The sequence below is a fragment of the Podarcis erhardii genome, assembly GCF_964252035.2.
Source record: "Podarcis erhardii genome assembly, chromosome: 13".
NCBI lineage: Eukaryota > Metazoa > Chordata > Lepidosauria > Squamata > Lacertidae > Podarcis > Podarcis erhardii.
Genome location: NC_138502.1, coordinates 26,478,753 through 26,766,524, shown reverse-complemented (window position 1 = coordinate 26,766,524; position 287,772 = coordinate 26,478,753). Strand labels below are relative to the sequence as shown.

The following is a 287,772-nucleotide window of genomic DNA, read 5'->3' as shown; positions in this document are numbered from 1 at the left end:
TTTCATATCAATGGACTGGGAAGCAAGAGCTTCCCTTTACTGAGGTAGGGGAGATAAACCTGCCCTGGTTTACCCCCTCCTTTTAAAATAAAAGGACAAAGATTTATTTCTTTATATTTTCTTGGCGTCCAAATAGCAACTCCCAGTGCAGTAAAGATTATAATTAGAAACCAGATTATGGACAACTCTCTGCCCTTTACTGCTACCCTCAAATTTGCCACCTGAGGTGGTTGGTCTCACTTTACCCAATGGCAAGATTGGCCCTGTGATCATCATATGTTACATCACAAAATTCTTGGGTGTGGCCTCTGAGTCACATGATTCAGCTACCTTGCTGAAGTTAAGCAGAAGGACTCAGTCTGGACAGGGCTTGGCTAGGAGATCAAGTGAGTAATCTATATGTGCCACCTTGAAGGGTAGGAGTATTGAAGAAAGGCAGGAGTATTGAAGTATTTAATTAATTACAACTACAATATATAATAGCTGCCCATGACCCAGAACCACAATCCACATGACAATCACAACAGCAATAAATATTCTGTCTCTCAGGGTGGGTAAATAACCTCCCCGCCCCCCAGCCACAAATTACTTTGGTTTGTGCGAAATGTGCTATGTTTGCAACAGAAGCAGAGCATCGTCAGAAGGCCTGTAGAAATCCAATGCTTTGCACAGTAAATGGATTGTGGAGAAATGATCACTGGGTCTTCTCTCTCCCAAAGAAATCTGATCCTGGAATGGTTGCTCTGAAATCTCTTTGTAAAAGGTGAAGCAAAACAATTTTGCTATGCAAAAATATCCCCTCCTCTAAGGTTTTTGCATTTCCTTAATGAGCATTAGTGGCTGGTGGCTACTAGTTATTGCCCAGATCTCTCCAGGTGAGGTGGGCGCTAGAGGAGAAACAGCCTGGGCAGTTGGAATGCAGCCAGCAAAGAAGACGGAAGTCCTGTGTGTGTGTGTGTGTGTGTGTGTGCGCGCGCGCGCGCGCGCACTGCAGCTGGCTGGCTGGAAGGAGCCATTACTCTGAGGGCATGGTGTTTGCTTTTAGGGGGAAACGAATGGTACCTGAAGATTAGCCGTGTCTGCCTGCACGCTTCCCTGCTTCCTTATGTGCAGCCTGCATATTTGTAAATAAACAGATGGCATGGAAATGTCATTTAATCCCTGGTATTTTCTTCTCCCAAGGTAACTGACCATGTAAGAAAACACCTTTCCCCCTCAACCCCAAAACTTCCCATTGCTCGACAAAAGCAGGCCGTGCAAAACAAGATGAAAGCAGCAGCAGCAGCCAGTGGGTAGAGCAGGATAGTTTCTAAAAGGCACAGCTGCTCAGCATCCAAAGGGACCAGAGCTGCCATTACCACTGTGTGCAACCCATTCATCTGGCATCCACGCAAACCAGGTGAGAGAATCCTCTTCCGCAATCTGGAAGGGGTGCATTTTCAGCCCTCCGATCTAAACCCAGATTCAGCTGCTTCTGGACACCGTTTTCATGGTCACACCAAGGCTGCGATCCTACAAGTACATTGTACCTGCGAAGAAGTCTCATGGATCTCAGTGGGCCTTGCTTCTGAGTAGACACAGAACCACAGAATTGCAGAGTTGGAAGGTACCACGAGGGTCATCCCTGACATGCTTAGGATGAGCACCGCAAGTGTCTTACTCTCTTCTCCTCCATCCCCCTCCTCCTCCTCCTCCTTTTTTTTTTCCTTTGCAAGATGTCTCTTGCAGTGTGTGCATGTAGTGCAATGGGGGGGGGGCGGCGGTTTGAGGTGGCAAAATAAATAAATAAAGGGAGGCCTTATGGTGCCCGCCGATCTGAACTCCGAGGTGCCTAAAGGCAAATGTTAATGCAACAGCAACTCTGAGAAGAAGAAATCTAAATGAGTGAAGAGGGGCAGCTACAGCCATATGTCAGGAAGGCTCAGGATGCATTGGGGGGAGTGGGAGAGGGGGGTGGGGGGTGGGCTCTGACTTCCGCCAACCAAGCTGGGCTTCGTCGCCATGGCAGAGCACTACGGGAGCCAGCCTTTGACAGAAACAGATACACGTGGCTCAGCGACAGTGGTGGCTGGTTCGTTTGAGCAAGTGGGGCACACCGCCTCACCCAACTCAGTCGGCCCTCGGCCAGCCCCCTCACCTGCTCTTCCCTCTTCCCGACATCCAGTCCAGAGGATGACACACAGACTCTCCAGGTGTCCCTCTTCTCCAGGGACAGTCCCAGATTTAAAGAAGCTGTCCCCGTTTCTGATTCAATCCTGGAACGTGCCGCTATACCTTAAAGGTAAAGGTAAAGGGACCCCTGACCATTAGGTCCAGTCGTGGCCGACTCTGGGGTTGCGGCGCTCATCTCGCTTTATTGGCCAAGGGAGCTGCTGTTTGTCCGCAGACAGCTTCCGGGTCATATGGCCAGCATGACTAAGCTGCTTCTGGCGAACCAGAGCAGCGCACGGAAACGCCGTTTACCTTCCCGCCGGAGCGGTACCTATTTATCTACTTGCACTTTGTGCTTTCAAACTTAGGATGCCCCTATTTTAATCAGAGAAACATTGGAGGGTATGAAGGACCCCCAAGCCAAGGAGATAAGTAACTGTACAAAATTTAGAAGACACCTGAAGTCAGCCCTAGATAGAAAGGTTTTTTTTTTTTTTTTAAGAAGTTTAAAGTTTTGTTATGTTTTCATATATGCAGGAAGCCACCCCGAGTGGCTGGGGCAATCCAGTCAGGTGGGCGGGGTATAAATAAAATGATAACAACAACAACAAAAATATTCAACAGGTGCAACTTTGACTGCTAAGGTGGAGGGAAATGACACCTATTGAATTTCTTCTAAACACACAGCTGTCAAAGGCACAAGAGCCTCTAGGAGGGTTGTGGTTCCCTGGTCACAACTCATTTTCTGAATGATCTCAGAAACCATTCATTCATTTCTCAGGTGTGAGCTCCGAGGGCAGTTCACTGAATTCCGCCAGATATCTGCCGGGGGCTCACCCACGCAATCCTTCAGCACACCTGTTTGCTTTTGCAACGGGGATTTTAAAAATAACAGCTCCAGTCACAGACTCTCAACGGTTGACTTAGGAACACCTGCTTTTAAAAATAAATAAATAAACCAGTCAAAGCCATAGCAATTGAAACCAGTGGGCGCCGTGAGTATCTTTTTGGGTACTTACAATGAAAGTTCTGCCAGCTTGCCAATTCTATTGCACTGGAGGAGGAAGAGGACTGGCAATAGGAAATCACATTATAGCACTAGGTGAGCATCATTTGTGGAACTCAAAACCACAAGAAATAGCGATGAGGACCAGTGGTTTACACTCCTTTCACGGGGATTAGGCCAATTCATGCAGCGTAAGGCAATCGGCAGCTATTCACCATGCAGAACTTCCAGGTTTAGGTTAAGACAGTCTACTTTTGAATACCAGTCACTATGGCTCAGATAGTGTGTGGTCTTCATGCCCTGCCTATGAGCCTCACAGAAGCATCTGCTTGGGCACTGTGGAAAGCAGGATGCTGGGCGAGACGAACCTTTGGTCTGATCCAGCAGGCCTCTCGAGTTCTCCAGACCAGGAGAAGCAGAATGAATAATGCAAGGCAAAATGTGTGCTTGAGCTGCATAATTTATAACGGTGGCAGAATCCCACGTTTCTCGAAGCAGAGTTTGGGTTACCTCAATTCATGGTTCAGGTGGCTGACCCAGCTCACAACTGCTCTCAGGTCCTATCTGACCCCCATAGGGATGAGCGCTGGCCCACAGGTGGGCTTCGCGTAGCCAGGTGAAAAAGAGGGCAGGACTCCTGCACTTTGAGTGCTCATGCAGTAGAGGGCGCTTCAGCAAGAACCGCATGTCGCAGAAGACTTGCTGCAAATTCTCTCTTCTACACAAGTCTTAAAGGGGTCCTTGCTTGCTTCTGCATCTGAATGGCAACCAGTGATTTCACAGAACCGTAGAGCAATTAGCAATATTCACTGCATTGCCCCATCAACCTCAGTCTGCCTTCAGCCATCTTCCACCTGCCTCCCTTTCTACTCACAGCCAACCCCGAGGGCAGGGGTTTCCTCCTCCTCAGTCCCTGTGGAATTCAGCAGGGAGGAGGATAGAGATGGAACTCGAATGAGTTGGCCCCGCCTGTCATTGGCTCTGGCTCCCCCTACTGTTCGCCTCCCTGCCTTCTGCCCTACCAAATAAAGATATTGCCATCTTTTGCATAAGAAAATAGTAAGGTATTTTTAAATTTCAACACACACACACACTCAGAACTAGTTTTCATTAAAATCAGTCTGGGACAGGGTTGCCAGCTGACCGTAAAGAAATGCGCAGGCCTGCTTCTGTTCCTTTCAACAACAATTGGAGCGACAGTAACCAGCAGTTGTTATTTGTGATTTGGAGACAAAATATCCTCACCTGTGTTAATATTTGCAGGTCCAACTGCGTTTAAAGGCACCCTCCTCTTCCTCTTCATCCAATAATAAAACACCTAACATTTTAAAAAGTGCTGTACACATATTAAAATATCAGGCCGTCCCTGCCCACAGGCTTGCAATCTAATAGAAATTAGATGTGTTTAAAAGCAGGCAACTCTAGTCTGGAATAAGGGATTTTCTGGGCTGGCTATTGCATCTTTAATGGCAGTCTGATATGCACCAACACAACAAGCAGGTTTAGCTGCGTGTATAAGAAAAGGAAAAGTTTAATTTGCAAAATTGCTGCACCACATCAGGGTGCTGTTGAGAACTGCAGAGCAGGGCCTGCAAAAAAAGGATGGCGACTGTTGCCTGGGAAGAGAGGGCACCTGGAATCTCGCTTGAGGGCTCTGTGGGGCAAACACTTGCCTGCACTTGGGTCCATTGGCCACTAGGGGGATTCAAAGATGTTTTAAAAGGGACCCTAGGGATTTAGCATTCTTATGGAAAAAGGTAAGGGAGCTGCTAAGCCGGTCATTGCAAATATCATATGATCAGTGCTTTTTTTCTTTAAAAAAAATGTTTAGGGGTACTGTCATTTTCCTACTCATATTGAAATACTGCTCCTCAATGAGACCAAACTTAGATTCACGAAATGTTTAGGGGTATGCGTACCCCTGCGTCCCCCCAGAAAAAAGCACTGCATATGATTGTAAGGCATTCTTACTTTTAAAATGAAAACATCCTGTTAAAATACAGTGGTACCTCGGGTTAAGTACTTAATTCGTTCCGGAGGTCCGTACTTAACCTGAAACTGTTCTTAACCTGAAGCACCACTTTAGCTAATGGGGCCTCCTGCTACTGCTGTGCAGCCAGAGCACAATTTCTGTTCTCATCCTGAAGCAAAGTTCTTAACCTGAAGCACTATTTCTGGGTTAGCGGAGTCTGTAACCTGAAACGTATGTAACCTGAAGCGTATGTAACTCGAGGAACCACTGTACTGCTGCTTTCACAATGAAGCTCTTTCAAAAAAAGAAAAAACCCTTCCCCACAGCATGGCTGAAAAACGCCAGGATTTTATGTCATAGAGGGACGCTACAGAGAAAGAGAAAGAGAGATCTTGAGAGAGCAGCAGTTTCATTTCTAAATTCACTTAAGTCAGATCTACAGAGACATGGTATACCCACATTTCAAAATTAATTAAAAGTTACCGTGTTAAAAAGTCAGCTTCCATGTAACAAATGTCTCAAGCCCCAGAGAATTAATGCTTTGCAGATCACTCATTGTACTAAGACCCAGCGACTGCAGACTGCACACTGCACAGAGATGAGAAACCTTTTTGCCTGTATAGAACTCAGGACAAGCTGAAGAAGGGGAGAATCCTACGTCTGGAAGATTTCTCTCTGTGTGCATGCACACATAAATCCATATGCGTACAAAACGAAAACCAGAAGGGAAGGCTTTTCCCATGGGGTGGGGGGGGGGAGCTTTCAAACACACAACACCCACACCTGAAATGGTTTGGTCTGAAATCCTTTCCTATGTGATTCTCTTTCTCGGTTAAGTGCACTTCCCACCAAGTTTTCTTCTGGATATGCTCCCTACCACAGGATGTGCAGAAAACAGCAACAAAGGCCACACTCATACCATGAATTTAAAAGCCTACAGTGCCACTTTAAACAGTTGTGGCACCCCCCAAAGAATTCTGGGAGCTGTAGTTTGTTAAGGCTGTTGAGAGTTGTGAGGAGGCCCCTGCTCACCCCACACAGATACAATTTCCAGAGTTCCCTGTAAAGAGGGGTTGATTGTTCAACCACTTGGGGAATTGTACCTTGGTGAGGAAAATAGTGAGCTCCTAACAACTCTCAGTCAGCACTCTTAAGAAACTTGAAACCCTCTTACTATGTATAGACTGAGGTGGTATGGGGAGAAGAGACGATAGAAGAAGACTGGAAAAAATTTAAGATTTATTTGCAAAAATATTATAAATTGTATGAATGCTAAATAGGATGCTTGATTACAATTAACTTGGCACCACTTAAATAGATGAAGTGTTGTATGAAGATAAGTTAAATTTAAGAAAAAACAAACTTTTAGATAATGATTAGGCTAAAACTAAACCTTTAAGGATTGAAACAAATTGTTTCTAAAATTTGAGAGATAATAATGGAAAACTTGATAGAAAGAATGGAGACAAGGGGATAAATTGCTGGTTTAATGCTTATAACTTGGAACGCAGGAGCGGGAGATGCGGGGAAGTCTAAAGGAATTAAGAAAATATGTGATGACATGTAACACTTTTGTTTGTTCATTTATATTGTATTTGAAAAACCTTGAATAAATATTTAAAAAAAAAATAGACTGAGGTGGTGTGTAAGAGTATGCTCGTGAAATGCGTTGTTTTAATATTCAAAATGGAGGCTCAGGGCCGGCCCAAACATGAGGCAGGCTGAGGTAGCTGCTTCAGATGGTAGAAGCCCTGCTGCCACCATTGCCAGCAGAGAAGTGGCAGTGGCGGCTTCCGGCGAGATATCATGAGGTCTTGCACAAATCTCAAAAGATCTTGCTATCACTGCTTTGTGGGCCTCACTGTGCAACCCAGGTAAAGGAGGCTTCGATGAGGGTGGGACAGCGCCTTCACATTTTGCCTCAGGCGGTGAAACGGGATGCACCACCCCTGCCGAGTCTTTCCTGCCCCATCCTTGGTCCTCTAGCCCTAAACAAGAAGCCTGCAACTGCCTCCGACGTTGCCTCTCCCTTCTCCTTGTTGCTAGAAGAGCACATCTTTATAGACTGTGATAGAGGCTTTAATTACTTAGTTTGGCAGGGCGAGAAACCTTCGCGCTGGCGAGCTACGGCTCTCTGAGCTGAGCTGGGGACGCGAGACAGACAGCCTTGAGCCCCAGCTGCATGCCTCGTCATTGACGTAATGTTGAAGATTTTTCAAATGTGTGTCAGAAAAAGAAAATGGACCTGTGGTTTGGTGCACCTTTAAAAAAAAATGTCAAGAAGGGGAAAAAAGGAGGGAATCTGGCAGCTGCAGGTGTGCTTGTTCATTTGTTTAAAATATCAATGTTGTTGTTGCTATGCACACACATTATTATTATTATTATTATTAAAGAATGAAATTGGCAAAGCTACACTGTAGGCAGTAGTACCCAAAAACTGGACCTGGGATGGGAATTTCCCATCTTGTTCCCTAGTGAAACAATCTGGGAAGGTACAGCTATGTTGATCAGGCAATGACAGAAATATTCTAGTATATTACAGAAGTGGTTTAAGTGTTCGTATATGGCCCACCTGGTGAATCTAGAGGCATCGCACAGCCTGCCAATCATAGACACCTGGAATCCAACATCTTCAGCAGGTGTGTGTGGACCTCTCTGGTGTTGTCTGCAGGGTTTATTCTGCAGCATGCCATTAATGCAGTAGAATGCATTAGTGGTGGATTTATAAAGGCCCGTCAACCCCACATTACAGTGGTACCTTGGTTTAAGAACAGCTTAGTTTATGAACAACTGCAAACCCAGAAGTAGGTGTTTTGGTTTGTGAACTTTGCCTTGGAAGCAGAACATGTTCCGCTTCCTGTTGAGTGTGTTCCATTTGTAAATTGAGTCCCCCACTGCTAGGGAAAACATGCCTTGGTTTAAGAAGGCTTTGGTTTAAGAATGGACTTCCGGAATGGATTAAGTTCGTAAACCAAGGTACCACTGTATTTTGCTTTATCCTGCAATTATTGCTATCTGGAGGCTGTAGTGCAACACACTGCCTGGAACTTTTGTGGTATAAAAAGTTACAGGATTTCAGCAGGAAGTTAGGGGGCATTCATTTACTGTACTGCTTGCAAACTCTGTTCTGGAAGATGCTGGGAGGTTCTCTAAACACTTATCAAGATGTCCCTCAAGAAAAGTATCAATAATGATGGGAAAGCAACCAGTTTGGCTTCTCCACGGACAGCCTTCAGGGGAGTTTGGGGTATTTTGAGGTCACACACATGGTACACTGAAGGTAGGAGAATGGTGAGGCCTAACAGGCCACACAAAGTAGGACCTCCTAGGATCTCTCCAGTTCACAGGGATTTTGTGGCAGGTGGTCAGGTGTGCCTCAGTAGACATGGTGATGTGGAAAGTGTTCCCAGAAGGTGGAAAGACTGAGAAACATTGATGTGCTCTACCTATCTGCTGCCCCATTTGAGGAGTGGGGAATGTGTGGACCTCCTGATGCTGATGGTCTTCAGACTCAGCCGGCATGGCCAACAGTGAGGGATGATGGGAGTTGCAACCAGCAGCATCTGGAAGCTCACAGGCTCCCCATCCCTGCTCCATTCCATCCTTCCAAGAAGGGATGTCCCTCTTGGCCTTAGCTGACTTGTCCCAGACTCACCCTGAGACAAGAGAGAGGCCAAACCATGAGCACCAGCCCTTGACCATTCTCATGAGTCTTTAGCTTCCATGTTGGCCTCCTCTTTAGCCAAACCAAACCAAACCATACCATGTTCCTCTCTTGCGGGGGAGCCATATCAACAAAGAGGTGCCAAGGAAGATTTTGTGGAAGCTGCTGTTCCACGCTGCTGTTCCACGCTTTCCCTCCTACCCCCTACCCCCCCATTGGTAGCTGCTGAGGCCCCACTGTGTGTGAGCTACTGAAGGAATCAATCATCCTAATGAAACTGCGGCCTGCCATGCGTGCCGGCTCACCGTGGGAGCACCGAGGACTGGAACCTGTGCCAGCATTTCCAGACGGTTCAGAGATGCTGGGCCCAAAGCACGCCTGAGAAGGAGGCGGCTGATGGAATATGAATAACTTTATTTGTGCCATGGCAACTGTACCTTGGCGACACTGAAATTCAGCTGGCACGGTTGTACACGGGAGTCTTTAAAGATATTGATACACGGCTTTGGAAACCAGGAGCGGAATGGGCCAGTTAGGGCCACTCAGAGAGTGTTGCACTGATAAGGCTGTTATCAAGACTGACAGTCACAGTGGAGAGGAATGGCAGCAAAAGCTGGTCCATTGGGGCAAATGGGGCACCGACCTCAGCCAGCCACCACCTGCCTGCCTCCTGTCTTACAACCAATCAGGCGTGGCGCTGCCTTCCATTGCCTCCATCTCTACCTACTGCTGGTCTCCTCTCCTTCTACCCTACGAGATCCCATGGAGCAGCAACCACCATTGAGGAATGCTGCCCACCAAGAGGTAAACTAGCAGAGAGTCACTAGTTGCCCTGTGGTGCCCTGCCGGGTTCCAACTAGCCCTCCGTGTTATTTAATATCTATCTGAAGCCGCTGGCAGATTTCATCAAGAGACTGGGAGTTAAGTGTCGTCAATAGGCAGATGACACCCAGCTATCTCCTTCTCTCTGTTCGATCTGAATTAGTAGAAGCAGTTGCATGCCCTCTCTATCAGTATTGAACTTTATTTCGGCCGCAGACCAGCATAAGATAAAATATACGGTTAAACTGAACACATAAGACTTAAAACAGGTAAGGAATAAAAACTAGTAATTAAAAGTGATTATATCATACACACTTAAAAAGATAGAAACAAGGACAAACGGTTAAAAGCGACTATAACAGAGGGAGTGTGAAGGAGTGTTTTGGGCCTAAAATACACTTCAAGTGCCCCTATTTTCCAGGGACAGTCCCGGAATTACAGAAGCTGTCCCAGTTTCTGATTTGATCCCAGAATGTCCCGGTTTTCCCTTTTTCTTCCCCTCCATGTCTCAGAGAACAATTAAAAGTGGTGTCTGTGTGTAGATGCAAAAATGGGAGTCCTGTTTATCCTGAAAATAAAATACCCGCACCAAATGAAGAAAACGGTGCTGCTGGCATCTGAAGCCCTTCCTACAATTTTGAAAGAACACGTCACCAGTCCACTTTAAATTCTTTAACTGCAATGCAAAGAGGTGCTTAGAGGAGGTGATAGGCTGGATGTGGGCCAATGAACTGCAGCGGAACCCTGAGCAGACAAAAGTATTGTGTGTCCCAAGTCCTCAACTCTGGGAGGTGGGGAGACAGCATGTTTTGGGGGTTGCTCTTCTTCGGAAGGAGCAGGTCTGGAGATGCTCGTGGATTCAAGACTTTTCACTGGAGGCTCAGGTGGCCTAGACAGCTAGGAGTGCCTTTTCCCAGCCCCAGCTCATTCGCCAGCTACAACCCCTTTTGGACCGAGATGATTTGGCCACCGTACCTTATGCTCTAGTGGCTTCCAGACTGAATTATTGCAATGAGCTTTGAGTGGGGCTGGCCATGAAGACGACTCAGAAACTGCAATGGGTCTGAAAAGGAGTGGCCAGATTACTATTGGCCGGCGTTCTCTTTACTACTCACACAACCCGTCTTTTAAAACAGCTGCATCGGTTATCAGTTTGTTTCCAGCCCCGTTTCAAAGTACTCATGCTAGTGTTTGAAGCCTTCAATGACTTAGGCACCCCCAAGCCTGAAAGACCACCTGGATAGCTCAGTTGGTTAGAGCATAGTGCTGATAATGCCAAGGTTGCAGGTTCAAATCCCCATGAGAGACAACTGCATATTCCTGCATTGCAGGAGTTTGGACTAGATGGTTCTGTGGTTCCCTAAAAGACCGTCTTGGGTGCTAAGATAATTGGAGGGGGGCCTCTTGGTTGTTTCACCACCCTCCAAAGCTCAGAGGGGGTGGCAGCAGCCCAAGAAAAGGCAGCTTCACCATACAGCTCTGGGTGAATGTTGAATACACACCTCTTTGTTTGGGCCTTTAATACCAGACCCTTCAAGAGCCCCTATTTTCCAGGGATGTCCCTGATTTAGCGAAGCAGTCCCAGTTTCTGATTTGATCCAGGAATGTCCCGTTTTTCCTTAGGATGTCTCTTAATTTCATTGAAGAAATGTTGGAGGGTATGAAGTTATCCAACCCCCAAACCATATGAAGGCAATCCTGTATAGGGAAGTTTTTTTAATGTTTAATGTTTTATTATGGTTTTTTTATATGTTGCAAGCCGCCCAGAGTGGCTGGGGCAACTCAGTAAAATGTGTGGGGTATAAATAGTAAAATTATCATCATGGAAGGGGAAGTCCCTATTTTCATTGGAGAAATGTTGAAGGGTATGTTTTTAGTACCCACCTTATTTCTGTGGTTGTTAGTTGTTTTAAACTGTTTTAATTGCTTTCTCTCTTTTTTTAAGTGTTGTAACCTATCCCAGGAACTTATGGGGAAGAGTGAGAAATAAAATAAAATAAAATATTATGCACTACTGTTTTTAAACTTCTGATGGTCCTGGGATAGCTCAGTCGGTAGAGCAGGAGACTCTTAATCTCAGGGTTGTGGGTTTGAGCCCCATGTTGGGTAAAAGATTCCTGCATTGCAGGGGGTTGGACTAGATGACCCTTGGGTCCCTTCCAACGTCTATGATCTATTCTATGATTTTATTCATATTTATTTCCTTAGTCTCCTGCTGCTGCTACCATTGGCAGGGGGTTGCTTCCCTGCTCCTTCCCCTCCATGGCAGCAGCAGGAGGAGGAAAAGAATGCAAAGTTACACAAATGCCTGGAGTTTATGCAGGTTGCAGAATTCAGTGTTTCTGTTTGTGCTGTGGAATTTTGAAAGGAGAGGGGTTTGCAGGGCATGCATACAGTCCTGCGTGTGTGTGTATATATATATATATATATATATATATATATATATGTGCTGGAATTGGGCGTGCTCAGGCATCCCCCATCTCTCGGCTGCAAAGCAAGATGTGTAACCGTGTGTGCTGGTTGTGCAAATGGCCGTATGGGTGTGTGTGCGAGAAACAGCCCCCGCCAGCTCTCATTTCTGCCCTGCCGTCTGCCAGCCTCTTCCCACCCACCCGCCAGCACCGTCGTATTTTATGTGGCGCGACATCCTTCGGAGAACGCTCGCTCTCCGACCCCACCTGTTCCCGAGCTGCACGAAAGCCCATTAATGAAGTTGGGCTGGCCCAGGAAGGCAGCCAAATCCTCGTGTCCTCATCAAAAGAGACATCTGTCCTTATGAAGAAGTAAGAGATTCCCCCAAGGGGAAAGAGGAAAGGGAGGAAATGGGGGGGGGGGGACAGAGAGAGAGAGAGAGAGAGAGAGAGAGAGAGAGAGAGAGAGAGAGAAGGAGGAATTCTGCCTTTGATACCCTTGCAAAAAAATATATTTTATTTTTGTAAAAAAATCATGCATTCCATAGCAGCGCAAGAGACCCCCCTGTCCTTGCAAACGCAGACAATGGACAGAGTTCTAGGCCTTGATGCCCTTCAAACCTTGCGCCATCTTCCACACTGCATATTGGGAAGAAATTGTTGAAAAGAGCTCCCGACTTTCTTTTATTCATGTGTTGTTTTATTGCTGGCAAAAGCTGTCAGAGGGCGACTTCTGCCAAAAAGCATCCCCGAGCATCTTGGCCTAACATACAAACGGCATGCTAATGTGGAAATTTTTAAAGAGCCTCTTTTGGTTTTTAAATCGGAATTTTAAATGAACGGCAAGGCGCAGAAGGGACCCAGTCAAACGCTAACAATAATATCGCATCTTTCTCCCTGTTCTCTCTCTCTCCCCCCCCCCCAACCCCCGGCTCATCCGACAGCTCCTTTTTCCTCCAGCAGGCAAGGAACGTGGCAAGAATTTACCACACTTTGGCCTCCTTAGGGTGGCTGCTTCTCTGTTCTGTGAGAGGGGGGTGAAGACAGAGTTGGCATGTTTGGAGGAAATGATGGTTGAGGGGTGTGGGGGTGATTCTCCAGGGCTTGATCAAAACCAGCCTGCCTCCACAGCCAAATTTGTTTTCAGTGCCAAGCACCACATGCTCGACAGCTGCAGTGATCCAAAGAGAGAGCTTCTGAACATGGGCAGAGTGCCTCTCACGTATCCTTGAGCCACTGCAACCAACAGCACATAGTTTCAATTTCAAGTACCAGCTTACCTACCCCCCAAATGCCAGCTTTCAAAGAAAAGAGGGGCATGCAAAATATGTTGTTGCAATGCCACAGCTCCACTGAAGACAAAGATCCAAATGAAAGTTGCTATACACATTCAAAGTATCACTCTCGAGTCTGAGCATCACTTTCTGACCCCTGTATCTGTTTTACAGAACTGCGGAAGAGAACAGATGCAAAATATGTTGCAATGTGATATCTGAAGTCAGGGCTGGCCCTACCATTTGGCAGAAAAGAGGCAGTTGCCTCTGGCAGCAGAAACTGGTGGGCAGGAAGCAGTGGCCAAGTGTTGGAGGGCAGAACTGTGGCTGCACTGCTCCATAGCCTGTCCTGCACACACTCAGCTAATCTGCTGCCTTCAGATGCATTTAAGGATTTGGAAAATTCAGTTGCCCATCTAGAGAGCTCCTTTATTCATTGTGGGTGTGCATGTGCCATCTTGTCCTTCATCTCAGGCAACAAATTCTGTGAACCACCCTGAGACATTTGGTTATAGGGCAGTATATAAATTCAATAACAAACAAACAAACAAACAAACAACAACATGTCTTGGGCCTACCCAGTCTGAAGTGAGATTTCCTGACCTCCATGCTTTAGAAGTCCATTTTGTAACCTATTGATGAATGAAACGTTCTGCCTGGGATAAGGATAAAGCAGCTCTTTTCTAATATTTGTTCAGAATAAATAGGACCAAAAGCAATGAGGGAAGTCTTCTATCACATCAGTCCCATATCATCAGCGAAACCAGTGTTTCCCAAACTTGGGTCTCCAGCTGTTTTTGGACTACAATTCCCATCAGCCCTGACCACAGGTCTTGCTAGCTAGGGATGATGGGAGTTGTAGTCCAAAAACAGCTGGAGACCCAAGTTTGGGAAACACTGTCCTAAACCATGGTTTAGGCCAGCACTAGGAAACATCAAGTCTTCCAGATTTTTGGACTACAAATCCCATCTTCCCTGACCATTGGCCAAGCTGACTGGTGCTGATGGGAGTTGTAATCCAAAACATCTGGAGAGCACCATGTCGGCTACCCCTAAGGGTGGGAAACCTGTCGCCTTCCAAATGTTGTACGCCCATCAGCCCCAACCAACATGGCTGATGGTCAAAGGTGCAATACCTAGTGACCTCCACCCCTGGTTTAGGTGACTGGGAACAAACTTCATTGAGCCCTTGAGCTCCTGTGTGTTCAAGAGGAACAGAACGGAAGCATTCTGCTTTAGGGGAAAAACACCGTTCAGCAGTGTGTATGTGAACTCAAGGTACTTTTCACAAAAACTAAGAAACAAACCAGAGTTAGTTTTAAACAAACAGGACCCAAAGTTGGCCTGATAGTCTTGCTAGTTAACAAACCTTGGTGGAACCCCGTGGGCTAGTGGCAGAAAGAATAAGGCACCTGGACCCTGTTCTAACCTACTGGAGCCTGAGAGAAGCTTGCATTGCTGCCATGGTATCCCATTGCCTGCTGTTCGGTCTGGGTACACTGCTCAGGTACCCAGGTACCCAGCTCAACCAGGTGAAATTTACAAAAGCAACAAGAGGAAAGAAGTTGATCATAAGGTTGATGATAAGGTGTACTTTGACTCTCATTCATCAGGCTTAATGGTCATCATGGCGAAGGAACCCACAGCACTCCTTAAGTTGAGTTGTGATTCTCATCTTCCCTGACCATTGGCTGTGGTGAACTGGAATCCAACCGAAGGACCATCCAGTTCTCCATTGCTGACACAGGAGGTCTATCAGGGTCTCTGGATGGAACTTTTGCAGCTGTGGTAACTGCATTTGCCGATGAAAACCACTTCTGGGTGTGGCTGCCGTGTCCAGCGTTGGTTTCTGCACAAGTTGGCTTCATTGCGCGGCAAGCCGCACTTTTCTGACCCACCACCTGCCTGACCCACAGGGGAAGCAGGCTGCAGACCCTTACCTGTACAGCCAAGGCAGGTCTGGTGGCCCTTGGGACATTGTTGTTTAACTCCCAACCCCCACCAGCCCCAACCAGCATGACCAATGGTTGTGTGTGTGTGTGTGTGAGAGAGAGAGAGAGAGATAGGAGTTGTAGCCCAAGAATGCCAGGAGAGTTGCCAGTTGCCCACCCAATGCTGGAATAAACCCATCACACCTCGGTCCGTCTGTCCGTCTGTCTCTCTCTCTTTCACACACACATAAGACAAAACAAGCAGAGATTTGGAACGAGCCTGCACAAATCCTGTTCCCAGTTGCTCTCAAGTAGCTGATGGAAAGGTGATCTTGTCTAGTCTGTGGGCTGACTCAGCCTAGCCAGTCTGCGCCAACAGATTGCATTTTCCTTTCTTTTCTCCGCACCTCCCCCCCCCACCATTTTTTTTTTTTTGCAAACCACATGGTGTTCCGTTTTTTTTAAAAAAAATGGCACCCAAATCAAATCCTCCTCTCACCCCCTCCCTGCAGTCTTGGCCATTGCCGTGCCAGCAATTTATTAAGGACGAATGTACCAGTTGTTGCTAAGCAACAGGTCTCGGCACAGGACAATCAGCGGAGGCAGAGTGCTGGCGACCCCGGTGGGAAATGCGTTTGGAAAAGTTGCCCAGAACCGAGTTTCAGCCTCGAAGCTGGGCACGGAGGTCTTTCCGGGCCTTTCCACGTAATTATGTAAAGCGTGCCCCAAATTCGTTTTTTCCCTGTTGCCGGAGTGCAGCGGGCCCATAAGGCACATTTGGAAGATAGCAGCGGCATCACACCTGCATGTAATGAATCTGGGAGGAAACAGCCCTTCCTGCTCGGCTGTGCGCTAGGTGTGTTGGCCACGTGGCAGCTTGCCTGCCTAGCAAATGGGTTTGGGGCATTTGCGAACCACCCAGTGCTCGACACTGTTAGCGTGCGGGGTGGGTGGGGGCAATGGATGTGATAGGCCAGGGAATTGCCGACAGCAGGAGATGCTGCAGAGAGGTCCACCTCAGGTTTTTAGGCAGGAGATTATTAATTATTTCGTTTGCCAACTATATTTATCGAATGCCTTTCCTTTCAAAAATGAAACGAAACTGCCCAACACAATTTGCAAGGTTATACTGCATCGGTTTAAAGCCAAAGGCTGTGAACAAGCATTTAAAGAAATAACAGTAATAGGAACAACAACAACAATTCATATCCCTTTTCAGCTCATACAGTCAAAACATGTCCCTGCCATATTGATCTCTGCAGTTGTTGTTGTTGTTGTTGTTGTTGTTACTACAGTGGTACCTCAGGTTAAGTACTTAATTCGTTCCGGAGGTCCGTACTTAACCTGAAACTGTTCTTAACCTGAAGCACCACTTTAGCTAATGGGGCCTCCTGCTGCCGCCGCGCCGCCGGAGCACAATTTCTGTTCTCATCCTGAAGCAAAGTTCTTAACCTGAAGCACTATTTCTGGGTTAGCAGAGTATGTAACCTGAAACGTATGTAACCTGAAGCGTATGTAACCCGAGGTACCACTGTATTATCATTATTGGAAATGTCTGGGGAAAAGACATGTTTTGACCTCAACAGCCAAAAAGGGATAATAATAATAATAATAATAATAATAATAATAATAATAATAATGGGCTGATGAGGTCAAAACATGTCTCCCCGGTATCGGTCTTTGCAGCCACAGCAGGCACTGTAACTCTCCAACAGTTTGACTTCACTCCTCCATTGTCTCCCAAGACAGACAGGTGTCGGCATTTTATATCCCCACCTTTTTCCTAGACAGGAACTCAAGGTGGCTTATGGATAAAATAGCTAAGATAATTACTCCCCCTCAGAATTCTAACCTAAACAGGTGCTGGCAAATCTTGCCATGGCAGATTCTCTCACAGTGTAGCTTTTGCGTTGTGTTTTGGCACAGCGGATTTAAGCACCATGCAGCCTCAAAAAAAAGGCCACAGAAAACTGACCCATGGGCACACCCGCTCCTGAGCCACACCCGCTCCTCAATCCTTCTTCACACCCTCTTCAAGTGTTTTTCCCCTGGCTGGGATGTGTACTTGAAGCCCAATAAATGAATGGAGGAAATGAGAAAAGAATGAGGGGTGTGTGTGCATGCAAAAACCAGTTGGTTGTAATTATTATTACAGTATACCTGAAGGAGCGTCTCCACCCCCATCATTCAGCCCGGACACTGAGGTCCAGCTCCGAGGGTCTTCTGGTGGTTCCCTCACTGTGAGAAGTGAGGTTACAGGGAACCAGGAAAGGGCCTTCTGAGTAGTGGCGCCCACCCTGTGGAATGCCCTTCCATCAAATGTCAAGGAAATAAGTAACTACAGTGGTACCTCAGGTTACATACGCTTCAGGTTACATACGCTTCATGTTACAGACTGCGCTAACCCAGAAATAGTACCTCGGGTTAAGAATTTTGCTTCAGGATGAGAACAGAAATTGTGCTCTGGCGGCGCGGCAGCAGCAGGAGGCCCCATTAGCTAAAGTGGTGCTTCAGGTTAAGAACAGTTTCAGGTTAAGAACAGACCTCCGGAATGAATTAAGTACTTAACCCGAGGTACCACTGTATACAACCTTTAAAAGACATCTGAAGGCAGCCCTGTATAGTAAAGTTTTTAATGACTGGTGTTTTAATGTATTTTTAATCTTTTGTTGTAAACCGCCCAGAGTGGCTGGGGAAACCCAGCCAGATGGGCGGGTTATAATGTATTATTATTATTATTATTATTATTATTATTATTATTATTATGCCACCCTTTATCAAAAGATCCCAGGGCAGTGTACAACATTAAGAGCACAGTTTACGGAGCATCAATAATAAAAACATAATAAACATAATAAAAAGCATAACAAGCAGCATAATAATAAAATAAGACCCCCCCTTCCCAGCTTTAGCAGGTCCTAGATTATTTAAAGGCCAAAAGCCTGGGGTGGGGTAAAAAGAAATGCTTTTGCCTGGCACCTAAAGACGTGTGATGATGGCGCCATTTCACAAAGGTAAAATTCACACCTGCTGCCCTGCCCACTTTTGCCTCTGGCCCCACCCACCACTGGCAAGTGTCCCTTGGAAAGTTGCCCAGAAGGAAACAGGGCCCTGGGCTGAAAAAATGTTCTCCCGCACCTTTGCATTAGGTAGAATGAGGCAGCTCTCTGAGGCAGCTGATTGGGGAGAGGGGCAAGAAAGGGCAATTATTTGGTATTTTGTTCTATTGTTGTATTTTTACTCCCAAGAGGAGCTGCTTGTGGGATTTTCTGCTTTGGGTGCCAGAAGAAATTGACCAGCCTTGGATACGATAGATGTGGGGAATGGGGTTGGAAGGGGGCACGTTTATCTCTCTCGTCTTGCCCTAGACAGTAAAATAATGATCTTGGGCCACCCCTTCATACGCTGTGTCATACATGTGTTGGAAAACATGCATCTTCCACACGTTATGTTTTTATGTGTACATGTAAAATGGTTTATGTTAACTCATTAAAAACACAGCGTCTGAAGAAACCCTTAGGGCTAATGATCTAAATGAGGATAGGAAAGAAGTCAATAAGCGCTGGCACGCTCGCATAAAAGACGTTTTAAGAGGGACAAAATATATGGGCATCTTCGAGAGACAGCGAGAGACATCAAAGCTGAGTAAATTAGGGGACCTGATTTTTTAGAAAGGAGAATTTAGATACGTTGGGCATTTTTAGAAATCTGGCAGGACGGTGAAAATCAACGAAAGACAGAAACCTCGGGACAGAAAATCTGCACATGACAATGACATTTAAGATTCTCAGAATCTATTTTATTTACTTACAATTTGAGTGGATAAGTGAAGGTCAACGGATATGTGATGGCGGCCTGCAGATCTGTGCATGCAAATGTGGATCTGCCCCAACCAGGGAGGCAGGATCCATTTTTTTAAACTGCAAAATGTTATTATACAGTCCTGAGGCAGATCTGGCTTTAGACCCTAGAAACTCAGGTCATCTCTCAACTAGACGAATGCCATCTTAGTTTTCCATTGCTGTCTCTTCGGGGTTTCAGACGGGGATCTCCCCTTGCCCTGAACCTGGGACCTTCTGTATGAAAAGTGGCTGCGCCTTGCGAAAATCCAATCTTACCTGCGGGAATGATGCTCGGTTAAGGAAAACCTCTCCACAGATTTCCTATGCGTCTGATGGGATCGGATTCAGTGGGTAAGACCGGGTTTTTGCAAGGCGCAGCCAAGGAACGACAAGAAAAGCTCTTGGTTCTGGGGGAATTAATCGCTAAACAATACGGTCAAAATTTGGGTCAAGTAAAAGCGTGGATGAGCCCGTAGACCAGTGTTTCTCAACCTGTGGGTCCTCAGATATTGTTGGACTACAACTCCCATCATCCCTGAACTCTGGCCTTGCTAGCTAGGGATGATGGGAGTTGTAGGCCAAAAACATCTGGAGACCCAAGGTTGAGAAAGGCTGCCTTAGACAATTCAGAGAGGAGAGGGCAATAGACAGCTAGTAGCCATGATTGCTATGCCATGCTTCCACTTTACAAGAAGCAGTAATGCGTCTGAATGCCAGTTGCTGGAAAACACAGGAAAGGAGACGGCTCTTTGGCACAGGGCCTGCTTGCAGGTTTCCCCACCGGCATCTGATCAGGCACTGTAAGAACAAGATGATGGACTAGATGGACCATTGATCCATCCGGTTCTTCTTAAGTTCTCATGCCCCCCTTCCCTCTGTGCCGGATTTTAGATTGTACACTCCTAGGGGCAGGGAACTTCTCTCTTGTGCTCTGAACAGTGGCACTGATGATGACACAGTGATCTTATTATCAGACACGGGTCTTCTAGCCATCGTGCTCAGTTTGGCCCCAAGAAGCACAAAGAAATGTTAGAGAGGCGTCAGCGGCCTGTGACCTTGTTGAACATTTCTACCACAGATGCTGCATGCACACGGTTCAAACCAAAACCCATGCAAAATAACTCCAAGGCGCCCTCAGACTCCTCTCTCTGTGTGTGTTTGCGAATTCCTCCCTTCCCCCTTCTTTTGCAACCAGAATGATAAAACGCAGGAGGGGTGGAGGTGGGGGCAGGAGAGAGGCAGTGTGCACTGATGGGGAAGCAGGAGTTGCTGTAAAGGAGGCTGAGGGAACATCTGGTTCAATTTGGAGTGACTCTTGGTTCAGAGCCAAGAGGAACCATCATCAGATGCTTTAGGAAGCGAGGGGGAGAGGAAAGATGAAGGCGCACCCCAGGGGATGGATAGAGCAGGCAGGAAGAGACTGCAGCGGGGGAACCTGGAGGCCAGGAGATCAAGGCCGAGGCGATCCGTTTAGAACTGACTCGTCGACGGAGATGCCAAACGGGCAAGAACGGGCAAGGCAAGCGTGCCTTGCCGCTTGGTGCATCTGTGCCTCAGCCTCCAATTATGCGCCATGTTAAAAAAAAAAAATTAAAAGAAGAAGAAGCAAGAGATGGAAGCCAAGGGCAGGGCTGGCTACCCCAGGACAGCAAACGGCACAGTTCATTTGCGTTACGTAGGGGTATGCACTCGGTAGGTCTGCCAAGCAGCCCCAGTTTTACTGGCTTGGTCAGAATTTCATCCTCTGGGCCAGCTGCCAGAACAGAAGGAATTAAGGCACGGGTGAGGGTGAGGTCGTTGTGCTTGGACCGATCGTTGCGATGCCTCCGACGTGGTACACGCTCCTTTGAAAACAAAATGCCTTACCTTTCGAAGGGGAACCTCTGAAGAAGACAAAGACACTTTGTCTTTATAGCAATCCTTTTAAGAAAATGGGCTTGCCCTCAAAAGGGAAGCTTCCTTCCTTAGGGGGGAACACACACACACACACACACACACACACACACACACACACACACACACTTTGCCTCCTGTTAAAGGCATTGCACAAATGCTCAGAGGCTGGATTTTTGAACACAGTAGGTGGAAACGCTATGGGGCTGGGGCCTATGGAAACAAGAGGGCTGCTAAATGTTCTTCCCTTGTCCCTTTGCCCAAATGGCTATCTTGCTGCTCCCCCACCCCAGCCCCTTTGAGTTTTTTTGAATAGCGATGTCTTCACTAATTCAGCTTTTGGCCTGGGTCCATTCTGAGTCACATCTTCAGGGCACACGCCTTCTTTTTATAACGGCATGCAAGGGGGCGTATGCAGGATTCCTGGGTGGTCTTCCCAACCAAGCACTGACCCAAGCTGGACCTGCTTAGCTTTAAGGTTGCTGCATCGCAAGCCTTCAAACCACACCTTGGGGCCCTAACTTGGGAGGGAGGTGCAGTGAATAACTTGCATCCTTATAGGGTTACAAAAACCAACATTTTGGGTGGTCAATGACAGGTAGCACCGTCCAGCACACAGGACATGAGAAGCATTCTGACGGATCAGTCTAGCGTCCTGTTTTCACCAGTGGCCTGACAGATAGTTCTAGGAAGGCCACATTGCAGGACATACAGACAGCATCCTTCCTCTCCTGTACCTTGTAAGCAAACTGGAACAAAATAAAGACCAGACACGCTCTGACCTTTGTGGAAGCACATCAGGATGAATGCTCAATAAAACAGGTCACTGGGAAGAGCCCGTTGCTTAGGCTACGATCCTATGCATGCATGCTTTGGAGTAAGCCCCAATGAACATGGTGAGACTCGGGGATTTTTTTCAGCCAGATCGCAGTTCCGGCACCTCTCAGGTGGGCGCCATTGCCATTCTAAGAGAATGAGGGAGAGGTGTTGGTGGTGATTTTCAACACCTCTTTTTCTAGAAAAAGAACACTGGCGAGACTTACTTATGAGTAAACATGCATGGGAACGCACTGTCCAATGCATTAAATAATGCTGAGCATGTTTAGAATACTTGAATTTTGCTTTGGCTAATTCAGGCAGAGGCAAACTCGGCCCTTCAGATGTTTTGGGACTACAATTCCCATCATCCCTGACCACTGGTCCTGTTAGGTAGGGATCATGGGAGTTGTAGTCCCAAAACATCAGGAGGGCCGAGTTTTCCTACGCCTGGGCTATTTCAACTGACTGATTTGCCCTTCAGCAGCTGGTATACAGAGGTAGATTTGCTCCAACGATGGAGGCTCCACTCAGCTATCGTGGCTGATTGCCGTTGACAGAGCTACCCTCCATGCCCTTTGAAAGAGCCACCAAAGCTGGAGGCCTTCCTCCACCAGCTCTTGTGGATGTGAGTTCCACCGGTTAACACCGTTTCATGCGAAACCGCCCTTTCTCCTTTGTCCGTCCTGAACCTACGGCCGGTCACTTTAACCGAGCGACTCCATAATACGATGAGAGGGGGAAACCGGTGTGACACTCTGCTCCATTTCGCTTTCCCAGCTTGTTCGACACACCCAGCTGGGTGGGAAGGGAGAGCGAGAGAAAAAAACAACTGCCCAAAGTCCACTGGTCGGAGGAAAGGCGGGCAGAATTAAGATATAGAATGTTAACGTATGTCAGGAATAAATGAGTGCCACAAAGGAGTATAATCTGTTTTTCTAATATGACCACAAGCAGAGTGTTAGTGGAATTAGGCCGACAGCTGCTACGTTATTTCCCCCCCCCCACTCTTTCTCTCTCAACTCCCCCCACCGCCACCCCTCCTCCCAAGTGCTCCACACGCCAGTAATGTGTGTGTGTGTGTGTGTGTGTGTGTGTGTGTGTGTGTGTGTAGGATATAGAGGAGAGAGGGGAAAAACCCAGCACCCACCAACAGCCATCCCTATTTCTCTGCCTCCATTCTGCGGTTTCTCCGCAGGCACTGCTGCCGAGTTGGCAGTCCTTTGGCGTCACACCTTACTGCTTTTCAAGATTGCTCCGTAGAGAGCTGGGGAAAATGGCAATTTTGTGTTGACGCCGCTTGGCAGCAGGGGGAAGGAGTGAAGAAAAAGTTGGAACCCGTGCCAAGGATTCCCTAGGGAGAGATAGGAAAGATAGAGAGAGACAGGAATAGGGGAAGTTCACCCGCACACACACACACACGCCTCACATACATGAGATACAGTTGACTACTTATGCCTGCTCCCGCCTCATAGGGAGCAAGCTGAAATTGACCAACTTCATTCTAAACATACAGTGTATGTTGCAAAGGGAAAGATGGTGGGAGAAGGTGGAGGGGGGAAAGCCTGTTCCTTTCTGTGTGTTTGTGTATGTTGCTTAATTTTTTTTTTTTTTTTTTTTTGGATAGCAGTAGAATGCAGTATGCAAATGAGATTGTTATTACCGCAATGTTCATCAAGCTGAGCTGAGAAGACATTAATAGCCTGATGAATATGCATGTGAATTTGTTAATTAAGTTAATTATTCTGCTGAAAATGCATTCGTCTTCCAAGGACATTCTCCCAATGATTTCTACATGCTCCAGTCATTAGTCATGCTATATTTTATCAGCGAAATGAGTTTGCTTAAGTTGTAAAAAAAAAAATAAAAAAAAAATTACCCCCCAATTTTATTTTTTTACAGGAAATACAAAATAAAAGAAGGAATAATTTAAAAAAAGAGAGAACAGATAAGGTATGGAAGAGAAAATAGACAACTAAAACATTTTAGGTGACGGATACAAAACAAAAGTTTGAAGGACTCTGTAGTTTGGAAACAACAATGTGAGAAGCTTGTTTTTTTGTTGGGGGGGGCATCCAAGCACACTCAATTTGCCTATCCGTCTGTCCATCTCTCTTCTTTAACTTCTGTCTTTTGTTTGATGAAGAAAAAACTTTTTTTTTATTCTGGTGCCAAATTTCCAACACATTAATTAATTGTTGTAGCCAATTAACTGTAGTTGTGCAAATGAGTTTAGCACTAATTACCATGCAGTGCTTGTAATCACATAAAAACTTGCTGAGAGAAAGAAGAAAGGGGTGGGGGGAAAGAAGAGAGGAAGAAAGGGGAAAAAAGGGAGGGTGGAGAAAAAGGAAAGAAAAACTGATAATGCCACGGCGTCAATAACTTCAAGCAATGATGCATGTCAGCACCTTGCAACACCTGAGTTATGGCAGCCAGGGTCCAGGTCCAACAGGAGCAAGAAAAATGAAGCAGACCCTGTTTGTGATCTGTGGGCAGAGCCCCAGGGGCAGGAGAGGGGAGAGATTGAGCAATTGGCTTGAGAGGTCACAGGGTGGAGTCTACTACAGCTGTTGCATCAGCCTGTTCCATGCATGCAAGGCCTTGCCAAGAAAAATAATAATGGCCATACGCATTGCGTCGCTTCAAAATAATCAGATTTTCAAAGACTGGTTCCAATTCAAAAGGCCATGGAAATTTCCAACACATTGCACCTTCTTTGCTGTTGCAGAATACAGATACAGTAATACCTTGGTTCCCGAATGGCTTAGTTATCGAACAAATCAGCTCCCGAGCGCCGCAAACCCGGAAGGAGGTGTTCTGGTTTGCGAACGTTTTTTGGAAACTGAACAGCCGGCACAGCTTCCGATTGAGTGCAGGAAGATCCTGCAGCCAATCGAAAGCCGTGCCTTGGTTGTTGAACGTTATCGGAAGTCGAACGCACATCCAGAATGGATTCCGTTCAACAACCAAGGTAACACTGTACTATCTTTGTGGATATGTGTTGCATTAGAAAACTTGCAGGAACAGATTTAGAAATGAGATAAAATTACTCACTGCTTGCCTGCCTGCCTCAGTCTAGCCATTACAAGCCCACCCAAACAAGATAAATCTATCAGTGCTCTCAGAAAGTACAGTACTTGAGACTATCTGAGCTGATGTAGAATAAAGCGTGTGCAGTCAGCAAGAGGGGAGGCGAAAGGCCACATTTCTGAAAAAAGGCCCTGGAAGTCTCAGGATGAGAGCAGGTCAGAGTGGGACCATCAGAATGACCAAACCCAACCAAGACTCACTGCTGGGATCAATACACTATACATTTATTTAAGAGTCACTCTGAACTTTAGAGCTTACATATCTCTTTGAGTTTTCCAAACAATGCCCCAAGCTGATACCTATTCTGAGATTGACCACTTATAGCAAGCACGAACAAATTACACTTCTGAACCATCACCGAAAGGAGAGCAGGACCTCAAAGAATACAAAAACTGGCCACTGTGTTATTAAACAACACACTCCTACCATTGGCACCAATGGCATACTAGGAATTGAACCAAATTCTAAGATGCGATGTGAACCCTATGTGGGTGTCAGAGAGCATCAGCGGAAGGTGGCTGCTATTTCACGGTCAATTGCAGGAACCATCAAATGCATTTTGAACCCAGCCAAAATTCCTTATGTGCACCAAGGAGGTGCGGGGGTGGGTGGGTGGACATATATTCCCCCATGAGGGATCTCAGTCTGCTCCCAACACAGCTAGGACTAGAGAGCATGATCTCCAGGGGGAAATCTTAGGCTTGAGTCCCAGCACCTATTTCCAGTGAAAAATCCCACACTGGATTGTGGCATGCTATGCTTGAGCCATTTCAAATACTTTAACCCATTTTTTTACACGCACAAAAAACACACACACTCATTTGAGTTTGGACCAGACAGGGAACTTCCAGGATGAGACACCTTGTTTGCTTGAGCTATAACTATGTGGATTGTGTAAATCAAGGGTAGGAAACATGAGACCTTCCATATATTACTGGACTCCAGCTCCCATCATCTCTTACCACCAGCCATACTGGCTGGGGCTGATGGGAATTGTGCCCCCCCCCAAAAAAAACACACACCTGGAAGGGTCATCGGTCTCCCTGGCAGGAAAGGCTTGTGCAAGCCTGCCATTTGTGCAATTGGAGTGAATGGAAGGGTTACTAGGCCTAAGTATAAGGCAGAAGGAAACCTGTGGCTCGGCTGCATCTAAAATCAAAGTGCATCCCTTCTGTTTGACAGGAAGTGCTGAAACAAAAGAACAGCCCTTGCATTCTGTTGCCCTGCTGTCTACTCACCTTTCTACGGATGGCGCAGTCTTCAGAGAAGAGGGATTCTAGGAGACTTCTAGCATGTTTGTAAGAACCTATTAAAAAGGAAGACGTAGAAGGGTATACATGGGTCCATGGCAAGCACACAGGCAGCGTCACTTTTCATACAACATCAGCAGCTTGAACCCCTCAAAACCCGTTTGGGCTATACAGCGCAGGGGCATTCCTGTGCAAAGTGAGTTTGCGCACCACCAGTCCCCCAGAGAAATCACATAATACTCTCTGGATCATTCCATTTCATGTGTGGGGAGCCAATAGTCGTCCAGATGTTTGCTATATCAATTTATAAATATCAATTCATAAATTTAGACCACAGCACCACAGCGGGTGGTGCTGTGGTCTAAACCACAGAGCCTCTTGGGCTTGCCAACCAGAAGGTCAGCAGTTCGAATCCCTGAGAGATTAAAATTTTACAGTCACATATTCAACATACAACATAGAAACAAGATTTCAAAGCATCTCCAGGACTTCCCTCCTCCCCTTTGTGGGTCCTATTGTTAATCATTTCCTCCTGCATCTTTTATAATAATCCACATCTTTTACCTCTCCACTGTGTCGAAAAACTACCATTAAACTACAAGTGTTGTTCCAATCCTATTAATGATTTTAACTGTTTACCATGGTTTTTAAGATAAATTATAATTTTTTCCCATTCCTTATTAAAATTTTGGCCTTCCTGATTTCTGATTCTTCCAGTCATTTTAGCCATTTCGGCATAATCCATCAATTTGACCTGCCATTCTTCTCTGGTAGGAACTTTATCTTATTTCCATCTCTGGGCCACAGCCAGGGGTTCTTTACCTTTACCTTTTATAAATAGAATTATATACCACTATCCAGAGCAACTGTCACACATGATAAAAACCAAATACAAATTTTAAAATCAGAGAGTGGCTTGCTATTATAGAAAGTTGTATTCTTAATTGTCTACATAAGCCTGACAGAATAATAATAATAATAATAATAATAATAATAATAATAATAATAATAAAGAAGTTTCCAGTAGGCATTGAAAAGGTGGAACAAAAGGCGCTGAACTGTTGCTGGCTTCCAGCTCCCACCAGTAAGCCCCCTTGAGCTCCATGGAGAAGAATGTGTGGGATCTAGAACCAGGAAAACTCCTTTGTCTCCTCCCTCCTCCCTGTCCAGCTGGGCATGGGCTTCCAGGACCCCTGAGAGCTACCGTCCTTTGGAGTCTGCACTGGGGGTTCCAAAGGAACAGCCACAAGGTGCATCGGTGAGACTATTGCATCCAGAAAACACCTTTGAGGACTATCCTTAGATGACGGCTTCTTTGAAATGTCAAAGCACAATGGCATTCTATTTATACCACACCTTCCTCTAATTAAGCTCTCAAGGTAGGTGGCATTTTGTAATCAGGACTGGGGGATAAGGGGCAACCTATGATCAAAGCGCTTCTTTCAGTACCGTGGAAACATCAAAACGATGACGGCGAGTGCGTTCCACTTACTACAACCGTAATTCCTGAACATAACAGGTGCTGGTTTTAAGTTTACATGGAAACTTCCAAACCTCCCCCTGCCCCCAGTTCCAGGCTTGTGAGAGGTTGCTATGGATTCATAGTGAACTTGCAAAGCTGCCTTATGCAGAATCAGACCGTTCATCCAGCTGGGACTCTTCTTATTTTACTTGGTCTTCCGATGGTTCTTCAAGGTTTGGGGCAGAGGTCTCTTGTCTCTCCAGATCCTTTAACTGACAATGATGCAGGATGAACCTGAAACTTTCCCCCTCATGCCAAGCGGTGTGTTGTACTACTGAAATATAGCTCCTCTACCCAGCGGCGGAGGAAGCCAGGGGCAGGGCGAGCCACCCATAGGGGCAGGGCAAGGACGGGCACATCGCAGGGCCTCTGGAGTCTGCCTGCCACCTCCCACTCAGCTGGGGGGGGCAGGCAGTGGGCAGATCATTTGGGCAGCGCGGAGCCTGCGTGCCCCCAAGCCACCGTGTCACTCCCAGGAGAGACACGTGGCTCAGGCGTGCTGCAGGCCCCGCGGTGAGTGCCTCCCAGCATTTTGTCACACCCCTCAGCAGTGGCACCCAGGGCAGCCTGCACCCACCGCACCCCCTTCCTCCACCCCTGCCTCTACCCCACCCCGTTCCACATAACTATCGCCATATTGCAGACGGAACAACCAGGGCTGAGAAATTGCAGTTTGTCTAAGGCTGAGACAGGAATTCTGAACTCTCAGTTCAGAATTACCCAAGTTCATAATAACCTAAGGAGAGCCCTGCTGGGTGAAGCTAATGGCCCGTCTAGTCCAGCATCCTGTTCTCACAGCGGCCAACTAGATGCCTGTGGGAAACCCACAAGAGTATTCGAGTGCAAGAGCCCTCTCCCTGCTTGTGGTTTCCAGCAACTAGTTGTTGTTGTCGTTTAGTCGTGTCCGACTCCTCGTGACCCCATGGACCAGAGCCCGCCAGGCACTTCTGTCTTCCACTGCCTCCCGCAGTTTAGTCAAACTCATGCTGGTAGCTTCGAGAACACTATCCAGCCATCTCGTCCTCTGTCATCCCCTACTCCTTGTGCCCTCCCATCAGGGTTTTTTCCAGGGAGTCTTCTCTTTTCATGAGGTGGCCAAAGTATTGGAGCCTCAGCTTCAGGATCTGTCCTTCTAGTGAGCACTCAGGGCTGATTTCCTTCAGAATGGAGAGGTTTGATCTTCTTGCAGTCTATGGGACTCTCAAGAGTCTCCTCCAGCAACTAGTATACGGAAGCATTTCTGCCTCTAGCTGTGGAGGCAGGGCACAGCCATTGTGGCTAGGAGCCATTGATCCTCCACGAATTTGTCTAGTTCTCTTTCTATAGATGAGAAGGCACTTTGTGCATGTTCTGGGGCAGGCACACAGGCCTGCACGGCCATTTGAGTCTTGGAAACAAAAAAACCCCCAAACCCCAGATCCTGTTAGGGAGCCCTGGCACCAATCACACCCTGGTTGGTTGCCTCTCTGCCATCTGAGCGGGAAGGAGTTAAAACAAATGGTGTGGGCACACCATAAATTTCTCCCTCTCTCTTTTTTGCAGAATGCAGAGGGAACTGAGTTAGAGAAGTGTGCGGCGGGGTGGGCGGGTGTGTGGGGGGGGGGGAGAGAGGCTGGGAAAACGCCAGTAGCTTGTCTCTAGGTAACAATAAAGACTACAACCAAGGAGCATCTGCTTCCCTTACTCCTGCTGCATCACAATGTTGGAATAACGCTAATAAATTGGCAGGCACAAACACACAGAAGCACACAGACGTGGATCACAAAGGCAGGTTGAGCTGACCCCCACATCTAGGAAGATCCTACCTTTCCTTAGGGTGAAGAGAGAGAGAACTGGGGGTGGGAGAGAGAGAGAGAAATAGTCCATAACTAGGAATTTGTAAACTATGTGCCCTAATCTCAAATCCAGCTATTGAAGCAGATCTTCCGCATACAAGGTTGGTGTGAGCACCTGGCATCCTTGGGCAGCTGCCAGGGCCCCCGTGCTGAAACCCACCTTGGTCCTCCCTTGATTTCGTCCCCCCCTCTGCCGTCCCAGCATTCTGAGCAGCACCAAGAGAGGCTGGATCCAGCCACCTTTTGCTTTCTCAAAATGCCCCCGCCTCCCCCGATCTCGCGTTCCTCTAAGGTAGGGGTGTGGAAATCTGTGAGCCTCCGGAAACTCTGGCCCCAGTGAGTCTGGCCAATGCTGAGGGGGGGTGTGGGGTGAGTGGGATTTGTGCTCCGGGAACATCCAGAGGGCCAACAGTTCCCGGCCCCTGCTCCAAGGCAGCCTGGGAAATTGGAAGGCTGGCTAAAGTAAAGGTAAAGGTACCCCTGCTCGTACGGGCCAGTCGTGTCCGACTCTAGCGTTGTGCGCCCATCTCACTTAAGAGGCCGGGGGCCAGCGCTGTCCGGATACACTTCCGGGTCACGTGGCCAGCGTGACGAAGCTGCTCTGGCAAGCCAGCACCAGCGCAGCACACGGAAACGCCGTTTACCTTCCCGCTAGAAAGCGGTACCTATTTATCTACTTGCACTTAAGGGTGCTTTCGAACTTCTAGGTGGGCAGGAGCTGGGACCGAAAGACGGGAGCTCATCCCGCCGCGGGGATTCGAACCGCTGACCATGCGATCGGCAAGTCCTAGGCACTGAGGTTTTACCCACAGTGCCACCCGCGTCCCTTGGAAGGCTGGCTAGACCCAATTAAAAGGATAGCTGCTCGGTGCAATTCTATTATAGTTGCAAACAGGGTGGCGTGGAGGGAGGCGCCCAAACCTGAAGCCAGGCCTGTTCCCCGTTGCTGGAGGTTGTGAGAAACCACAAGAGCCGCAAGGGATCACAGGTTCATTATATATATTTTTAGGGTACCAGGCAAAAATGTTCCTCTTCAGTCAGGCCCTGGGCTGCTTCATGTTCTACGGCCTCTTAAATGGGTTTGGTGGACGGGGTATTGTTCTGCTGTTTGTGTTTTAACTATTTATCTGTACTTTTGCACCTTGTATTTTGATCTTGGGAACCGGCCTGAGAAATTTCAATGAAGGGCAGTGTATAAATCTGATTAACAAACAAATAAATAAAACGAGACTGTTAAATGGGTGGAGCAGGGATCTTTCAAGGAGTGGCTCCAAAGGGTGGTAAAAGAAAGAGTGAAGGCCGAACATGGCGTTAACTCTGAATTTCTGCCCTTGCTGTGCTGAACAGCAACTTTTGTTCGGTTTGGTTATGTTGAACTCTGCAAATCCAGAGAGAGAGAGAGAGAGAAAGAAAGAAAGAAAGAAAGAATCCATAAAGTATACTGTGAGAAGTCAATCATGTTGTTCATTTACAGTAGAAACATTTAATTTGCACTATTGTGCATTGTTTATCACAAGTCATTTTATATTTCTCAGAGAAAAAGGGGTGTTAAAATGTTCTAAATAAAATACATACCCTTCTAGTTAGGAGTACAGTGGTACCTTGGGTTACAGATGCTTCAGGTTACAGACTCCGCTAACCCAGAAATAGTACCTCGGGTTAAGAATTTTGCTTCAGGATGAGAACAGAAATCGTGCCGTGGTGGCGCGGCGGCAGCGGGAGGCCCCATTAGCTAAAGTGGTGCTTCAGGTTGAGAGCAGTTTCAGGTTAAAAATGGACATCCAGAACGAATTAAGTTCTTAACCCAAGGTACCACTGTACTTTTTCAGTCACCCTGGGGCCCTCCAGATGTTGACGGACTCCAGCTCCCAGCAACCACAGCCAGCATGACCAATAGTCAGGGATGATGGGGGTTGTAGTCCTGCAACATCTGAAGAGTGCCACGGCCGACCCCACTTTTAAAGGCTCCCACCCTCCCAGATTACATAAATCTAAGGTGCAGTCCTAGACCCATTTACCTGGAAGCAAACTCCATTTAATTCAGTATGTCTTACTTTGGACTACACATGTATAGTATTACTCAGTACATGATTAACTCTAATCACATGTTTGAAACATGTATACAGCTATGTATATGAGTTGTAGTCAATCAATCAATTTTGCATATTGATTAATCAGTCAATTAAATTTGCATCAACATAAAAGCAGCAGTCCTGAAGTAAATGTATTATTTGTTTCTGTGTTTAAAATGCACTATTTTAGAAGACGTATCTCCACCTGCATTGGGAGAGGGAGACTGGTGGCTTTTCAAAGATGACACATACTCAGCGTTTATGTACTAATGAAATAATGGCTAATTATTTCAAAATCTGCCTGATTAATTGGGGACACCTTTTTATCAAACTGTTTTTAATTATTAATCCTACCAATTAATCAGCTAAATCACTGGAATTTCTTTCTTACCCTTTGTTTACATGCATTATATTTTGATATTGGCTGTGGCTCAGTGGTAGAGCATCTGACTTGCACGCAGACAAGTCACAGGTTCAGTCCCAGCAGCCAGGAAACAGGAAGTACTCCAATCTGCCCCAGTGTTTCCCGAGTACAGTGGTACCTTGGTTCTCGAACTTAATCCGTTCCAAGAGTCAGTTCAACTCCCTATGGTTCAAAAACCAAGGCGCAGCTTCCTGCACTCAATTGGAAGCTGTGTCGGACATTCGGCTTCCGAAAAACGTTTGCAAACCGGTACACTTACTTCGGGGTTTGCGACGTTCAGGAGCCAAGCCATTTGGGAACCAAGGTACCACTGTACTTGGTCATTGCCAGAACCCACGATACATTGAAGCACTCCCTCCTGAGCGCTCAAATTTGCATTGCCCATGGTTTCTCCATGGTACCTTGTTTCCACAGTCAAATTATTTGGGGTCTATCATGAATTGCTAGGAGGGCCAGATCAGGCCTGAGGATTGTGTTTTGGATTCTGAAACTGTACTGCCCTCAATTGTTTGACGGTCTCGTGCTCTCTTTGCTCTGCCTTAGTCTCCCTTGCTGTCCAGAATGCCCTCCATCAATTATGTTTGTGAGGACCTAACAATTTCTTCAGATCCCTCCTTAGCCTCTCAACAAAGCCTCTCTAGCTCAACCTCTTAAACCCAACCCTCATCACCCCTAACACAGCCTAAGTAGATACAACTGGATCAATCACATTCACACACACCTCTACACACACCTTAATTTTCTTCCCTTTCCTTTGTCTTCCCCACTCTCAAATGTTATGACTATGGGGGGGGGGGTCCTTGAGAGATGCCCACAGTCGAACATCCTGGCATTTTTTCCTTGTGTAACCCTGCAGGACACAAAGTATGCCGTTGGCTCTAGTAAACATTAACTACCAAGGGTAAAAGTAAAAAGTCACAAATAATAACACTCAACGAAAGTGTTGCCAAAATCGCTGCGTTCTGGGTTTGTTTGTTTTGTAACGATACGCAATGCTCTTTTACGCCATGCAGAAGGGAGAAAAGGCAGCAGGGGAAGACATGGCAATGGCGACATTTGTGAGAAACGGGCTCCAGCCTCTACGAGATGGGTATGAGAGGAACAAATAGGTTTCCAAGGGTGACCGCCATAGAATTGCCAACATATTGGAAATAGAAGGCTTCACACACACACACACACACACACACACACACACACACACACTTCCTCTCTCTGTGTGTGTGCAGGTCATGGATGGATGGCAGCTGTCCTTCCCTGTGGCACCCTCCTCGCCAGCTGTCGCTGTTTGACCCAGATAGTCTGGGTTTATTCCAGGTTTTCTGTTATATATATTTCTCTACCTCTCCTCCCCTAGAACCTACCCATTCCCCATACCTTAGATATCACATTCCTCTGCCCCCAAACCATCAGTCCCTCTTTGTCTTCCCTTCTCCCACTCTTGTCTTGTTGCCCACCTTGTGCCTGGGATGGTTGTGGGAATGTTGAGGGTGGCAGGAGAGGATATACTGATTATTATTATCCTTCCTAACTTGTGCTAGCAAGCTTCTTCCCTTAGCAGAGTGCATTCCCCTTCCTACGCAGCAGCAGAAAACTGGTTGCAGACTCATGTGAGCCTCTTAAGACAATCGGGCTTGTCCAGATTGAGATATGTTCTATTATTCCAGGTAAGACCCCTTTGATCCCTCCTAAAAGAATAAAGACTCAGCAGTCTTATTTATAAGCAACAAAAAGTAGTTTTACTCATGATCAGGCATAGCATAGTGTGATCCCTAAAGGCAGACTTCAGGCTTAAAGTTACAAACATGTACAAACAGGTTTACCCCATATGGGAGATAACCTGGGGGGCTGCTGGTTGGCAGCCAGCAGTACAGTCCAGGTGAATCAGGAAGTTTGCAAGACGAAAAAGATCGAAGAGAGGGAGGTGTCCGCATGACTTGGCCTTTTACCAGGTCTGGAAAGGTCACACCCTCCTATAGTCACATGCAAGGAAGGATGCTCCAGGCCAGGAGGAACAGGAAGTTTTGGCTGGACCAAACATTCCCTTGCATGCCTACTCTAGCAAAACAAGGAATGTTGTATTTGACTGCTCCCAGTGGATTACATCCCACATAGGGCTCCTGCCGTCAGTTTCTGCTTCAGTTCCCTTCAAACCCCTCTTCAAGACCTCATTTTGAGCAGTGGACTGCCCTGCTTACAGATCACTTTCCGGACACCAAACACGCCAGCCAACCATTGCACGTTTTTTCCTGCACAAGCATTTTTTAATCCAATCTAGCTGCACAAAGGTCTGAATGTTTAACTCTAGCAGTTATCATGTTTTGAAAAACACATTCAAGATTGACTGGTTTACTTTGCGGCTTTATATGAGTCATAGGATCACAAAGGGACAAATAAATGGTAGGACTTCTCTCTCAGGGACAAGATTATTTTTTCCCATGGCAGTTCTGAGAGCCACAGATCTCCTGTCATTGCAATTATTCATGGGACCACAGTTAGGAGAATCATTTAAGTTCAACCCTGTGCTGAAAGGAGACCCGCAACCCCACTAATAATTCTTTTTTTTAATGGGAGGATGGCCACTTGAAAATTGCTGGAGAGTTCAGTGCAACAGCTAGTAAACCTTTGGGGGAATATGACAGCTCAAAGCACATACACATACTTTAAAATGTGATTGATGTGCCTATTTGGGGGAGCAAAGTTCTGTGAAGTTCAGTGTAAAGTTTCTCAGGTCAGATTCAGCAAAATTACACGTAGCCGGTCAATTTTTAAGGGAAAATTTTTTAAAGGAAAAATTTGACTGCATCAGTGCCATATTATGAAGATCATGGTCGCTTTGCCAAAACCTTGTTAGCCTTTTTTGCTAACCTGGTCAAAACAGCCTTGATCTCTGTCAAAAAATGAATTAAGTGCAGCGTCAAATACAGATATTCTTTACTGTTCAACAGCCTTGCCAAGGAATGGAATGGAAGCTTGCAGACCAAAGTTTGGCAACCTTCCAGCTCTACAATTCTATGATTCTATGAACCTCTGGCGCATGCGATCCAGGGCAGTTTGCCACAAATCAGGAACCAAGTCATTGCAGAAAAGTGCAGCGTTGGCAAGTAGCTGAAGATGTCTCGCACAAATGAAGTGGTCATTCCATGCTCCTCCCCCCTTATTCCCACTTTTCCTGCTTCCCGACACATCTTTCTCCCCTTCCTCTCAGCCCTCCAATCGCACTCATCTAAAGTAGATTTCAAACCCCACCAATCTGTGGTTTGTGCAGCATCTTTTAAGACTGGAGCTTAACTTCTAAAAAGAGAGGCTCTGGAGTAACTGGAAACTGGAACTTCCGTTTTCTCAAAGCCCTGTTTTCTAATCCCACCTGTGTATAGTTTGGACTATGGGTTACTTACATCTGGTTGACATACCTCTCGGAGCTCGGAATATTGCATGCATGGTGGGATACAGCCTCCCTGCTATGCACACATTGTAAAGTGTGAACTGGGTGCACCACGGTCTCCATAGATTTTCTATCTCAGAGGATTGGCCAAATGCACACCTTACATTTTACATGCTGCCCTTGCCCCCCTGCATTGCATAACATATCCCTGGATTTTCTGAAATAAGTGAAGCAGGTTTTAGTAAGGAAGACAATAAACTGGGCTAATGTTTGACGCTTCTCTCGAGTGCTATCAATTCACATCTTCCAGGGCTGAATTTGGACAGTGAAAATTGGCTTTGACAGCACATCCTCGTTCTATTAAGTCCTTGCTAATGCACCAGGTCAATACAGACGATGCTACACTTATCAGTAACTTAGTGCAGTGTTTGTATCTGTGGCTGTGGTCTAAACCACTGAGCCTCTTGGGCTTGCCAATCAGAAGGTCGGCGGTTCAAATCCCTGCAATGGGGTGAGCTCCTGTTGCTCTGTCCCAGCTCCTGCCAACCTAGCAGTTCAAAAACACGTCAAGTGCAAGTAGATAAATAGCTGTGCGCTCTGGTTTCTGTCATGGTCCTCCATGCGCCAGAAGCAGTTTAGTCATGCTGGCCACATGACCCGGAAAGCTGTCTGTGGACAAACGCCAGCTCCCTCGGCCTGAAAGCAAGATGAGCGCCACACCCCATAGTCGCCTTTGACTGGACTTAACCGTCCAACGGTCCTTTACCTTTTTATCTTGTATCTGGAGAAATGCTTGTCCGTAGCCCTTGCCAAGACGGTAAAAAAACTTTTACCATGTCCCCGTTATGATACAGAAGAGCCAGCACATGACAAAGTTCTGGAGCGGCGCTACCGAGAACCAGCTCCCCACACGCCTGTATGTCAGGTTGCCAACTTTCCCCACCAGCCCCTGCTCCTCTGCCTGTAGCAGCGGCTTGCTCTGCAGACATGGAGCAAGAGATACTGTTTCTCTCAGTGCTGTGAAAAGCTGTACATACTCAGCCCTGCAGATACAGTGGTACCTCAGGTTAATTCGTTCTGGAGGTCTGTTCTTAACCTGAAACTGTTCTTAACCTGAGGTACCACTTTAGCTAATGGGGCCTCCTGCTGCCACCGCACAATTTCTGTTCTCATCCTGAAGCAAAGTTCTTAACCCAAGGTACTATTTCTGGGTTAGCGGAGTCTGTAACCTGAAGCGTCTGTAACCCGAGGTACCACTGTATAGCGAATGTTTTAAAGCACAGGATCAGGCTTGGACTGTGTGTGTTTGTGTGTGGTCATCTGTGAGCAAGGTGGCAGTTTATTACTCCTTGATAAAAGGGGTTGTCTGGAGCACAGCCACCCACGGTTAGGGCGAAATAACGTTCAGTAATAGCTGCAACAACCTTCCCCACTCTGTCCGAAAGCCTTTGGGCCAAAGAATACCCCTGAGGCCTCTTCGGGCCTTGCAGCTCGCAGGCCTCAATCCTTGCCTGGGCAAAGCAAATTCCAATGCAGAGAAGGCCAAGCAGAGGCTGCCACACAAGCAAGGCTAAACCTCCCCGCCGCACATTCACACTTTCCCCACAGTCCTCCAATGACACTAAATATTAATGAGTGGCCTACATTGAAAACCACAAGCACCTGACTCTCCCCTCCCCACCCCCACCCCCCCAACCAGCTCCCTCTCCATCATTCCTTCTGCAGGGCAGCTGCCCTCACGCATCACCGCAGAGACCATCTTCTCTACCAGCAGGAACCCTCCCTCCCCTTCCCCTCCGCCTTCCCCCCTCCCCGCCACCCCCTTCCCCCCACCACTGCCAACTGGGGACTCGCCAGAAGGCAAAGGGGGGCTGGTGCAGCTGAGCAGGAGGAAAGCCGTACCAGCTGTGCACTCATTTCCAGAGGTTTCTCTTCCAGCCCAGGCTTCCTTTGCCGCCCTTCTGCAGAGGCAGTGGCAGTCAAGGCCGGAAGACAGCATTTCCAATAAAAAAAAGCAGACAGAATAAGGGGTGGGGGAAACGGCTGTGTGCGTGTGTTCGTTGTTTGTTGGTGAGTTAATTAGACCTTCTTGGAAGACCAACTATTGCTTTGCCCAACCAAGTAAGATCAGAAGCAGCCAAACTAGTGGGGTCTTCTTTTTTGGGGTGCTCAGATTTTCTTCCTACTCCAAGCGGGAACAGGGTTGCCAACCAACCAACCAACCAACCAACCAACCAGAAAAAGAGTGGTCCAACCAGATTCTAGTGTTCCAGTTTCTGCTTTTAGCTGCCAGAAAAGCAAGGGACAAGGCTGGTTATTCTACTCGCCCCAAGCTGTTTTTATTTTTAGCCGTATGTCAAATCAGGTGAATAGATGGCTTTGGTGTCCCTGCGCTCTCTCCCAGGCCTGCCAGAAATCTCTGCATGGCACTCTTTAGGTCCATTCCCCACCAGATCCACTTGGGACTTTTCTGGGAACCAGCATTTTTCTATTTCAAGCCTTAGCAATCCAGGTAGGGAGAAAACTGCATGCAGAAAGAATAGGATGGACGGAGGAGGTTTGCATCTTCATGCTGGACTGTCTTCTCTCTCTTATGTATGCACACATGCACACTCCTCATGCACAGGCACGGACCCATGGAAGGGCTTCCATGCCTTCTACATGCTTCATGCATTCAGCAGGCAAATCTTTTCCTGCTGTACAGATATAGTGATGGGAAACATATTCACTGTTGAATCTCCTCCTATAAAGCAGCAGCGATTGTTTAAAGCAAAGGGTGGTTTTTTTGGGAGGCGAGGAAGTGGCAACCCTACATTTACGCTAACACAAGTATATTTATTTTCCACAAGTATGCCCAGAACTCCGAGTACTTGCACTTTTTTAAAAAAAGAAAGAAAGAAAAGAAATTAAGATTCTGCACCCAGGCAATTCAAATTCTGTACCAACGAAAACTTGATTCTGTACCCATGGCAGCTGAATATTTTATTCAGGCACCTTTCTGGCACACGGTTGCAGCCATAAGGTTTAGAAACATTCTTCTTCTTTTAACGAAAGTTTAAATTGCCAGGGAGCTGAGCTGGAGACAATATTCTGAATACTTTCTGTTTGCCTGAGGGAACAGAGCCCTGAGTCTGCCTGTGGCAAATAGTTGGCTAGATTTTAGGGTATGTCTGCACAAGTAATACACTCCACTTCCAGGCATATTTGGTCATGATTCACGGCCTAGGGAAGCTTGGCAGAGCCAAGCCCTGGAATGTATGGCTTCACCCCCGAACCCGTTTTCAACGCCAGCATTTAGATATTGAACTTACGAAGCAGGAATGTCATTTAGAGGGAAGATGGCAGAATTTTGCCTCCTGCTCCCCATTTCAGCCAACATGTCCTTATTCTCATAGCAGGAATGGAAGAAACCTTTGGCCCTTCAGGATGAACTACAACTCCCATCAGCCCTAGCAAGGATGGCCAATGGCCAAGGATGATAGCAAAATTGGGAGGGCCAAAGGTTCCCCACACCTGACCTATAGTTTGACCCAGTCCATGGATTCTAAGGGCATGGCCAAACTGTCACTATTTTCGGGTGGGATTCAATCACACACCAGCAGCAAACCCAATCCCACTTCAAATCGGACTTCTTGTAATAGGGAACGTGACTGAAAAATGCACTGGAAACCGTAGGGCAATATTTGCTCAATGTAGCATTTGGAGCTTCTAGGCGACCTGTTCCTTGAGCAATGACTCAGATTTATTTGTGGGGAGGATGGACAACGTTGCATCAAAGCAAATGCCTTCCCTGTCACTTTCCTTAACTCAAGCATTCCAATATCTAGGGGAAGCAGGGCCTCCCAATCAATTGTGCAATCTGCGTGGACAATATGTGATCAGATTCTATTATTCTATAAAATCCTGCCTGAATATAGCAACAGCCTAGAAGCACCCATTGATCACAATATGTGATCAGATTCTATTATTCTATAAAATCCTGCCTGAATATAGCAACAGCCTAGAAGCACCCATTGTCTGATTTCCTCGCAAGCAAATTAAGAGGATCAGTGCTCCACAAAAATTTCGTCTCAAAGCAGCCTGAGTGGCAATTGTAACAATCAATCCAAAGGGCAAATGCATTAAATGTGCGTGTCAAAATGGTGCCCATTTGGCCTCTGTGGGTAGTCACTCGCAGTCTTATAGGTTGTGTGTATAAGATACCCCACTCTTCTTAACATGCACTGCTTGGTTGCAATTTCATCTTGAATACATCCAATTGGCCTTGATGAAAATCTTGCCTTGCTTGCCTTCACCCCAACTGAATTCCAGAAGGGGCATCCCTGGTATAAACAGGGCACCTCTGAGGCTTCTCTCCTGATACTGAGCATTTGCTGCCACCCACCTGGCACACAGGAATGCAAATTTCTAGATGATAAGATGCCACTTCCCCCGAAGTCTTAAACAAAGCTTAACTACCAACGAACAAAAGTCTTATCTCTTTGGAGGCAAAAGTAAAGATAACCTCTTAAGGCTGGCGCCTCTCCCAGTTGGCCAGGGCTTGTCCTTAGAAGTAAGGAGGACGAATTATTCCCTTTGATTCCTCGCCTGTCCTACACGCACATAACACATGCGCACTATCCATTTCCCTTCGTGCTGAGATCCATCCAAACAGCCCAAAGTGGCCCTTGATTGATGGCAGTGTTTGCCCACTAAGAGCACCCTGCGGTCCAATCCTTGCACGTTCCCCAATTCCTCCCCAGTCCCTATTCAAAGACCGGCGGCGTCTCATGTCGGTCCCCGAGGTGCTATTAATTAAAAATACATCCAATTAAATGGCAGGTGAGGACGTGCCACACGAACTCCCTCCTTATCCCGCTACGATTGGCTCATCTGCGCTTTGATTCGAACGAGACGCAGGGAGAGGGAGAGAGAGGCTACAGGAGGGTTCTCTGAACCTGTGCCAACACAAGGCCATGCCAGTCTGTTCGGCTAGCGCTGTGTGTGTGTGTGTGTGTGTGTGTGTGTGTGTGTGCATGCGTGTGTATATGCACAAGAGACATGGCAGACTGATTTCCATAGCCGGTGGTTGGCGTTATTATATTTCATCAGCTGCGGCCTGGCCCCATTTTTATGCACTCCTTCTCCCAAGTAACTAAGCCTGAATCTAGGAAGGGGAGGAGGAAAAAAGAAAACAGATTCTCTAGCAGAGAAACAGTTGCTAAGTCAACACAGATTCCATTTGAAAAAGGTTACTGGAGACGGGGTCTGCAAGCAAAGGTTTGCGTAGTCATTTCAAACCAAGATGTTAACTTCGGTTTCTCCCCCCACCTCTGCCCAAGCCCCAGCCTTATTTCTCAGCATCCACCTTTAACAGCTTTCCTATTCCACAGCTGCTAGATACGTAACCCCAATCCCTTGAAGTCCAAATTCTCTGGACCAAAATAAACCTGATTCAAGAGATCCATGATTTGATCTCAGTACATATTTTCCTTTGGTTAAAAGCAGCTGTTGAGACTCACAGATTTGGATCAGGACTACGGTTCTGAGGGAAGGAGCCTTAACCCTTTCCCTCATTGCTGCTTCCCCAGCTTAAATCACCCTCAACCTGCTAACAGGCTGGGAGCAGGAAGGCAAGAGGCACAATACAGTATTTACTCTTGTGCAGAGGTTCCGTGGCAGAATGCACACCACCCTGGCAAGCTCTTGATATTCTGTATTTGTGTCACTGTCAATGGCACAAATCCAAGACAGCTTTTGTCCTTTAACCATGCTGAAGTAAAGGGGGAAAACGTTAAACTGCGTAACATTCCATTTCAACGTTTTCTTTCTGTATCAACACACAATAATCTACAATGACCCACAACAGTTATAGTAGCTCTCCAGGATGGGCTCATATTCCAAGCTAATTGTAAGGTATCATGCAGAATCTATGGTTTTAAATTCTGTGCTAATGGGTGGGTCAAGTGTTTGATAACACCTTTTTAAATATAATGTTGACTCCTTACATTAACAAGGATTAGCAATTTAGGCTGCAATCCTACATCCCCTTTCCAGGGAGTAAACCCAGTCGAACACAGCGAGAATTACTTCTGAGCAAACACGCACAGGATTGCACCATTAACTAGGCTTTGGGGCATGAGAATCTGGCGAGGATCAGAAATGCAACTCCCAGAAAAGCAAACCGCAAAACACCCAAGTTCTAAACAAACATTTGCGTTAATAATCTCACATTTCAAGAGTTAAAAGCCTTGGAAAGGGGCTCCCAGGGTGAAAACAAAGCCATGTCTGAGAAGACTGAGTAGCAATAGCATAAATATCCGCACCAACAGTGGGCAGCATAAACCAACATGGAACACCAAATCCGGCCATTAGGCCGGAAAGTGGGCTTATTCCCAATCCTGGGCGGAAGAAGCCATATCAAGGTGTTCCCAAGCTTTGGAATCTGCCACATTTCTTGCCGGCTTCACGTTCCCGCTAATTGGAGATTTTAATCTTCAGCGACTTTCTGCTCAGGGGTGCTGACAGGATCACCAGCTGTGCAGCTATTCCAGGAGCAGCAGCTTTTTAATCAAGCCATCTTGGCAGGGAAGGTGGGGTGGAACTGGGGAAGGGGAAGGGGAAGGGGAAGGGGAAGGGGAAGGGGAGGTAAGTCAAGGGGGGGAGGAGGGGAGGGCTTGGGAGTCCACAAACAAACACACAGAGAGGCCCCCCAAAAGAAGGACTTAGCTATGGGAGGAAACCTGAGCACAATTGCCACTTGCAACTCCCGACAACCGATAGACAGAACACTGCCTCTGACCCTGGGAGGTGAAATACAGTCAAGATGGCTTATGCGCCTTATGCGCTTGTCAACAAGCAGGGCCTGACAGAGAGGACCACCCCCTGTTCATTTCCACTTTTCCAGGAATCAAAATCGTTCTGTCTCTGCCATATAGGTAGAAGGTCCCTTTTCAGCTACCAACAACAGCTAACAACAACAATAACAATATCTCACCCATCTGACTGGATTGCCCCAGCCACTCTGGTTAACTAAGAATTGTTGCCAAGAGACCATTTCTCGGAGAGTTTGTCCTAGTCTTTTTAAAAGCCACTTGCCACCGCCACATCTTACAGTGGCAGGTTCCATCAGTTTAGGCATGCGTTGTATAAAGAAGTACTTTATTTTGGCTTCCTTGGTTCGACAAAGGGTGGTGACCCCAATTGGTGGTGGTGTTATTATAAGAGAGAGGGACGGACCTTCGCTTTCACCATTCCCAGTGTTATAAGCCTTTCTCACTGCCTTGTAAGTAGGCCCACAAAAGCTTCTAGCCTGAAAAGCTGCCAGCAGCCTTCTACTCGTTTCGAACCTCCTCTAGGAACGCGCTGCTTTTCTGCGCTATGGTACAGAGCAGGGCGCTCCCCTCCTCTCATTATCTCCTTGGTTCAATCCAAGGTGCAGAGCCTTTAGCAGCTGACTCATTCGCTTGCATGCAATCCCTTCTTTGCCTCTATAAGGTGACCAGGTGAAAAAGAGGATGGCGTGCCTTCACCTTTAATGGTTGTGAAGACAAAGGAATTTCAGCAGGCAGTTCCTGCATAGCAAGCCATACCTGCTGAAATCTAAAGGTTCAGGAGCCCCTGTCTTCTTGCCATGCAAGCTATGCAGCTGAAATTTCCTCTTCTGCACAACTGTCCTTTTGCACCTGGCCACTCCTATATCTATGCTTGTGCTTAAATGCTTCACGTTCTCCCATCCTGCTGCTTTGGGCTGCAATCCTATGCATGCTAATTTGGGGGCAGAATGGTTGGAATCAATGGGGCTTGCTTCTGAGCAGACATGCATAGGGTTGCATACTTAACGTTCTTAATCAATTTGGCAGATTAAGTTGATGGATTATGCCGAAATGGCAAAAATGACGGGAAGATTCAGAAATCAGGAAGACCAAAACTTCAATAGAGAATGGGGAAAATTTATAATTTATCTTAAAAACCATTGTGTAAACAGCTAAAATCGTTAGTAGGATTGGAATAACACTTGTAGTTTAATGGTGAATTTTGGACACAGTGGAGAGGTAAAAGATTTGGATTATTATAAAAGATGCAGGAGGAAATGATTAAAAATAGGACCCACAAACGGGAGGAGGGAAGTCCAAGAGATGCTTTGGAACCTTGTTTGCATGTTGCATGTTGTATATGTGATTGTAAAACTTTAATCTGAAAAACCAAATAAATAAATTTACAGAGTTCTTAATCAATAAGGCCTTTTCTGACAGAGAAGTTCTTCCGAGTCTTGGATCATTCTGACGGCCCATTTGAGCATGTTTTCCAGCTCCGTGACATTCCTTCCAGATACGAGGGAACAAATCTATACGGAAATCACAATGTGGTCACACCAGAGACACCGTTCCGAAGTCCCAATGATCCCTTAAAAGTGTGAGTGGCTTTTAAAGCAGTATAGGTCTATGGTACATGCCATTCCCAGACGCATCACTTATTTCGGCTGCACTGAGGAACCTGTGGCTCTGCAATGTTGTCAGACTCAAACTAGCTAGCATGGCCAATGGACAAGGACAAGGATGATGAGAGTTGTAGTTCAACAAATCCTGGGGCCTAGTCCTCCATTCTGGCCTTGCAGGGGGTTGGACTAAATGACCCTTGGGATCTCTTCCAGCTCTACAATTCTACGATTCTATAACAAGAGGCTGAACCTAGGTAAGCTGGTTAGCTATTAGGTTATGTGCAACTCAGTAGGTCATCTCTGCAAATGGTTTATCAAGCAAAACATAATTAGGGCACAAATCTGCTTTACATACATACTGTACGTACATAGCTCTCTCCCTGCTAACTGGTATGGCAATCCCAAGACAAAATTTATTTACCTAAGAACTTCAGTACTGAGCCGCAAGACAAGCAGTTCTAACATGACTTTGGTCAATGTGGCAAAGGGATTGCTGGGTACACCCAGTTAACGGGGTGTAGTATAACAGGCACAGTGATAGGATGCAAAGGAAGCATCAAAGAGCATGCAATATATTTATACTTATTAAAATATTGTTAAATTGTATTTATTTAGTGTGGAGCATTAAATGTGTTAGATTTTTAATTTTTTAAAAAAGAATACTCTTCATATTTGACACCTGCCCATTTTGAGCTTTCAGCAAGGAGTGGAGTATCCTTTTTTTTAAAAAAAAAAAAGGAGCTTAAAATGAATGGAAAGTAATCAGCAATCAATTTGTGCAACTCTTTTTTGGTACCCAAAATGGCTCCCTGCCCTCCTTCTCCTTCGTTATGACCTTCACCGCCATCTTGGGAACCAGAACGCTTAAGATCCCATTTTATTGACTGGGGAAACGTAGTCTGAGAGGAAGCAATATCCCCCGAGGCAGCGCTGTGAATCAAACACTGAGCTGGAATCCGAATTGAAGGCAAGACAATCAATCAATGAACAAAACAGACCTCACAACTTTCATTTTTTAAAAAAAAAAATCCCCAGAAGCATGCCAAGCATGCCTCGCCCTCAGTTGCCTGACAGTCTCATTGCTTTCTAACTTAACTCTCCCCAGCCTCCTTTCCACCCCTTATACCTGGTCCCCCTGATCACATAAGTATTGGCCCATGCCTTTCTCTTCCTTATAATACTTCCTCAAGCCCTCATCTTTTCAGTGAAGTATTTTTCTTAATCTTTATGCCCAACTTTATGCTCAAGTGCGTGCAACTGCATTTCCTCACATCCATCCGTGGCTACCTATCATCTCTTCCCCTCCCATCTTGTTTATTTGTTTTAATATTGTACATCTCTGTTCTCTTTCTTTCATTGTGGAACTCAAGGTGACAAGTTCCACTCAACATGGAGTTTTCCACTCAACATGGAGTTTTGAGGAGGTCTCCTATTCAGACACTGACCACAGCAAGTCCTGCTTAGCTGCACCACACCCTCAGACTATGCTCAGGGTCTTCCCCCACTGCTTACATTACATTGTAAGCTCATTGGAGGCAGGGACTTGCCTGGATCAGTGTACATAGGAAACTCTGTAAAATGCCATGTACGGATGGTGCTCTATAAATAATCAGCTAATCTGCATATGAAACATATTGCTCTTCATACTTTTCAGAATGGAATGCAGGTTGCTTAATGGCTGACTTTATGTTTCCTTAATATAAAACTCAGGAAACAGGCAGGAGATTTTTCATGCCCCCTGCTACGTGGCAATAATTAGTTCAAGAACCAGCTTTGGATTTTATTGCAAGGATGGCTTCACCAGCAAGAAATGAGCACCTTTTGCTGCACTGCGAACTCCGAGAACTCCTCTGTCTCAGCATAGCTGACTTCTTTGGCTTCAAAGGTCTCCCTTCAGCAAGTGATAAAAGGGAATGAAACCAAAACAGAGCTCAGATGGGGTTAACAGGCCATGATAACCCAAAAGAAGGAAGCCAGAACAGGTTTATTGGCATGTGCTGCCCTCTTGCGTCTTTTAAAGAAAGCTTGCCGCTTTCATCAAGAGCAAAACCAGCCATCTGGCCAGCTTTGAAGGCCCGTATTTAACTGCACAACAGTTATTTATGCGGCACTTCTCTCTTATGAACTCATAATGCTCCTCGTGATATTTTGATGGTTCTTACAAACAACCTTGTAAGGTAGGCTGGACAGCACATTTAAAAAACAACAACATTTTAAAGCATTTGCAGCTCACTTCTCCATTACTAATGTTGAAAACAACTGTTGCTATTTTTAAAGAGATTGCTGAAAAAAATTGAAATAAAACATACAAAACAATTTTAACAACAAAGATGAAAGAAAATTAGTGGAGGGGGCAAGCAATAAGCAGAATCAAATACAGTGGTGCCTCGCAAGACGAAATTAATTCGTTCCACGAGTTTTTTCATCTTGCGATTTTTTCGTCTTGCGAAGCATGGACTTTGGAAAAGCTTCAAAAATCACCAAAGTCTTCAAAAACCTCAAAAAAGGCTACCACACCGCGTGCTATGAGTTGCTCCTCGAAGTGAATGCACGGTTTTAAGAAAAAGGAAACAAACTTGCAAGACAAAGGAAACAAACTTGTAAGACGTTTTCGTCTTGCGAAGCAAGCCCATAGGGAAATCCGTCTTGCGAAGCAACTCAAAAAATGAAAAACTCTTTCGTTTTGCGAATTTTTCGTCTTACGAGGCATTCGTCTTGCGAGGTACCACTGTAATTAAATAGGTATCTCTGGAGATGGTAATCCAGAGACTCGGCTCCCCTGATAGAAAAGTCTCTTTCTCTGACCATCCGCTAACCTCAGAAGGTGGAGGCACCTTGATCAGGCCTACCAATGAGCATCTAAAACATGTTGGGGAATCTGTGTTTCTTCAGTGCTCATTCAGCTCCAGCCAACATTGACCGATGGTCTAGGATGGCAGGAGCCTAGCAGTGGAGCAGGGAGGCAGGTGTGGGGAGGGGAGAACTCCTAGTTTGGAGGGTCCTTGCCCTGCGCCAACCACCCTCCGGAGTTGCCCATGAGCAGGAAATATTTGCTCTTTTAAAGACTTCCATACAAATGACTCTTCAGCTTTCACTTCTAAATACATGGGGTGGTCATACTCAAAGAATGGCAACCTAAAGAGAGTTGGCACCGTGCCTGTTGGCAGTAACTAGCATACACACAGAGCCAGGCCTGCAGATATCCTTGTGGTAAAACAATAACAAAAACATGTATGTAATCTGGCGCTGAAAGTTTCCAGAGGCTTGGAAGATTTGGAACATTTTTATACTGTGTGGTGGGTCTTTATTATATTCATATACCAACACAACTAACCTCCAGGACTCTTTGGTTCTTATCAATGTGGGAAAAGTGACTTCTTAATGTTTCTACTAATGGGCATCTCCTCACACCTTCCAATTTTGTTGACAAATTAAGGGAATGCACATGAGGTTCGTCTGGTGCCTTCCTTATACACCTTCTGGTGCAAGGTGAAAACAAAGCCTTGAGCTGAGTGACATCCGATGCCTGTTTAAATGTGTTGTGGGACAGGGTACTATTGGTTAATTTCTGTTCTTATTTTTATTATGTATTTTGTGTTTTTTATTTTGTATGTTGTGAACCATCCTGAGATCTGAGGGGATAGGGTGGCATAAGAATTTAATAAAGAATAACAATAATAATTTCTGATATTTTTACCTTTGTTGTTTTTATATGGATGGAATAAAATCATAGAGTTGTAGAACTGAAAGCAACTACGAGGGTCATCTTGTGCTTTAAAAATAAATTTAAAAGAACTTTCCAGAACTCAGTTCTGGCACCTCTCAGGTGGGTGACATTGCTATTATAAGAGAAGAAGGGAGGCGTTCATGGTGAGTTCTGGCACCTTTTTTTCTATAAAAATAACACTTAACACCCCCCTCCCTCCAAATCCCATAAGTTCTTAGAGAACCCATGATGGCTAAAACCAGGTTTTAATTTGCTTTCAATCTGTAGTATAGACATAGCCTTCCATTAGCAGGTACTTGAAAACTGCAGTGTGTGTGTTCTGCTCTCATACATTCGCAAAGGATTGCTATGGATGAGGCAGCCGTGGGGTGAATTGGGGTAGAAAACCTAAACCTTCCACTCCTCTACTTTGGTTATAGAGTGCCATCTGGTGGTTGTCTATCCTTCAATAATGCCCATTAATGACTACTGCCCCATCTGCAACATACATTTAAATCGTGCAGCTTAAAACAACTCATGGGTTGCCCCAAAGGATCCTGGGAACTGTTGTCTGTTAAAGGTACTGCTGAGAGTTGTTAGGAGACCCCTATCCCCCTCACAGAGCTTCAGTTCCCAGAGTTCCCTGTGACAAGGGATAGACTGTTAAACCACTCTTAGAATTGTAGCTCTGTGAGGGGGATAGGGGTCTCCTCTCAGCAGCACCCTTAACAGACAGCAGTAACCCATAGTAGTGTCACTTTTGGGGTACAGTCTCAATCTACCTAGTAAGTTGGTGATGTCAAAAGCTCAGATGATAAGAGAGTGTAGCCTGGCAGGCTCCCCTCGAATTGTGCCACACACCCCTGGGGTGCATCTACTATGAAATTAATGAAGCTTTGGTTTCAAGGCCCCTAATCCCAGAGGGGCCCCAGAAGCAACGTCAGTCCACATTGCTTTAAAAATTTGGGCCTAGTAGATCCCATTTGAGTATCATGAGTCAAATTGATTAATTCTTTGCTGTCTATATGTCAACAATTCCAAAACCTCGACAGCCAGTAGCCCAGCTGTTGTAAAGGTGTGGTGATCTGTCATGGAACAGCCCCCGCTGAAGAAGATAACAGTGGCTACGCAGACACTGTTGCAAAGCGGCCCCCACAACAGTTTCAGGGGCCCTGAAACGTAGGTCCACCACTGCTGCCGCCAGCACCTGCCAATTATTCCCATTTGGTTGAGCCAACACAAACCAACAACACAGTTCCTGGCTCTCTTAGGGCGGTCCTTGTCCAATGCATTGGACTACCCCTTGCTATGGATGTATTCAACTTCAGCAGAAATGTCCTGCTCCTCTCCCAGGACTGGAAGTCTGGGAGGGGAAGATACATTTGAAAATTCACCAGCCTGGGTCAACTCTGCCTCTTGGCTTCCTTCCTTCCTTCCGCTCCTGCTTCTGCTTCTGGTCTTCTCTCTGCCACAGACTCTCCCTTCTCACTAAACCCTGTAAGTTTTTCAGCTTCCACCCCCCCCAATCTTCTCCCTCTAACTACTCATCATTGTCCCACCACCAGTCCCCTGGCTCTGAGCCTTCCTTCCTTGGGGGTTCCCCCACTGGTGCCACCCAGTGACATTCCTCTGCGTCCAACCAGTCCATGACAGTGCCCTACAATGCTGGTCATGGCTTTTGCTTACCTGGACGGAGACTAGAGAGGGGTGCGGGAGCCTGTGAAGAAACTGGCCTGTTTGCCATGATGTCTAAAGCTTTGCCTAGACATCAGTAAGGCTTCTGAATACCAGTTGCTGGAAACCACAGTGGGGGAGAAGAGAGAGGGCTCTTGTGCTCAGGGTCCTGCTTGTGGTCTTCCTACAAGGATCTGGCTGGCCACTGTGAGAGCAAGATTCTGGACTAGATGGGCTTGATCCAGCAGGCCCGCCTTACATTTTTACGTACGAAGGTCAAATTTACCTTCATCATGTCACCCAGTTGTGCCTCCGGTCACACGTACCACTGGTATGTGGGGCCTGCAACACTGGAAAAGGGTGCCTCCCCTGCTTTGAAATATCTAGGGTGGGCATCTCTCATACTAAATTCCACCCTCTTCCTCTCTTTCACTTGCATTCTGCGACTTGGCTCACTTGCCTGAGTGGTGTCGAACTATTTGATCGGTGAGCAGTTTATAATCTGGACTGTGTTAGCTGAGCTGGGATGGGATGAGCCTCTATTTGGATGACAACTTGACCAGATGGCCTTTCAGTGGCAGCAAGAAATCAAAAAAGTGGGCAAGGCCTACCAAAGCAGGGACTCCATTTTCCAGAGCCGCTGCACTGTATCAAAGCACGAGGCCTTTTTGAAGTGTCTGTAAGGCAGCGTGTCACATTCGTTACTTACAAAGTTTGGTTCTTTTCTCACTGAAGATCAGGGAGGAGCCTCCTCAATGAGCTGAGATCAGGCATACAAGGGCATGGTCATCTACACTGTTCCAGGGCATGGCCATCTGCAGTGAGAGAAAGCAAGGGTAGTTATATATAAGCTAGATGTAACTAAGGAGCTTAGGACTTAAAAGCATGAGCTATGAACCAGAAGTCCCCAGTTGGGACTTTTCAGCTCAAATTTCGCCAAAAACTCATTCGCCCTGCCTTCATTGCATCTCCACAACAACCCTGTGAGGTAAGTTACTCCAAGAGGTAGCGACTGGCCCAAGGTCACCTAGGGAGCTTCATGGCTGTGTGGGGATTTGAATCCTAGTCTCCCAATGCTCCTAGTTCAATACTCTAACCACTACACCACACTGGTTTGCTGCCATGGGTGCCAAGGCCCACACCTGAGTTACCAGGTGACATTTTCTGCTATCGGCCTACATGTCCTAATCTATCAAGACACCTGGTAACCCTGTACAGTGGTACCTCGGGTTAAGTACTTAATTCGTTCTGGAGGTCTGTTCTTAACCTGAAACTGTTCTTAACCTGAAGCACCACTTTAGCTAATGGGGCCTCCTGCTGCCGCCACACCGCCGGAGCATGATTTCTGTTCTCATCCTGAAGCAAAGTTCTTAACCTGAAGCACTATTTCTGGGTTAGTGGAGTCTGTAACCTGAAGCGTATGTAACCTGAAGCGTATGTAACCCGAGGTACCACTGTACAGGTGTAACAACTCTGACTTACTTTAGTTGCAGCGGGATTAGAGGGATTACTGAGAGCACTTAGCTCTTAGTAAGAGCCAGAGTGGTGTAGTGGTTAAGAGCGGTGGACTCGTAATCTGGGGAACCGGGTTCGCTTCCCCGCTCCTCCACATGCAGCTGCTGGGTGACCTTGGGCAAGTCACACTTCTCTGAAGTCTCTCAGCCTCACTCACCTCACAGAGTGTTTGTTGTGGGGGAGGAAGGGAAAGGAGAATGTTAGCCGCTTTGAGACTCCTTAGGGTAGTGATAAAGCGGGATATCAAATCCAAACTCTTCTTCTTCTTCTTCTGAGCGCTTAAGAGCTATATACGTATTATGGGCTTTATGGAGCCATGATGGGCAAAATAGAATTTTTAAAAAGATAAAATAAGGAATATAAATTAACATCACTTTCATTGCATTAGTTGTAGCTGCTTTAAAGCATTTGTAAGCTTTCAAAACTTGCAACAAGTCATCCTAAGCATTGTCAACAAATAACCGGGTATATTGGAGGATATTGTCAAGAGGCTGAAAAAATTCTGAACAAAATCCCTGCAAAGTCTGTGCCTAGAGAAATTTAGGATTATTAAATTACGGTACTACATCTCTATCCTGCCTTTTCCCCTGGGTGATCAAAGTTGCCTAAATGCCCCCCAACCCCTTTATTTTAAATCCTCACAATACAGTGAAATAGGTTACACTATATGACAGGAACTGGCCCTAGATCACTGAGTGAGTTTCATGACTGAGGGTGGAGGGATCTGAACCAGTCTCCTCAGTCCAACACACACCACCACACTGGTTCCCATGCCAGGAGTTGGTTCATTCTCACACGTACATTCATCACTTGAGGACTGCAAAATTGTTGGATGGTTCTCCCATGCAAAGGAGCCGTCGGAGGTCTAAACAGCACAGGTGGAACTTTCCGATTGGCCAATGCAGGCAGTTCTCACAGTCATCAAGCAATGCACATGCATTTGTGATCTAGCCCAGTGATTAGAACAGATAGGGCAAACTCGCTTAATACACTGTTAACTGTGGAGGCAAAATCATTTTGTGTGTGTGTGTGTGTGTGTGTTGGTGGTGGTGGTGGAGGCTGATTATTAATATTATCAAAGGGTTGTGCAAGTTGAATTGTGCCGCAAGGATGGCAATGGCAAGGGGAACAAATGAGAATAACTGCAAAAGACTAGAACACACACCATGTGTCACTGGAGAGCAGAATTAAGAAGTACAGAAGAATGAACAAACCAGCCCCTCTGCATTTCTCCAAAATGAAACTCATGGTGTTTGCTACCTGCAAGCCCCAGTAAAAGAGCCTCATCAGGGGCGAACAGAGGCCTCTTGATTACTTGGACTGGCAGGGCGAAGCATTTGAAAACTCTATTGAAATTAGACATTATAAGTTCATCTTAGACTGGGTAGTTCACAAGTTTCTGTGGCTTTGCACAAGATTTTGTATTTTTCTCAGAAGATTGATAAAGAATGTATAATTATTTTGGTAATTATTGTGTGTATATTAGTCGCCAACATGTTGCATGAGTTGTACTACTGCAAGGATGGCATTGGCAAGGGGAACAAATGAGAATAAGTGCAAAAGACTAGAACACACACCATGTGTCATTGGAGAGCAGAATTAAGAAGTACGGAAGAATGAACCAACCAGCCCCTCTGCATTTCTCTAGAATGAAAGTCATGGTGTTAAGATCTGTGCCACATTTTCCACATGTGGCTTCTGCCTGCAGGACAGCTTGCAAAACTGAGTTCCCTTTTCGCTGGTGGTATATCTTTCATCTTTTCCATGGATTTCTATAAACTCAGCATACCATCCAGCTAAACGAAACCAGGAACAAGTTATTGTGAAGGAGTGGTTTACTTTTTGGATCTGAAAAGTGGATGAACCAGTATTCTAGGAGGGGTGGGAGATGATGCTTTCAACCAGAGACAGGGAACCTTTTCCCCTCCAGATGTTCCTGGAGTCCCACTTCCTATCTATCATCCATTGGCGATCCTGGCCAAGACTGATGGGAGGTTGGAATCCAACAACATCTGGAGGTTCAGTTTCTTCATACCTGCTCTAAGCAGTGTTTAGGGAAGCTTTTAATGTTTGATGCATTACTGTATTTTAATATTCTGCTGGAAGCTGCCCAGAGTGGCTGGGGAAGCCCAGCCAGATGGGCAGGGTATACATATATTATTATTATTTTCAAAACACCATAATTATGGAAACTGGTACTGTATTCTTTTCATCCATACGTGGTTAGTTACCTTGGCATTGGAGCTGAATCTGAAAGTTGGGTTTTTAAATACACTTGGATGGAAGCAAGTGGATTTCCCCGTTGCCATTGGTTGGTGCTCTAATAATGTGCAAGGCTTGAATTATGTCACCAGATGTCACTACAAGCACAGAGTACAAGAAAGATGTCCATTTGGCCCTCAAAGCAGCTGCTTACTTCAGTCAGTATCTATATTATGGAGGGGCAAATCATTCCGGTTCTGTGGGAGGAGAATGAACATGTTTTACCCATACAAGAAATCATGCAGGAGAGAGGCCAGAGAAGAAACATTGCATGATAGTGATCTCGGGGGGGGGGGAGGGCTGGGGACATGCTCCAAGTGGTGGAAGAAACAATATGTAATACAAATTTTGTTATGAATAATCAGAGAGACTTGTTCAGAATGCGTACAGTCCTTGTTGAGAAATCTGATTTCTGGCTGAGCCTCACTACAGCGAGACTCTTGCAACCCAGATAAGCTCATTTGATTAGATCCATGGAAGAAACAAGAAGATACATTCAGGATGAACACGCCATTACTCCAACACCCCCAACTCCAGGAGGAGGGCACAGATTCTGCACCAACATTTCAGTGAGCAAAGGACATTATGTCAATTGCACACATTTACAGCGTTATTTAGTTTCTTAAAAGCGGCCAGCAGTCGAGAATATATGCACACTGCTTTTTGCATTAAAATCAAGGAAAATTAATTCTGCATACAGAAATAATGCAAAATCATGAGTAACAGCCCCAGCATAAGGCTGCACCCAAAGAACAGTAGCTTGGGAAGATGGCTGGGAGAAACTATGGGCAGGGCTTTCTTTTCATGGAAGCAGCCAAAGACATATGGTCATGGGCACAGAATTCAGCTTCCTGAGATTCTAGACTTTCATTTAAGAAAAAGAAGCATGGTTCTAGACCTTGTGAATGCATATGGGAAGATCATATATATGCAATTGGTCTGATGCTGTTATATCTTGCCTTTAAAAATTAATTTCATTTAAATTTTAAGTGGTAGATCAGCCCTCCTAATTTGGCTTGCTTTGCCATTTGGGCCAAGCCATGCCCATCTGACATCAGGCACAGGACACATAAAGCCAAGGCTGCAAGGGAATGTTCTGTTGCAGTCATGACTTGAATTTGGCACTGTTTGAGTTTGGTGCCTTACCCGAACAGGCTGCTTTCAGCAGCAATCAGATACACTCAGGAGTTCCTGATCACTCCCAGGTGTATCAGACTTCCAAAAGCAGGCCTTTTTTGAACTGAGACATGCAGAAGACTCCTCTGTTAATGCTTGGAGTCTGGCAACATTGGCTAACATATACACATTTAAGATAGGGCAAACAATAAACACAGGAATTTGGGGGCGGTGAGCAGCTCTATGTATATAAGAGATAAAATTTAGGTATTAATTATGAGCCTAATTTGTAAATCTATTTCCCTGTGCTTTTTCCCTGTGCCATCTTTTTGTTAATGTTTAGAATTATTGTTTTTGAAGTATGCCATGCACAGTGCTTGGCAAAAATCTCAGAACCCACTGAAGTGGCTGAATGAGATCTGCAATGAGCCGAATGCCCTGTAGATCGCCTTGCGGTCCTCAAAGCTAGCAAAACCAGAGTTACATATTAGTAAATACTGCATAATAAATTTATGCCGAAGTTAAAATGTAGGCAGGTTTTTCTGGTGGGGGACACATAAATTTCCTTTTTTTAAAAAAAATGCACTGTGTACACACGGCCTTGGCCAAGGGTTCACAAGGATCTTGGACAACAAAGAAAGCAGGCTTGTACATTCCTAGTAGAGCAGATACGAGACACTTCCTGGTTACACCTGGATTATTTCTACTGGAATGTAAACTCGGTGCATCTTGTATCTTCTCCCCTGCTTCAATTTGCAGGCTACTCTGAGCTTCCTAGCTGGAATTTGGTAGTCTGCTGAATATATTTCTAGCAATGCAGAAGAGATGTGAATATGTGATGGGTGACAGCTGTGTACAACTCAAGGAGAAAACAGCAGCTTATTGTGGGGAAGTAGATACAAGACAAGGGCTTTCAAACTCTGCGTCTTCAGGGACTTACTTTCAGTTACACATATGTTCTCCTGCATGTTCCAGGGAAATGAGGGTTATGTTTTAGGGCACACACTTAGTTCATACACATGCATGTGTGTGTAATAGTGTAATTTGTTTAACTATAAAGGACAATCAAGCTGAGCCACAAATTTAGCTCTCAACTTCCTGGCCAAGTTCATGTGAGGCACCGAGCTAATCTTTTGGGTCTTGTCCTTGCCTTCCATGAACTGAGAATTCAACCCAATATTCTTCTAAATCTGTATGTTGCACAGAAAAAAAGTCAGAAGCAGAGGGCCAGCTGTATTTCAGGGAAGCTTGGTTGCCAGCAGTGAACTTCTCAGTGTGGCACCCCCATGAGCTTTCCAAGGAATTTGCTGGAATTCCATTTAAAAACTGCTGCCATCTCTGTACAGTACATTGAGGTTTTCTGCCGACAGACCCTGCATGACTTCATACGTATCTCCCCAACTATAAGGGCTAGAAATGTATTTTTAAAAGGGGGAGGGTGTTCTTGAAAGCTAGGATCTGTGTGAGTCATCTTTCACTCCCCCCCACCCCCAGTTTGTGCAAATTTTTTGAAAACGAGCTCTAGTAATGTTCCATTAGGGTTTCCACTGCCCAGCTGCTGGCATTTCACAAGTAAAACTGTTCTGTTAATTAACCAGTAGTGGAAGCTGAAAAAAACAGGTTTGATTAGGCTGTACCTGCTGATAGACAAGGTCTGCCCATGCTCTGTCAGGTCGTACACATATTAGCTATTTCCTGTTTGTGCATGTGTCAAGAGAATGCTTTCAACTGCCGCATCCAAGCCATACCAAATTCTACCTGTGCTGTTTGTTACATGCGTTAGGTCTTTCACAAGTCATAACCTGGGGCAACAGGTTAGGAGTGAAGTTGCTCCATGTGACTGTAAGAAATAGTGCATGCATAAACATGATTTTCTGAAGCAAGGATTTGTGCTACTCAAAGTATTTGCCATTTTGTTCAGCAACTAAAATTGGCTCAATACAGCATGGGTACACTCTTCCACATCTGATGATCAGACGTCTCCCCACATATATATTTTTTTTAGATTCTCCAAAGGAGGGTCCCCAAGTTTATCCAAGCAGGACTTTTTAGGATCCTGATCCTCATGTGTAGGACATATTTACTCCCCCTTTCAATGCTCACCACCATCATTCTTGCCTCCTAAAATGCTAAACTTGGGCGCGACGACTCCTTAAGTTGTACCTTTTACACACAAAGAGGATGCGTGGCAATGGAGACTAGGACGCCACCATCCAGCATAGGGCAGATGTCATGCAAAATAAGCTGTGGCCCAAGGGTAAACAATTCAGGTGCAAAGTTGTTCCATGTGACATTCTAACTGAGCAGCAGCAACTCAAAAAATGTCACCATAGGCCTTTTAAAAAATAATAACAACCCCATAATGTATGAAAACTGGTAATGCAGCTGCTGGGGCCAAAATGAGGGGAAAGTTTATTATCAACTACCTCCTTTGCACCCCCTTCATTCCCTTGAAACTCAAGGTGATACCTTAAGGTAAAGGGACACCTAACCATTAGGTCCAGTCGTGACCGACTCTGGGGTTGTGCACTCATCTCACTCTATAGGCCAAGGGAGCCGGCATTTGTCTGCAGACAGCTTCCGGGTCATGTGGCCAGCATGACTAAGCCACTTCTGGCGAACCAGAGCAGCACACAGAAATGCCATTTACCTTCCCACCGGAGCGGTCCCTATTTATCTACTTGCACTTTGACGTGCTTTCAAACTGCTAGGTTGGCAGGAGCAGGGACCGAGCAACGGGAGCTCACCCCATCGCGGGGATTTGAACCGCCGACCTTCTGATCGGCAAGCCCTAGGCTCTGTGGTTTAACCCACAGCGCCACCCTTGTCCCTTACTTTGGGTTAAATACTCAAAACTGATTGGATTCTGTAAACTCCATACTTTCCTCAACTGGGTAAACGTTACTCATTATGGCTGCTGAGACTCCACACTAGAAGGGAGGGGGGAGAAAATCTTCATCCCAGAGTATACCTTCCTAAGTAGTTTTTCTTCGGAGGATCTGAGGCAGTAAAGGAAGCGTGTTAAGTCAGAATCTGCAAGACCCTGCATGAAAGGGGTGGTCAAATTCCTTCAGGTGAGCAGGTTTATGACAAGAGCAAAAAAATAAAATTAATGGCCACACGGCTGAATGGCAGCAATTGTGTTTTCCCCTGCAGAGAGGGAGGGAGGTGGAGAGGACAGAGAAGAGGAGAGACATGTCTGAGAACTCCATGACAGCCTAAAAATGCCAAGGCCCAAAACATCAGGAAACTGAAGAAGGGAAAAGAAAAAAAGAGAAATGTTTAAATAAATGCCTGGGAGAAGTCTCTCCTTTTTATTTACCATATTCTGCATGTACAGTACTCTCTCTCTCTTTTTTCTTTGCATGTTAGGCATGAACTCATAACTGAATTAAAAAAACACACACATACAAAATTTACACTTGGAATTTTGCAAACTTACTACACTTTGCAGAATTGAAAGAAGCAGGTTGTGGGTTTTTTGTATGTTTGTCAATACAAGGTGGCACATATTATACTGAACAGTGCCTACCCCAACCTCCACAGAACTCTTTCTAAAGGCCGTTTCAACACCCTTGTATCACATCAGGCTCTCCTATCCATGTGTTTTAAGGCATTTTTCCCTGCCCTCAGCAGCAGTGTGCTACACAGAGGCAGCTTTTCTTTTGTATTATACAAAAGCAAGAAGATTCCGTTCTTCTTTTGTAAAGACCAGAAGCTGGAGCTAAAACTCCCTCTGCCCCCTGCAATTTCTGACATGCTTCTCCCCTTTGAACACTGTCAAGTTTAAAAGGAGAATGATTTCCCCCCCCCCCCCGAGAAATTAGTCACCCTTCCAAGTTTCCACTTTTTTGGAAGAAAAAAAAAAAAACCCCGCAAAAAAACAAAAGCAGGCTTGCTGTCCTTCACAGTAAAAATCTACGTCTTAGAAAATATTTGGGGGGAAACAAATTAACCAGAGCAGGTGGAACTGCTAAAGCTGTTAAAAGTATATAAATATAAACGGATCCTCACTGCAGTATCAGTGAGGAAAGCTGCGGATAGGCTGCTTTTTAACATTGACAACAACGAAATCGCACAAGAGACAGTAAACACTTGTTAACCATTTGGAAGATTGAAAAGGCCGATCTTGCTTGTTCGGCTCCCGTCTGCCCCGACCGCTCTCGGCTTCAATCTTAAGCTCACTCCACCCCGAAGAACTTAAGGATTACAAAGCTTTTGGTTTTTATTTTATTTTCAGCCATTTACTTTGGCCTTAAGAAACTTCAACAAAAAGACACTCACCATTCTTAAGAGAGAAAATTTTTAAAAAGGAAGAAGAAAACATCCAAAAGTCAACGGACTCGTGGACACTACAGAAATTCAGTTCAGCTAAAGGTCTGGAAGGTGAGTATGAGACAGCACGAGGCCTTTCACAGTAAAACAAGGGACAGCTAGCCAGGAGAAGAATGGTAGCATCCTGTCTTTTCATCATGGGAAGAAGATGTGGCTAAGAAGGGGGTGGGGAGAGAAATATCCCGGATCTTACAGAACATAAACCGAATCCTCCCAATTCAGTATTAAAGGCATGTAGGCACCATCTGACAAATCTTGAAATTCAAGGAGGCAAAGGAAAACAAAACAACGCATTGCCTTTGCAATACTGAGGCTGGATCTTACACATACAGCGGAACGATGCGGCAGAATGAGTTTTACCACTGGGGGGGGGGGGAACTGTCCTTTTCTGAATGCACCTCTCCCGCACCCTTTTTAATATAAATATATATTAAACCCATCATTTTGCCTGCTGGAAAACAGCAAGGCTAGCACAATGGAGAGAGGGACTGGGCTACAATCTCACTCCCAGGTGTGCTAGGCTTTCTGTGTGCAGGGAGGCAAGCTGTAGTGTGTGTTCCCGCGCATGGATTCAAAAAAGGTAGGTTCTCCGGCCTGCAATCTGGAGCAGTACGGCTCTTTCTGCCACCTCATTCTGCTGCAGAGGAAGCAATTCAGTTTTTCCAGACTCTCAGCGGGGCTCACTCTCACAAATAAATGGCTCAAGGCTAGCAAACACATTCGGTTCATGTTTCCAATTTATTATTATGACTTCTTTAAGGATTCTTTCCTTCTCCTGCCATCTTGGAGTGGGGAAACCCAAATCAGTAGGTCTTTGGGTATGGGAAGATGTTAAAAAAAAAAAAAAGGAAGGGGGGGAGGGAGGGAAAGGCCAAGGTCTTCATTCTAAAGCCCCACGGTGGAGTGGGGGAGAGAACAGCAGCAGCAGTCTGGTGAGCAGAAAGGGAGCAGGAGGGGAAAGTATCAACAATAAACCATCTCTGTGGTGGGCTGGAGGTGGGCAATGGTTTGCCCTGACAAACCGGCTGCTGGAAAGGTCAAGGGGGAAAAGGACGGTCAAACACCACTGGAAAAAAAAAGGTACCAATTCCCCCCTCTCCAGTCATTTTTAGTAAGGTAACCCTCTTCCTCGACCTCCTCTTGGAGGCAATCTACTCTGCCCGCGAAAGGCTTTTCCGTAAGCAGCGGATTGGACCGGGTTCCCCCACGTGTGACTTGTTCCTGTGTCACTAGAACTAGCGTTTGCCACTCCCACCTCACTGTAGTTGTGAATTTTGGCCTCTGGGTGCACCAGTGTGTTGTTGCTCCCCTCGGTGGCTTTGATGAAGGACTGGCCAACGGCAGAATGCATCCCTAAGGGGATCCGGGCAAAACGGAGATCCTGGTCCCCCGGGAACTGAACCGATCCTGCGCCCTGGTAGCTGCTTGACTCCCCGAGGTGACTTGCGGAGCCCAGAAATGTCCTACTTTTCCCCAAGCTCTGAGGCGACGTCTCCGCTGTTAAAGTCTGGCTGGAGTTCCGCTCGTCGATGTCGAAGCTGCTTCCCTCGGTCCCGTCGGTGCTGTAAGTCCTGGATGAGCTTTGCGACCGGGTATAATCCGAGGAAGGCCTCACAGCTTGGGGTTCGTGCTCTGGGTGGCTCGGCAGCCCTGCCTCTTGCTGGGATAAAAGGTGGAGGAGGGCGGCCGTCACGGCCGGGTTAAAGTCCTGAGCTGCGTTGGAGATGCTCTCCTCGGCCAGGTTGGGCGGCGGCGGCGGTGGCGGCAGCGGCGGAGGTCCTGGAGGCTCCGGGGGTCTCTTCTCTGGTGGGAGAATGTGAGGACAGGCTGTGGAATGGTTACTTCTTTTAAACACAGTCTTAAAAGTCACACGCGAACAAACATCAAAACATTTCAGACACGGATTCATGGGGAGGGGGCCACAGCACATGATCTGCATACAAAAGACCCCAGGTGACCGCCCACCAGAAAGCTCTGAGATAGCAAGGCTTGACAGGCCTCTTCCCGAGATCCTTGAGAGCTGCAACTAAGTCGGGGAAATGGTAGGAGGTACAGAATTCTAAGTAGGGCTAGGTGTGTGTACTCTTGATGTTTTTAAAGGAACAGAAACAAAAACAAAACTTAATTAACCAAGGAAACCCACACTGTGTGACATGAATAGAAAATGGAAAAATGGAAAAAAGGTTATTCTATTTGCTTCATATTACAGTCATACCTCGGGTTACAGACGGTTCAGGTTGCGTTATTTTGGGTTATGGACCCGCTGAAACCCGGAAGTACCGGAACGGGTTACTTCTGGGTTTCGGGGATCACGCATGCACAGAAGCGCTGAATTGCAACCTGCGCGTGTGCAGATGCGGCACTGCAGGTTGCGAATGCTGCGGGTTGCAAACGTGTATCCCGCACAGATCACGTTCACAACCCGAGCGTCCACTGTACTATGTTCATTTTACTATGGCTAGTCATGGGGAGTTGCAAAGTCCTAGGCAGAGCCCCAAAGCCCCACCTGCAGGAAATAAGGCTGAGCCCCTCCTTTAGCATCTGAGAATTCAGCAAATATTGCCAACATGCATTTGAGAGTATCTCTGCAAACAAAAGGAGTAGAAATGTGCTCCTTTAAAAAGCAAACGAAAGGAAGAAAACTTGTGCCTTCACCCAGGTGGGGTAGGATTTCCTCTTAACCCATTTCCCCAACAAAGAAGTTCAGCTCCTGTTTTCCTTCTAGCTTAGCCACAGACTCAAAAAGAATTTTTAGGAGTTTCCATCCTATTCTCATGGTGCATTATGACATTTAAAGATGAAAGTTATGGTACGTTAAACATGCACGCAGTGTAGCAAGCAAATAGGTATGAGAAACACTTGATCAAAACATTCAGGGTGGGGGAAAACCTACATGGCAGAAAGCCTCCCATGACTATCATTTCAGAATGCGGGGCGGGGGGAAGGAGAGAACTGCTTATTTAAAATGCTTTCTTTACACATGGAAAGACAGCACAGGCAGAACAAGTGCTCTAGCCCTGCCTTCTCATTGCCATGTCAGCTTCTTACGTGTATGGAAGTTTAGGCTTGGAGAATATTTACGAAGTCAGTCCCCAAATTTCTAATGTGGTAGAATCCACATGAGATTGTCTGTCTGAATGTCGGAACCAGCCCTGTGTGATAGGTCTTACAGTGGCTGCCACTACTTAAATTCAGGTGGCAATTCTGATGTGCATATGGCTTCCTACTCTTAAAGTAGATTGTATTATTGTTTGGCCTTAACACAGGAGGGAGCAGCCTGACCAAGAATTTCCGATGGGGATTTTGCTGCCAGATTCCACACACACTCAAGAGAAGACTACCAGGCATGGTTAAAGAATATTCAAAGTGCTTTTTATTTACCGCTTGGAAAGCCCCCACATCCTTCCCCTCCTTATGTCCCAGGAGCAAGAGGGGGGGATGCTGCGATTATTTACCTGTAGTTTCCTCCTGAGGCAAAGTGGGGGTTTTCTGCGGCCCCTGCAGCTCACTGCTCTTCTCCCCATTGTTCTCCTCCGCGTTTCCTGCCGGCTCCTGGGTCTTGATGAGCTGGCTCAGCAAAACCGCCAGCATGCTCTGCATGTCTCCCTGAGTGTTCGCCACTTCCGGGGTGGCTTGCTCTTCTGACGGCTGGGCTGGAGGGGGCGGCTCCTCAACTGTTGCTTCCTCTTCGGACGCTTTCTGAGAGTCCTGCGGCTGCGTGGTGGCTTCATTGAGTGCATTGATGGACTGGTTGAGGGCTTCCAGCTGTTGCTGCATCTCTGGGTTTGAGTGGATGTTGAGCAGCTGAGCCATCTGCGGGACGCTAAGGTCCGTCTGGCTCTGCAACAAGTTCAGCAAGACAGCCAGCTCGCTCTGATTCAGCTGCTGCGTGATGTCACCAAGGCCTGCTGTAAACGCCAAGGAAAGCCGCCAGAGGACAAAAACAAAACAAAACAGAGTGTTCGGAATGGAATAGCAGAAGGCAGTCCATAAGCAACCACCCATCCACATGCACAATCAGATACCTGTCTCCCTCCGCCTTCTACAAGAGACTGACAACAACAACGAAAATCAGAGCTATTAAGGGCATGGAGAGTCCAAGGATGGAGACAGGGTAGGGAGCCATTCTCAGGATGAGTACCCCCTCATTTGACAGAGCAGAAAGTGCTCTGTGCCCTGCTGGTGGCTTTGACTATGCGGGGTGGGATAGCAGGTGTGGGCAGGAAGCCATAGGAGGTTTCAGTCTTGCTCCTGTATAGACACAGACCTAGTGCTACTCTGGAATCTTTTCTATTCAACCCAGCTGCTAACAACAACAACAACAACAACACCCTGCCACTTGACTGGGTTGCCCCAGTTTCACTTTCCTACTAGTCCATGCTATCTCCAGCTATCACCTGTTGGGTTTGTCATCTCAGATCTCTCAGACCAATTGACTCATTCTGTCCAAGAATCTGATAGGGTCACTCTGGTGAATGGCTTAAGTCAGGAGAGAGACACGTGGAGAGTGATCCTACTGATTCCCCTGGACCTCTCGGGACACATCAATATCATCAACCATGATCGCCTTCTGGAAACACTCTCCAAGTTGGAAGTCCTGATTAATTAGTTGACAGTCCTTCTGCTAATGCATCTGTCTGCATCTTTGCTTGCTGCCCCAGCTTCCTGCTACGTGGGTCCTGCACCAAACTTATGGTTTTCCCAAGTGCAAGACATAACAGCTGTATTCCCCTTGTCACTTTTTGGGGGGGGCGCGGGAAGGGGCTGGAGATCTGGCTTCAGAATATCACCTTTTACATTAGAGCTCAACCCAGTTGCCTCTGTCTAAAGGAGCAAAACCAACCAGCGGCCAGCTGGATGGCAAAAAGGAACCAAGGGTAGTAAGAAGACAGCCCAGTCTAGCTAACTAAAGCTATAGCTGTTACCCCAGGCTATACACTGACCGAATGAGTCTACAGCGCAAGGTTGTGTTTTGATCGGAGCAGGCTGTGGCTGTACTGGACTGCTGTGATTCTTGATAGCATCTGTGCTTATTACAGAGGCTGTCTCCTTTCGGGAAACCTTGGCCGAGGGGGGTTCCTCTACCACGATCCCACTCTGCCGTTGCCGCCGTCGCTTCTTACTCCACAATTCGTGGCAGTCTTGCCAGTGAGGAAGGCTGCAGAAAGACAGCAAATAGACCTTTGTTGAGAAGGGAGCAATGAAGTTGGGGCAGAAGCCTGGAAGACAAATTTTGACACTGGGTGACTGCCCCTGCCTGTCTGATGCCACACCGGTCCCAAATGCTCAGCACAAAGATTCCCTCTTCTTTCCCAATCTTTTAGCACATTATGGAGAACTGGGTATGGGTGGGTGTGCTTTTACTATCTCAGGTATTAGACCAACCCTGCCCATCCTGAGTTATTTGGCATGAATGGAGACATTAAGAGAAAGGGCAGGTCAGTCTCCTACTACCCAACAGGCCTTACAAAAGGAGCTAGATTTGCACAACTTTTGCCCAAAATCTCAGTATGACACAACCCTTCCTGGAGTCCTCTGTGTGTGGCAAAGGGCTCAGGGGACGAAAAGGATTGGGTCAGGTCAGTAACACAGGTAAGCTAAGCCAAATTTAGGGGACTCTTACAGATAACCTTTTCATGAAAACTTAGAGATGTACTTTGAGCTGTGCTGCAGAGTCAATTTTGGGGCTGCAGATATGATTGGGTGTGTGGAGGCTGAAGTCTTCCTGTTGCCTCTGAATATGAATGAGGCAGGCAAAGACAGGGAGCAAAAAAAATCCTTTCCTAGATCCTCTTGTCTTACAAGGTGGGGTTGGGGTGTCAGGTAAAGCAGGTGATATCCTTTCTCACTGCACACAGAAGGAGCATACACTGAGGCTGAAACATGTAACAGAAGCCATTTAATTCCCCCGAGGTTAAACGGGCTCACAAACCAGGGCTGAGGTTACCTTCCCACTGCAAGGTGTCACCACAATATGCAGCTTCTGCTGCGATGGTGAAGTGGGCACCTGTTGGTGAACGCTCCCTCCCTGCCAGTAGCATTCTGTGGTCTGAACTGTGCAGATCGCTCTGTGTGGATCTGTGGGTTAGCTAGCCCCGCCTTGCTATGAATCCAAGCACTCCACTCTCAATGCACCTTTAAAAGGCTAGGACATATTTCAGTCCCCACCCTGCAGGCTCACTTTCCCAAGGAACAGTGAGGTGCTTACTCTGGAGGGTCCATCTTGCTGACATCAACATCCTTCAGGAAGTCACTTTGCAAGGCTTGCTCTGCTGTGCATCGTTTACTGGGGTCCAGCGTGAGCATATGGTCCAATAGGTCAAGAGCAGCAGAAGGGATGCTGGGAGAAGAGAGAGAAAATGAAGAAAACAACAACAACAGCCCACAAACGGTCCCCATTATGACAATAACAAGCGCTGCTCCTGTGCACACATATTATCTCTTAATTCCCTGTCCCCAATGCCCTGGGTGATATTCATCACTGGTCCTACTCAGAATAAATCCACTGACATTAGGAGACATGATTAATTTAAGTTCATTCATTTCAACCAGTTTTCTCGGAGTAGGACTTAGGAGAATCCATACCCCTGCCCTTTAAAAGCAGGCCAATATTATTACTCCTAGGACTGAGCTAGCGGCTTGCGCAACACAACCCAAGTGCATTTCAGTGGTACCATAGTACTCAAATGGCTTGGCTCCCAAACAAATCGGCTCCCAAACGCCACAAACCCAGAAATAAGTGTTCTGGTTTGCGAACTTTTTTGGGAGCCGAACGTCCAACGCTGTTTCTGCTTGAGTGCAAGAAGCTTCTGCAGCCAATCGGAAGCTGCGCCTTGGTTTTCAAACAGTTTCGGGAGTCGAATGGACTCCCAGAACAGATTTAAGCTCAAGAACCGAGGTGTATTCTTCTAGCTAAACCGAAATTTGATGATGAATCCATTCTGAGCTGGGAGACAATGACCTGCACACAGTTTCTAGATAGAAAGTCACTTTGAACCTACAGTGGTACCTTGGGTTACAAATGCTTCAGGTTACAAACACTTTGGGTTACAAACTCCGCTAACCCAGTAGCAGTACCTCGGGTTGAGAACTTTGCCCCAGGATGAGAACGGAAATCCTGCACAGCGGCAGCAGGAGGTTCCATTAGTGAAAGCGCACCTCAGGTTAAGAACGGTTTCGGGTTAAGAACGGACCTCTGGAATGAATTAAGTTCATAACCCGAGGTACCGTACTGATTAGGATATTTGCACCTCACCTACTCTTCCCAAAGCTTAGACGGGAGCACTAGCCTGGCAGCTTCCTGCAATGTAGCTTAGGGTGAGAAACTCTAGTTTTGGCCAAGGTTACTACAGCGAGCTTCATGGCACAGCAAGGATATGAACATGGATTTCTCACATTCAGAATGGTCTCTCTCATTGGGGTACCGCACTGGCTATACTCTATATTTCAGCACCAGCTCATTTTGGGCTGATCTCTTGCAGCAAATATCACAAGCATCTCATTCCATTTCTATCGTGGATTGTTCTCCAGCAGCAAATCATTTTTCTGGTGCCTCTCCATGTCTCTCAATCCCCACCCTTATTGCTAACACACACACATACACAAAATGTTGGGGTGTGGGTCTTCTGAGGGGGAGTTATACACAAATTCAGTAGTTTCTGGAGATATCACAGACATAAGCTTTCATAGGCACACAACACCGTTACCCAGGACGTACAAGGAAAACTCCTCCCGTAGTCGCCTTCGGTATTGCTTCTTAGGTTTCATGGTGTTGAAATAAGGTAGCTTGATGACGTCTGGCCACACAGCCGGACAGGGGCTCCCGCAAAGGCGGCTGCAGGAGATTTGGAAAAGGGAGAGTGTGAACACAACTATGCATTGCTTTTCTATTTTGCCACGTTGCCCAGGATTTCTTCGTGGTTTACACAAGTTAAAAGGACCATAAAATGTGAAGTGAAACATCTGCCAAAATGAAACCATTCAAACAGAGGCCATTTAGTTCTCCAGCCTGGAAGACCCCCATGATTACTGCTGTCCTTTTAGGAAGGCTCTTCCTCATAGTAAAAAGCTAAAGGGACCCCTGACCATTAGGTCCAGTCGTGGCCGACTCTGGGGTTGCAGCGCTCATCTCGCTTTATTGGCCGAGGGAGCTGGCGTACAGCTTCCGGGTCATGTGGCCAGCATGACTAAGCCGCTTCTGGCAAACCAGAGCAGCGCACAGAAAGCCGTTTACCTTTCCGCCAGAGCAGTACCTATTTATCTACTTGCATTTTGACATGCTTTCGAATTGCTAGGTTGGCAGGAGCAGGGTCCGAGCAACGGGAGCTCACCCTGTTGTGGGGATTCGAACCGCCAACCTTCTGATCAGCAAGCCCTAGGCTTAGTGGTTTAGACCACAGCGCCACCCGCGTCCCTCATAGTAGAGTTTAGAAATAATTCTATCTTAAGACAGAGTGCCTTGGAAGGTAAGAGCAAGTTTAGGTACGGACCAGAGTTTTTTTAAAAAGGTAAAACATTAGGCTGAGGGCATTATATGCTCTGAGCTGCCCTAAATTTCTATGATGGAGGCTGCTGGCATTCTTGCCTCCCTTTAATCTGGTGCCAATTAGGTGAGGCACTCAAATGAAGTCAAGGGATAATTTCTCTCTCTCACTCTGATCCTGATTGCAAAGATTGCTTCTGTTTGTGTCTACATGGTTCTGACACTCAGTCTGTACAAAAAAACTACCTGTGGGGGGCCCTGTTACCTGCACATAAGGTGACTGCTAGCATTTCGGAACAAAATGACTGCTGGCATCGCCAAGAAAGCACACACAGCTCTCTTTGCACACGCTCCTGTTGATGACACACAGAATGACTTACCTGATTAATTCAAGCTGGGACAACTCAAGATTGGCTTGAAAAATAGGCTTCTTTGTAAATAGTTCCCCAAGGATGCAGCTGGGAGGGGAAAAGGAACAAAGAAAGGTTGAAATGAACAGCAGAAACTGAAGGAAGCATTTGAATAGGGAGTTGGGTGACTCTCCTTGGTTGCTTAGGTTTGGTAGAAACCCAGAACAGAGAGGGAGGTGCCCAGTCAAATTTGAACATTAAAAAAGTCTAATTCCATTAACCTCTATGATCAACATTTTCCACTTACATTGGGAAGATGTGTGACACATTCACCTTTACCATGCAAAAAGACTGCTATAAAACAAATCCAGAAAGCCTGATCAGTGTTGTGATAGCCTCTGTGCCAATTAGGTGCCCCAAATTTTCTACTTTGGATTGAGATGGAAGCTGGAACTCATAGAACACAGAATCTTCTATTCCTCAGCGCTCCAAGGCTCATGGAACACTGAGCAGACTCTTACTGCAATAAAGGGGCCAGGCTACCAAATTTTAAAAAGAAACACTGGGGTGCATCACATAATAAAAACAACAATCCATGGGCACTCTCTCACACACTGTCAAGGTTCACCATTATGATGCAAATGAGAGAACCTGGCCTATAGCTTGATTTTCTAAACTACATCAAATGCAGGCACCGCCAGAGTTTTCACAGTATGCCTAAATGTTTAGAAAGTGTTTTTAGTGCGCGCGCGCACACACACACACACACACACTCGTACAAGCCACAAAGCACAACACAGGGAAGCATTCAGCAAGAACTATAAACTCTTATCAGAAACTAGAAAGATGACTTACCCGCAACTCCAGACATCAATGGCCGGAGTGTAACGTTCCTCGCCTAGCAGCAACTCAGGTGGTCGATACCATAACGTAATGACTTTATTGGTGTATGGACGGCTAAGTGAGGGGGGGAAAAGAGATGTTTCAGGTTGAGAGATTTCTGTAAGGAATCGGAACATACATACAGAAGCGAGAATGGTGCAGCCAAACTGTGTTTGGGACCAAAGCTGAAGCTTCAATCCCAGCTGGCTTGGATTCAAATGGCTGAAACAAAATGAACTGTGTAGGAATCATTTTTCATAGTCACAACCCATATTTTGTTTGTGTGTGTGTGCGTGTGTGTGTGTGTGTGTGTGTGTTTTAAAGGGCTTTATATAGGCCAAGGAAGATTTCTCTCACAGCCACACCTGCTCTCAATCCAGACAATGGGAAAAGGGGCTTTTAACGTTTCATCCAGATATGTGTCGCAGGTGCTTTTACAAGTCACGCTTGTAAAATGTCATCAGATCGCTAATGCTGCTTGAAAAAAATGCTTTATCGGTTAATAGGGCATGCAACCTGATGCATAAAAGCTTGAGTGATGTTTACACAATGAAATATGCAACACAAAGAATGCCGCAACAGGAGGCCAGTGGCCTCCCATCTAAGGGGTTAATCAGATGCCCATCTGCTTGATTCTAGTCCATTTGTTGGACTGGAAATGGACTTACACAATCTTTAAAAAGGTGCCTGTTATTGGATAATACTATTTTTAGTCCCAGAGTAGGACAGCCTCCAGGCTTTGCTTCCTTGCGGTGGTGGCAGGTAATGACTATTCCCAAACGGGCAGCCTGGAGGCTCGGCTCCTCTAGGAGATACAGTCTGATTGTGGCAATTTTAAAAGGGAGCATTTCAATGTGCATAATGCTGGAACAACATTACTCAGACACTGAATGGAAGTATTTCAAAATACTGTAAAAGCAACCAGCATTAGAAACATCCATTTCATCTGTTATCACTTCCAAATTATTCCCCCCCCCAATCTCCTGATCCAGAACGAAATACAATTTGCCTCAAGCTATTTTGAAATAACACAGATCTTCACCCTGTGGAAAATACTACCTACCCCCCCCCCCACAAAAGCTATTGGTAGGATGAATTATCCCCAGAATACCTGTGGTGTATGGAAAGAGCTTAATATACAGAAAGTCAAGCTTATGTAAGACCTATATCAAGGATTCAAATTATTGTTTTTATTGCTGACTGTTTATACAGCACTTTCAATTGTGCCAAGCTACTTGTGATCCTTACTTCATTCACCCTCAAGCGCCATTTGGCAGCACAGAATTTGAAGCAAAATGAATTAGGGTGTGGCTCACAAAGGCATCTTTACTCTGCCAGGGAATGAGCTCAGGAGCATCTGAAGCAAAAATACAAGTGCCTCTGATCATTTGTGGAAACATTCTTCCTTCACCACCACTAGCCTCCACACATTGAGGGATCAGGGAAGAAAGGGTTGCGTTCAACTAGCTTTTGCTCAGCGAACCCACTGAAATGGGATGCGGGTGGCGCTGTGGTCTAAACCACCGAGTCTCTTGGGCTTGCCGATCGAAAGGTCGGCGGTTTGAATCCCCACGATGGGGTGAGCTCCCATTGCTTTGTCCCAGCTCCTGCCAACCTAGCAGTTCGAAAGCATGCCAGTGCAAGTAAATAAATAGGTACCGCTCCGGTGGGAAGGTAAATGGTGTTTCTGTGCACTGCTCTGGTTTTGCCAGAAGCGGCTTAGTCACGCTGGCCACATGACCCGGAAAAACTGTCTGCGGACAAACGTCGTCTCCCTTGGCCAGTAAAGTGAGATGAGCGCCGCAAACCCCAGAGTCGTTTGCGACTGGACTTAACTGTCAGGGGTCCTTTACCTTTAACCTACTCCCAGTCACCAATTTCAACGGGTCTACTCTGAGTAAAGGTTAGCTGATCACAACACAGAGCTTCCAAGGTCAGAGAAAGATAGGTTTGAGCCACCTCTTTGGTTTAAAATAAAAGCACCAGTCTTCACTTGACCAAAGGCTCAGAATCATTTGCTTGAGGGCTTCCAAGGAGTTCAAGACCGAAGTGGGATTTGAACCCAAGACATTACTCAGATGTTCACCCAAGCAGGACTATCTCTTGAATAAGTCTCACTGAGACAGGTGGGAGACACGCAAGATTAACATTTATGCAGGAGACCGTCCTGGCACTCAGCTATACAGCTGCAACTGAAACATTTTAAGTGTGTTGTAAAGTGAAATGTACAAATGTGACACTAGATGGCAGTGGTGAGCTATGGCAAATTCAATATATTTTTCAAAACATTTTTTTAAAAAAGCATTTTCACAGCGTTTTTTTTAATATGTGTGTGTAGATTCCATCCTGGTGTAGCTAAATCCTCACTTATCCTTTTCTCAGCAGACACCTTACCTTTCTTCTGAACTGTAGAGCCGGGCAAGCCCAAAGTCAGCCAGCTTGATCTGCCCACTGCAACAAGAAGGCGGAAGTAGACTTTTATTAACAACGGCTTATACAAAAGCATGAATAGGAAACAGAAAATGAACAGGGATTACTAAAATTAACAGAAGCTTCAGTCATTTGCACTTAAAAAGCTCACATATTTACGAGACGTCTGCAATGCTCTTTTAAAAAAAAAGTTTAACAAAGGGCAGAACTGAAGAATACGGCTAATTTGAACTATCTGGTAGATTCCCATTTCTTCTTTCTGTGGAATAGTTCTAGCCTTAAGAGATATGTGCTAAAGCCCAGTTCCTAATGACTTAAAATTCTATTTATTTGTTTTTATAAAGTAATGTATGAGGCACCACAAATGCAATGCCCAATTTAAAACAGCACAATAAAAAAAAGATTTAAGAACAAATTATTTTTTTGGGGGGGTGGGAATTAAACAGAGTGGAAATAATCAAATTTAAATTAGTCAAAATGCTACATAGAACTAAACTAAGTTTTAAAGGCCTCCTCAGGGAGGGCATTTCAAAGTTGGGGTGCCACCACAGAAAAGGCTCTGTTTCACTTGATGGTGGGATATACAACAGGGCCTCCAAAGCTTATTTTAAGTGAAGCCTATCTTTGAAGTAGAGATTAATCCCCTGAAGCAGATTCGTATCAGAGGAGTCTTTCAGATATCCTGTCTGCAAAATGTTTAGGACTTTATAGGTAACAACTAGCACTTTCAATTGTTCTTTGAAAGTGCATTAGGTGGAGGGCTGCTGTAGTATCATCCACCCCGTATATTCCAGAAAGCAATCTGGCTGTTGCGTTTTATACGAGCTGCAGCTTCCAAAAACCTTTCCACATTGGCCTTAAAAAGCACAGGGTTTGGGAGCCACATCTCCTTTGTCGAATTGGTCTGACAGTTACCTGTTGTTTAATAAGATGTTGGAGCATTTTATGTCTCGATGCAGAAAGTTTTTTTTGTGACAGTAGTCGAGCCCCTCCATCAACTGCTTCATGAAAGACTTGATGTGGTCCTCTGAGAAGTGCACCAGTCCAGATTCTAGCAATCCCATGAGGTCGTGGTCCATATATTCAAATACAAGATAAAAGGCACCTGGGAAAAGGTGAGGAGGAGGAGAAAATGCCTGTTAATACTGAAAGTGTCAAAGTACACAATTTGGCGCTTGTCTGTGAAATTTCCAAGATGGATTATGGTGTGAGCAGGAACAGGCAAGAGCAGCTTTTGCTCTGACTCTGTATTTATAGCTGAAACCCTCCTTTTTCGACCTTCCTTAACATTTATGAAGATTGTCATGATTTTTTGGGGGGGGGGGATTAAAATTGGCATGTGCCAGCCCATCACTCACCTTGGAATCATATAGGCCACTGGACTGAACTGATCTCTAAGGAGAGAAACATTTCCTTCCCTGCTCACCACGGTTATGACACCCAAGTAAAAAGGATGGACTGGGAAAACCTGAAACTCTTCTACATATCTCACGAAAGACCCTCAAAATGGGAGAGCAAACTTCAGAAGTGAATGTTTGTGACAAGACAAGCCTTTGCCATGCTAGCACTCCTAGTGAAAATTGAAGCAAGGCTACGCAGAATCCTTTACCTGAATGGAGCATTTTTATACGCTAAGTATGTTCACTGCTACTAAGGGGGCCCCACAACCTGCATCAGTCTCACATCTTACTTCTCAGCGCAATGTCCTTCGATACCTTTGTCCTTCTTGAAATCCAGTGCATCTTGTTTGTCTGTGACGATTTCCTTCATGTTGACAACACTGCGGTGAATCAACTGCCGGAGAATTTTGATTTCACGGATGGCCGTGATGGGGAAGCCCTCCTTTTCATTGTCCAGCCGCACTTTCTTCAAAGCCACCAACTCGCCTGTCAAACACAATTGGCAGTCGCTAAGAAGGCAGGCAACCATTTGCAATAAAAATGAGCTGCAAAAAGGCTGGTCCTCTTAAACACAACCCTCCCTTCCAAGTTACATGAAGAAATATTAAGACCTTTGATAAGTACAACACTGGTTGGTAGATAAGGCCAACACTGCTTGGGGTTGGGGGGAAGTAAGGTTATTCGATTGGTTTTGTCCTTGTTTTTATTATGTATTTTGTGTTTCTATCTTGTGAACCACCCTGAGATCCACAGTATACAAATTTAATAATAGTAGGAGGAGCAGCGGTAAGAGATACATTATGTTATTTGCACACTTATAATCTGGCATCAAGAAGACAATTATTGTCTACTGCCAGTCATCTTGCCCATTTCGTTCTTACAAAACATTTCAAGACTATTGCTTTGGACTGTGGTGTCATGGCTAGTGTTGGGGAGAAAAGTAGGAAATTCAGCTTCTCTGCCTGGATACATCCCTAGGCCTCTTCTTATGCTATCAATCGTGGTGTACTGCACAGTGTTTGTTTTGAGAAAACATGAGAAAGTATACTGGCATTACAGTCTGAAAAAATGTTGAATTAAAAGAGCCTCCAAGCAGCAGCCTATTACTGTTAGAATTCCTGATCTATGATTGCAGTCATGGGATTTTTATCTATCACATGATGGGGTATGTTTTGACTCGACAGAGTGGGAAGTGACGGAGACAGGATGTTTGTGTTACTGTGTTCCGTGAAGTGGGGCTATTGTCCTTTGTTCTTTTTTCTCTTTGCTTTCTGATACTACAGAGGGAGGGAGCCATGTTGCAGTGCTCCATGTGTGTTTATATGTAAATAAACTGGATTAGCCAAAATGCTGAGTTGCGGAGGTCTGTCACGCGCATGATGCGCAAACTCTGCGGATCCCTAAGTGTGCGGGTGTTGGTTGGCATCGGTAGCTGTGATGTTTGGGCTGAAGAAATCTTATGAAGCTCCCGAACAATCGACCAGGAGGAAGAGAACATGCCAGTCGGGCATGTGTCTCTGCCAGGGTCTTACTTGAGTGCAGGCTGAACTCCTGATAATTACACGACCACCGGCCACATCCATGAAGGAAGAGCCCAGCTGTATCAGGGCCAGTGGCCCGTCTAGTCCAGCATCCAGTCAACGATTTGCCTATGGGAAGCCCATAAGGAGGACATGAGCACAACAGTCCTCTCCCCTCCTGCAGTTTCTAGTAACTGATATCCGTAATCATACTGCCTCTGCCTATACAAAAACAGCTGGTGTCAACAAATGTGAAAGCAGTTAGACAACATGGTGCGTTTTTTATAGGGTACTGCCATGGATCGGTTGGATGCAGAGGAATGGTGGGAGGAGCCAACTGGGGAACCCCCAAGGGAAGAAGGATGACCGGCACACTCTGCGACAGCTACTTAAAAGTGAATTCACTATGAGAAAAACGGACTGAAAATAGTGTGCCCTTTTCTATGAAAATGAAAAGGATGTTTAAAATAACCTTTGGGAATTATAGGGACAGAATGACCTAAAATGTATAGAAACTTATTTATGCAAGAATGTTACTTGCCCAAAAACGGAAAGAAGCAGAAGTCCCAGCAAAGGAAGAATGGAAACTTATGGAGTATACAGATAAATCACAAACAGATAAAAACATTGGCAGGTTTATTGTAATAACCTGCAGTTTTACAAGAGTATATATTCAAAGAAGACAAATAACTGAGCAAATTAAGATAATTTGGATATGCAGAAGATATTGAAAACAAATTTAAGGAACCACAGAAAGAGGGGGGAGGAAGTAAAGTTTTGAAATGTCAAAATGACTGTAAAATTAGTTAAATGTATAAAATTAGTGAAATGTATAAATTTGAAAAGTATGTATAAATAAATAAGAAAAGAAAATATAGTGGTACATCGGGTTAAGTACTTAATTCGTTCCGGAGGTCCGTACTTAACCTGAAACTGTTCTTAACCTGAAGCACCACTTTAGCTAATGGGGCCTCCTGCTGTGCCGCCGGAGCACGATTTCTGTTCTCATCCTGAAGCAAAGTTCTTAACCTGAAGCACTATTTCTGGGTTAGCGGAGTCTGTAACCTGAAGCGTATGTAACCCGAAGTACCTCTGTAGTGTGCACTGGGTACCCACCTGTGTCCTTGTCCTTGGCTTTGTACACTTGCCCATAGGTCCCCTCGCCGATAATACCAATGATATCAAATTTGTCCACGCAGCGCTTTCCCCAGTCACTTTCCGTCTGCCTCCTCTCACCGTAACGAGGACAACAGATTCTGAGAGAAAGAGAGAGAGATGGGAGTTGTGTAGGAGAAGCACAAGAGCCGTAAAAATCCCAAATGCCGACTTCGACAAAACGTTTCTGAATAACAAGCTTTGGTGGATTTTCCTGTCCATTATCTGCCTTCCTGTCCATTATTTTCCATTGAGATATTACAGGACTAGGTGTTTAAACATATATGAGAATAATTGAAGCTGTTTTATACAGATTTTAGCAGTATTCCAACAGATCCTGACACAGAGATGGGGAATCTGTGGCTCTACAGATGTTGCCGGACTATTTCTGCATTGGTGCTCTTACAAAGTGAATCCTCAGTCAGTTGCTTGCTTTTTTTTTTGTTTTGTTTCTGTAAATTTGTGTCCATTGTTTTCATTATTTTATAAAAATAGAGCAGGTTACATTTAATAAATAAACACAAAGAAAATACATTTGCTCTGGGAATTTTACTTCTTCCCTTTAGTTAGGATACCAGCAGCTGATTCCTGCACCATACCTAAAATCAGTGGCTCTCTGATTTGCCGTTTGCTACCTTCTACATGGTAATCTTTTCCCTCTCTCGTCACCTGAAAAGATTCCTAAAGACTTACTCTTTATGTGCAAAGAGATGGATTCCTTTTATGAACCTCTTTCTTCTGCCATTTCCTCTCACTTTAAAAAAGTTTTATATAGATTTGCAACATAATCATAGTGTTGTTTACTGGTGCTAGTCAGACAGACTCAGTTACACCAGAGTTAAATAAATCTTTACTGGCTACCAATCTATTTCTGAGCTGAACTGTAAGGTGTCAACATTGAATATTAATGTTCCACATTGGCTAGGCCATGACAGTTTATATTTTAGGTATTCATATAAAAATGCATCTTTCTCAATGTCCTTCCCTGTGTCTTAACATCTTCCGGTGGAGCCCTTTGTCAGATGCCTTCCTTGCTAAAGACAAGGCTGGTATCCTCTAACAGCAATGCTTTTTCAGTACATTTTGCTTGCAGAATACTCTCCCCTATGAGCCACACAAGGTTAGCACCTTCTTAGCTTTACTCTGCTTCATGAAATCATTTAATTCTGCCAGGCTTCCAAGGAGTAGATTTCAGCCTCTCCATGCTGTTTCTATTGTTATTTTAGAAGTGTGAATGTCAACATATTATGCAGAGTTTTTTCTATTTTTAATCATTAAAGAGGAATCATGTATATCAATTCAAAAACAGGTTTATCAGTCTGCGCATGACACCTAACATGGCACGGTAACTTAGCTGGGAACCAGTAGTTCCCAGTTCAAATCTTGCCTCTGCCTTCAACACAGTATGTAGCCTTTGGCAATTGTCACACAGGGCTCCTATAAGGTAATTCAGAATGGATGAGAATGCAAGACATAAATGCTAACTGTTCTTATCAGTACGAAAACATGGCATGAGATTGTTTGACCAACGATCTGGCAAGTTCTACTTTCCTGGAAGGTACTGCTTTACACAACTTGGGTGAGTAGCTAAGTGTCTATCTTCATCTGGTTTCTTATGGTTCCTCCCATTAATTCCAAACCTTACCAAAATGACCAGACATTTCCCTGAACTGGCCGCTGTGCAAATAGATGCCCTCTCCACACTTACTTTGGTCTCTTTCTACATGGTTGCTGAGGTGGCGTGGCTGCCTTTGGTTCTGGAGACTCTGGAGGGGAAGGGTCTCCACCAGGAAGCTCTGGAGGGAGTGGGAGGTCCGTGAGCAAGTGTCGTGGTCTCTGGTCTTTTTCCTTCTTCACAGGTTTTGAGGGAACAATCTCCTTTGGGCTAAAGCACCAAGAAAAACAAAACAAAACAAAAGAAGAGCACATTTATGAATTATCTAGAGCAACTACTTGTCACATCTCAACACCCTCTAACACAAAGGTGACATAAGCTTTCTTTTTTGGAGCAATGTGATAGTCACTAGGATTCCAACTTTATCGACACTGAGTATTTGTTGATATTTAACTCATCCAAGCGATGTGCCATACAAAAACCAAATCTAGTATCTGGCATCGATTTGGGTATCCAAAGTTACTTTAACACACAAACACATACACACACTAGGAAGCATCTACCCTCATGGTCACAACTTTGGGGCCAAAATGAGTAGGAAATATCTAGAGAAGCCAGAAAAAGGCTGGTTTGCACAGGTACTCCTTTCCTCCCTTGTACGTTATCTCTTAGATTGACTGGCCATCTAACCCCTTTCCGCTCCTGCATACAGGTGGAGACCATTTTAGGAGTATCCAACTGACACACAATTGCTGATTCGGGGTCCTATTGGGCCCAGAAGAAGTCAAAACAAGGACGTAACGGGGAGCACTTATACGTGCTCCAGCAATGCACTGAGAGCTGAAATGGTTGCCACTTCTGGGGTCCATTGCCCCCTCCCAGCAGATGTGAAGAATTGGAGCCCTCTTTGCCGTGGTTGGTGAGAGGAGGGAGGGGTAGATAGGAAAAAGAGAAGAGAAACACCCCTCAACTGTTACTTGCAAATATTAATTTCTGCTAAAAAAAAGTAAAATTTTATTTAAATAAAATAAAATAAGGAGTGGGCTGACTTTCTGACCGCTGCATATATGAGCTTTTTACATGAAGCCATTTTCTCTGCAAGTTAAAATTTAAATTTTCATCCATCTTCAGTTACCTGGTGTTACAGGTGTGACACCCCTCACAATCACCAAATTGAATCAGAACTACAGGCAGGTTCGTGTGCAGAGTCATCGGGACAACCTAAAGTGGTAATGTGCATGTGTGAATGCACCACTACATATGTAGGATTAGTTAAGAAGAGATCAGCTGGATCAAACCAAAGACCCATCTAGTGCAGCCTGCTGTTCTCAAAATGGCCAACCAGATCCCTCTGGAAAGCCCACAAGCAGGGCATGAGTACTAAAGCACTCTTTTGCTCACGATCCCCATCAACTGTTACTCAGAGGCATACTGCCTCCAATGCTGGAGGGTAATGTAGCCAACATGACTAGCAACCACGAGTGGCCTTAATCCCCCATGGCCTACAGACAAGAACTTTCATTTCACTTCAAACACAATGCTCTTTGAAATACAGGCAGTGATCATTTTCAGAACATCCAATTGACACGTGGATCCTTTTAGACCCGGAAGAAGGCAGAAAGGGTGCTCTACCGACATGCAAAAGGGGTATGAATGGAACCCCAGTGTGAAATGGTTGCCGCCTGTAACTAGTTGTCAAGTAATGTATATATGCAACTTTGAATCAGCCCTGTGTGAAGTGCACACACAGAAAATGAGTAATGCCGAGCTAAGCCTAGCAAAAAATCATACCTGGCGTCCAACTAACTGCCCTGTTTGAGGTCAGGAATGAAGCCCCTCCCTAGAAGCCAGTCTGGCTAGAGACACTGAGAACTTCTGACTTCTGATGACCGAAGTCAGCTAGATCTACTGCCCTGTAAACTCTCTTTCAGGGGTGCACTAGATCTTTGCTTAATTACACAGCTGATCAGATGGATTGAAGGTCTTTCCTCTGGGCAGGATTTTTAGAGTATCGCGCTTCTTTGTCATATTCCAGCACTACAATTCTAAAGGTGGGCTGTATGGTTCAACACAGCTGCCAGGCATAAACTATGACCTTCACATCACCACCCTACTATCCTTTGATCCTTCCTATCTTCTCTCCCCTAGTCCTGTCAGTCTTGTTTTAAAAAAGAACAATATTGTAAATGAAGCAAACCCCCACTCAATTGTTTGAAGCTGGTTTACATAACTTTCACCATATAGAACATTAGATTCTACAAGCGCAGAATATGATCACAATGCACCATTCCAATCTCTCTCTTGGAAGCCTCTATGGGCTCTAGCTGAATTGGAGAGAAGAGGCAAAACCAGATCCCACCCCCAGTGCTCAAAACTCCCATTGTTCTAGGCACATTTTACGAAAGGGAATTTCATAAGTGTGAGCAGTTTCTGAGCTCTGGGCGCAGTACTGTGCCTAAGATTTCATATTAAAACTGCAGAGCGGAAGGAAAGGAGGACCTGTTTCTGCCTCCCCACTTCCAACTACTATCTGAATCCTGGAGGAGACCTCCTCTTAAGAATATTACAGGGAAGGATTACACCATATGAAAAATTAACATAACATTTTAGCTGCTGTTCATTCATTTTCAGCTTTGTTGTCGTTAGGAAAAAGCGCACCTAGACATTCTGTTGTTGTGCTCATAACCCAGGTTTAAGGTGCCATTTAGCTCCTAACTTTTGTATCTCAGTCTCTAACACTGCCTGTACATTTGTATGACATCACAGTACATGCTCCTTAGAAAGGAAAACCACCTCACAAGCCAAAAAGACGGGCAATTTCCATGTTCATAGTTAATTCAAGACTTACAGTTACGTCAATATTTAGGAATATTTTAACAAAGACTGGCATAAGTTTATCTCCTCCTTACAACTACACCAGACAAGGAGTGGGGAAAACAAAAGCCTCAGCTTCGTCCATTATTTAGCATTACATCTGAATGTGGTTATCTACAAATTCAGGGGATTGTAGTTTTAACAAACTAGAGTTAGACTAAAACAAGCCTTGGTTTGATAAGCAGGCTGAGAAACTATCCAGAAAAAGCAAATGAGCCAAAGGACTCACTAAAAAAGAAGCCCAACCTCCCTAAAAACTCAAGACTCTGTATTGTGAGAATATTCTCTCTGACCCCAGATACGGCAATCAAACATTGATAGGGAAGCAAATGCCGCACACTGTCCTTGCTCGGATGATAATCTCTCAGTGCACAGGCAGCTCCTTTGCCACGATTAAATCAGGAAGTCTCTGTTGAACCCATTTTGTCCAAAATGGAAAACTATGTTACAAGCTTCAAAACGAGTTAGGATATTAAACATTGTTCAATATCCAGGCTAATACGCTTGCTTGTCTTAAAAGCTGGTAACCATAGTTTCCCAGTTAATCCAAAATAGGAAACTAGGGTTAACAAGAAGTTTCCTAGTTTAATTGTGGAAAGCAGCAAACTGTGAAGGGGCGGCGTGCAAGGGCTAAACACTCATGCATATCTCAGATTAATGAACCAAGACAAGATAGTCTGAACCTGACTGCCAAGACCTTTAAAGAGAAAAAATTGAGCCCAGTAGCATAAACCTGACGCACTTAACTGGGGATTTTTTTCTGAGCTGGCCACATAAGTGAGGCATTGTGAACAAAGGACCAACACTAAAACAAAAATTTAGGTTTATATATGCCAGGGGTCAGCAAGGTTTACCTTGCCTGGGCCGGTTCACTCCAGCAGAGATCCCTCGGTGGGCTGGATTGCGCATAAGGGCGCCTGCCTGCGATTTCCGCTGTCGGCGTCTGTATCTGCACAGACGCGATTTCCAGTGTCTGCGTCTACACAGATGCAATTTCCGGCGTCTGCGCATGTGCAGATGTGATTTTCGGTGCAGCGAAAGTGAGTTCCCATGCCGTACCGTTTTAGCGCAGCGTGGGGGACTCGCCGAGTGGGCGGCTTGTGGGCTGGTTAAACAACCGGTGTGGGCCACTTGTGGCCCATGGGCCTTAGGTTGCTGACCCCTGATATATGCTATACAAGGAATAGCGCGGGTGTACAACCAATCATTCATGTCAGCTAAATCCAGTACTATCCTCATTCATGTCATGTCAATCATTCATGTCAGCTAAATCCAGTACAGAGCCTCTTTCAGCTCTGTTACTCAAACAAAGATCCTTTATTCAACATGCTCTAACTTGGGGCCGTATCTTCCATTTCCTGCAAGGGAGCCCCAATCCTAATCATCCCACTAATTTAGAAGCCTGTTTTACACGTTCCATATACCTGGTATCCTCTCCCTACATTCCAAAGCTGCTTTCTACATCTGAGGCCTTGAGTTTTTCTTCACTATCTGTGCCATTTTCAAACACATTTCAAACACCAGATTATTTCATTTGCAATGAGAAATGAGTAGATACATAAATTCTAACAAGTCCTGGTCCATAATATTACCAACCCTTTGTGGAAGAGGTTTGCTTGGTTATTCCCCTTACCTATCCATGTCATCTTCCCCAGGCAAGACAGGTGGAAAAGGAAGCGGAGGCAACGTTGACGTTTTCAGATGCGGAACAGCAGCTGTCACAGATACATGCGCCTTTAAGGAGGACTGCATGGTGGGTTGAGAGTTAGCCTGAGTAGTCAGAGATGTCCTGGAGTGGGTAGACGACGGCAGACACGATGGAACTAAAGCAGGGGTGTGAGTGGCAGGTGACTGGGCAGGCGGCAGAGGGGGAATAACTGGTGATGGAGGCAAAGGGGGTAACGGAGGAGGAGCCTGAGCAGGGGGCGACGATGTTGGCAGAGGAGGTAGTGACTTAACAGAAGGCAAAAGAGGTGGGACCTCTTGCTTGGCTGTCTCTGTTTCCTTTGGAGTCACAGTTTCCTCCTTTCCGCCTGCAAGTTTCATATCTTTTGTTCCCATTGCTTTCGAGTCTTTAACTGAAGCAGGAGGTTTCTTCTCGTGGTTCTCTACTGCCTTTGTTTTTAGGGGCTCAGGAGTAGTTTTTGTCTCTGTGTTGTGCTGTGTGACATTTGCTGGCTCAATGTCAGAAGGGCACTTCTCAGGTTTAGCCGTTTTTGCCTTTTTGGCCTCAACCGCTGGCTCTTTAACTTCAGCCAAACTGTTTTCTTTCCTAGATAAAACGCTAGGAGAGTCCTTCCTCTCCTTCCCATCAACCTTTGCTGCGGCTGCAGCAGCAGCTGCCCTCTCTTTTTTCTTTCTACTCAGTTCAGCTCCCAGGCTGGAGTTCAATGGTAGCCGGGCAGGTGAGATACTGGAATGGCGACTGCGGGACCCAGATCTCTGCTTTTTGTTATGCGAAGATGAGTGCCTCGAGTAAGCAGGACTTCTACTTCGAGACTTCACTGGCTTCCTGTGGAAAAAGAAGAGGAAAATCAGAATCTCCAAAGAACGCTACAGTTGGGTTTTATGTAAAAACACAAACCTTTAGCTCTCAAAGGGGTGGGGGGCTTGCTTGAAGTGTGTAGACATGGCTGTGATCCTGTGGCTCCAATGAACATTTTAACTCCTCACTGGCTTCCCCATTTGCTTCTATTAGAAGTTCTTAGCCATTATTTTTTTTACAACACATTAAACAATCAGTCACTGCACTACCTGCCAAAGTAGAGGTGGACAACTTCTGGCCATGGTGTATTTGGCTCCTAGCCAACTTGCCTCGGGGCTAGAAACACTACACCAGGGGTCAGCAACCTTTTTCAGCCGTGGGCCGGTCCACCATCCCTCAGACCATGTGGTGGGCTGGACTATATTTTCTTTTTTGGGGGGGGGGGGATGAACAAATTCCTATGCCCCACAAATAACCCAGAGATGCATTTTAAATTAAAGCACACATTCTACTCATGTAAAAACACACTGATTCCCTGACAGGTCAATTGATCACCGTAATCTAAATCATTCCTAAACAGGAACACAGGAACATAGGGGGCGAAATTCGAGTAAAAGAATATGTACTAAACAGTTACCTCACAAGTTCAAAAATGTTTTGAACTTTTGGAGTCAGGTGTTTTCAGAAGATGAAGCATTTCCTTTGAAATGAAAACTCAACCAAATCCTGGTACTCTGTCTTAGCTGGCAAGGACAAGATGCTGCTAAGAGCCATTTTAGCAGCTCAAAATGTAACGTTCCTGAAGATAGTGAAGTTTTATTTGGTTGCCTTATTACTTACAGGTGATTTAAAAGTTTGGGCATATATTTTACAACCACTACTGAAAGACAACATAACTTTTGATACTCGCAGGCAGTGCTGGAAAAATCCCAGCTGCATTTTTCACTAAATGCACAGGACTGAATGCACTGCTGCTTGTGACAGGCAGGGACAATTTAAATTAGGCTCTGAGATTTGGCTGTACAAGGACCAGGAGGCTGGGGAGGAGGGAACACACAGCAGAAGGCAGCCCCTCTAGGAGCAACCAAAAGGAGTGTCATTGATTCAGTTTAGTAAACAAACTGAATTCAGCTTCAGGCCAGTCACTCTAACTTCATTCTGTGTGCACATCAGACTGTCAATAAGTAACTACAACAGGCATACCTGCCATTTCAGACTGTTCAAACTCTCTGAATGGCCTCTGACATGGGAAATGCCAGTTGGGCTCTTGGTGATAGCTAGCTCACTATTCACAGTTGCTCTTCTGAAAGCCTCCATCAGGGAAAACAGCCAGTTGCCGGGTAGGTTCTTCCCTGGGTGTGCCTCCCTTGACCGGGGCACAAATCAGATTGTCTTCCCTAGAGCAGATGACCATCACCGTTGGGGACATCCATTTATCCTACACACACAATCACCAGGATTTTTTTCTTATCACACCTTCAAGGACCCTCCAAGTCATATATGCAAACATCCACTTGCCTGGCTTTCCACACCGAATAAGAATCACTTTCAAGCAACCAAGCAGGGAAGCTTTGATACACTGGAAAAGAGCTCTTTTATTTTTTCCAGGCTGTTTGAAAGCTCTATGTCCATGTAACTCTATCCCTCCCTTTTGTTTTGACTAGGACACATGCAAAGAACTGCAAGTGGAATGTCTGAGCATCTTTTCTCGACTCCCTAAAACCTACCGTGACAATGAGAAATTCCCTCATTGGCATTTTCAAACTTTTCAAGAATTTATTTATAACAGCGGACTTCAAAAGAGTGCTCCACAGAACTTCCACAATAACATGACTAGAAACGGTTGTCTGAAAATATCGTTTGTTCACCATTAACCAATATTTCCCTGGAATGCACACAGCACTGCAGTATTCTCGGGCTTTAATTTCAGTGAGGTGATGGCTACACACAGCAGGCCTCTCTTGCAGTCCATAAATCCAAGCATGTATGCTAAGACATTTCCCAGAATCCTCTGAAGTGTGAAGGAACTGCACAGTAGATGGGCCAATGTGGAAAGAGTTCCTGCAGGTAGGTTTTTCCCATGCTCTGCAACCCCACTCTCATTAAACAGCATACCTGCCTCTGCTCACTTAAGAATTTGGCTAGAAACTGGACCCCACCCCCTGTCCAAAGCAGGCAGCTCATTTGATACTTGGCTTCTTCGAATTTTGAAATATTTATTTAGCCCTAAGGGGTCTTTTCCTATTGTTCCCATGAAACAGTCCAGAAGCAGAACATGCTTTCTATCGAGGAACATTAACTTTCTGCTCCCAATAGGAAAAGGAGGTGAACTGGAGCAAGTTAAGGGTTTTTTTAAGCACCTGGTGAGATAACGCAGCATACACATAAAGAAAAAAAAGTCAAGAGTAGACAAAGCCAAAGAGATGAACAAGGGTGTATGAAAACAAACAGGAATGAGATCCCCCTCATAGGTTCACATATTTAAATATTTAAACATCTACTCTGTTCAAGCTTACTCTACCTAGTACCCAACAAAGGCTCCACCGGGCACTCCTTTTCATAGCAGCTTCCTAAAAGTACTTAAGGTACCCCAAGTGCTTGCAATCAGCTCTCATTATCCAGTTCTTTTTCATTAAAAAGAGATGCTGTATGCCAGAGAATTTTCTGGTAGCACTTGCTCCTTAATGAGCAGGAAATGGCAGCTGCACTTGCTCTACACTGTTTAGAAGTAGCTGCCAGGAATCAACCTGCCTGACCCAAGAGATGTTACTACTGTACAGGTGGGGAATGGTGGCTGAGAGACAAGGATTTGCTGAAGGCTATCCACAGAGTTCATGGCTTGGCAGATACGACCCCACTAGAATCTAGTGACTAGATAGCCAAAACAACAAGATGGTGACTACTGTATATGTTTGTTTAGCACTGACAAGGTGCTAGGCACTAGATAGAGCACAAGGAGCTTAGAGTCTAATGGCAACTTTGCACATTCAAAGCACCGGCAGCAAGCTGTGTTCGAAACTCCCATTGTTCTAGGTGCATTTTACAACAGGGAATTTCATAAGTACAAGCAGTTTCTGAGCTCTGGGCGCAGTACTGTGCCTAAGATTTCATATTAAAACTGCAGAGCAGAAGGAAAGGAGGACCTTTTTCTTCCTCCCCACTTCCAACTACTCTGTGAAGACTGGAGAATATTAGTAGGGTGGGCAGGAGAAGGACTAGCCCATGTGAAAAAATGAACATAGTATTTTAGTCGCAGTTCATTCATTTTCAGCTTGTATTCTTGTTATAAAAAGCGCACCTAAACATTCCTTGGTGCGCCCATAACCTAGGTTTAAGGTGCCATTTAGTTCCTAGCTTTCATATCTCAGTTTCTAACACTGAGCAAGCTGTTGGGTGATCTGTGGTGATCTGTGACCAAAGCAATTCTGCACATCCAGATTATGAAATAACTAAGTTTCAGAAATGACAAAAATGCAACCTCATTTTAAGTAAACTGAACAGGCAAAAGGTGTTGACTGGCTTTGACAAAGGACTAGCAAGGATATTGGTAGTGGATTCAAGATCCCCTTTACTGACTGATTGTTAAAAATATTTTACTGCCCCCAAGGTCGATTTAAACAGATTGTAGGATGCCTGAATTCCCTTGAAGGTGATCACTAGCTGTATTCAAAAGGGATTTCTGAGGTACTGACACCTAACGTGAATGTGGTAATGGATCACAAGCAAACATTTCCACACACATCTTGATTTTTGGGTTACATACACCACAACTCACACATATGGAGAGATTTCATATTCACCTGTTCTACCTTGACAAAAGCCGCTATCCAAGGCAGATTTAATTGAAACCAGGTTCTACTGAAACCAATGAAACTTGGTAACCACATAACAGGCACAAATCTTGTGAGAAATAGGTACCTTGGATACCACTGCAATCTGAGACTTTGGCTCTATTGACTTCAACGTACCTCACTTTCTACTACTCAATATACTTAGGATCAAGATGGAACAGTTCTCTGCAACTCTAAACCTTGCTTTTTTAGTTAACATAAGCAAGATTTAGTAAAAGGTATCCATCAATTTTCCCATTCTGTGAATCCCCACCAGCTGTATAGATTAGCAACTGACATGCCACAAAATGGAACCATGGTTTGCCACTTCAGAAATTGTGTCCAAATCATGGTTCACTTTCAGGGGTCACATTAAACTCTAATTTAGTATGATGAGGATGAGCTGCAGTAGCTTCCATTTCCCCTATGCCCTCTTCTGGTGTAGCTCCAAAGAGTTTTTTTGTTTCTGATTTTCATTAACCACAGTTCAGTGTGTTATCTGAATCCTAAATTGTGGTTGATGCTAACTATTATTTGCTTCAACAAGGCAGCTTAACACATGGTTTTAAGTTACCTTGTTTCAAACAACAAACTAGTTAATCTAAACCAAAACTTCTAAACATCTCCTCAAAGCCATGCAGGAGCAGAAAAAGGAAGCATGTTATTCCAACGCTCACTATACTCATTCTTGTCATGCTAAACTATGGTCAAAACAAAACAAATTCCTTCCAGTAGCACCTTAAAGACCAACTAAGTCAGTTCTTGGTATGAGCTTTCGTGTGCATGCACACTTCTTCACTTCTTCTTCTTCACTTCGTGTGCTTGCACACTTCTTGTATCTGAAGAAGTGTGCATGCACACGAAAGCTCATACCAAGAACTGACTTAGTTGGTCTTTAAGGTGCTACTGGAAGGAATTTGTTTTGTTTTGACTATGGCAGACCAACACGGCTACCTATCTGTAACTATGCTAAACTATGGTTTAGCACAGCCTTCGCCAAACTAGTACCCTCTAGGTATCAGCCCCAGCCAGCATGTTCAAAGATCAAGAATGATGGGAGTTGTAGCCTAAAAAAATCTGCAGGACACGAGGCTGGGGAACAATAATTCAGCACGACATCTGAACTGAACCAGTGTCTCATTGGCTGAATGGGTTTGGTTACCTTTCAAACTCAGATCCCCAATGCAATAAAGTGAAAATAATAATTATCTAATCAAGCAACAAAGACCTTGTACCCTAAACAAATCACGTTACAGGGGAGAAGCAAATGTTTTTCTTATCTGACTTCAGGACACTAGCACCATCCGAACCAAAGAAGTCAAACACTTTTGATTAAAGATAAAGGCCACGCACCTGGACACAGGACTTCGACTCAGCGACCGCTTGGAAACAAAAGGACTGCTGGAGCGCCTTCGGTTGAATGGGCTAGGCGACCTTCCACTGTAAGACCCACTTCCCCTCTCGTAGCTTGATGAACGCCTCCTGCTGTATGGGCTGACCGACCGCTGCCGCCTGCCATAAGGGCTGGGAGAGCGCATATTGGATTGGTATGCAGCAGGCTCCTTGTATGGTGGGCTGACTGATGGTCTCCGTGAAGACCCACCGGGACTCTTCTTGTAGGAATCATAGTTACTGGATGTGTGTGAGCGTGGGGGGCTGAGATCATAGTCCTGCGTGTAAGATGCTCCCGAGGGGCTATCATCCTGTTTGGGGCTGTCTGACCACTTGCGATGGGGACTTCTGGATTTCCGCTTTGGACTGTCCAGCGATTTGTAACTTTTAGGAGCGTCCCTTTTGCGGTGACTTTTGCTACGGTCTTTGTGACCGGACTTAGTCTCTCGTTCTTTCCTGGACTTTTCCTTGTGCGATTTGGCTGACCGGGACTCCTTGCTGCTGCTCTTGAATGACTTAGATGAATGGTCATCGTTCTCCTCATGTAGCTTTTTAGAGGCCCCCGACACCCTTTCTTTAGTGGAACTCAACTTGCCTGAGGAGTCTTGGTTCCTGTCTAGCCTCTTCTCTTTGTCTACCAGCTTGCTTTTCATCAACTCACGGACTCGCTTGTGTTGATGATGCCGATGCCTGTGTAGCCGGTCACTCCTTTCTGATGTCCCTTTTCTCTCATCATTCTCCCTGCGTTCCAGCTTGAGGACTGCTTCATCTGAAAAGGTGTCCGAGTCAGAGCTGATATCATCATACTCCACCAATGGCTTGATCATGCTGCCGAGCGCTGCTCCAGCTTCTTGGGCCCCCATCGGTGAGTCTTTGGAATGCCTGGACTTGTGTCGTTTGTGCTTGGAGAGTCGGTGCCTCTCTTTGCTGTTTGAACTGCCACTGCTGGACACTGCTTCTTGATACAAGGACCCCCCTCCTCCTGAATCCTTCTTACCCCCATGTCTCTCTGGGTTTGGCATTCCTTCTCCACTGTGCTTGAAAAGAGGGGGGAATCCTCCAAAACCCCCAAAGCCTAAACCTCAACTTACCCGCTTCCAAAACAGAAGGGCTGCGTTCACTTTCGTTACCGTTTCCTACATTCAACCCACCCTTCTCTCTCCTACATGGGGCTGAATGTGGTTTCTTTACAAGGATCTGGGTCGACAAAGTATATTACGGGAGAAGTCGCCCCACAGGCTACCCCCAACCCTCTGAATAGGGGACAAGCAGCAATGGCAAGAATGTCCCCTGTTCTTAGACTTCAAAGGTAGGATGGAAGACCCTGAACAAGTACCCTACCTCAGTTATCTACCACTTTCAGAACATAAACACGCCAGGAGCACTAACTAAGATGCTCTTGGGTCCCTTTGCAAATGGGCAATGAGTTTGGGAGTTCTCCAACCTGCTGCCCAACCCCCCACAAAAAGAGAGCTTCAGAAAAAGACCCCACCCCACCCCCAGTTTTCTGAAGCAGCGGCCCCCCAAACAATAGGCCCCTTCGTTTCTAAGCCACCCTTGGTGCTCCTCTTGGTCAGGGGTACCCCCTCCCCACTAACTCAAGGCCCCCGTGGAAAGAAAGATGAGGGTCGGACTTAGTTCCTACCTCAAACACCCCCTAAGTTCCTGAGAAGAGAGCACGGGGGCGGGGAGATGGGCACACCTCCACCCGCCCCAAGGCCTGGCTGTGTGGGGAAACCCCTGGGCCCCTGCGTCCCCACCGAGGGGGCTCCCCTGCCCTCAGCCTGAGTCTCTAGCGAGGCCCCCAAGCCGGGACCCCCACCTTCCTCTTCCTCCTAGTACTTCCCGGAGCGAAACGGAGCCGCTTCCAGGTCCGGGTGGGGAGAGGGGTTGGGGGGGAAGAGGAAAGGTAGAAAAGTGAGCAAGGGAGAAGGTTAGCCACCAACTCTCGCGAGAACGTGGGGAGAAATCGCCGTCGTCGTCCTCCCGGCCGCCGACGCCGTGGCTTCCTTTGCAGCCGCTCAGGGGTTCCTTCCCCCAACTCCTCTCTACCTGCTCCTGTTTCTCCAAATATCGCGAGAGCACGCACACGCGCGCGTGTGAGCGCTCGCTCTCCCTCCTTCGCGCGCAGGCGCACACGGTCGGAACGCGGAGAGAGACTCGAGAAGTCTCGCGACGCCGGGCGCTGGAAGCAAATAGGGAAGCGGGAGCGGGGGGCGGGACTTGAAGGCCGATGAAGCAAATGTTATTTTCGTAATCTCGCGGGAAGTGGTTTTGTCTTTCAACAAAACTTTATTTCACGGTCACCGCAGATGACAGCATTCCTGAGGAAGGCAACTTTTATTAAGGAAAAATGCAAGGTTGTTTTTATACGGAGGGGCCATGAACTTCCATTCATTCATTCATTTCTTCCTGTAACGTTCAACAAACTTTATTGAAACTTCTCACACTGTAATTCTGGGGACATAAATCTTCCAACAAAACTTTATTATTGATTCCCCTCCCCCTTAGCAACAGGAACAAACGAACTTATGAATGGCCGTTTCTTCGCCTTCTCACTTTCAGCTTTTTCAGCGAATACTTTATTGGGCCGCTTGGTAACCATGACAAAACACCACAGGACGCGGACAAACTTGGTCCTTCTCATCCTTCGACAAAAGTCTTCCATGTTTAAAGCAAACGACGACAACAACAAAGCCCAGCTGTTCGCGCGAAAGAGTTAAAAAGTGGCTCCTTTTAAGAAGCGGAGCGCGTATGTGTCCAAATCTCGCGAGAGCTTCCCTTAGCCTTTACCGGTTGGCCGCACCGCGGGATTTCCTCGTGAACTTTCTCCCCTCCCCTTGTCCTTTTTTTCCAGGAATCCCGCGAGAAGAAGCGCGACTTGGTCTCGCGCGGCCGGCGGCGGGATGGCGGTTGCTGCGGGGTAGCATCTCAGGCCAACTGCTGCTCTCGCCCCGGCCTCGCCGCCTCCTCCTCCTCCGAGCGGGAGAGGCCCTCTCCCCCCCACCTCCACATGAGGGAGAGCGGAGGGGGGCACCTGGCCCCTCTCCCGCCCCACCACGCTCCTGAGGGATGAAGGCGGCCCAAGGGGGCGCCGAGGGTGAGTGACGGGGGTGGGTCAAGATCGCTGGCTTTCCTTTGGCAAATGCTGCGCGTGAGGGTGCTCGAGTTTCGTAGGAAGACCAGGCCCCTTAGACCAAGGTGGGGGGGGGGAGGGAGTCCGAGCGGCGGAGTGTAGATTTCATTAAGGTGCCCACCCCCCTCGCCCGCCAACGCAGCCCAATTCCTTGGGCTGCGGAAAAACATCGGAAGTTCTCTGGCGAAGAAGTCAGAAGGGCCTCACTGCTCCTCGTTTAATGAGAGCTACGGGGCAGGTTCACGAGTCGCCTCCCTTTCCTTCCATGAAAGAGCTTTCCTTCCCGAAAGAGCTTCCGGGAAGACCTCATTTGTGAATTCTTCTCCGGGAGAGTTATGTACAGATTGGAGATTTAAAAAGCCCCCCCCCTTTTTAAATGTAGCATCCAGGGGTGTCGACTTGGATAAAATTATTATTATTATTACTATAAAAATAGGGGGGTGAGGGTGAAACGCAATCAATCACAAGATCCAGCACATGCACGCCATTTGAATGGCGGTGCCTGTGAACTTGGGGCGGGGGGGGGGGTAGGAGTCTGCTCCTATGGTAGTATCTGCAAAGCATGCAACAGTTGAATGCTTCTTCAGTGGGGGGCGGGAAACAAGTTTGGCTTTCTTTTCTTTATTTAAACGTGCTCGATCTCTCTCTGCCGCTTGCTTTTAAGGCGAGTGTGAGGAACCTATGGGCCTCAAGATGGTGCTGTGCCCAGCTCCCATCATAACTGACTATTGGCTATGCTGGCTAGGGCTGATGAGAGCTGGGATCAAACGACATCTGGAAGCCAGCAGACTCCCCATCCTGCAGTTGGAAAGGGGCTTGGTGGAATGCCCAAAACGTAGAAGCGAGTGTGGAATTTACTGCTGAATCCTATACTGTGCTTACTTCGCAGTAAACCTCACTATGTTCAGTTGGCCTGACTTGCTAGTACATGTTTAGGACTGTAGCCTTTGCAGTCTTCCATCATGCAAGAGATGGGCTTTGTAGAAAGAGAAAGGGACTTTCATGGACTTAAACCTCAGAAATGAGCTGGATGTTTCTTTAGCATATGCCTAACCACCATGTTGAGTTAAATCAAAGGTTCTTTCAGGCCTTTTGTCTGCAAGCAGGGGCTAGCTAGAAGACCCAGGGATGTGTATGGAGGACATGCTAGAGGGAGTGATCTATTGCTTTCAAAACACAGAGTAGTGTAGGTTTTTAAGGTTTCTGGTGAGGATGCACCATAGCAGAGTAATAAAGTACTTGCTTTGTGTGCATAAGATCTCAGATCTCTGGTATCTCCAGTTAGAAGACGATCAGCAGTGCTTTGAAAGACCTTCGTCTGACCAATAAATAACATGAGGCTTAGCTGCCCATCAGTAGACAGTAGTGGCCTAGATAGACCAATATACTGAGTATATGACAATATAAGATTATCCTAAATTGGAGATAGTTGATATCTTGGTAGAAATGTCAAGGAAAGAAAAAATTGCAGTTATGTTACTACCTAGAAATATGCTGTCTACACTTGTTACTCAGCAGCTGCCTAAGAATTTGAAACTTTTCCAGCAATGTAAATGACATACATAATACCCATAATTAAATGGAGATTGTTTTAGAGGTGTTGATGCCTTCTGCATTTCTGAAGCTTTTCAGAAAAATAGCAACATCCAAAAAAATCATTTTTTAAAAAAATTTCTAGGCTGCCTGCCAACATGCACCTCTTAGTCATTTGTGGGTTTACAACTTTCCTGCCTTGTTACCTGGAGGTAGTTCTTACTTCACCACAGGCAGTCAGGTGAGTTGCTATTTACGGCTTTGTGTTAAAGGTTACTTAACTTTCCATTGAAAAAACGAAAGTAAATATTCTTGCTACAGCTTTCTTTACAAATCTTTTGCTCGTTATGTATGATGCTGCCTAACTTGCTTTCTGAGGTTTAAAAATATTGAAGTAATTGCTCCCTTGCGAAGCCTCCTATGTTAAAAGTGGCAGCAGTGTGCATTTTAGATGTTAAAGCATTGTTAGTTTGCCAGTAGGATAGCTGAAAACAATGCCTGTTTAATCTGCCTTCTTATAAATGTCTCAGAAAGGGATGCATCACTTAAGAATCACATGTTCACAGAGAGCATTAATAGTAAATATACCAACCCCAGTAGATACAAAAGAATCAACCTGAGGTCTGGAAACAAAATATTAAACTTTAGGGTTTCTGTTTGTAAACCCACTGAGCTGTATTTGCCTTTAAAACAACAACATCTTGAACTCCTCCATTTGATTTTGCCATTCCATTGTTAGCATAGGATTTTAAATAAAGTTCTGAGGTTAAAGAATATGAAGCAGGCCCCTTTTAGCTGTGTTCACTGTAGGATTAAGCCCTCTTGTTGTGTCCTGAGCTTGATATTTTACTTATGACAGTATTGACCTCTTCTACACCTGTATGTAAGAAATATGGAGAACATAGATCAGTACCTGCCATTGGTTACCTAATGTTGACGGTACGTATTGTAAAGAATTCTGGATTGCATGTACCATGGTCCCATTCTGCAAGGTACTTTAGTCTGTTCATGGTCACATAGCTCAAGTTAATGTTCTCTGGGGGTTATGCAGGGAAATTGAAGGTGAACCTGCATCTCTGGACTGAAATTCAAATATGTAGTATGCTTCACTGACTTGCAATTTCTCTTATAGAAACGGAGAAACTGAATAAGATGAGTTCCCTTCTAGAAAGGCTTCATGTCAAGTTTAACCCTAACAGTAGACCTTGGACAGAAACCATGAAGCTTGTCCGGCAAGTTATGGTAAGGGTTTAGCATATTTTAGATGGGAGTACTTGATAAAATCTCCTTGCATATTTTCATAAAACAGTGATTGTCAAGATTGTCTACTTAGAGAGGACACTGTCAACAGTAAATTGCTAGGAGATCTTTCACAGAATGTGTGCATCTTTCACAGAATCCCTGCAGTTACAGAAGATTCTGGGTTGAATTCTATGACATGCTCTCCATTCTGATAGGACTGTCTTTGCTGCTGTTCCATATCAATTGTGAATACTCCCTAGATGAAGGTGCCTAGCATTCCTCTGCAATTATGCACTATATGGGAAGATTGGCAGTGATGGGCCACAACTGCAAAGAAACTCATTGCTGATTCTTTTATCAAAAACCTAGTAACTCTTAGAACACAGAAAGTTTTAGTTAAAAGATCAAGTTTTGGAATAATCATTATTTTTATTTGCTATTATTTGGTAGAACAATTCTGAACTGTCATTGGTTTGAGTTGGTGTGACTCATACAATGGTCTCGCTTTATAATGCACAAGGCCAGCATCTGTGGAGGGTTTTTTTATTTACAGCACCCATAGGAACTGATTTTCCAGAACAAACAAAGTGGAAGCCTTCAGGAATGCAGTTGAACGCTCCAATGTTTTAGTTATAGCTTTCCTTTCACAGTATTGCTGAATGTGCATGAACACTTTCTCTATTTTTTTCTCTTCATCACCTTTGAACATAGGAAAAGCGAGTTGTAATGAACTCTGTTGGTCACCAGAATCTTGTCAGCTGCTTAGAAACTTTGCAGAAGGCATTAAAAGGTTGGTAGACGCTTCTGAAACATAAATAAGTGTTTGTGGTTAAAATAAAAAAGACTAGGAGGGATTGACATTAGGATAATAAAGGTGTTTATATGGTTTGTACTAGATGGGCGCAAAGAATTACTACAATACCCTCAAGGTTATTGGACAGCCCTTTGTATGCTTACTCAGAAGTCTTACTGTATTTAGTGGAACTTATGGCTTTGTATGTTTATAACTGCATTCTTGGGCTCTGTGTTGCTGTAATGGGTGAGGTGCATACTGGGCATGTATAATGCTCATGTTCAGTAGACTCATTGAATTAATTACTACTGTTTGTATAGTCACATGTTATATTACACACTCGGAACCACTTGGTGTCTGGTTAAAGAAGAAAGATTGTTTATGTTCCTGTTTCAGCCACTTACCAATACTTGCAGCCTGTACCATGGTAATTCTCATATTTTTTTTCAATGGGAAAACTGGGTAAGCGAAAGGCTCCTGTGAGCCCGAATTTCAGATGACTCAGATGACTGTGTGTTGAATCTCTGCATAGTTCAATATCCTGGTTATCCACCTTTTAAAACAGCCACTGCTGTGAGGAGGCAATTCGTGTCACTTTCTGACATCAAGTATAATTAATCAAGTAACTAATTAAATTAGTACAGACACAGAAGTTGCCTCTTATGTACAGGATCAATTTTTTACTCTTATTTCTACAAGTTGTGGAGTAAGTGTCTACAATTGTAGGGTTGCTGACCAAGAGGCAGGGTCTTGTCTTTGGGCTGCATCTTTGGAATGTGACACAAGTTCAGTGACAAATAAAAGTGCCTTGGCCATTGTATCTACCTCATAGTTGATAAGGGACTGTGAAGGTAAGCTGGCTTTCTCAGGCAGTTAAAGCTCCATCTGCCCAGCAGATGGAAAGATAAACCTCTATGTCTGCCACCCCTTTTCAGTTCAGATCAACTATCCATTGATTTCAGTGGGTCTACTCTTGAGTATGGCTTGGTTGGATATCACCTATTGGGACTTGAACAAATTTGCATATGTACTTGGCTTTAAACAAGCTCATCTTCCTCCTAGTGACATCACTACCTGCTATGACAGATCGCTTAGAGTCTATTGCAAGACAAAATGGGTGAGTAACTCCCATTATCCCTGACGATTGGCCAACTGGCTGGGACTGTTTGGAATTTTAGTCCAGCAATATCTGGAGGGCCATAGGTTCCCCACCACTGAGTAAGATTAATACTTTTCGTGTATCTTATGTTTAAGAGCTAATTGAGACTACAACCAATCACATTTTTTATATTATCTTTATTCATTGTTTATGCTACACGCTTAAGAATGTAGAAGCCAAAGTTTTTGTTACAGTGAGGTCCAGCAAATCAAATGTTTGATTTAATTAGACTTAAGATTTTAGTTTAGTTCCATCTCTGCCCTGGATGGGTGGAAAGGAATGTTGCAATTTTTTGGTTTTGAAATAATTTTTTTTTAAAAAAGGAATGTTGCCAAATAGCAATCACATGGTGGTTATGTAGAAAGAGAAATGTAAGAGGTATGTACCCTACACATTGGACTAGAATCAATATTGGTTGTTGCACTTATTTCTCATTGGAATTAAAAGGACAAGTTAATCAAGACTTACAGTACAATCCTATCTATGGCTGTTTAGAACTATTGATGCGGCTTCCGGGTTGGCACCTCTGGCAATGGCGAAGTTCCTCTGATCGGGAGGAATTTGCTCTGTGGAAATCAGGGTCTGACCGCCACGGCGAAGGCGGAGACCCACTAAAATCACAGGCGGGAGAAGCCTGTGAATGTGGGATTCGGCTGGCACCTTTTGCGCCTCCCCTACTCGCGGGGAGACCCAGTTTTGGGTATCCGGAGCGACGTGGGGTGAGTGGCGCGGTGCTTCGAATTGACTCCTTTTTTCACGGAGTGAAGCCGCATTGCTGTTGCTGGAGAGCGCTGACTTTTTCCTGTGGACAATTTGACTTTAAACAACTACCCGTGAGTAGAACGGAAAATTGGATCTACAAAAATCTTAATTTGGTACCGAAACGGGAAGGTTTCAAACAGGAAGTCCGCCTTCCCCTTTTGTAAATAGATTGAAGCAAAGAAGCTGCAAGCTGAGGTCTTGGAAAGCCTTATGTAAAGGATTAAACTTCCACCGATTAGAATCATTAAACCCCCCTTGGAAGCAGGAGAAGAGGGGGGAAGTTTTGGATCGTGTAAGCCTGCAGGAGAGAGTGATAAAAATTAAATTACCACTGCTCTGAACCTGGAAACGGGCTGCCAGTAGATTGACGTTTTGGGAGAGTTCATTGACTGTGAATAAAACATGTTGACAGTTATTTAACTAACTGAAATATATTGTTTCCACTGTCCTCTTCTGCGTTTAAAAAGGAGGAAAAGTAACTGAAAATTGAAACTAACTTTACTTTTTGAACTGTGCTTGAAAGGATTGATACAAGTGGAGACTGTTTCCCTCTAGAGGGAGCTTTGAAAACTGTTACAAGATTGGAGCTGGGGAATCTCCAGCTGCAGGATAAGAACTGTGAGAATCAGGGATTGACCTTGGACCATTTAAGAATGTTGACAGGAGAAGCCTTAGTGAATGCATTTTGTAAGATAAGCTATTTGTTGGAACAGCTTCACAAGAAGACCGATGTTATGACTATTAAAATTGATAACTTGGGACAAAAAGCGATTAATTTGGGACAAAAAGTGAGCACCAATACAGAAATTATTCAGGATTTGGTACAGGAATCTATTTCAGCAGAACAAATTGTGGAGAAGGAGAAGGAGAAAGTTGTTGTTGTCAAACCTAAAGTAATACAAGCGGGAGCCTCAGCCTTACAGAGGCAAATTGAGGACTATAAGTTGAGGCCTTTTATGATTGATTCTAGAAAAAGTCAGATTTTGAGGATCGGAGCCCGGCCTGGACTGGAGAAGGAAAGCTGGAAAGATCCCTCCATGCAGGGATTAACTGAATTTTGGGACATGGACTTGGGTCAGGAGGAGACTGGAGTTCTGGGGGCCTTTGGATTTGGAGGAATCTTGAAACATGTCCTGAAATACTTTATGGATCTTAGCTTTAACTATGGAAATCTGGCTGACCTGTTGAGGAGGAATAAAAATATTGTTGGGTCGGAGTTTTCCTGAGATCTGCTCTATAGCATCAAAGAATATGAAGAAGACCTGCAGAAGGGACTTGGAAAAGAGTTAAGAGCCTCGGACATAAGATCTCCAGGTTGATGGACTGTATGGAGTTGACAGAAGTGACTGGCAGAGTCCGAGACCGGGGAGAGGAGATGGTGGAAGAGAATTGGAAAATTTAAAGTCTGTATATAGAAATACTGTAAAATTAATGAGTGATAGAAAAATGTTGGAATGAAATTTTATGGCCTTAGTAGAAATGTTATAAGGAGTTAAGCTTAAATATGTATATTAGCTTTAATGGAAATAAGATTAAAAATATGTTAAGACATTTATATGACAGAAAATAGAGAAAGATGGAAAGGAATTGTTGAAACAATTAATAGAAGTGAAATACAAAAAGGGAGGTGAGAGGAGGTCGATGAAACAAGGGAATGAAAGATAGAGTATGGAAAAGGTATGATGTATGTTTTTAAATTTTTTTGTTTTGTTTTGTTTATTGTGTTTAGTTTAATGTGTTAAGGTTGTGTTTTGTATTGTTTATATATTGTACTGTATTGTTTTTTCTCTTTTTTGTTTTCTTTCTCCTGTCTTTTTTCTTTTCTTTCTTTTCTATAAGCTTTAAAAGTAATAAATATTATTTTTTAAAAAACAAACTATTGATGCAATGTGACTTACTTCCTGAAAGTGAGGTTAAGATTGCAGCTTCAGCATAAATTCAGTGCGACTAACCTGTATGCAGCCCATTATTATCAATTTTGAGCCTTCAGAGGAGACCAGCATATATGCCTCCAGCCAAACAGATTAATTGATGTGCTATTGATTGGTATTTGATCAAGCTTTTCATGTGTGAATATCTTTTTTCTCCTTGTGTGTAAGTCTTGGATCTCATCTTAGTGCAAATGGCACTGAATGTTACATAACTTCAGACATGTTCTATGTGGAAGTCCATTTGGATCCTACAGGACAGCTGTGCGATGTTAAGGTGGCCCATCATGGAGAAAACCCTGTGGTACGTAGAGTATGAAGGTCACACCAAACTTCTGCCTTCTACTTTTTGTAGAAACATGTTTTTACAGCCCACTCTGTTCTGATAGTGCAGGGCAGTCTACAGTATGTATCAACCCTGAGCTTAACAGCTTCCTAAAATCCATATATCTCTACTCCTGCATTTAGTTTTACACTTCTCCAGAAGGGAAGTGATCTATTCAGCCCAATTCCCTTTAAGTTCTCTTAGCCTTGTAAAAAAGTCACAAGCTGCCACATTTTCACATTCTACCTACTCTTTCAAAACCGAGGCTATCATTTCCCAGCCTTTAATAAAATGTTGGATCCCTCAGTAGTAGCGAGAGAAGTCAAAGCTCCCTTTGCCCTATTACTAGTGTGGTACAAACAGCTTGCTAACCAAGTTAGTACCATTTGTAATTCTCGCCATCTCCCCAAACTTAGTTTTTATTCTTTGTCGGAGCAGTGTAAAGATTTGATATAATTTTTTAACTTTATAGTCTCATCAAAATGCCTGCAGTCATTTCTAATCATCCTGGATACCTCTGACCTGCCTTCTGCATTGTCCAAACATCCTGTAGGACTGTTTAGGAAAGTTTTTAGGGTTTTGTACTTGCATGAAGCTGACATTCCCTATAGTCATGTACAATTTAAACCAGCACCATTGTGCTGAATAACTGCAACAGTTTCATATGAAGTTGTAGCACACATTTTTATTTTCCCTTCTAGAGTTGCCCAGAGCTGGTGCAGCATCTAAGGTGAGTACTAATCTCTTTCATTACTGGCTACATACCGTCTCCCTGTGCAGTTCTGCTGTATGGCTACAACCATTTCTCCATTTCCTATAATGTCTCTTGTACAATTTATATACAGCATTCTGGATTTATTGTGGCTTACTCATGCACCATATTAGCTATTTTAGAACAGAGTACAGATCTTTTCTCAACCATAGTGCTTTTCAGGAATTGTGTAGGGTGAGGTGAAGATTTTAGAATGAACAAGAATTGAAGAACTGGGTGAGGCAGCAGTGTTGCTTAGATTTAACAACAAACAGTGGGTGCATATGAACTGAGGATATTCATCCAATTTTCAGTTTCTGGCAGCATAAATAGCTCATATCAGAGACCATGAAACAGAATGTTTATTTACTTGCTTTAAAAAAAAGTCCAGTATCCAGACAATATGGAATTTTTAGGGTCACCATAATCAGGTTTCTTTTCAGTTCTCTTTTTCCTGTTATAAAGCACCACCCTGCCAAAACAAGCCTTTTAAGCATGCAGTTTTCCTTAGGATGTAGTATGTTGCTCCTGCCTTTGGTGGCTAATTAGCTATGACTTGAGCCTTGTACAGCTGACCCAAATCTCTCTCACAACAGGTGAAGAGTATGTTGACACTGGTGCAACATAGACCCAATATATATTCTGTATTCACTGAGCTGGTTCAAACAACACCAAGTCAGGTTTGATGTTATATGAATGGGCCTAATGATAAGGCCCTCCATCCTCCCCGTGGGCTCTCCATTTCATTGAGTTACTTCTTCCCTAGTACAAACCATAGTTTGCTGTTACCACCAAATTGTCAAATAGTTGCTTGTCTTGCCCTCCAAACAGAATGCTTCAAGCTCATGTTTGAAAGGTCCCTATTTATCCCCGAAGGTCTTTGAAATGCACTGGATAAGTAACTGTAACTTGCACATTTGGGGTTTTTAAAAACATAGATTTCAGCAGAAGGTCTTTACTTCCTCTTTGGAATTATATGAAGACTGTTCTCATCCACTGAGGAGAGGCCAACTCCTTTGCTCCTAAGTAAGAAGGCAGGGCTGAGTCTTTAATAAGAAATTAGGAGTGGTGTCACTCTGTACATAGGGATCACCAACATTTTTCAGCCAGTGAGCACATTTGGAATTTTAAGAAAGCACTGTGAATGTTAGTTATAAAATGGCTACCAAAGGGGCATAGTATAGCACAAAATGGCTGCTGGGTGTGTGTCTAGGAGAGGCCAAGCCAGTGCAAATAGGAACGGAGGGGGGAGAGCAAATAGTCTCTCATGCATTGTGACTTTTTGAAGGGGTATTTTCTGAGACCTTTGGCAGATGCCATAGATACATTGACATCATCAGGCACTGCATTGGTGAACTTGTCATATTTCTCTTCTATCAGGAGAATAGGGTTGTTGGCAACCACCTAGACCTTACAATAATTTGTTTTGTTCTAAAGATTTCTCTCTTAGAAATTCTCCTTCAGAATAGTGGTTTTAGGGCTATGAGAGTCACATAGGGAAAAAGTCCTCTCAGAGAGTTTTGAGAAGGCCCAGGAGGACAAGTAGCCAGCAAAAGAGCACTGAAGCCTACATACAGCTTGAGAGGGCACAGCACCATAGGCAAGCAGCTTGGGCCATAACATTTCAAAGTAAGGATACTGAAAGGGAAGCTTCAGTACTTGCAACCCTCCAGTATGGGGGGGGTGCCTATCTATTTTTCCTATGAATTGTATTATGCATCTTGGAATTTTCTGGAGGAGTGCTGTAGTAGGATGTGCTTTTGGAACTAAAATGTTGAAATTGACTCCTTTTGCCAACTCTCTTAGGTGAATCTAACTATAAATATCTCTGGCATGTATGATTCTTCCAGATTCTCTAAAATTAATATGTTTTTCTTTCCCAGAGAGAGAAATTTTGAAGAATTTTCTAAGCACCTGAAGGGTCTTGTCAATCTGTATAAACTGCCTGGTGACAAGTAAGCATTCCACTAGTCATAATTTCTGTGATGTGGCAACACCTGCAGTTACATATTTGTAAGAGCATTGCATATAGTGGTTGAAGCCCTGCCCAATTCTTTGTCTACCTACTCCTTTTCTCCTTACTTTATGTGCCACCCCCGTCCCTTTCCTGCATTACCGCTCTTGATTATCTCTCCCCACTTCAAGAAAGGAAGCTAAGGTAGAACTGCTGTATTACTGACGCTAGAAAGAGCACAAAAGGGGCTAAAATCGGCATCTTTTTTAAAAGAGGAGTTGTGCAGCCAAGGTTGGATCCTTTGTATGCATTGGACATTTTAGAAGTATGGCCAGTCTTAGAATATAGTCTTCATTTTGTCAAAAAGGGATTTTTTAATAGGAAAGCTAAGAATGTAAGAACCTTGTGGCCCATCTAGTTCAGCATATTGTTCTCACAGTGGCCAACCGGATGCCTTTGGGAAGCCCACAAGCAGGACCCGAGTGCGAGAGCAGTCTCCCTTCCTGTGGTTTCCAGAATCTGGTGTTCAACTGAAATAACTACATAAGCTATAAAAAGTCTGAAGCTTAAGTCCTTGGCATGTCTGTGATCTTGTATGATAACAATTAAGAGACCTTCCATGGAAGGCTGCTACTGGTTGGACAGTGCTCCCGTTGGCTCACAGTGCAATTCTGCATGACTCACAGTTCAGTTCTATACATGTATACTGGAAGGAAGTCGCAGTGAGTTCAAAGAGACCTACTCCCAGGTTAATGTGTATAGGGTTGCCACGTCAAAGCATCTTTTTGTCTTTTTTTCTGTACCAATTGTAAAATAATATTTTATTTTTTCTCCTTAGCAAACTGAAAACGAAAATGTACTTGGCTCTTCAGTCCTTGGAGCTTGATCTTTCAAAGATGGCAGGGATGTACTGGTAAGAGAAGTTTGCCTTACTGAATGAACCCAGCATTTACCTGTTGATGTCCTAAGCAGCAATACTGTTCAGGAAGTAGAACATTGAACTTGGAAGGAACTGAGTTCAAATCTTACTTGAATCACAGATCACTGTACCCTAAAGCAGTCTATAGAAATAGATGCTTATTAATAAAGAGGCTTGCATATTACCATATTTTTCGTCCCATAGGACGCTCCGTCCCATAGGACGCACCTAGTTTTTTGGGGGGGAAATAAAGGAAAAATTTTTTTCCTTTATTTCTCCCCCAAAACCAGGTCGGGAAACAGCGGGATGGCAGCGCTGCGCCTTCCCGCTGTCCCCCGAGCTTGTGGGGCTGGCCGAAGTCTGCCCGGCACGAGGGGCTCTCTGCTTCAGGGCACCCTGCACGCCGGGCAGCAGGCTGCTATCCACAGCGTGGGGAGCCCTGCGGAATCCAAAAGATTTATACTGTGGCAGTCTTGGGTCTTAATTCTGCACCAGCTTATCATATGTCTTTGATTCTGTCTGTTTGTAGGCAAGCCACCAATGCAAGCCCTTTGGACAAGATTCTGCATGGCAGTGTTGGCTATCTCACCCCAAGGAGTGGAGGTAGGCAACTGTATATTGTGACAGAAGAGGGGTCCATTTTACAATACTGCCCATTTTCCCCCTTTAAAGATGACTTGTGAAATGGTGCAATGCTATTTTTTTTGTTAAAGAGTTGAAATACCCATCCACATATTAGCCCCTTATGGAGCTCAGCCTATCCAGTATGCCATAAGCAGAGAAAAGATGCATATTGGAAGACTGCTAGCTAGCAAAGCAAAGAGCTCCATAAATGCAAGTGATCCACCTCTTAACAGGAAAGGCAAAATATTCTCAGAATCTGCAGCCAAAGTGACTTCAAGGAAAATTCTTTCCCAACCCCAGATATAGCCATCAGCAGGACTAAGAACCTTCACAGCTTCTGAATACATGTTTGGTAAATTAGGTATACATGAGTCACATCATAAATTACTGGGTTGTTGGGGTTTTTTTTGCTCATAGCCAGTATACGACTGTGGTTTCTCTGTTGATTCCGGGTGTTGGAATCCCTACTCTACTATGAAGTTGCTTGGTAGATACTAAGCAGGCTATTTTTCTAATGAGATTGTTGTAAGAATATGCCACCCTGAATTCCTTGTAAGAAGGTCATAATATGAAGGTGGCATATTCTCAAGACTGAGCCACATCTTAAGTGCCATGAGAGGAAAAGGAATGTAGTTGATGACTTTTAGTCTCCCACATTTATTGAATTGTCCCACCAAGACACTATTCGAAGCAAAAAGCCAGCTGTCTGGACAGAATTTATTCTGTGGTAGAGCAGCCTTGTCAATCCTGAGTTTTGTCTACAACTCCCAAAAGTCCCAACCAGCATAGCCAGTGATCAGGGCTGGTGAGATCTGTAAGTCATAGTGATGGGATTCTGCTTCACAGATAAGAGAATGAGATTTGGGAATACATGGAACTTCATGCGAAAGAGAATAGAAGGTGGTGGGTTGTACGAAAAATTAACCCCCAAACCCTAAAATTTGTAGATCTTTGTCCTAAGAGCTGTGACATTCCTAATTACATAGAATGCTAGGTGGACATAATTTTTTATGTCCAGATCAACACATAGGCATCACTTCTGACCTTCCCAACCCCATTGTGTTCCCTTTCCCATTAACAAGCTTTCTTCTTTCAGGTCACCTGATGAATCTGAAGTATTATGTTTCACCCTATGATTTGATTGAGGAAGGTACTGGAGCTCCTATTATTCTGAATGAGAACAACGGTATGTTTCTAGATATGCTTTCTGCTTCCAAATGTGCATTCTGAACACACCTTGGATTATATTGAAGGTTTTCTTTGAACTCCAAGCAGCAGATTTCTTTTATTTTGGTATAAGGTTTATTTGTGTTTTCCTAAGTATAGATATTCCCCCCAATGTTTGTATATTGAAATAGTATAGTATATAGTCAGTTGAGTATTGACAGCTTCTTATATTCCAACACTGTCTGATGTTTATCAACAAGCAGTCCTATTAACATTCCTGTGGATTACTAATTTATCTAGACTCCAGGCAAGTTTCTTGACAGGTGCATGTCTTGATTAACAGTGAGGCAGTTAAATAATGAGTTCAGATTACTGTAGTAGTAGTAGTAGGTTTGTGTTTTGATTTTTTAAGAGACAATGGTTATTAGTAGGAAACATAAGCTTGTACTCTCTGGTTTTCTGGTTAATGATTGTGAGCATGATGGAGTATCCTGAAAATTATCTAGCCTAAATGTCAGTACTGGACCTGCAGTGGACCTTGTACATTAAACCCCCAACCATGAAGTTTGCAGCTTGTTGCAAAGACTAAATACCGTAGTAGCCAGCCAAGTGACAAATTGAACCAATTTGTGGTTTTTTCCCATTGCTGGCCCAACTTGCTGCCACTGCACCCATTCTTCTTCCCTCTTATTCTGATTGCACCACACCTGATGGTATTTCAAATTAGAGAAGTGGAGTACAGTAGGCACTCCCTCGATTTTTAAAGTACTTATTCCTTAAAGCAGGTGTAGGAAACCTATGGTCCTCCAGATCAATTCTTTTCAGGGTTTTAGTGCATAATGCTGATAAGCCATGCATAACATCCAGTTTATTACCCGTTGCTGTGCAGTGGATTTTTATTTTTATTTAATACAGCTGTTTGAAAAGTTAACATTTGCGTCCACTTTCAGTTCCTCGCTACCTGGGTATGAACATATGTGTTACAATTGAGGGAACACTGACAATGAACAAACTTCCAATTGCCCCTCTCATTATGGGATCTCATCCAGTGGACAACAAAGGGTAAGAAACAGGCACGATTTGTTGGTTACTTGTTGGTGCTATTTTACCATAATGAATTAGAATGATTCCATACGGTCATCCAAGATGGACAATTCATAAATTAGTTTTCTAACGGCATAAATTAGTTACTCAGAACTGAACAAAGGCTTGTTGGAATAAAAGTGTATTTACAGCCTTCCTAATGTTAAAAAAAAAAAAGGATTTGCATGAACCCAGATGTAATACTATTGTAATATTTTCTTCTTTAGGACACCTTCTTTCTCCTCAATCACCAGTGCCAATAGTGTTGATTTGCCAGCTTGCTTCTTCCTGAAGTTCCCAAGGCCTATTCCAGTTTCTCGGGCTTTCATTCAGAAACTTCAGAACTGCACAGGTCAGCCATGTCTTCAGATAAGCTGTTGATAGAGTTTTGCTAGCATCAGTGATGTATTTGGTGCACCTAGAGGGCAGCAGTCAAAGCATTTTAAATTTTGGGTTGATATGAATATTTGCTCCCCTGTTCTTCAGCATTTCTGCAACCTAGATCATGTTTTCCATATACCTGCAGCTTCAGACTGTCTTCCTCTTTTTTAAAAAAACCCCAAAGTGTCTAATGTTAATCATGGAACTGATTAACCCAAATGATACAATTGGGAAAAGGCAAGAAATCAGAGTAATGCTAAGCAGAGTCTTGTATTAATGAGAGCACATGGATGTCTTCATCCTTTTTATCCCTGCTGACCACTTAAAAGCTAATCTTCTCAATCTGTTTTTGTTACTAGTTTTTTGTGTTTGTTTAAATCCAAGCCAAATCCTTAGAGACGTTAATTTTTCAGTCAAACAAATGGCGCAGAGCAAGCAGATACAGAAAAACATGTAATTTGCCTAATTGGGGAGGGACCAGTATGTGGCCTTCCATGACACAGAGGTTGGATTACTCTCAGGCCTTTTAGATTGCCTTTTCTCATTCATCTTCACACAGATCATGGGAGGGCTATCTCACTAATATACTTGTTTAAGATCCTGCTGCTTTTTCTTCAAGATTACTAGTGTAATTTATTAGTGTTCAGGTATTTGAACCCATCTCTCCCAGATGCAGCACTCCATAAGATCACGCTGATTTTCATGTTAGCTCCATGTCAAGAATTTCACAGTCCCTAGCATTCAATATTCACATTGGAATATATTAAACACAAGTGGTTTCTGGATAAATAATTATAGAAATTTGACGCTGCAACAAGCATTTCTCATGTCAAGTTGTAGTGAAAATTATTGAGATCCCCTCTAGTACAAATGCAAGTTGTAGGTAACAGCTAATGCTTGTATTTTATGAGAGGACAAATCTCTGGGTGGGTGGTTATAGTTTTTTTTTTTCTTTTCTCAGGCATTCCATTGTTTGAAACCCCTCCAACGTATGTCCCCTTATATGAGCTTATCACACAGTTTGAGCTATCCAAGGAAGATGACCCTGGACCATTGAATCATAATATGCGCTTTTATGCGGTAAGTTATAGGTGGGGATTTCATAAATTACCTTCACCCACAGAATGTGAGAAGGTTGATAAATTCTAGGTGCACATTCAGCTAAATATCAGTAATTTTAATACAGGATCCTATATATAGCTTTTCATGATTAGACAGGTTATATGATCTGACTATAGAAAATCTATGTTCTATCACTGGAATACTTTACATTGTTAGAGAATTTGTGTTAGGTTTAGATGTTGCCTTCAGTATAAATTATGGTGAAGTTCCACCATTGTTCTTTATCTTGAGGCTTCAGGGAAGAGTGGTCGTAAAGTACACAGCAGAGGTAGGCAACCTAAGGCCCGTGGGCCGGATGCTGCCCAATCGCCCGCGGACGGTTCAGGAATCTGTGTGTTTTTACATGAGTAGAATGTGTGCTTTTATTTAAAATGCATCTCTGGGTTATTTGTGGGGCATAGGAATTCATTCATCCCCCCCCCCAAAAAAATATAGTCTGGCCCCCCACACGGCTGAAAAAGGTTGCTGACCCCTGGTACACATTAACTGGGGATTTGCGACAAAATAGTGCAGTGTTTTTCCACCCCTTATCTGGAGCACTTCTGTTAAAGGCTCAAGCTTTCTTGGAACAGGGAATCCCATGGCTCTGGTTCCAGGACACCTTTTTATTTTCCCGGTTATTTTATTTAGAAAAATATTTACATCCTGCTATCTCATAAAAAATCAAAGCTGTTTGCAACCATATCTGTGTATAATGAAAACACTTATTTTAAAATCAAAGACCATCAACTAACCATTATGGAAAGTTGTTTTCTTAATTGCTTGTATAGACTAGGGCCTCAGTAGGATCTCCTGCCCTATCTACTGAGAAAACCCAGAACAGTCAGGAATCGGATTCAATCAGCATCTGAGGATAGGCTATCCTAAATGGCATTCCACCCTAGTAGGGGAGAGTTGTAACTGCAAGTCCAAACTTCAACAGGAAGTAGTCTGACCATGACAATGGGAGGGAAATCTACCCCTCCTATTTCCAGACCACCACCCTTTCCACCTGGAGCAAAAGACTAAATCTAGGGTATGCCCTGCTCTGTGTGCTGGACCAATGATCACTTGTGAGATCTATATAAAGCCATTTTGATGGCCCCATTTTGATTCCTAACTGATAGATGTTCCACTACTCAAGTTTGCTTTTAAGAGAGAATATTATTGAGGGAAGTGCAGTAGAGAAACTGAACCTTGGACTGAAAGGAATGAAGGCAATTCCTGTTCTAAGAACCTCATATGATATGATTAGTGATCTACAAAAGAGAATTTTTGGCATTATGTATTGATAATACTTTCAACTGACTCTTCAAAAGACAAAGTAATTATGCTGCTGTTGCTAAACTTATACTGACGTCTAGAAAAAATAGCATGAGATGGTATATAATGAGATCTTATTTTCATCCCAGTACCAGAAGATTAAGTATTAACTAGGCAAGCCATATAATTGAGCCCCAAAGAAAGCAAATACAACCTAGCGGAGTTTCCCAAACTTGGGTCTCTAGTTGTTTTTGGAATACAACTCCCATCATCCCTAGCTAGCAGGACCAATGGTCAGGCTTGCTGGGAATTGTAGTCCCCAAACACCCAAATTTGGGAAACCCTGGCCTAAGGTATAGCACTGGTTCCTACCTCTTTTAATGTGGACACACAGTGCTTTTGTTGTATCTATTTGTTCTTGTTAGAGCCATTGCTCACCTTCCACTGCCACTAGTAGGACTTTTTGGGAAAGGGTGGAATAACGTATAAATGAATAATGCAGTTTTGTTCTTCAAAAACAATAGTTTGGTTTTCATCTCCTGTGTGTGATTTTGGCTATGTGTGATTTTGTAGCACTCATCCATACTTTACCAAATAGTAAATGTGAGGTTGTGTGTGCCCTCTCCATAACAGGCTTTGCCAGGTCAGCAGCACTGCTACTTCCTCAACAAAGATGCCCCCTTGCCAGATGGACGAAGTCTTCAGGGAACTCTGCTCAGCAAAATTGCTTTCCACCATCCTAGTCGGGTTCCTCTCATCCTCAATTTGATCAGGCATCAGGTGGCCTACAACACTCTGATAGGCAGCTGTGTCAAGCGAACAGTCTTAAAAGAAGGTGAGTGTTACCCATGGTACATTGCCTGGTACATTGTCTCTATAATCTTGTCAGTCTTCTCCAGATGTTGTTAGGTTTGAATCACTACAGCAGCTGACTCCTTTGGCTTTTCCTCCCATTTATTTCACTTGCCTAGGAACATCAGTTTTTCTATCCATTTATGTATGTTAATACTTGTACTCTCAGTACTGTTGTTGCTTCTCAACCCTTGCATTTATTGACCATATCAAAATTCTGAATAGTGTAAGGAGGCATGAACCAGATAGCCAGTAAGTTCAGGTTCAGGATTTCCATTCAGTTTGTAAGGAAACTAAGCAAGAGTATAAAAAACAAAAGAAAGCAGGCCCTAAAGCAAAGTGCTCACACGGCAGTTAGCAGGCAAAGCCCACAATGCACCAAACTAATATTTATTTTATTAAAATTAATAGAAGACTCTTCCTTCCAGAGTAAACTTGAAGCAGCTAACATAATAAACATAAACTTTGAAAAGATTAGAGTAGCTGTTACCCAACCCATGCACCATCAGATGCTTCCTGACCTATTTTCCCCTGTCTTAGTTGAGCTGCAAATAAAAGTATGAACATCTTTTTCTCTTTCCCTTATTTTATCTATAGGGTGAACATGACTTTTTAAGCTCATGGCCTTTGCTAGCAACCTCTTTTGTCTTTCCAGATTCCCCAGGCATCCTGCAGTTTGAAGTCTGCCCTCTGTCAGATTCCTGTTTCAGTGTGTCCTTTCAGCATCCTGTAAATGACTCTCTAGTTTGTGGTAAGTTGCTGGATGGAAGGTTTTAAGAGGGGAAAAATATGTATGTATAAACAGTCATTGAATGAAGATGGACACATTTTCGATTTAATGACCTCCCTGTGATGCCTCTGTGTCTTTCAGTGGTAATGGATGTGCAAGATTCTACACATGTGAACTGCAAATTGTATAAAGGGCTCTCTGATGCACTCATCTGCACAGATGACTTCATTGCTAAAGTTGTTCAAAGGTATGTCATACTGCTTAAGCCAGAATCAAAACTCATCTTTGAAGACAGTGGTTAAATATAAACCTGGTAACTCAGAGGTCACTTACATTAAAGTTTTACCAAGGGAAAAATAATTTTACAGTAACATTTTCCTACCATCCTTTTTATATTCTGCTCTAATGGTGACAGCAGTAAAGGTCTACATACACAGCAGTTTTTTTTCCAGTAATGAGAGCCTATCCTACGCAAGGGAGGAAAGTTTCTGGGCTAATCCTTAAAGCAATGGCATCCTGAACCTTTTCCTTTTCCTGTGTTTTTTTTTGGGGGGGACGGATTGCTTTAAATGTTTGGGACACATGCCTTCCATCACACTGCAATCACTAGCTTCCCTTTCAGCCAGAATTAACTTGGAGCTCCTGCTTTCCATCTCTACATTTCTCCTTCTTTTATCTAATTATCTACATATATTTATAACAAAATATAATAGATGGCAAATAAAAGTAGAAAGAGGTAACTAGAACTTCTGTTACCTTTCATGTCCAATAATCCTCATGGAGATTTGTGGCACTGCAGCAAGTCCATCCTTCTGTGGTTTTCTCAAAATTTCTCGTGCCCACACTTTGACAGACCTTACCTATCAACTCAGACTATGCTATCTTGGATGGTGTGCTTTGGTATTAAAAGCTCTCTGCAACTTAGGGTTGGATTTGAGGTCAGCTGCTGATTTCTAATTATTAAAGGCATTTGGGTTCCCTTCTGTCTATCAAAAGGAAAAGGCTCAGTCCTGTTTTCTGTGGGTTGCTTTTACTGCTGGTGATAAGGAGCTTTCCTCCAGGAGCAGAAGTTTGAGGCAGCTGCTTGTCCATGCACCAGTGACATAAGGCAATTTTGTACACTTTGTGTAGGAAGAAGAGTATATGAAGCATGTACACAATTTGTGAAAAGTGCATGCACTTTATATTTTACAGCTTGCATTTAGCTGTGGTTACCCAGTGACCTCCTAGAAAATAGGCATGTGTTTTTCACCCATGATGGTCTCTATATGTTGTGCACACTTTCATGTATACTGAAATGATACATGTAGAATTTATGTCTTCTGTTAACTGAATCTGAAGAATGATGTTTTCTATCTCTTCTGGGCCTTCAAGCCATCTCTATAGTCTTTAGAGAAAGGAGTAAAATGAATAAAATAACCAAATTCATCTTGATGTGAATAGAAATGATTTATATGAAGTTCAGAATTTGGGTTTCATTAATGTGCATAGCCATGTATGAAAGGAGTGCCTAGATTTGTCTGCCCTGTACTTTACTTTGTAATTCAGGGGTGAGTAACCTATAGACCACCAGATGTTGGACTTCCCAATTCCTATCAGACCCACCCCACAAAGCCGATAGGAGTTGTAGTCCGACAACATCTGGAGGACTGCGGGTCCCCTATCCCTCCTGTAACGATGCCAGTTCTTCAGTTTAGCATTTTCAAAATGTGGCATATTTACTTAGGCCATATTTACTTGAACAGGCTCTTCAGTTCAGCAAAGTTCAGTTTGCTGAACAGGCTCTTCAGTTCAGCAAAGCCTTAACATGCTTTGATTTTGTCATGTTCATAAGAAGATAAAGTAGGAACTCTCTTTTAAAAAGAGTACATTCACCTATTTATTAATGAGAACTTTAATGACTTGAGTAGGGCTTCCTTACTCCTCAGTTGCTACTTTGTTGCTGTGGTGGATAATTCCCTTCTAGAAAAAAGAGTAAAAGTTTATATTCCTGTATATAGTGTGCCTGAGTAGTACAGAAGTCAGGCTCACTCTGTAGAGGTGTACCTAACACTGCTCATAATTGTTTATAATGAGTACAGCTTTTAGCTTCATGGGGGAACTTACTGCTGGCAAGGATGACACTAAACCAGCTTTTCTCCACCTTGCCTTATAGATGCATGTCAATACCTGTGACCATGAGAGCCATCCGGAGAAAGGCTGAAACAATCCAAGCAGACACACCAGCTTTGTCCCTCATTGCTGAGACAGTTGAAGACATGGTGAAAAAGAACCTGCCCCCTGCCAGCAGCCCAGGTTATGGCATGACCACCGGCAACAACCCAATGAGTGGCACCACCACCCCAACCAACACTTTCCCCGGGGGACCCATCTCCACCTTGTTCACGATGAGCATGGGTATAAAAGAACGGCATGATTCAGTGGGCCACGGGGAAGACTTCAGCAAAGTGTCCCAGAACCCTATCCTTACAAGCTTGCTACAAATCACAGGCAATGTGGGCTCCACTATTGGCTCCAGTCCCACGCCTCCACACCATACCCCTCCCCCTGTGTCATCTCCGGCAAGCAACACCAAGAACCACCCCATGCTCATGAACCTGTTGAAGGACAATCCAGCTCAAGATTTCTCAACGCTGTATGGAAACAGCCCACTTGAGAGGCAAAATTCCTCTTCTGGTTCCCCAAGGATGGAAATGGGTCCAGGGGGCAACAAGCAAAAGAAGAAAAAATCACGTGTCACGGTGGAGAAACCCAAGCATCAAACTGAAGATGACTTCCAGAGAGAGCTGTTTTCCATGGACGTTGACTCCCAGAATCCCATCTTTGATGTCAATATGACCACTGACACTTTAGATACCCCTCATATTACTCCAGCTCCCAGTCAGTGCAGCACTCCACCAACAACGTATCCACAGTCTATACCTCATACCCAGCCCAGTATTCAGAGGATGGTTCGGCTCTCCAGCTCAGACAGCATTGGTGCTGATGTGACAGATATCCTTTCTGACATAGCAGAGGAAGCATCCAAGCTACCAAGCACCAGTGAAGATTGTCCTCCGATTGGAACACCAGTAAGAGACTCCTCAAGTTCAGGGCATTCCCAAAGTGCCCTGTTTGATCCTGATGTCTTTCAGTCTAACAACAGTGAAAACCCTTACACTGATCCAGCTGACCTGATTGCTGATGCCACTGTGAGCCCAAACAGTGACTCTTCAAATCAGTTTTTCCCTGATGGAGTTGATTTCAACCCTGACCTCCTGAACAGCCAGAGCCAAAGCGGTTTTGGAGAAGAGTACTTTGATGATAGCAGCCAGAGTGGAGACGCTGATGACTTCAAGGGCTTTGCATCACAAACGATAAGTACTCTGGGTGTGCAAGTGCTGGGGGGAGATGGAGGGGAGAGTAAGTTCAAGGCAAGCAGCCAAGCGGACACAGTCGACTTTAGTATTATCACTGCTGCCAGCAAGGCTCTGGGGGTCTCTGATGTCATGGAGCATCATAGTGGAAGCCAGAGCCCCTTACTGAGCACGGGAGATTTGGGGAAGGAAAAGTCGCAGAAGCGGGTCAAAGAGGGTAATGGATCCGGGAGTTCTTTAACGGGCCCTGGGCTAGATGGCAAGGGTGGAAAACGCAGCCGCACCCCATCCAGCGATGGGAAGAGTAAAGAAAAGGTCCAGAAGCGGAGGAAGGTGGAGCCAGAAGGCAAATCTCCCTCTCATAGTTCGTCTACCAGGCCTTTCACCCCACCAGCAAGCACAGGCGGCTCGAAATCTCCTGGAAGTTCAGGCAGGTCTCAAACACCCCCTGGGGTAGCCACTCCTCCCATACCCAAAATCACTATCCAGATTCCCAAGGGAACAGTGACTGTTGGCAAACCTTCCCATGGGCAGTACACAAGCAGCGGCTCAGTCTCCTCTTTGAGCAGCAAAAGTCACCACAGTCATTCCTCCTCGTCCTCTTCCTCCTCCTCATCGTCATCCTCGTCCTCTTCGTCTTCCTCATCGACCTCGGGCAAAATAAAGAGCAGCAAGTCGGATGGGTCTTCTGGGTCCAAGATGAGCAGCAGCCTCTACTCGGGCCAAGGCGGCTCTGGATCAGGTCAGTCCAAAAGCTCCACCCAATCAGTGGGAAAGCCCGGGTCCTCCCCCATCACAAAACACGGCCTCAGCAGCGGCTCTGGAGGTACCAAGATCAAACCTCAAGGGAAGCCTTCATCACTTATGAACCCTTCCATGAGTAAACCAAACATTTCTCCTTCTCATTCTAGACCCTCGGGCGGTTCTGACAAGCTGGCCTCTCCGATGAAACCCGTTCCAGGTACTCCCCCGTCGTCTAAAGCAAAGTCCCCAATTAGTTCCGGTTCTGGAAGCTCACACATGTCTGGGACTGGATCAAGTTCAAGCATGAAGTCCTCTTCAGGGATGGGATCCTCCAGTTCCATGTCCCAGAAGCCACCCCCTTCTTCAAATTCTTCAGCGGGATCTTCATCTTCCTTCTCATCTGGCAGCTCTTCCATGTCTTCATCTCAGAATCAGCACGGGAGTTCAAAAGGCAAGTCCCCAAGCCGGAACAAAAAGCCATCTTTGACAGCTGTAATTGACAAACTCAAGCATGGTGTAGTCACCAGTGGCCCTGGTGGGGAAGACTCAATGGATGGACAGATGGTCCAGAGTTCCAGTTCCTCAAGTCACTCCATGTCCTCCAAACACAACCTCTCTGGAGGTGAATTGCAGGGGAAGCGGGAAAGGAGTGACAAGGAGAAATCCAAAGTCTCTGTTTCAGGAGGCTCCTCTGACTCTTCCAAAAAGGCATCTGATTCAAAGAATGTTGGAAGCACTGGAGTGGCCAAGATTATCATCAGCAAACATGACGGTGGCTCTCCTAGCATTAAAGCCAAAGTTACCTTGCAGAAGCCTGGGGAAGGAGGTGGGGATGGCTTAAGGCCTCAGATGACATCTTCCAAAAGCTATGGATCACCACTAATAAGTGGGTCTACTCCAAAGCATGAGCGCTGTTCTCCCAGTCACAGTAAGTCTCCAGCATATACCCCGCAAAACATTGACAGCGAGAGTGAATCAGGATCATCCATAGCAGAGAAATCCTATCAGAACAGCCCCAGCTCTGATGATGGAATTCGGCCTCTTCCAGAATACAGCTTGGAAAAGCATAAGAAACACAAAAAAGAAAAGAAGAAAGTAAAAGATAAAGACCGGGATAGGGATAGGGATCGTGATAAAGAGAGAGACAAAAAGAAAACTCACAGCATTAAGACGGAGAACTGGTCTAAATCTCCTATCTCTTCAGAACAGTCTTTGTCTATGACAAGCAGTGCCATTCTTACATCGGAAAGGCCATCCAGGCCTAGCCCTGATTTTTTGATTGGGGACGAAGATGAGGATCTCATGGATGTTGCCCTGATAAGAAATTGAGAATATTTAGCCAAGACTGGCAGGTGGGAAGTGGGCTGGGGCTAAATGTTTCATATAGTGTTGTTTTAAAAATGTTTTTAAAGTTGTGAGTGCAAACAACACCCTTGTGGGTTCAGGTAAAAACAAGCATTTTTCTTTGGCTGTACTTCTTGACAAATGGAGCATAGAGAAAAAATATTCTTCAACTCTTGGAAGTTTACATGGACTCTTACACATGCATACTTCCATCTAATCAGAGTCTCTACCACAAAGAATTGATGCACCACGCTATTCGGTGTAGTTCTGTCACTTGTCCCAGAGTTACATGCCTGTGGACTTGCAAGATAGAATTGAAACTTGGGCAGATATTTCATTTCTTTTACTTCACTTTTTTAGGAACATTTCCATTCTGGAGCGTATTTTTAGTGTTCAGGATTTAAGCTTGTTTGGGTTTTGTTATTCATACTCTGATATTTACACCAAAAATTAATTAGCGGAATTGGTTCAGTTCCTGGTATCTCCCCTAGTTCTCAAGGTGCTGACTGCCATCTCCTATTAAAAATAAAATCTGAAATGGAACTGTTCAGTGGATAGCACCAGTTGGGCCCTTATGCAGGTGGTGAAGTATTTGACATAGATGTGTTACATCTTTTACAGCCATTTCACTTAATCTTTGTATTATAAAATTGATTTCTTCCATGGAAACTGTTGGCTTCCATGCATGTCTCCTCTGTTACCGCTGGGTAGTATAAGATGGCAACTGAGTGGGGAAGAAGAAAGTGAGGGTTTGGTGCTGTGAGTGTAGATTGTTAGACTTCTCAACCCCTTTAATTTTGAAGTAGGTTGAAAACCCAGCTAGGAGAGAATGCTGTTAAAATAAGTGGGAGTGACACTTTCCCCCCTTGGTGAGTGTGGTTTGTTGGCATGAGTGTGGAATCAGTTTCCTCTTTGGTATAAGATCCACTGCAGCATGGCTCCTTTACATATCACTCCAGAAAAGTAGGAACCTTGAGGTCATATGGGAGGAATCAGCAGTGCAGCTACTTCCCTTCGCAGTTGTCTCAAATCCTAGGCAGAGTGAAGTGGCTGCATCTTTGACTCCTCTCACATGACTTCAGCAGTTACTGGAACAGCATACTGGAGCAGGCCAGTGAGGTAATATAGGGTTACAGACCTATTAAGAAGGAGCCTATAATGTGTGAGTGGTCAGAATATATGCTTAGTGAATGTGCACTTCAACTCCCACCTAGATACAAGGGAAACATTCTAGAATTTTTCCGTAACCACATAGTACCAGATAGAGATGGTATTGTAGTGGATTAAGATTTGCCATTAGAATTTGCCTTGCTGTGTTCCATTGAAGGCCATGAACTATATGCATATCACCCTCACCTTGATGTCTTGTTCTCTACAGTATCGTCTTCACATGGAACATTCCCTGATGCTCAAGAGAATAGGGTAGCACCTGGTCACACAGAACTCCACGTGGTATACTAGAGTATACAGCAATAATGGGGAACCTGTGGCCATCCAAATGTTGCCGGACCTATAACTCCCATCATCATTTGCATGACCATTGGCCCTGCTGGCTGCGACTAATAGGAGTCAGAATCCAACAACTTCTGGAGTGTCACAGCTTCCCCATCCCTGGCATACAACCACCCATGCTGGGTTTGCAACGGTTGCAGGACTTTTTGATAGCTAACTGTACACCCCAAACTGCTTGCACTCTTAGGAGCTTTTATGTCATAGGTTTGCTCCACCAAGGATTATCTAATGAAGAAGTTGCATTGAGGCTTCTAATGGAGAAGCTGTACCCCCACACAACCATATGTTGCAGAGTTTTCCTGACTTGTGTACCTGCTTCCTGAGTTTCCAAGATACTGCAAATCATAAATTCAGAGCAAATGACACAATTCATTTTACTGCAGACGACTTGGGTGTGTACAAGGTCTCTGATAGATCAAGAGGTTTTTTGTGATAGCCACATCACAGAATGTAATCCTCTGTATGTTAAGGCCACAGCAGTTGTCTTTATTATGATGGTTTTTACAGTATTCTTTTCATTTAGGGAAGAAGCTGGGTTCTGAGAAACTGTGTGCAACTCAAAATGAGAAGCTTTATTGTTTAAGGCTTTGGACATCTTGCTGCATCCCAGCAGCAACATTTGAGTGGTGTTTTTATGATGGGATGCACAGTATAGTTCTGGTATCCTCTGTAATTGGAATGGAATTGTTGAAAGTATTTGGAAGATGAAGGCTGTGAGGAGCAATGTAATACAATTCTTAGGTATGGACAGTGTCTAAAATATTAAAAGAGGTAATGGCTCTTGAACCATGAATTCTACCAGATCTTTTAGAGGGGTAATTCTTTGGGTCCCAAAGTTAAACAATTGAGACTTTCTGTTTTTCAGTGGACATCCACCTTGGCCAGTAGTAGGTTTTTGAGTTATACAAAAAGGTTCTTCAGAATGAAAACGAGCCTTGATCCAGTGTATGAGAGGTGCAGGATTTGCTCATGAATGGATTCCCTTATCAGTCATAATGGCTCTTTCCTTGGCACATCTGAGGGATGATGATATTGTACCAGCCTTCCATTTCCCACAAGTGCTGAACACCCAATTATATGTGGGAAAGAGGGGAGAGATTAGGTTTATTGTGGCCTATGAGCCCTCTGTGCATAAACTGGATTAAGTCATATTAGTTCCATGGAAGTCTAAAGTCTACCATGCTAACAGGTTCCAAAATTGTGTGGTTTTTACCTTATGCAAGCAGGATGTTAATAAAGTTCTACTTTTAATACAATATACCTTTTTTTGTCCAGCAGTGATGTTTTTTTCATAGGGAATGAAGAAAGATAAGCCATTCAAAGAATAGTTCCACCAATTAAAATTGGGAGTACACATACCAGTATCACACAATCCTTTTCTGTGTTAAAATCTCTCATGTTTACTTCTAAAAGTGCATTTATTTGTTCACATTACCCTACATCTTTTCAGTATTGTAAAGACAAAACAGAAAATAGGAAAGAATCAAACCTATTAATCTCAGGTGTAGGTACTTCACCTGAGATCAAGATTGGTTCTTTTCATGTACATTGTAGGTCCTTTACTTTTGTGAACAATTGTGTAAATACTGCTTCTGGTGACTGACGAGGTGGAGAAGGAATAGACCATTTTTAGTTTTTTGATGTACTTCAAATAACGTTTGTTTTACATGCAAATAAATTTTGTTTGATAGAAATGTTTGCCTCAACTCAATTTCTGCACTTTAAAAGTTGGCTTCTACTTGGATGAAGTTCTGATTGTCAAGTAAGAGCTTTTTTGGAAAGAGGGAAGCCTTTTTTGAAACTTCTATTTCAAAACTTATAAAGTTGGTAGTGCATTTCCTTCACTACTATAGCTGTTTTATATTAGCAGGAACTGGTGGGTGCTGAACATTCATCTGTGTTTTTGTCTAAGAAGCTCAGTTGTCTAATAGTCTGCATCCCCAGACTCTTGGACTTCTGCTCATGCTGAACAGATGAGGACCACATCTTGTTGGTTACCCCTTGTACATGATCCAAGTTCTCAGTGCTTTTTTCTTTTAATTCCTAGTCACCTATTAGTTCCTGAAGGCTTTGATTTACATTACTAGTTGACGTGGATAGAATATAAGCCACAATATGATGAAGATAAATACAGTACATGTGCCTATTGATTTATTATAACTATTCTGGGGAACCTTGAGAAGGACTGTGTAGATAGATATTGGGGTGGATGTGTAATATGAGAATAGTTGGGCATAGGATGTTACTGCCTGCAGAGATTCTTAATTGGAAGATGGCATATATGGAACTAATGCTGAGTGCTGACAGTGGAAGGTATCCAGGTTATGTGTGTCTACTTCTCTTCATCTCCCAAATCAGATGGGCTAGTTAACACGGTGCAATATTCAGACTTAATTTCTAAAATGGGCTTAGAAGCCCTATTGCCTTAATCACAGATTGGGGTCAAATATGTAATAGTAGGGAAGGTAGTGTTTTGTGTGTGCTTGGAGGACTTCACCTGTGTCCTCAGGTACTCCTATTTCCAAAATTTATTCCTAGAGGAAACTTTATTTCATTACATTCCAAAAGGAACGAACCCAGGGCAGACCAGCGATTTGACTTAACAAAAATGTTTCCATTAGTCAAAGGTGGGGGAAATATAGATTGGAAACAAAATGCTGGTTTGTTGTTGTTTAGTCGTTTAGTCATGTCTGACTCTTCGTGACCCCATGGACCAGAGCGCGCCAGGCACTCCTGTCTTCCACTGCCTCCCGCAGTTTGGTCAAACTCATGCTGGTAGCTTCAATAACACTGTCCAACCATCTCCTCCTCTGTCGTCCCATTCTCCTTGTGCCCTCCATCTTTCCCAACATCAGGGTCTTTTCCAGGGAGTCTTCTCTTCTCATGAGGTGGCCAAAGTATTGGAGCCTCAGCTTCAGGATCTGTCCTTCCAATGAGCACTCAGGGCTGATTTCCTTAAGAATGGATAGGTTTGATCTTCTTGCAGTCTGTGGGACTCTCAAGAGTCTCCTCCTCCTCCAGGTTTGTAGAAGAGCTTTATTGTTCATATACAAATAAGATAAATTTCTAAATGTTAAATCAACTTCTTTTGTTCCCATTTGAGTAAACAACTGGCAAAAGTATCATTTAATTGGTTTTGGTCGTTTTCAATGCATGGTATCGGAGTAAAAGCTTAATAGTTTTCTTTAATAATTAACAGTAGTAAGAATGCTTGACATTTATACAGTGTAATTTCAGGTTTTCCAGTACATGCAGTTTCACGTGCAGTCCTTTCAGTAATCCTTACAATAGCCCTTGTACAGTAAATTAGTAAGAGTATATGGAAGGGACCTCAAAGGTAACCTTAGTCCAACCCCTTGCTTTTGCAGAAATCCTCTGCTGTTGCACCCCAGTAGCTAGTCTTCCATTCTCTGCTTTAAAACCTCTAGTGAAGGAGAATCCATCACCTTTTAAAACAGTTCGTTCCACTGTCAAACTGCTTGTATCATCACTACCAGTATATGGCAACCATCCTCTATATATGTATTTCCACCACCACCCCCTACCAAAATGTATGTGAAGCTGATAGGATAATCGGCTTGCTGAAAGCCAACCTAGTGAGTGCAGGTGGTCCACAACTCGCTCAATCTACCAATCCATCAGATCTTGGCAGAATTTGGATTCAAGGGAGTGAGGCAGCTACTTATCCTGGTTAGAGAATGTCGTGTGTTCCCCCCCCCTCAATATATACAATAGCTGGATGAGACACCATGCCACAGGAATTAATCCTCCCCCCAAGAATAAAGGAGCCAAATCTTCTTAACTGGAAGCTTTCATCTTGTTGCTCAAGAGAATGATCTGAAGGCACCTGATGGGATGCTGAAGCTAAACAGCTTGCTGCAAGGGGCACCCCAGGGAATAATAATTCCAACCCAGAGGAAAGGTAGAGAAAATTAAAAAGAGAAAAAAGGTTTAGCTGCGTTTGAAGCATTTTAACTGATGGCAACGAAGAAGCAGCTCCTTTTGTCGATCCATTCAGCACAACATTAAGATCAATAAGGATGCCAGTCACTAGAGCTGCTTGGGAGCATGTCCCCACCGCTGAGCGCAACCGAAATGTGCCAGTGCGCGCGCGCGCTGAAAACATATCTACACGCCTCACCGAGCTCGGTAGGGACGAACGGCTTTACCCGTGAGCCGCGCACGTGCGTAGGATCGGAACCGAAATCCTGCGCGGCGATGCGACGACCGTCATTGAAACGTGCATAGGTTCAGGGTTGGCGACGGGAGGCGGTCGCTTCACCTGCCCAGACCAGAGTTGAGGAGGGGTGCGGGGCGGGGAGAAAAGGAAGACCAGGACCCTCCCTCCCGGCTTCTTCGCCTTGTCCCCGGGAGCTGGGGTGGGCGCGCGCACACGCTCCTCCTCCCACCACCCGCGCGCGCAGAGGCGCGCGCCGCCCGTGCTCTTTCCCCTCCCCGGCCTGCGCCTCCCTCATCCAATGAGCGGCGCTGTTGCTGGCAGGTGCGGAGTGTTTTTGTTTTGGGTAGAAGGAGAAGAAGTAGTAGTTGTAGTTGACGAGGGCCGAACTCTCTCTCTCTCTCTCTCGCTTTCTCTTTGCTCCCCCCTCCCTTCAGGAGTGGGCCTAGTCGGCGGAGGGGGCTCCGGCCGGCCGCCCCCCCTCCCTCACCCGCACCCGCTGAGGAGCCTTAACGCCGCCCGGGCCCTCGCCGCTGGTCTAGGGAGGCAGACGGGCGACGACGGGCTTTCCGCCTCCTGCCTCCCCGGCTGCTGCGCCTCCTTCAGCCCCGCAGCGCGAAGGGAGGCCGCGGGGCTGAGCGGGCGGCCGCCGCTGCTGACGCCGCCGTTCAGGAGCCGGGGGGGCCAGGCCCGGCTCGGCCTGGCCTGCTCTCACCCGAGCCGACCCCCGCAGGGCCTTCACCATGAGGAGGGAAATGAACGGAGTCACCAAGAGCCGGTTTGAGGTGAGCGGAGGGAGCATCGGCTGGGCCTTCCCAAAGTTTCCCGGGGTGGGGAGAGGGAAGGTGGTGGTGCAGGGCTGGTTTGTTCGGTTATGAATGGGGCAGTGGGGAGGGGGGGCGTTAGATTTCACCGAAGGAGATTCCCCTTCCCCTATTCTCGTTTCTCCCTCCTCCCCTCAAAAGAAAGGGGGGGGGACATCCCAGATCTGGAGGGGCGATAAAGCGGTGGCCGAAGAGATGGGGCGGTGTTTGTGTGTCCTCTGGGAGGGTTTTAAATGGGGGATGGGAGGCGACTAGATGAGGCTGAAGGAAATTCCCTTTCCTCGCCTACCAGACACCAGAGAAGAAAACTGACTGCGGAAGAAGAGGGCGACAAGTTTCCCTAAGTGGGGTGGGGGTGGGAGGGTTGCCTGTCGTGATTACAATGAGGGAGATTACATGTACAAGTGTAAGGTGGTTTCTTCTCCCGTCGACGCGAGGGCATTCCGCTGGAGGAGAGCCTTTCCCTCGAACAAAACTGGAAAAGGTGTATGTAGTCGACTTTGAATAGGTAAGCCTGTAGAGAGGCAAATAAGAGGGAAACACTGTGTATATTGGGTGGGGTGGAGTCAGTCGTGATAGGTTACGCAGATGGAAGGCTTCCCTCGCCCCGCCCGTGCCATTCTGTGGGATATCGCTAGTGGGAAGGATGTGCACTAGAGGGGAAAGGAAATATTACGTTAGGAAGTCTGGTGTGTGTGTTTAGTGGCACCACGGTACATGTAGGGAAGTTGGGCGAGGAGGTTCGTTAACAGAGTTTGGGATCCCACCCACTTCCACTGGGAGTGGGGCAGGATGGGTGGAGAATGAGCTTGAAGAGGAAGGGGAGGAGCCTAAGCACATTGTGGGAGCGGCAGTGAAAGTCCCAGGATTGGGGCTGCCTTGATTATATACACAGTGGAGGAACATGGACATTAATGCATTATTATTATTTTGGGTGTGGGGTGAAATTAACCAGAACTTGAAGAGCAGACTGTGAGGTGGGGCAGGGTCTGACCTGAAAATGTTATTCTTCAGGTGTTTAGGGATGGGGGTGAATTGGCAGGTTGTAGCCAGAAGAAATTTAGTTATGGGAAAGTATGTGTTTGGAGCAGTGGTAGAGATAATAGAAGGAGGTTGCAGAGCTGCTGTAGAAGTGTGCTGGGACTAGATTAGAATTGGGAGAGAAACAAGTTGTAGGCATGTGGAGGCTCCTGAACAGTGTTAAGGCAGGCACACTTTACCCACATAATTTATGCCCTACCAATGAAGGGAAGGATTGTGTGTGTGTGTAAACAGACTCCCAGGGCTGTTTAAAAGAGGGCATATTACAAATATCCTCAGTCTCCTGTGAAGGTTCTTGAGGGTTGGAAGGTACTGTTAAGATTCTAGCTTTGTTAAGAAACTGCTAGAAGGGGATGGCATTTTTCAATTACTTGTCCAACTAATTTTCAGTTTATCCTCAAGTGCATCCTAAGTGCACTCTTATACACAGGCTGCTGTTGCTGAAGATATAGGCAATCCACAGGAAGCATAGCAGTGGAAAATTCAACAGCTCTAATGTTCTGTCTAGATAACCTTTACTTGGTATATGTAAAGAAAATAAAAGCTGCAGTTCCTAGGTAGTGGCAGGAAAGGGTCTCATCAGGAGGCTAGCTAAGCTGGCTAGGGGGAAAAGTCATCTCCCAGTTTATGTCCCACTTAAGTGGGGGAGATAAAACAGGAGAAAGGTGTAGGGATTAGAGGAGGGTGATACTTCAGAGTAGTGGGAGATTCTCTGGAGTATTTGTGGACTTCATGTCACCGGGGGGGGGGGATCATGCAAGGACAGAAGCATGAAATAGAGAGGGTAGGGCCAGGGAACCAGTCTTAATGCTGCTGGCATGACCAGTTTTGTGCTGTTTGTTTATGGCTACTAAGGGCCTAATTAATATATAGACAAAGGGGATCCTCCTGGTCTGGAAAAGGAAGGTGGGCAGCTAGGGGGGAAAGGAAGAACATGCAAGAAAGGGGGAGCATAGTGTTCCAGGATGTGGAATACATAGTCTATTTCTGTGTGTTTGTAAAAGAGCAAAATTTGAGGGTTTAAAGTAATATGTAAATAGGTATATCTGTCCATGTGGGGCTAAAGTTCATCAAATTGTATGCTGACAAAATGAGTATTGGTCACATCAGCTTAGCAAATGACAGCTGTATATTAATCACAACTGTTTTCAGACGCTGACCAGGGTCAGGGAGGTATGCACATGAGCACATACATGTGCTCTGACATATGGCCAATATAGTGGGTTTAGAGTAAGGAAGATCCTGTAGCTTTGATGCCTTGGTGTATTTTGAAGTAACAAATGTGAATGTGATTAAAGGGCATTGTGGAGCCTGTAGCTCTTTGACAGGATGGGTGACCAGTTTGCAATGTGTGGTGCTGACCCTGTGTGTTTGTGGACATTATGCAAAACGGATTGCTAAATAGCTTTAAAGGAAACATGACTGGTGATTGGTGCATGTGTTTAATATCAGAATATATAAAAGTGGTACAGTCCAGGACTACTGTTGCTTTACTATTTTGAAATTGAAAAGGAGAATCCTGAAGGATAAAGATGCTGTAAAAAGTGCAAACAAAGCAAGCAAAGGGTAAACAATGAACTATTCAGGAAAACATGGCACATAATTGACATGATCTGGCATCACACAAAAGCACCCTATCTAGCCAGAGATTCATCCAGTTCTTTGTCGTAACAGCTGTCCCTCCCCCCCCTTTCCTGAATTGATAGCCACAGTGCGGAGGAGGCAGCATCGTTGACACAAATAAGAGCAATAAGCTGGTTCAAGTCTCTTTTTGTGGGGATTTCATGAGGGAGGAAAATAAAGTGCCCAAGTGTAATCCTTCAGCAGTGTGACCAAGGAATAACTTGAATACAGGGAGGAGACTAGCTCAGCTCAGAAGGAACTTCTGCTTTGGGCACAGCTACTTCTTTACTTTCTGGTCCAGAAAGGAAAAATAAAAGTAACTGAGTCAAAGTACTGGATGACTTAGGCAGCGTATGGCACAAGGTGATAAGTTCTGCAGAATGAAAAAGAGCGGTGTCTTCATCCAGAAACTGAGACAGGTAAAAACAATGTTTTGGTTTCATTCGCTTACTTTTAATGGGTACTATTGGAAGTTGAATGCAAACTAAACAAAAAGAGTGCATGTTCATTGAATTAATTTCCATTGACTAAATAGCCCAGGAAAATGTTGATTGGTAACCGAGTCCAAATAAAAAAGGTCACTAACTGAAGTTTTGTGACTTGCAGGGAACAGAAGTAAGAAGCAGCTGCACATAACAATTTCATTATTTTTTACACCATCTTGTAATCTGAAAATTGAGGGGAGAGTTTAGATACATGGAGGGGTTCTTGTGATTTGACACTAGTATTTTTTCCCCATTGAGATTAATTGTTTAATTGTATGAGAAGGGGAATCTATTCCCAGGCCTTTCCCCTGTGAAAAGTATGTATTGGTACTGATGAACAGTGTTTTGGGTAGCACTGGGGATGTTTTTTCTCCAAAAGCGATGTCCAAGGGAGATGTACAGTTGGGAACCCTTAACATTCAAATGTGTGTGTTATGGTTGCTTATTCTAATTATAGATGTCTACATGGTATTCTTGTGAGGGAGAGGAAGGAAGGCATAACCCAATTGGGAAAATGTGCATACAATGATATATTTAAAAATGGAAACCGGAAATAATATGAGAGAGTTTTGTTGGGCCAATTTCTGTTAGTAAATGAATATTTTAGTCTTTGAGTTATGTAGAACATATAATTAGATACAATGGAACGATAGCTAATTTCCAGCTTGTATACAGAGAGAGACTACTTACTAATGCAAATATTTGTAGACCAAATATATTGTTACAGTGCTGTGGGGTGAAAACATTTCTGGAAATTTTTCAAGTGCTATTTTTTCCATGGAAAATGTTCCATTTTTAGAAATGAGTACTGTGCAAATTTGGCAACTGAAATGAATATAATACTAATGAAATATAAAATCATGGTTGTAACTGGCTATTTATGAAGTGACTAGCCCTAGAAAGCACATGCTTATGCACACAGCTCTTGAGGGATACTAAATTTAGTATGGTAAAATAGTTTTCAGTACCTTAATGTTTTTTTCTTTATAATTGTGTACAATTGACTTGCAACTTACATGCATTTAAATTTAAGCAAACAAACAAATAGGGGCAGGCATCCATTGAAACAAACAAACATTGGCAATCCCACCTGCCACTGCACTCACCTTGGGAGAGTGCTTGGAGGTGCAGGGAGAGTGTGTCTTGTCTATGCATGATTTTGGCTTCATGCACTGTCCATGGAATTTATCCCCCACATAAGCTGAGAGTCGACTATGTTACTGAGTTGTTTTAATAAATTATTTAAATAAAGATAATTTCCAAATAAAGATTCAAATTTGTTTGACTCTTAACACTTAAAGCACATTGAATGTAGCAGCTTGGATTCTCCTCTCCAGGCAAATACTTCATTTAACTGACTTTTGGAGAAACTGTTCAGATAATTAGTACATAAAATTAGCACAACATACTTTTTAAAGTCTTGTTCATTCAATGTAAATGAAACCAACACACTAAATCAGATCTCCCATTGTTTTATGGCAGCAGGGAACCCCAGAGATGCTGACTTGATCATAAAACATTTATCACCAAATCTGTACAAACATCTCAAACTAGGGAATGTTTTGACCGCACTTGTAATAACTAAAGACCTCTATTCCAGTAAAAATAGACCAGGTAATAAGTCTCTCTACCAGATCAGAGTCATAATGGGTGCAGGCATAATGTTCCCAAAATAGTAACCATGGTTAACTGGTGTTTAGGGGGTGTTCTTAATTATCAGATGTGACATCAAGCCATGGTTGATCAAGCCATGGTTGAGGGTGGAGTGTTGGGGGAGGGTGATTTGTGATCATGTCCCTCCCTTATTGCTAAACAATAGTTAGCTGAAATAGCTATCAATGACAGTATCGTGGTGAAAAAAGAATTAAGTAGCAGGTAATGTTCAAGATTTTTGATATGAGCTTTTGAGTTATGCAAGGCATATTCAGGCATATGTGTTGAAAGAAGAAAATTGTGGCAGAAAATATGGTCACATATCTAGTATATTGAGTAGTATTGCAGAGAACCTTGTAAACAGTAATTCTAACAAACTAATCTTACCGGAGGGAGTAGGTTACTTGCACAGGCTCCTTCATAATACTGTGTTCATAGAAAACATCTGATGTCAGGGGAGGGGAGGGAATTTCTAAAGTATCTCTCATAGAATCTTCTTTAAAGCCTTTCAAAGAAAGATGATTTGCAATCTGCTTTACAATTTAGTCTCTACATAACCCTTGAAAGTAGGGAATTAGTGCATAAAAGACTAGCCATTATATATGAGTCATCATTATATTAGATCTAGAGACATACAATGATTTCTATAAATTGGCTGTAGGTGGAATGGTGCAAAATGAGCAGTGTGATAGGAGAGATTATATATAATTTCTGAATCTGTGTGCTTGATACATGTTCTTTGCAGTTTATCTTTACAGTAATGGTGTGAATAGTTGAGGCTGTGAGCCACTGCTTTTCAAAAAGGGTTTAGAGTAGAACTTTAAGGATTATATATAGTATCTGTCAGTACATACACTGAAGTTATTTTTCACAGTATTTCACAGTGGTTGTAAAATTCATTTTTACTGTAGATAGTTTCTGCCTCAGGAGTGTTTGAGTAGGTCCCATGGCAGGAGGGATGATTTCTTCAGATAAGAGTGTTAAAAACTGAGTAAAATTAATCAGTTATAACTTCTCTTTTCCACTTCTTGAATAACAAGGGAATTGCAGGGTGTGTCTGCCCAGCTGATAGGAAGATGTTCTGAAGTACCCAGAGCAGCATTCATATTTGACATTTGATCACTTAAGTATTCTTGGAAGCATACCTTATGAGTGCCTCCCACTGGTAGATATTGTGGAAAAAGCCAGTGGCACCTCTGAGCATCCAAAGAAAATTGGCATGAAGATGACAGTATAGATTGTTCTGAGAGGCAATAGTCGGGTGCGGTGTCCTCCTCATATACAATACATTTGTGTGCATTTGAGCTTTTCAGTGTTTACAAACATCTTGGTGATCCTTACAACAAGCCTGTAGCATTATTCCCATTTTGCAGATACTGTGCTTTGATTAATGGCTTGCCTGAGGCCACAGAGCATTGTTGTCTAAACTAAGAAGTTCACTATTTTAGCCACTGCACTGTACCAGCCCTTAACACAAAACACAGAGGTACTCAGACAACTAGATACAATGTACATTTAAGCCCCACCCTTTAGTCAAATGAACCCTTGCCTGTTGTCACCAAAGATAACTTGAGTAAATAGTTCTTCAGAAAGATGGTCAGACTTTGAGTCTCCAGGGGAAGCTGCCATCTGGTAGTACATCTCTCCGTATGTTTGATGATCTGACAGAAATTGTTTGTTTTTTCAGTATCCTTCATTTCTGTCTACAGACTCAAGGAAGCTAATAACCAGAATAAAAGCATACCAAAAATACATAATGATGGGTGGTATCCAACAGAATCATACTCAGAGAAGAACCATTGAAATCAATGACTGACTTTAGTCTCATAACACCTTACCTGTGAATTGAAGAGCAGATAAAAATCTGTTAATGCTTGGACAATAAAATACCGTAATATCAAACAGTAGCCAAGTCAAACACCTTCAGAATTAAAAGAAAGGTCACCTGGGGTACATCCATACCATACATTTAAAGCATATTCAGTGCACATTTAATATTCATGACTTCCCCCAAAGAATCCTGGGAATTGTAGTTCCACCCTCAGAGAGCTACAATTCCCAACAACCTTAACAAACTACACTTTCCAGGATTCTTTGGGGGAAGCCATGTGCCTTAAATGGATGTGGAATGTGCTTTAAATGCATGGTGTGACTCTGCTCCTGGACTGGTCAAAGGCTTCTATATGAATAGAAGCCCTTGATCCCCCAGTGGCAAAGAAGCCAGGTATCAACACCTGGGCTGCCATGGGCATGCCAAAGCCCACCAGGCCTGATACTATATTTGTAGCATCCTTCCATCCCTCCACTTATTTTAAGCTTTTTATATGCTTGAGGTTGCTGACCAGACAAGTACATGATTGCAGATGCTAATTTGATTCTTTTTTCAACTTTAAAATATACAATATTGTTTTTCTAGAACAAAGTTTGTGCATTCCCATCAAGGCAGCAGAATCAAATTGCATTTTCTTCCTCTAGTCAGGATAGTGCAGTGATTTAAGCGAGTTTAAATATCACAACTGCATGTTTTCTATTTTCTTACTTTATCAAGGTTGTCAAGCTGCTTTGTTTGTGTTTTTGCTCGTAACAATGCTGGAATATTTAACCACTTGCAATGAATGAAGTGACACAAGGTGGAGAGATGACACTCATGGTCATATAAGGTGTCCCCACTTCCCGTAAGACCATTTAGTACAAGGTCTAGAAGAGGGGTAGGCAACCTAAGGCCCATGGGCCGGATGTGGCCCAATCGCCTTCTCAGTCTGGCCCACAGATGGTCCAGGAATCAGCGTGTTTTTACATGAGTAGAATGTGTGCTTTTATTTAAAATGCATCTCTGGGTTATTTGTGGGGCATAGGAATTTGTTCATTTTTTATTTTTTTCCCAAAATACAGTCCGGCCCACCACATGGTCTGAGGGATGGTGGACCGGCCCACGGCTGAAAAAGGTTGCTGACTCCTGATCTAGAAGTACTTAGCTGCACCGCTGTGTGAACCTTCCTCCAGAAAGTAGTAATTGTGTAAGCCATCCATTTGAAATGCAATTGCAGGGGTAGAAAATGGTCAAAGCCAAACATCCTGCTTTCATACAAATTTAAACCATTTCCTTCCCTGCCTCACCTAAAAGTAGTTTTTCCTCAAACCAAGAACACCATCTTTGCAGAAGCAGTCCTCAAGCTGGGTATGACTGTCTTGATTGTATGTGTGCCCTGCCTTTGCTTAAAGCTAGGCACTCTACACAAGTTGGTGATCCGCAGGATGTATTGTCTAGTCATAGACCACCCATTTAAACTCTCACTCTCTGAATTCTTAACTTCTGTGACCTGGTTCCTTATGAAGCTGTCTATATATTTTGAGAGCTATGGTGTTATATACACAAATCTCTCCTGAAATTTATGTTCCCAGTCACTTAAGAGGTTAAGTGAAATATTTCAAACTGCATGTGGTTTTCAAGACATTTTAAAAATAATGTTATGCTTGCAAGCCTGTTGGGCAATCACCTATTTTTACATCATGAATTGATACCATATGGGCTGTCCATTAAGCATTGTTTTCCTACTCCTCGTGTCTGCTTGTCACAATCAGGTCATTACAGTAATAATGAAACCCTCCCCTTCCTCCCCTCTTTTGTGGAAGAAAGCTAGTTGGTCTCTGTACCAGAATGAGAACATTTGTTAAGAATGTCTGTTCTGAAGGTGTGGCTCCTATGGAGAAAATAATCACTTAGCTCTGCAGCAAAGCAAACAATAGAGTACTGCTCAGTAGGCTGCCTCCTTATTTTTTGACAATGGGCTCGGTTTACAGCAAGAGAAAAACCAATACTTAATCGTTTCTATTCCACTCTAGTAGTGAAGAAGCCATGTTGATATAGTTGAGCATATGCACCTGTAACTCGTATACTGTCAGAACTGAGAGGGGAATTGGTGAGATAGGAACAGGAGTATGAACACTCTTTAAAATCGATGGGGTGGCAGCTCTCCCTGGTCACTTAAGGAATGCTCTGTGGCTGGTCTGACATTGCTGAAGTAGCATTAGATGTAAATCACACAGGAATATAAAACCCAAAGATCTCTAAAGGGAAAGTCCAGCATGAAACAGATGAATTACAATTCAGTACATATGTTAATTGGATACCAATGCCAGGATGTTGGTGCTGTCATCAACACTGCCTTGTTAATTGGTCACTGTAATTATCTTGCTTTGAGGCGCTGTTCGTTATGAATTTCATTTCCATTTGACTTTGCTCCCCTCAGCCATGTGTTTGCCAGCGCTTACCAATTCACAATTACACTTCATGCATCAAATGAATGGACTGCGGTCCACAAAATTTATAATAAATTTGTTAAATCATGAAGTGTGATGGGATGATGAGCTGCTTGTGCGTAAAAGCTTAGTCCCTCAGAGTTTGGGCATGGTTCTCAAACTCTGTCCTTAGCGGAGCCCTTAAACATGACTCCCTTAATCGCTGGCAGAATCCGACAGTGGGCGTTTACGGAATCTACTCCAGCATAAAAGCTCCTTAACGGAAACGCGTCTTCTGGATTCTCTGTGCGACAGTTTCCGGCGAGGAGTGGGTGTACCTATAGGAGGTCCTGAGACTTCTCCACTGTTCTCGCTGGAAGACTCCCTGAGCCATCCCTTCGACTCACTTTCTCTCTGATCTCCCTCTCTCCCCCTGCTGGTACCTTCCTCCGCTGCTGAGTCTCTCCTAGCTTCCGAGAGCCCCTCCACCACCTGCCTTTCCGATGGCAGTTCCCTGACATGAAGGTACCACAGAGTACTCTTTGTTGTAACAAGTATGCCCCCCAGCATGTGAAATCTGTTTCTGGTCAACATAGATGTCCTCACAATTGCTGTACTTGGGAATGTTGTGTGTGAGTTTTGTATTGATATAACTCAAAAGTCACAAATGTCCTTCAGGATCCAGACTGGCTAATTTCTAAAGGATGCTATACTGCAAGTGATTTAGATTTTGACTGTTAACTTAAACACTTTATCCAGGAAATGTTGGAGGGTATTTGGATGGTAGTGAGTAATAATAATTGATTATTATTAATCAGTTATTTATGCCTCCTTTAAAGAGCCCAAATTGTAGAGACAATTGGAATGCTAGATCTCTGATTTTTTAAAAAATAGTTTGTTACACGATACTATGATTCAGTGTTTGGGCTGCATGTACTTGCAGTGATGAAAGTGTGTAATGCATACACTTACAGGTAGACTAGGATTCTAAACTGCACTGCCATTTCCATTGAAAAACTGGTTATTCAAAACGATTTAATCAGAATAAGTGCATGGTATTTTGTATGTATGGAGCCCATCTCATCACATACCTCTTCTGTTTCAGTAACTCCCTTTTTGTAGTGATTCGCCACAACTCATATGTAAAGGGTCCTTTTCTGCAAACACTGTCTTTCTCACAGGAGCATATATTTGGGGGTTAAGCAAACTCCCACTTTAACCAGTGGTGGTAATTCTATGCAGGGAGTACACAGACTCTACAACAGGTATGGGGAAACATCTTGGCTTCATAGGCCAAATCCTTTTCAGGATCAGCTTTGCAGACCAAATTTGATAGGTGTGCAGGGTCACCCACCTTTTCAAGATACTCTGAAGTCCTGAAGAGGAGACTTAAAAACACCTTGCAAAGTGCTGCTAAAAGGGAGTGGTTCTCCATCCATTTACAGGGGGTGCTATGCAAATTTGCATGGTGTCACCTGCTAAAATGACAGTAAATAAGACTCTGTTTTAGCAGGTGATTTTGATGCTCACTAGGACTGGGTGACAGAGGGATATATTGTTTAAAACCAGTTTGAAGTTTACATTGTGATAACTGTTTCATAATATTTGACCTGGTGGCAGCAGTCGCAGCTGTGGTTTGTGAAGCCTCATGGCAGCGGTAGCAGAAGTGCTGATGGCTTGCAAGGCCTTTTCGTGGTGGTGGGAGGCAACAGCAAGTAGCAGCCTGTGAGACTTTGCTGCATCAGTGGCAATAGCAGCAGTGGCAATTAAAGCAGTGGCCTGGCGGTGGTAGCAAAATCAGTAGCAGGCTGGAAGGCCTCACCACAGCGGTAGGAGACAGCAGTAGAAGTGGCAGTGATCTGGCAGCAGTGGCACAGTCAGCATTCTTGGTTTAAGAACATTGCCCAGGCTTTAAGTTTTGGTTCTGAGATGAATGTATGGCTCTTTAAAGCCCTAGTTTGTAAACTAAGGCCTTTTTTCTAATTATACCTATTCAGCATTTAGCTTTCATTTAGGCTTTTCAGCATTTAGCTTTCATTTAGGCTTTTAGTCACATGTGAATGTTGTGAGTCCTCCTTAACATGACTTATTGCCTGATATGTCCTCTTCCTTTCAGATTACACACATTCACAGCTAGTTAGAAACTAGCATTGTATAAAATATTACAATTTGATCCCAGTTAATTTCCAGATGCCACCTCCCTAGTGTGTAGCGTGGTCCAACCTTTAATGACAGCTGTCCACTTTGTGATATACAGTGGTGCCCCACAAGACGAATGCCTCGCAAGACGGAAAACACGCTAGACGAAAGAGTTTTCCGTTTTGGAGGTGCTTCGCAAAACAAATTTCCTATGGGCTTGCTTCGCAAGACGAAAATGTCTTGCAAGTTCCTACGGGGTTTTTTTCCTCTCCCCCCCCTCCTTTTTCTAAGCCGCTTATCCGCTAAACCGCTAATAGCGCTAATCCGCTAAGCCGTCAATGGGCTTGCTTCGCAAGATGAAAAAACCGCTAGACGAAGAGACTCGTGGAACGGATTCTTTTCGTCTTGCGAGGCACCACTGTAAGTACGAAGTTTAGCACAAAGAGTAATACCAAGAAATCATATTGGATTAAATGAAATTATACCCTTGTGTACATGCATTGCAGTGTTTAATTGAGCATCTCTATTTTGACTAGAAAGGTACCCCAAATCATCAGTTGATTAAATCATGACATTTTTCTAAACCCAGTAGTACTTGAATTACAGGCGTGCATAATTTAATGTCTATGTTCAAGGGTCTCCGTGGCCCTGGTGCCTAGATCTCTTCTATCTTGGGCTGTATTACTCTAAATAAATCCACCAGCACAAGGATTTGCCCTTGCACAAATTAACTTCCCATTTTCTCTCCCTGCACCCTGCGGGAGGTTCTGTTGCACAATCAGAAATCCTTGCACTAGCAGATCTGTTTAATTGGCTATAGCCCCATGAGTGTCTGGCTATGTGCCACATTGTAGCAATGATTTGCTATTCAAAAGCTGTGTTAAAAAGTATTGTCCAGTATCTGATCATAGGACAAAGGCCAGTCTGACCTTTGACCAGCTGCTGTGTGCTATCCCTGAACAGATTCAGTGGCATTAGAAGTGTGAACTTGTGATGGTTAATAGAAAATGGTGGGTTATATATTTATAAAAATACTTGTATGCCACTGTTCATTTTTTTAAAAAATCTAAAGTGGTTTATAATGCGCGCGCACACGCGCACATATGCAAAAACGCGTAAAAAATTGCCAGAAATAATCAGTTAATTATTACAGGAATCTGTTTTCTTAATTGTATCTATAAGCTTGGTGTCATAGAAATGTTTTCAGCAGATACTTAAAGGTTAAAGTGGAAGGCACCTGCTGAATCTCTTTTTGGAAGATGATGCTAAAGGCTCAGTGTCATGTCACTGTCAGATGAGCCTCACCAACTCAGGGGATGACCAGTGACACTCCTGCAGATGATCTTAGTAATTGAGTTGGGATATTAAGGGTTCAGACAGTCCCTAAGTACGCTGGACCTAAGTTGTTCAAGCCTTGAAAATTAATACAAGGACCTTGAACCTGGCTCAGTAATAGATGGGTAGCCAGGGGAGATGTTTTAACAATGATGCTGTTTGTCAACAATGATGTTGTTGGTCATTTGCTCCATCAGCTGACTGGCCACCACATTTTGCACCAGCTGGAGCTTCTGAACCAGGTCCAAGGGCAGCCTCATATAGAAGCATTTCAGTAATCTATCTTTGAGGTTGCCAGTGCATGAACTGCCATGGTCAGGCTATCCATGTCCAGGAATGGTCATAGCTGGCAAGCAGGCCAAGCTGGTAATAATGAGGTGGCAGGAATGTACTTGAACTCACTTGGATGAAAAGTTGTAGCAATGCCAATCAAACAGCCCGGTGAAAAATTTATTTCCTCACAGTGACAGTAGAGTAGAAATATGTGGATTTCACCACCTCTGAGTGCATGGTTTTGTACATTTGGGGCTTTACCATTCTGTGTCTCCTTCGCTGGAAAGCTTAACTCATGGCCTTCTATGACAGGTTCTGTGGATAAAATCATTTGCATCCATTCTAAATTGATTCCACCTATTTTTCTGAGTCAACCACATGGGTGTCTGGGTAGGTTTTACTGGAGGAGTTCCAAGTGCTGGCAGCCAAGGATGTGAAGGGGGCTTTTGGATCAGTACATTTGACGTGCCTATCTGACCCCTATCCATCATGGCTAGTGATAAAGAGCCTGGGGAAGCCAATGTTCAGCTTGCTTTTATGACCAAGAATAATCAAAAAGGCTCTGGCCAAGCAATTCCAGACTCATCAAGATGACTTTGCTTAACATGACCCTCTTCAGTCAGTTTTGTTGCTGGAGTTTGGGACCCCTACTAATTTTATTACCGTGGCTAATGATCTTTGCTGGGTGAAAGATAAGTTGATTTCCCTTAATTTCATCAATTTTTGGTACCATCTATCAGAAGTCCATGAATTTTGCTTGTCATTAGCCAGCCAAGATTTGTGTTCACCACTAACTGTCTTCACTTAAGGTGGGTGGGGTCTTAACTGGCAACATGCTGACCTAGAGGTGCACTCTGGCTGCAGTTGGTGAAACCCTGTCCTCTGCCTCCCCTAACATAATGAGTCCATGAGATGCTCAGAAAGCAGCAAGACACCTTGCTCTTCTCAGAGGACTCCAAAACTTTGCATGCCATCAGCAAGAGTTCTGTCCTTTAGGCTTGGAGAAGGATGGGGACTCACCCTGATACTGACTGGAAGATGTATTTGCCAGTGTGAACAATGAGCATGTTTGTGAACTGTTGCCATTGATGATTGTATCCCTTTGAACTGGACGTAGAGGTTGGAAGTGGGGGCACTGCACTGCAGTGGTTTTCCTTAAACCTTTTCTCCTGCCTTGATGGGTGATATTGGGGGATTGTTGTTTCTGCCTTTGGGTATCACTCTCTTAAGGGTCAATCCTTTGTATTGTTTTTATTGTTCTGTATTAGTTAACTCTTTTTTTTTTAATTGAAAAGCAGACTACATATCCTTTTAACAAACCCATGCTTACATTGAATGATGGCATGCACACAACCCTAGTAATTATGTTTTTAAAGGAACATTTTAACCTGTGGAGTGTGTTTATCATTTTTAAACACACACACACACACACACACACACACACACACACTGGAACCAGGATTTCAAAACCCCATTTAAGTATGTACATCCTCATTCACCATGCCGGCTTAACCTTAGCTGCAAAAAGTCAGCCTGAAAAGGAAAGTCTTAAAATGCTTCTGGAAGATGTTCAAGCTCTTACTTTGGCAGTTCTCCAGGAAGAGGGCAGTTGTGAAGATCTCTTTCCTTTTGTGCCCTTTTCATGCTGCTGCATTGGATCAGATCACTATACAATAGAAAAAACATTATCAGTTCATCATGGGAATTGTGGTGTGACATTACATATCTTTGATGGGTTAGAATTAATGTTGCTTTATTTCATTATAAATCATTTTCAGGTATTAATAAAGGTAACAGTTTCTCGAATCCAAGTGCAAAAAAAATTCTTAAATTTCATCAGACTGTTTGAACTGAACATTGACAACATTTTGGCACTGGAGGTTTTTTTTCTCAAAGAGGGTAGGTGTACCTCACTTGGTTGGTCATGCTTGTCAACTGATCAGCACTTTCAGTCCTTTTATATTCCTCACACTTACAAATTTAGGGAGAATGGCAAAAGAGCTTTGGTTTGTATCCAGCTAGATTATGAGTATACCCAATGAAATTAATGGACCCAAGTATTTTCAGTGGATCTACTCTGTGTTGGACTAGCATTAGATATATCCCTTTCTAATTGTTGTAAAGAGGGTGTTCTCTATGCCCCTAACTCTGCATTTGTGGAATGCTATCTGCAGGGACTTGGTCTTCCGTCTCCAAGCAAATTCTTATTCTGGGCTTTGGGGTAATGTAAAGTTGTAGAGAAAAGAATACACCCCCCCCATGGTGGAACCAAAAAGTGCAGATAAAACAGTTTCAGAACCCACTGGTGGGTGATTTGGATGAACACTTTCAGTATATTTTGTTTTAATAGATTTCTATTGGATGTGGTATGTTACCTTTGTAAATTGCTTCAAGATTATTTTCATGTGTAGCCAGTCATAAATCTAATTAATCTCATACAGTAAATCAATAAAGTACTAAGATTACTCCTTAGACCTGTTGCCCAACCTTTCCCCTTTTCTAATTGCTACCATGTGCCCATCTCTCAGTCAGACAACATTCCTGTCTTGTTTGTGAAATACAGGTTGCATTCCTTATACACAGTGATTGCTTAATGCTTTGTACAATACTTTTAGTCATCTTGGTTCTTAAATAGCAGGAGAGTTCACACCATTGTTAGAACACCTACTAGAAGCAGCAATGCTCTGACACCAATATAGTTTGCATATCTGTGCTGGTGTTCTGGTATTGTGAATTGTTAATAGCACTCCTTCAGATCTTCTGGGTATCCCAGAGGAGCCAGTGTTTGTGTGGACAGTTGTTGCATTCAGAATGACTAGTCCCACAATAGCAATGGGGGTAGGGAAGAGAATGCATGAGTGTTACCCCTATAAAAATTGGCAGTATGCTGTAATGGATAGACTGTTGGGCTTGGTCTATGGGGCCTTTGTTCACATCCCTTTGCAGTCATGAGGCTTAGTGAGCAGCTTTAGACAAGGCCATTATTACTTGGCCTGACCTAACTCTCAGTACGGCTGTGAGGATAAAATAGGATAATCTCAAAGTACTTGAAGTGGGAATGATTCACAATTTTGATACATACTTTTCACCACCCCAATAACTATGCTCATTTTCTTTTTGTCACAGGAGTGGAAATATTCTTCCTTAATTTTTTACTATGATCTGGGGTGAATGTTAAAGGAGAACTCTTGGGCAAATTTTGTGGGGGGTTTGAAACAAAGCAGGGGAGATTACAACCCTTTAAGTCAGCCTTTTTGGTGGGGGGGGGTGTTAGGGTGAGCAAAAACCATTGGCCTTTGTTTTGCTATTCTTGTGAATTACATTTCCACCCATAAGACCCTGAGATCTATCTTGCATGATGATGTTAGTTTCTCACAAGGACTTCCAGGTTAAAAAGAGATAAATTGCAACAGCTTTCTCTCTCTGCTTGTTACTACATGGTTATATATTACCTAGGACAAGAAGTGTCTTGTGGTTGTCTACTCAAGAGTAGGTGAACAGCCAGCTGAATTCCAAGTGTCTTGCTTGGCAACTGCATCCTATCTCCCTCATGTTTTACCAGGCATTTTAACAGCCAGCAGTGGAGCAGTGGTTGGGACAACCATCCTCTCAGTGTGTTAACAAACCAGCACAGCTCAGAAATCCAGTTAAGCAGTTTATTCAAAAGGCGTATCAGCAACGGAGGGTGGTGGAGAAAAATTGAGTATGTGCAATCAAAATGAAAATACCAGAATATTGGTCTAACTGGTCTAGGGCTGGACAATATCAGCTTTTCAACATTGTGGTGTATCGTCAGCCAAACACTGAGGTTTGACAGTATACTTCAGTGTTGAAAAAACTAGGTGCATTGACCTCTGCCTTCGAGAAACCGGGTGAAACTTCCTGAGTTTTCACCTCAAAAGCTGAGGCGGTTTCACCCAGGCTCACAGGCTGGCACAATGCAGCTTGTTTGCAGTTTCCGCCTGACTCGCTTGTCCTCTTTTTCCTCCCCGGGTAGTTGCCCTATGTTGACTCTTTGAGGGTAGCAGAGTGAGTGGCTTAAAGTGTTTGGATCTGGGTTTCCGCATTGAAATGCCAGTATTCAATCTGCTCTACAACACTGGGCCTGAATTGTTTATTGTTCCCAAAGAATTAACAACATGGTACAAGCAGGGCAATGGCTCAGGAGTTGCAAGGTGCTTCATGGATTCTTCCCTCATCTTTTTCTGACCTTCTTGTGGTTGCTGCCCAACACACACGCCATAATTTCAGGAAGCCTATGGAAGTTGTAGCGAAGGGGTTTGGTATCAGTGTTAGAAACTGAGATAATAATAATAATAATAATAATAATAATAATAATAATAATAATAATAATAAATTTATTTATATCCTGCCCTCCCCAGCCGAAGCCAGGCTCAGGGCGGCTAACAACAATAAAACAGTACAAAAGTACAGCATAAACAACACTCTAAAATCATTTATTATAAAATTAATTATGAAAGCTAAGAGCTAAATAGCACCTTAAACCTAAGTTATGGGCGCAACAACGGAATGCCTAGGTACACTTCTTTTTTTATATAACAAGAATACAAAGCTGAAAACCAATGAACTGCAGCTAAAATATTATGTTCATTTTTCAAATGGTCTAGTCCTTCCCCTGCCCACCCCTCTAATATTCTTAAGAATATTAAGTCTTCAAAGAGTAGCTGTAAGTGGGGAGGCATAAAAAGGTCCTCCTTTCCTTCCACTCTGCAGTTTTACTCTGAAATCTTAGGCGCAGTACTGCATCCAGAGCTTAGAAACTGCTCGTGCTAATGAAATTCTCTATTGCAAAATGTGCCCAGAACAATGGGAGTTTCAAGCACTGTTTGGTATATGTAATCGGCCATCCATCAGTTCCTGTTCCTCAGGCCTAATAACGCCTGTGCTTGGAGCAGATATCAGACTTTTAATGCTTGTATTTATGAGTGTGGTGACTGTGGCAGTCTGCAGATACACAATTCCCAGAGAGAACACAGTTTATAAAGTGAGCTATAAAAAGGAAAGTGAAGAAAAGAAAATAGAAGTCCCTGGACAGCAGGGAAGCTTCTAAAGAAAGCTCACCCAGTCTGAACTGTTTGTAGTATTTATAAATTGCTGTGGACAATATTCTCCATACAGCTCCTCCCAGAGGAATGGTGGTTTTTTAAATACAATTTGTGAAAGAACTATTTCAGCATCATAAACAGAAATATGGAAACTTGTTACTCCCTGTGTGCATATTGGGTGGCTAATAGCAGGCAAAATGTATTTTTCTTTTTAGACTTCTAGTCCAAGCCAATTCCTAAGGCTCAGGATGGTATAGTTAGTGATTTAAGTGTCACATACAAATTAAGTTCTGATGCAGGCACAACACTGGTTCCCTGCAAATCATGATTTGTAAATCAGAAACCAGCCATGGGAGTGCATATTCCATCCTTTCCCTTGTTGACTTAGCTGTGGCTTATATCTCACTGATGCAGTTAGGATGTGTAAAACTACTTCGACCTCTCGTTTCAAATCCTAGTTAGCAAGAGAATCCTGATTAGATGGAAGCATGTGTCCCCAAGGCTGTGCCCCTCTTTTGCAGACCATGTGCATTTCCCTTATATTTTCTGGAAACCAAGTAGGGGAAACCAAGCAATAATTTCATTGATCTCAGATGTTGCAATTTGTACATGGTGGAAGAGGCGGTCTCTTTTTGTTGTTTTTTTTTTAAATGATATTTATTAAAGTTTTAAATAACACATATAAACACAAAAGACAATAAAAACATAAACAAACAAACAAAACAAATCAAAAACAAGTATAAGTTCAAACCATAATTTCTAATCCTAATTTCACCGACCTCCTCACACCTCCCCCTTCTGTATTCTAATCTCATTTATCTTATCAGCAAATCCATTCCCACATTTTTATTAAATCTATTCTTTTTCCTTAAATCAATTCTCCTGCAAACCACTAATTTTTAAACCCATATCATTTTAGCCTTCATTAATTTTGCAATGTTTATTAAGATAGTCTTTAAACTTCTTCCAGTCTTCTTCCACTGTCTCTTTGTCCTGGTCTCGGATTCTGCCAGTCATCTCTGCCAGTCCCATGTATTCTGTCATCTTCCTCTGCCATTCTTCCAGAGTGGGTAGATCTGATGTCTTCCAATACTTTGCGATGAGAATCCTTGCTGCTGTAGTAGCATACATAAAAAAAGTTCTGTCCTTCTTTAACACCACGTGGCTTACCATACCCAGGAGAAAGGCCTCTGGTTTCTTCAGGAAGGTATATTTAAATACCTTTTTCATTTCATTATATATCATTTCCCAGAAAGCCTTAATCCTTGGGCATGTCCACCAGAGGTGAAAGAATGTACCTTCATTTTCTTTACATTTCCAACATTTATTATCTGGTAAGTGGTAGATTTTTGCAAGCTTGACTGGGGTCATGTACCACCTATAGATCATTTTCATAATATTCTCTCTCAAGGCATTACATGCCGTGAATTTCATGCCGGTGGTCCACAACCTTTCCCAGTCAGCAAACATAATGTTATGACCAATATCTTGAGCCCACTTAACCATAGCTGATTTGACTGTTTCATCCTGTGTATTCCATTTCAACAGCAAGTTATACATCTTTGACAAATTCTTAGTATTGGATTCTAGCAACTCTGTTTCCAGTTTTGATTTTTCCACCTGAAAGCCCATTTTCCTATCCAACTTATAGACCTCCAATATTTGATAATAATGAAGCCAGTCTCGCACTTTATCTTTTAGCTTCTCAAAACTCTGCAACTTCCACTTATCGCCCTCCTGTTCTAAAATTTCACAATATTTTGGCCATTTGGCCTCCATATTAAGTTTTTTCAATGCTTTTGCCTCCATTGGTGACAGCCACCTTAGAGTTTTGTTCTCCAGCAAATCTTTGTATTTAATCCAGACATTATATAATGCTTTCCTGACAATATGGTTTTTAAAACCTTTATGCACCTTAACCTTGTCATACCACAAATATGCATGCCACCCAAAAAAATTGTTAAATCCTTCCAAGTCCAAAATGTCTGTGTTCTCGAGAAGCAGCCAGTCCTTTAACCAGCAGAAAGCTGCTGATTCATAATAAAGTTTCAAATCCGGCAGGGCAAATCCCCCTCTTTCCTTTGCGTCAGTTAAAATCTTAAATCTTATCCTGGGTTTTTTGCCTTGCCAGATAAATTTAGAGATGTCTTGCTGCCAACCCTTGAAACAGTCCATCTTGTCCACAATTTGCAAAGTTTGAAACAAAAACAACGTTCTAGGCAATACATTCATCTTTATAACTGCTATTCGACCAGACAAGGAAAGCTTTAAGTTTGACCAGATTTCTAAGTCTTTTTTCACTTGTTTCCAACATTTCTCATAGTTATCTTTAAATAAGTTCATATTTTTAGCTGTCATATTGATCCCCAAATATTTTACACTCTTAACCACAGTTAAACCTGTCTCATTCTGAAACTTCTCTTTCTCAATATCTGTTAAATTTTTCTCTAATACCTTAGTTTTTAACTTATTTAATTTAAACCCTGCCACTTGACCAAATTCTTGCATCAGTTCCAAAACTCTTTTAGTACTAGAGAGGCGGTCTCTTTTTGTACTCAAAGGCGAAAGAGTTCATTAGCTTGACTTTATGGCAGCAAGAATAATCATGGTTGCTCTTTTGGAACTGGTACTCCATGGTAGGATTTAAGTTTGGCAAAAAAAATATGCAAGCTATTTTATGGTCTGATGTCAACCATGCACATTCTTGGTGAAAGGCCTCTTCAACTCAATGTATTTCTGTATATGCCCAGGATACCTTGTATTTCACTTGTATCCTTTCAGTCTATAAATATTTTGGAGTGTTTGGAAGTTCTCTCTGAAGTAAAAGATATAGATACAGTGGTACCTCGGGTTACATACGCTTCAGGTTACAGACTCCGCTAACCCAGAAATATTACCACAGGTTAAGAACTTGGCTTCAGGATGAGAACAGAAATTGTGCTCTGGCAGCACGGCGGCAGCAGGAGGCCCCATTAGCTAAAGTGGTTGTCAGGGAACTGGCATCAGTGCCGGAGGGAGAGAGCAAAATCCAGAGAGATTCCAGAGAGCGTTCCGGGATTGGGAGAGGCAGCCCATCTTCTGGGGAAGAGAATCAGCGTAGCACCAGTGGAGAAGGGGGGCAGATGGGGGAAGCGGCAAGGCGGTCCCATGACTCCTTGCCGGGGACCAGCGGGGAGAGTAGGGGTCCTCCGCTGCCTACGCCCTCCTTGTGCAGAAGGCTTTCGCGCAGAGAGAGTAGGAGGAGACTAGGCGTCAAAGAGCTTCTTTGCTGGAATAAGTTTAAGAAACGCCCACTGACAGATTCTGCCAGTGATTGAGGCAGCCACGGGTGAGTGGCTGTCCGGACAGAAAAGGTTCACTCAGGCAACCCCAGCCAGGTGTTTGCACTGGCTTACGCACGAGCAACCCCTAGAACCATTACAGTGGTGCTTCAGATTAAGAACAGTTTCAGGTTAAGAACCGACCTCCGGAACAAATTATGTACTTAACCCGAGGTACCACTGTACTGGAACTGGAATAAAAAAAAGGATCACAAAAGTGTTTGAGCTGTTCTGCATCTGCAATGCACTTGACCCAGCATCTCAGGAAAACTTTTGCAGCAAGAGAGTGTTACAGTGGAAAACTATTTACTTATAATTGACTAGAAATATATATAAAAGTTCTGGTCCATGGGGTCACAAAGAGTCGGACACAACAACAAAATATATAAAAGTTAGTTTAAGAGAGTGTAAAGAACATAAGCATTCAATTCTGATTTTTATTATGCTTTAATCTTCTTGTATGGGCCACCCTAGTTAATGCTATAATGCAAGGATGGGGAACCTTAGACCCTCCAGATGTTGTTTGACTCCCATCAGCACCTCCAAGCATAGCCAGTAGTTGAGAGTTGTAGTCTAGTAACATCTGAAGGGCCAACGATTAGTAATCCCAGCTATAATACAAGTTTCTGTACCCTGTCTGTCTCTTGGGAAAGGTGACTTGGCGCCTGGTTCACAGAACTGAAAAGCAAGCAGTATCATGAGATGAGAGAGAAGCAAGAGAAGTACAGGCCATGTCAAGGCCAGCCTGTGGATTCTCATATTTTCCTTGAATCCAAGAGTGCTATTAACTCTCCCTGCCTGTGGTACATGTAGTAGGCTGCTTGAAAGGTTATTGGGACAGGTACTAAAACATGCCTTTAATTTCTCTTATGATCCCACATGCGTTTTGAAAACTCAGAAGTCTCTTTGCTTCTGATTTCATGGCCCACTCTCACCATTTTTCTTCCCTGGACACTGACTTGCACAAATTTTAAGGGTTTGGATATACTAGATCCTGCCCTAAATTTAAATTCTGTTTCTATTACTTAACTAGGCTCTTAAAGATCTTCCAGAATGCTATAAGCTGTAACGATTCATCCACAATGCCCCCCATTAAAAACAACAAAAACCTTAGAAGAATACCCCCAGATCTGTATGTGCCAGCATAAAGCTGCAATGCTTTTTTTCAGCTCCAGCCCATAGAAAGCTCTCAGACCAGATCTCCTTTGCAACCTTGTCCTTTGGAATAATTCCTTTACAATGTCAAGGTCTTCTTTCCAGACTAGCAGTTTCTGCTGGTTGCTGATTTTGGCATTGATTCTTTTAATCATAAGGGCTTGTGTGAGCTTTCTTTTCTTTTTCTTTTTCTTTTTCTTTTTCTTTTTCTTTTTCTTTTTCTTTTTCTTTTTCTTTTTCTTTTTCTTTTTCTTTTTCTTTTTCTTTTTCTTTTTCTTTTTCTTTTTTTAGGAAATAAAGTCCTGATTCTGCCTCAGCTGAGAAGCAGCTGAGTTTGCCAGCAAATCAATATCTGTTCTGACCTTGCTTGAGCCAGGCAATGAATATTCCATGCTTCTCTACCTCACACAGCAAAGAAAGAGACCATAGCCAGTGGCAGGGCACGTGTTTGCATACAGAAGGTCCCATGTTTAATTCTTGGTATCTCCAGTTATGACTGGGAAAGATTCCTGTCTGAAACTCTGGAGAACATCTTCCGTTGTGAAGACAGATGCAAAGAATTCATCCAGCTTCTCTGCAGTTACATTTCTTTCTTCAGCACACCCTTGACTTACTTGTTATCCAACAGGCATGTTGGACTTTCTTAGCAATTGTCCACTTACATGGCACTGTGATCACTGTTTCAAATTGGTTCAGCAACACTTACATCTCACACAAGGTCTTGGGCGCCACTTGAGTTGAGGGTTGCCATCTCTCTGGTCAGTTCCATGACCCAAACTGTTCTAAGGCAAAGTCGTTTAGGGTATCTGGAAATTTTACCTCTTGATTGTGATTGGGTGTATGCATGCTCCAATCCGCGAGGGTAGTTGGAGGTTGGCTATTATTATGACACTTCCTCCTTTAGGTGCCCCCTTTATTTCAGTCTCCATCTCAAGGTCACCCTGGGCATTTTAGTTGGGAGGGGTGATCATACATCCCCTGAACTAAATTAATCAGTGATCTTTGTAGAAGAGTTTGCCTTTTGGGGGACTTCTAGATGCTTGAACTCTTGTGTTCTCTTCGATACCACCTCCAGTGCACCCTTCCCTGAGGTCCTAGGGTTGAATGCAATCCTCCAAACCCTTTTAGTTGGCCCTTGGGACTTTTCCCAGATCTTGCACACACACACACCCTTGAGTGTTTGTGTCTGCCCTTGGACTCTGTTAATGCCTCTTTCTTACCTAGATGAAACATAGAGATGGGTGTGTGAGTAAGTGTAGAAACTGCCTGACTGTACAAAGGTAACATATACATTCATTTCTCTGCCTTTTTTGTGTGTCTGGCCCCAGCCAGCTCTGGCATGTGGCCCCCAGAAAGTTGCCAGAAGGGAACATACCCTTGAGCTGAAAAAAGTTTCACACCCCTGTTGTAGTTTGTATCCAGATATAACTGTGCCCCACTGGTTCTCTCCATTCTACTAGTTTTACTTTATGTCTTCTATAGCTATGTTCTTCTCTTAAGACCAAGCACTGCTGCCCACTCATCTTGACTTAGACAGCCTTTCTCAACCTGTGGGTCCCCAGATGTTGGTGAACTACAGCTTTCATCACCCCTAGCTAGCAAGGCCAGAACTCAGGGATGATGGGAGTTGTAGTCCAACAACATCTGGGGACCCTCAGGTTGAGAACCGCTGACTTAGAAGCTTCCAGCATTTATCATATAACACTTGTATACAGTGTCTTCCTCTTCATAATTTTGTCACATGTGTTTTACCCCACAAATTGACCTCAAGTCCAGGGAGAAGGATTCCTTTTGACTAAATTGCATGACTTGGTTTCTGCAGAAGTGACATGTAATAAATGGTTGGACGCTCATACCTTATAAAGATGATTGATTAGCTGTAAGCAAACTTGCTTACCTGGGTGCCACTGAAGTAGATATAGCTGTGTTACATCTGGTCCATCAAGACAGAGTATGAGGTGAGGCTTCTGCTTGTAGAGATTCTTCTTGATTATTTTTTTAAAAAAATTACAGCTTCTGTGGTGAAAGTAGCAACCTGTTCTGCTGCTTGGTAATATATGGAGTAATAAATAGAGCAGTGGTCTTTGAGCCTGGCAGACCTAGCATCAAGTGTTCAGTTCTGACAGCTCCTAGTCAGATCAACTTCAAAGATTTATGAAGGGTAAAATAAGATACAACAAGACCTAACTTGAGCTCTTAAATGAGGAAGAGAGCAGAACAAAACTTGGGTGCTGATTTTTTTACTGGATGGGGTGCAGTCTGCATTGCATCTGTATCTTTTCTCAGATGCATTCGCTAGGGTTTGTTGGTGCAAGATCTTTAAGCACTTTAAAGAGAGAGAATTCTCATGCACTCCTTCCTTCTGGCAATTGATCCCCTCTTTTAAGAAGTTTTCCTATAAGAAAGAGTGAATGGCCCGAGGTCACCTAGTGAATTTGGTGGGTATTTGAACCCAAGTCTTCAACCCAAGGGCAAGACTCTATCCTTAATTACACCACAAGCAAATTATTCATTTGACTTTTTATGTACTCAAACATAGTAAACTGGGTGTGGGGTATCTGTTGTTACACTTTGGCTATTATTGAACTCCCAACGCACATGTACCCCAACTGACATGGACGATGGCCAAGGATGATGATAGCAGGAGGTCTGAATTGGCAAAATGTGGCTGGTGTCTTGACTCCAAACCATGATTTACAAAGCCCTTTCAAAGTGCGGTTTCAAATCACGGTTTGGAGGCAAGGTGCTAACCCAAGTTTTCTCATTTGGCTATTAACAGCAAATATAAAAGAACCAGGAAGTGGATGAGGGATCCGTGTGTCAGGAATGAGCCCATGGTATGTGCTTTCTGAACTGGGCCTCCAATTCTGTCAGGTGAGCAAACCATTTTCTGGGATTTTCTTGGGGCATTTTTTAGAAACTGGCATCAAAATTCTAGGTAACTGATGTGGTTACATGTTGATAACTTTTTTTTTCAGCCTTTCACAAATGCTACCTACCTGCAGTGTAACTCTATGGAAACAGTGTCCCTATTTGTCTATTTCTGCAAAGCCATAACCACAATGCACAGAGATTACCTGCATATTCACACATAAAAAATGCTTGGCGTGTTGGGCTATTTTAAACCCGAAGCAAATAATTCTTGTCTTGATCCCCTGCTCTCTCAAGCCAGATTGTGTCTTTTACATGCCAGCTGAAATCTTAATACATACTACACATGGATTTTTTAAAATCCTGATTTCTATGACTGATGAAGTCATATGAGCTGGCCCACTACTTCAGTTCTGGGCCCTGTTTGCATACTCCTTCCTCTTTGTGTAGAAATCTGAACTGTTGAATTGTATGCCTGCTGTGGCTTCTCCAAGTGAAGAGTGTACGTGAATTTGGTACTGATGGGGATACAGATGCTGAGAGAAACACATGGCTGTTAGCTGACGTATGCCCAGCAAACTTCCACTGGTTATGCCAACTTTCCATCTTTGGAGTGCAAAGTCCAAATGCCAAAGAAATAGCCCACACTACTGAGTTTACCATCAGCCAGCTCCCCTCCACTATAGTGACTACACAATTTCCTGCATTCCTATTTATATATCACCATTCTTCCATTTTGGAATACAAAGAAGTGTACATAGGGTTCCCAGACATTTTTCCATCCAGGCACTGACCAAACCCAGACCTGTTTATCTTCAGCATGATTTACTACACCATATGCTCTGAGAAATGGTTTATGATATGAAATCCTGAAGAGCTCAGTTTGACAAATGTTGGTGGATTACTACTGTTCATTGGGGTTATTATTTGCCGATTGAGGGGTCTGTGTCTATTTAGTTTTTCGTTTAAAATGGTACTTTGTTGTTGATGTCTCCTTTATTGTGTTGGTGTATTTTTTATTTTTAAAAAAACAAACCCCAATGAATTGTATTTGTGGCATTGTAGGTTTTTTGCTTTTATTGTGAGTCACACTTGTTAGGTGACACAGACATTAAATAAATTATAACAATAATAAACAGTTGATGTGTTAGGGTTACCCTTACCTACTAGATGAGCAAGTGATGTGACTTGGAGATAAATGACTTCTTGTATCTAGAAGTACATCTCTCTGTCTCAAGGTCTGTTATAGCTCTGTTATAAGAGAGTGCTCCATTAATAGATAGGGGGCAAACAAACAAGCAGCACACCAAGGTGTTTTCAGAGGAAACGACTCAAGCAAGTGATCCAAGATGTACACTTTTGAGAAAGCAAATATGCCCCAGGATCAAGGTTCAATCTGAAACAGGGAAATTATTTTAGGGGACTAGAACCTTTTCGCCTAATTAATAAAGGGGAAATTGTATTTGGAAGTCTGATCCATTCTTTTCAGTCTGTATCTAGCTGTTGCACATCCACATAATCCAGCAGGAAAAGGTAAACACTTAGGGGTTGGGGGGGGGGGCAAATGGTGTATGGCCTGTTACTGAGAAACCCAAATAAACTGCCATATTATTCAGGCTAGTTCATTTAGAATTCAACACAATTCCAAATGTTCAGTGTGAGTTGCACTATATTTTAATACCAGCCTTTTAAAATAAACATGCAAGGCACTATGTCTTCTTCAAATGCCACCTTTTCAGATTGCCTCAAAAATAGCTTTCCCTTATGAAGTTGCCATGCTCCCCCAAGTTTGTAAGAGATAATGATCCACACAACAGGGTAAATGCGTGTTGTTGCTTTCTCTATTGCAGATGTTCTCAAACAGTGATGAGGCTGCAATCAACAAAAAACTTCCCAAAGAACTGCTGCTTCGGTAAGTCGCCTTTTGGCTTGTGCAAGGCTAGGAGTTTTGGTAATAGCTGGGTGAGCGGAGACCATAGTTGACTGTAAGTCAATAAAATCCGTAAATTCAACAAATTCTGAAAGTGGTGCAGAATTATGCAAACATCTCCCAAATCTCTTAACCTGTAAGTCAGGCTAGTTTTACTGAGTGTGGGTATGCCGTGCAGAATCAACAGGCACTAGGAACCTAAATATGCTATATTGATATATGCCTTGCCAGTACCGCTTCCTTAAGCAATGAGAAGTTCCAGGGACAATTCTTCCCTGACAACTATGTGGTTTGGTTTTCTTTGGCTGAAAAACGCACAGGAGACTATGGGGTCTTTGTAATTAATCTATTTACCAATATGCAAGAGTGTATTAGAAACAAGTAGACTCCTAAAAAGAAAGGCAGCATGACTGCTAATCTGTTTTAGATTCCCAAAGAGAGCAACTGTGGTCAAGGTGCTTCAGTTTGAGCCAACTCGCAGCTCAAAATTTTCAAATCTTTGAATGAGGAAATTAAAACTAACTTTATAGATTTTTATGCCACTGCCATCAGCTTCCAAATGCAAGGGGGATCGTTTTCCAGCCATTCAGGATGGTTAATATTACAGTGTTGTTGTTTTTAAGTTCCTGACCATCCTTTAGTAGTTTGTAGCCAGTAATGTGACTGAGAGTTTGACGTGAATGTAATTTTAAAGATTTACACCCTGGCTTTATCTTCTGAAGTTTTATTAGATTTGATTGCTAGCAGTTAGATACAGTTGTTAATAATAAACTTGTGCTGAAGCTAGAACTTGACCACTGGTTTACTGTTGGAACTACAAATGGACTAGTCAATCTGTTTCCAGTCTGTGACACTTCACATGTGTTCACTTGTCAGTTGCTTCTGTCCAGTTTCCACATTGATCTGCATTTTTTTTCCAGATCTGCATGAAAATTTGCATCTCTCAAAACACTCATTTCTAAATGCATTTTCTTGCACAATGCACATTCTAACAAATATTGGTACATTTTTAGAGCTAAGGCAGCATTGGAACATTAGGAAAGTGAGCATAAAAACTGTTGAAACTAAATTCTGAACTGCACATTAGTCTGGGAGGTGTCAGTTCATATCAGAATTCATAAATATGGGATTCCTCAAGCATCCCTAGTTGGAACTATTGTTAAATGTGTCTCTTCTACCGCACATACAAGGTACCTGAAGATGTCACACAAATAAACTCAGGAATTAAGAATACACATAGCCTAAATATCAAACAAAGAAAAATGTTTATTAGTGGTATATAATATTTTGTTAGCTTTTGGCAATGCAAATAGAAGAGGGATGGGAAATGTAATGCAAATAGAGGAGGGATGGGAAACGTTTGCTATTAAAGTTGACACTGGAAATCCATTGTAAAGATGCAGAGCTGTGGCATATTGGCATATTCTAAAACTATTGAATTAACATACATTCATGCTGTTTTCATACATCCTAGTGAATGTTATTCACTCATCCTATAATTCTCCTTTTCAAAAATCATGAACTACGTGTGAACTGATAGGAGGAGTTGAGTCAGTCTCTCAAATCTTGATTTATGGATTGTATGCTCTATTCTACTGCCTAAAATTTGATTCTATCAAATCAGTGACAGATACTGTATTCCTTATGAAAGTGTGAAAATAGTAAAGGGACAGCTCTATACTTAATACTTCAACCTACCATCTTGTGACTCCAACCTGTCTAATCTTTCATCGGGCTTGCAGATTGTACCAGTTTTACCTGCCTCTTTGCCGACTAAATGTCAGCAGTTTTTTTTAAGGTGGCTTGTATATGTGCATACCAGTGAGCAGTAGCAAGTACCTGCTTAAGTGTAAAGTGGTGGACTCTAATGTTAAACGTGAGATAAAAGAACTGGTAAAACAAACTTGCCAATCCAGTTAGCTCAGGTTACAGACATGGTAGATCAGTGATAGGCTGCTTTGCATTGTTACAGCTAGTTTTAAAGGTTGTGACATCATATACTGGCTGTTAGATAGCATCACTTGGCCTTTCTCTCCATCTAGCAGAATAGTCAATACCTAAAGCTTACTTACTGATTCTTTCGTTCTTAAATATTGGATTCTGTCTCCCAGACTTTTGGAGCTGGTTTCTGGGAATTTCAAACATTTTTCCAACGTCTCTGCCAGTACAGTGTACAAAAACTTTAGGTGTTTAAAGTTATCTCTGGTTTCTTGAACTTTAGCCCACATTGCGGATCAGGGAGATAGAAGGTTTGTTTATTTTGGATATGGAAGATCAACTTAGCAGTGAAGCATATCAGACTAGCCTTCAGCAAATCACACACTGAGCTGAATCTTCACATAGTTGCTTTGAGGATTTGCTAAGTATTGTAACTTTCCTGAAGCTCTTCAGATATAAATAATAAAGCTGCATTTTCATATATTTCCATTGCTGGATGTTTGTTAATCTGCATACTGATCATAGGGGTTTTGGTCTTGCAGGCCCCACAAAAACACCCCCGTTTGCTCATGTGTTTGTATATCACTGGCCCAGCTTTGTGTTATGAGGTTATTGATGTGCTCTGTTTTACCAAACACTTTGGTATGGCCATAGGGTCAACAGTTACCTGAGTTTTCACACTAGCAAGCCATTTGCTTGCAGTTGAGGAAGGTAGGGACAATTGAGACTAACCTGATTGTATCCTTCGTAGCCTAATTGTGTGATTAAATTTTAGTTGTTAACTTAATGCGTTTTAGAATCCTCCTGAAAAATGTTCATTGAATTTCTTTACAATCAGAGAATTCAGATATTCAGGGGTATAACTGACTCCTTAGAAATAATCAGCACATGAGTTATCCTGTTTAAGCCTCACAACTCTATAAGGCTGCATACACTGAGAGCAGAGACTTGAACCCAAATCAAAGTCCACTACTCTGCTGTAGTCTAGCTCTCATATAAATCCTTCATGCAGTTGGCAGAGTTACTATGGAAAGCTGCATACTCGAGATTACATAGAGTTGCCACAGAATGATGCTTCCCATAAAGGCAAAATGTAGATAAGCCCAGAGACCTCTTTACATCTAAGAAATACGTATAGAAGCAAGCTGTTGCTTATGAAAGCTTTGCCACAATAAAATGATTAATTTTGGAGGTATTGCAAGCCACTTCTTATTTATTTATTTATTTATTTAGCAGCAGATTAATACGGCAGTCTTTCTGGAATTCCTCCTGAGAAGCTGAGTTCTGCATTCAGGGTTCTGCCAAACTTTGCTCTTGGGAACAAACGAGGAGGATTGAGTTTATAAAAAGTTAAACCATAAGCAAGAGTTTTGAGAACTGGAAACTTTCTGTTGTGCATACTGCAAAAATTCATTAATGCACATTGGCAGGGCAGCCTTTGAAAGGGAGTCTTATCAAGGGGACAGGCTTATAAATGGGCATCAGTTTCTGTCAGACAAAGGCTGGTGTGTTTTCATACAGCCCTGCTGTGTAAGTTCTTGTTCCCTCATTCCTTCATTCCAAAGAATGTCCTGACGTCTCATGTATGGGGGTGTTGAGTGAAAAGCATTATTTTTCTCCCATTGAGTTGCAGTAGTGTGGACAACAGGTTGGCTTCTAATCATGATGACTTTGCACTGGGATTCCTACATTGTGTCTGACACTGGAGATTTGTTTGCCCTTTCTGCTGCCACTTCATCATGCTCTGGCAACACAAGGGAGGAAAATAGGGGACAGGAGTACCATGCCAACACTGTTTGTTTTTTCTCGCTCTAACTCTTTTGCACACATACACACACACATACAGATGGCAGCCACATAAATGTGCAGTGGTAAAGAAGGAAACACAACATCATAACATTTGATGAGTTACGGTGCTAGTATTCGAACGGATCTGGAACCTGTTTGCTTTCCTTTTTCTTTTTTTTTTAAACACTACAAAAAAGGAAAAAAAAGACAAAAGACAAAAAAGACAATACAATACAATATAAAAACATTACACAACACTAACACAATAAGCTAAACAAAACAAAAACAATTTAACATACATCATACAATTTCAATGTCATATCTTTCATTTACTTGTTTCAACGACCTCCTCACACCTCCCTTTTTGTATTCCACTTCTGTTAATTGTTTCAGCAATTCCTTTCCATCTTTCTCTGTTTTCTGTCCTATATTTATCTTAACATATTCTAACCTTATTTTTCCCTAATACTCTAATAATCTATCTATACTTAATTCCTTATAACATTTCTACTAAAGCTATATAACTTCATTCCAACATTTTTCCAACATTCGTCAATTTTACAATATTTCTATAAATAGTCTTTAAACTTTTTCCAATCTTCTTCCACCGTCTCTTCTCCCTGGTTTCGGATTCTGCCAGTCATTTCCGCCAATTCCATATAGTTCATCAACCTGGTAATCTTCTGTCCGATGCTCTTAACTCTTTTCCAAGTCCCTTCTGCAAGTCTTCTTCGTATTTATACATGCACTTTACTTTGTCTTCTACTGATCTTATTTTTATTTTCCTTCCTTTGAGACTGAAGAGTAGATCTCGGGGAAACTCCCACCTAGAGATGATTTTGTTCCTTCTCAACAGGGCAACCAAATCTCCGTAGTTAAACCCAAAATCCAAAAGATATTTTGGGACGTCTTTCAAAATTTCCACTATTGACTGTTGTTCTTCTAGGTTCTTCTGGTAGTTCCAACAGTCTCTTATTTTTTTCTTCTCTTTTTCCCCTCCTCTTCCAAGTCTGAAGGCCCTCACAATTTTAATCTCTTCTTGACCCAAGTCCAAGTCCCAAAAATCAGCAAATTCCTGCGTGGTGAAATCCATCAAACTCTCCTTCTCCAGTTCAAGTAGAGCTCTAATCCTCAAAATCTGATTTTCTTTAAATTCAGTCGTAGAAGGCATCGACTTATGGTCATCAAATTGCATCTGTAAGGCTGGGACTCTCTCTCTCTCCAGCTGTGTTACTTTAAGTTCAACGGCTACAACTTTCTCCCTAGCCTTCTCCGCAGTTTGCCATGTCAAAGTAGATTCCTGTATCAATTTCTGAATAGTTTCTGTATTGATGTTCACTTTTTGTCCCAAATTATCAATTTTGGTAGTTACCACATCCACCTTCTTGTTAAGCTGTTCCAGTGAGTTACTTATCTTACTTAATGTGACCGCTAAGGCCTCTTCTATCGACATTCTTAACCGATTCAAGGTCAGTCCCAGAGTCTCACAGCTTTTTATCTTACAGCTGGAAATTCCCCCAGATCAGCTCTTGTAACAGTTTCAAAAGCTTCCTCTAGAGGGAAACAGTTTCTATTTGTATTAGTCCTTTTAGAACAGTTCAAATAATAAAGTTAGTTTCAATTTTCAGTTACTTTTACTCCTTTTTAAACGCAGACGGAGACATTGGAAACAATGTATTTCTCTTATTTAACTGTCAGTGAACATTCTAGTCATGGTCAATGAGCATTCCAAAAGACGTCAGTCTTACTAGCAGCCCGTTTCCAGGTTCGGAGCGGTGGTATTTTAACTTCCTTCACTCTGTCCTGCAAGCATATACAATCCAAAACATCCCCCTCTTCTCCTGCTTCCAAGGGGGATTTAATATTTTTTACTGATGGAAATTGAGTCCTTCACAGTAGGCTTTCCAATACTTTAGCTTGCAGCCTCTTTGCTTCAGTCTATTTACAAAAGGGGAAGGCGGAGGCTTGACAACCATATGTCAGGAGTGCTCTGATGGTGTTTCCTGCTTGGCAGGGGGTTGGACTCGATGGCCCAACTCTATGATTCTATGACTTCCTGTTTTGAACCTCCCCGTTTCGGTGCCAAATTAAGACGTTTAAAAATCCAATTCTTCACTCTACTCACGGGTAGTTGCTTTAAGATCAAATTGTCCACAGGAAAAAGTCAGCGCTCTCCGGCAACAGCTATGTGGCTTCACTCCGTGGAAAAAGCGATCAATTCAAAGCACCGCGCCGCTCACCCCACGTCGCTCCGGATCCCCAAAACCGGGTTTCCCCGCGAGTAGGGGAGGCACAAAAGGTGCCAGCCGAATCCCACGTTCACAGGCTTCACCCGCCTGTGATTTTCAGTGGGTCTCCGCCTTCGCTGTGGCGGCCAGACCCGGATTTCCACAAAGCAAATTCCTCCCAATCAGAGGAATTCCGCCATTACCGGAGGCGCCAGCCCGGAAGTCCGGAACCTGTTTGCTTTCCAGCACACCTGAGAACTAGAGGACAACTGTGTTGTCAGTCCATTAAATGTAGGCCAGAGCTTAGGCCTGAACAGTGGCATCCATCCCTGCATAAGAGATCATGTTGCGATGGTTCCTGCTCCCTTACCGTAGGCACTTCTTCAAGCCATGCAGCACTTTTCTGTAATGATGATTTTTGTCACTTCTTATTCTTGTGAGAAAGCTTTTTGTTTAATCTAGCCTTGTGGAAAATTGCAATTAATTTTTGCCTGCCTTCACATACCTATCAGTAACAGGGCAGCTTGGGTGGGTTTGGTAATTTGCTCACTTGGAAAATAATGGTTTCTCTGTTTGGGCAAATCATTCATTTTTTTCTTCATATGGAGGACTATCTCCATATTTAGTGTATGGCCATTTCAGAAGATTTTAATTATGGGTGTTTGTTTAATTGTTTGGCTGACTTTTGCATATGGTCTGAGGAATTGGAGTTCCCAGTTAGAGGGATAAGAGGGGTTGGTGACTGCTCCAGTTTTCAGGAAAATCCTATGTCTGTTTGCCCTTGGCCTTAAAGGCTGGTTTTTTCTGTTGTTGCTTAAGTATTTGTTGTTTAATCTCAACCTGATTGTATCTCTGGGGGATTGGTTTTTGGAGATGGCTGGGAAGCTATATTTGCATTGGAGAAAGAAGAGGGAGCCATTCCCATTTGTGAGTGTGGTGAGCAAAAGTGAATATATAGCAGTGATATCAAAACAGGTCAGTCCAAGGGAAGGCTAGGCAGATACTTAAGACGTGCTACACAGTGGGACAACATGTTCATTGAGCTATCCACTACTACCCCAAGGTCTCGTTCCTTGCCAGTCACCACCAGTTCGACCCCCACATCACTGTATATGTCACATTAAGGTTTTTTGTTTTGTTTTTTTTTGCACCTACATGCATCACTTTACACTTGTTTACACTGAATTTCATTTACCATTGTACTCCCCATTCGCTCACTAAGACTGTTTGTTTCAAAAGAATAGCATTCAAAATTCGCCCCCCCCCCCAGATTCCCATTCTCACACAAAGATCTACAGCATTATGTTGTCATTGCTAGAAAGTTCAGTGCTCTTGGTTTCAAAGGTAAGATCTAATGTACCCTATGAAGAGCTTCTGCCTGTATAGTTGTCCCTTGGGCTCTGTTTTTTCCTATTGTGGCTCCCTGCAGTGCCCAAGAAGCAGTTTTCAAAACTGACAGGAACTTTGGAGAGCATTCAGTCTCCAATGCAGGATATAAGGAGGTGTAATAATCAGAACAGGAAACTGGGAAAGCCCCTTGATTTCTTTGAATTCCAGACAAGGGTGTTTTTGCTTTTTCATTTTTAGTTTCAGTTAATATGTTCTTTATTTTTGAGGGGTTTGTAGCTTCCCTTTACGGGGTTGCTGTAGTTATGACAGCTTGTAAAATTGCTCATTTTGAAGGGGCAAGTATTTGCACACATCAAAGGTTTATAGAACCTTTCTGCAGCTCTTTGTGGTTTGGCTAGCAGTCCCAGAAATTATTTTCCCCCTCCTTTAAATATACAAAATTAGGACTAGAAAATGCTTGTCCAGTAAAATAAGTCCCTTCATCAGCCAGTGATAGTTGGGATGCAACATTTGCTATACTCCCCCTTTGGATTCTACCCGTGGGTGAGGACAAAAAGATTACTCTGACATCTAGAGCCATTGGAGAGAAAGTGCGAGCTCTTACCTCAACTTTGACCTTCATATACGTCTCTTGAAGCTGTGGTTTGGAACACAGCAGGTTGAGACACATCTAGTTGCTCAGCAACAATTCCTACAACTGCTACAATGTCCCAAACATTAGACTCAGAAGCCTTTTTAAAAAGGCCTCCCCATTTAACTCTAGTATTTAGCTAACAGTAAGGCCTGGTTTCCACATTGCCTTCATTTCATTTCATTCCGTTCCATTTCACTTTTAATTTCTATATTACTACGTATGCACAAGGTGGATTTGCAACAACAAAGTATACGGCAAAGATCACACACCTTATAATAATCTGATCCAATACAAAAAAAGTCATGATAAAAACTTGACCTTACAATAAAAATATCAAATAAAGTAATGTTCAATAATACATTAGAATATAATAGTACACAATAACATTAACTCTCAAAATACCAGCAAATAATAATTAAACAAAAATTCACCCTTAGCAATTCCATTTAATAATTACCAAAGTATAATCAATAAAAATAACCATCTCACAGTGCATAAAATACCACAGTACGTTCAAAGGATCAAATTGAGAAACAAAGACACACAACTTATAACAACATTTTAAAAAATAACAATCCCTGAACTCTTCTCCCTTCCCAGCTACTTCAGAAGCATGGCTGGTGTCATCCTAACAATTACACCCATGCAACATGTAAATTTTCTATATAAACCTCTCTGGTGACCTGTATACTCGTGGAATAATCATAATCAGCCTAGTACAGAATTTCACCTTAATGATACTGGTGGATGATATATGTTACCCATAGTAGCTGTAGAAGTAATTGTAGTGAGGACATGTTGTTGGATAGCATGTAAACCCAGAAATGCAACATTAAATTATCCTCAGATAATCAACAACAACCACAAATTCAATTGTACTAATCGCTGGTCTTGAAAACTTAAGAAATAAGACTCCATTATAAAACTCCAATACATACACAGTGAATAAGGCTAAATAATATGCTAAAAGTTTAAATACTATGTAATTATCATAAAACAATTACCCAATACAATAAAAGCCCCAGTGTAAACTAATGGAAAAACCACTTGAAACTGTCAGATGTCTAGTATGATGTTATGCTGGCACTTTCCATTTAGTGCTTTCTTGAAGGTTTTGGGGGTAATTTTATAGAATAATGTTTGCATTTTTTGTGTTAGTGTGTTTTTCTTGTAAACTGCATAGAAATTTTAATTAAGTGGTATAAAAAAGAAATTATAAATCAGTAAGCAAATTCCTCTCTCGCTACTGTGGCTTGGGGCCACTTTGGAGCTGAGCTGATCAGTCCCTCTTTCTCTCCTACTTACTGTAGTATATTCCACCCTCCCCTAAAGTGAGCTATTTAAGTAGAGGCATTAAGCAACAGAGGTCAGGAGGTTAATTAAACATGCAAGGGACTGAAATCGTATTACTCTTAAAAAGCAGAGCTGAGCAAATGGCTAATGGCAAGGTGGCCTTTGTGTTGCTGATGGGAGATCACACAAGCACACAAAGCCAACATAGAGGTGGGCTTTCTCTTAGAACAGATTGCCTATACAGTGGTACCTTGATTTACAAACTTAATCCATTCCGGAAGTCCGTTCTTAAACCAAGGCATGCTTTCCCATAGCAGCGGGGGACTCAATTTACAAATGGAACACACTCAACATGTTCTGCTTCCAAGGCAAAGTCCACAAACCAAAACACCTACTTACGGGTTTGCAGCGTTCTTAATCCAAGTTGTTCATAAACTAAGCTGTTCTTAAACCAAGGTACCGCTGTATATCTCAGTGAAATGTAGGTATGATTAAATGCTTGCACCTTTCAAAATTAGCTCTCATTGTTGGTTTTTATAGATCAACATGGTTTAGAAGAAGCCACTACCCAAATAGAAATCTAGGGGTTTGGGGCAGTAATTGGGGTGGTAGTGGTACAGTGGTGCCTCGCAAGACGAAAAGAATCCGTTCCGTGAGTCTCTTTGTCTAGCGTTTTTTTCGTCTTGCGAAGCAAGCCCATTGACGGCTTAGCGGCTTTTAGCGGCTTAGCGGATAAGCGGCTTAGCGGCTTAGAAAAGGGGGGGGGAACCCCCACAGGAACTCGCAATACATTTTCGTCTTGCGAAGCAAGCCCATAGGAAATTCGTTTTGCAAAGCACCTCCAAAACGGAAAACTCTTTCGTCTAGCGAGTTTTCCGTCCTGCGGGGCACCACTGTACATTTTTAGCATTTGACTTTTAAACTAAATTTCTCCCTGAAGGCTTTATTAAACAATATATACCATTGTGTTTGGGGGCTTTACAACCTGCTCTGGCCCAATATGTGCTTGCAATAATATGTTAAAAGTCCAATGCCAAGGGCCTTCTGGCGGTTCCCTCGCTGCGAGAAGTCAAGTTACAGGGAACCAGGCAGAGGGCCTTCTCAGTAGTGGCACCCGGCTCTGTGGAACGCTCTCTTGTCAGATGTCAAAGAGAAAAACAACTACCAGACTTTAGAAGACATCTGAATGCAGCCCTGTTTAGGGAAGCTTTTAATGTTTGACAGACTATTGTATTTTAATATTTTGTTGGAAGCCGCCCAAAGGGGTATAAATATTATTATTATTATTATTATTATTATTATTATTATTATTATATAAATTGACTGACCACCTGTTAAAGATCTGCTCCCTAGCAACCACAGTTTATCTCACATTAAAATGTCTAGCAACATTTGTAGAGGCACTCATTCTTGAGCTCTGGTGGGCACCCAGTAAACCACTTTCACATTTGAGAAACTGCAGTGGAGGACTTATCCACAGTACAAAAATGCATCTTCTTTGCTTTCTTTCTCACAATCCTAAAACCTTCCCATGTTGTGCTATAATGCCTGCATGCTTTGTTGCATATAAATACATGGAGAGGAAATTTCTGAAGAGTGAGAAGTAAAGAAAGGTTCATAGAGAGCTGAGTTTTAAAACCTCGTGATACGCATCCTGCCAAGTCTAACCCTCCTCCAAGATTGCTATATATGGCAGTGGGGAGGGTTCTGCATACTGGGAAAGGGGAAAGCTGTCGGATAGGGCCTGAGAGTTACTTTCTGTTTACCTATTGTGCTCTGGTTTGGAAACACACAGTTTATATATGCAGTAGAGTACTCCCAGTCTAGATGATGATAATGGGACAAAGGAGTGGATCTGTCGCATCCCCCCCGGTGTGTAGATTCCAAGTTCTTTGGTATATAAATATTTAAAACAAACATGACTGTACCTCAGTAAAAAGATCTTTCATTTCTTCTAGATAATATTCATGCTCAGAGTTAAGCCAATATCTAAAACAGCTTCCCACCCTTTCTTAACCGCTTCATTCATCCTGATGTAGTCTATGTAAATCAAAAACTTGCATGTATTTCACATCCAGTAAAATACATGATTATCTTCTTTTTTGTATTTTTGTCATTCTTATCGCTGCCCCTCCCCTTGACTAACTTCCTAGTGATGTGAAGCGTTTTCCGCTTTACAGAAAGGGTGAGCAGGAATAATTTGGAGGGAGAGCACAAAAAGAATCATGCAAATTGAGAGCCAGTGTGGTGTAGTGGTTAAGAGCGGTAGTCTCGTAATCTGGGGAACCGGGTTCGCTTCTCCGCTCCTCCACATGCAGCTGCTGGGTGACCTTGGGCCAGTCACACTTCTCTGAAGTCTCTCAGCCCCGCTCACCTCACAGAGTGTTTGTTGTGGGGAAGGGAGGGAAAGGAGAATGTTAGCCGCTTTGAGACTCCTTAAAGGCGGGATATCAAATCCAAATGCACAATGGTTTTGCCAGGTTCATGGAGTATGGAGTTGTGGGATCCTGTTCTAGCCCAGACTGAGGAACGCTCTGAGGAATTCCAACCTCACTGTTGGCAAGAAGAAGCTGCATCATCATCAGTTCATTGCAGCTCTGGGGTGTGCAACTAAACAATGCCTGCAGAGTCTCTAAGCTGCTCCGGCTTGGCTAAAAGTGCATTCCTACTGAGCTTTCAGGCAGCTTTCAGTGCTGTTTTTAGTCCTTGAAATATCCTTGGAAAGTTTGCATACGTTTCTTAACCCAAAGAGATCTGCCCATCCCTGGAGATACAACGCAAATGAACCCTATCATAAACCACCTGAGAGCACACGGATGCATTTAAATTAATGACTAGAGCATCTTTGTTGTTTCTCAATTTTCATACTTGTTGAAGCTTTTCTGAGGGATTGGGTGTAGGATAGATTTCTAGTATTCAGGTACGTTTAGGGAGAGAAGAAGGGGATATAAATCCCAGGAAAAAAGGAATGCATTCAAAAGGAAGTAGTGTTACCAGCGTGTTGCAGTTGTGGTCTGTATCGTAAATGCTGCATAGCGTATTAAGAGATTAAAGGAAGGGCCGTTTGTGTGCCATAACTCTTCAGGAGCACAGAAAAGGTGCAAAATGGGTTCAGTTTCCTGAGATTTTTCCACTTTCAATTCTAAGAGTGGCTAGCCCTTAAACAGAGAAGATGCATTTGAAAATGGATGGGCAGTGCCTGCTGCAAACTCAATACAGTCAAGTGTTCCACAAAGACGGCCTACATTTTAATTGCATCCTAGTGCCTTTCAGTAATAAAGGCAAGAGTCCTGCAAGGGTCTGAGTACATCATATCTCTGTCTGCCTCTCTTTTCTATCCCAAACCACATTTAAAATCTGTGTTTTATTCTTGCTATATGGTATTCATGCTACTAGCTTTTTTTATTAGTTTTACTTTGCTTTTTTTTTTATTTAACTGCATTTTTAACAAAACATGTCAGTATTGACAAGGATTGCTTGAGCTCATAAATATTGCTGTTAGACATTTATAATGTGTGAAATAGTGTGATAGAATTCATTGCCATTATTTTAAACAGTAAACTGATTTTGCTGTTTGTAGTAAGTGTATCTCTTAATTCCAGTTGTCATATAATAAGGAATTAACCCCAATAGAGAAACAACGCATATTTGATTATTTTCTGTTTGTTATTCCAAGAATCAATCTTTGTTACAGTTCTATTAGATGAGTGCTTTAGGTATTTGACCGTTCAAATTGCTACATATTTTTTGACTGGTCAAATGTTAAATCCTATTCCACTTTCAATTTTTCAGGGCTGAGCCCAGGCACTGGAAACAGGCTGCAAGACCAAATATACCAATTGTTGCTAAACAATTTGTGAGGAGAATCCCATGTGCATGTTCTAATGTTTAGTTATTTGTATGTATGTGTTTGTTAACAGAATATTCTCCTTCCTGGATGTGGTCACGCTATGCCGTTGCGCTCAGGTCTCCAGGGTAAGAATGTTTGCAAACTAGTACTGGTAAGGTTTTAATTGCTTGTCTCTTGGGCACCTCCAGTTTGTCATCATATCCCAGAGCCAAGAAAGTGTCAGCTTGAAGGAATATTTTAACAGAGGCCCCATTTGCGCTATATATTTAAAGTATACCACTTTAAACAATCATTGCTTCCCTCAAAGATTCCTGGCAACTTTTGTTTGTCAGGGGTGCTGAAAACTGTTATTCTTCCCTCACAGAGCTACAGGTGTCATAGGGGTTTCACATTCAATTCCTCTTCCCAAAGAACTCTGGGAATTGTAGCTCCGTGAAGGGAGCAGGAGTTTTTCATCCTATCAACTCTCAACACCATTTACAAACTACCCAGGGTTCTTTGGGAGAAGCCATAACTGTAAAAAGTGGTATGATACTCCTTTAATTGTACGTGCAGAGACATAGAATGCACATCCTCCCCACAGGTTGTAATTTCCCACCCACCTTTTTTTTAAAAAAAAACTTTTCTTTTCTTGTAATATTACCAGCTGAGGTCTGTCTTAGTTTCGACCAGCCAAATCTAACTGGGTGGAGTTTTACTATTTTGAGATTTTCAAATAGCCTAGGATAGAGATTCACAAAGAGATGTTATATGTTTCTGCCAACTGCCCTATACTGAATAATGGGGTAAAAGGTTATCACTATAGCAAAAGGGAAGGTCCCTAACCTATGTCAAATATAATTATTTTTCTGTTACCTCTCTCAGACGCAAACACTGGCATATCTCTTGATTGTGGAAAATGTCGGGCATACGGGGATTAATGCTCCCCTCTCTCCTGTAGGATATGTGTGCATCTGTTTATCATAAAAATTCTGGGTGGAGATGTGACTGCTATTATGGAAACATAACAATCCATTAGTTAACAAAATAATTAAGTATCAACCTGCATATATATATATATATATTTAAAGAACATTATGAACTCATAGTTTGCCCCAGTCACTAAATGCCTAACTGGAACTGATGCTCAGACTCAAACTCTGAAGGAGGGAGTGCTGAAGCTGTAGCTAAACCACTGAGATCACTGTGATGAGGAAGGTGGGTCATGCAAATTCACGGTTGTTGCTTGTTTCTCCAGCACATAGTCATTAGTAAGCACTGGCACATTCTTACACATTGGGCAAAAAAATCCTGATGGGTTCTGACCTGTTGACTATCCAGGAAATAGATCTTCAGGTTGTGGTGGATAGCTCCATGGAAATGTTAACGCAATGTGCAACATCAGTGGAGTGAGCAAATTCCATACTGGGAATCTTTAAGAAAAGGACCAAAAATAAAATGGCCACTATTTACAAAGCTTCCGTACTTCATTCTGATTGTCCCATCTCAAAAGGAATATTGTAGCACTGGAGAAGGAAAACCCAAAATATTCAGGGACTCGAAGCATCTTCCTTATGAAGAAACAACTAATGCCCTTGGGATTTTTTTCTTTGGGTAAAAAAAGACAGCTGGGGGAGGCGAATTGAGTTTTTTAAATTATTTATGATGTGGAGTAGATAGATGTTTTGCTTCCTCTCTCATAACACTAATGAAATTAGTGGTCTGGACAGTCAAAATTAACAAAATGCATCTTTATCTTATGGTTGCCATTGGGTTTTTAAAAAATAAAATAAACCAATTCATGGGTCTTATTAGCTGCTATAGCTATATAGCAGTTATGTGGATTAGGTGGGCCTTCCATCTGATCCAGCAAGACTCCCACATTCTGTAGTTCTTTGCTTCCCTTCTTTTCCCATGGCCCCTTCCATTGCCTGTTCTGTTCTAACCTTCCTCAGTGGGTAATGCAAAATAGTATATATGACATGGCAAAGTGCCAAGAGGTAATTTTGAAAACGTAAGTACATCTCTTATTGATCTTTTTAGGGAACTTTATTTTTGTTAATAGAGTTACTTTAATATAACACTCCCGTTTGTTATATGTGAGTCATTAAAATGTGTGCTTTAAAGCTTTTTTGTTTTTTAGTGTGAAACTATAGAAAATTCCAAGGCATCATCAGCCAATACAGTCACCTCTTTTAAGGGTGGGGAAGGGAGGGCAGGTACCTGCTCTTCTTTACCAATAGGGTTAAGACATTGGAGAGTAACCTACTCTTTGCAACTACTCATGCCTCCGTAGGCCTGTGTACCACTTAGACAATTAGGGGTTTTTTAGAGGGTGCTAGCACCTGTACTAAGGTGGACCCAGACAATCATGTCGTTCACTGCAAAGTATGGCACCGTAGCCTGAGCATTTGAGTGTAATCACCAGGTGTGCATGTTTCAGAATTGTGGAAGACCGAACTGTCTGTGGTTCTTTAAAGAGAAAGAAATGGCAACCAGAACAAACAATGATTTAAGCATTCTCTCAGCAGTTCTGTTGCTACACTGAAAATCATTTGTGCATGGTTGGGGCCTTTCACGCATGGGTTTGCTAGAAGCATCCCACTGGAAGCTGCACCTCATTAAGGGCCAGCGGCTTTGGTGTCGGTTTAAATTAGACCCAAGTTTTGCTTTATATTTCTGCCATATTTCCCCACACTTTACATTTTTTTCACTGTCTTCTCCCTTTTCACTGCAGGCGTGGAATGTCCTGGCCCTGGATGGCAGCAACTGGCAGCGCATTGACCTGTTTGATTTCCAGAGGGACATAGAGGTATAATTAAGTGGTGTTCAGAAACAATTTCTCTAGTTAAACTGTAATTACAGCACTGTGTAAGATCAGTAATAAACTGTGTAATCCTTTGCATCTTTCCCCAGAGATAGGATTGTTAATTTCTAGTTTCTAGCTCCAGGGTTTCAGAGACTGAAACCGCACTAACTTATTTTATGCACATAGGTTTATGGGTGTGTGAACTCTCACTTGTGTGCAAAGACATGGATCCCTAACTTGTTAATATTTTTACTGGGGAAAGATCTAGGGGTGGTAACTTCCCATTTAGCAGATCTGGGCAATTACTTCATTGGCCGCTTGCAAGAATAATGCACCATTAGGATAGATGAGAGAGTGTATTTTGGGTGGTGGGCTTTTTAGAGTACTGCTAAGGGCAGAAGATTGTAAAATATTTGGGTTAAAAAACAAACAAACAACCATTTGGTAAGGATGCCATTTGGATTTCCTTCCTCAGGCACCAAAATATTTTGGTCCATTCCTAGTTGCACAAAATCTGTTCTTTATTTGATAACCGTTGCCGTGGAAAGAACCCGTTCTGGTTCCTTGGGGCTCTTATCCACATTAGTGGCTTCCAAGTGGAAGAAGCCTAGCTCAGTGATGGAACATCTGCCCTGCATGCAGAAGGACCCAGGTTCAGACCCCGGCACCTCAAAGCAGGGCTGGGAAATACCCCAAGTAGGGCTGTCTGAAATCCTGGAGAGCCGCAGCAAGTCCATGTAGAGTAGACAGTACTGACCTAGATGGACCAATGGTCTGATTTGGGATAAGGCAGCTCCCTATTTTCTCAGTCGAATTTCCCATTGCAGCAGTCAGATCTGTGCCATCGGATATGACTTAGGAACTTCTGGCATGAGCTTTAAAGCTATACTGTCATACCAGGGGTTCTCAAATTGTGTAATGGGGAGCCAATCCGAGTCAGATTTTTGTGCAGAAAACCAGCTCTTTGAACTTCTCCAAGTATAATATTATTGTGGCTCGGTGACAGGACCCTATGCACGGCTGGCTAATGGTTTTCTGTCATGCTGATGGCTCCTGTCAGTTCATATTTTGTTAAGTAAAATAGTTGTCTGTGGGCTGTCTTTTGCAGGCGCAAACTGGGAAAAGAGTATATTGCAGCAAACAACCGTGAATGTGGGTTGAATGATGGCATGTCAAATCATGATTTGTGCCTATAGGTTCAGATGACCAATTTGCCACTAGCAAAGAAGAATCTGAGCAGCACACAGGGATTGTGTGACCTTGCCCTAGATTCAGCTTATTATGGGCCAAGTACATATAAATGTTAGACTTTCTACAGAACGCAGGTTTCTGGAGTACAGAATTTAAATGCACAAGTTTAAGGAGGATTTGAGGGTCAGATAAAAAACGGGTATCAACCAGGGGAGGAGTGGGTTAAGGGCAGGGGGAGTTGATGCTTTTACTAAAGAATTGAGAAAGTTATTTACCACATGGAAAGTTAAGCAAAGCTAATTACTCTGGAAGGTCACATCAATCAAATTCTCTTCCTGGTCTTTTTACAGGGGCGTGTAGTGGAGAATATTTCTAAAAGATGTGGGGGTTTCTTACGAAAGCTGAGCCTTCGTGGATGCCTAGGTGTGGGAGACAACGCATTAAGGTAGAGAGGTCAAGTGCTATGCCACTGAAAAAGCACAAATAATTTTATTTTTCTATCCAGCGGAGAACCTGAATACGTAGGGTGGGGCAGTGAGCCACTTTTAAATGAGGTTATAGCATTTCCAAAATAATTGGCTCCTGTATTGATATCGCACTTAGGCGGTCCCATTTCTTTCGGTTTAGAAAATGGGCCTACCAAAAATAGTGGGGGTTGTGCATACTTGCATAATTCGCAAATTAAAATAATTTTTAAAAATTGAAATGAATTGACAAGAACCTATTAAGAGTGACTTTCAGGTCCTACAGAGCATTGAGAGCATCAATTGAAAGAAAATAATGGGGAAATATATGGGAAACATATTATTTGCCTGCTTGAGTCCATAACAATTTATAGTGTCCTAGAACTGAGGATTAACATTGAAAGGATGTGTGCCATGAGGTTAAAAGAGAAAATCCCTCTCTTATATGGAGAAGTTTCAAGAGAGAAAAGAAAACATGTCCTCTTTTCTGTTTTCCACCCTTCTGACCTATCCTACTTAAAGCATTCAGGTTAATGGCTGGCAGCTAACCCCAAACCTGAGCTGTTTAGCACTGTGTAGTGCCTTGGGAAAATATATGAGTAAGGACAAGAAACACTTCCTTTTCATTTTCTCCTGAAAGCCACCAACTTTCACGTTGGCACCCCTGGTAGATTCTGCAGTTGCTGGATCACAGTCCATTGAACAGAATTACAGAACAGAAGTGGGTGTCTGCAATGAAATGTTGCAGCGTACACTCAGTCCCTGAGTCTGGATTGAGGAAACCTGTGTTCACATTCTAATTTAGGTCTTCTTCAATCAGTCAATCAAACATTTTATTTGCATGCCGCCTTTCCAAAGTTAAAACCATTCTCAAGGCAGCTTACAACATATAAAAGATTACGTAACTACAGACGTAGCAAAAGTAGCCATGAACAATAAACGAAACATCAAAAAGTACACAACCAAATTGAATAATTTCCACATCAGATCCAAGATAAAGATACAAAAAAATAACGTCGTCATCATCAACAACAACAACAATTCCCCAACAACCCCACCTAAACAAGATTCTGTTCCGCAGCATCAGCTTTTGTAGCTGGAGTCGCTCAGGGCCCTGCCCTCCCAGGCCAGGTGGGAAAAGGCCTGCAAAGCAGGGAGCAGGTCTTCCAGGACTCACAGCCAAGATGGTCTCTGGCCTCTTCACTGTCTGGAGTGGCACTACTGCTGCTGTCCCATAGCTTCTTCCAAACAACTCCTTGTAAGGCATACAACTTGACCTCTTAGAAGGCATGGCAAATAACCACCAGGTGCCAGCATCCACACAACTGTAGATATCATATAATCAGGGCCTTACCTTTGAATATACTGAAACTTCCCTCAGTCAAACTGTAGCTTGTCTAAGTTGCTAGGAATAGCCACTTATCCTATAGGCTAGTCATTGCTCTGTGAAAGGCCTCTAGCAAGTCACTGTGTTCTGAGTGCCTGTGCAAATTTGGTCTCACTTTGCTTCTTTTTTATTTATTTTGTTTTGACAAAGTAATAATAAATAAATAAGAATAAAAATGTGCACCCCACCCCTAAGACTATTCCATTGTAACTATCCACCCTCCCAGAATTTCAACACCTCTTGTGACCCCTTTCCTTTTTAACAATACAAATTCTACAAAAAACCTACATATCACCTCAAAATCGTTTCTCCTACATATTCCCCATCTTACCTTAATAGCACATGTTAATTTATTATCAATAGTTATATTCCACACTTCTTCAAACCATTCTTCTACAGTGGTGCCTCGCAAGACGAACGCCTCGCAAAACGAAAAACTCCCAAGACGAAAGAGTTTTCCGTTTTTGAGTCGTTCCGCAAGACGAATTTCCCTATGGGCTTGCTTCGCAAGAAGGAAGCCCATAGGGAAATCTCCGGGGACCTCTTTTAAAATGCTGGCTGTCGGGAGCAAAGACCTTTGCCCCCCGCCGGCCTTCAGAAGAGGTCCTGGACTTCTGAGGGCAGGCGGGGGGCAAAAGTCTTTGCTCCCCCCGCCTGCCTTCCCGGGATAGCGGAGAAGCGCGTTTCTCCGCTATCCTGGACGGCTTTTGAAGGCAGGCGGGGGGGAGCAAAGACTTTCGCCCACCGCCTGCCCTCAGAAGACCTCCGCTGTCCCGGGGGCTTTTAAAATGCTGGGGGTCGGCATTAAAAGCCCCCGGGACAGCGGAGACTTCTCCGCTGTCCCGGGGCGATCTTAAAATGCTGGCAGGCGGCAGCGAAGCCCTCCTGTCCCCGGAGCTTGCGGCGCGGGAGGTGGGGAGAAGGGCTTTTCTTCCCACCGCCAGCCTTCAGAACAGCCTTCTGAAGGCTGGCGGTGGGAAGAAAAGCCCTTGTCCCCCCACCCCCAGCCTTCAGAAGAGGTCGGGGGACAGACTGTCCCCGGACCTGGTCTGAAGGCGGTTTCCATAGGAACGCATTGATTGATTTTCAGTGCATTCCTATGGGAAACCGTGCTTCGCAAGACGAAAAACTCGCAAGAAGAAAAAACTTGCGGAACGAATTAATTTCGTCTTGCGAAGCACCACTGTATTTTATATTCTCCTTGCCCCTTCTACTTTCTAACTATAATAGCTTGTGCTGCTTTCAGTAAATTTGTGAGCAAGTCCTTCATAGCCTGTGAACCTTCCACTCCGTTGCAAATGGATAATCATGCTACCTCTGGACCCAGTGATTTCTATTATCTCCTTAAACACCCTTTGCCCCCAAAATTGTACATATTTACACCACCACCATATGTGAACATAAGTCCCGGTTTCCTGGCATACCCTCCAACATAACACTGAATATTTCTTGTTTATTTGATTTAATCTGACTGGTGTTAAATACCATCTCCAAACTAACTTATAATAATTTTCTTTTATCCTTGTAGACAACCTTTTCAAATTGTGTTTCTCCCATATTTACCCCCAGCTTTGACTATTTATCTGCCCTGTTATCTCCTTTTCTCACACCTCTTTTAATTGATCTTGTTCATCCTCCATTTCTACTAAAATTTTATAAATTTCACTGGTTTCTCCTTTTAAAACTATATTTTCTTCTTTATCTCCTCTTTTTATAATCATTTTTATAAAATTGTATGTTCTTTGCAGTTCTTGTTTTCTCATAACCACTTCTTTGTCCATTGCTCCAGTTGTATACAGTTAAACCAACTTATTTTACTTCCTTTTAGAGCTTCTCTTATTTGTTCTTTTCTTCTCATTTTCTCCACCCATTTCTTTATTTTATCTATTTGCTTTTCTTTTGCTTCTTTTTCAGTTTCCTTTTTTTAATTTACTGGGAAGTCTTCTGTCATCACCACCGGAGTTAGTGGGGAATTTACTGGTATCAATTTTCCTTTATATTTTGCCCATCTCTCAATGATGTTTCTTAAGAAGGGATTTTCAATATTCTGCCACCCTTGCCTATTTGGGTAGCTAAAAAATATATTCACGAACTTCTCCTTCATTCCATGTGTACCGCTCTCTAACCATTCTAACTCTCCTTGTTCTGTTGTCACATCTATGATATATCTTAACTGATTTGCTATATATGTTGGGGAGGCCCAGTCCACCTGTTTTCTGGGGGTTGTACCATCTTCTTTTATTAATTCTAGGCTTCTTATCCCATTACAAAATGTATTAATCATACTTTGCCAACCCTTTATCTCTGTCTCCAATACCTTAATTGGTAACATTCTAAATAAAAAAAAATATTCTAGACAAAAATTTCATTTTAATTATCGCTATTCTTCCAAATCATGAAAGTTTTTTTTATATTCCTCCAGCTTTCCCTTAATTTCCTTCTTTAATTTGTTAAGATTCTCTTGTTCCTTTTTTAAAAATTTCTTGTTATTCTCAAGTACTTTATTACATTTCTTAATTTTATATCTAATTTTATTTCCTTCAAGAATTTTCATTTTTCCTCTTAATCGTAGTTAAATAACATCTCTTATTTGAACCAATTAATTCGCGACCCTATTATTTGTCCTTTTTTTTTCTCAAACGTTCCTCTATTACCTACAGATTTTCCAACAGATTTTCAATTGTTAGCAAGGTGTCATCTGCAAATAAGTTTATTTTTTTCTTTTCCATTATTTCATATTCAATTTGTATTTCCGTCTTCTCTAGTTACATTGGCCAGAGTTTCAATGACCAATACAAGTAAAAATTAAGGAAAGAGGGCATCCTTGCCTTGTACCTTGGGCTAGTGTTATTTGTTCTGTTATATTATCGTTCACTACAACATATTCCTTGTTCCTCAGATATAATTGATGGATTAATCCCTTAAATCATTCTCCAGATCCTAAGCTTTCTATAATCATTTTTAACGCCAGCCATTCTACACAGTCAAAAGCCTTTAAAATATCCAATGCTACTATACCAGCTTTCAGTTTATTTCTTCTTATTATATCTATTTTATTCAACACTCTTCCTATTAAACTAGACATCTGTCTTGCTGCCACAAAGCCACATTCATCCATTCATTTATTCATTTATTTATAAATAAAATTATTCATCCTTTTTGCCATTATTGTGATCAATATTTTAGCATCTTGATTTATTAGGGAAATCGGCTTATACGATCCTGGGTCCCTAATGTTTTCCTGGTTTTGGAATTAAGATAATTATTGATTGTTCCCACGATGGAGGGATCCTCTCACCCTCTATTACTGAATTATATAAAACATTTAATTTAGAAACCAGTATATTTTTAAATACTTTACAATATTCCGTTCCCAGTCCATTTGCTCCTGGGGCTTCCCCCCCCCCCTTTAGTTTCCTTATAACTTCCTTTATTTCTTTTTCGGATCATGTTGCTTCTAAAGTCCTATGGAAATGTAGTATAGAACAATCCAAGATGCATGTTGCCCAGACCACTTCCAAAACCTTCCAGAAAGACATGGACTTGCTGAGTATCATGGGACAGGACTAGAGCTTGTCCCAGGGCTTTGCAGAGCTCTGCTACCAGAGGCAAGAGGAGTGCATGCTTTATCAGCTTGACCACTCAGGGCCCTTACCTGACAGGTGAACTGCTAATTATTTTTATATATTGCTAATAATCTGTTGTTAATAACCTAGTATAGGCACTTAGGTAAAGTGGCCTATTCATTTTGCCCTTCCTGCCAGACAGTCATGAGAGTGTGTATGTTTGCTCTTGATAGTTCAGTTTGCTCAGAGAGTGTCTGTCTGTTTCTCAAGGTGTTGAGCTCTTCCTGGTTTTCACCATTGAGATCACTGTGCTTCCACAGCCACTCGGCTATGTGTAGATGTGTCTCCCCTTCTTTCTGAGGTGATGGTGGTTATTATTTAGAAGTAAATGTTCTCTTGCAACACCACAATAGGGCGAAGATCTGCCTAATGGTTGCGCAGCAGATGCTTGGTTTCTTGACATGGCTTTGGTACCTGCTCAAAATAGGCCTGCACCACCAGTCCTCCCATAACAGATTTGGAGGGAATTATACCTATCAAAAGTGAGATTCAGGAGACCCAAACACATCCCCCATGCACACTGGTGTAGTAGTTCGGACACCACAGCCTAATCATGGCTTGGCTGTCAGGAACGTTCTACAGCTCCTCTGCTCATTTCTCTCCCCAGCTTAGGGTATCATGGTATCAGAAAACTGGAGAGACTACTCAAGCCCACAGCACATCTCTGATGATCAAAATGTGACTTGACTCTGACATCTGAACTGGGCAGCTGTCTGAATCTAACCTAGAAGTTAAGTTCCATAGTCTGTAAACTGAGGCATAGTTAATGGTTTGCCTGTGAATGTGCAGGGATTGCTCCTACTTCCCTAGTGTGAGCTCGAGCAACAAACCCCATGATCTCTGGCCAAGGATTGTGGCTGGTTTGGACAGGGCTCTAAGCCTGGGATTGTGGTTTGTTGCACCCGCCCTGCACAAGGGGAAGAATGAAGCAAGAGGCACCTCTGTGTTCACAGTAAACCATTGATTATGGCTTACCATAATCTGTGCCTTCACAGTGCCTTCACTTCATAAGTGCCTTCACAGGAAGGATCATTGTAAGGATGATAAGATAAAGACTGTGAAGAATTAAAATAGGATATAGCGTTGTGGTATTTTTGTTACTTGAAATGCGGGCTATGTGCATTGCACTTTTTCTGGTACATTGCATGGTGACAGCAAAGATTCTCCTTCAAGGAAAGAGAGCAGAATGTTGGCAGCACAGCTATAAAACACTTAATCTTTCTCTTCTCCTGATGCTCAGAGAGGAGGAGGAGGAGGTGTTGTTGTTAAGAGTTAGGTTTTCATCTCCCTCCTAGGTGCTCAGGCCAGTGTTCATGGCTTTCCCCAATTTATTCTCTCAAGAACGTGAGGTAGGCTGGACAGTGACTGGCCTACGGTCACCTGATGAGCATCATTGCTGAACAGGGATTTGAACCCTGGTCTCCCAGTCCCAGTCCAACATTTAACATCTGTTCACTGGGGTTTCTCTTTATGCTGGACCATTTTCCAGGCAATGTTAGAAAGCAGTTTGGAGATCCAGCAAGGGGAACTGATGCATGTACTTACCTGCCTGGCACTTGCACACCTATAAGCTACAGCTAGTGTACACTGATGAAAGCACCCTAGTATGTATGTACAGCCTTGTCTTCTGTAGTTAGCAGTGGGAGATCCACATGTACATTACCATCTTGATCACAGCCAACACATGAAATAGATTGTGAATGGTGTTTTCTCTTTTCTTTTTAAGCTGGGTATCGTCCCTAAATTTTCTCAATGTATCACTTAAAAAAACAAACCAACCCCAAATCTGCATTATTTTCTTTAATTGCCCCTCGGTTTGTAAGACCTTTTAAATATGTCAGGTGCCACTGATTTAAAATGTATGTTATTAAAAGCCTGAAAAGCACTGTACTTTTTTCTGTCATGAAGGACATTTGCACAGAACTGCAGAAATATTGAAGTGTTGAACTTGAATGGCTGCACCAAGATTACAGATGCGTAAGTGGCATTTATTTCAGCTCTCCGCGGTATTTCTTTAGCTCTTTTTAATCACTATCCCCCATTTTCTTGGTTGCATGTTTTGTTGCTCAAATGCTGTCAGAGTATATCCGTTCTTATTGTGAATGGGTAGCTAGAAAGGGCTAATTGCCAAGGGACCCCTGTCCCACTGTAGGGGGCGGCACCAACTTAAACTTGGTGCAGCAAGTCCTTCCTTACCTTTGCATCGCCTTCAACAAATCTGTAGTGGTCCCCTATGTATATATTAGACAGGCAAGGATCAGAGGCCAAGCTTGGAGGGCACATGGTTAGGCTGGGCCAGATGTGCTGAGCATCTGATTTCTCTCATTTACTACACCCAAATTTTTATATATCTCAATTTTTAATATAAACTGTAGAACATTGTGACGTCTTAACAATGATATAGTTAAAAAGAAAAATCCAAATTAAGAAGAATATTGAGAATCTTAGTGTGCTTTTAAAGAAATAGATTTCAGTCAACTACAATGAAAATGAGGGACCCATTCTGATATAGGCACATGATCACTAAACGTCTTCTACTTAAAAAATAATAATGACAGAGCAGTGAACCTATGTGTGTCCTATTCTCTTCCAGGACATGTACTAGCCTTAGTAAGTTCTGCTCCAAACTCCGACATCTTGATCTAGCTTCCTGCACTTCAATAACCAACCTGTCCCTCAAAGCACTGAGGTGAGTGTAGCTCTTTATAAAGCTTATTCACCCTGATGTAAAAATACCACATTTCTTTGCGATGGAAACCCCTGCTTCATTTTACCATTCATTTTACTCACGGTGTCAGTGGTGTAGCAGCTGACCAGAATTGGAACAGGGGTGGGCGGGTGCGGTAGAGGCACACCTTGTTCTTTCTTGGTTAGTCTGACTTGGGGCACTCCAGGAAGACTGGGCATAAGATGACAATCAGTACAAGCTTGGGCTGTTTTCTGGTCCCATGGGGTCAGAGTCAGAGGGAAAGAATGAGCTTCCCAATTAGTCGTGGACCAGGCGATATCAACAATGCTAGTAGTGCGGAAGCCACAGAAGGCTGACATCCAAGAAATGGAATGGTCTATCCTTGCTGTTGATTCAGATGTGAGACACGCTGTGGCATTGCTGTATGTGCCTTCTCAGCCCCTGCCCTGTTTAGGTCCTTTTGATACAGTAGCCCTTGTGCATGGTATACAAACATGCCCATTCCCTTTCTCCCTGCATTATTGCCACATGGCTTTTGTCGCCACACACACCTATTATTTATAGAATTGTAGAGCTGGAAAGGACCCTGAGGATCATCTAGTCCAGCCCCCTGCAGTGGAGAAGTATGCAACTGTCCCATACAGCGATTGAACCAGCAACCATGGTGTTATCAGCACCATGCTCTAACCAGATTCCTGCTATAGTTTTCAGTTGGTGGTCATCCTTGAAGCTGCGGCAGAGAGCAGAGTTCAGTGTGTTATTACTGGAAAACAAGGCGGTGAATTTCCCTTGTTCCCAAAGCAAGAATTTTTTATACTTAAGAGTTAACATTTTTGTCTGCCTTTCCCCTCTGCCCCCTTCTCACCTCTCAAGCGAGGGATGCCCTCTACTGGAGCAGCTCAATATATCATGGTGTGACCAAGTGACAAAAGATGGCATCCAGGCTTTGGTGAGAGGCTGCGGTGGACTCAAAGCTCTGTTTCTTAAAGGCTGCACGCAGGTATGTCTCCAGTGAAGACACAGCAACTTCAAGAAGGCTTGAGTTAAAGTGCATTTGTTTTAACTTGGAGCAGAATCAAGTTGAGTGTGGTTCATACACTGTGACATTGGAAGCAAGTGGGAGAACAGTAGGAGAGAATAAATTTTATTTATTCCTTTATTTATTTTACCCTATCCAAAAGAGTTATAATGGCAATTTGCACTACATGAGTTTCTCTGAGGATAGAGAAGGGAGGAAATCTGTGAGATTACTTTTGAACAAAGGAAATGTAGAGCAGAAGCACTGTGCTTCGTGCAGTTCTTGGCTGTCTTACAATAGCATGTGGCTTTTAAGTATAGGAACTTTTGGTTACTTCTCTTCTCGGATATTTGTCATTTTTAAAGGTGTTGGACTAGAAGAGGACCAAGGCATCCATGCCAACCTTTTTTAAAAAAACAAACCCTGGACATCTGTACTGGAAAGCTGAGCATTTCTCGCGTCCACTGTATTTGAAATTCTGAAGCACACTCTGCAATCCTACCTTTTATCCAAATATGCTCCAAGTTTTGTCTTGAAATTAGAAATTGCTTAAAAAGTAAAAAATAGCAAGTTGGATAACTGAATTGGAAATCAGGTTGTGTACTGAATCCTGTTCTGGGCAGGATGGCCCCTGATCTCAGCTTTGGGCGGGACCTGGTTCAACTAGTTGAGGGCCATTGCTCTGTGTGCTTCACCCATCTCAAAGAATTTCAGTTCTTTGAGATGGGTCACATGACTTAGTTGTGGCATCTCATACAGGGAAAGGAAAAATCCCAACCTTGTTAGCAGTCCCAGGCAAAATGATAAAATAGCTGTGACACAAGGCAGTTGCAGGACAGGAGCTTTACACAGTCATGGCTTCAGTATTCCTTGTACTGGATTTTTGCAAACATTTTTGTGGATTTTTTAGAGCAGCTTGGAATTGTAATAGAGTAGCATAAGACATGTTTCTAGGCCCCCAATCCAGGTTTAGTTGTGGGCAGCTAACCACATGTTACACAACTTGTGGCCTCTGATTGAGGATGTTCACCTGCATCAAATATGCATCTGGGTATTGTCGGCCAGAAGGTGTTAAAGAAGGATCGAACATTTTTTATATATGCAACAACAGAAGCAAGGATACTCGTCGCTAAGCATTGGAAAACTCAAGATTTACCCACACTGGAAGAATGGCAGATGCAACTGATAGACTATATGGAACTGGCTGAGATGACTGGCAGAATCCGAGACATGGGAGAAGAGATGGTGGAAGAAGATTGGAAGAAATTTAAGACCTATTTACAAAAATATTGTAAACTGTATGAATGTTAAAAAGGATGCTAGAGTAAAAACAACTTGGCACCATTAAGTTAGACGAAGAGAAATATGAAGATAAGTTAAATTTAAGAAAAGATAAAGTTTTGGAAATTTTAGGTTATATCTAAATTTTTAAGATCTGAATAAAGGATACCTAAATTAGAGATATAACATTGGAAAATTAGACAATAAGAATAGAAACAAGGGGATAAATTTGCTGGAAAAAAATTTATAGCCAGGAATGCAGGAGCAGGAGATGTGAGGGAGTCCAAGAAGTTGAGAAAATTATGTTAAGAGATGTGTTATGTTGTATTGATTTTTTGGCATTGTAATTAAAACAAAAATTGTTAATAAATATTAATAAAAAAACAAAAACAAATATGCATCCAGGAGCTTCAGGGCACATCTGGAGATATACATCCACATCTGTATCTGCATCCACATGGATAAAGGATGTTCAGTTTATAGTTGCACTGATATGAGTCAAAGAAAGAAGTTCTAGTGGAGAGGTTTAGCAAACACAGCCATAATTTTATAACACATATTTCTTTTTTTTAAATAGCTTGAGCCTTTCCCCCTTTTTATGGAGTGCTAAGGAAAAAATATTGATGGAAGCAAGGCACTTGCTATCAGTTGTTTTGCCATCTGTTCTCCGTGATTCAAGGACATCCGTGGCATCTTTAGTAGCAGAAATAACTTGGGTGTTGCCTTTTTTTTCTTTTTGCCTTAACAAAAGAGCCTCTTTTTCTCTTTCAAACAAAGCATGTTTATGTGAAACCAACAAGTAGTTATGTTTGACGTTTTACTACGTTTTTATATGTACAGTAAGCTGCCCAGAGTTGCTGGGGAAAGCCAGCCAGATGGGCAGGGTTTAAATAATAAAATTCTTAGTATTATTAAAGGCACTTAAGTCCATAAAATTCAGAAACTCTGATTCTAGAACCATGTGGTTACACTATGAGATTTTCAAACACCTCCATAATGAAGCCAAGTATTTTGAGAACCCAGCCAAAGAAATTCTCAGGCGACAATGCCACAAAGGTGTAGTGCTCATGGGGGTATAGAATGGGGTAGGGGGAGGCTTTGTGAAAACGTGATATTTCACTTGTTCTTCCCTCTTTCATGGCAGCCTTGATGCTGGGAGTTTTTGCTTATAGTCAGCTTTGAAAGCCTATTAGATGTTGTGGATCCCATGGTGACATGAGACACCAGAGACCTATATGGGCTCTTAGCTGTCATTGAGAATGAGAAACTACCCCTTTCTTTTTAAAATAAAAACTGAGACTTTTGGGAATCCAGATTTTCAGTAATTTTACTCTTGAAAAAGAAAACCCAAAATATGACTTCACGCTATTTAACAAGTTGCTTACCTCCCTCCCTCCTATTGCACTTTTGTTCTAGCTGGAGGATGAAGCTCTCAAATACATTGGGGCACACTGTCCTGAACTGGTGACTTTGAATTTGCAGACCTGCTTGGTAAGTAATTGGTTCACACAAATCCAAATTTGCTTCTGTTTTTCTTAACATGCAGAGGCCATGAACTATGCAAAGTGACACTCTCACCCCAAGAAATGCCTCTTCCTGTTGGCTTGGAGTAGTTGCAGTCCTGGTAGCTTGATGTTCATCTTATTACATAGGGGCAAATCCCAAATGTGGTGGATGGGAATGTGTGTGAAAATTTGGCTATAAAAATTGTCAGTAGCTGAGGGGATGGGCAAGTGTTTTGTAGTTGCTTGTGTCTCTGTGCCTATAGCCATTCTTGACCCTTTGCTTCCAAACATGTTAAGCAAGACATTCAATGCCCCTAGTATGCTAGGCATACAGACGTTATTAGAATTTCCATGGTGCCCCAAAGCCACTGAAGGCTTCCTAAAACCGTGATATTCCCCTGTATAGTTCCTGTGGGGGGGAATAAAGGATATTGGAAGAGAGCTCTTTCCATTTAAGAGTCTCATGCTCTACCAGCACGCTGGAAGTTACAGTCCAATAACATATTGAGGGCACCTTGTTGACTCTGCTCTGGCCTTACAAAATCCAATGGGCTCCACCCTCAGATCACTAGGAGCTTGCCAACACCACTCACTGACTGGATATTTTTAAAATCTCAAGTTGGCAACCATATCACCACCCTAGACCATTCAGTGGATACTTTCTGGATATAGTAAAGAACTCTCCTAGTGTTAGCATTTAATGTGACAAATCTATCTGGTCCGAGTTCACCCTTGCCCGGGAGGCATTTCAAATTTTGTTTGCAGGACAAGCTGGAAAAGATTCTTTTGGTCAGGTTGGAATGCTTTCTTGTCTCCGTATTTAACTTTCTGTGTATGTGTATTTTTAAAAAGTTGGAAGAGGAAGTACATTTTTGCGAGAAAATATCCTGTACCATTTTGTGGTGGTGCCAAAAATGGAATGTTAAGCCCAAAAAAGGAACAGATTTTGATAGCCTGTGTGCTGTTGGCATCCTGCTTTTTCACGTGATAGTTGCTAAAATGAGTTTACCAAATAATACTTAACATGTAATTTTAGGACTCAGAAGGGTTCTCCCACCCTGGAGCCCAGTTCAAATGTCATATCAAACCAAAGTTTAAAACAAACTGTGGTTTAATGGGAATGAGCAGCATTCTGGTTCCTATTGCGCTCCTCCCCCACAACCTTTGCTGCCCCGTTGTGGACAAAACATGCCAGAGTCTGGCTTCTCCTGTCTTCTGGACCCTGGTTAATGGTTGATTTCCACCCAGCAAAGTAATAAGCAGTACCAAAATTTGTTCTTGACTGACTGCTTGTGGTTTGTTTGGTGGAAACCAACCTTTAGCCTGGGTTTAGACAGCATGACAAACATACAGATTGTTTTGTCCACAGCACGCTGCGGGAATTTATGAGCAGTGGGCACCAGCATTCTGCTCATTCACATTAAACAATGGTTTGCTTTGACCTGTGGGTTTCATGCGCCAGGCGAAACAGACCAAAACTTTGCCGCACACTACAAATGACTTTGATTCCCTTCTCTCCTTCTGTAGCAAATAACAGACGATGGCCTCATTACAATATGTAGAGGGTGCCACAAGTTACAGTCTCTGTGCGCCTCTGGCTGTTCCAACATCACCGACGCCATCTTGAATGCTTTAGGGCAAAACTGTCCAAGGCTTAGGTAAGTAGGCTTTGGGTTAGAGGGCTGCATGAGGGGACACAAGGTTAGCATGTGAACATGGGGTGTATGCTGGGTAAAAATGAGTAACATGGGGGGAATCAAAAGCTCATAGAAAAGGGTTAGCATATTCATAGAAAAAGAAATTCATTTGTTTATACTTACAGTCTGTCTCATAGGTTCAAAGTTGTGAAAAATGTCATTGCCCAGAATGAAACCTGCCACTATTAAAACAGGGGCAAGCAAACTTTTCTCATGGGTAATTGTCAGGGGCCACATGCTCACTCTGGACCAAGCTGAAATAGTGTGTGGAGTCAGAGCAAAAAGTAGAGGAGGAAACCCCCACTTTCTTCCTCCCTGCCCAGCAGGCTCCCAGGGAAAGGACAGATCACTCTTCCCAGAGGTCTGAACTCATTGCTTACAGAAAGCTTTTGAAATTAGACTAATGGTCGTAAGTTGCCTAAAATACTGTTAATAATCCTAGCTTCCCTTCCCAGAGCTAGGTCAAGAGGACAATAGGGATGGGCTTCGAGCAATCTAACTCCCACAAAGTTGTGTGGCATTGATCATCAGAAAGTGAGATTGCAAGGGTTTGATGGGTTCAGGGTTTGGAGTAAATACGGATGAGCTGGAGGAGTTTTGTCAGGGAAAAATTGTCTATTTAAGGTCTTCAGGAGCGATTATGGGAAGTGTAAGAATCATAAAAATGGGGGGGGGAATGTGTAGCTTGGGGGATTTAAGCTGTATTTATCCCTTTGACATGTGTTGTTAGGATTGCTGATATATAGCGTGAGCCCATCAAGTGAAATGTCCTCAACTACTTTGAAACTGGTGGTCTTGGGGTTTCTTCTCCACAGGCACTAAGTTTGTGAGATTTCAAAAATGGATTTCTGAAAATGGATTTCTGAAAAGCACAAGTGCTTAATTTGCTGTATTTTATTTGCTGTGCAGAATATTGGAAGTGGCTCGGTGTTCTCAGCTCACTGATGTGGGGTTTACCACGCTGGCTCGGGTAAGCATCTGATCCTTTTCGTTTGCTTGTTCATAGACTTAAAGCAGCGAGTGGTGTCTTCCTTGTAGAAGACAGATGCTAAACACCCCATGCCCCATGCCATACCTGGCTCAGTACCATAAGCAAACTGGGAAGAGAGAAGAGTGGTTTGAGCAGTGAACTAAGAGGAGGTGATGTGTTGATTTGGCGCCCTTTTCTGTACATCCTATATAAGGCTTTATAAGTGAATGGGGATGGGCATGTGAAAAGAAATATGTAACTGCCACTGCCATAGCCAATTTGTCCCTGAGAGAACCTAAGGGCGAGGATGGAAGCAAAGTTCTGGATTGAACAGCCGTGGAAATGGAGGTTCAACAAGCACCAGAACCTGGCAGGACTGATGTCTGAAAGCACGCACCTCTTTAGACTTTTGCAATATGATAGCATCTTAAAAGCTTGGCTGTGGCTGAATGGAAGACAAAGCAACAATGTATTTTCTGTTGTTTGAGGAGTTGTGCTTCCATGCCCTTCTCCCAGCTCATGGCAGCCATTCCCTACTTCCATCCCTTGCAAAACCATCTTGTCCTCTGATCTCCATTATCTCTCCCGTCATTGACTTTATGGGTGGGGATTCGCATCAGCTCCAGCCAGCAAGACCATAGGTCAGGAATGGTGTGAGTTGTGGTCCAACAACATCTGTAGGGCTGAAGCATCCCCATCCCCGTTCTAGACCTTAAATGCAGAGATTATTGAGACACTCCCCAGAGTAATCCCATTGGTGGAAATGGGATTGGTCTGGAGTTAAACTACGTTGAGAAATCTGGTTGATGGGAGCATAATAAGCCATTTAAATAAGATAATTTCCATAGCTGCATAATGTGTTCTTAACTACAGCGTTGGGATTGCTTTGGAGCCAAATCAGGGAGAGGGGAAGATAATACAGTGCACTTTCTCTACCAAGCAGAACTTGCTGCAGTGTGGCCAACACTAACGAGAGCACCGTAATGTAGTTGGATCCTCTTGCGATCATGGCTCTGATCGTGGAAGGAATGTTTCTTTTTAAGACACCTGTTGGCCTCATTTCTCCAGCAGCTTCCATTGGAGTGATCCAATTGAAGTAATTGGGACTAGTCTATAGCCATCTTACCTTGCGTTCAGAAGGAAGAATTCAATACATGCTTTTTTGAAAAAGCGAATGCTTAATTTTTTGTGTGTTTTGCTTTGTTTTTTATTTTCCCCAGAATTGTCATGAGCTTGAAAAAATGGACCTGGAAGAGTGTGTTCAGGTATATGAAATATCTTCATCCCATTTCTTATGGGTGGGTGTGGGTGTGCATGCATGTGCAGAATGTCATGGACGTAGACCATGACTCAGAGAATGCCGTAATTTGTTAAGATAAGCCTTTGCTTGAGATTGTTTATCCACATTCCAACAAGCAGGAAGTGTTTTGTGAATTGTGCTTTTCCTCTTTCTGTGCTCTTCCTATAATGCTCAGAAAGGAAGTTTGTTGATCCATCCCTGCATGGAAGCATTTTCACAAGAATGCTTTGGTGAGGGTCTTGGTCACTCATTCCCCCCCCCAAAGGAAAAGATGTTCTTGAACTTCCTATCACCATAATATTGAGACATAGTGGTATATAGTCTCACTAATCCTATCCACTTAGAATGGTATTGAATTCTAATTTCACTCGTAATAGACCTATTGAAATTAATTTATAAGGCTAACTTAAGGTTCATTAATTTCAACAGGCCTACTCATAGTAGTGCTTAGTTGAAAACAGCCCTTTAGTTTGTAATAATAAAATCTGGTGGAACAAAATATTGCTGTAAGATGAGTGGCAGCTGCTCTAGCTCCGCCACCTCCTCTCTGCCCAGTAATAATTTTTTTAAAGTATCATAGGGCATCATTGTACTCAAAGCTTCCCTGCTCTACTTTATTGTTTGTTGCGTGCAAGAAGAGGGGGACCTGGAGTGCAGTGACCTCACTTACTGCATATCGTCACAGGAGAGAGGAAGAGGTAGTGCAGAGGTGCTGCTTTTGGCAGTAGCCATATGGCTCCCATAACATCCAGCCTAGCGATTCTCAAACTTCTGTTTCCTCAGACTACTTGGAAATTGCTAAAGGTCTCAGTGGATCACTTGATGAACTTGTTTGGTTCTGTGAACCAAAGCACATGCACAACTCATGTTTTAATAACTGTAGGCTTTCATTTCTAATGTGATGTGCTTCTGAATTAAATATGAAGCAAAGTAAATATATATATTTTTCTTCAGTGCCAGCATCCCAATGCAAACCGGCACAGTATCATGAAAATCAGAGGCCCTGCAGGGACCCCAGGTTCTTGTTTGCCAATTTGAAAGTCCATCCCTGGTCAAAACAGCTTTGCTCTCCATCAGAAAAAAAAAATCAGCGAAGTGCAGGGCCAGACACAGATACAATTTTTCTGCAGGCCTCCTGAATGGAGCTTGCGGGCCGCAGTTTGAGAACTTCTGTATGTACCTGATGAGAGAGGGAATGTCTATATTAGGGATTCTAAAACTCAGGGAGCCTTCTGAAAACAGTTGACTCTGCCAGCAGCCATTTACCTTTATCTGGAAGGCCTACCTCAAGCTTTGACATTATTCTGGTGTTAGTCCTGACCAAGAACTACTACAAGATAGGCTAGGCGATACCTTCTGAAACATGTGTATCTTTTGATCTCTTCCAGATAACAGACAGCACATTAATCCAGCTCTCCATACATTGTCCACGGCTTCAGGTTTTGGTGAGTCTTCAAGAGTCCCCCCCCCCCATCATGGATTTTAACCACATTGTTAACTGCATTTCTAAATTATTTGCCAAGTCGGAAAAGAAAACGAGGTAGTCCCCTGAGATGTGGAATTCAGCGTATTGAAATGCATGAACCCCTAAATAATGTGCTCATATGCAAAGCTCTGTGAGATAGGTCATCTGTTGTTTAAGCTTTATGGATCTGGATAGGAAAAAGAACTGAGAATGACTTGTCCAAAACAATGTGGTAGAGCCAGAGTTTCAAATTTAGTGCTTTTCTCTCAGCTGCAGAATTTTGGGTCATTAAAAAAGCTCCAAGTTGTGAGTGTGATTAAGAAAGCAACAGGTTGTTTAAGAAGCAACTCCTGAGTGTTCTACCTTCTAGTCTGTCATTGGCAAAATGGATCTGTGAACAGGACAGCAGCTTTGTCAACAAGACAGCCCAACTTTTAGAGCTGGTCTAGCATGGTAGCTAAGATATTCAAGCCAGAAAGTTTCTTGATCTCAAATACTGCCTCAGCTAACCCCTTGAAACATGGTTCAACAATATCTGGGAGGTGGCTACTTCAGAGCAACTAACAGGGCTTAGGAGGATCACAGAATGTGTTGTAAAGAGAGACACCTTTAATGAAACCCGGCCCCCCTTCTTTTCATATGCAAGGGAAATAGATAGTAAACTTTCCCCACTAATTTTGCAACCATGTATGCGGAGGGCCTACATTGACCATTAATGTTTTAAGATTATGTAAAATGACACTATGAATTCAATGCTATGTTTATTATTCTTTTTCTTGTGAACACTGTATTAAATTTTAGTTAATCAATAATAATAAAAAACACTCCCTCAGCTATGGATTTGCTAGGTGACCCTGAGCTAAACCACCATCTTTTGGTTTCTGTCCTTCTCTGTCTGCAATATAGATGCATAATAATAGGATTGTTGCAAGGTTTCATGAGATAATTTGAGGTGCCTTGACCACTAATTAAACACTTTTCATTATTACAATACAAATAACACGGATTAGATATATATGTGTGTGTGTGAAGGGAAAGGCGAATGCTAAATGAAGGCATAGCATGTCGGAGGTTTAGAAGAGAAGTAACTATAAACACACAGCACAAAGCAAGTGAGCTTGGAGTGACTTGAAGAATCGGTTGGCCGGGGAGGGAGAACCTTGGGCCTGGGGGCCAAATGTGGCCCTCCAGATGTATCTGTCTGGCCCTTGGGACTCTCCCTAGGCTACACACCTCACTGGCGTTGCTTTTGCACCCCAAGTGTTTTTGCCTGACTAAAATGTGTCCCTGAAGTCTAATAATGCTGCCTCTTGCTTGTCTAGATGGAGCATAAAGAGGAGTGTGTGAGTTTGTGTAGAAACTAGCCTACTGTACAAAGGTAACATTTACATCCACTGCTCCTCCCACTTTTGCCTCTGGCCCCGCCCTCCACTGCCGTGTGGCCCTCAGAAGGTTCCTTAGGAGAGAGTGGGGAAAGTTCCCCACCTCTGCAGTAGGCAATGGAGAGGGCTGAGGAAGCAGGGATTCAGAGAGAAGGGGAAGCTCTTCCCAGCAGCATGGCACATCATAGGTCGCTGGGGTTGGGGGCTCATCTGATGAGGAGAGCATCCATGTATCCAACAAATCTGTAAGCCCAGGTTTGGAATACTGTGGTCCAACAGTCCCAGATGTTGCTGGAGAATTTCTTCAGCTGAAGATAACTTAGGCATATATCAAGTTCGGTGCTGCCAGGCTGGGGTAGCTCCACCATCTTGAAATGACCTCATAATAACACCTTTGCAAATGCTGCCTGCTTCTTTCTCCTTTGCTTTCGCTTTGTTCCCTTTGTGGCGGCAGAGTTTATCGCACTGTGAGCTGATCACTGACGATGGGATTCGCCACCTGGGCAACGGTGCCTGCGCCCACGACCGCCTGGAGGTGATTGAGCTGGACAACTGCCCCTTGATTACAGACGCCTCCTTGGAGCACCTCAAGAGCTGCCACAGCCTGGAGAGGATAGAGTTGTACGACTGTCAACAGATTTCACGGGCTGGAATCAAGAGACTCAGGGTAAAAAAAAGGCATTTATTTAAGTAGGCACAAGTGCACGCTTTGCTAGTTCCTGGGCCTGTTTGACTCCTTTCAGAAGATGATGCTGGGGAAGCCCAGTGGGGTTTTATGTTAAATCCACACCACCTCCCTACCCCCTGCTAAGATTAAGGACATGCTGCCTAGTACATCAAAGTCTTAAGTTTGTTTTCAGGGGAGTGAGAAAGAACTTCACACATAGCCCTCTGTGGTGTCAATGTGGGAATTATCTGCAGGGTTTGGGGGGGGCATTGACAACTGGGAACTTTCAACCAGGAAATTCCCCACATTAGAGAAGGCCGAGTCTGTCTCTCATTCACAATACGTAGCCTCTTTTCCGAGCCACTTTACTCAGTTCCTGTGCACCCTCAACTATTATGAGAGAACTTTAGTATTCACTCTTTCCAGTGGCCAGGCTGAGCAGGTCAAGAGTTGCAGCTTCTGTGCCCCTTTATAACTCCTTGCCTAAACCCACAAATATATTCAGACATTCCTAATATTTAAGCTAAGAAATTTGGTTTTTCCTGGACGTAGAAATGATATATTTCTTTCTGGTGTAGTGGGGGGAGGGGCACACGATATACTCAGCCTCTTGTTGGACTGGAATAGGAAGAGGCAGATCCTAAGTGAGGCCTACAAATCTTCAATATGTTAGAAGCCTATGTAGAATTAAGGGGTTCCCTTCACTGGCCAGCAGAACAGTGGCGGGCTAGGAAGAAAACTGGCAAATGTTGATATGCCAATTACAGGGTGGGGGAAAGGGTGGGAAGAATGAGGGGGAAACCAACACCTTCCCTGAAATGTCTCCCCGTTCCTTACGGAGATCTGCTTTGCAACTCATGAGCCCAGCGTCCTTCTGTGTGCAACCCGTGCTCTCCCCCACCTTTCTGATTTTTTTTTCTGAATGGGGAAATATATGTGTTTGTCTTTTCAGACCCACTTACCCAATATTAAAGTCCACGCCTACTTCGCACCCGTGACCCCACCACCATCTGTGGGGGGCAGCAGACAGCGCTTCTGCAGATGCTGCATCATCCTATGACGCGGGAGCCAATCTACCTTGTGCAAAACAAAAACTGAGTATTTAAATTACCCTTCTAGAAGTAACAGTGGACACCAGTATCTCCACACGACAAAAGTGATGCCGGTGGTCTCTCGTGAGGGCCTTTTGAAAAGAAAGCAAAGCAGGGGGAGCTGGTCGCAGAAGTTTCTTCCCGATTTTGCCCCATAAGCCACACACAAAAACACACACACTGCAGTATATACACCCACTCTCACCTACTTCTTCCAGCAAACTGAAGGACCTTGGAGTTTAGGAGCTGGATCAGTGGGCTCCTTCTCTCTCTCTCCCCCTTTTTTTCTCTTGTAGGTGGATTGGTATTATTATGAACCATTCCTACTGGGCATGCTCAGAAGAAATCATGGGGAGGTGGGTGGGAGAGAAAGTGGGGAGGTAGGGGATCATCACGCACATCTGAAGAACTGCTGTTGCTGGGGGGGCGGGAGGGGAGAGGGTCGTTCTTTTGACATTGGAAACAGCAAACTGGACAAACCCTTCGATGCAAGTGTGGAAGCAGCGGTGATAACCAAGGAAGGGAACAAAATAAGACGTTGAATCTTCAGCACCACTGTCCAGAGAGGAGAAAAACGTAAAACCTTTAAAAGCCCATGGTTATATTTTTTACTTTTTAAAAATCATCATCCTTGTGTTAGGGAATGTTGAAACAGCAGCCATTGTGAGACATTGATTCCTGCGCTTCTGTGCTTCCTCGTTTTCTGTGCCGGCACATCCACGGAGCATGCTCATGTTGAAGGTTCAGCGGTTTCTCTTCCATGTTTCCATAGCATTTGGCTCAGAGGCTTCCTAGGTTGTTGTGACGATAAAGCTAGAAATCTGTAACGTCAGGTCTGATTTATTTTCTTTTGTTTTGTTTCTCTCTCTCTCTCTTCCTTCTTCAGTATCTCCAGGTTTTTGGGGTTTTTTTTATTTATTTAAGAAAACCATTCTGAGATTGTATGAAATGACTGAACATAAAATATATGTTAAGCTATTTTCCTTTTTAAAAGGTGTATTTTACCACCAGGAGGCTAGGGCGAGCTTTGAAATCACAGCTGTGAAATGGGATGAAGTTCTGAAAGCAAAATTGCTTCTATAGAGAGTCTTCTCTAGGTTCTTTTAACCCATAACACAGTCCAAGTGGGGCTCATAGCATTCTGTGTGTTCAAAGGTAACCCCGTCGAAGAACAATGTGTAGCACAAATGGGAAATGGCACACAGCTGTGCTGTTCTATTTATTTGCCATAGTAATGCAATGGTATCATTAGAGCCACCGCTGAAAATCTGTCTTTATTTGATGTGGGGTTCTTGGCACCATCACTAGACCTGTGTGTCTTCCCCTACAAATCAGTTACCACCCTGATAGGGAAGTTGGCCAGATTCTTCCACTTCAGCATTAAATAACTGTACGTTTTGTTTCTTCAAAAGCACCGGAGCCATTTTTTGATGCCTTGCAGGGCCAGGTTGGGTAGCTATTTTTATTTCTGGGTGGGTTTTTAAAGGTCTTGTGGGCAGAGGGACAGCACCAGATCAGTTTCCTCCAGTTTGAATGATTCCAGCATTTTGGTCGCCTGTTGCCCTTCCCATCACAAGTTGCCCTTCCCGCCTTAACAGTTCCCAAACACAGTTTTTCTTAATAGCACCTGCCGATTTGGCTGTTGTACAGAAAGCACAGGGGAACCCTTCATAATGAGAATTCTGTCCCAAGAAATCTGGCTTCCTTGCTGATGTACAATCCTTTGCTCTGCTTGTGAGCACATCCACATTTGCTAATGAGTGGTTTGTTTTGTTTTTTTAATTAGCCTGTTGCTAGTCCACTTCTGATCTGCTGCTTTGTTTTCAGCTGTGCTGGCTTCTGACTGTCCAAAGCATGGCTTGTAAAACAACTTTCCCACTGCACTTTGGTTGGATTCAAAAGCTCGATTGTCTAAGCCCATAGAGTAGAAGATAGTTTCTTTTTTTAAAAAAAAAAGACCACCACGGTAACAGCAGTGCTCATGAGGATTTTTAAGGCAGATTGTGAGGCTTTGTAGGAAACGCATGCTCTGTTTCACTCTTGGCCTAAATGTTTTTAAGTGTCAGGGTCCCCATCCAAAGCAGGAACCCAGCACAAATTGCAGAAATCGTATGAGCTGGTCTCAGAGATATAATGGGACAGGTGTCTGGCCCAGACAGCATCCTAGGTGCTGGATGATGAGATTAGGTATTCACTAATTTTCTGTTGTCCCGCCAAGATCACAGACCTCAGACAATTGTAGCTATAATTGGGGAAGGGCCTGGAGAACAGCTCTGTTTTATGGAAATTGTCCTGTGAAATGTTCTCTGCATTTTCCCAAAGCAGTAATCACGATTTATTTTGATTCCAGAGGATTTGTGTTTTCTCAGTACTCCCAGAGAAACATATTTACACAGCAATCTTTGGTTTCTCAAACACACCTGTGTTATATTTCCCAAACCCACCAATGGGGCTTTTCACAAGGCCTTCCAGCAGCTCAGACTGCTACCAAAGATCTGAAAAGGCGAAACCTGTTTTTAAAATAATGCATTTTCCCCTTCCTTCCTTCCTTCCTTCCTTCCTTCCCCCCAAATCTTTTTTAAAACTTTTGATCTTCTTTCTTCCACCCAGATATCTACTGATGATCCTTGTGAGTTTTGTGTCTTAGAAAAAAACCACACATTTTATGGGCTCCAGCATAGAAATATGGTTGATAGTCTTCCCTGCCCATCTATGATTCGTGCATCTCGTTTCTAAAACTTGGCAGCATAATTCCATCTTTCGAATTCCAAACATCATTGTGGCAATTGCTGACATTGTGGAAACAACTCACTGTTGCAATGTTACTGAACCTCCTGAACCAGCCTGGAGTGTGTGTTTGTTCGTGTGCGTGTGCTGCCAGCTTGTCAGTGTTCAGCACAGCTCTTGAAAGTAGAACCTTCCTCCAGGAATGGAAGGAGGGGAGTAAAAGCTTGAGTGCAGTCCATCCAACTTTATTCCAGTGCAAACTGCTTGAAACGAATGGGAATTGTAGAGCAGCAGTGCTTGCTGCATTGCATGCAGTGTATTTGCATTTGTTCGATCGTAAGTAGTGGTTCTCCCTAAGGGCTGCCTTTAATCTCATGCACGTCATGTTGTGGAAGCCGCTTACTCACAGTCGCGCACCACTGAGGGGTGTCCGTGTGTGGGAATATTTCATTCATATGGACAGGTCTAGTTGCAGGATTGTTTTCACCAAATCCATCTCCAGATCGAAGCATTCAGCCTCCCCAACTAGGTGGAATAGCACCCCAGGGCAACTGTCTGCATGCCACTCTAAATGTGTGAAATGGGCCTTAATTTGCCAGCAGTTCGTTTCCCAGCATAGAGAAGTTGAGACCAAAGTGAAGGTGCCGTGTTATTTTCAGGGGAAGGGCAGAACAGAAAGATAACTTGATTCATATCACTTGATTGAGAATTTTTAAAGCCAATAATCAAATCCTTCTCTTCCCCTCCACCCTTGTCAGTGTATTTATTAATAACATCAATAAACCACATTTTTCTAAGCTTGTCTTGTTAGAAGAATGGCTTCTGCATAGGATGAGAGCTCCCTGTGTTCTTGTCTTCTGGTGTTCAGTCCTAGATACTTCCTTTTATTATGCATTGAGACAGCTGTGTCTCTTGGGGAAGGGTAAATAAACATCGCCACCTTCGAAGAAGGCCGAGTTCCCCTTCACTGCAACCAGCAGTGCATGCTGATCCATAGAGCTGCAATGAGAGAGAGACCTGGGTTCCCATTTTTAATTGTGTGCACCCAGTGAGGTGTCAGCCACATGCCAGATTAGCTGCATAAATGCTCAGAAGGGGTTCCCTTTGTTTGTTAGATTGACCCTGAAGGCTTACAATGTAAAGCAGTTCCCCATGACATGTGCAGAATCCCCACTTTACTTGCATGAAACCTGCAAGTAAACAATGGCAGATTTAATTTTTCAAGCCTTCTGAGCTCAGCGAGTACAAAAAGCACAATAACTTCTTATTGAGCCAAGGCCCCCCAGAAGCAACCATACCCATCTGTTAGCATGGATGGCTTGATGCAAGAATTAGCTGTGATTGTCAAGAATGCCTTTTCAGAGGCAAATATAACAGATGTTGGGAATAAACAGAAGGGCCATTGCCTCAGTGGGAGCATCTGGCTGCTGCTTTTTGGGACAGATTAATCAGATCATATTTTTATTATACATAATTTTGGAAGTAGTAATGTGTATTAACTCCCTGTGTATTAACTGACTGTTCGATACATACAGTGAGTTCTGGAAGTGCACTGTGTCATGAAAATGCCCCATTTTGTAAGGGACTCTATTTTTGTGATAAAATAATTGTCTGTCCTCCACTGCCTGGTTGCTGGTGATCAGTTGGGGTGGGGAAAGACAAGGGGCAGAGAGCTGCATTTGATAGTCAAATTGCTAGGATCAATGGGAAGGCTGAGTGTTGAAGAAACACAGCAAGAATTTAATAGCCTTGTGGCCAAAGTCTGTTCTAACCAGATGTGCCAAATCCATAATTACATGGAAGATGCCATTTTCTGTGCTCCCACAAATTCTAGCTACAGCAGCTCGCCCTGATTACCGAGTATATGAAGAGTGCTGTTGTCAGAAGGCCATTGCGATCACTCTTAATTTTTACTCTTTACCTTCCTTGCCTTTTGGAAATCATGAAAACTCCAGATGTCAAAACTTAACAGCCTTGCCATTGGCTTCTCCTGTATCTGAACCATATTAAGTTGTACACGGTGAAAGCTACGTTTGTTGTAAGTCTTCTGCTGTATCCTGTTGCATATTATGACAAGCTTGAGACCAGAGTGGAGGCAACGGGAATGAAGTTAACATCTGCAACCAGGTTCTCTGAAGAACCTCAAGCTTTGGAGGAACGCTGGATCAACAGAATTCGTTAGATTTCAAGGTACAATAATCCAGCCACTGGTCACAATTCTGAAACCATTCCCACAGTGGCTATTACTATGAACTCCAGGCGGGTATTTGTTTCCCCTCTTTTAATCTGAATATGGTAGGCATGGCTGGGCCATGGTATTATGTGATTCGACAGGTGTTGGGGAGGGAATTGTATGACATGGTTGCTTACACAGTAATGTTCTGTTTTCAGAGAGAAGGAGCATAGTAAGAGCCCTTAATTTGTGATCTAATCTTTTGGTTACGTTTGGGATGATTAGCGTTCAGAAATAATTGTTTAAGACATATTAAGGATGCTGCTGGTATTCCACAGGCTGGATGTTTGATAGTTAAATACTAAATTTCATTCGCACTGAGAACCCTACAGTAGAATTGATTGTACCACCCACTATCAGGAAACCTCTGGCACAGTAACTATAATGTGAACACTTTTTATTAAACAAACCCCATCATTCTTGGTGTGTTTAAAGGAATGTTGTGCTTTTCAAATTATTTTTAGGATTGCCCTCACATGTGACTCCTCCTAATTTCTTACTCAAAAATTTAAAAGAAACACAATTCCTGATCACTGCAGTGCAGTTCTTCTCACATTCCATGTGATGTTGAGCAGTTTTAAAAGCCAGCATATCTTCAAACGTTGTTTTTATTAACAAGGTCCTCCATTTCTTCATAAAAAATTATATTGGATGCCCAGGTTGGAACCTTGCCATTCAGCCCCCATAACTATAATACAGAGATATCTGTAAAATACTACTTTTATGATCCTGTAAACTGTGTTTTCACCTTTCCTGGACACTTGATTGTGAATATAATAATGTCAATTAACAAAAAGTAAAGCAAATATAAATATATATGTAGCTCAATCTTTTCTTTTTCTGTCCATGTTACAATATTGTGATTTTGGCTAAGTTTGTAATGTGGGGAAATGGTCACGAAAAGAAAAGAAAACGTTTCCAAATTGCGACTGTGAAGAGTCCTGTGGTGAGAACTTTGTTTCTATGATTTGTCTTTGTTCCTGCGGCAGAATTTTTTGTGAACTTTAAGTAGGCCCAGAATAATAATCTGGAGATTTCTTTTGAGAGTCATTTTGTGAATAAGCCGTTATTATATATTTGATGGGAGCTGTAATACTAGTACTCTAGGTGAAATACTAAGTTTAAGGATTGTATCCATCCACCATGTACCATAGCGATTAGAGCTGTTGGCACAGGTGATCCTCGTTTTTGCACTGGGGGTTGCGTTCCGGACCTCCCCCCCAAGCCCGCTCCACCCCTTTTTGTGACATCTTTATGACATTTTTGGGGTACTTCCGGGTTCAGCACCAAGCATGTGCGCACGATCATGTGTCATTTGGACGTGCCTAACTAGGTCATTGCCTGTATATGAGATGGTTTGCATAATCAAATGTGCCCATGCCGCCACTCAAAGCCCACTAAGACTAGAAACCACAATACTGTGTTTAAAAGACTTGTGCCTATGAGAACATAAAAAGAGCCCATCTGGTCCAGCATCCAGTTGCCATGGATGCCTGGAGGAAAGCTGCAAGCGACCTAAGCATAAACAAGAGTTCCCTCTTCTCTCCTGCCTCACCCCAGGTTTCAGCAACAGAAGCATTGGTGCCTCCATCCATGAAGGCAGAGCATAGTCATCATGGCTAGTAGCCATGTATAATTGTATCCTTCATGAATTCACCCAGTCTTCTTTCGAAGGGGTTACAGTGGAGTGATCCCAAGGAGCACTTTCACACCAAATGGTGCTCATAGCGTATTTTCACCTGGGACCTGCTCTCAGTCTCAGGTCCTTGGCAAGTTTGTGTCCTTATGATATGTGTGTCCCATTCATGCTTTATATGTTGTGGTGTGTGCTTAAAATAACTGGCGTGCACACTTCAAATACAAGACTGGGAGATTGTAATGGTTCTTGTAACTGAGGCTATAAATCAGTTTAGTCAAGCTTGTGCACTCAGCAATGCCTTGCCAGGTTATTAGAAGATTTCCCGTATGTGGAAGGGGAGAAATTCCAGGTCACAAGTGTGGTTGCACAAGTACATTAAAAATAGCCACTCTTGATTACTTTATAATTCTGTTACTGTTCCCCTATAGTGTGGAAGGATTAAAAACCATTAAAACACACACCCAGCTGGTAACAGATGGCAGTAAATCACAGCTGTTTTTTAATATAAAAAGGCATAGACAAATACATCAAAATACAAATAGATTTTTTTTTTAGATTGCAGTTAATACTAATACATGACAAATGCTTTAAGCAGTATAAAGGCATATACCTTTCTTGGAAAAAGACATTTGAAAGCTAGTGGTTTGGAATAGTTTGTGTTTCTGGTCTACAGATCAAGTGCAACATTGGAGTTCGTAACCATTGGCACAATCCTATGCAACTTTGTGAGTGAGCCCCATTGAATTCAGTGGGGCTTTCTTCCAGGTACGTATGTAGAATTGCAGCTTAAAGCTTCCGTTAGATTTTTATGAACCACCTCCTTTCAATGTTTGATTGGCTTTCCTCCTTAATAAAACTGACACACAGAAATTGACATCCAGACTCCTGTAATTGGATAGCACCAGACAAACAAGCCTGGCTATTAAAGCAACCTCGCTATATCCTGAAAGTTAGAATACATACTGGAGGTCAAGCATTTGGTGTTTTAAGAAATGCGCCATTAACAGATTCTCATTCTGCCAAGTGTGCAGCTGTCCCACCCATCTTCTCCAGTTGTGATGATGATACATCTCTCCAGCTTGACATTCTAACTACAGATTGTCCTGCCCAGCAGAAACTCAGCGAACCAGTTTAACATGCATGCACACTAAAACTGTTGTCAAGCACTTTGGGGAAGGGGGTGGTGGTGTCTCCTTCGCACATACAATTGGCCTCTGCTTGCAGGGGGCAAGCTATTCAGTAGATTGTGCCCTGTGGTAAGTTGGGCTGTGAGCAGGAGCTGGAGAAGTTCTGAGCAAGCTACACTGGTAATCTCTGCCTTGTGGTACTGCTTGAAGATTAAAGATGTGCTTGTGCCTGAGAACTGATTAATTATACCACATAAAGGATAGCAGTGTAAGCATTTAGATAGCTAGGAGACCTCTTACACTCCCAGCTAGATCCCTGGTGCCCATCTGTGCAGTGGGCGTTGTCAGGAAGCTGTTGCTCCCAAGACCTCATGTCAGATGCAGGTCAGCCATTCTGAAAATGGTTATGTCGGGACAACATATTCCAAAAAAACAGCCATATGTCTTTTGCAACAGTTCTGCTAACCAATTATTGACACTGTGCTGGAACTTCAATACTGTAGCAAAAGCCTGTGAGGTTTGTGTTTTGTTCTTTTTTATTTAAAAAAACCCTTTTAATTTTATCCTATACAGCCTATACACAAATATATCTTCCTTGGATACTTTCTCACTGACATCTCTGCTGCCTCCTTTATCAAGAAAAAGCATGTTTGCTCATCCTGCTTGCTCACCAACTTGCTTCCCACCCTCTTATTGCAAATTTCAGATGCAAGATGGAAAGTTGTTTCTATGTTCAGTTTCGATGCAGATCTCTGTTGCTACAAACAAAAGCCAGTTTGGTCCTTCGGCTCCAGATCTTGAAGAGTTCAGCCTTGCAAAATCTTGCGTTCAATGAGATACAGTGAACTTGTGGTTTTTAGTAACTCTCTCTATATATATTATTATTATGCTTGCTTCTGCATCCGTTTGCTCCTCATCTTCTTGGAGGCCAGCGTCGTGTCATCTTCTAGAAGGTCCGGGTCTATTTTAGAACTAAGTGATAACCTTCTGTGTTCTGTGCTGTAGTGACACACAACACAAATTAGTCATTTTCCAAGTGTTTCTTATTCATCCAGTGAATGGGTGGCTTTCGTATATTTTCATACATACGGATCCAGGGGGTAAGAACTATTAGCTTGGGGGTTCTAGCTGCCACTCCAGGGAAGCTACCTGCACTTCTTGACTAGGCTAGACTGGGCTTGTTAGAGATCATTTCAAAGTGGGTGGTTTGGGGCCAACTCTGGCATTTTGTGAGCCCTTGTGCAAGATCCAGCAATGGAGTGTTCTGTGCCCTTGCCCAAGCAATTGAGCTAATACCAACTATTTGCCACCACCTTTTAAGTTTCTAACATGTGGAATGGCAAATTGAGGTGAGGAGTAGCTTGAAGAAGGCCATCAAATTACTCCTTGTTTAAAACTATGATTTGAACTCAGATCCCTGTTCCTATAATCACTAATGTCATATATAGTAAACCAAACTGAATATATGGCATTTTTTTCCCTGGGCTTACAGGGGACCACCTTCAAATGGGCTGCTCGCTTTAGGGTTCTTCTGCCCCCACATTTCCAAAACACCTCATTTTGATTTTTCAGGGTGAGGAAGCCATGTTAGTCCACTACACCGAAAGAATAGGGAAGAACCTTTGAGAGACTAGCATTTATTGTGGCAAAAGGATTTGTCCACTAAAACCCACTTAGAAAGAATTATCCTTAGTTGGAAAACACATCTGTCTATGCACAGAGACAAGATGATTTGCAAACTGAGTGCATGTGATACAGCACCCTTGTTGGATTAAATGAGTCTGACTCAGATCAGTGCCTGCATGGAAGACTGACTGAAAATCTGCCTTCATGGTGGAAGAAAGGCAGGAGAGAAACTGCTAAAAACAAAAATACTAAAGAGACTTGTAGCTTCCTTTAAAGACTTAACAAATTAATGTGGCACAAGCTTTTGTGAACAATTGTCTTATGTGTCAGATTTTCACCAATTTCTCCTTATTTCTGTGTCTCCATGGTTTCCCCCCCCCCCCCAATGTTTTCTTGTAAGGTGGTGCCACAAGATTCTGCTCATTTTTACAGGGAAGCTCACCTACCTTTTGTTACAGCTGCTACAAAGGATGATTCGTCTGGAAGATTTCTGACCATCTGTGGCAACCCAGGAGAGAACAACAAGGCAAGGTTAGAAGCTGGCCAGACCCCTAGGAGCAGGTTTAAAGTCAACTTGGAGATTCTGGGTTTGTGTAAGAAAAGCACCCCAGAGACCTCAGGCCGTCTGAGTGGCAGATGGCCATGATGTGTCAAAAGAGATAGCAGGCAAGCGTAAGACCCGGTGGCACTCTGAATATAACAGGTGCGTGTGAGTGTACGTGCACAGACAGTGTTAGTTTTTGAAAATAGATTTATGCAAATTTAATCTGACTCGAGAGTTTAGTTTGAATGCTTAAGGGTTCTTAGATGGGGCTTGTAAAGTTTAGCACTGCTTCCGAACTTGTAGAGTTGGAGATGACCCTGAGGATCATCTAGTCTACCCCCTTGAAATACAGGAATATGCAGCTGTCCCTTACAGGGGATTGAACCCATAACCTTGGCATTATCAGCACCAGGCTCTAACCAACTAAGTTATCCAGCTGATCATAAGAATGTGGCTTATTCAGGTCTTCTGCACCAGACATTCGATGGTTGAAATATCTACATCATCAACTCACCAGCCTCTGTCCTGCCTGCAAACTAATAAGGGGATAATACTGATCTACACAGGGTTTTAGTAATGTTAATGGAAGCACACTCTTTAAACAAAAAAAAACCACTCCTGTGTTGTAGCAACAGTGTTGGATACAGTAAAATGGTTTCATGTGGAGGGAAGTTCCATTTCTAAACATGCTCCAGGTTGCTGCAAGGTCAGTTGTAGCTCCCTGGTTCATGCTTCTGAAATGCACTTTGGGGTTCCTGTGGCAAAACACTGGGCCAAGGCAGCTCTACAGCTTCTGGCCCCTTTCCAAAGGAGGCCATGGTATTAGGCTTGAAAATAAGGCTCATACCTGATCGTTGACAAGGATGTGAATTCCTGTCGGCCCCTGCCTGGAAACCTGCTGAATCTGGTTGGCTGGGAGGCTGAGCAGTTCTGCCAGTTTATTGGTCAGCTCGCTGGCGGTCAGCTCTTCCAGATACAATTCCTGGTACAGGGCTTTGGGGAAAGGAAAATGAAAACCCCACACTTTAAAACAAAGGGGATTGAAATTTGTGCCTCCAAAAACAAATGTTCAGGCCAAACACAAACATCAAAACGTTAGTATTGCTGCCAGGGAGGGTGTACAAGTCCTTTGTGGGATGTTTTAAAATGTCATTTAAAAGCAAAGAGGTTTTTCCTGCCCATTGGCAGGTGCGAATATATGGAGCCAGATAAGGGTCTCTAATTCTAAACTTTGGAAGGTAATACTGACTTACCAGACGCTTCATTTGGAGAGACATTCCCACTTGTTTCCACCTCCCTGGACACGTAAAGGATGAGCCGAGGGCGCACACACCTGAGGGGAGGCAAAGTTTTATAGCCCACCAATACCTAGTAAGATGGCGTAGTGCAAAGACTGAGAATTTATGACCCTCTAGAAGTGAGTTCTCCCATCAAACCCAACCGACAGGGTTAATGCAGAGTAGCTTTCCCACTGCACTAAACACCATCCCCAGGGCTTTGCCCTGTAAGGGAAATCCATTAGTGTTGTAGCCACCCACGCCTCTCTAAGGGGTGTTCCACAAGTGGGGCACCACCACAAAGAAGGCCCTGCTTCAGGTTCCCATGCCACCAGCAGCATCCTGCCCTTGGGACCACCATCTAGTGTAACCCAGTGACATCACCCTCTATACTGGTCTAGATGGCAGCTGCTGGTCCCCTCTTAGATGACATTTTCCCTAAGGGTTCCCTAGCTGGTGCCTGGCCCCGTAGATAATTTTGGATGCCGGAGGCACCTTAACAAATGGGTTGATGCCCCATGCATCACCTGGAGCTCCTTGGAGATGCAAATTTAATGATAAAAAGGGCCTACCAGATTACAGCCCAGAGATTTCCCTTTAACCTTTGAAATGCAGCTAGGTGGTGAGTCAGCTGTGGTGCCTTCCACCTGCTCCTTTTGCTCCCATTCCCATTTCCCCACTTGCTCTTTGAGTCCTGCTTGCTTCAGCAGGCCAGAGAAGGTTGTGGGGTAGAAGAAGCCACAGCTGCCTTCTCTGATTCAACAGACATGAAGCTGGGTTGAATAATTGGCTAGACCGAGAATCATAGATGGTCCCTCAGGGTCCTTTCCACCCCCCTGCAGTGCAGCTGTCTGATGCGGGGATTGAACCTGCAACCTTGGCATTAGCAGCAGCACGAGCTAACCAACTAACGCAGACATAATCCTGATAGAGTTCAATGGGACTTTCTCCCAAGTAAGTGTGTCGAAGATTGCAGCCTGACCCTTTGTGTATGTTTTATCAACACTAAGCTACTTTGAGGACTTCTTTACAAAATGTAATGATAATATTCTTCCCTTTAGCTTTGCCCCCCCCCCCCAATTTTAACTGAGGGGGAAATTAACATAATTCCATACCTGGCCTTTAGCGCATTTGAGAGTCTGATTCCATCTGCTGTTCCACAGATCTGCACAAGGTCCGTGCGTGAGAGCCTGAGCAAGTCAGCTCCTGCGGGAGGAAGTTAAAGAGAAGAATCTGTTGGCAAAATGGTCCCTGCTCAGAATTTGCCCTGAAGTTGTAAAATCCACGGTGCATCTTCCTGGGACAGCAGTGGGAGCAAAATAACTTGGAATCATAGAGTTGGAAGGGACCACAAAGATTATGTAGTCCAACCCCTTGAAATTCAGAATCTTTCGCCCATTGTGGGGCTTGAACCCACAACCCTGAGATTGAGAGTCTCATGCTCTACCAAATGAGCTTTTTGGGGCTCAAGACAGAGTTGGCCCAGGGTCAATTCTGATGCTTTTGTCCAGCCCATCACAGCTTCAGGAAGGCTCACTCCACAATGTGCCTTGGAGTTAATTTCCTCCACCCCTTAAAATATTTCCAGGGTGTCAGGGACTGGCACAGCCAATTAATTTGTGACTATATGATACCATCAATGTACCTGGCACTTTACATTGTCACATAATCAGAGACAGGCATCTGCCTTGCAGAGATTGCAATCTAAATCTCAGTTTGCTCTGCGGTGCATAGCGGTGGCTTTCTCTCTGAACTTTAAAAATGTGTGACAGAGAGATTTCTCCATGCCTTAAAAAAACGTTTGTAGGGTGGGGGTTGTTCTGGTTGGTGGGAGACCAGAAAAGGGCACTTGTCGGGGGGGGGGATCAACATTTCAAGGGGGAGATGAGCTATGTGTTGGAAGAGGAAAAGCCTCACCTGTATAGCTGGCGAAAATCCGGGAGTAATTGGGGAACCTGTTTTTGTGCAACCATTGTTGGGTTTCCAAGATGGAAGCACTGGGGCTCAGGGCCTGAAAGGAAGAGTGGGAGAAACATGGAGAAACCAACATCAGCTACAACCCAGAGGGCCCTGGGGATCAGATACATCAAAGGCAGTATATAAATGCCCAAGTATAAGAACAATTGGAGTTTCTTGGCTTCCACACTTCGCTGGCTGGTGCCAAAAGATTTGGTAGGAGCCTGCTAAACATTCAACAGTGCTGCTTCACCCATTCCAGGCAACCATCTATGATTGGATTTGAAGTGTCACTTCGATGTTTTAGGACTGAACCCAGGAACCTTGAAGCCTTACCTAGAAGGTGGGGTTGCTGTAATGCCATCAACCCATATTATTTATTTAATTTATATCCTTCAACATCCCCTAGAGTCTGGATGACTTGCATGAATATTTAGGATTTCATTTAAAAAAATACTAAATGAAATAAAAAAAAATGGCAGTTAATGGCACTATGCTGTTGCGGGACAAATTATTGACAGGAATTTGAAACAAGAACATCTTCAAATCTGTTCCCGAGAGCCTTTGTGTAGAATCAGTTCAGAGACCTGGACGAGGTGTGGGCTGCAGGTGGCATGTTTCGAACTCAGTGCAGGGGGGGCGACAACCTTTGGGCTCTCTCCTCAGCTCCCGTTGGTGTTGCTTGGAAGAGCAACACCAACAAAAATGTTGACCTGGACAAGCCGGTGGCAATTATCCGGTGCTGTTGTGTGTGGTGTGTCCTTTCCTAAGCACAGTGACACAACATGCATATGCCCTTTTTAGATGCCGGCTGCTAAAAGTAAAACCATCTGCTGCCACCGGGCGTCACTCTCATACCATGTTTGGGAAAGCAAAGCAAGAGAAGGCACAAGCTAACAAAACGGCTACTGGGATTATGGGGCAGGGGCGAGGTTCAGATCTCTTTGCCATCAAATAGTCCCTTGCCACTGGTTGCTGACCCCTGTGCTAGAGCCTTCAGGGAACCCTTTCTGAATCAACTCATCAGCCAATGATTGCTGGGCATTTTGCACACTCACGGCAGAGCCAGGGCCATAGCTAGGGGGTGGTGAGGTGGACCCCCACCAGGGGTGCAAAATCAGCAAAAAAATATGTATAAATAAAAATATTGTTATTGCCTCATAAAAGTTTTGTAATAGAGGGTGAACTGAATGGGTGGAGGGGGTGGTTGGAGGAGAGGCGGAAAGAGCTAATTCGTCCATTTATCTACTTGCACTTTGACATGCTTTCGAACTGCTAGGTTGGCAGGAGCAGGGACTGAGCAATGGGAGCTCGACCTTCTGATCTGCAAGCCCTAGGCTCTGTTGTTTAGACCACAGTGCCACCCATGTCCCTGAACTGAATGGATGGAGGGGGTGGTTGGAGGAGAGGCAGAAAGAGCTAATTTGTCCATGGCGAGAGGGCGCAATCTAGACATTCTGCCAGGGGCACAGGGCCACTATGCTTGGAGGCAGTAATGCTTCTGAATACCAGTTGCCGGAAACCACAGGAGGGGAGAGGGCTCTTGCGATCAAATCCTGCTTGTGGGTTTCCCATAGGCATCTGGTTGGACACCGAGAACAGGATGCTGGACTAGATGGGCCACTGGCCTAATTCAGAAGAGCTGCTCTTATGTTCCTAATCTGAACAAATGAATGCAAACTACTAGAATACGCCTCCTGGTTTTCATGGTGAGCCCAAGCAGTTGGGACCTGCAGAAAAATGGACCTAACTCTGTGGTTTTCTGAGATGCAGCTTTCTAAATGTATCATATAAAAACATTTTAAGATTGCACCAGTGCCTAGAAAATTTAAACTGAAAGAGATGAAAACTTTTACGAGGGTGAAGCCAGCCTATCGGTGTGTGTCCCGTCCCCCGCTTACCTCTGCCGTGCTCTCTGATGAGCTATCCAAGGTGTAGCCAGGTGAGGAGCACATCCTGCCAAACAGAGGAACAAAAGTGGGTTACAGTGGTATCTTGGGTTACAGACGCTTCAGGTTACAGACTCTAACCCAGAAATAGTACCTCGGGTTAAGAACTTTGCTTCAGGATGAGAACAGAAATCATGCAGCGGTAGCAGCGGGAGGCCCCATTAGCTAAAGTGGTACCTCAGGTTAAGAACAGTTTCAGGTTAAGAACAGATCTCCAGAACGAATTTAGTTCTTAACCTGAGGTACCACTGTATTCAGTTTCGATGGTCAGGGTCCACCTCTAGATGGTCAGCATTTTGCAGGAGGGATTCAAACACAGACCAGATATTTAGGTTTGTGCGATTACAGCAATTAGAAGTGCTCTGTCGCCCTAGCACAACAAATCCGCTAAATTGGGGGTGGGGAGGGGAGAGAGACCTGCTACGATTAGGCAAGTGACAGGAAAATGCCCTGGACAGTGTGGGGAAGATGAACAGTTTACAGGAAGACATATGAGCACAGCTGACACACATCAGGACGAATCCTCAATGTCATTTAACAGCCCTGGAAGGAATGCTCAATTAAGGCATGAGATAGTCTGACCTCCGCATGAGCTTTGTGCAAGCAAGTTGGGACAAATGCGGGGGGCAGGGGGGGGAGTTGTCCAGGGCTTTGAAAGGATGAGGTTCTTTTCTCATGCTACCACAGGCTCTTGCTTTGCCCAGCTTACCTTTCAGGGGTCTGAAGCTTAAAGGGATGGGGAGAGACAAGGCCAGGGGTGGTCGGAGGACTGTGAAGGTTGCCGGCAACTTCTGGCCATGGGGCACACTGGAAAAGGAGGGGAAAGGTGGTAAGAGGAAACAAAGACCAGGAGAGAAATGTTAGGCCTTGGATGCTGCAACATCTCACACACACACTCACCCATCCTCTGGTGCTTTGGGGCTATAGCCCTCCTACTTCAGAGAACACCTCTCAAAGGGCTGTGTGCATCATGGCAGCACTGCATGGTTGCAGAAAGCTTTTGTTCAAAAAGCAGGTTCCTAGTCCTTGTGGATGGTAGGCTTGAAGTTATGTGGGCAATGCCCACTGAAAACCTAGATGCTGGATGGGGTGCTGAGGAGGATTCCCAGTGGACAAGGCTTTAGTGCGCTGCTTAACTTTTTTCTGCCCCTATAACTAGCAAGGGACGTGGGTGGCGCTGTGGGTTAAACCACAGAGCCTAGGACTTGCCGATCAGAAGGTCGGTGGTTCGAATACCCACGACGGGGTGAGCTCCCGTTGCTCGGTCCCTGCTCCTGCCAATCTAACAGTTTGAAAGCACGTCAAAGTGCAAGTAGATAAATAGGTACCGCTCCGGCGGGAAGGTAAACGGCGTTTCCGTGCGCTGCTCTGGTTTGCCAGAAGCGGCTTAGTCATGCTGGCCACATGACCTGGAAGCAGTACACCGGCTCCCTCGGCCAATAAAGAGAGATGAGCGCCGCAACCCCAGAGTCGGTCATGACTGGACCTAATGGTCAGTGGTCCCTTTACCTTTATAACTAGCAAAAGCAGTGTGAGAAGAATGTGGCTGTTTGTGGAACTTTGTTTTGAATAAAGAAAAAGTATAGAACAACAAAAAACGCCAGGACTTAATGCGCTGTTAGGAATGGGAAGGGTCCTGGATCATCAGCCCCCGACAGAATGGTTGTGCTGGCTAGGGCTGATGGGAGTTGTAGTTCAAAGCATCTTGTAAGTTCCAGGTTGGGGAAGCTGGCTCTAAGCTACGGATGGGGGGAGCCTGTTATTGGACTTCAAATTGGACTTCAGCCCCAGTCATCATGGCCACTCATCAGGGATGGTACGAACTGCAGTCCAATAATTTGGCCTGGATGATTTATCAATATATCGCCCAGGACCGGTGAACCCACCATTGCTCCTGAGTTCCTCTGCTAGAGACTTCCTTCAGCAAGTGTTGCTAGCAGAGGGACTCAGGAGCGATGGCGGTTTCACCAGCAATATATCACTGAGCGAAACTGCCATCCCACTCTGCCCTCATACAACAGAGAGGGATAAACAAGCTGCATTGGTGAGGCACCAATACAGCTTGTTCTTCTCTCTGCATCTTTAAACTGCTCAGCTGAGGAGTGTGTGGTTGCCACTCCCATCCGAGCAGTTAAAGGACCCCCCAGCCCAGTGCTGGCTTCTGCACAAATGGGGAGAGCACCGGGGATGGCTCTGCCACGCCCTAGCTTAGCCAGACAAACAAGCTGCCTTGTCCCAGCCCACTAGGCACTGGGGTGAGGCTGAAGCCAATGCAGCTTGTTCTTTCAATACCACGGTATATCGCCATGTTGGGCTGGTGATATTTGCCATGTTGAAAAGCTGATATCGCCCAGCCCTACCAACATTACCTGAAGGCCAAAAAGTTATAAGGCTGGGATAGTTCAGTTGGCAAAGCACGAGACTCTTAATCTCTGGGTTGCAGGTTTGCCCATGTTGGGCAAAAGATTCCTGTGTTGCAGAAGGCTGAATTAGATTACCCTTGGGGTCACTTCCAACTCAACAATTCTTTTGTTCTCAGTCCCTGCTGTAGAAAGGGAACCCGTACCTCTGTCAACATGGTGCTTTCGTACGAGGGCTGGTATTTCTCACGCTCCTGAAGGGACTGCTTCTCAATCTTCTCCCGGTCTGTTTTTTGCTTCCGGTCTGCTCCTTTGGGCTGAAAAGTATACATTTGCTATATCTATAAAATCAAATTTTCACGTACACTTACAGTATGGTCCTGTATATAGCTACTGGTAGCCCCCCCCCCCCCAATTTACGTTCTGATTTCATGCATTGGTGAAATCACACATAACTGAAACCCATTGAAAAAGCCTGCAAACACCCTGGCCTGCCCCTGTTCCACCATTTTAGCAATGTTTCAGTGATGTCTTTCTGGGTCACTTCTGGGTTTGGTGAGATGTGCTTATACACAGTTGTGCACATATTGAATACATGTAAACGGGGGGGGGGGGGCTGCCTATATTTGGAAGGAGCCCAGGAAGACAAAGGTGCCGTTCAAAACAAAGACAAAGCAAACATTCTAAAACAGATTAAAATATTCCAAAAACAATGACAATTTAAAACATCAAAAATCAGTTACAGTTTAAACAAACAAAAATATAAAAGCAGCCAAAAACCAATCCAATAATCCAATCCAATGATCTCAGGGTTGCCTGGAATAGAATTCTTTAGCCACCAAACTCCTGGGTAAACAGGATTTAAAAAAACAACTTGAAAGTTAATGATGAAGATAGGGAACCAGCACTGAAAAGGCCCTGTCACAGCCCCCAACTGGGCAGCACCACTAACAAGGTCTTGCCTGCTGTTCATAGGGTTTGCTCTTAGAGGGCATCCCATCCAGAAGCCAAATCAGATTCATACCCCTTAGTTTTAGTAACTGCACACTAGTTTATTAGGTGCTCCCAACAAATTCACTGGGCCCAGGTTTTGCCTTATGTAGCATAATGCAACTTGGCTTATTTGCTCGAGTCACACAGAGCAGGCACTCTCTTGTTTACGCCTGCTTTCAGCTTTCTGAAAGAGGAGCGCCATAGGAAGGCTTCTTTGCTGGGAGGATCCTGCTTCTGGGGGTGGGTGTGTTAGGGCTGGGCAAGGCAGCAATACCTTGAAGACCTTGATGAGGCAGCTGGCCGAGTGCAAGTGCTCCACATGTTCCTCCTTCTCATTGGACCGGAAGGTGTCCACCTGGATTCGGAAGGGGACACCTTTCTCGCCACCATTCTTGCGTAATGTGAATTCAGTACTGATGCAGTGGACCTGTTACCCAAAAAAAGTGGGGGAAGAGGAAGGTCAGATAACGGGTAGGCAGCATCAACTGGGAACAGGGGGTGTTCATAGAGTTGTGGAGTTGGAAGGAAGGATTTTATTTTATTTTTTGCCTAACGTGAGGCTTGAACCCACCACCTTGGGATTAAGCGTCTCGTGTGCTACTGACCGAGCTATCGCGCAGGTTTGTTGAGCAAGGACTCTTCCAGTTTGGGCAGCTGAGTGGAAATGAGCCTTGTTACAGTCAAGAGTCTGTACAAAACAACTTTGCTCGTTCCATGCGCAAGGCCAGAGTGGTAGCAAACATCACTTTCAGTTCCAATGCTCAGGACCCGTGCCGGTGTTTATGGGGCCAAAAACAATGCCACACGCAAACAAGGGGAAGTATCTGAATGTCTGGGGAACCCTAAGGCTTGCAGAAGTGCAGCAGGCCTTTTTAAGATCATTGGCCCATATAGCCAACAAAGGTCCGTATAGTTAAAGCTATGGTTTTCCCAGTAGTGATGTATGGAAGTGAGAGCTGGACCATAAAGAAGGCTGATCGCCGAAGAGTTGATGCTTTTGAATTATGGTGCTGGAGGAGACTCTCGAGAGTCCCATGTACTGCTAGAAGATCAAACCTCTCCATTCTTAAGGAAATCAGCCCTGAATGCTCACTGGAAGGACGGATCATGAAGCTGAGGCTCCAATACTTTGGCCACCTCACGAGAAGAGAAGACTCCCTGGAAAAGCCCCTGATGGTGGGAAAGATGGCACAAGGAGAAGGGGACGACAGAGGACGAGATGGTTGGACAGTGTTCTCGAAGCTACCAGCATGAGTTTGACCAAACTGCAGGAGGCAGTGGAGGACAGGAGTGCCTGGCGTGCTCTGGTCCATGGGGTCACGAAGAGTCGGACACAACTAAACAATAACAACAACAACCCAGCATCCTGTTCTCACAGTGGCCAGCCAGACGCCTATGGGAAGCCTGCAAGCGGAACCTGAGCACAAGAGCCCTCTCTTCCAGCAACTGGCATTCAGAAGCATTCCTGCCTCCAGTAGTGGAGGAAGAACATCTCTATCAGATCTAGTACCCCTTGATAACCTTATCCTACATGAATTTATCTGATCTTTTAAAGCCATCCATTGCGGGGGGGGGGGGGGTAGCTCCATGAAACAGCCCAATGAAGGCTAAGCATGCTCAGGGAACACAGAATACTAACTGCTGAGCAGCGGGAACAGAACCAAGTGGCTGGAATCCGGGTCCTTCTGCACTGCAGCTTTTTTTTTTTTAATTAAAGATTTTGTTGATTTACAAAAGTGTGCAATGTCTCTTGTATTTTTTCCCCATGTAACATTTTTACAAATCAGTTTCATTTGCTGAGACATTATGAAGAAAAGCGGGAAAGAGGTGGAGCGGAGGAAGATGGGTGGGGGTGGGGTCGGGTGGCAATGTTTCTATTTTACTTTCTATATGTAGGGTTTGGTGTCAGCGTGGCTTGTGCGGGTTCTTTGCTGTTCGCTTGTGTTCCTTTGGTGGTTGGCCTAGGGTGTGGTTATTCATTTGTTTGTTTTCATGTGTGAGTGGGGTGGGTGGGTGTTTTGGATCACGTTAGCCATACTGATTTGTATGCTGTTGGTGGATTTATGTCGTCATCTTGTTGGGCTGTGTATGTGATAAAGGGGAGCCATACCGGGGTAAAGGTGTCGTCTTCTATGTTTCTGCACTGCACATTTTGTTGCAGCTCCTACAGTACTATTGCCAGAGGTGGACTTTGGGCTCTCAAATTTCAGCGTGCACATACACACACATGCCTATCACACTCCTTTCTACAGCATTGTTTCGGCAGCCCCTGAAGTGCGGTGCCCTTTGTGACCAGCACCGGTTATGACACCCAAAAACTGCCCCTGCTATTATGACTGCGATTCATGTGTTTGCTCGCATCCACTGACTGCTATTATCCTAACAACATCTACTTGTTATTCAATTGCTGAAGGTGTACAGTTTTGTTTACACATACTGTATTTACATTAAGTGCCAATGGTGTATGTCTTGGAAAATACAGAGGAAGCAAAACTGGCCTAAGGGGAAAGGGAATAAAGGCCTAAAGGAGGAGAAAGCAACTGTGGGAGTCAAGGAGTCCTACCGGCAGGTATCCCCACCTTGCTTGCTTACCTGGACAAAGACAGAAGTCCGCTTCGTCGGGTCCCACAGGAATTCCACAGTGTTGAGCAAGTTTGGGTGGATATGAGGTTCAAGGATTCCAACGGACATGGGGATATCTGTAATTGTCCATCAGAGGAAGAGGGGGGTCAGGATTTCAGGGCAAGCTTACAATTGGAACAATTGCTGGGTGTCCACCTTGGGGAGGGGGGTGCATGGAGCTCCCTCCCTGGGAGTGCACATAGAATCATAGAAGGGATTTTGGAGATCCTCTCATCTGAGCCCCCTTGCTGAGAGCAGGATCCACAGTGCAGGGTTCAACGACACCTTCCCTGCTCAGTGCAACCCAGCCTCTGCTTAGATGTCCCCAGCGAATCTCTCCCATCGCCTCTCAAGACAGACTGTCTTTTGCTTCTCCTAATATTTTAGTGAATCAGAAATTGGGCTGTTGCCTCCTGTCTCTCCACTGCCCTCCTTCAAATCCCTCTTCTGGGCTCAAGTTTCCCATGGAGACTTTGCCTTAAGAATCTTTTGCTCCTTATTCCCAACAGTAACCAAATTTTAAGTCCACATAACTGCATTTTCCTCCTCCTCTCTTTCCTCTTTTGTTTTCCCCATTGCCTATTTTATACTCAAAACCCCTTTTTGTTTTCCCTTATGATGTTCTTTTAAAGTGCCATAAATACTGTTAGTCCCCCTCACCCTAAAGAAGAAGACTCTGCCAGTGGAATGCAGAATCGGATAAATGTGGAGAAGCGGTGCTGGCGAAGCAGTGCTCCAGAAAACCTTGGAATGTCAGGGTGGGAGTCGAGGCATTTGAAGACATAAAAATATCTCTTGCCCAGCCCCAGGTTAGGAGCAGAATGCATGAGAAAAGGACAAAGATTTCCCTGACGGGTTTCTCACCAGATTTCTGTGAATAGAGCTGCTGCCAATGAGGGCTGCCCTGAGGCAAGACCTGCCCGGCCTCTTAGTCTTGTCAAAAGACCTTGATAGAGCAGATATTCCAGTGATGAGTCTCCAGGGCAGGCCCCAAACATTTTCCTGCTTCAGGCAAAGGACATGAAGGCACTCGGGTGCTGACATTAGCGTTTAAATGACTTGGGCCCCAAATGCCTGAAAGGCCGCCTCTTTCGCTACAGACCCTCTTGGGTGCTGGGATTGGCAGAGGGGATGCTCTTGGATGTTTCACCTCAGAAGATTGTGGGGCGGCCCAGGAGAGGGCTTTCTTTGTGGCAGCCCCAAAGTTGTGGATCTCCCTCCCCACAGCAGTGTGTCTGGCACCTTCACTACACAGTTTTTGGTGAGTGCTGAAAACACACCTCTGGCCTTGTGACATTTGAGATGTTATATTTTTAGGATGCACCCTATTCTTGTGATCCTCATGGGTAGGCAAACTAAGGCCGGGGGGCCTGATCCGGCCCAATTGCCTTCTAAATCCGGCCCGCGGACGGTCTGGAAATCAGCATGCTTTAACATGAGTAGAATGTGTCCTTTTATTTAAAGTGCATCTGTGGGTTATTTGTGGGGTCATAGGAATTTGTTCTCCCCCCCCAAAAAAAAATATAGTCCGGCCCCCCACAAGGTCTGAGGGACAGTGGACTGGCCCCCTGCTGAAAAAGTTTGCTGATCCCTAGATCTTGTGATCCTAAGTTGCTTTAACTGCTTCTAATGTTCTTTTAAAAATTGTTGTAACACGCACTGGAACTTTATGGGAAAGAGTGGGTTGTTGTTGTTATATTATAATTATAATGTACTTTTATAATACTAAATTATAATGTGGGAGCAGTGGACTTCGGAGTCTTCAAGCAACCCCTCCACCTATGCACAATTCTACATTTGTAAATAAATGCAAACATTGCAAAACTCTAATAAGCCTCCTTCCCTTTTTTCATATTTTATTTTCAATTTTGAATAATTTAACAATTTAACATCCAAATTACTTACTTCTTCTTCCCTTCTAGACTCTCCACCCCACCCCTGGTTTCCGTTTTCTCTCCTTTATTACCTTACACATGTTTAATTTTCCATTCAGTTAGAAGTCCATTGATAACCCTAATTCACCCTAATGAAGTAATGTGAACTACTGACCTCCTTCCAAGGGAGCCTTGTGCCCCTGGAATTTCTAATTGCTCATAGAAGTGGGGCAAATGTTCACTGCATCCTAGCACTTACTGTTACTTTCTACTGAAGCTGAAGCTTTTCTTAAGGGGGATCCTTGTTCTGTTGACTGGGTTTCGCTTACAAAAAACTCAAATCTGATCTTCTCTAAAATCATCATCAAGCATTCCCAGTTACAGAAGACTGAAGGTTATGTTGAAGGTTTAAAAGAAGCAAGGTTTAGAAGCATTTAAACGGGCACAAAGTCTCCAGGGCCCAATTAAAAAAATGAATCATTACTTACCAATATCCAGGATGCGGTCACCTGGCCTGTTCCACCTCCATCCCTCCAGCTGCTGGTGTTCAGTATACTGTAGTCGCCGGTCATGGAATACCACCCTGACAACACTCTGACAGGGAGAAGGAGGTGTCAGAGATTTCCCAGGATCCACTTCTACCACTGGGGAAGTGCAATTCATCAAACACAACTTAACGCATCATTTTCTCCTAAAATGCATAGGTCTGAAAGCACTCCCAATTAGGAATGTTGAAAACATTCAGATTTAAGAAAAGAGAAATCCAAATGTTTTTGCTAGCAAATGAGTAACAGAAGAACAGGAATGAGAAGGGAGCATCTACAAGCAAGGCATGGTGGCAATATCCTTGCTCTGTTGACACCCAACATCTGGGACCTTTGCTTTCTCTCAACAAAGAGATTGTGCATCTAGCTGTTATGACTTAGTAGCTGGACCTATCTTCTATATACTCATTTATTTGTTCCCCCCCCCCAAAAAAAAACTTTGCAACATATACTGTGTCAATGAATTTCATAAGCTAATTATGCATAATGAGCATCCCAGTTTTTTTGGTTTTTTTAAAAATGGCAGTCAAATCTCCCTTTCCTCACCTTCAGTAACTTGCGCCCCTCTGCAAACTCTCCCATCTTGGGATTGCACAGCATCCGGATCTCATAAGATTGCCCTAGAAAAGAGCAGAATATGTCAGGAATGGGAGGCTGATGTATAAAAATAGGTCAAGAATCTGGAATATCAGGCACAAATTTTCACCAGTGATCTAAGCCCAACATGGATCTTGAACCCACAATCCTGAGATTATGAGTCTCACGCTCTGCCGACTGAGCTATTCGGCTAGCAGAGGTTCCTGTGCGCATTTGTAGCTTTAGTATTTGACAGTATCTGATGGGCAGCTTGCAATATGATGTAATACATTTTATGTTAACCTGAATAATCAACCAGAAAACACCCCATCGAAAGCATCCAATTTTAAGCCTATCAGTCAAATGTCAGATTCCGAATCAAGCTTTGACGCTGAAATCCAAATTGCAAAATCTGAAAATTTTGAAATTTCACTTGAGTTCTAGTCTAGCACCTTTGATATAGCAGAAATTTTACATGGGTCATGGATGGGAAGCCTCTTGCTCACGTGTCCGGCACTTTTAGTCCTCCGGATGTTGCTGAGCTACAACTCTCATCATCCCTCGCTATGCTTTCTGGGGCTGATGGGAGTTGTAGTTCAGCAGCATCTGCAGGATCCCCCCGCCCCTGCTGTGTCACCCTCCACAATTCCCTTCATCCCTCACCACTGGCCATGCTGGCTGTGGCTGGTGGAAGTTGGGAGTTCAACAATATCTGGAGGTAAAAACCCATCAGCATGGTCTGCATCCATACAAAACCTTCTGAAACCTCAGCAAACTGCTAGCAGCATTCTGAGCTGTAAAAGCCAGCCTGACATGTTGGTTTGTTTGTTTTTAAGCTTCTTGGGTGTTTACCATCCTATTCACTGCGTTTATATTGAAGAGCCAACACATCTGTCCATGTCTTATGTGCACCGCTAGGGGTCAGCATCTAGGCAAAGTTCACTCCATCCTCAGCGTGTACACACACACACACACACTAAACCTTACCTTGGTTGAGATAGGTAAGAGTCTCCTCATGCTGCTTGACAGCTGGAGAGGTAACAGCACACAGAACATACTGGAAAGAAGGGCAGTGCTGTTCGGCCGACGTGGAGATGCTGTTTGGTTCTTCCTGTTTCAGGAATGGCAAAGTCAGGGGTTCCCTGCAGGTAGCAAGGGAGAGGGGCACTTACAAATGATGATTTTACACTCAGCTGAGGGGAGAAACTCCTGCATAGACATCACTTATATGAAGGAAGTAGCCTGCAGGCAGAGAGCCAGTTTGGTGCAGTGGTTAGAGTGTTGGATTAAGACCTGGGAGACCCAGGGTTCAAATCCCCACTTGGCCACTGCCTCTCAACCTAGCCTACTTCACAGGTTTGTTGTGAGGATTAAATCTATACAGTACCTCCTTGTGGTTCCTGGAGAAAAACGGGGGGGGGGGGGAATAAATGCAACATACATACAGTGGTACCTCTGGTTGTGAACGGGATCCGTCCCAGAGGCCCCTTCGCAACATGAAAAGCCCGCAATTTGAAGCACCATAGCTGCACAGGTGTGCAGCACAACTTGGTGTTTGTGCGCATGCGCAAAGCGTGATTTAGCGCTTCTGCACATGTGCAAGCGGCGAAACCCGGAGGTAACCCTTTCTGGTACTTCCGGGTCGCCGCGGGACACAACCTGAAAGAACGTAACATGAGGTATGACTGTATTCAAACGCACTTGAAAACTCCATACGTACATGCATGCAGTGTGCAAATGTCAGGATGCCGAATCCAACAGTGGCTTCCCTGTGCATAGATGGTGCAGTATGTCTAGTTGTTTACGTGCAGATTACCTGCTAATTTCTACATCCTTGCCCTTTCTATGTTGGAGTATCATGAGTCATAAGGCATCGGGTGGTGGGGTGTTGTTGTTCCCTCGTCCCACTTCTGAATGTTCAATGTGCCTTAAGTAGAACACAGCTTTTGTCTGAAAGCATCTCTCTCACACGTTCTGTCCTGCACTGACAACATTCACATCCGTCTTACAAATAAAGCAAGCAAAGGTTACCAGACTGCCCAATTTATAATTAGCCGGCTTGCCAAAATGTAACCGAGTTACTCGTTAGTGGCACATTTAACAGCTCCGAAGGGAAAGAAAAGAAACCGCTCTCTTCTGGTTGACAAAAGCTTCCTTGCCCGCTCTCCTGGGGGCAATTCTTTACCCCAGACTGCCGGGTGAGTCTCTTTATGCGCAAGCCTGTTTTCACATGTCATGAGTCTGCAAAAAGGCTTTCGACAATACCCTCTGCATTTAGCTAGGTTGCTCTCTGGGTGGCTTGGGGTCAGTCCCTGTCTTCCACCCACCTGACGTACGTCACAGAAGTCTTTATTTCTGCCTGCCTGCCTCTTGCATCTCTCTGGCCTTGGACTCTTAAATGGAACCGTTTAACAGAACTTGTGGGCGGCTGCAAAATCTAGACTTCAACAGGCTCGCTTGTCACGCTCAGGGCTTGAAGAAGCCTCTGGGGTGGTTTTCTGGACTTTAAAAATAAATCCACTTCTGCAGAGTTGCAGTCTGGATGAAGGAGAGATCCCGGTGGCAGAGGTGGTGTTAGGAAAGGTGAGCTTCAGAGCAGGTTCAAAGGAAGCTTTTGGTTAGGGAGAGGGAGGCAGAGTAGAGGAGGAGACCCCCTCTGAGAGTTGCAAGCATGGCAGAAGGCAGAGATAGGAGGCTGAGGAAAGATGCAGAGGTGGGCAAGAGCAGCAGAGTGTAGAGAGCAAAGGAAGAAAGGGGCAGAGGAGAAAGAACCAGGAGGTGAAAAACTCTGGACAGCAGTTTGGGAGGAGACTGGCGAGGCATGCTAGAGCAGTCTTGCAGGTGGGGATACAAAGCACCCCCAAAGAGCCAACAAACATAGGTGAACCAAGAAGGAAAGCAACGGGAGATCCATCCAAATCATTGGTTCATTCACAAGTCCATAAAGTTTCCCTCGCATGGATGAAAATTGGCTTCTGTGCTGTGAAGCTTAATTTCCTGGAATTTGTTTAGGAAACTTAACTACTGCAAGATGTAGCAATGCCTCTAGTGTAGGTGGCTTTAAAATAGGTCACAAACAAATCCGTGGGAGGTGAGTCTGTGGAGGGGATATCAGCCGGAATAGTTGAAGTGGAGCCTCCCTGTGCAGAGGCAGTCTACTTCCGAATAGCAGATCCCTCTCGGCTTGTGAGATTTCACAAGACCTGCTGTTGGAAGCGGGCTAGATGAGCTGTTGGTCTATGGTGAGGCTGTTTGAATGGTTCTAAGCGGCACCAATAACTCCTGCCACAATTCTACGCATCCCTTCCTGAATAAATTTCAGGCTTCTGCGTGAACTTTCCACCTCCCCGACCTCTGCGGATGGCGTTGGGTGGGAAGGGAAATGCAGGGCAGGGCAGGGCAGGGCAAGACAGACAAAAGAAGGCCTCTCACCTGATAATGTTGCTTCCAGAGCAAGGGTACACTTCCCCCGGGCTTGGCCAGTAATGATCAGGTTGGCTGTGCCAGAAAAGCATGATTGGCGGATCTCCCAAAAAAGATGGACTAGGAAAATACCAGAGAAAAAGAAAAGAAAGTCTTAGCTCTACAGCAGGCTGTGGCTGTTGTGCAACTGGGACCATCCCTTTTCTTTTTATGCACCTGCCGGCCAGGTGGGAGTGTTCAAAAGGAAATGCCATTCAATTGGCTGAGGGTTAAATACCTTGGATAACAGCATTTTATAGCCTTTTCCTTTCCTTGGGTAGACCAGAGGAACTGATAGGTGCCAAGGACCCAGGACACATTTCTTTACTTAAAGAGTAGCCCACAACCTCATTAAAGAGAGACATGGGTGTATAGTCCAAAAGAACAGAGAAGGAAGCATGAAAAAGCCCAGGCAGGTAAAAAACAACAACAACCACCTGGTGGATAAATCCCAAAGTCAGGTAAAATTGCCTGTTTGGAACTAGGATTCATTGGGCAGTGCTGGATAAATTTTAGACCCCTATCTATACATTTTGAACAATCAACAAACTATCACTATTAAATGAAATTATTCAGAGGGAGGGAGGGAGATAAAAGAATAATTGCTTGCATATGTTTGTAAATGTAATTGCAGTCAGGAAGAGCAAAATAATTTCTGCTTAAACCACTTGCAAAATAAAACAACAATGTTCCATTGGCTGCTGGAGCAAACTGTGTGACAGGATATACTGTGGTTTCCAACCCAGCATTCTGTATTCTCAGATAAAGGTTGGTTAGAGGGGCTGGTTAGAAAGGGTCTCTCTTTCTGGAACCCCCATCCCAGTGCAGAAGGGGAAAGTCTCCATTGCCACAGGATAACTGGGGGAGCTTTGTGTACACACAAACAGCAGAATTTTCTCAAAACATTGAATAAAATGTGGATTCTATCAGTTGCATTGCCTTTCTTTTTGAATGCAGAGTGAGCCTCCCTCCTCACCATGTTAAGTGATAGCAGGGGCGAATCCTACTTAGCATGGGCAGGGCACTTTACCTTCACTGCATATTTATCATAGCCAGCTCTCGCTGCTTTCAGGTCAACTGTAGTGTCTTCCTGGCAGGCTCAGACTCCAGAACACCCCCCTTTTAGAAAGGGAACCCCTGGTGGGAATTTACATGCGGCTTGCTTAAAAGCAAGCACAGTTCTAGAGTATCCAGCAATCCGTCACACTCTGGTGTGACCAAGATACAGAAAACAGGCAGAATGGGGCTTTGCAGCCTGGTTCACAATGGCTGGTGTCACCAGGGGGCAGATTTAGCACCCAATTCAGTGGTGTGTCCCAAAGTGCACCCCAATACTTCCTTCTATATCCTTGGTCACTTCACTGGGGGAAACCAAAATTCAGCACTTTTTCGACATTCATTTATCAGATTTGTTTTAATACCTCCCTCCGATGTGCAATTATCAGGACAGTTTATACATGTAAAAGTAGAAAGAAAATACCAAAAGCAGATGCAAAATTATTATTTTTAAAAACTGGAAGGTGGAAAAGCACAGTGGCAAAAGCCTTTTTGGGGTGAGAGGTCTCTTTCCTTGGTGATGGAAAGTCCTTGGTGCTTAACATAGGCAGCTGGTGAGCTTCCCTAGGGAGAAAGTTCCATAAGAGGGCAGACTCTCTCCCCAGGGATACCATGACTATGATGATAGTGAAACCTACACACAGAGAGAGAAGAGAGAGCACCAGAGAGAGAGCCAGGAGAGTTAGCAGGATTACACTCCTCCATCCATAGGTCTGGCCAAGGCACTGTCCCAAAACCAGGCCTGGAGTTGAAGGACAACCACCTCACCCAATTGCCTTGCCCAAGAAGATGATATATATCTATAAAACTGTCTGGTAACTGTTAGAATCCCTGAGGTCCACCCAGGGAGTGGTCTCACACAGCCACGTCTTTCAAGGCAATCGGGACCAGCCCCTTTCACAGTGAGGCACTTACCTGGACCCAGGCACCTTGCTAAAAACAAAAGCCAAGGTGAGCCAAAGGTCAAGCAGACGTGTGGTTGGCCACACCTCCTCCAAGCACTTCATCCACCTTCTCAGACCACTGGCCTTCCACAGCATCCAGGGATGGAGAATCTGTGGCAATAAACATAAAACTAGATGGTGCTCTGGTTGCAACCATTGGTCTGATCTGTAGAAACAACAGCATCTGGAGTCAAGATAGATACGGACTATTTTATCCTCAAACTGCTTAGCAATGATGGCACCATATGCCTTTATAGGGAAGGGCAGAACTTGCCCTGGAGTCCTGATAATGGACAGCCCAGCCCAGCCTTCACTGACCAGGCTCTGGCAGACGTCCTCCCTATACATGCACACCCATCCTAATGACAGAACTAGTCCTGGGAATCATAATCAGACTTCCTCAGCTCATTTCAAATGTTCAAAGCCCTTCGCCTCCCTCATTGCAGTGCAAGAGCCCCACAAAGTAGGTCAGCTTTGTTCTTCTCACATTGCAGAGAGGGTGTCTGAGGCTGATCAGATGGCGGCTTGCCCAAGGCCTCCTAGCAGATTTGTGACAGCCATACAGGATTGGTGCTGTCACCTGGCATCCTTGGACCATTGCCAGGGCCCAGACAAGACCCACTGTTGATGCCTCTCCCTGCAATGCTTAAAATTCTGGCCCCGTGCTCTGAGCAGCCCCAGGTAGCCGGTCCAGTTTCCCACAATGCTCCTCATCGAGCATCACGTCTAGGACGACAGCCACCCACCCAAATAAGTTTTTTCCGGGACCGAGAAAGAGAGGAAGGGACCCACTAGGGCCCCCCTTAAACCTGAAACTGGTCAATATATTACACATGTTTAGGGCAGTTTTTAATATTTAATGCTGTATTGTTTTAAACACTCGATTGGGAGCCGTCCAGAGTGGATGGGAAAACTCTGCCAGATGAGTGGGGTATAAATATATTATTATTATTAATTATTATTATTATTATTATTATTAATCAGAGATAAGTTTCAAACCGGGGACTCCCCATTTCCCCTTCTAAATCCACTTTACTACACATGGCTCTCTCTTTGGGGCAATTAGAAGCCTTCCAATTCCACCACATAAAAGTGTGTCTTCCTGAGAGCTGGCCTCACAATGGGTTAACTTTGGAGGCAGTGTTGGTATTAATGACTGTTGCATAGTCAAACACACAGTTCCCTGGAGTGTGTAGGAGGTCAGTGGGGGAAATGGGGTCTGACGCAGTAAGGCAGGAAGAATCCTTTCAGCTCTTGCGCAACCGTGCTGGAACCATTTCCGTATTATTATGGAGAAGTGTTATAAATGTGTCATTATGTAAATCCTCCAAGTCAGACAATCACTACCAGAATGAAAAGAGGGAAAGGGGGGTGGGGGTGGGGGTGGGGGGTGGAATTGTTGCCTGCTCCTCACCTCTTGCCGGACGATTCCCAATTGTGTGATTGTTTTGGCAGCGTCACCACCAGCATCATAAAAGTGAACTCGCCCGGCGTGTTCAAGAGCCCAGGTGTCAATTCCGGAGACGGGCAAATTGCACCTGTACTTCGTGCAGCAGGTCTGCGGTAGGTACGGGGGATGCCATAGCTCAGTGGCAAAGCACATTCTTGGCATGCATCCAGTCCTCTGCATCTCTCAGAAGGCCTTTGCTCTGAAACCCTGGAGAGCCCAAGTTGCACTCTGCAGAACACCATCTTCCATTGGAAGGGCAGTCCGGGTTCAAGTCTGGCGTATAAAGAAAGAAGCTAAGAAGGGTGAGCAGGAGACTTGAAGCTGCCCATCAAGTCAAGGCTGACTCAAGATATTTTGCTGCCTGAGGCCAAGGACAATATGGGCACTCATCTACACACACATGTCCCGTGTGTGGAAACAGACCACACTGGAAGTTGAACCCTCCCCATGATGAGACCGTGTCCTCCATCACACCTGAGGTCAGTGGGCTAGCCTAAGAGGCTCAGTACAGGCTGTGTGGAGCACACTCAGAGCTCAGTCCTCCCAACCCACCCCACACACTGATAATTTTACTATTTATACCCCACATATCTTACTGGGTTGCCCCAGCCACTCTGGGCAGCTACCAGCATATATTAAAGCAGAATAAAACAGTAAACATAAAAAAAAAAATACTTCCCTATACAGGATTGCCTTCAGGCGGCTCAGGGGTCAGATAACTCCATACCCTCCAACCTTTCTCCAATGAAAATAGGGATGTTCTAAGGAAAAGCGGGACATTCCGGGATCAAATTAGAAACCGGGACCGCTTCTCTAAATCAGGGATGTCACTAGAAAACAGGGACACTTAGGAGGGTCTGCAATCTGCATGGGGGGGGGGGAATCCTCCAGAAAATTCATCAGCATGCTAGTGCACAGTTCTCCTAATAAACACTTTTTAAAAAATGGAGCTTTGCCTGAAGTACATTTTTGCAAGAAATTTTCCCTATTGATTTTGTATGTATTACTTAGCATGATAGGCACATTGTTGTGGCATGCACACTTTCACCTACTACAGGGTATCCCCACCCCTGCCTTAATACAGCCGTACCTTGGAAGTCGATCAGAATCCGTTCCAGAAGTCCGTTTGACTTCCAAAACGTTTGGGAACCAAAGCGTGGCTTCTGATTGGCTGCAGGAAGCTCCTGCAACCAATCAGAAGCCATGGAAGCCCCATCAGACGTTCGGGTTCCAAAGAATGCTCACAAACCGGAACACTCACTTCTGGGTTTGTGGTGTTCGAGAGCCAAAACATCTGAGTACCAAGGCATTTGGGATCGAAGGTACAACTGTAAATGCATTTTTGTAGACATTGGTGGGTTGGGGAACTTCACTGCAACCTTAGAAGAAGTGTGAACTTTAAAGGGGAGCCATGGTTTGGTTTTGCATATTGGCTGAGAAGTGTGGATTAGGGTAGTTTCTCATTAAAATGCCAACAAAATTGAATTTTACCTGCCCCTCCCTACCTAGACTACCATTCAACGTATTAGTCCATTAATTTGAGGACAGTCACATTACCTATCAGCTTATGACATACCCTCCAACATTTCTCTCATTTCCTAAGGAAAAGCGGGACATTCAAGGACATTCTGGCTTCTGTAAATCCAGGACTGTACTTGGAAAATAGGGAACCTTCAGAGGGTCTGTTATGAATGTTGATAATTCTCTCCTCCCACTATGTAAGCTAAACCATGACTCAGCACTAAAATTCTAATTAGGAGAATCCTAAATTCATTTTTGAAAGAAAATTTGAGTTGGGCAAACATTGCTTAAGTTTTTCCCCTCTCCCCGTTACATTTCACTGTGTCCCATTCCAGAAGGAGGTAAATTCCAGTTCCAGGTTTTCTTTGGTAGAGAATATTGCAATGGAGTGGAGTGATCCTTAGCTGGCAGCTGGCATGTAAGGAACCCTTGGTCCCTGGTGGAATCCTGTGCCAGGGCAAGATCCTCTTCTGGAACAGATTCCCTGCAATCAGGAGAAGTGAAGCAGAGAAGCTGGTTCAATCTAAGAGAGTCACTTTGGGCTCCCGGGATGAGGGACCTTGAGAGAAACTCATCTTAAAACAGAGTGTTACTCGTTCTGGGATGCTGACGGTGTGCTAAGCATCCATTCTACAGCTCTTCTTCTTCTTCCTACGCAGTCGCTCTGACTAAGAAGGTTCAGCAAAGGCCATGGAGAGAGGAGACTCGGTGGGGCATGAGTCATATATGCTGCCATACAGAGCTTTGGCAGCTTACAACTTTCCTATGATTGCATTTGGGCAAAATGAATGTTTTTGTGCTCCAGTTGCCAGACGAATAGGAAAGGTAATTCTGCCTTCTGCTGTGCCGTGCATGTGAAAATAATTGTTCTGTGAAGGTACTGTTTGCAGTGGGGATTTTTTTTAAAAAAATACTTCAGGTTTCTAGGCCTCATTATGGTGGAACCATACACCCTGAAACCACGTATCTGCAAACAGATCCGGTGCTCATTTCTTGTCTGTTTGGTTGCTTAATGACCTCTATCCATTCCTCTCCTCCTGCCACAATAGTCCTCCTTATCCCTGCACACATACACACCCCAAAATCCCACCACATCCTGATTTTTGCATGAGTTCACTTACTTAGTTTGTAACAAAAGCATGAGCATGTCCCAGCATCAAGGTGATGTAGACTAATTTCACAACAGATTTGCTAATGCTCGAACCTCCTTAAAATCCCCAACCCCCAACCTGGAAATCTTGCTCCTACCTAATCCCTAACTTTGTAGGGTTGGCTGTGGTTATTTAGTGGTGACGTAGGGGTACTCTGTGCATGCTCAAGGGCACAGTCATCTTTATTATTACTTTATACAGTTCCCAGGCTTTGCTTCTGGAGCTGAGACCCTCATTATCTCTGGCGCCTTCTGGGGTTTAGATGAGCTAACTTGGGATGTTTGTTTTGGGAGCTGAACTGGAAGCCTTGCCAGTTTTATTATTCAGAAATAGCTCCTTTGTACTCTTCCCTATACTGTAACTTGTTGCTTACTTTCCCCCTATAATGAGTTCAAAGCGAGGGGTGAGGAAAGGAAATATCCACAATATGGAATGTTCTCTGAATACGAAATCAGGGTTTACAGCAAACAATTTTAAAAAGGGTGGGGGTTGTTGTGAAAATGGGCAGGAAGAGTGGATAGAACCCTTGGCTGGAGGAATCGCCCAGAGGAATCACAACCTGAATGCCCAAGGTTTAATTCAAGGTGACAAATGTCTCCCCAAATAGTTCAGGTGCAGGAAGCAGGGAATAGCTACAACCAGGACTAGATACTTGATCACATAATTGATCACAAGGGGTGCTTCCCATAGGCTCAGACAGATCTGTCCCAGTGTTTGGCACTGCGTCTCTGTGGCCAGCCAGATGCCACTGGCTAATCATAGCATGCCAGAAATCATCTGTCTCCAGGATTTGGCCATCAAACGAATCCTGCCTGAAACACAGAGGGTGGTATTCCATGATAGTCCTGCTCAGAGTAGACCCACTGAAGTAGACATGATTAACTTCGGTACATTCATTTCAATGAGTCTGCTCTGAGTAGAATGCATCTCGTTTGTTCCATTTTTAGCTCTAGATGTCATTGATATATCACCCTCCATTAATTTGTTCAACCATTTTTAATAATGTATATATGTGTTTCATTTATACCCAACTTTTCTCCAAGGAGCACAAGATAAGCCTACATACTTTAATCCTCACAACAACCCTTGAAGGTAGGCCCAAAGATACTGACTGGCCCAGTGTCACTCAATGAGCTTCATGGATGAAACAGGATTTGAACCTGGGTCTCCCTGCTCCTGTTGCCGGGGGAAGGTATGGCCCACCAACTCCCATCAGCACCAGCCATCATGGCCCGGGGTCAGTGATGATGGGAGCTGAGAGACCAACACTAGCTGAAGGGTAACTTCCCTACCCCAATCTAAGAAAAGGCAGAATGAACATCACTTCCCAAGACAGACAACCTACCCAGCCAACAGTCTCTACATCTTATCTGAGTTGAGCCTTAGTTTGTTGGCCCTCATCCAGCCTAGTGCTAGTTCCAGGCATTAATGATGTGTGTGGTCGAAATGTCAGCTTTCAGCCTGTAAAGACGGACTCAGCAAAGACAAAATATGGAGATGGCCCTGAATTCAGCATATACAACTGGATTAATTATCATTATCTGTATATGCTGCCCAGCCTCTGATGTGCCTTGAGGGAAAGGGGCATTGCTTAACCCCTAAGCATTGAAACTTGAAGTATTAAACTCTGGAATTATTATTATTGGGGGGGGGGGCATGTTGCTTCCTGCAGGGAAACCAAGCAAGTCAAATGGTAGAGCCAAGAGGTGGTGTCCCAGCGGTTTTGTTGGAAACCGAGAGACAAAAGCCTTGCAGCCCTTTGGCTGGAGTTGGTCCAAGACACTTTGCCGCCTGAGGTGAAAGACAGCAGCTGAACGTTACTTCAAACCAGGCAATGCAACAGCATCCGCCATTTTGTTTTATTCTGGTCAGTTGGCAACTCTAAGGCTGAGGTACTGTACATTCCCTGCGTTTAAGGGCTGTGTGGCCAGGGAATGAGAGAGAAGACCAGGCGCTCCGGACCCAAAAGTGGAATCTGGCAGGAGGGCTAGAGGATGGCTGAGAACAATTAGTGGGTCCAGTTTCTGGTCTAAAAGGAGAAGTAATAGGGTTCCTTGGGAAATTATCAATGGTTTCTTAAAAAGAACAATAATATTCTAAAATAATATTCTAAAATTCCCCGAGGTCCCCGAGGAAGAGAATTGATAGTCAAAGCACTCTGAGAACAGTTTCTCTGTGAGGGGAATAGGGGTCTCCTAGCAATTCTCAGTACCCTTAACAAACTACAGTTCCCAGGATTCTTTGGGGGAAGCCATGACTGGCATGACACTGCTTTAAATGTACAGTGTAGAAGGGGCCTATTTCTCTTTCTGTCATAGGAATTAAACTCTGTCACCGAGTGTGGGTTCCCCCTTCACACACTGAATGAATACATGGAGGAGGCCGTGGGGCCACGTGAGGTTGCCTCACTTACCACCATCCCCGCACACCAACACCACCCTCCCCTGACAGACATCTGTTTCAACATTCATTGGCAAGAGTCTGCATGCACAGATGCATGTGTGGAGGGCTCCCATGTGCATTCATCCCAGGGATGTGGCGGCAACATACAGGACTAGGCCTCAAGGACCTGCAAGCTGCCATTCATCGGTTCATTCCTTCACACAACCTGTGGAGGCAATTGTGTGTAGCAGCCCTTGTCAATTCTCCACAAGTGGAATATCCCATCCCCTTGCTGAGATTTCTGATCTCCACCCCACTCTTCATCCTCAGGGAGTTGCTGGCACTCTCCCGTTTGCCTCTGGTGAAGTTTTATCTGCAAACAACTAAGCAAGCAATAAATTTATCAGTAAACAAATGGCATAGATTGCCTCTCTCCCCCCCCCCCCATCTCCAGCACCAACCCCCAACTCCTATTTCTCTTGTTTATACTGTATACATACCAGAGGCTCTCACGCTGTCCTAGAATCCTGGCACGTGTTTGATGTCAAAACATGGAGATCAAAGGCCTGGAGGAGGAGGAGGAACAGCAGTAAGGAAAATTCATATCCAAAGTCCAGGTCCTGCCTGGGCACCATTTGTAGCTCGGGAGCAGGGGTGAGGCACAGGTATTGCCTTCACCCAAGAGGGGATTTGACCCCAGAGCAAACCGGCAGTGCTGGGAACATGCAATAACAGAAAATGCCTTCTGAGCACACACACATTTCTTGGGTGTTCACAGATACAGTGGTACCTCGGGTTACATACGCTTCAGGTTACATACGCTTCAGGTTACAGACTCCTTGCCTTTCTAGGGAGCATACAAACCAGGGGCTGTGGTTTGTTTGTTACTCCCTAGAAAGGCAAGCCAACCACAAATCATGACTGAAGGTTGGCTAGTAATTGTGGCACATTGTGGAGGAGCAAGCCATGATCCCGAGAGGGTCTCTTAGCAACTTTCAGCACCCTTGACCCACGACACTTCCCAGCATCGTTGTGGGGAAGCCGTGACTGCTCAAAGTGGTATGATACAGCTTTAAATGTATAGGGCAGATGGGGCCCAAGTCTCTGAAGACCAAACACTGAGGACATCACAGCATTTCTTATGCTCTGGGGTATAACAACAGAGGACTTCCCAGTGCAACTTGCAGAACCCATCACTTAGGTTCAAAGAGCTGAGCACTAAGCGTGCTTCCATACTTTGGGGGAGCCAGCCTTGTACACAGCAAATGCTTCCTTTTCAGATTGGGAGAGGGGTTTAGTGGGCAGAGGAAACGGGTATAGAAGACATACACATGTTCCACTTTATATCCTGGAGACTTGCAACATAGTGAGCGGAAGTTCATCAGGTGTAGCTTGTCCGAGCATTAAGTTACAGAGATCAAGGAGGATGTACCTGTTGAATATTGTTCAGCAGTGACAGCTCCTCCTGAGCTCTGCCAGAGGGGGAGAAACACTACAAGGCATCTCTAGGAGCATGCCAGACATGTAACTAGGAGTCAATAATAATAATAATAATAATAATAATAATAATAATAATAGTAGTAGTAGTAGTAGTAGCAGTAGTAGTATATTACCGTACTTATACCCCACCCATCCAACAGGGTAGGAAGAGAAACAAATACTTTTTTCTATCTGCTTCTCATTTTTAAAGTCCCCCCCATACATTCCATTGCAAACATTTCATTGTTTCTGTATTAGTTTTCCCCGCTGATTTAATGGGAGACCAGTCAATCATCTGCTGCCTGTATATTCCTTGTTATCTATCCAAATAGGATTAAATACTACTAGCACTCCTTTCCCAAACAGGCCATCAGACCTGCCAGATTTCAGACACACTGAACAAAGGGCCCCCTGTTTCGCAGGCAATTTAAAAAACAGTACTCTTCCTATAATCTTCACATTACTTTTAATGGGAGACCCAGGTGCATATCTCCTGCTTGAACCTTCAGTGTTCTTTATTTTGCCTACCGGCATGAAACTGTCAGGCATTCCACTACCCTGCAAAGGATTAGGTCTGCAGTGTTTTAGAAGGATAGAACAAAAGAGTCCCCGTTTTATAGGCAATTTAAGAAAAGACACTCAGACATAGCCTAGCTGCTGTCTGAACTACATTATACCAACCAGAGCTGGGGAGCGTTCTCCAAGGGCCACATTCTAGCAGTGGGTGGGGCTCCAAAAACTTTAAAGGGTGGAAACAAAGCACACACACAATATACAGTCACACCCTCATTCTCTCTCTCTCTCACACACACACCACCAAAAATTCAGTGGTACCTCGGGTTAAGAACTTACCGGTAATTAATTCTGGAGGTCCATTCTTAACCTGAAACTGTTCTTAACCTGAGGTACCACTTTAGCTAATGGGGCCTCCCACTGCTGGCGCACCGCCACCATGCGATTTCTGTTCTCATCCTGAAGCAAAGTACTTAACCTGAGGTACTATTTCTGGGTTAGCAGTCTGTAACCTGAAGCGTCTGTAACCTGAAGTGTCTGTAACCGGAGGCACCACTGTACACACATACCACATTTCTTTCTTTCTTTCTTTCTTTCTTTCTTTCTTTCTTTCTTTCTTTCTTTCTTTCTTATTAAATTTCTATACCGTTCTTCATCCGAGTATCACAGGGTGGCTTACAATATACAGGCATCTCCACGCATTTGACTCATGCTTGACCCTGTGTCCGTGTGGCACTGGGAAATTATTAAATAAATCAAGTTAAGCCACAAAAAAGGGCCCGAAAAGAGCAGGGAAACTGCAGAAAACGTTGTGTAAAGAGCAGGAAAATGGCTAGCAATCCCAGAAGCCTTTGCAACTGCAATGCCACGAGCCTTTGCATCAGCCTTCAAGTTCCTATGTGGCGACACCCTTGTCATTGTTTCCACGCCATCCTGCAGCTACAAGGAAGACCAAGAGCCAGCATTGCCGCTATTCATGCCAGTCTGGTAAGTGCTGCTGGTTTTCTAAAATGGTTTTACAGGGGTTTCCAGAGATTTAGAGGGTGTTTGCAGGCTTTTGCTATGTGTGATTTCACTTATATGTACCCGGGAGCATAAGACGCCTGTAAAAACACAAAAACGCAGAGTATAACAACACACAATAACAATTCCACCTTCCCACCGTTTAAAAGGCCATAGATTGTTTAATTAAACAAAGGTATTCAAACATAACACCCCTTTTACACACCCACCCATCCATTCTCTCTCACACACCCCACATGTGTGCACTCACACATGTACACCCACCAGTGCCTGATTTACGTATAAGCTAAACAAGCTATAGCTTAGGTTCCCATTCTCTTGCCCCCCCCCAAAAAAAAAATTAAAGGGGGGAAAAACTGGATGTACATTTCCAAAATATAAGATAAAAAACAAATAAAATAAAACCTACATACAGCAACAGTGTTTTGTGTTGTGTAGGCTTCTATGATGTAAGTAATGGGCCCCGCCTGCTAGCCTGCTCCCTAAAATATCACTGGTTTGCTCATATATAGGGTACCTACATTCTGCATGTGCAAATGGCTTTATATACCTATTAGGTTCATAAATTACCATGTAGCATATATTCAACACAAAAAACTGTGACAATATATTGTTGACAAAGGACAGCTGGACATATAAAGGGCCTCATTACCTTCAGTAGCTTAGGGCCTCATCAAACCTAAATCCGGCCCTGACACCCACTGTACTTCCATGCTGTGGAGTCCCTTCCCCAGCGCACAACTGATCGGCAGCTGGCTTTGCAATGCAGAGTTCCCTGTTCCTGCTGCTGCGGCTTCCACACTGTCCAGAAAGGGAGTGCTTTCCCTGCGCCAGAAGCCAGCGCAAAAGTGGACCAGGCTGGCAACCTAGCAAAAGGGCCCTCTGCTTCTTCTGTCTAATGGCGAAGGTTCCCCAACATCTGGAGGTTGCCCATCCTTGATCTAAACCCTCAGCTTCGCAGTTGTCTTTCCCCACACCCTGTATAACCTTTCTGTGACCTGTGGAGGTTCTTCTAAAAAAAAAAAAAAAAAGCTTTCCCCTCTCTTTTTTCACTATTCTCTCTCTCTTCCTCTCCCTCCCTGTGACCTTCCTGCGAACTGCACATAGTGTTCTAGTCCGGTTCATCAGTGCAAAACAATGCCTCCGATGCAAAACAGCTAAAAGTGAATGAACAAACAAATGAACTGGGTTTTTGTTTTTTTCATTTCCATCAGCTCAAATTCCCATGCATTTGTGCTAATGAAAATGAATGAGCAAACAGGGCCTCGTCGTTTGCTTAGATTCCCATTCGTTTCTAAACTGTCCCATTAGACGCCCAGAGTGCACTTTCTGGAAACATCACGTGTTGTCCAACCAGAAAGAGAGAGAGAGAATTCAGTGCATTCACCTGAAAGCATCGAGAAGCCCCCTGCAAACTTCCCACTCATTGCCAAAGGTTGCTTCCTGGATGTGCCTGGGGTTCACACATGCACGCCCCATATACGTACATGTTTTATTCCCACATGTTATTTTGAGTGGGTGACGGGGGCTTCTCTTTCTCTCCATCCCCTGGAACATAAGCATGTTAGCACATGTTACCGGTATCCTCCTGGCATCCGAGGATCCCTGACTGAACTTCAGATGTCCTGGATTTTGTGTTCCCGCCAAGGATTCAGAGTTCCTGACTCTTCCAGGCTGGAAGTGGGATCTTAAGGAGCTAGGGAGTTGCATAATTACCAAGCTCTAAAATTCTGAGACTCTTATTTGTTTGGCCATCAGAGCCTCCAGTCTCGAAATCTGAAAACTCAAGAGGTGATGTATACACTGGTGCAAGAAAGGAATTCTGCACATTTGCAAAAGCTGCCCCCATCTCCCTATTATTATTATTATTATTATTATTATTATTATTATTATTATTATTATTAAGAGTTAGCCCTGAAAGGTGCCGCACAACTGTTGAAATGAAGAACAAAATAAATAAATAACAGTCTTGGATTGGAGGCACCCCAAATTTCCTCCTTTTTTTGGCAGCTTCCCGTGGAACGTCTGGAATAATGGCAACTGGGGTGCTAAATCAACGTCAATAGCAAACAGCCCTGGCTAGTCTCTTGACGTCTGGGTCAGTTACCAAGACTTTTTCATGCAAAGCCAGAAATTTGGTCCTGGTTTTTGAATTAACACTTTTTAAAAAAAGGGGGGGGGACCGGTGTCGCCAACACTGAAGCACCAAGTTGTTCAGCTCAGCTCCGGTGGACAATTTAGCACACTGCTGCATGTAAGGCTGCAATACGGCTGTCTTTGAGTTTCCTTCACGTAGCTCTAGCAGGTTGTGGCTGAGCAGCATGTCAGGGCAAGGACAGCCCTGGGGCTTTCTCTCTCACACCCACTCCCCTGACATTTCCCAAACTCCTCCTCCTCCCTCCTGGATCTCTCCTGGTATCAGAATGCATGGAACCAATAATCAGCAACTGTAGGTAGAAGAAAGGTGAGGCAGCTATCACAGGCCTCGGGAGCATAGGCGGCAATTATTCTCCACTGCTGTTGTCTATATACACATGCCCCGAGTCTTCCCACCTGTTTCTAGTAAACACTGTTGCACGCACAATGCTAGTAAAACTTCCAACTCCCATCCAGCATGTTTGGGAAGTAGGAGGATTTTACAGATAGATAGACAGATAGAAAAATCCTCCCCTTCTATGTGTTTTCCTTTCAAAGTTAACACTTTACTAACCCCGAACAAAAGCCACTGCGTCGTATAGTAAGCAAGACACCCCGCTTCTTAAAGGGGGGAAAGAATGCAAGAGATCCTATCGTGCACAAATCCCATTCAAATCAAAGGGAATGAAGTTTGCCAACTCAGGACCAGCTTGTCCCATTGTTTCCGGCATGATTTGTGTTTCTAATTTCCCCGTGATTAGAAACGCTGCAAATGTTTGTCACCACATCCTTCTTCTTCTGCGGATTCATTAATCCATATTAGCTGCCGAACACCTATTATTGGTTCTCCCCCACCAAAAATCGCTGGCGCTTATTGGAATCCATCCTTTGTTCCTAGAATTATTCAAGTTCAAATGGCTCCCCAAATGCCCTTGTCCCATCCTCTGGCTCAAGCCAAGCCATCACAGACTATGGAGGATGAAGGTGGGGATATTAGACACCAGACACAGCCGTACCTTGAGTCAGGCCACTGGCTTCTCTAGCTGTCTGGTCCAGAAATGGGGAACCTCTGGCCCTACTGTAGTTAGTTCTTTTAGATATCTACTGCAGATGGGGCCCTGTCATACCGCTTTAAATAGACACTGCTTTCCGCTTCCCCAAAAGAATCCTGGGAACTGTAGTTTGTTAAAGGGTGCTGAGAGTTGTTAGGAGACACCTAATCCCCTCACAGAGCTACAGTTCTCAGGGTGGTTTAACAGTCAGTCCCTCTTCCCTGGGAACTTGGGGAACTGTAGCTCTGTGAGGGCAAAAGGGGTCTCCTAACAACTCTCATCCTCCTTTAACAAACTGCAACTCCTCCCAGGATTCTGTTGTAGGGAAGCCATGGCTGTTTGATAGCTCAGTCGGTTAGAGCAGGGGTCAGCAAACTTTTTCAGCAGGGGTCCAGTCCACTGTCCCTCAGTCCTTATGGGAGGCCGGACTATATTTTGGAGGGGGAGAAATGAACGAGTTCCTGTGCCCCACAAATATCCCAGAGATGCATTTTAAATAAAAGCACACATTCTGCTCGTGTAAAAACACCAGGCAGGCCCCACAAATAACCCAGAGATGCATTTTAAATAAAAGGACACATTCCACTCATGTAAAACACGCTGATTCCCGGACCGTCCGTGGGCTAGATTTAGAAGGCAATTGGGCCAGATCCGGCTCCCGGGCCTTAGTTTGCCTACCCCTGGGTTAGAGTATGGTGCTGATAACACCAGGGTTGCAGGTTCGATCCCCACATGGGACAGCTTGCTTGCCTATTCCTGCATGGCTGGGGTTTGGGGGCGACTGTGCACTGTTCTTTTGTTAACTCTCATCACTGCAGGCTCCCTGGAGTTAAAAGAGGGCTCGCCACCTGGGCTTGGGTTGTTGAAAGAAACATCTGGCCTTTACTTTACTTTACTTTACTTTACTTTACTTTACTTTACTCTGCAGGTCCTAATTCAGTCTGGCCGTGAAAGGATCACAGCACCCCCTGCAGCACAAGGAAGCAACTGCAACAAAAAATACTTAATGTCATAGGGAGCAGCATTTGCCAACCTGGCGCCCTCCAGGTGCACTGGCTGCAGCTGAAGGGAGATCTAGTCCAGACCATCTGGAGGGCACCGAGTTGGTGATTAATGACCTGAGTGTTCAAAGTGCTTCATACATGTTCCTTGTGCTGTAATCCTTCCACAGATAAACCAGTACTGTTATGTCCCATATGGCAGGGTTTGGGGTGGGCTGAGGCTAGTTGCTTCCTTAAGGCCACCTAGTAAGTCCAGAGAGGCTCAGACACATGCAGCTTCTGAAGCCCACTAGCCATAATTAAAAATCGACAACTCACGAAAAGAAGAAAAGAACCTCCCCCAAAAGAGAACGAGCGGTTTATATAATCAGCTGATGTGAGAGGACAGGTTCATCATAGTCTAAAGTTACGCCACCAGAACTGATAGTTTTTAATTAATATTTATGAACATTTCTAGCCCTTTAATGTGGCAGAATTTCCATCAGTTATCAACAACAACAAAGCCTTTTACCAGATCGTATCTCTCGCTTGCCTGAATTGGCAGCTCTAATCTGAGGGAGAGTGCCACATTTTTGTCCAGTTGTGCGCATCAAAACAAGTTGCAAAACTTATTGAATGCCTTTAAATTTGGGATGCAGGCCAAATATTGCCTTCCTCTGATTGGCCATGTTCATAAAAAGAGTGTCAGATTTGGACTAGGGACTTCGTAACCCACAGTGGAATCCTATGCCTGTTTTCTCAGATGTAAGCCCCATTGGGTCCTTTAGCTTAGAACTACACCAGGATTCTCCTGCCAACCTAGCAGTTCGAAAGCACATCAAAGTGCAAGTAGATAAATAGGTACTGACCTGGCGGGAAGGTAAATGGCATTTCTGTGTGCTGCTCTGGTTAGCCAGAAGCGGCTTAGTCCTGCTGGCCACATGACCCAGAAGCTGTACACCGGCTCCCTTGGCCAATAAAGTGAGATGAGCGCCACAACCCCAGAGTCAGTCACGACTGGACCTAATGGTCAGGGGTCCCTTTACCTTTACCTTTACAACAGGATTTGGGGAGGATTACTTACTAATTAAGGTAACCACTAGTGGGACAGTTTTTGCTGAAGTGCCCAGAGTGTCACACCTTTGACTCCTGCTCTGCTCTCAAAATTCTCTGCCCATCTTGTGGACTGAGAAATAGGGGTGAGGGCAGGGGAGTGTTTCACCAACTTACTGCAGAGTGAAGAAAAATTCTCTAGAACTTGCTCAGAGGTGGGGCTTTCCATTAGCAAAAGCAGTAACACAGCACCTTTCTTTTTTCCTCTTAAGAGTTTTTTTTGGGGGAGTGAAGGCTGCTTTGGCAAATGGCACCACCAGCAACTCTGCTGGCAGCCTGGCTACCGTTTTGCACCCTCTGCAATGACTTAGCATTGTCCTGGGTTTTTAAGAGGGGGTGTTGGGTGTGTGTGTGGAATGACAACTCCCAGAAAAATAATTGGAGAAAATTCAGCAAAGATGACTTCTTTTTCCAGAGCAGGGCATGAGAAAAATGAAAATGTCACAGTCTTAGAAATTTGATGGAAGCACCATAAGCATAACTTATTATGGATGGTAGGGAGAAGTGCAATGTTGAGACACGTCTGAGAGTGTGGGGGCTGGAAAGTTCTTGGTTCAACTTTTGCTTCAACTATGAAATCTTTTGACATTATCTACCCATCCCCCATGCCAGAAGGTCAAAACATGGGCCTGGATTTTATTTATTTAGTTGATTCATTCAGTCCAGTTTACTACCTGCCCCTGCCCTTCACCAGGAGGTCCCAGGGCAAGTTAGAACAATTTAAAATTCAATATTAAAACAGTGAAAACAAAACACAGCCACAAGAATAAGGTGGGTCCTGAAAAAAAACCTGAGAACCAGCACAGTGTAGTGGTTTGAGTGTCAGGCTAGGATCTGGGAGACAAGGGTTCAAATCCCCACTAGGCTGTGAAGCTCGCTGGGTAAACGTAGGCCAGCCAACTGCCTCCTAGCATAACCCACTTCGTAGGGTTGTTGTGGGGATTAAATGAGGAGGGGGAGAACTAGGTACGTATGCCCCCTTGATGCCAGGGAACTGGAGACCGAGAGGCAGGAAAGCATAGGAGGCTATCGGGAGAAATCCCCTTTGATTAGCAGCTTTTCGTCCTCAGAGGAAAGGGAGGATGAAGGGGGTTCGGAGGGGAGTGATTTTGAGAGGGAGGAGGCACTTCTGAGAGCAAGTGCCTCTCGTCACAGAGGAAGAAGAGGGGTAGGGCTGAGACGGTGGCTATGCTGGCCCCACCCCAAAGACGCCAGTCGGAACAACTTTCCAGGATGATCAGGTCGCTTGTTTGAACTGCTTGTAAATATGCTGAGAAGCAATAAAGATCTGTAATATATGGCTGGATTCCCAGACTGTTATCTCCACTGAGCACCCACAACTCAAAACTGCTGGCAGTTCTGACACTTGAGTTTCTTGGAGGAAAAGGTGCAATGAGTAAATAAAAGATCTCATAACCTCCAACATCCTTGGGGGTCAAAAAGAGGATGCTCCATTTTTGGTCCCGGGACCTCATGCACATGTAAGAGCGAGTGCAAGACCGAAAGATGCTTTCACACCAGAGCAAAAAAGGAGCCAGTCTGGCCCTCCTGCCTCTTACGCTGACCACAAAATGGGACATTCTGGAATCCAGTCGGAAGCCGGGATTGGCTTCTGTAATCCCGGGATGCCCCGCTTAAGACAGGACTGTTGAGCAGTATGGACAAAGTAAGAATGCAACACAATTAAAATTTAAACGAAAACCTATTGAAAGCACTTTAAAGCATCAAGAAGTTCTGGAAACAGTAAGGGAAGTGGGGGCAGGCCTCATGAAGGACATTTAAAAACAAATCCTGAACAAGTCTCTCCTCCACCCACTCGATTCAAAGAAGAGAACGGAAGGCAATCAGCGAAGAGAGACAAGCAGAAAGGGCTGCTTCACACCATTAACTCCTTGCCGCTTAGGTTCGGAAACACAGGCGGGGAGATAATAAGAAATGGCAGGGCCCAGCTGGGCTACCCGTGTCTTCACTAATGAGGCTGCGTTTAACAGAGGGAACGGAGTTCAGGATGAGTGTGTTTCAGGGTATTTCCACCTTCTCTGGGCACCTCTGCTGGTGGCGATAGTGACAATGACTGAAGGCTCAAACTTCTCTTCTTCTTCCTGCTTTCTTTGATCGTTCCTCTTGAAAGCATTTGCAAGCTGAAAGCCTGCCCAAGTGACGTGCAAATCCTGCATGAATGGACCCACGTTCTGCCAACTAGGTGTTTGCATGTACGTCAAAACTGGCTTAGTTTTGTTTCTGTTGGCACTGGAAAGTGTGGCCATTTTGGTCTGAAGCTGCCCATTAACTTTAAGTACGTGGACACCACTACAAGCAGCACTGTATACACATTTCCTCACATCCTGTTATTTTATATATTTTATATTTGTAATACCTTGATATCATGGAGCTAGCCATTGGCCCCACATTAGCACTTGGATGTGCCAAAAGCCCTTCTAGTTACTCGTTTATTTCATAAAATTTATACGCTGCTTGATCATTTAAAAACCCCTCAAAGTGGTTTACAAAAGGTAAAACAGTAAAATCAACAACAAGAAGAAATTGCAACCCGTCTTTAAAACATGAAAAAGTTAAAATAACCAGAACAGATTAAAATTACCTCAGCTTTCTAAGCATCTGGGTAGGCTGGTCTAAACATGAATGTTTTTAACAGGCGCCCAAAAGAGCAGAGTGAAGGGGCCTGCTTGATCTCAATAGGCACCCAAAATGTGTGTTTTTTCTAGCACTGCAAGAGCACAAAACGTATGTTTTGGGGGCTACATACTCTCACACGGATCACATGACTCACCTGGGAGTGTGGTCCAGAAGACGTGCATCCCAGTTTGGGGCCTGGACATGTTGGAGGGGGTGCTGGTACCAGATGCCTATGGGAAGCCCATTAATAAGCAAGGTATGAGTGCCATGGTCCTTTCCCTGCTTGTAATCCCAGATGAACTCAACTTTAGAATAATTGCTTCTCATCATTTATCCCTAACGGGTCATGATGTCCCCATCTCTCTAAGTAGCCCTGATCCTCCACCCACACCAGCTGAAACGCAGCCACCTTCGAGAAGCAGGGCAACCCACAACCACACAAAATACAGAGCCCTAAAGATAGCATGCCAAGTTCCAAAGAGAAAACATCCTATAGATTGGGGAGCTGGGTATGTATCTGTTTGTGGTCTACTCTAAATCAATGTGTAGCTCTTCACCTCCTCGAGGCTCAGGTGGCTGCAGGTGCGCTTTCTTTTATTCTGTACCCTTCCTGGCCTGTGTGGATGCACAAATGCTCTTCCACGCTCACATCCTAGAATTAGCTGCATTGCAGCTTTGTAGCGGCGGCGGGCAATAAATCCATGCATGACAATCAGCAGCTAAATATAGCAGATGCTGGGAGCTTTTTATACCGGGCCACACCTGCCCTGGCTGGGAAGAGGGGGAGGAGCCACGAGGTCTCTGCAGTGATGTTTGGGATGCTTCCTCAGCAAAAGATTCGAGCTCCGTGACCCAGTTTATTTCCCTTTTGCTTCTGCAACGGAAGAGGAAACAAAAAACACCAGCCAGCCCTGCATTAAATATGCTGAAGATGCCACTACGCCAGTGAAGGGATCTGGAGTCGCAGCCACCCTCCGATTCTATCCCCAAACTCCTGCAGTGCTGGATTTAGGGCAGTGCGAGCGGTTCCCCCATACAGGATGGCAAGCCGAGGGGATGCATTTTTTTTTAAAAAAAAAAAACACCTATATTTATGCAGGTAAAGGTAAAGGCACCCCTGACCGTTAGGTCCAGTCGCTTGTCGCAGACGACTCTGGGGTTGCGCGCTCATCTCACACGATAGGCTGAGGGAGCCGGCGTTTGCCCGCAGACAGCTTCCGGGTCATGTGGCCAGCATGACTAAACTGCTTCTGGCGAACCAGAGCAGTGCACAGAAATGCAGTTTACCTTCCCGCTGGAGAGGTACCTATTTATCTACTTGCACTTGACATGCTTTCAAACTGCTAGGTGGGCAGGAGCAGGGACCGAGCAACGGGAGCTCACTCCATCGCGGGGATTTGAACTGCTGACCTTTTGATCAGCCAGCCTTATGCAGGTAGTTACTGAGAAAATCCATGAAAAGCAACTGTACCCAAAGGAATTATTGGGGAGAGGGATTTTGCCCTTGCTCAGGGCTCCCTATTACATAAGTCCACTGACTCCTGTTTAATTCCATGGCATGGCTGGCAGTGGGGTTTACTCCCTAGTAAGTGTTAGGCATGACTATGTGTCCTGCTTTACAGGGGACAGTCCTTTATTTGGTGGTCTGCCTGAGGGCAGTCCTCTGTTTGAGGAAGTGTCTGTTGCGGTCCAAGTCCGCTTTAAAGATAAAGAACCCTAAGGAGGGAGGGCGAGGGCTTGAAGTTGCCCATCAACATGTAGCCCCTGAAAAATAGGCTGAGCAGGTCGCCTGGTCAAAGTCTTCCTCACCAGGGTGTATTTCTGCCATAGGCGCCGACTCCATGGGGCCTGAGGGGGCCCGAGCCCCCTCAAAAATTCGTTTGGGGGGGCTCTGCCCCCCCAATAATTTAAGAAAATTATTAGTTATATTATGCTTTGTAAAATCACAAAATTATGTTGGTATTTTTTATTTTCCTTGTTTGACGATAGTTACCTTTTAAAATACATTCAGTAATGAGTTAAAACAAAGCCACTCCCGATCTAGAGAGGGGGTGGGGTTGCGGGCTCTCGACCCATCAACAATCTCGCGGGGCTGGCGTCAGCCCCACGAGATGCGGGGATTCCCCCTAGCTCATTAATATTCACCGCCCACGGCAGCAGCCAATCGGCTGCCGCAAAGGGCGGGCCCTCACAGGTTCACTTAAGGTCGGGGCAGCCCGGGGCTCGCCCCTTTCGTTCCCCCAGCAGCAGCGGTTTGGAGGTCTTGGGCCCCCCCAATATTTTTTATAAGTCGGTATGGGCCCCCGCCCCCCCAATATTTTTTATAAGTCGGCGCCCCTGATTTCTGCTTAAATTACAGTAATTTCTAAATTTGCAAATATTCATATATATTAACACATCCAAATATAATATCAGTCTAACTCCTCAGTCATTCATTTATTGCATTCATATCCCTTTTCCTCCAAGGTACTCAAAGTGGCCTACCTGGTTCTCCCCCCTCATTTAATCCCCACAACAACCCTGTGAGGTAGCCTAGGCTGAGAGGCAGGGACTGGGGCAAGGTCAACCAGTGAGCTTCATGGCTGAGTATAGGGTATTTGAACCCTGGTCTCCCAGGTCCAAGTCTGAACCACTTGAACCCCTACATGACACTGGCTTTCTTTTGTTGATATGTACGTGGACAGGCTTAAAAGCCTAATAGTGAAATACTGTACAGGTTTATTTACAGAAGTTAAGCTCCCAGGTCAAGTGTGCATGGCAGCCTTGCCCAACCAGGTGCCCGCCAGCTGTATTGGTAGCCCATCAGCCTCAGACCGCATGGCCCATTTTCAGGGATGATGGGAGTTACAGTCAAAAACACCTGGAGGGCACCAGGTTGGGGAAGCCAGGTGTATAGTCTTGCGGCAGCTTAAAACTGCAATCCTGCATACTGTCACTTGGGAGCAAGTCCCATCAGTGCTTGGGCTCTGTGAGATTGCCGTCGTGTTCACATGAGCAGCTTAATATGCAGCAAGGTCGTTTCCTCCCACCCCCTTTGCTGCATTTAAAACTTGAGTTTTGCACAGAGTTGCTCACATCAGAGAGAGAGAGAGAGAGAGAGAGTAAGGATGTCTTCACCCGACACGCATGGCCTTTGGATTTTTGCCACCCCTATAACGAAATAGCAGTGGGAGCGCACTGGATGCACTAATGTGGGCATGGCCTTTGCCTGTGCGCCCAACATGATTACACCCCATTCCGCTGCAAGCTTTTGGCTCTTCGCATCTTCACCATCTTGGTCCAGGTTTTTTCTTCACCTTCCACCAGCGCAATCCTTTAATTAGCATGGCAATGGTTTGCCCACCAGGGCTGCGCCTTGCAGCTGTTGCTGTTGAACCAAGGCAGCCAAAGCTGCTTTTAAGGGCAACAGAACAGGAGAGGGAGGGGTCACTGCGCTCACAATGTATAATTCCATGGGGAAGGCCTCCTGCACAAACCTCCTTGGGATTAATAGGATCGTTGCATCGGGGTTTGTGCAAGAGAACTCCCGATGAGCTGAACGCCATGTGGCTGCCTGTTCTGTGCCTACAACGCCCCTGCCTCTCTATAAATGGAGAGTGAGCTCATTTTAGCTCGGAGCTGGTAGCTTCATTCTTATCCCAGAAGCTGGCGACCCATTGGCAAGGGAAATTGCATTCTGCGCATGCTTAGCGGTACTGTGTTGTTCTGTTGCTTCACCCAGTCCAGGCCTTAGTTCTGACATAAAAACCTGAAACGTTGTCTAATCCTGCACAGGGCTGGCCATTGCATTTTCCTTCCATCCCCCAATATTTGGGGGTGGGGAGGTGGGGGGCTCTTGTTTCCATCCCCACTGTCTACCTGTCTTTCTCCTCCTTTCATCTGTCAGTCTCTCTGTTGCCACTCCTGTTGCCTTGATGTCTGTATTTATCTTTTCCCTCGGTGCCCCTTCCATGTTGCTTTCCATCAATCTTCATTCCCCTCACCAGCCCCTACCTCTCTATCTCGCCACATCCTTCTTCTGTTCTGAGCCTTGCCTGTCTGTCAGCTGAGCCGCCGCACGCAGCCGGAGAAGAGCCGGCAGCCTCATCCATATTAAATGAAACGGCAGAGCTTTAGCAACAAAACAAGCACAATCCAGCTGGCGTTTGTCTGCGGAATAAGAGGTCAGGGGTCTTTGAAGACCAGCCTGGAGGAGAACAAAGCCAGCAGAGAAACGCCTCCCGGCTTCCTAATTGAATCCTCACCACCACTTTACACTCACTCACTCTTACATTTCATTATGTCCAAATTTTAATTCGTTCTGGCAGCTGGGGGGGAAATGACAGTCTTTCTGACTGGCACCGCAAAGCAAAAACAGCCAGCATTTGCATAGTCTGATTCCTCATACATTCCTCGGTTATTTTTAAAACAACGCTTTTAAAGCACAGGTGGGCAACCTGTGGCCCACGAGCCGCATGTGCCCCCAGCCGCATGACATGTTGCCCCTGATGGTCAAGAGACGGGTGCAGGTCAACAATAACTCACAAGGCGCCAGTGCAGTTAACTCTTTATTCAAAGAAACAACTCGGCTCAGGCCTCTTCAGCACAGCAACTATTCCCTGCGGGTATTGCCCCAATGAAGCAGTTGGAAGGACTGAAGGTCGCAGCCTTCCCACAGTTCCCTAGGTCTCCTCCTCCCTGAGGTCCTTTCCCTTGCAATCTGAGAATTCTTCACCTCGTCTGCCTTTGCTCCACCCTCTTCATACTTCTTCTGGTCCTGGGAAACCAGTGGGGAGGGGATCGCAGCAGGAGAGGGAGACCCCCCCAGCTTCTTCAGCAGCTTGCTTCATCTCTGCCTCTTGGCCCTTCTCCTCTCCAGCCTCTGCTTCTGCCTCTGATTCTAGACTGCTCTCTGACACCTCTCCCTGCTCACTGAAGCCTGTTACCCCTTCAGCTTCCAACACCTCCACCCAGCCTGCTCCCTTTTCTCCCTCTGACCACGCATCATTGTCCCATCACCACTCCCTTGGCTCTGATCCTTATTCCCCTGGGGGTTCCCCTTGGGCATTTCCACCCAGCTGGTACCTGCCACCACTCCTCTACATCCAACTCACCCATGACGCGGACACATTCTGAAGGCGCCTGTTATTTCTCTTGCTAATTACCTACACTTCACCTTAAGGTCCCACACCAACTCAAACATAATATTTAAAAAAAAAAGTTTAAAACTGCTTACAGTCACAGAAATAACATGGGTCCTAAAAATACACATCTCAAGTGTCAAAAGTCAAGGTACAGAGATGCACCTTGAATATTCGCCAAAAGCTGTATAATGAAGGCGCCAGGCACACTTCTGTGGGGAGTGAGTCCCACAGCTTAGGAGCTGCCACAGAAAACACCTTCTCCCGAGCCACTGCCACCCTAAGCCTCTTGGAGCCCTCAAGAGAGACATCCCATCATGGAGTTGCTTTCTTCCTCTTCAGTCCCACCTTATTTTTCCTGGCTTTCGAACATATATTCAAACACACCCCTTGTTGGACGGTGGCAGTATTTTGTTTGATAAGGAAATAAATGCTTTTTTTAAAAAAGCTTTTTTCCTGGTCACATGGCTTTGAGAAAGGAGATTTCATCTCCAGGGGTCTGAAAACAAATGGGCAGGTTTCTGCTGTATGTGTCTGTCTGTATGTCAAGTCAGAAAGGAATCAGGGCCTGCACTATCATGCAGTAAGAGGAAGCCAGCTGCTTCAGATGAGGGAACTGAAGTTAGGTCAGGAATTGGGACCAGGGGCGGGCTGTGGATTCCCATTATCCCACTGCTGGCTGGGGCTGATGAGAATTTGGGTGCAACAACATTTGGAGTGTCACAGGGTCCCCATTCCTGGGTTAGATGAAGGCAGGAATGGATAACTGCATAGGGAAGTGTTTTGCAGCTCAGCCTCAGGTAGCAAAATACCTTGGGACAGCACTGGCTGGAAGACTTCCACTGGCTTTTAGGGCTTAACCGCACTTCCTCTTGTCCCATTCCTTTCCATCGGGGGGAAAACCGCTCTCTGGAGCTCAACTGGAGCAAACGGCGATTCAGAGTTTCCCGTGGATTGCCATTTGTTCTGATCTATCAGCAGAGAGCAGGTTTTCCCTCGGAAAGGAGCAGGGCAAGGGAAAAACTGCTCTGACTTGTGCTTTCCAAGCACAAGCAGAAGTGTGGATGAGCCGTTGGTTAGTTTCTCAGCACCCTTAAGAGCATAATCCACCCACCTTTATACGGTGCCACTGCTTTAAAGCCTTATACCATTCAGGACCCCAATGCCTTGCAGAATTCCTTTCCTCAGAGGTGGTTATCTTGAGAGGTCCTTCTCGGTATGCCCCCTCCAACACTCCAGCACTCCATGGAGAATGACCATGGGGGAATGGATCTTTCCACTACCCCCACGCCCAATGTATACAGCCAGCAAGGACAAGTTTTTTTATTTTTCTCTTCTCTCTGGCCTTTCCAGAATTTAACATTGTTTGGGGGGCTATTTGTTTTATTGCCAAGCTTATGTTGGTGTGGCAAAGCAGGGATTTGTTATGCTTTTATAAGGTTGGGGTTTTTTTTAATAAAAAAAATTGATTCTTAAACTTTGTACTCTGTATTGGATTTTTAATTTTACAAGTCAGCTTGAGACTTTTGTTATCACCGTTCAATACCACTTCGAGACTTATGTAGGAAAGCAGCTCATACATTGAATTAATAGCGCTTATATTGTAAAAAATCAGATTTTGCGGTTTAACAACGCAAATGATAATCATTTCCAGTACAGTGGTACTTCGGGTTAAGTACTTAATTCGTTCCGGAGCAACGTTCTTAACCTGAAACTGTCCTTAACCTGAAGCACCACTTTAGCTAATGGGGCCTCCCGCTGCCACCGTGCCGCCGGAGCACGATTTCTGTTCTCATCCTGAAGCAAAGTTCTTAACCCGAGGTACTATTTCTGGGTTAGCAGAGTCTGTAACCTAAAGCGTATGTAAAATGAAGCGTATGTAACCCAAGGTACCACTGTATTGTAAATTTCAAATATCTTTTGGGGACTTAAAATAGCTCTGTGTGACTATGTTGTAACTTTAAGATTTAGTTATCGTTCTGAAAATAATCCTGACTTCATTTGAGGTATTCCTTTATAAATCTCCCCCACATTTTTAGGTATATATGTCATGTTACATTGTGTATCTATTTCAACTATAATCGTCTGCACTTTAGATGGTATCTTTTTTTATTATCTGTGTGCACCAGTTTCTCAAACTCTGTTGTAGAGCTTAATCTATTGTATTTCTGTTTCTGAGAAGGCAGAAAAGATCGTAATTGCAGATAATAATAGAAAAGGAATCTGCCAAGCAAGAACAGTTCAGTAATTGGGTCATAAGATAATATCACATTGAATGAATAGACTTTATTTGCGTAGCCGACAGGCCATAGCATCAAAGGACAAACACCACATATCACATTGTTGATGAACACGATCAACCTTTCAACGCAGACTATGCATTTCCTTGATTTCACAATGACCAAGGTGACGATGCAGACCGAAAAGGCTCATCATTAATCACAGCTGCAGTGGGAGACATTGAGGGGGCCGCTTCTTCCTGTATTTGTTCCAGGCTGCTATTATGTTATCACTGTGATAAAATAGATTTATCCAAACGAGGTCATGCCAAGGAATCTCGCTCCACAGACAAATGAGTTCTAACACTGACCTTTTAAATGACTGCAATACTTATATTAACTTGCTGGCATGGCAGTTCAGCGATACCTAATGCATTCCAGAGACACGCCAGGGACTGAGCTTTTGACGGCAGAGGGGACTGCTGCCAGCCACTCTGAACCCATAAAATAGAGCAGTGCTACTCAAAGTGGTGGCCCGTGGACTGCTGCGGTCCACAAGCCACTGGCTATTAATCTGTAGCAATCCCTCTGTAGCCCAGGGTCGGGTGAGCTTATTCAGAGACCAGATATGGTTCCAGTGCCTGGGACACTGGCAGTCCACCACATCAGATAGTTTGAGAAACACTGGCACAGAGGAAGAATTAAACAGGAACAGAGGGAACTTCCTTATACTAAGCAAGACCATTGGTCTGTGTTATCTACACTTCCCCTCCTGTTGTCTCTATCAGCTGACAACTATCAAACGAAGCCTAGCTCCGTTCAGCTCATTACTTTCATTTATAGCTATGCATAAGTGAAATGAGTCCCAAAGTGATTCGCAAACTCAAAATTGCACAGAAATGTCCATAAAAACAATACAACTGCTTATCCAAAATCACCTGAAACATGGAATACCTAGCCCACTCCGCAGAAGAATGAACAGCTACTTCAAGGCCGGCCATTCATACTGTCCAAGTGCCCAGGAAAATAAAACATTTTTGTCTAGTGCCAGAGTCAGGCAAGCTTCCCTGGGGAGAGCCTTTCATAAGAGTAGAGCGCCTCGTATAACACTAAGCACTTTTATCACATGTAAAATGCTTTACATACATTGTCTCAGTAATCCTTAAAAGCCCTATAAGGCAGATCAGGATTCCCCGGCCTCATATTGCACATGATTTGGGGGTGGGGTAATGGGTGATGTCAAATATCAATCTAAAATATCTAGCAAACAATGTCAAGTAAATGAACAATTACCCAAGGAAAACAACAGGCAGCATTCCGAGGAGAAAATTTGTTTCAGCTCGAAAACACATTTCAGCCCCAAACAATATAGTACAACTGCACAAGAGAATAGGTGATGAATGGGTAGCTCCCCCTACCCCAAAAGAGATGGGGGGACACACACACACCAATCTGACCTCCCCAGCAGGTGAGTCTCTAATACTTACTAGGAGGAGGAGGACGGAGGTAGCAGGGAAAGTGGCGCAGTGCAAGCATACCAGCAGGAACACCAGATTGGCTTGGCTGCTGTGTGTTTGCACCACACTTGCAGCAACTCACCTGGACATCCAGTATTGCTCTGGACACCTGTTCCTACCCAGCTGAGTACCATTTAATGCAGGGTTCCCAAACTTGGGTCTCTAGTTGTTTTTGGACTACAATTCCTATCATCCCTGACCACTGGTCCTGCTACCTAGGGGTGGTGGGAGTTGTAGTCCAACAACCAGCTGGAGACTCAAGTTTAGGAAACCTGGATTTAATGTCTTTGACAAAGTGGAGCGTGGCCGAGGAAGGCTAAGTTCAGCATTTGGCACGCACCTTCCAGCCCCCAAGGGTTCTATGCCATGTGAGGGAGCAAATACACAGAGGGTACCTCTTTGTACAAGTAGTAGTAATTAATTAATTATTAATTATTAATTATTAATTATTTACTATTATTCTGTGAACCGCCCTGAGACCCCTGGGTATAGAGCTGTACGTATTAGTACTGGCACCCTGCTTATCTGACTGGGTTTCCCAGTCTGGGCAGCTTCCAAGAGCTATAAAAACATAAACATTAAAAACTTCCCTGTACAAGGCTGCCTTCAGATGTGTCATGAACTGGCAGGACAATGGGGAGAAGGAAGAGGATCACGGCGAGGGGTGTAGATGGGACTGGGACACACCTGGCCATGCAGGGCAGGGGGAAAGAAGTACTCACTGGGTGATGGAGGATGGCGAAGGGAAGGAGATCAGTGCACAGGAACCAGAACAGCAACACCCATCACCAGAGCCAGAGGGGGCCCTGTCCCTATGAACATGGGTTGTGAGGTGTAAGGAGCAGCAGGAGTGGCCCTCTAGAAGGCTGAGGCAGACAAAGGTCAGGCCAGGTGGGGCTCGCTAGCTCTGGAGGAGGGATGTGATTCCTCAGCTGGAGCAGGCTTAGAACAGGTGCAGGTCACCTGCCTCATCAAGCCCAGGTGCTGCAATCAGCCTGCAAAGTACAAAAGGGAAGCAGAGCTGAGGGACTGGGTCTGATCAGCTGCCCATGTTGAGGGACCTCAGCTTGGATGTTCCTGGATCTCTATGGGACTGTGCTTTGGCTTTGATTCTGGACTGTATTCTGACTGCTGGACTTCAGACTTGGCTACTTGGATTGCCCCTGGACTGTGTTTCCTGACCTTTGGATTTTGCTTGTGTGGCTTGACCCGCAGATTGGACTTTGGACTTGACATATTGATCTGCTGCCAGGTAGGGCCAAGGATTCAGGACAAGATGTCTTCTAAAAGTTGTGGTTATTTATCTCCTTGACATCTGACGAGAGGGTTTCCACAGAGCCGGGCGCCACTACTGAGAAGGCCCTCTGCCTGGTTCCCTGTAACTTCACTTCTCACAGTGAGGGAACCGCCAGGAGGCCCTCAGTGTATTCCCATATTAATGCACAACAGCCTACAAACGCAGTCTATTCAAACAGCCCATTTCAGCAAAATCTGGTTGTTTCACACAGCTCTGGATATTTTCCTTTTGTTACCAGGTGATGTGATCTTAGGGTCTTTTGTTACCAGGTGATGTGATCTTAGGTGATGTGATCTTATGTTCCATTTCTCCCCCCTCTTGCAAGTAACTCTGGTGGTACTTACATTCAAACAAGGTCTTCCGCAAAGAGCAAACTAATGGTTCCTTAGAGCACCCATTGTATAAAGGGCTAAGTCTGTGACTCACACCCACCTTGTCACTCTGAAAGAAGAAACGGGGAACCTTTCATTGTGTGCTTGAACAGGCATTGAACAAGTTGAGCACCCCTCCCCAACAATTCAACTTGAAAGCAAATCTAGCCTTCCATCACGCCACAAGTTGCTTGATGTGACAAAAGCAAAGGTTTGCTTTTGCTTTTGCTTTTGCTATCACCGCCGCCGCCTTCTGATCCGCTTTTCCAGATTGGCATGTTGTTTTTTAATCTTCCCTTCCGCATCCTAGTTTTTCAAAACAACCCCCTCTTATCTGATCAAGAAATTGGCTCCTTTTAGCAAACAATGATCTCAGCACTTGGGATTTCTCTTCTTGTAGATAGGGCTGGGGATAATTTTCTCTTTGAACAGCTGCTGTAATTTACCCAGGAGAGAGCGAGCGAGCAGGAGAAAGAGTGCTAGGTGGGGGTGGGAAAAATGGAGGGGGGGGTTCAGGGTGCTTTGGTGATGGTGGTGCTCATTGCAAGGACACTGGTGAAGACAATAGCTCATTTCCTTCCCACACACTTATCTTCCTTAAAGAAGAAAAAAGAAACCTCAACAGAGTGAAGATAATTTATGGCTTTCTTCCCCCACAATTAAAAAAAGAGTGGGAAAAACCTTTTGGCTGTTCATCCCATCCGCCTGATGACTTCACCCCACCTTTTTATGTGCTACCCACCACATTTTACTCATACAGCTACCACCGTCCTTGTGCATTAACTCTGCCAGACATATGTTATTCCAGGCATCAGCCCCCCCTTACTCCCCCCTCTCTCTGACCTTCATCCCTGCATCTTCCTCAAGGGAGCATTTATTCTCACTAGTCATTGAGGAGGCTGAAGGGGGGGGGGGAACATGCCTCACAGCCAACAGTAATGAGAGAGAGACCCAAGGGCAGAGGTTAAGCAATGTCATAGCATCCCTGTTATTCTCCTTGCAGCATCTCAAAGACTTAGGGCTCTCTTCTGCATCCTCTCCCTTGCTCTGGAACACTTGTCTTGAGTAGGCTTCAGAAACTTTCCTATTGCTGGCTTTCCCAGCTACTGCATTTGTCTGCTACAGGACCTAGAGAATGGCCTGGAAGTGTGTTGTTGCATTGCTAAAGCTAAGCAGGTATCGGCCTGGACAGGACCTGGATGGGAGACTGCCTAGAAGCCATTGATGGATAATCTACTGCCTTTCCCCTGAAAACCTACTTGATCTCCTCCCAGACAGTCTTTCCTCACCATCAAAGGAGCCTATGGTTTTAGCGGAGCTTCTTCTTGGATATGATCTTCCAGACTGTGACATTTGCTGCTGTCTTAGGCTATGTACACACTATACCTTTAAAGCACATATGAAGCACAATCCCACCACCCCTCAAAGAATTCTGGGCACTGTAAGGGTATAAGGACGTGGTCCAAGTTATAAGGAAGGAGATTCCAACTAAACATTAGGAAGAACTTTGTCAGTAAGGGCTGTTTGATAGTGGAACAGACTCCGACGAGAGGTGGTTTTTAAGCAGAGGCTGGGTGGCCATTCGTCAGGTATAATCTAGTTGAGATTCCGGCATTGCAGGGGGTTGGACTAGATGACCCTCAGGGGTCCCTTCCAACTCTACAATGCTGTGATTCAATGGTTGCTGGGAATTATAACTCTGTGAGGGGTAAACTACAGGGCCCAGAATTCTTTGAGGGAAAGAATGTGTTTTTTTCTAGAATGTGTGTAAAGGTATAGTGATTATAATACCCGCTATGTAACTTGTGCTTTTCACTACATTTGATTGTATGCTGCCTTGGGCATTGCTGTATGAAAGGGAAAAGTGGGGTGCAGATCATTTCCTCCTTTCTTTGCTTGTATGGACCCATGGGGGGGGGGAGGAATGGTGTTTTGTAGAGTACAAAAGGACGGGTCCCTGCCTGAAGGAGCTTACAAGCAGGGAAGCAGGGGGACAACAGAGATGCAGTGTGCATTTGTTTTAGTTGCACATGCTTAGGCTTAGGTCAACTCTAAAGGAGAAAGCAGCATTCTGAAATCTACAGAAAGCATTCCTGAAATGTGCAGGTTGTGAAGTTGTAGCTGACTGGGAGGTCTTGTGCAACAAACCCACTTTCCCAAAAGATCAGACCTTTTGCAGAAAGGAGAGTAACTGGGCAATGCACTGGAAAGTGCAAGGTGGCACTTGTTTGAGATCACATCATCTAGGCTTCCCTGCAAACAAATCGGAATGAATGCTCAACACACAGGTCTTCCAAACGTATCCTTGCAGGCTGAGTTACAGCACATGGTAGGGAAATTGGGGTAAGTACAGGTAAAGGGACCCCTGACCATTAGGTCGAGTCGTGGCCGACTGTGGGGTTGCGGCGCTCATCTCGCTTTATTGGCCGAGGGAGCCGGCATACAGCTTCCGGGTCATGTGGCCAGCATGACTAAGCCGCTTCTGGCGAACCAGAGCAGCACACAGAAAAGCCGTTTACCTTCCCGCCAGAGCGGTACCTATTTATCTACTTGCACTTTGACGTGCTTTCGAACTGCTAGGTGGGCAGGAGCAGGGACCAAGCAATGGGAGCTCACCCAGTCACGGGGATTCGAACCACCGACCTTCTGATCGGCAAGTCCTAGGCTCTGTGGTTTAACCCACAGCACCACCTGCGTAGGGAAATTGGGGAGGTTGTGCCAAAGGCTTCCTGGGAAAGGTGGCTTTTGAGGAGGGATTTGAAGGAAGCAAAAGAGGTGGCATCAAACAGGTTTCCTGGGAGGCACTTCCAAGCGCACAGGGCAGCAAGGGAAGAGAGGGTGAGCCCTTTTGAGGGGGCAAGAGACCTTCGAACAGAGAGTTGGAGGCAGCTAGGTCACAAACAAGAATGCATCTGAGAGAGGCCCCTGGAGAGAGGGACAAGGAGCTCACGCTTGATCTCGGAGTGGTCAGGAAACCCGTGAAAGGGTGAAGCATCAGAGTCAGAGGCAGGAGAGGTGAATAATTTTGGCAGCAGAGTGCAGCAGGTATGATAGCAAAGGAAGGTCAATAAGAGGTAGTATACCAGGCAAATGCTGGAGATAAACAAAGGTTTCCGTTGGCTACCAAGGGGAACAGGATTACTTGGACTCGTGGCGTGATCCAGCAGGACTCTTCTGATATTCCACTTGGCAAAGTCCAGGTCTGGACAGCTGAGAAAGAAGGCGCTCCCATCCTTTGTTTAGCTTCCAGGCACCAGCGCTGAAACACAGTGCGTGAAATTGAGGAAATCTGATTGGTGTTGACCTGCAAACACCCAAGGCAGCTTCATCCCTTCTCTCGCAAATACGCGCGTAACTTTTCAGCGAGGACCCACCCATTGGTGGAGGCGCCCAGCCTCTCTCGCCTGCCCTCCCGCCGGAGGGGCCAATGGGAAAGCGCCCTCCTACGTGCTGTATTAGCATATCAAAAGAAAAAGGCGAGGTTAATGAACCACTCGTAAAAAGGAGGGGTGGGTGGGCGGGCGTTGGGAGATCACAATAATACAAGGAAGGGGGAGGAGCCAAGGCGCTCCTGAAATCAAACTTGGAGGAAGCGGCAGCAGGAGTGAGACCAGCATTGGGTAGCCTTCGCCCAGTTTCTGTTGCAGAGCCCGGGAGGTGGGTGGCAGAAGAAGATGCGAATTCGCTTGTTTTAATCTGCATAAAAGGGGAGGTCTCCAATGGCAAAACAGACCCTCCGCTCCCCATTCAGAAGAGTTTAGCGGGAGGTGTTTTTTTTTTGTTTCCTCTTTAATAACTGGGTCGTTTCTTTGGTCCTTATACAAGGCAGCGGGGTGGGTGGAGAGAACCCCAAATAATTCTAACCGGGGTTAAAAACAAAATTCAATTCAGAGAACCAAGAATTAAGACTTCCCAGCCAGGCACAGGAAATAAAAAGGTCGCTTCGTGGAGAGCAGGAGGAGACAACCCGAAGTTGCATCTGCTCCTCGTCCATTCCTCCTCCTCCTCCTCCGGACCCAGGTCCGGTCGCCCAACAGCCGCCTCTGTACCATGACCGAGATCACGGAGAAGGAAAATGACCCGCAGCAGCACAACAGCGATCCGCAGCAGACTCCGGGCACCGCTCCCAGCCTCCACGAGACGAAGGTACCCAAGGCTTCCTCTCCGCGCGATCCGTGGCGCAGACTTTCTCTCTTGCCGCCTCTCTGCTCTTCTCTTTAAAAAGCGCAAACATGACGCTCCTCGGTTAGAGCTGCCTCCCGCCCGGGATCGAGCGGGTTGGGGACGCTGTTTGGTTTTGTGTTGTCTGCTGTGTTGTGCGCGTCTCTCTCTCTCTTCCCTCTTGGAAGATGTGAGCATCTCCACACCACCCACCTGCCCATCGCTTTGGTTTGCAAACAATTTCTCCCCTAGACTCGAGCGTGTGTATGTGTGTCTCTTTGCGTCTTCTCTCCATCTCCCATAACCGCTCGTGCCTCCCTTTCCCTGCAGTAAACGAGGAGTCCGTGGCCGCCCCCTCCTCACCCGCCAAAGCGCGCCTTTACGTTTGCTCCACAACCGCAGTGTGGGGCTGAGTTGGTCCCCCCCCCCCGGACATCTCTCTCTCTCTCATATTCCTCCTATGCGGTGCACTCGCTCTTTGCATAGGGCACTGTAGGGTTACGGTGCTGTGGGATCAGTGGGGACCCGGAGGTGGGGAGTCAAACCACCGGATTCCTCCCAGTCTTGTGACCGATTTCCCTCTCTGGATGTCGAGCGGCGTGTGTGTATGTGTGTGTAGATACGTGTGTTCTTGGCTTCCCAGTAAGGAACGATTCTGTTCAGGAAAAAACATCTTAAGTTACCTCTTGGATGTGTCTTATATGCTGATCGATTCCTAGATCAAACGACAGGATAGGAAGCCGTGCGATTTCATATCTATAGATACAGTACATGGCACTTCTAAATGCCATACAACCCGAACCTGTCATATTAGCTGGGTTCTGCCCCCCCCCCATATAATCAGTGTTGTAAATAGACTTCATGCCCCGCTCTGCTCCATCGACCTCAGTCATTGAAAATGTAAATGGCTAAAAAAATTGCAGTTTATATCTATCTATACCTCTGTACAAATCTAGGATATTGGCCAATACCTAACTTAGGTTTGTATGTTTTCAAGGGGGGGGGGAGGGATGTTTCATACACACACACACACACACACACAAACACACACGTGTCTCAGTGTGTGTATTGGAGGGGGAGCGCGTTCCAAAAGGTTACTAGCGTGGGAATCATAATAACATCTTAATGATGGCGGGAGAGGGGTGGGATTTGGAAACCAGCAATTTAGCCTGGTGGGTCTGTGTGTGTGTGTGTTCCACTGCAGTAGTGTGACTTATTAGCACATGCTTTAATTGCAGGCTTTGCTGTCATAATGGTTGTGTTCTTTCGCAGCTGAAAGCCTAGAGGGGGGAGAGTGTCTTGGGACCCAATTTTGGAGGAGAGGGGTGGAGAAGGAAGTGGGGGGGGAGAATTGCTTTGCTAAATGTAGATTTATATACAGTATTTTAATTGCCTGGCTGAACCAGAGCAAAGTGCATCTAGTCCAGAATTCTGCGCAGGATCCTGGTCCAGAATCCAGCCCACTGGATGCTTCTAAGTAGCTCCAGGATAGGGCACTAAAGGGCCTTCTCTTGGTGCGTCTCTCTCAGCATCTGGAATTCCAAGGAAGGCTGCTCCTGTTTATGGAGGCTCAGTTGCCTATAATGACTTTCCTCCACGGAAAGTGTTGTGGTTTTTATGTTTTTCTAAAGCTGGAAGCCTTTGGCTCTGAAAAGATAACAGGCACTCATGGAGCCACTCATCGAAAGGGCAAGTGTCTGGCACTGGCTCACCTGCATCTTGCCACTCATTTCCTAGAGCCCACCTCCCTCCTTCCTCTCCATTGTGGTTGAACACAAAAAAGCACTCTGTGCATGTTCAGAGCTCTGCTGCTTTCTCCATTCTTGCAATTACTGATCATAGATTTAGGGACTTCCATACACCCCTGGAGAATGCTGAAGCTGTACATGCACCCTAAGAATCAGAATGGGGACAGAATCAAGAGTTCTTAGCTGGTGACCTATTTCACCCCAGACAGCAGGATCTTGGCTATGGTTATGGTAGGGGCAGGCACTTATGGATACTGTGGTACCTCGGGTTACAGACACTTCAGGTTACAGACTCCGCTAACCCAGAAATAGTACCTCAGCTTAAGAACTTTACCTCAGGATGAGAACAGAAATTGCATGGGGACAGCGGGAGGCCCCATTAGCTAAAGTGGTACGGTTTCAGGTTAAGAACGGACCTCCAGAACAAATTAAGTTCTTAACCCGAGGTACCACTGTACTTGCAAATGCAGACCAGAACCTCATGTGTTGCATGACACAATCTAGGCTAAGGCATAAGAAATTGGGGGGGGGGGAGGCTTCTTATTTTAACTCTCATCATGTGCATTCCACCCCCGCTCCAATTTGATATTAACGTCTTCATGGGCCGAGGAGGAGGGAAAATCTGTGTTGTATGAATACACAGGCTAGATCTCCCGCCTGCTCTGATGACAGCATCTCTGCTGATGTCAGTGCCGTGACGTTGGCTGCTAATTCATCTAATATCCCAAGTAGATTTGAAATCGAGGGAGGAGAAGCTGTGGTGCTGCAGAGGGGGGTTTTTTTATCCACCCCTGACAAGTCCCAGCACTGTGTGTGTGTGTGTGTGTGTGTGTGTGTGTGTGTGCGCATTTGTCTTATGCAAGCACAACAGGACATGGTGCTGCTTTGCCCTGCAGTTCACTTTCTCGGAAGTTAAGTGTGGGGAGAGATGGGGGAGGTCGAAACGCAGTGTTCCTCAGGTTCCTTGCGTGGGTGAGGTACTCCCAGATGGCTCGCAAGTCTGTGTACCAAGTGGCTGTTGTTCCTCTTTGTTATTAATCATTTCTAATTCAACTTGTAATTAATTTGTAAACCTTGATCTCGTCTCGCTGCTGCTGCTCCATGTGCAGAATCTGCGAGGTAGATCACTGGTGGGCCATTTTTGGGGTGGGGGGTGGGGAAATATTTATTTACCTTTGTATCCTGCCTCACCCCCCAGGAGTTAAAGGTGGCATGCATACTTCACCACCACCACCCTCCCATTTTGTCCTCACAACAACCGTAGGAGGTTGGTTAGACTGAGAGAGTGAGCAACTGGTTCAAAGTCTCCATGGCTGAGTGGGGATCGAACTGTGGCCTCTCAGGTCTTAGTCTAGCTCTCTAACCACTACACTGGCTGTCATACCGTCTCATGATCTCTTTATACCTCCTCCAAGTGCTGAGCCTTGTTCTCTGGACTGTACCACTCCAGGTTGGTGATGAAGTGGGGTATTGTGTATTTTGATGGCTCCCCTATGTGTGTGGGGGGGGACTCCCCGAACACACACACACACACACACACACACACACACACACACAATGTATATGGGGGAGAAAGGGTTGTCCTAGCCGTCTCCCCAACAGGCTGGTTTTCTCTGGACAAAGATATTTGGGTAGATGGGTGGGTGTCTTGGGTGGTGGGCTACTCAAAGATCCAACCCATCCAGCGGCAACCAGCAGTGGAACAGTCCAGGGAGAGCTTTACCACTTGAGTCCAAGGACTGTATAAATCGTCCAGAGAATGGGGAGGGAGAGAGACTTGGGTTCAAGTGAGACACGACACGTACGGAAGACAGTGGAATCTTACCTCAGTAATAGTGACAGGACAGGTCACTATAATGACAGGACAGGACCACACTAGCTTAGGGGGGCACCGTGTGCAAGCCCCATAGCACGCACAGACACACAGTAGCTCTGTCCTCCAGCACCTCTCTTCTGCTCCCTGCCTTCCAGCATCTGCACCTCTGAGGCAGCCGTCTCACTCTGCCCAGCAGAAGGGCTGGCCCCGTGTGCCTCCAGGGGAACTTAGGGGGCTAGGTGTGGTCAGACTGGCTGGCCCTCCTCTTTTCCGTGGAGCAAAGGTGGGAAATGAATGCAATGAATGTAGAAATAAATGTTGTGCAGCAGAAGAGTCGTGCTTTGGTGGGGGCGTGAGCTAGCCTGAAGTGGCCAATCAGGTGCCACCGGGAGCTTTTCCAAAGGTCTTTTTCTACCCAGTCAAAGAGATGGAGAGCAGTTTTGATACTAATCAGGGACAGAAAGTACAGGCTGGGGGGGGGATCATGAGGCTTTTACCTGGAGCCAATTCACACGTTTCTTTTAAAGCCTTTTTTTAATGCTCAAGTTTAAAAGGCAGTGATAAGTATGTTTGGAGTGTTGCAGAGGGGAAACAAAAACCCATGCTCTGTACACCTGAAATAGGATTCTGCAAATCGTTTCTGCCACACCTCTAAATACCAGCTTCTGGGTCTTGCAAGCAGGGAGGTTGCTCATGTGCTGAGGTCCTGCTTGTGGTCTTCCCTTGGGCATTTGGTTGGCCCCTGTGAGAACAGAATGCTGGATTCGATGGGTCTTTGGCCTGACCCACCAGGGCTCCTCTTGAGTTCTTTACCAGTATTGGGGTCTAAAAGAGAACAGAGCTCTACTTCAGCCCTAGTGCATCATTCAATTACCATGAATGTGTGTTGAGGAGGCTGTTTCATGCCTGAGGCAAAATGTGTCCCAGCTTGTAATCCTGACCCCTTCCCCTCACACTGTGGATTCACATAGGCATGCACAAGCACACCCAGCCCCACATGTGGTTGGGGGGGGATGCTGCAGTTGGCTCAGTGGTGATGGTAAGAGAATAATTCTCCTCCTCTCCTCAGGCCAAGCTTGACTCCTGATCTTTTTGGCACCTGTGGTGGAAGAACGCAAATAACCCTTCCTGTCCCTGTTAATTAACATGGGAGACAGGAGGGTAGAGTACCACCAAGATGGTCTTCTGCACAGGCTCCTTTGCGGAGCATAGGCCTGTCCACAAACACAACATGCCAGTTGGGGACTGTGCAAGAGGGTTTCACAATTCAGTTTCTATGGTTCAGTCCGCACCTCACTGTGGGCCTGATCATATTCTGGTCCCTGTATGGAGCCCTCAATCTGGATTCCCACAGCTCTTTTACTCAGAACTCATGGAAGAGCTGCTCCCACCCTCCACCATGAAGACGGGGGCACCCTCCTCGTGCACATCTGACACCCTGGTTCTTACGCGACCAGTCGCTGCCTCAGATCTTCCTCCCATCAAAGACTGTGCATTCCAGAAGGCTCTTCTTTGCCTGTCCGTGTAGACAACAACACTCTCTTCTGTGCTGGCTCCTGGAGCAGGAGGTGACCATAAACATTACCCTATTGACCAGACTTCCTCAAACTCAGCCCTCCAGATGTTTTTGGCCTACAACTCCCATGATCCCTGTGCTCATTTCTTATCTGGTCTTGGGAGTGAAAGGAGGGAGGTGAAATGGAAGCAGCTGGCTGGCTCCTTACACCTGTGTGAGTATGTTTACATGTGTGTGTAAATACTGAACATGCATCTGCTCTGCTCCCTTTCAGAGATCTAATGTCTAGCCCAGGGGTCAGCAAACTTTTTCAGCAGGGGGCCGGTCCACTGTCCCTCAGACCTTGTGGGTGGCCGGACTATTTTTTTGGGGGGGGGAGAATGAATGAATTCCTATGCCCCACAAATAACCCAGAGATGCATTTTAAATAAAAGGACCCATTCTACTCATGTAAAACACGCTGATTCCTGGACCGTCCGTGGGCTGGATTTAAAAGGCGATTGGGCTGGATCTGGCAGCAGGCCTTAGTTTGCCTGCAGATGCCAAGGAAAGGGGGCTGAAACTGGAAGCATCCCCTGTGTCTCCACCAAAGGCAAAACAAAACAGGGATGAAATTTATGGACCATGTCTCTTCTCTTCCTAGGAACATATATTTATATATGGGACTATTCCTGTTAATTTGGGATCCTTGAAAGCAGCCTTGCCAGTGCCTTTTCAATTTGCTGCGCTAGCTTAATAATAATAATCAGGAACAATAACAAACTACAGATGCCCTTCCAGCTTCCCCTCCTTGTCTCAATCATTTTTTCCCTCTTCCTTTTTAAGACCTTTTGCTCACCAAGCCCAGCCTTGAGCAGGCAGCCTGCTGTGGATTCAGGTTGCAGTGCCTTCTAAGGGAGCTGTGGTGGGGAGAAAATAGGAAAGAGGGGAAAAAAATGATGGGCCAGAAGGCAAATGGGAGTGGAAAGAAAGCCATGATTAACCACCTCAAAGCTTCTGAGCACATGTGGAGAACTAGAAGAGATTTCTCTGGCTTGTCCCATCTCTCGAGCTCTCGGCTTGCCTGATCTTATAGTGTGTTTTTGAGCAAACATGGTTGGTTTTGTGTTGTATTTTCAAAGGCAATTTCTAGGCTGCCTTATTTTAAGGTGTGGCATTTTGTGTGTATGTGTGTGTTTTAAGTGACAGAGGAACAAGCAAACCCTTCTGCTCCTCCTTCATCTGATTTGATGTCAAAGTGTCTTTGGAAAGAAAAGGGACCCACATCAAGGATGTGTATATCACAGATCGTCCGGCACCTTTACGATGCGTAAGGAATATCTTTCTGCGGCCTTCACCACAGCCCCTTAAGCAATGCAAAGAATTGAACAGAACAGACACAGTGAGAGATGTTTCGGCTGATCTGTGTTTCCCCTGTCCCTCTTCAAGGTTGGAAGTAAATTTATAAATAAAAGGCTTTAAACTTCACAAGGAATTGGCCTTCGATTTCTCTGAAAGGAGAGGTGCTGGAGCTAGGGATTGTAGCAGAATCACTTCCTAGACTCTAAAAGCTTGCAGCCAGAATAATTCCCAGACTGGTTTGGCTGCTTAGTGACGGCAGATATAAACTCTGTTCATGCTCAGAGGTACTCTCCCCTATCATGAACATATGAAACTCCCATTTGCAGAGTCGAACACATTGGTGGTGTGTATTTTTAGCTCTCCTTTCTTCAACCTGAAGATGCCAAGCGTTGCACTTGAGACCATCTGCATTCAAGACAGATTCTGTTGATAAGCTCTAGTGAGCACTGGCTTAATTTAAGCCAAGGATGGAGAACCTTTAGATGTTGCCAGACTCCAGCTCTCTTCAGCCCTAGCCAATGTGACTGATGGTCCTGAAGGCTGATGGAAGTTGTGGCCCTCCAAATGTTGTTAGACTACAAGTTCCCCATCCCTGATTTTAGATCTGATAGCAGGGTCTGAAAAAGTATTAAAACCAGCATTGGGAAATTTAGATCCGTGTGTGTGTTTGCAAATTTAACAAAAAACATGGGATAGGGAGAAACAGAAAATGAAAAAATGAAGGCTCTTGTTATTTAGATCACTTAAGAGCAAGTGTAAATAGAGCATTTGGCTTGGAGTGGAGTCTGGGAAAGCTGTGTTCCAACCTCTGTTTGAATGCTGGAGAGGTCGAAGGTCATGTGCTGATCACTCAGTAGGTTAGTGAACCAAGGAGAAGGTAGTAGGGCAGGCATGGGTGCTGTGAATTCCCCACCTTTGCTCGTCTAGGTTGTGCCCGCTTTCACTCCCCCCTCGTCAGCATTGCATTGCATTTCTTCCATGCGTTGGACATTACAGGAAGGGTGGTTGGAAATTAAAAATGGTGGGCCAAGGGGAAAGCGCAGTTTCCACCAAATAAAAGGAGAGGCGCACCCAGCTTCTGCTTATTTTCCTCGTATTTGTATTTCTTTGGGCTTTACTGTATTGATGTGTTTCATCTCTCGCAGTTAGAAAGAGCGCTTTCTGCTCTGACTTTCCTTAGTTGCTGCGAGCGTTTCAGACCCAAAAAGGAGAATCTGGCTCCACCTTCTATTCCCTCTCCCTTTTCCCGCTAGCTCCCATCGATTCAGCACAGATAAGAGGAACTGAGCATGCCTTCCCTTGCAGAGCTACTGGCTCAGCTTCCTCCCTGTCTTTTCAGAGCAGGGAGGGCCTCTCACCATAATTACCCTGGCAGTGGTTTTGTCGAAGCCTGCATGGAGGGCTTTAAAGGTCAAAACCAGCACCTTGAATCTGGGAGCAAACTGGCAGCCAGCCTGGCTGGCGTATAAGATCAGTGTCATATGATCTGAATCTGGTTGACTAGTTCCGTTCAGAACCCTGGGAGCTGCACATCGAACCAATGGAAGTTTCTATGCTGTCTTCAAAGGCAGCCCTACAAACAACATAATGCAGTAATCTAGCCTGGAGGTGGCCAGGATATAAATGACCGGGTCAGGTTCTCAAAGAAAAGAAATACAGTGCAACTTGGATATAAGACAGAAATGGGGAAAAGCGCTCCTGGCTACTGCATGGCCATCTAGGAACATGGCCAGATTCAGCTGTGCTTCTATACTGCAATCCTTTTTATTTTTATTTTTTTAAATTTAAATACAGCACATAAAATGTGGCTGTTTTAAAAAAAAGTCAAAGAGAAAAGGTTAGAGTACATCATTATAGTAAGTGTTACCAGTTAATGCAGTCGTACCTTGGATCCCAAACGCCTGGGGATTCAACTTTGTTGGCATATTAATGAGAAACTACCCTAATCCACACTTCTTGGTCAATATGCAAAACCAAACCACAGCTCCCCTTTAAAATGCACACTACTTCTAAGGTTGCAATGAAGTTCCCCAACCCACCAATGTCTACAAAAATGCATTTACAGTCGTGCCTTGGAACCCAAACGCCTTGGTACTCAGGGTACTATTTCTGGGTAAGCAGAGTCTGTAACCTGAAGCGTCTGTAACCTGAAGCAGCTGTAACCCTAGGTACCACTGTATCTCAATGCTGCTCTCTAGACATGACTCTTTAGGGAGGAGTGGAACCAAGCCTATTCTACAAGCTGGTCCAAGAGGACATTATGGTCTATGATAACAAAAGCCATGAAGAGATTGCAAAGCAGGATCAGAGCCACCTTCCCCCATCCCACTCTTGATACGGGTCCTCCATCCTGGCGACCAAGCCTGATTCAGTCCCCAAACTGCGCCTGACGTTGAATGCCACCTGTCAGACAGCAGCAGCCCCAGTCCTAGTTGCTGCTGGGACTGACACTGACAGTAATGTCCAAGTCTCAGCAGCTGTAAGCAATTTCTTCCACAAAGTGAACCACCCAATTGATCACAGCAGGCCTTTTAGACACGTGAAATCAGAAATCACCAGCTGGTTCTGGATCACGGTCAATTACTTCAGGAGTCAACAAAATCCAGCCACGTTTTTTGTTGTGGCCGGCACAGTGCAAAAGTAGACACTTTCTATGCAATTTGTTTGCTACCATTTGCAAGCAAAAGGACTCCCCCTTGTAGGAGTCAGTGCCCTTCAAGAGAATGGGAAGGAATTTAACCTGGGCATTTGCAGCTACAGGGAGGATCTGGACGTGAAGTGAGAAACAGTAACCATTTGGCCAGTGCCATGAACACAGGAGCATCTAAAATTGCACCTGCTCCCTCCATGGTTGCTTGTTTAATTGTTTGTTTAGATGCTAAGCTTGCTTTTGTAGAGTGAGTTGGTTGTCAAACAGAATCCATTAGAAAGCTGGGCCCGTTAGCTGCAGGTTTCTGGTGTAGAAACTACAGTGGTACCTCGGGTTAAGAACTTAATTTGTTGTGGAGGTCCATGCTTAACCTGAAACTGTTCTTAACCTGAGGTACCACTTTAGCTAGTGGGGCCTCCTGCCGCCGCTACGCCGCCACCATGCGATTTCTGTTCTCATCCTGAAGCAAAGTTCTTAACCCGAGGTACTACAGTGGTGCTACAGGTTACATACGCTTCAGGTTAGACTCCGCTAACCCAGAAATAGTACCTCGGGTTAAAAACTTTGCTTCAGGATGAGAACAGAAATTGTGCAATGGCGGCACGGCGGCAGCAGGAGGCCCCATTAGCTAAAGTGGTGCTTCGGGTTAAAAAAGGTTTCAGGGTAAGAACGGACCTCCGGAACGAATTAAGTACTTAACCCGAGGTACCACTGTATTTCTGGGTTAGTGGAGTTTGTAACCTGTAGCATCTGTAACCTGAGGTACCACTGTATAGGAATTATAATTTTTAAAAGCTTAGCCCATGGGTAGGCAAACTAAGGCCTGGGGGCCGGATCTGGCCCAATCGTCTTCTAAATCTGGCCCGTGGACGGTCAGGGAATCAGCGTGTTTTTACATGAGTAGAATGTGTGCTTTTATTGAAAATGCATCTCTGGGTTATTTGTGGGGCATAGGAATTCATTCATCCCCCCCCCAAATATAGTCTGGCCCCCCACAAGGTCTGGGGGACAGTGGACCGGCCCCTTGCTGAAAAAGTTTGCTGAGCCCTGGCTTAGCCTCACCAAATGGGCTGGGCATGAGGGGCCCTGCACATTGAGTCACCTACCATGTTTGTGCATTGTTGCATCTGACAAAATAGTTGCCGGGAAATAAGTGCGTTTCCCTGGCAGGAATATGTTGAAATGCGACTCGGAGGGAAGTGAGGTTCCCCAGCATCAGCACCACACCCATGAAGAGAGCTGTGCCTTGAAGAGACATCTGGACACTCTCCTGCCGGACTTGTTATGCTGCAAATGCAGTAATCTAGAAAGGCTTGCAGTTTGGAGTTTGGGGGCCCATAGAAGATGATAGCAGGGGAGGCTATGGGTCAGTAACAGGCATGGCACACAAGATAGAGACCAAGGAGGGAAGAATAGATAGCCACTGTCCCAAAACACTTGAACCTTTATGCAACACCTTCCGAAAATGTTTCCAGTCATGTACCTCCCATCATGAGGTTGAGAAACTTGCCATTTTAGTAAAGGAAAGCTATTCTCAGCAATCTTAAGCAAGCAACAAAAAGGGAGAAGGCAAATAGGACTGAATATGAACCCAGGGTGGGGAAAGTGAGGGGCGAATTAGATGTTGCATGCAAATAAACATAACAAAACCCTAGGTGGTGGTTTGTTTTAATGAAAAGCAAGCTCACTAGGCAGCAATTTTGAGCAGAGTGCGTAAGGAAACTCTTTGTTGGCTGTTTTCCTCCTCAAGATCCTCCCCCACCCCCACCTACGACGGCTTTGCCCCTGCCGTTTGGGGCTGGCAGTTTTTGAACAGAAAGAGCTCACCATTCGGCTTCCACCACCACCGCCTTGCTAAAAATTGCAGTCCACCGAGGCTGCTTTCCTGCAAACCATTTGTGCGGTCCCACCTGGTGGTCCTTAAAAGTTTGATGCGAGTGAGCAAGGTGTGTCTTCCTCTTCCCCAGGGTCCTTTGGCCATATTTTCTTTTAGGAACTGGTTTGGGAATTCAGAGGTTTGGAATTTTGCATAGTCATATACGTCAGTCTTGCCATCTCTGTCCAAAGGGCCTTTTCAGACAGTGGGGAGGAGCTTGCGTTTGGAGCTACAGTTTTGCATACAGTGGATGGAAAGAATTCCGTCCTTGGCTAGAGAGGGTCTACAGTTAGGAAAGAATACAGATAGCGGGGGAAACTGGGGGGACTCTCAGGCAAGATGCACTCAGGGGCCTGCCCTCCACCCCTTGAGGGAGACTCTTAGTGTCAGAAAATTCTCCTGATATTTAGCTGGAATCTTTCTTGTAACTCGAAGCCATTGGATCGTGTCCTAGCCTCCAGAGCGAGAGAAAGCAAGGTTGCTCCATCCTCAACGTAACAGCCCTTGAGATATTGAAATATGGCTAGCATAAATCAAAGGATTGAGCCACCCATAAGGGGAGGGGGTGGAAGTACTGATGCAAAGTGTCTACTTCCCAAAGTGTGCAGCGGTTTGGAGTCATCGCCGTCCCCCCTCCCGCACGCGCACACACAGACACACACAACTCACCGGATTATCCCCAGATCAGGGACATTCAAATTCAGAGGGAGAAATGTGTGAGATTGCAGTTCTTTGCAGCGGATGATGCTAAATTAATCAAAACAGGACCAACTTTGGTTCCACGTGATACCCCGGTGCGGACAACAAGCCATCTGTAAGGATGAGATGTGTGAAGAAATGGTGGGGGGGGGAATGTTTTAGCCATGTCCTTGTTGAATTGGCAGGGGAAAGAGGCAGAACATTGAGGCAGAAGGCTGGCAGAGGAGCAGGGAAAAGATCCACCCTGAATGGGCATGGAATCCTGTGTGATTATTTGCGCATCCTAAACATTGCGCACTGGTAGGCAGTGGCAGGCACCGGGAAGCAGCAGGCTTTGGCAACTGTGGATGTCAGAGGAGAAGGGGGGGGGGGAGAGTAGTTGAAAACACCCCCAAAGATGTGAGTCTATGTTTGAGCTCTGTGTGGGAGACATAACTGGGTGATGGTGGGGAGGTGAGCACAGCAGGAAGTTAAACATTGTATATGGTTTCATAAATATGGGGGAGGAGGCTTTTTTTATATGTTTTGAAAGGGTGGGAGCTGAATCTCCCATGAGACTTTTATATGCCAAGCTGTTTTCACAGCAGCTGGGTTAAAAATAGCTCGTAGGGGCTGGAGCCATACGTCAAGAAATATTAGGTTTTTTAGCTGTGTCTTGGCAGGATCCTAGGATGGTTGCAGAGGGTGAATAAGGGAGAAATGGCAGTGCCTCCTGTTTAGGAAGCTGAAGCAGGAGCAGGGAAGCTGTTTTCTTGTCCTGGGCTTAGACATGCATAATACGGGCGCTGGGTGAAAGGCAGGAGTAAATTTGTGCCAGTCCTAGGGATGGTGTGGGAGAGGCCAGTTCGCCCATATTACTCTCCACCAATAGGCTGCAGTTCTGTGTAGCATGCAGCCTCTTCTGCCAGTTCCTAGGATAAAGTGCTTTCTTTTGGGGAAACAAAAATAAAAAACAAGTTTCTAGTCCTCATGGTGCTTCCAGTCTTGTTCCGTTACTCAAATTCCACCTTGTGCTTTTTCACTTACTTGTAGCTTTTCTCTGGCATCCATACATCTGGAGGAAAACCTTCAAGGCTGTGTGCTTTTAAAGCACGCAAGGACACCCCAGAGAATCACGTGAAGTGTAGTTTGTCAAGGATTCTGGGAATTGGAGCTCTGTGAGAGGCAGACTACAGTTTCCAGGGTTATTGGGGTGGGGAATGTATGGTGTGTACACAGCCAAACCTTTCTCTTGCTTCTGCCCAAGAGGCTACAGTTCCTCCTGTCTAAACAGCTGACGGACTTAGCAGCCGCTTCCAGACTGTAATGTTTGTGTCCAATAACAGGCACCAAGAATGGGGAATAGTTTTTTTAAGAAAGAGTTTTATTCAGAAAAACATCTTAACACCCTCTGCAAGAACTGAAACTAAGAGCCTAAGGAACTGCCCAGGTCAATTGACTCAGAGCAAGTTCTCAAATTTTCAAGTCCTTGACAGCAAAGGAGTGTCACTATAGCTCCACAATCACAGAGACTGCTGCCGTTTTTTGGAGGTGCGATGTAAATTTGCATCCTGGCAACTTCAGGTTGCACAGTTAGGCCTTGTGGGGTAAGGAAAGTGATGGGGAAACACACACACAATTTGTGGGAATATCATTTGCTGAATGCATTGTATAGCCTCCTGGTTGGAGCAGGTGGGAATCAAAACGAGTGCTCAATAAAGAGCAGACGTTGGAGAACTTCCCTGCAAGCAAATTGGGATGTATGCTGGAAAAAATGGGTTGTACAGAGGCGACCTTGATCTGCCTTCTCTGCGCGGGGAGAGGGCGTGTGATGTTTCTGAAGAGTGGGAGCTGATCGGTGTATCCTTTGCAGAGCTCTTTTCTTTGGAACAGAACACATGGGATTGAATCCAGGCTTTGAAGCTGGGCCTCTTTTCAGCTTTTCAGCTTTTCCACAGATTTTCCACAAAGTCGGAGCATGTCTCCAGCTGGTGCTTTGTTTTATAAATGAAAGGCACCGATGGCAGAAACATTAGCCTTAGTCTTATATGTGTGGGGGCTGGCACTCTGTTTCAGATGGACAGATCCGCAACATACATTTAAAACACACCCCAAAAGCACATTTAAAGTATGTTACTCCCCACCCCACCCCACACACAGAGAGAGAATTCTGCAAACCGCAGTTTCCCTGTCACAGAGTTAGTCTTCCCAGCATCCTTCACAGATTAGTTCCCAGGGTCCTTTGGGGGAAGACATGTGCATTAAATCTGTGGTATAGGTCTTCCCAGTGGGGAGAAAGAGAGGCTGTGGACATGTCTGGCGCTGCTGCCCCCTCCGTCGCTATCTGTGCATTCCAGGGCGCAGCCTTGGAAAGAGATTCAAGAGGTAACCTTTTCACAGCTTATTCAAGTTTCCAGTCCTTTATGCTGAAGCCTCTTTGCTTTTCCCCACCCTGTGGTTGCACATCCATGCAGTACGGTGCTTTCAATGAACATGGCTTCCCACAAAGAACAGACCTGTCATATTCATGGATTTATAGAAGCCTTCCCAGCTTCTGATTTCATCCAGGAATGTCCTGTTGCCCCCCCCCCCTTTCCATTGTGGCGAATAGCCATGGATAGACCTGGCTGCCTATATTTCTTGCAGCAGGGAGTTCCATAAGTTAACTGCATGCGCAAAGGAGCAGCATTCTTAAAGGTACAGTTGGACAGGGAGGTGTGGCAGAGCTCACCTTGCCTGCATATTTGCTGTGGCCTGAGGCTCCCTACATCGGGAGTGGAGAATTTTTCTTCTCTCACCTTAGGGGAGATCAGCTAAGGTGGGCAGAGCCATGGGCATAGCCAAGGTAGGGCAGGGAAGGGAAGCTGCCCCCCCCATCAATAAAAATACATAGCAAACTGAGGTTCTGCCCCCCCCCAACAAAAACCCTGACTATGCCCATGGGCGGAGCAGCCCCCAAAGTGGGTGACCTAGAAAGTGGGTGGAGTTCACACATTGCAGCAACTCTTAAGTGGTGATCTGGAGAGCAAGAGAGATCCCATAGCTTCTGGAAGGCTACATGCAATTCCTAAGGTTCCTAGATTTTTTTCAATGAATCTGGGGACACTTTTCAACTTCATTGGATTTTGTATGGGGACTGATGTGTAAATCCGGGGACTGTCCCTGGGAAATGGGGACGTCTGGTAACCTTAAATTAGACCATGGGCCACCAGTTGCCTGACACCAACCCTGTCCTCTCTCTTAACCTCCTCCTTTTCTGCCTAATATAGATTTGTAAGTCCTTCAGCAAGGAACAATTCCATTTCTCTGTGCTTTGTGCCAGTGGTGTAGCGTGCTCTGCTGGTGGCCGAAGTGGGGCGCAGAGGGTGAATGGAGTCCGCTGTGCCAGTCCAGACCTTGCCAGAGTGACCCTCCCCTCACCTAAGTCAAGCAGGGTCAGGGTCACATTTGGCTCGTAAGGCAGCATGAGGAGCCAAAAGTGCAGTGTCTCTACCCCCCCCCCAGGAAATATGCACCCAGTGCCATCACCCCAGCTACCCCCGCTATGCCCCTTGTTCTGTACAGCACATGGTGAAGGTTAAAAAGTACAAATAGCCGTGTCTCAGAGTCTGGCCCATCGGCAGGCTGGGCTTCTTTCAGCCCACGTGCTCATGGGGCAAGCACCAAGGTGCATTTCAGGCCCAGCAACCAGCTCCCAGCCGCCTTTTGCAGACGCCCTTGTCGCTCAGCCGGCAGGAGCTGCTGCTCCCTGGGACCATGTGAGGTGTTGCGGCTTCCATTAGCAGTGCCTGGCTTGGGAGCATGGCGGCGGTGTCTCTTTTTCTCTAGCGCTCTCGCTCTCGCTCCAATGGGCCCGGCTCATCAGCCATAAGTGGAGCTGAAAGCTTTTAAGCTCAGACTGCAGAGCCAGCTGGGTCCCCTGCTGATGCAGCAGAAAGGCTGCCCCAGTATGGTGAGCAGGCACTCTCTCCCCTTCTCTCTCACCTTGACCTCCCGCCACTCCTTCCCCAGTGCTTTATGCTTCTCTGTACTTTCATTGCTCTCCTGTTTTCGCATACTGGGCTTCAGGGCTCAGTCCCACTGCCTGCTTTGAAAGCCAAGCCAAGCAGCAATAAAAATAGAGTGCCTCTGAGGAGGTGCCGAGTGCCTCCTTCTCAAAGACATCCCAGAACCAGAGTTGCATGCAGGCTTTAAACCTGTGTTGGTTGTGTGCAATCCCTTTTGGGGGCTTGATCTTCCCAATCAAACTTCGTTTTTTAAGCAACTATGGTTTAAAAGGGATTTGTTGCACGCCCATCCCGCTTTTGCTGCTAGTTCAGGCTTGGGGCTGTGATTTCCTGGGATGTGATTTCTCAAACTCTTCTGGCTCTCTTAAACAACCACAACAACCACCACCACAACCACCACAACCCCCCCCCCCATTGTCTGCCTCCATATTTATTCAGTAGCAGTTATTCAGGATTGATACTCAGTGGTTCGAAAGTTACACTCTGCACATGCTTAAGGGCACCGTCATCGTTACCATTTTTCAACAGCAGCATCTTGATATGGGCCATGACAGAATATGCTGTGCTCCAAGCCGGGTGCCAAGTCACACCAAACCCTCCTGCGTTCAGGTCCTACATCTGCAAAAGGCTTCGGATTGTTTCAAAGAATCAGTTGTGGTTTAGCTGCCACTTGGTTCATGCTGCCCCCGTGCCCCTGACTGTAATAAGTGATTGTTATTGTTCAGTTGCATACTGAAGCAAGGCACCGTCTCCCTGCCCTGCTTGTTTGAATGTCTGTGTGTTTTGCAGGATTCTGGTAAAAATCGGAAGTTAAGAGACCCTGCAGGCTTGCTGTGACTCTTCAGACCTCCCATAGCATGTAGCTACTGGCAAGCCATAACGATTTTGCAGCCTCAACGGCCCATTCATAAAACAGGAATAAAAATCAATCCCGTGTATATGTTTCAATTCCGTGGGAGATCAAAACAGGTGCAGAATTCGGTACCGGGTGCAAAATCCAACCTTATTATTAAATAGCCCTTACGATTGTGAAAATGCACTTTGAAGTGTCTTGGCAATACCAGTTGAAATCTCCAAAGCCAGAGAAGTGGGTACATCATGGGCAGGTCTCGCCGTCACTAGCAAAAGCAGAGTGAGCACTGCAGAATGATACATTTAAAAGAATCAAACAAATATAGAACAGGTAACCGAATCCAAGCCAATGTTTCATATTTCTCTAGTGCAACGCACGCACACGCAGCCCTGATAATAGTGACACCCTGTTTTCACAGGGTTCCTTCTCACGCAGATTTTTTAAGTGCTTTGCACATTTCCATTGCTATATAAACAGTTTTGGGGGCTTCTCTTGTTTTTAAAGGAGTGAAACTGGAGAAGATGTTATGTGCGCTTGGATGGTGACCAGTTTATGTGGCAAATGGATTTTTCCCCCTCTGGAACAGAAGCTGGAAAAGGAGCCTGGAGCAGCTAAGCAGTTATCTGGTATATAAATGCAGCAGCGCTCTGCGCTCTTTCTCCCCCCCTCCCCCCCCCATGCTGGGTCTGTCTCCAGGGCCAGCCTAACCCATTAAGCAGTGTAGGCACTTGCCTGGGGCTACATCATTCCAGAAGGCTGCAGGCAAACCTGCTGGGGGGGGGGCTTTCTTCTCACCCTCGGGCCCCTTAGGATAACATGAAGTGTGGAGGTAATTCTGCTCCCTCCCCCATCGACGCAACTCCTTTCCCACCATTCCAAAACGGAGCAAAAGTCCCTAGGTTTTGTGCCCATGGCAGGAAAGTGTTTAGTTTAGCTGCTGGTAGTGGTGGCGGCGGAAGCAGCAGCAGCGGCAACAACATTCAGCCAAAGTTCCCTGCGAGATTCCAACCTGCCTTTGCACTCCAGCCTTGCGCTGCGAACCGCTTTCTGGGCTGCGTGCAGCTGTCTCCCATCTGCCAGACCTCTGCATGGCCCTGAGCCGCAGAGGAGGGCAGCAGGTGCTGGGGAGCGCCACCTCTTCTGCCCCACCAGGCGTCTTGGCTTCTAGGGCGTAATGAAGCACCTTGCAGCTGGGGCAGCCTCCCTCCCTCTCGGAACTTGCTTTCCCTTTCGCAGCTCTGTTCACTCAGCTGGTTCCCGACCCTAAAAATACTCCTGCTAAGCTGCCATCTAATTGCCAGCCTTCCTTAATGCTTCTTTTCCTGCGTTGTCGGCAGCTAATCAGCTAACTTTTCCTTCCTGGCACAACTATTGCCACTCTGTTTTATTCCTCCCTCCCTCCCCTCCTTTTAGATGCAAGGCATATGCCATTAGATTGGCAATAAATCAGCAGCACCAGCAGCTGCATGGATCACTGGGGAGGAATCTGGACTTGGGTCTGAGTTCAAATCCTGCCTCTGCCATGGGTTTCTTGCACAGCCAGGGGCACACTCTTCCATCTTGGGCTCCTTCCCCAGTCTGTAAAATTATTATTATTATTATTATTATTATTATTATTATTATTTATTAATTACATTCATATACTGCCCTTCTACCAAAGATCTCAGAGTGGTTCACAAGATGAAAACACTGGATAAAAGGACAAAATAAATGGTTTAAAATGAGCATAACAGTAGTGACCCTGCCACAGAGGGACAGCTTACATAATATCAATGAAGACTGTAAACTGCTTAATGGTGCTAAGCAGTTACATAGGAATATACTGAGTCAGACCACTAGCACATCAACCTTAGTGTTGTCTGCACTGGTCGGCAGCTCTAGTCTTTTCTAGAGACGCCAGGGAGTGAACCTGGGACCCTTCTGCATGCAAAACAAGATGCTCTACCCTGAGCGATGGCCCTTTCCCAAACCACGGAAGTGTGGGTTGAAGCTAATAGCTTTGATTCTGGGTTCAGCACTATTAATACCTACGCACTGAAAAACGAGCGCTGGGCTTCCGGATTGGGCATGCCCTTTGCTCAACATGAGGTGGCAATATAACCAAAACAAAATAAAAAAATTCCTTCCAGTAGCACCTTAAAGACCAACTGAGTTAGTTCTAGGTATGAGCTTTCGTGTGCATGCACACTTCTTCAGATACACTGAAACAGAAGTCACCGGACCTTTCTATATAGTGGGAAGGTGGGGAGGGCTATTACTCAGAAGGGTGGTGGGAATGGGTGATTGGCAGATAGCTGTGATGAGCCTGTTGACGACTCTTAACGACTGCAATAGGTCTAACAGGAAAAAGCAAGGGGTGAGAAGGTGAAAAATGGCTTTGTCATGTATAATGAGATAAGAATCCAATGTCTTTGTTCAAACCAGGTCTCTCCATAGTTTTAAGTTTGGTGATAAGTTGCAATTCAGCAGCTTCTCTTTCCAGTCTATTTCTGAAATTCCTTTGTAATAGAACAGCTACTTTGAGATCTTGTATAGAATGTCCTGGGAGATTGAAGTGTTCTCCTACTGGTTTTTCTGTCTTGTGGTTCCTGATGTCGGATTTATGTCCGTTTATTCTTTGGCGTAAGGTCTGGCCTGTTTGTCCAATATAGAGAGCTGAAGGACACTGTTGGCATTTTATGGCATACACAATGTTAGACGATGAGCAATTAAATAGTCCCGAGATGGTATGTGTGATGTTGTTGGGGCCAGTAATGGTGTTGTCCGGGTGTATGTGGCAGCAAAGTTGGCATCTGGGTTTATTGCAGGCTCTGGTGCCAGTGTCCGTGTTAAGTCTGGTTATAGTATTATTGTGGGTTAGGAGTTGTTTAAGATTGGGGGGCTGTCTGGAGGCAATGAAAGGTCTTCCTCCCAGAGCTTGAGAAAGAGAACTGTCATTGTCCAGGAGAGGTTGTAGATCTCTGATGATGCGTTGTACTGTTTTAACTTAGGAGCTGTATGTGATGACTAGAGGTGTTCTGTTATTTTCTTTTTTGGGTCTGTCTTGCAGCAAGTTCTCTCTGGGTATTATGTTTGGGATGGTAGCTAGAGGCATGTAGATATGTTTGTCGGTCAGTTGGTTTACGGTATAAGGTGGTGTCTATGCGCCCATCCTGTATTTTTATAGTAGTGTCCAAAAAATGTATTTCTTGCATAGATTGATTCATTGTTAGGTTGATGGTGGGGTGAAAATCATTGAATTTCTGGTGGAAGGTGTCCAGGGTCTGTTGACCATGTGTCCAGATGATAAAAATATCATCAATGTATCGCAAGTACAAGAGAGGTTTGAGTGGGTAGGAGTTTAGGAAACGTTGTTCTAAATCCGCCATGAAGATGTTGGCATACTGTGGGGCCATGCGGGTGCCCATTGCTGTGCCGCTGATCTGAAGGAACAGGTCATCATCGAATTTGAAGTTGTTGTGGGTAAGGACAAATTGGCAGAGTTTGGTAGCAAAGTCCGCTGTGGTTTTATCTGAAATGGTATTCCTTATAGCTTGTAAACCATCGTTGTGTGGGATGTTGGTATACAGAGATTCCACATCCATAGTAGCTAGTATAGTATTGTTGGGAAGATTATTTAAAGATTGTATTTTCCTCAGAAAATCTGTGGTGTCACGTACATAGCTGGGAGCACTGATGGCATATGGTTTCAGAACAGAGTCCATATAACCGGAGACACCCACTGTAATAGTGCCAATACCTGAAATGATGGGGCGTCCTGGATTTCCACAACAACTTCAAATTCGGTGATGACCTGTTCCTTCAGATCAGCGGCACAGCAATGGGCACCCGCATGGCCCCACAGTATGCCAACATCTTCATGGCGGATTTAGAACAACGTTTCCTAAACTCCTACCCACTCAAACCTCTCTTGTACCTGCGATACATTGATGATATTTTTATCATCTGGACACATGGTCAACAGACCCTGGACACCTTCCACCAGAAATTCAATGATTTTCACCCCACCATCAACCTAACAATGAATCAATCTATGCAAGAAATACATTTTTTGGACACTACTATAAAAATACAGGATGGGCGCATAGACACCACCTTATACCGTAAACCAACTGACCGACAAACATATCTACATGCCTCTAGCTACCATCCCAAACATACCAAACAGTCCATTGTATATAGCCAGGCACTACGTTACAGCCGCATCTGCTCCAATTCTACAGACAGAGACTCTCACCTAAGAGATCTACAGCAAACCTTTTTAGAACTAAAATACCCAGCAGATGAAGTTAGACAACAGATCAACAGAGCCAGACTGATACCCAGAGAGAACTTGCTGCAAGACAGACCCAAAAAAGAAAATAACAGAACACCTCTAGTCATCACATACAGCTCCCAAGTTAAAACAGTACAACGCATCATCAGAGATCTACAACCTCTCCTGGACAATGACAGTTCTCTTTCTCAAGCTCTGGGAGGAAGACCTTTCATTGCCTCCAGACAGCCCCCCAATCTTAAACAACTCCTACCCCACAATAATACTATAACCAGACTTAACACGGACACTGGCACCAGAGCCTGCAATAAACCCAGATGCCAACTTTGCTGCCACATACACCCGGACAACACCATTACTGGCCCCAACAACATCACACATACCATCTCGGGACTATTTAATTGCTCATCGTCTAACATTGTGTATGCCATAAAATGCCAACAGTGTCCTTCAGCTCTCTATATTGGACAAACAGGCCAGACCTTACGCCAAAGAATAAACGGACATAAATCCGACATCAGGAACCACAAGACAGAAAAACCAGTAGGAGAACACTTCAATCTCCCAGGACATTCTATACAAGATCTCAAAGTAGCTGTTCTATTACAAAGGAATTTCAGAAATAGACTGGAAAGAGAAGCTGCTGAATTGCAACTTATCACCAAACTTAAAACTATGGAGAGACCTGGTTTGAACAAAGACATTGGATTCTTATCTCATTATACATGACAAAGCCATTTTTCACCTTCTCACCCCTTGCTTTTTCCTGTTAGACCTATTGCAGTCGTTAAGAGTCGTCAACAGGCTCATCACAGCTATCTGCCAATCACCCATTCCCACCACCCTTCTGAGTAATAGCCCTCCCCACCTTCCCACTATATAGAAAGGTCCGGTGACTTCTGTTTCAGTGTATCTGAAGAAGTGTGCATGCACACGAAAGCTCATACCTAGAACTAACTCAGTTGGTCTTTAAGGTGCTACTGGAAGGAATTTTTTTATTTTGTTTTGACCATGGCAGACCAACACGGCTACCTATCTGTAACTGTCAATATAACCAAGATACCCTCTGTTACCTTTATGCCAGCCCTGGACTCCAGCACAGCCATTAGCCAGCTGTTGTGTAACAGACTTAGCTGAGTCAACTTGCTGGCTGATCTGCCATTACTGGTTGGGAATAGATGATGAGAAAAAGCAGAGCGCATGGAGTGCGCCAGAGCCCAGACATTGCAGCATCTGTGTCGGAACTCCTGCCCACAGCAATAAGCAATGGGCTGTTGCTGCGATGAGCTGGCCTGTTCCTCCAGGCCCACAAACTGCCCTGAGTGTGCTTAATTGTTGTCTCTTGTCTGTGTCTTCCTTGCTTTATTATTGCCATGCCGAGGCAGGCAGGAAAAGCATACAAAATCCTCCTTGCAGCAAGTTAACAGCCTTCGCCTTTCCATGGTAGAGTCTTCCTTGCAGGAAGAAAAGCGGCGTAGGGAGAAGGATGGCTTTTAGGAGAGAGATGGCCTGCAGGGTTAAGTATCCCCCTCCTTCCTTGCCTTTGACTCCCCCTGCCCCTTCCTCCCAGCAATCTAATTTGGAGACGTTCATAACGGGATATTTTTTGTAAATCCAGGACACGTGTCTCCTGGTTCTCATCTCGTTTGAACAGGGTTAAACTGCCACATGTGTTGATGAAACAAACCCCTGTGTTGCAAAGAGAAGGTCAGCAATGTCTAGGCAACACAATGACCATGTACGTATGCAATAGACAATCTTTTATAGAATTCCTTCAAACCATAACAAGTCCAAAATGAAATCTTTAGTCTCAAAGTCTCTGAAAATCTTTAAATGAAGCAAGGTACCAGACTTTGTACGATGAAAGACAAGCTGTGAAGCTTTGTGTATTCAGCAAATATGATGTCCAACACTGAACAGTGATTCCAGATATTGACTACTGTTTCGTAGAATTATTCGTCAGCGTGGTGGGAAGATGTAGAATTGCTGCATTAAACCCATCTTATTTTGAATGAATGTATGTGAATGAAAAGATCAAATGACTACAATAATACATGAGCACTGTTCCACAGCATTTGATATTTTCATTCACATACATTTTATTCATGTTGGCACCTTTGTCACAATATAAGTCAAGGCATCCACAGTTCAAATGTCAGCCCAGCTATAAACCCACCGAGCGGCACTGAACAGTTGCCTCTGAGCCTCAGTTTTGGGAAATACGATGGGTGTTTGCTGGCAATTTTTCTTAGGCATATCGTAAAGACTACAGAGCTAGGACCACCTATTTCTATATGAACCTACCTGGACCCTGAGATCATCTTCTGAGGCCCTTCTTAGTGTGCCTTCTCCTCGAGAGGTCCAGAGGGTGGCAACATGTGAACAGGGCCTTTTCTGCAGTGGCTCCCCGTCTGGAATGCTCTCCCCAGAGAGGTTCGCCTGCTGCCTTCATTTTACACCTTTAGGCACCAGGCAAAAACTTTCCTTTTTAACCAGGCCTTTGGTTGATCCAATTTACATCCTATGCCCTTTTAAAATGTGTTGGGGGGACTATTGGGTTGTTTTTGTTTTTATTAGGTATTTTGCCCCTTCCCACTTGAATTTCCTTCCCTCTGCCATATATGAAGCCTCATACATCTGCTGGCTTCAGACACCTTTTTCGTATGTGCTTTCCCTGACCTGCAAGATGAGAGACTCCCCTGTTATTACTGAAAGTTTGTTTTTGTAATACTTTTTTTTTTTTGTATCTGTTTCCATGGTGCTTTTGTCTTGTATTGGTACACACTGCTTAGAGAGCTTTTTGAGTATTAAGCAGGTTAGAAACGGCTTTTAAATCAATCTAAAAAACGAATATATTATGCATTTTGAGCACTTCTTTTAGTTGTTTCCCAACATGGTTGTTTGTTCTCAAGGCTTGGGAGGTCCAGTAACGGCCCAGAGAAACCTCGGCAAACTTTCTACTTGTGTGAAAAGTCCCCCTCCCCGCAAAATGTAGCTTTTCTTATTTTTTCCTCTTTTCCCCACCCTCTCTCCCACCTGCCCTTTAGCTGCAGCGTTTCAAGCGCTCCCTCTCTCTCAAAACCATTCTGCGGAGCAAGAGCGTCGAGAACTTCTTCCTGCGCTCCAACAGCGAGTTCAAGCTCCCCTCCGACGTGCTCCTCAGCCCCCCAGATGCCCTGCCGCCCCCGTCTCCACCGCCGGCCCTCACGGAGGCAGAGCACTCTCCCAGAGCGACCCCCAGGGCTCTGGCCCCCCTCAAGCCCATTAAGACGCACAGCTTCCAAGAGTACATCTTCAAGAAGCACAACCCTTGCGAAATCTGCCACCAGCTTATCGTAGGTACGTAGTTTGAAGGCCTCTTGCTCTCGGGTCCTGACTCACGCTTTGCAGTTCTGGCTAATACATGTGCGTCTACACACACACACACACACACACACACACACACACAGAGGTACCCTCGACTCTTGTCATCTATCTCTTCTGCCCTTTACCACCGGCATCCGTGGCTGTCTTCAAATGTTGCATTATGGCTAGATGTGGAGATGACCTTTTCGGCCCTAGCTTTTGCATCCTTAATAAGCATTAGTTATTTGACGCTAGAAGATGCTGGCGCAAATGAGCCTCGGTGGCTGCCAGGCGCTAACGTAACTTATCTGTTTGTGAGCAGAGGCAGGAGGGAAAGAGCTTCGCAGCTGGGATGCAGCCAGCGAAGGAGACATCCCAGATTCTGCAGCTGGCTGGCAAGAAGCTGCTAGAGGGGGAATTGGGGCAGGAGGGGCTCGGTGGTGGCCATGCCGTTTGCTTTCTGCATATTACATAGGTGCCTGCTGCCTCCTGCCAGTTCCTCGACATCCCTGTTCGTAAATGAGCAAGTATTTCAAAAACGCCTCCAGTTCTCACAAAGAAATTGACCTGGTTAACATTGAAGCATCTTATTGCAGGAGGAAGTGAAGTGTGGGAAACAGCTGCATCTCTCTGTACAATAGGTGGTGCTCTCTATCAGGCAGTGTTAGAACGAGGATAGAAAAGCTGTTCGCCTCATGGCTCCTGGGTTATGGGTGCAAAAATAGAAAGTCTAGTTGCCATTGAGTCCTTTTTTACAAGGCTGACTTGGGCTGCGGCCGGGGAAGCGGCACTTTGCTGTGCAGCAGCGATCCTACTTTGGAGTCACGAGGAAACACATTTCTCCTCCTGTGCCTTCAGCACCAGCAGCGGCAGTTTTTTTCTTGAGTCTCAGTTGCTGTACATGGCAGCCAGACTTCTCAAAGTGCTCACATTCTGACAATCCCCAGTCGCAAAATGCTCCTGGCGCCTGGCTAATTGGGATCCTAGGAAGCCGCATTATACCGCCCCAGACCATTGGCCCATCTAAGCCCAGTTGTTTTGGCGACAGCTGACAGCAGCTCTCCAGGGTTTCTTCCAGGCCTGCCTGGGATTGAACTTGGGATCTTCTGCCTGCAGAACATGTGCTGCACCACTGAGCTATGCCCCTTCCTCCCTTTGTCTCCTTTCATGTGGAAATGTTCTCTCCCCAGTTCATATTACACACACACACACACACACACACACACACACACACACACTTTCACAGGACCTTGTGAACATAAGAAGATCCCTGTTGGATCAGACCAAAGGACCATCTAGTCTAGCATCCCACAGAGACCAACCAGCTGCTTCTGGGAAACCCATGAGCAGAGCATGAGCACAAAATCCCTCTCCCACTGTTCTCCGCCAGCAAGTCGCATTCAGAGACATGGTGCCTCTGATCCTGAAGGTACAATATATAGCCATTGTGAGTCATGAGGACTCATATCTGCTGAGAGCCACAGAATTGTACAAGGGACCCAGAGGGTCAACTAGCCCAAGCCCCTTACCCTCCATAAGGATCCAAAATGAAGTAAAGGACATGAGGCAGAAGTTGGTAATGCAGGTGAGCTGTGCACAAGCAAGCTGCCAGCTAGCTCTGCGGAAGCTCCTTTTATTGGCACAATATGCAAAACCAGATACATTTGGACTGTGACCTTTACACATCTTCCAATCCCGAGATCGTGGGGTGGGACAAGGTTATTTTGGCACCTGTTTCCACCACGTCATTTTCCCCTTGCACAATGTATGACGAAGCAGACAAAGGTCACAGACAAGGCACGGCAGACCACTAAGAGAGCAAAGGGTTAGATAGAGGGCAAGATGTTCAGACAGCTGTGGCTTTATCTGGGGGGGGGGGGAGTGTGCTCCGCACCCCGAGGTCACGCATGCACACAGCTGAGGCTGCCCGCGGGCTGCCCAGCGATCATTCCTACACCAAAATATCTCTGTGTGTTTGTTTTGCCTCACAGGGAACTCCAAGCAAGGCCTCCGATGCAAGACGTGCAAAGCCAGCGTTCATTTGTGGTGTTCAGAAGAGGTTTCCCACCAGCAGTGTCCCGGCAAGACGGTAAGAATCATAGAATTGTAGAGTTGGAAGGGACCCTGTGGATCACCTAGGCCACCCCCCCCCCCAATGCAGGATTGTGCAGCTGTCCCATACAGAGATCGAACCTGCACCATCTTCTAACCAACTGAGCTATCCACACAGCAGCTGCAGATTTGCTGTCAACTTAGAGCCTGCTCCCATTTCTCAACTTCTCGTAGCTCTCATGCACACTGAGGAGTTCACAGCAGAGAATAGCCTGCTTGGGCGAGTAGCCCCATTTTGGACAGCTCATGTGCAGAGTTCTGTATGGCCCTTCATCTAGCCTTGCACTCTGTCTGTCTGAGCTGCTGGATGCTGGAAAAGTCTCATGGTTTGCAGGCTACTAATAGCCAATAGGGCAAAATGGTTCACTATCTGCCTTGCCTAACCCCCTCCACTCATGGAAGGCAGAATGTGCCCACAGTCTGGTATAGTCACAGAATCCGCTCACATTCTTCCCACTTCTGCTCCTCAGCAGGCAACCTCTTTCCGACGCAATCTCAGCTCCCCGATGCTGGTGCATGAGCCGCAGCCCCCGCCAGCAGCCCCCAAGGAGTCTCCCCCTACAGGTAGGAGTGGACTGGTCCACAGAGGGCTGGTGGGAAATGGACTTGTAGAACAAAACAAAAGACTGACAGAAGCTCAGCCTTTGGGGAAAGACAGACTTTTGGATTTGAGGCTTCCTAGATACACAACAGTAGGAAGAAGTTATGCTTCTGTTATTAGGTAGCTTCCAGAGGTGGGGACCGGGAAGGGAAGTCATTTGACTTTCAGGCTGTTGCGATTTATAGAGGCAGTGGGATGCTTTGGGATTCATGGAAGCCAACTCTACCCTTTTGTGGGTGCAACTTGGAAGTGGGGAGTGGATAAGTCTTGGTTGGTGGAGATCTTCTTGACCCACCGTGTTGTTAAAATAAGTAAAATTGGGTCAAGCTGCTTTAGCTGAGCTTCAAATATTTTAAAGGTTGAGTCCTAGCCTAGCCTTCCAATGTTGATATAATGCAGAGGACTTTTAAACCCCCCCCCAAGATGAAAGCACCATGAACTTGGGATTAGGGTGATCAGGACAGAGTGGGTCTATAGAAATGTCTGAAACCTGCAGTTTTACAAATTCTGGTGTGTGAAAGAGAGGGTGGGAGCTGATAGATAAACTCAGAATAGTGGGGTAGACTGACTTGATATGAGGCAGCTGCCTTTGCCCCTGCCTCCTGCTTTGAGAATCCAGCTCTGAAGTGGCCTTCCCTTCACCAGCAGGCCCCAGTGGAAAGGTGGACCCCATTTACGAGACCCTACGCTATGGCACGTCACTGGCCTACATGAATCGCTCCAGCTTCAGCAGCACCTCAGAGTCCCCCACCAGGAGCCTGGTATGGTCATGCCTTGTGCAAAAGATGCATTTGGGTAGACAGGAGAAGTCACGGGTGAAGATTCCAGGGGTTGTGGGAATCCCACGTCTGAGATCCAGGGCATGGTTGTGGAAAGGATTGCAAGGGAAGGGTAGGAAATGGTCACCAAAAAGTGGAGGAGGAGCTAACACAAAACAGGTATAACTAGCAGCCCCTGATTGGCCCTTCAGGTGGAAGCCAATAAGAAATCAAGAAAGCAATGCACACAATTGTTTGTATCAAGCCAGAATCTAGAATCTTCAAACTTGGAGGGAAAACTCCAGTTATCCTTATGATTTGTGACTTGGGTTTTAGCAGGGCCAGGAGTGAGGAGGAACAAGGAATAGAACAAAATTCATTTTGAATTATACCCGCTCCCTCCCAAGAATTCTTTTAAATACAATTTTATGGGAAATGCGTTATACTCCCCACACCACCCCAAACTCTCCTTTCTTCTTATGATGGAAGATGGCAACAGAATGGGGGTGGTTTTGCTCTGACCCTTTTATGATGGCCTGTGCTCCCCACTTGGGTTTCTAGGAAAGAATAGAAGTGGATTGCCTAGCTTAAAAGTCACCTGTGTTTTACAAGTCTAATTAATAATTGCCCACAATTTTTAGGTGCTCCCTAAAAATTCTTCTGCTCCCTCATGTCCATGTGTGTTTGTGCGTGTGTGCATCTCTCTCCTAGAATGAGAAGGAAGAAGTGACTGAGGACCCAGAAGGTGCTGGAAAGACAACAGAGGAAAGTCAACCTGATGATGGTGAGTAGAGCCACATTTTTTTTGGTTAACGGGAATGATAGAGATAAGAATTCCCATCTCACTAGCCCTCACCAGATGTTTACCCACCCAAGTAGAGATTAATGCATGTGGGGAAGCATCAGCTGCAAAAGGTTGTAGCAAAGCCAAAAGTTTCTGGTCTTTCTGGACCAGTCTGAATAGTTGGCCTTGGTGAAGATTTGACGTTTTCATCCCCAAAAAGTTTTTGATTTGAGTTTCTATTGAAATGAGGCTGCATTTTAATGTTGTATTTTAATCTTGTTTTTAAGTTGTATCTTAATCAATTGTTTTATATCTGGTGTAAGCTGCCCTGAGCCCAGTCTTGGCTGGGGAGGGCGGGGTATAAATAAAATGTATTATTATTTCTAACTCATGTGAAAAAATAAACAAATGATGTGCTCATGTCACTTTTTAAACCTTAAAAAGTTGCCCTGTCAGTGCTGGTTCCATGGAAAATTCAATCCATATTGTGTTGGGAGGTGGGGTGGGGTGGGGAGAGGCTTAGGACTGTTCTGCAATGTCATCTGTTGTGAATATTGCATGCATGTGCTTAAAAGCCACTATATAAAAAAAAAATTAAATTATATTTTGTACCCCAAACAAAGCCCACGTACAGAATCATAGCTCTAATGCTAACTTTTGCTTTGTGGGTACCTAAATATAGCTATGCCCAAATCCGGAATTTTAGAATTCTTGATTTCTCTGGGTAGCTCCCTGTTCTGCTGCAGGGGAGGAAGAAAGTGGTGAGAGAGAAAACCAGAAGTCAGGTCCTAAATGTGTGTCTAGGCCATGGGTAGGCAAACTAATGCCCGGGGCCTGGATCTGGCCCTATCGCCTTCTAAATCTGGCCCGCGGACGGTCCGGGAATCAGCGTGTTTTTACATGAGTAGAATGTGTCCTTTTATTTAAAATGCATCTCTGGGTTATTTGTGGGGCATAGGAATTTGTTCATTTCCCCCCCCCCAAAAAAATATATACTTCGGCCCCCCACAAGGGACAGTGGACCAGCCCCCTCCTGAAAAAGTTTCCTGACCCCTGGCTAGGCATTTACACTCTGATGGGAACCAATGTCACTTTGGATTGGTGCCCCCCCCAATCCTAGGTAGTCTGCAATGCCTGAAGCATAGCCTTGCATGGGAGAGAGGAGTTGTACATGGCAGCACCTCCTGCGGGTGATATTAGAGAAAAGCCAATCTGTCTGGTACTAGTTCACACACTCCTTGAGAACTTGCAACGTCTGATATCCCACCTCTTGTTTTGTTTCAGTTTTCTCAGCAGCATCAGAGGGTGAGGGCACCACGTCAGAAGAAAAGAGCCCAGGGCAACAGGTGAATTCTTCCTTCATCCACATGTCGTCAACATCCCTTCCTGCTGCATTCTGCCACTTCCCTACTATGTCCCTCCCACCCTGTGCCATTCCTTTTTGAAGCCCTAACCCAGCCCTGAAAATGGAAAATAGCGAAATCCTCCTTCCTCCGCATTGTGCTAAAGCACATTTGGCAAGACAGATGAAAAGCCGCAGCAGATATTGTATTGCACTTCCCTCACCTTGGCTGGGAAAGGTCTTGATTATTTATTTATTTTTAAGTATTTTTAGCCTTTTCCAGTTTTGCGTATGCTAAAAAAGGCTAAAGTGCACCCACGCACAACAGAACCTGTCTTGCAAGGCACCTAAGGGTGTGCTCTTTTCCTGCCTCTAGTGAAAAATGGACAGGAATGATGTAACTGTTTGCTCCGGAATGGAGTCTGTTGTTTAAAATGGCACACAGCAATAGGGGCTGCCAACTGATCACAACCTTGTGAGCGGGTGCTACTTCTTAGAGCATGGAGAGAAGCAGGATTATACCTTCAGTTTATGCTGCTCTCCAAAGGTACAGGAGCAGAAAAAGACTGTTTTTTTAAAAAAGTTGGCAGCGCTAGTCCCCCCCCCCAAAAAAAAAGCTTGGGTTAAAATTTCCAAGCTCTGTTTTTCCTTATGGCTCTTTCTTCCTCCTACAGTCAACTCAAGGCTGTGCGCGAAAGGAGGTCTCGCCCATGTACTCCTATGTCGCTCTCTACAAGTTTTTGCCTCAGGAGATCAACGATTTACCCCTGAAGTAAGTCTTCCCCCGTGGCCCATCACGAGAGCCCATTGGTTCAGGAGCTGGTGATTATTTGGATTGTGGGTCCCCTTGGCCAACGGAACTTGCTTGCTGGCCTTTGGAAACACACCCACAATTTGTGGAGACACACCCACAATTTGGGAATAACAATAAGTACTGGCCAGTCTATTAACAGAGCAATCCTAGGTGGGGTGACATCAAGGGAGAGGTGGAGCAGCAGAACCCTTGGCCCTCAGGTGTTTCTGAACTACAACTCCCATCACTCCTGGCCATTGGCCAAGCCTGCTGGGACTGATGGGAGTTGTAGTTCCACAACAACTGGAGGGCCAAAGGTTCCCCATGCCTGCGCTATATGCCTCTGAAGCCCTATCCACCTGCGAGGGCAGAAGATGGAGGCGGTTTTGGTTTTGTTTACTTCCCCTGCTACACCAGTTCCATGCCCCTCTAGGAATCGGCAGATCTCTGTAGCTAGCGGACTGAAAGTGCCATTTTGTATCCATTTGCTGGGTCTGGATACAAAAACATATGGGAAATTCAAAAATGGCGAAACTTACCAGAAGAATAAGAAATCAAGAAACAAACTGTTTATAAAAGAGTGGAAATGGTTTATTGAATATTTACAGACAAATTGTAAACAGATAAAAACACTGGCAGGATTATTGTAATAACCTGCAGCTACATAACAGTATATATTGAAAGAAGATAAATGAGTAAGTTAAGTTAATTTGGATATGCAGAAGATATTAAAAATAAATTTAAGGAACCGTAGAAAGAGGGGGAAGGAAGCCAGTTTGTAAAATGTCAAAATGATTGTAAAATCAGTGAGAAAAGAAGAAGAAAATGCCATTTTGGAGACTCCCCTCTTTTATTTGTTATATTTATTTATTCACCGCTCTTTTCATAAAGGTGAGCTCAACGTGACTTGCAGAAACCAACCTTAAAAAATAAGACTGAAAACAACGTACAATGCTCACCAATAATATATGTACAAGAGCAGTTTGAACACCTGACTTTAAAAAAAAAGAGAGCAGAAAATTAAGATTGTTTTTGGGGCAGGGGGAGAACTTTTGGTGGTGGCTTTTCTGCAGCTTGGGCAAAGAAGTCCTGCTGGTGGAGGCCAGCAGGAGGAAACCTACCACACATCAATTGGTGCATTTGTTAGGATTGCCCTTTTAGGTGATGTGAAGGAAGTGCTTTGAGTGCTTAAGGGAAAGTCCTGTTTACAGGCTAGATATTATTATGGCAGTTGGTGAGGATGCCAGCTGCGGATGGGTGATGTACAGTGGTACCGTGGGTTACATACGCTTCAGGTTACATACGCTTCAGGTTACAGACTCCGCTAACCCAGAAATAGTGCTTCAGGTTAAGAACTTTGCTTCAGGATGAGAACAGAAATCACGCAGTGGCGGTGTGGCGGCAGCAGGAGGCCCCATTAGCTAAAGTGGTACCTCAGGTTAAGAACAGTTTCAGGTTAAGAACGGACCTCCAGAACAAATTAAGTTCTTAACCCGAGGTACCACTGTATATTACCAGTAGCAAAGGTGGATTTTAGGGTAGGGTGACTAGTTCTGCCACTCTGGGTGCCAAGCTTGGTGGGTGCTCACAACTATGAATTGAGCAGAATGGAAGGTGAAAAGGAATGGGGTGTGTGTGTGTATGTTTAATTTTGGCCTTGCAGAGGGCGCCACCGAAGTCCTCCCCTGCCCGTGGGCATCTTTTGGGCCCTAGGATGGCATCCCTTTAGCAGGGACCTTCTGTCATCTGCCACCACCTCCCCACTCCCAAGCTGTTATTGAGCTCAATCGTGACTTTTTCTGTCTCTTCTCAGGCCTGGAGATCGAATCATGCTGATGGATGATTCCAATGAGGACTGGTGGAAGGTGAGCAGAACAGAAGCATCCCAGTTGTTTTCTCCAGTTTTACTGCGTAAACCACTCTGGGGCCTCTTGGGTGAAGAACCAGTGCGCCTTAGTGGTTAGGGCCCCGGACTACGACCTGGGAGACCAGGGTTCAAATCGCCACTCACCCATGAGGCCCAGACACTCTCTCTCAGCCTAGCCTACCTCATGGGGTTTCTGGAAGCATAAAACAGAGACAGGGAGAAGTGTGTGGGAAGCCTTGAACTCCTTGGAGGGAGGAAGAGGTATGAATGCAATAAATAATAAAAAAGCAGGATATAAATATTCTCTCCATAAATAAAGGACATCCCTGAGAGATAAAGGGAGAGGGCACAGTGATTCGAACCTGTGCTTCCTATGTCCAATTTATTTATTTATTTTTAAAAAACCCTATTATCTATTTTGCTACCATGCCTTCTGCCCTTTTCTCCTTCAGGACCCCCTTGATCACAGTTGCAAATGTGCACATCTTGCTCTGTAGGTTCTGCTTTTTGTGGGTTCCTCTGTCTATACCCACAAGCCCACAGTGTCCTTAACACACCTCCCTCCCTCCAATTTTTTGTCTCTCTCTCTCACGCACTTTATAGGCCCTCAGGGAAAGGCCTTGGCCTCTGAGGCAGCCAGACACACATCAGGTTCCTTGTCCCTGTTGCTATAGCAACATGGCAGGTTTCAAGAGCATCCTTCTTCACACTTCCAGAGCCTCTGGGCTGCCCACAAAGAGTCAGAAGATGGAGCCTTGCCCTCTGCTGCTCTGTCCACTCCGACTCTGCTGCTTTTCCTGTGCTTCTTCAGAAAGCCCCAGTGTGATACTGTGGAAATATCTAATTTTATCCATCTACTCTTGCTGTTTGATGCCACCTGAGGTTGGAAAGGCAAGAGTTCCTGCAGCATTGAGAGCAAACCTCTCTGAGCATGTAGTCCAGGCATAGGCAAACTCGGCCCACCAGATGTTTTTTGGGACTACAACTCCCATGATCCCTAGCTAACAGGACCAGTGGTCAGGGATGATGGGAATTGTAGTCCCAAAACATCTGAAGGGCTGAGTTTGCCTATGCATGGTGTAGTATTTCTCTCGACCCCATAACCAGCTGACACATATCAGAAAAAAAAGGTGAGCCTTTCATGGCTTGAAGGGCCGACTATTACGCCTCTTTCCTCCTCCCCTTGAATTTTCTAAAAATGGTTTTATTAACCAAGTATCAATTATTACAAATGACCATTTTAAAAAAAGAAAGTGAAATGTAACTTAACTTTTTCTGCCTCTCAGAAATTGTCCATTGAGTAAGAGGGCAGAGAATTGCAAACAAACAAACAAACCCACTGCTGAACCTTGCAAATTTCCATCCACCTGCTGAGAAACTCTGGCAGACCCCACAGCCTTGCCCAATTGGACCCCTACTGGGAACACCACTATCAATCTGCCTAAATCAACCAACATTGCAATGAGAGTTGAATGAGAACATTACAATGACAATTTAAAGAGGAGAGGAGCATTAAACTAACAAGTTACTCTTTCATTCCCCGCTGAAGGCCTGGGGCAAAGAGGTGCTTCTTCAGCTGTAACTGAAATATGTATCGTGACTATGCAATATCGCTCCTTGGAAGAGAGGGAAATCATCAACCTGGGAGCCACCATAGAGAAGGCCCTCTCATGCTCTGCCACCTTCTGGAGCTCAGAGAGCAGCGATGCTGCTAACGGGACCTCCCTGGCTGATTTCAGCAACGAAGCAGATCTATATAGGAGGAGATTCTCCTCCAGATATTTGGGGCTCAATGCATTTAGGGAGTTGTATGTAAGCATAAGCTCTTTGAATTATGCAGATCACATAGGAGTGGGGCAAAATGAGTCTGACCCGTGTTGCTGCAATCTGCACCTATTGCAATGGCCCCACTGTCTTTCAGAGCATCTTCAGGTAGAATGCACTTCAGTAGCCCAACCAGAGTTTGGATCCAAGCTCTCTCTCTCTCTCTCTCTCTCTCTCTCTCTCTCTGAAGAGCTGTAATTAGTGAACCAGCTGGAGCTGCACATAGGCTCTCTTAGCCACGAAGGCCAAATGGGCCTTTAGAGACAATGCTGGTTAGTATGTATAGCTCACTTTTTCTTTTTTGTATCCTAGGGGAAGATGGGTGACCGCGTGGGTTTCTTTCCAGCCAATTTTGTGCAGCGGGTCCGCCCGGGTGAAACAGTCTGGAGATGCTGCAAGACTTTCTATGGAAGTAAGGAACAGGGGCAGCTCAGCGTTAAGGAAAATCAGGTAGGAGCAAACATCCTATATGGGGTCTGCTTTGCCCATAAAGTATCTGTACATTATAGACATCTGAAAATCCCAAGTGTCATTTTTAATTATTATTTTTTTTAAAGCAAGTTTCTAGTCCTTGTAGTTTTGAAGAAAACTCTAGGGCAGGGATGGCCAACAAGTAGATCTTGGGACCCCTCCCACCCCCCTAATAACAACTTTGATCTCTCCCCAAAAAGCTCAACAATTTTGACTTACTAAAAAAAGCTCAACAACCTTGGTCAATCCAGTGAGTAGATCACCACCAGTTTTTTTATAGTGGGAGAAGATCGCAGTCTCTTGGAAGTTGGACAAGCCTGCTCTAGGGGAATCACACGTTTGCATCCTGCGTTCTGTCTGGAGCTATGTGCGATGCTAAGCACATGACATTAACTTGCCTCCAATGGGAGCTTTGCGGCCAATGTAAAGAGCAGTTTCAGAGGGGTGATATTGATCAGAACTGCAGCAGGGCAGGAAGTGTTAAAGCCCCTCTCCCTGTATGCCACAGCTCCAGTCTTGATCAGGCTCCCAGTGACTGCTATTTGCAGTTTTTTTAAAAAATCACATGTAACCTCGCAGAATTTTGGCTTTCCAAGGCATAGCGTCTCATACATAATTAGCTACATATCTGCTAATGTGTTTTTTTCTCAAAGCCTAGTTCATATCACCAAATTGGCCTGTTTACATGGTCATCTATGCCCGCCCCTTCCTTTCTTTTGCAAACATGGGACTCAAACCCACAACCCTGAAAATATGAGTATCACGCTCTGCCGGACTGAGCTATCAGATGGGCTATAGAGGGGGGTTGTAGAGAAAGATTGTGATATATGTGCTTTGACTCATGTTACCGTATTTACTCGAATCTAATCCTCACCTTTTTTGGCCAATTATGTTGCGATAATTAAGGTGCCCATTAGATTCGATGGCACATTACATTCGCCAGCAAATACTCTTTTTGGTTTCAAGGTTCTGAAAATTGAGGTGCGCATTAGATTCGATGGTGCATTAGACTCGAGTAAATACAGTGAGTTGCCTTTTGGTTAACTGAGCAATGGTACTTGCTGTCTCGAGGGCAGGGATGGTGTCACTTTTCTCAGTCATTTGTCGCGTTGCATCTAACATTGCAGAAACCAAATATTGCAAAAGCAATATGAAACGCTATCAATTTTAAAACAGGAGAGATTGTAATGATTCCATTCTGTGTGCCAGGAGTGAACTAACGTCATGGTTCTCTCCCATCGGGTACGTCTGGAGCACTCAATCTCTCTCGCTGCCGGATCTCTGCCAAATTGCCTGCCCTTGGAGGAGACACCCCCCCCCAAGCAGTCCCTCTAGCATACAGGGCACGAGCACCTCTGAGGGTGGGTGGTTCTTAAGCAGGAAGAACCAGCTGCACAAATGAAAGGTGAGGGACAACTGGCTTACTAGAGGTATATGTGATAAGGATCTAGGGGTCTTAGTGGACCACAAGCTTAACCTGAGTTAACAGTGTGATGTGGCAGCAAAAAAAAAGCTAACACTCTTCTAGACTGCATCAATTACAGTTGTAGCTTGGATCCCGAATGCCCTGGAACTAGGACGTTGCCTGCCAATCAGAAGCCACAATTTGGTTTCCAAACGTTTTGGAAGTTGAACAGGCTACCAGAATGGATTCCATTTGACTTCCAAAGTACGACTGTATTATCATTCTTATTTATTAAATTTGTATATTGCCCTATACCCTCAGGTCTCAGGGAGGTTCACAACATAAAATTGCAATATAGAAAAGACAAAATACATACCAAAAACAGCCCAATAACCCCCCTCCACTTTCTAGAGGACTAGCTCAATGTTTTTGCAAATGCGAAAGTTCAATCTAAAATGCCACATTTATGTCACTTGAAGGCGAGCTAGATGTCTCAAGCGGAGTCTAGTATGGATCCTATGTATGTTTTTTCCCCTGGCTATCAGTGCTCTCTTCTGAGTGTGAGCCATAAGAGGCACTTAGTCAGAGCCCAGCAACAGGAAGAGTTTGCCTCCTTCAACAACTACAGCTCCTTAGAACATGGGTAGGCAAACTAAGGCCCGGGGGCTGGATCTAGCCCAATCACCTTCTAAATCCGGCCCGCGGACGGTCTGGGAACCAGCGTGTTTTTACATGAGTAGAATGTGTCCTTTTATTTAAAATGCATCTATGGGTTATTTGTGGGGCATAGGAATTCGTTCATTCCCCCCCCCCCCGCACACACACAATATAGTCCGGCCCCCCACAAGGTCTGAGGGACAGTGGACCGGCCCCCTGCTGAATAAGTTTGTTGACCCCTGCCTCAGAAGCAACCAGTCAGAAGGAGAGTTCCCTATTAAACCCCTGAGAAGAAGAAGAAGAAGAAAAATGAGGAGGACGAGAGTTCAAACCCTGGAGCAGAAGGTGAGGAGCTCCAGAGAGTCCTTTGCACCTCCTCCTCCCAGAATTTGCTGGGTCTCATTCGTTTTGCTCCGAGTGTGAAGCCACCTGCTTCTTCCGCGTCTGAGATTTGCGTGCTTTGCTGTGCTTTGCCTGAGGTGTGTATTAAGATGCACCAGAAGATGCTGTCTGCTGGCACTTGGCCCACTGAGACTGGCAGGATGGCATATCAAGCAGGCGGATTGAGTGGCTTAGAGTAGATCATTAGCAGGTCCTTGTTAGTTCAAGAGGGATGGGGACTTGCAATGCTCAGGAGTGTTCAACTCAAATGTTACAGTGATAACCACTGGCGGTGTTGACTCCTGTGCGGATTGTATACGTGATCAACCAAGAACATAGTCATCACAATAGATGCGACAAGGTCTCTCGAGTCACACCACCGGGGACAAAGGGGTGGGAGGAACCACTTCTATGTCATAAAGGGCCGCTGTAGAAATATCAATTCTATTTATTCCTATAAGGGAATATATGGATAGCGAATGCCTCAGCGTAATCGCTGGCAGGATACAATCAGTTCACCATGTTCAACGTGTATATGAAGTCAATGAAGTGGGAAATTGCGTCCTTGTTGTTATTCCTTTATCTGCACCGCTGCTGGATTGTGCAAGGATTTTTATGGTGCTGAGGGATAAAATTGGAGGCTTGTTTCATTTGTAAGGGAGAGAATGACAGAATCGTAGAGTGGGAAGGGACGCCCAAGTCCAGCCCCCTGCAATCTAAACTAAAGGAATCTAAACTAAAGCATCCATAACAGGTGACCATCCAACCTCTGCTTACAAACCTCCAAGGAAGGACAGCCCACCAGTTCCTGAGGGAGTCCGTTCCACCATTGAACAGACCGTATCGGCAGAAAGTTGTTTAGTCAGAATCTCCTTTCTAATAACTTGAATCCGTTGAAATCTTCTGGTCTCCATAGCAGAAGAAAACAAGCTTGCTCCATCTTCCATGTGACAGCCCGTGAGACATTTGAAGATGGCTGTCAGTCTCCTGTTACCCAGCTCCTTCAACCATTCCTCATAAGGCTTGGTTTCCAGACCCTTGATAATCTTGGTCGCCCTCCTCTCTAGCTTGTCAATATCCCCTGTTAAATTGTGGTGCCCCAAACTGGACACAGTACTCCAGGTGTGGTCTGACCAAGGCCGAATAGAGTGGTACTATTACACCCCTTGATCTGGACACTAAGCTTTTGTCGAAGCCTAGAATAACATTAGCTTTCTTTTGCTGCTGCATCATCACACTATTGACTCATGTTAAGCTTGTGGTTTACTAAGACCCCAGATCCTTTTCACACGTACTGCTGTAAAACTATGTGTGCTCCATCTTCTATTTGTGCAACTGTTTCTTCCTGCCTAAGGGTAGAACCTTACATTTATCCTTATTGAAATTCATGTTGCTAGTTTGGGCCCAGTTCTCCGATCTGTTAAGGTCACCAAGAATCCTGATGCTGTCTTCTGCAGCGTTAGCTACCCTGCAGCACCCTACTTGCCCCTTTTCCCCAGGATGTTGAAGAACCATTTGTTAGCACTCATTGGGTTTGGCCAGTCAGTCACCTAACAGTTGCCTTGTCCAGGCCACATTTTACCAGCTTCTCCATGAGAATATCAAGGGGGACTTTGTCCATCATAACTCAGGGAGCTGAGTATTCGCAATGCACACTCTCCGTATGTTGTAAGCCTTTTGCCTTCAGCTTTTCTTTGTAGCCATTGAGACTAGAAACTTGCTTCCTTAAAGAAAAATACAAAACCCCCACCCACAAAACCCTTGGGATTTTGAGGACACTAGTTCCTGCGCCACCTAATAAATAAGGAAGGACTGACTTGGTTGTTGTTCCGGCTGCATTCTGCATTATAAAATCTTGACCTGTTTGCTCATGTTTCGTTCCGTCATCTTCTGTTCCTCCCAGATCTGTGTTGGTGTGGGGAAGTCCAAGGAGAACGAGGGTTTCATCAAGGTGACGAGTGGCAAAAAGCGAGGCCTGGTGCCTGCCGACGCACTCACAGAAATTTGAAGGCCGGATGAGCACACGAAGCAAGGCCGAAGAGTAAAACAGAGATGTCAGCAGCAGCAAGGCAGGGGCAGCCCTGCCTTACTCTCCAGCCCATCCCAACCCTGAGCACCTGGCTAATCACTATTTCATGGAATCTTCTAGATGGACTGAGGATATGGCTTTGGTTTGGACAAGGGAAGAGGACTGGGGGGAGGGACTGGCTTGAGCGCCAGGACCTTCGTGATCTCTCGCTTGCCCCCTGTTGGGCTTGGACATGTGCTCAAGCCCGCTTTTGCTTTCCACCACCCCTTTCGAAGGTCTTTTCAGGCAGCTCTTATGGGTGCTGAGTTTGAGGGAGATTTCCGCCGCTGTAATTCACGCCCTTTTCCGCCCCCCCCCCACTTTGCCTCTGGGTCACACTTCCACGGCAACAGACGCTGTTGACATCAGCTCGCCTGGCCCAAGGGGGACTCTTTATATCTTGGCGTACCACTCCCTCCCGCTGCCCAAACCACTCCCTCATTCAGACATGCTCCCCAATAATTCTGTGTCGCATGCGCCCCCCTCCCCATGTGCAAAGGCCTTCTCTGGGCAGGGAGAGGCCGCCTGAGTGTGCTGTCGTCCGTCTGTCCCTGTATCAGTTTTAAAACCTTCAGGGCTGTCTGTATATTTATGTGTGTGTGTGTATGTGTGTTGTGAGGCGGCTGTCGCTCAGGATTGGGGCAGCCCCCCGCCAAAAAAGAAAAAAGAGGTGGGACAATACCACACGGCCTCTCGTTTGTCATGTACTCAAAGTCTTCCCCACAGAGCCTGAGCCACAGTGAGCTCCTGGAAACCGATAGTTACACGCGGAGTGGGTGGGTGGGTGGGTTCCTTGATGTGAGGTGCTGCCTTTGTTCCTGGCTCCCTGGCTATTCCTTGAGCTCCATTTGCGCTCCCCCCCCCAGCATGTGGTGGCCTACCCCCACTGCATCACTGACAGCCGTGTGGACCATTTTCTCAGGGAACTTCCTCAGCTGGATGCATTTCTGACCTACACCGAGAATGTTGCAGCGTTGCTCATGTGAGGAGTTCAGAGACCCTGACCATCCCATCTCCCCTCACTTTTCCAGCATGCTTCCAGCTATTTGTCCTTTGTAAATGTACTTTTGTATATATATGTAAAAAAAAGAACAAGAAAAGAAAGAAAGATAAGATGACTTCAGTCCCAGCCATTGGAGAGAGTTATCAGTACAGCCTCATTGTCCAGCATCTGCAGTTTGACTCAGCTGGTATTTTTCCTCACTGGATGAAATGGTTGAGAAGGGGGCACGTCTGCCAAATCCCCATGTTTCAGAGGCACAACATTTGCCTGTGTCAATGTGCCACATGTGCCCTGCCCCGTTAAGATGATTTGTGTGCTACTGAGCCATTCATGCTCAGCACACCATAGGCATAGAAGTCAGGGGTCCCTGATCTGCTAGCTGCATGCAAATAACCCAGTGCTCATGGTAAGTGCATGATGGGCATTGCATTTACAAAGAACATGGGCACAAGGAAGCACTTTCGTCTGTGGCCCACACCATGTATGAATCAGGCCTGGCTGAGAGTTTCCCCTCTACCTTTTTAAAAATGGCCTGAGCCTGATGGGAGCATAGCAATAGGTATTTCTTTGCTTCCAGGAAACCGAAATGCCGATCCTCATTGTGTTTGATCTAATCCATTAGCCTGGTCTATTGCATCCTCAATCTTCCCCATTTCAAAACTCATTCCAATCTGCAAAGTGGGAAATCAGGAACTCCGGTTGTAATCAGAATGCCGTTCTTAGTATTTCTGTAGCACTTTCAGAATGCAAAATGCTTTGAAATGGTCATACCTT

The 287,772-nt window shown here is 44.7% G+C and overlaps 5 protein-coding genes and 1 long non-coding RNA gene across 15 annotated transcripts; 3 read left to right on the top strand and 3 right to left on the bottom strand.

Annotated features, from left to right (window-relative positions):
• Positions 1–57,333: 57,333 nt before the first annotated feature.
• On the bottom strand, positions 57,334–88,885 carry CDK12 (cyclin dependent kinase 12). Of its 3 annotated transcripts, none has more exons than XM_081836967.1 (14): positions 86,764–88,885; positions 80,729–81,607; positions 76,315–76,491; positions 74,568–74,707; positions 72,247–72,417; positions 71,447–71,636; positions 70,496–70,552; positions 68,075–68,176; positions 67,250–67,327; positions 66,105–66,221; positions 64,596–64,727; positions 63,331–63,545; positions 61,843–62,292; positions 57,334–60,214 (listed from the first exon to the last, which is right to left on the bottom strand). In XM_081836967.1, the coding sequence occupies exons 1-14, from the start codon at positions 87,822–87,824 to the stop codon at positions 59,496–59,498; spliced, it is 4,488 nt and encodes a 1,495-aa protein (XP_081693093.1). In that variant the 5' UTR covers positions 87,825–88,885; the 3' UTR covers positions 57,334–59,495. The 3 variants fall into 3 exon arrangements, with proteins under 3 accessions (XP_081693093.1, XP_081693092.1, XP_081693094.1); XM_081836966.1 differs by having other exon boundaries at positions 61,843–62,295; positions 86,764–88,884; XM_081836968.1 differs by having other exon boundaries at positions 57,334–60,190; positions 61,843–62,295; positions 86,764–88,884.
• A 788-nt stretch (positions 88,886–89,673) lies between these two features.
• Positions 89,674–117,155, top strand: MED1 (mediator complex subunit 1). Its single transcript, XM_081836965.1, has 17 exons — positions 89,674–89,902; positions 92,604–92,713; positions 93,425–93,503; positions 94,569–94,623; positions 97,527–97,659; positions 98,382–98,410; positions 100,315–100,386; positions 101,224–101,298; positions 101,834–101,907; positions 103,025–103,114; positions 104,046–104,157; positions 104,406–104,530; positions 105,521–105,639; positions 107,557–107,758; positions 108,431–108,526; positions 108,647–108,752; positions 110,661–117,155. The coding sequence occupies exons 1-17, from the start codon at positions 89,875–89,877 to the stop codon at positions 113,932–113,934; spliced, it is 4,779 nt and encodes a 1,592-aa protein (XP_081693091.1). The 5' UTR covers positions 89,674–89,874; the 3' UTR covers positions 113,935–117,155.
• A 2,831-nt stretch (positions 117,156–119,986) lies between these two features.
• On the top strand, positions 119,987–188,718 carry FBXL20 (F-box and leucine rich repeat protein 20). 3 transcript variants are annotated; one of them, XM_081837040.1, is made up of 16 exons: positions 120,288–120,423; positions 145,571–145,665; positions 147,513–147,574; positions 160,744–160,798; positions 163,390–163,464; positions 165,003–165,097; positions 172,038–172,106; positions 172,723–172,818; positions 173,692–173,818; positions 176,534–176,608; positions 178,150–178,280; positions 179,229–179,289; positions 180,510–180,554; positions 181,978–182,034; positions 183,891–184,103; positions 185,056–188,718. In XM_081837040.1, the coding sequence occupies exons 2-16, from the start codon at positions 145,618–145,620 to the stop codon at positions 185,161–185,163; spliced, it is 1,317 nt and encodes a 438-aa protein (XP_081693166.1). In that variant the 5' UTR covers positions 120,288–120,423; positions 145,571–145,617; the 3' UTR covers positions 185,164–188,718. The 3 variants fall into 3 exon arrangements, with proteins under 3 accessions (XP_081693167.1, XP_081693166.1, XP_081693165.1); XM_081837041.1 differs by lacking the exon at positions 145,571–145,665 and having other exon boundaries at positions 119,987–120,423; XM_081837039.1 differs by lacking the exons at positions 120,288–120,423; positions 145,571–145,665 and adding an exon at positions 123,465–123,545.
• LOC309327684 lies at positions 127,924–156,031 on the bottom strand. Its single transcript, XR_014150624.1, has 3 exons — positions 155,501–156,031; positions 134,833–134,916; positions 127,924–128,965 (listed from the first exon to the last, which is right to left on the bottom strand). It is a non-coding gene; the product is annotated as an uncharacterized lncRNA (long non-coding RNA).
• Positions 186,063–219,695, bottom strand: LOC309327644 (transcription factor CP2-like protein 1). Of its 5 annotated transcripts, XM_081836995.1 has the most exons (18): positions 218,797–219,695; positions 217,989–218,159; positions 214,676–214,870; positions 212,675–212,785; positions 210,230–210,384; positions 209,213–209,286; positions 208,610–208,715; positions 206,218–206,324; positions 203,900–204,052; positions 202,839–202,949; positions 200,982–201,079; positions 200,225–200,279; positions 198,285–198,378; positions 197,483–197,573; positions 196,344–196,423; positions 195,938–196,083; positions 194,993–195,044; positions 186,063–193,919 (listed from the first exon to the last, which is right to left on the bottom strand). In XM_081836995.1, the coding sequence occupies exons 1-18, from the start codon at positions 218,820–218,822 to the stop codon at positions 193,882–193,884; spliced, it is 1,863 nt and encodes a 620-aa protein (XP_081693121.1). In that variant the 5' UTR covers positions 218,823–219,695; the 3' UTR covers positions 186,063–193,881. The 5 variants fall into 5 exon arrangements, with proteins under 5 accessions (XP_081693121.1, XP_081693123.1, XP_081693120.1 ...); XM_081836997.1 differs by lacking the exon at positions 218,797–219,695 and having other exon boundaries at positions 214,676–214,815; positions 217,989–218,077; XM_081836994.1 differs by lacking the exons at positions 217,989–218,159; positions 218,797–219,695 and adding an exon at positions 216,119–216,681.
• Positions 219,696–246,239: 26,544 nt separating this feature from the next.
• Positions 246,240–287,171, top strand: STAC2 (SH3 and cysteine rich domain 2). Of its 2 annotated transcripts, none has more exons than XM_081837045.1 (11): positions 246,240–246,811; positions 270,635–270,926; positions 272,924–273,021; positions 273,518–273,608; positions 274,291–274,406; positions 275,115–275,187; positions 276,472–276,533; positions 277,204–277,301; positions 279,136–279,187; positions 281,326–281,463; positions 285,831–287,171. In XM_081837045.1, exons 1-11 carry the CDS (start codon positions 246,716–246,718, stop codon positions 285,933–285,935), a joined length of 1,221 nt encoding a protein of 406 aa, XP_081693171.1. In that variant the 5' UTR covers positions 246,240–246,715; the 3' UTR covers positions 285,936–287,171. The 2 variants fall into 2 exon arrangements, with proteins under 2 accessions (XP_081693171.1, XP_081693170.1); XM_081837044.1 differs by having other exon boundaries at positions 273,515–273,608.
• The last annotated feature ends 601 nt before the right edge of the window (positions 287,172–287,772 follow it).

Coding starts and splice junctions, on each gene's coding strand:
- FBXL20 (XM_081837039.1), top strand. CDS start 123,480: ATGGCACAAGGTGATAAGTTCTGCAGAATGAAAAAGAGCGGTGTCTTC. Junction 165,098..172,037: donor GTGGGAGACAACGCATTAAG/GTAGAGAGGTCA, acceptor TCTGTCATGAAG/GACATTTGCACAGAACTGCA. Junction 178,281..179,228: donor CAAAACTGTCCAAGGCTTAG/GTAAGTAGGCTT, acceptor TTTGCTGTGCAG/AATATTGGAAGTGGCTCGGT.
- CDK12 (XM_081836966.1), bottom strand. CDS start 87,824: ATGCCAAACCCAGAGAGACATGGGGGTAAGAAGGATTCAGGAGGAGGG. Junction 67,328..68,074: donor ATTGATGTCTGGAGTTGCGG/GTAAGTCATCTT, acceptor TTCCCCTCCCAG/CTGCATCCTTGGGGAACTAT. Junction 64,728..66,104: donor CTACGGGAGGAGTTTTCCTT/GTACGTCCTGGG, acceptor CTCTTCTCCCAG/CATCCCTTCTGCTGCTCTTG.
- STAC2 (XM_081837044.1), top strand. CDS start 246,716: ATGACCGAGATCACGGAGAAGGAAAATGACCCGCAGCAGCACAACAGC. Junction 246,812..270,634: donor CCAGCCTCCACGAGACGAAG/GTACCCAAGGCT, acceptor CCTGCCCTTTAG/CTGCAGCGTTTCAAGCGCTC. Junction 275,188..276,471: donor GGAAAGTCAACCTGATGATG/GTGAGTAGAGCC, acceptor GTTTTGTTTCAG/TTTTCTCAGCAGCATCAGAG.
- MED1 (XM_081836965.1), top strand. CDS start 89,875: ATGAAGGCGGCCCAAGGGGGCGCCGAGG. Junction 97,660..98,381: donor ATCATGGAGAAAACCCTGTG/GTACGTAGAGTA, acceptor TTTCCCTTCTAG/AGTTGCCCAGAGCTGGTGCA. Junction 108,753..110,660: donor ATTGCTAAAGTTGTTCAAAG/GTATGTCATACT, acceptor CTTGCCTTATAG/ATGCATGTCAATACCTGTGA.
- LOC309327644 (XM_081836994.1), bottom strand. CDS start 216,396: ATGGTGTTCTGCAGAGTGCAACTTGGGCTCTCCAGGGTTTCAGAGCAA. Junction 210,385..212,674: donor TCTGGAAGCAACATTATCAG/GTGAGAGGCCTT, acceptor TGCTACCTGCAG/GGAACCCCTGACTTTGCCAT. Junction 206,325..208,609: donor TGACCGCATCCTGGATATTG/GTAAGTAATGAT, acceptor GGACAATTACAG/ATATCCCCATGTCCGTTGGA.